Raw genomic sequence first — 288358 nt, 5'->3', positions numbered from 1 at the left:
GCTCAACTAGTCCCAAGGACTGTCTCTTTCCTGAAGGAGTAGGAGGCAGTGATGTTTTAGAATGGAATCTCTCCACAGTCCCGAGCCTAGCTATCTATCTCCTCACATCCTCTAACTGTATGTGTAGACTCCATAGTGTCTTCCACTCAGAAGGAATTTTGTGCAGCAGCCCAGATACCCATAACGGGTGCCCTATTTCGAACACAAATCTCTCTTCCTTAAAATTGATTTGTCTTAACCTGTCCTTGGACTGTTTTGAGAAAAGAAAACAAAAACAGCCTGTCACTCTCTGTTGTTACTAAGAGGGATTGTGTGGAAGCCATGTCTGCTCAGATCACCTGGAAACTGAGGTTAGCATTTCTTGCATGATAACTCATTCCGGCTCCTGTCTATTCTGAGATTCCCATCTGTTTACTTTCGCCCACTTTGTATCTCCTATTTTCCAATTGATCCTTGGCATGCTCTGTGTTTGCTGGTAGCGGATCTGCAAGGCGTGGCATTTGTTTCCCTGAAGATGAGCAGGTAAAGTAAATGGCCGTCCCCTGCTCTCTCAGGGAATTACTGTAAGAGACCAGATTCCTAATGCCATATTTTAAAAGCATTACTAATGTGTATAATCCACTTGGAGTCCTAAGTTACACTGGACTCTGTCTATTAGAAAGTGTGTCTTCTTCTCCATGGGTGAATCGTCAGGAGGAGGGGAAAATAGCAATGGGCGATAATGGGCACTGGTTGGTACTCTTAATAAGAGTATCTCAGCTCTCAGGCAGGGATTGTAAAGTCAAGGTCCAGGGAGGAGTCCATAAGCACAACACAGGCTTAATAAAATAATAAACAGTAACGAGTTTATTACAGAGGTGTGTCTGGGAGAGGTACTCCGTCCACTTAGGCTAATGTAACAAAATGTTATAGACTGGTCCATTGACACAAACATCAGAATTTTCTTCCCCACTGTTCTGGAAGCTAGATATCTAAGAGCAAGGTGGCAGCAGCAGATCCAGTTTCTGTCGATGCCCGATTCTTCACAGGTAGCTAGCTTCTCATTCTGACCTTATGAAGAAAGGCAAGAGGGTTTCACTCTCCTTTTTCTTTTTACATAAGGAAACTAATCTTGTGCACGGTGGCTTTGCCCTCCATGATCTGCACATCTCCAAAGACCCTTTCTCTAAATAACACCTTCATGGAGCAAAGGATTTAACATTTGAATTTGGGGTGGGATATAAACACTTAGACCACAGGGAGGACCAAGCAGGAATGATGGTGTACAAAGGCTGCCTCTTGGGAGCTGGAGAGATGGCTCAGACCTTAACAACACTGGCTGCTCTTCCAGAGGTCCCGAGTTCAATCCCCATCATCCACATGGTGGCTGGCAACCATCTAAAGTAAGATCTGGTACCCTCCTCTGCATGCAGGAGTGTACGCAGGCAGAGCACTGTATACATAATAAATAAACCTTTAAAAAAAAAAAAAGTAAAGAAACAAAGGGGCTGCCTCCCAACCTGGTGAGATGCGTGAAGAAAGATGTAAGTGGAATCTGGCAAGAGAGTTGGGTGTGAAGTCACCCGACAGGAGCTGTAGAGTAATACAACCCGTATGAGAACCCTAGCAAGGCACCTTCAACCGTTGGCGCTCCCGTGACCCAGTGAAATACAAGTCACAGGACAAGGGCAAAAGGGTAGTGTGTTATGAAGAGATGGCCTTAGACACAGAGGAGGCAGAGGTGTGTCAACAGCACCATGCCTCCCCTTCCAAGTCATAGTAAGGCCCTGGGTGTCCTCAGAGGCCTGGCCCTTGCAGTCTCTCAGATCCTCTCTTCTACAACCTTTTTTGCCTTACCCTCAGACGGCCCTGATTTCAGTGTTTTCTCTTTTCACCCTGGCTTCTTTCAGGTCTGGCTTAGATGCTGCATCATCAGAGAGTCCTCCCTTCACCAGCTTAGATAAACTTCTGCCCGCTGCAGTCAGTCTCTTACTCAGAGACATCTTTACCCTTATTTAGCTTCCCTCTAGCATTCGGTCTGGGCCTGACATACTCTGTTTGCCTGTTGACTGCCCTGCCACGGCAGACCACGAAGTCTTTTAAGAAAGAGATCGAGTCTTATGTCCACCTTTGTAACTCCATTGTCTGGAGAACAACCTAGTAGTATGTAGTAGGCTTAGTCAATAGTAGTGAATGGATAGATTGATAATGAAAGAATCAAGTTACAAATCCTTAGGAGAAAATACTTCCCCTCATCTTCAGAGCCATGGCTCTGCTGGTGTAGTGGTTTGCTGTTGGTATTGTCCATCCTTCCTGGAGGTACAAGTAAGCCCTTAGAGATCTAACCTCTCTTCAGAGCTGAGGTAGAAGATGGATGTTTGATTTTTTACCTTCTACCTTCCAAGGGTCTTTTCTGATCACCCATCTTTCTGATGGGTGACTACTGGCACATGTCTCTAGGGAAACTCTGGGCATCATCACTTTTTAAAAATCCATAACTTGTACTATTAGTTGTCTCTTCATAGGCTCTCCTAACAGCTTCTGGGGAGCTTAACGGCATGCTTGTCCAATTATTTTATTTTCTTTTGTATTTTGGGAAGTATTTTAGATGATCTGACATGCCATGTTACTGAATAGAGAGCTTCCTGGACTTTTTGTCTCATAGTCATGACTTGAAGCCCAGAGGACTGACTGGATCACATGTTACCATAAATAAAACGGTTACGATCAGATCCTAGGAGTCCCCACCACCAGGCTAGGGCTTCACTGCCATGCTTGGCTGGTGTCATGCTACAGTTGTTCCTGGCTTACTTTGCATTTCAAGACAGAGAAGACAGAAGTAAGGAAAATTAGGCACCACACAACTGCCTGTCTAGTCAGAACTGCACCGATGCATGTGGTGATAGCTGTCGGCAAAGGGTCTGGGAACTGTGGCTGACATCTGCAGGAACTTTTCTCAGGAGTTGTGACTTTGGATGCTGCTATAGAAATCAAGTTGAGGACCATTTCCCTGAGTATTTCTATTCTAGTCCCAGGCTAGGGGCCATCTGCCATTCATTGCTGGAGTTCATTTAGCCTGCCTTTTGGGTGATTGTTAGTGGGCATATATTGGTCTCTTGATAATTATGGGAAGTTTCAAAAAAAAATCATATTGGCTCTGATGAGATGATGTAGCTGGAGAAAGGGTACATTTTTAAGCAAAGTGGTTGCATGTTAGAGTGTTCAGAACGCTATGCAAATCAGTTGGAAGCTGCGGGGCTCAGGCAATCAATTTCACTTCATGCCATGCCAACCGACACTTTAAAAAAACAAATCGTATTTGTTTCATTGAATTGACTGACTTTGGGTCTGAACGGACTTAATTGAATGGTTTCCTGTGATGGTATAGCACACAGTCCTTGCCCTGTTAAGCCACAATCAAATGCAACAGATGATCCTCGGATATCAGGAATAAGATAAGAATGACAGCCAAATTTGTAGATGGCTTGCTAACTTTTTACTAGCAAAATACCTCACTGTTGCCAACTTAGCAGTTCACTGGTTTAAATAGCGCAGTGACCATATAGGGGGTAGCATTCTAGTTAGTGAATTACAATTTTATTGTGTCACACCAATTCACCGTGTCCCTTAACTTAGAACAAGCTTCTGGCAGATAAGGTTATAATGACTAGAGCAGGGAGCTAGTCTAGAATATCCACCTGTGGTCTTTTGTTTTGAAGGTTGTGCTAGACTGTGTTTAAGAAAGCAGTAGACTGTGTTTTCTGATTATGTACTATTGAAATGGATACTTGGAAATCCCTCCTATACCAAGGTGAAAATGGTCAGTAGTTTTATATACAATATGTATAATGTATAATTTCCTCCAGGATTTTTCTTACATTTCATTAATTGGGACTTTCCTTATTTAACGGTTTACATCCTACTATTTTGTGTACTCCCTTCCATTAGGTATGATAACTCAAGTGTCCCCTTATGGTACTCCTAACTCTTTATAAATGTTCTTAATGGGTCTTTTGGTATTGCATTCATGAATGTGGACTGGTGTGGTGGCTAGTTTTATGTCAACTGTCCACAAGCTAGAGTCATTTGGGAAGAGTGAATCTCAATTAAGAAAATGGTGCCATCAGACTGATGTGTAGACAAGCCTGTGGTACATGCTTTTGATTGATGATTGGTGTGGGAGGGCCCAGCTCACTGTAGGTGAGTGCCACCTGTAAGCAGAGGTTCTTTGTCCCCGGCAGCCTGGTTTCCCAGCCGTCTTTCAGCCTCAAATAAACAGACGCTATATTAATTATGATACTGTTGGCTGATACTAGGGCTTCTCATTGGCTAGCTCTGTCTTAAATATGAACCCATTTCTATCAATCTATGTATTGCCACAAGGCTGTGGCTTACTCTGTAATGCCAGGCATGGTGTTACTCCTCTAGCATCTTCATGACTCTGTGTGGTGGGCTCACTCTGCCTACCTTTCCCAGAATTCTCCTCATTTCCTAGTCCCGCCTATCTCTCTGTTTCTATTGGCCACAGTGTTTTATTAATCAACCAATAAAAGACATCTATACATAGATGGCCATCCCTCATCAGCTACCCTTGGCTGGTAGTCCTGGATACTCTTTCTTAGAGGCTGAGCATGCTGGGAAGAAGCACTCCCTGATGACTTCTGCATCAGGTTCTACTGCTAGGTTCTAGCCTTGAGTGCCTGCAGCCCTTCCTTGATTTCCTGGGATGATGGGATGTGAGATGTAAAGTGACATAAACCTTTTCCTTTCCAAACTAAGACAACTAGCTTACTACATTCTCTTGCTAGACAGCTAAGAAGCCTGTTGTTATTTATAGATATAAAGACCACTCAAGTAAATGCCTCTGTGTATTGTATTTGTATATTAAATTAGTGCCTTAAGCTAGTATTTCACTATTAGAACAGAATCACTTAATTAAGAATTGTAGGTCTATATTAGTGACTTTTCTCTTTCCTGTGGCAAAACATGTGGTAAAAGAAACTTAAGGAAGGGTTTGCTTTGACCGGCAATGTGGAGAATTAGCCCATCTTGGCGGGGGCAACAGGTGTGACAGGCAATCACAAAGCAGGGACACAACTGTTGGTTCTTCACTTACATGTTCTTTCCTGTTTATATTCAGCCTGCGAGGGTGCTACTCACAGTCAAGATGTGTCTCCCTCTGGGAACACATTCCCAGACATTCCCAGAGGTGTAGCAATTCCAAATCCAGTCAAGACAGTAAGAGTAGCTGTCAGAAGTTATCAATAGGCTTTGGGACAAATGCCCAGTTTTTTTTTTTTTTTTTTTTGTTTTGTTTTTGTTTTTTTTTTTTTTCCTAATGGGATGCCCTTCTTTATATTTAATCTAATAGCACGAAGAGGACTTCTCTGGTCATATCCACGTCAGTACGAAGTGCCATATTTAAGAACTTTGCCATTTTAATACGTGATGATTATTAGGTCTCAAGTACAGGTTTTCATCCATGTTGAATATCTCTCAGTCCCCTGTGTTCATGAGTTCCCGGTAAAATTAACTGTGAATCGAAAAAGTTATATTTGCTTTGAATACATTCAGCCTTTTTCCTATTGTCACTGCTCTTCAGATAGCATTTAAACCAATGATTTTCATCACATGCAAATCCGAGGCCACTTTATATAAGGAGCTGCTAATTTGTTGTTCGGGGGCATCTGGAACTCATCCCTGGCAGATGGCCAAAGGTGACTACACTTCATCTTTTGTTTTTCAAGGGGGCAGTGAACTAGTTTGCTCAGGGCTTTGCCCGTTTATGTAGAAACTTCCTGCTACTTTCCTATAGATGTCTATAAAATCTTCAAGTTTGTTTATGGAAAATACCATTTTTAATATATTCTTTTCTTCCTTCCTTTCTTCCCTCCTTCCTTCCTTCCTTCCTTTCTTTTGGTTTCTTGTGGCAGAGTTTGTCTATGCAGACCAGGCTGGCCTCAAACTCAGAGATCCACCATTTTATTCTCCTGGCCTCCCTTTTAAATTTAAATTGGAAACAAACTTGTTTTACATGTCAATCCCAGTTCCTCCTCCCTCCTGTTCTCCCCCCACCATGCCTCCCCAACCCCCATCCCATCCCCTTTCTACTCCCCAGGGAGTGTGGTGCCTTCCATGGGAGATCTTCAAAGTCTGTGGTATCATTTGGAGCAGGGCCTAGGCCCTCCCCCTATTGTATTTTATTCTCATTGTGTGCTTCCGTATAAATAGTCTCTACATTGTGGTATCAGATACATACCACACTTTCATTATTTTATGCATAAAGTCTAATGAGTTTTAGTGGATTTACAGATCTACACAGAGCTCACACCAGTCCATTTGTGGTTGCTGTTTAGTTTTTGAAACGGGATCTTACAGTGCAGCCAAAGCTGTCCTTACACTCACAGTCCTTCATCCTGTGGTCTGACATTACAGTCCTGGGTTGGCAGGCATGTACCACCACGCCCAGCCTTCACAATTATCGTTAAGGGCACTGCTATCGTAATCAGGGTAGCCTTCTGCCCAACTTAATTCACACAGAGCTATTTTCAAACTCTGCATGCTTCTGTATTGCATATATTGCATGGATTCCTATAACATGGGGTCTTTGTGGCCAGCTCTTTTTAGTATGTTTTCAAGGTTTCTATGGGTATGATTCAGAACATCATTCCTTCTTTAGTGCCGAACCAAAAAAAAAAAAAAAAAAAAAATCTGTTAATGATTACCACATTTTTTAAAATCTATTTTTACATATCGATCCCAGTTCCCTCTCCCAACCACATATTTTTTTTTTTTTTTTTTTTTTTAGTCTGGTCATTCACTGAGAGACATGGAGTTGAGTTCCTTCCACTTCTGACTGTTACTAGTGGAGTAGTTCTTTGAATATACAAGTATCGCGGTTTAATAAGGGTCAGGATAAACAGATAGGCCTAATAGATGTTTCTTCAGGGAGAAATAACTTACAACCTAGACAGATGAACACCAGCAGGTTCCACCAGATGCTCTCCTCTCTGCATCCCGCCAGCAAAAGAGCACCTCCACCTCCTCAGACCTAGTTCCCCTGGTCACTTCCGCCTGTGGCCCCACCCCCCAATGGGCGTGGTCAGTGCCACAGGAGACAAAGTGAATACCCCACTACAAGTCTTCATGCTGACATGTATTATTATCATTTCCGCTGAGGCAAAGAACCTGGGAGGAGGTTGCTGAGTTATATGGAAACTTTCTTTATGCTTCAGGTTTTTGGGCCAGTCATTTTCCAAAGTGTTCACCCCATGTCTCCAGCTGCATCTCTTTCCAACTCCTTCATGTGTTTCTTTCGTTCTACGAAAATCTCAAACAATTTCTCCTTGTCCCATTTGTTTCTGGTGTCATTTTCATCACATTAAACTCATACAGAAAACACAGTTTTATATTTTTAAGCCAATTATCACATTTTTTTAAACCTGCTCTTCATAAAGCTTTGTTTCCCCCTCATATATGAGCAAAAATAAGCATTTCGTAGCGATTGTTATCATGTGAGCTGCTGAGATGAACCAATGTGGCTTCTGACTTTAAGTTACTGGTGAGTACTTCAAGACTCTGTGGAAACAATGGAACACGAGTCTTTAAAAAAAAAAATCACACCTATGTGTATGTATGCATCTGAGAAGTCCTAGTTATCTCTCAAGACATTTGGGGAGCTGTTCTTTGGGAATCCCATTGCTGGGCCTGTGCCGTGTTAATCTGGTTCTCTGGATGATGACAGTGTTCATAGCAGGCAAATTTTAATTTTTGAAAGAGCATGAAATCGTTTGGAGCTGAACCATTTCAATAATGTGGCTCACTGAAGTGAACCAGAAATATGGACTACTGAACAGCACCCCGTGTGTACATACGTGTACACACGAGCAGGCTTCTCTTTCTGGTTGCTCCTAGACTAAGCCACAACGTGTTTCAGAACTAGTCAGTTCATCACGTGCTCTACCACTGAGCTACAGCTCCGAGTTCCTGTCAATATCTTTATCGATTCATTTTAAGCCTTTTTACTTAAAATGTAATGTATTTCTCATATGTACGTAGTGAGCATACATGTGTCTGTGCATACATGCCATCTCATGCCCGTGGAGGTCAGATGACAACTTTTAGGAGTCAGATCTCTCCTTCTACCATGTGGATACATGGATTGGCCTTGGGTTTTCAACCTTGCTGCTGAGCCATCTTGTTGGAGCAGTCAACCTATCAACATTTGCAAATGGCAACTGCATTAGTAGTTGAGCAAGAAAAGAGTCTTCGGCAATAACATTGTTAAAGATTAAAGCAGTGCTATAGAATGGACTAGTGTCTAAGAGCACTGGCTGCTCTTCCAAAGGACTGCAATTTAATTCCAAGCACCCACATAGTGGCTCACAACTGTAAGAAGTAAGGTTTTTCCTCCCGCCCCAGGTCTTGTCCCGCCGCCACACTAGCCCCAATTAACACACTGAGACTCTGTATTAGATACAATTCTGTTGGCCAGTTACTAGTTTCTTATTGGCTAGCTCTGTCTTAATTATTAACCCATTTCTATGTATTTCCACGTGGTCTTACCGGCCAGAGGTGGCTGGCGGTTCTATTCTCTCCAGATTCTCCATCTTGACTCCTCCTTACTCCTTCCTCTCTCCTCCTTGTCTCCTAGTCCCACCTATCTTGCTTTCCTATTGGCCAACAGTGCTTTATTCATTAAACCAGTATGAGAAACATATACAGAATGACATCTCCCATCACACAACCATCTGTAACTCCATTCCCAAGGGACCCGACGCTTCCTTCTGGCCTTCTCAGACTGCTGCATACATGTGGTACACAGACACACAGGCAAAAATAATAAAAGAGTTTAAAAGCAAAAGTGAAAAGAAGATATGCCAATTTGTAAAAGACACACAAGTTCTGGCACTACTTGTTTTAGGGCTTATACAGCCACTTGATAGTGAGAGTTAACTTCATACTTAACTTTGATAATACTTACCGGAGATGCTCCCGTGGGAAATTCTCATATTGATGAAGAAAGAGGTCCTTGCTTCAGCATCAGGCTCCCCGCCGAGCACATAATGAGGTTCCTGTCTCATTGCCACTGCATGTTGAACTTGATGAGAATCAAGCAGAGCCACGCTCATCGGAGATGTCTTCCTAATGTCAATGAGTCTCACAAGAGTGCCTGAGCATCTTTTCCCCTTTAATTTTAATATACCGAAGTGCCACATTTGGGTGCAAAAGGAGTGTCGAGTTCACAGCACCGAATCTCTCCAGAGCCTGACAGTAACTTGCAGAATTGCATCAGAACACAGAAGGAACTTAGCTGTGGTCTGAAAGTGATAGGAGACAAACCCCCCAGAGAACCCAACTGTGACCAGGTAGGCAGAGTGTAGACAAAGCAGACTTGACTGTGAGGTTTCTGTTTGACAAGCTGTGTGGCTCCTCACACTCCCCTGCTTTTAGTGTTTCAGGCACGAGACAGGTACAAAGTGAAAAGTGCTTACCTCGCAGGTATGCTGAAGTTGGAATGGTGTGGTGCTCTTCCTGGGCTGCCAGTGGCAAAAGGCATTTCTCACCAGCACAGTCCTTGTACCATCATTGTCCTCACCCAGCATTTAGCCAGGGTTCAACAAACTGGAAAAACAAGTGTCCCCCCCAAAAAAATCCAACTTAACAACATGCTTATTAAACATAGCTGCTTTTGGATATTTAGAAAAAAATTATTTAACATTACTTTGTGTGCTTGTGGTACATACACATGTGTGTATGTGCGTGTGTGCATGCGTGCGTGCGTGCGTGTGTGTGTGTGTGTGTGTGTGTGTGTGTGTGTGTGTGTTTTGTAACAGGGTCCCTCAGTGTGCCTGGAGATCACTCATTGTCTCGGCTGGCTAGCCAGTGAGCTCAAGGTCTCTGCTGTCTCTGACCATCCCCTATGCCTTGGTTTCTTCATTTGTGGAAGACAACACCTTACTTAGGCACTTGTTTTAAGGATGAGAGCGTTGATAGATGTAAGCAGCTAGAACAATACACGGAAAACCGCACATGCCAGGGAAGAGAAGAAGCCCACAAAGTGAAGGCAGAGCCTGTCTGCTTGGAGAGGCTCTCAGGTCCTTGAAGACTGGCACGCATCTGTAAAGTACTGGTGTAATTTGCTTTCTGTGGCTGGGATAAAACACCATGGCCAAAGCAACCTGAAGTGGAAAGGGCTTATTTGGTTTACACGTCCTGGTCACAGCCTATCACGAAAGGGAAATTAGGGCGTGGACTCAAGACAGAAACCTAGAGGCAGAAACTGAAGTAGAGGCCAGGGAGGAGGGTTGTTTAATGGTTTGCCATCATTGCTTCTTTGTACAAGCCAGGGCCTCCTGCCTATGGGTGGCACTACACATACGTGCTGAACCCTTCCTTCCACATCAGTCCTTACCTGAGAAAATCCCCATGGACCTGCATGCAGGCCAATCTGATAGAGGCTTTTATTTTTCCAACTGAGGTCCTCTATTCCCAGCTGACCCTAGTGTATGTCAAGTTGACAAAACACTACCCAGCACCTGTTCCCAGAGGATAAGGAAACAGTCAACTCTATGTGAGTAGGTGAGTACAAAACCCTACTTATTGATGCCTATAGGACAACCAGCTTTGAGTGAGAGAGAAAAAGCCCTAATGTATAACTTCCCACCAGTTTCCAGGGTGGTATTCACAAGTGGTCAACGAGGAGAGAAATAAACTATTGCATGAGACCATGCCAACAGGGATCATGGTACCCACCTTGCAGGAAAGGCAATAGAATTAAATGGGTACCTTCAGTGTTTCTAAGACAGTGTTTAGCACATAAATGAGCAAACACAAGAGTCAGCTGTGATGGGGTTACGGATCACAGAGTCAGTAGGATGGAGGGGAGGGATCTAAAGGTGGGGACACAGAAAGAGGAAGAAGAGGGAGAGAAATCGAAGTCAAGGAAGTAAAAGCTGAGGCTCTTGTTGGCCTATGTCCTCCACATAGCTTTGGGGATCAGCCGGCTGTTGTTCTCTTTTGTTCTGTCAAGGTCTGGGGTGTGAACCTCCCTATTCACCCAGAATAGACCAAGGTAGCTTCCTGCAAGTCTCCAGCCCTCCTTCCTGTCCAGGCAGGTTCCTGGAAGTACCTTCGCTGGAAAGAACAGGTCAGGTGACTTTATGCTGAGATTCTGAGCAGGCAAGGATAGGGTTGGGATTTCTGAAGGGTTCCTTCCCATGGAGCCTCAGGCCCAGAATTTAAGCATTTGATCATGAAAAATTGCCAGCTCAGCATGATTTTGTGTGTGTGTGTGTGTGTGTGTGTGTGTGTGTGTGCGTGCACGTGCGTGTTTAACTTGTAGGGTTATGGAACTTTAGATATTGTGGAAAATAATTTCTAATTTCTCTTGATTAGGACACGTGGTAGTCACGTGTCACGAAGGAAAAAAGCAATGGTTCAGATTGCAGAACTGTTGTTTCAGATTAAAGGTGGGATTTGATGAAGCCAGGAATGAACTGTCAAGGGAAATGTAGAAGCCTCTTTGGCAGCTTTTGAAAACAGAATAAGTGTTCACACGCCTCAGAGAGCTCAGAGAGGCAGGTGGAGCCTAATCCTGTCTGGAGATGGTGGAAAGAGGGGAGAGGGGATCTCTTGTTCACTGAGAGCTGCAGACCACACCCCATCTCACTTCTCAGAGCCCTTCGGTATTGCCACTCTTACCTGGATGCTCAATACTTAAAACTTAGAGATGATGGAAAATCAGAGAAGGAGAAAAACCACACAAAGTCCCTTAATCCAGAGGAAGCTTAGAGTGACTTGCTTTTAGCACAAAGGTTTTTCCATATTTTTTTTCCTTCGTTTACCAAGAAATAGTCTCAGACAACTTGCATCAGAAACTACTGTAGCCTTTTGTGATCCAACTTTTTCACTTCCTGTGCGGCGAGCCCATTTCCTCATCATTTTTCTGGCTACAGAGTGTCCCCTGGCATGCATGCAGCGCAGCGTGTTCAGCCATTGTTGCCCATTTGACCGGCTTTTCTGCGAATCCTTGTGGAGTTGTCTGATAAATTCCTAGGAACTTGTTCTGGGGAGGGAAAGAGCTTTGGCGGTACAGAGCTTTTGAAAATTTTGCTGGCTCTTGCTAGCTTCCCTTCCAAAGAGGTCAAGGCAATTTTCATTATCATCACTTACAGTGGACAGGGACAGTTCACCCACATTTTCTAAATAACATGGGCTCCTGTCCACTGAAAGCTAGTTGCTTTCAATATACATTTCTCCGAGTCCTAGGAAAGTTGAAGTCTTCAATAATTTGTATCCTTTACGTCATTCGCCTTTGGAGTCCTACACATTTGAGTGCATGTGTATACATACACACCCTTCCTCCCTACACACAGTTATAATCTTTTAAGGGTAGCTACTTCGGATGTGCTGGACAGAAATTCGCTACCGGGATTATTCTTCGGATTCCATTAGCTGTAATTAGACTATCATGATCTTCGGCAAGGCAGATGAAGAAGTCTCCAGGTTGGATCACCGAGAATTACGGGAACACGGCTGGCCAGTGAAGGATGGGTAGACATGGTCACCGTCCATACTGTGGGATCTGATCAGGGTTCTTGTCACCAAGCGAAGTCAGAGCCGCTTGACTGATAGCTGGACAGTGACAGCTGGAGCACAAGTGGGAGGGGCCCCCGAGGGGAGGCAGGGAGGCAGAGTGGTCCTTCGGGACAGTCCTTTGGTTGTGCTCCATCCGAAGGTAGCAGCTCCCCCTCAACTGCGCTGGCGTCCCCCCCCCCCACCGCCCCCTGTCGTCCACACAATGGGAGTACCCAAGAGGCACAAAGAACCATGGTCATTGTGTCATCTGCCCTTGCTCCCTCTATAGGCCCAGGAAAAGTGGACATGGGCACTTTAATTACCTGCAGACAGGGCTAGATAGAACCGGTTGTACCTGGGCTGGGTGGACAGAGAGGGGAAGAGCTGGGGGGCTCTCCCTAGGGCGTCTGCTTCTGCTCAGAGAGGAAAGAGAGCTTGGTAGTGGATGGCGTTGCCACCCAGTACAGACAGAGCCAGGACCACATCTCAGTTCTTCTGGCCACACGTTCCGTCTGTCCACCCCTTACTCATTCATTTTGTGGGCTTTTGAAAACATTACATAGTTTATTTCTTTGGATAAAAACCAGCCCCCTTCCTGCCTGGCCTGTCCAGCCCTGCCTCATTACGGCTCTTTCTGCGGCTTCATCTTTCACATGAATTCCCACGTCTCTCTGGTTCAGAGTCCTCATGTGCAGGGCTATTCTCTCTCTCTCTCTCTCTGCTTCCCTCCCCCTTTCTCTCTTTCTTTTTTCTTTTTTTCTTTTTTTTTTTTTTTTTTTTTTTTTTTTTTTTTTTTTTTTTTTTTTGAGGCAGGTTTTTCTCTATGTCTCTTTGGAGCCTGTCCTAGAACTATCTCTTATAGACCAGACTGGTCTTGAACTCATAGAGATCCGCCTGCCTCTGCTTCCTGAGTGCCGGGATTAAAGTCGTGCGCCACCATTGCCCAGCTGCCCAGGACCTTTCTACCTGCCATTTCTTTCACAGGGATGCCTTTCCCATAAAATCCACACCGAGGACCTCCTCCTCAGGTCTGCCCGATGTTACCTCATATGAGCACCTTGAGGAAATCCTTGGCAGGCAGTTGTGTCCAGGATGTCTGTGGCACAAGGCTGGCTGACAGGAAGGAGATGAACCTGAGCTCTAGTGGGGACGAGGGCCAAACACAGCTCACTCAGGAAGCTGGCGAAGGGGCTTGGGTCTTCATCTACAACAGCTGAGGGTAGCTTCCTTTATTCAGTGTGCGTGTGCCCGCCACAGAGCCAGCTGCACAGAACAGCATACTTCCTGTGTCCAGTTCATCTGGGAACCCTGCCCTTGTTCTTCACCTTCCCTCATTTCCTCACTGCCATGCATATTCTTTTCCCCATCCTAGCTCTCGCTGACCAGAGAAAGTCTGTTCTCTTCCAGGCCTATAGCTGGCCTTGATGTGCCTGATTCTGCCAACTCCCAGGCAGCACACGCACTGGCCATGTCTCAGCTCTGGGAGCTAGCTGGGTAGGAACACTGTAGAAACAGGATCTGGAGCTGGAGCATGAGTCAGAGCCCGTGACAGCTGATGGTGAGCTCACAGAGGACATCACCTTGAAGCCCTGTTCTGGTTGGTGGGACTTGTCTCAAGCAGCCATAGATAGTAGTCAGGTGGCTCTAGGTGTGGATGAACACACCAGGTAGACTGGAAGAGTAGTCATTCTTAGCCATGTGACCTAGAGCGAAGTGTGAGGGTCAGCCCACTGAGAGCCATGTCACTCTTTCGTGTATGAGGACAGAGGGAAGATAAAAGGGTCGACAGAGGAGTTTGGAGAGAGCACGGGGGACTTTGTGGTTTCTTCCTGGGTTAGTGTCAGGTCCTGCTGTCTGCACTGGCAGAGAGAAAGAGACTGTCAGTGCTCCCTCTCAGAACGGGGAAGTGTTGTTCTAGCAAATGACTATCTATCATCTATCTATCTATCTACCTCTCTATCTACCGTCTATCTATCCATCCATCTATCCATCTATCTATCTACCATCTATCTATCCATCCATCTATCCATCTATCATCTATCTACCATCTATCTATCCATCCATCTATCCATCTATCTATCTATCTGCTCTGTGTGTGTGTGTGTGTGTGTGTGTGTGTGTGTGTGTGTGTGAAGATATCTGGAAAACCAACAAAACAACATATGATTTGCATAAAACAAAACCTTTGATTACCAGACTTCTGACTAAAATGTTTCCAGTGAGTGAGTAAGTCACTGCTTTCTCATTAACACACTTGGGGTCAAGCCCTAGAGGACACCTGAATGAATGTAATGAGCTGTAACATAAATTCCCATAGTTCCCTGGGCAGAAGGGCAAAGTATAGACTAATAATCTCAAACAGAAGCATGGCTGCCTGACCCCATGACCACTACTGACCAGGAAGCACTTGATGGTGACCAAATTTGATACAGATATGTCGTGTGCTGGCATCATTGTCCCCATTACTATGTTAGATGGACTAGGCTGTTCTTTGTAGTGGGATAGTCCTTCTGTGGCACTGACCACGCCCATTGGGGGTGGAGCCATGGGCGGAGTGACCTGTGGAAGGAGGTTGGAGGGAGAGCGAGGAAAAGCTCTCTTGCTTGTGACTCGGACAGGAGAGGATCGGGTTGAATTTGCTGGTGTTCATCTGTCTAGGTTGTAAGTTATTTCTCCCTGAATAAACATCTATTCGGCCTATTTGTTTATCCTGATCCTTATTTAACCGCCATAGTTCTTTCTTTCTTCTTGGTCTTCACAGCTTCACAGAGTGTCATTGAGCCAAGCCCTGGAAATGTTGGTGGGAAGCTGGGTCTTCTCATGAGGAACCCATGGATCATGCAAGGGGGTATTTTTTAGAGAGCAGCAAATTCCCAGGTACAACGTTCACAGAGGCTACTTATGTACTTGGGGACTAGCAAGGGTGATGGCAGAGGTCCTTCTGTATATAGGTTTCTCTTATTGGTTGATGAATAAAGCACTGTTTGGACAATAGAGGCAGGAAGATAGGTGGGAGGGACTAGGAGACAAGGAGGATTCTGGGAAAGGTAGGCAGAGAGAGACTGATGAAGAGACTCCGTGTAGTCGAGGAAGGAGTAACAGGTCTGGACACTTCTCCAGTAAGATAAGACCACGTGGAAATACATAGATTGATAGAAATGGGTTAATAATTAAGACAGACCTAACCAATAAGAAGCCCTAGCCATCGGCCAACAGTTTAGTAATTAATATAGTGTCTGTGTGTCTGTGTGTTTATTTTGGGCAAAGCGGGCTGCGGGACCAGGCTTGAAAGAAACTCTGGCTACACAGGGGAAAGGAGACTGAGGATAAAGGAGTGTGCACTCTCCTGGCTACATGCGCTTGTGAAGAGAAAAGACTAATATAGAATCACTGAGGGATAGTTTACACATCCTTACATACACATACATGCATATATGCATATACGCCCTTGCTTATTTAATTTGGCTTAAAAAAAATAGGCCCATTTATCCACAGTTTATAATCTAATACCTGAACTGCACGTCGAGGTTTTTAGTTTATTTAATTGAGGGCGTGGCCTGGTGGGTTTTTAAAGGTGTCAAGGTAATTAGTGGTTTCACTCCGTTGGTTTTTCATGGGCTTCTGTGTGCCAGGAATTGTGATGGGACCACTAGATACAAAATGAAGATATCATGGATCCCGAATGAGGAAGACCTGTCAGTTAAACCAGAAATAAAAACTGATAGGGTGGACCGCAATCACAGCGATTGCCCGAAAGGGGAAATCACAACCAATCCACCTGGGAATCATGCTTGCACAAGTCTAGAAAACCAGAATGGCTGTGCCTTCTGAGCTCTGCGTCTCAATACTAGACATCTCAGGTTTGAGTATCGGTTTCTCAAGTAGCGGTTCTCAACCTTGGCTACTCTTTAGGATTTCCTGTGGAGCTGGCCCACAGTTCTGGCTGCACCCAGATCAATTAAGTTTTCGTCTCTAAGCAGGAGCAGGTGAGGGAAGATCCAGACACTGCTGCTGTTGTCTGGAGTTCCCAGGTGGCTTCCATGTAGTGCTCAGGTTAAGACATTGAGTTGAGTTGCGTGGGAGGAGCAAGAATGCTCTGAGGGCTTTGAAACAGTTCATGATGACTGCAATGTCGAGAAATTACAGAGCACACACTGCGAGCAGTGGCCCGTATGCGGGACCTATTCTCACTAAGTTTCTGAAGCTGTCTGCCGCAAGAGACACCCACGGAGAAGCTTTGCGCTGTGGAAAACGGTCTGGAGCGGTCACCCGTCCCTTGCTACGATGATCTGCCTCCTCTTTGCCTTGTATGTCTACCATGGCCCTCCAGAGCATCCTGGGTATGTATGCCCTCATTCTCCTATCCTCACCAACTGCTCAGGCTCCTGGGATTCTGCCCTTGGACACTGGTGGACCTTGGGTGGGGAATTTGTCGCACCAGTCCTACAATCCTTATTCATAGGAATCAGAGTAACTCCTCTGCAGTGTGTCTTGTACAGGCTTTTGAAGAGAACTCTTTCCAGCAGACTAGGCAAACACTTGCTTGACTTAGGACCTTTCTATCCTTTGCACTACAGGCAGCCACTAAAAATAGAGTGTGTGGGTGCTGAAGTCTTTTTTTTTTTTTTTTTTTTTTTTTTTGCCTCTGAATAAAGCAAAATGTCTTCTGGCAGATCCAGAGAACAGCCAACACATGGGAAGACAATTTCAACAGGCTCCTGCTATATTCCCTGTATCGAGGGCCCTTCCTCCACCGCAAGGAAGTAAAATTTAAAACTCAGTTGAGCAATGACCAAGCCAAAGACCAGAAATTATTCTGGTTTGTGTCCCCTACTCCCTGCTCTGATTCTGGAAGAATTCCTTCTTTCCTAGACCAGGCACTCTGACTTTCATGCTGGAAACACTGGTCTGCAGCATTACCCTCTCTCTCCTTTATTATAACTCTTTATTCACACCAACCTAATTTTATACCTTAACTGTCTTTTTCCTTTTTTCTCTAAGCCTTATGGTCTGGACTCTTCCTGGTCATGTAGCGGTTTCTGAATTTGGCAACCAACCTGGCCCAGACCACAGAAAACTTTGCCAGAATTTTCAGGATTTATTTATTTATTAGAGTATGTGTGTGCACACATGTTCACTCATATGCTTGCCTTCCTGTTGTATCCTAAAGTTTCTGGCCAATCTTAAAGCTATAAATCAGTGTGTATACATATTCCTCCCTGTCATATACATGTGGGCAGATAACTTTCAACAGTCAGGTCTCACCTTCCCTTCTTTTGGGACAGGGCCTCCCGTATTTCCGCTGCTGCATTGTGTTCTCCAGGCTCTGTGACCTTCTGTCTGCCTCTCTTGGCTTCGCTTCTCATCTCCAGGCTGTTGTGGGGTCACTTTGAGACTGTTGATAATGCTAACCTTGAATTGGGGGGTGGAGGAATTGGGGGGATAGCTGACCAGAATTACCCATGATACAATCAGATAGGAAAGAGTAGGGAGGGGCTTAGAAAGGTTCTGAGGTCTTTTTGATTGTGGAGAGACGGTGAGCTGGCCTTTCCTCCATCACTTTCTTAATCTGTCAGGTATTAGAATAATATCTGACTCCCAAGTTTTTAATTAATAAAAAACAATTTGAATAAATGCTTTATCTGGCCCAGCGTGTTTAACATTCCTTGTGGCAAGACCCTCCATTGGTATCTTCTAACAGGTTGAGAATTATTGTAAGTGGGCATTGTTAATAGTTTAAAAAAAAAAGCAGAGTTTTTTTTTTTTTTTAAATCATTCACTATAATAGGCCAACCATTAGGTAATGAGGAAGGCAAGGGAATTCCAGGCTATAAAGAGCCTTACTTAGATCTCTCAGATCGGTTATCATTCTCCATTTTCCAGATTTCTTTTTAATGACAAATACAGGAGAATCCCAGGCCCTGGTTGACTCTTCAATGTGTTGAGTATTTAGCTGTTTCTGTACCAGACATTTTAGTGTTTGTAATTTTTCCGATGTCAAAGGCCATTTTTCTACCCAGAGAGGTTTGTCAGTTAACCATTTTAAAGGTAGGGCTGTTGGTACCTTTGAAATATCAACATCTGTTGTCCCCTGTTTATGTACAACTAAACAGTTGGTGACTGTTCTTTATAATACCTTTTAATATTTCTCTCAGGAGCATTCTTTATTTTATGTTTTGTTTGTGAGATTGGAGGAATGTTAATCTGTATTTCCATTGCTGTAACAAATCGTGTCCCCATAAATTCATTGCTCTGTTAGCCATCTATGGCTTTAATTTTCTTCTCTGTCCTCCTCTGGCCGTATACACTCGACCCACCTAGTACTTTGTTTTACCCAACATAAGGTTCCAGTCCCTAGAAACTGGATATTTACCTCCTGAAGAGGCCAAGCTGGATGCCAAAATTTTGGTGAAATTAATGTTACAACTGTGCCTGTGTCAACCAAACCTTCGATTATAATGCCACGTATTCATATTTTTAGCTTTGGTCTTTGATCATTTATAGATGTTTTCCAAAATATTTGGGTTTTTTTGGTCTGTCCTGAAAACGTCATTTCATCTGACGAAGCAGTTCTGTCATCCAGAGCAGTATGGTTTGTAACAATTAGGAATTAAGTTTTCTTAATTGATCTGTGGAGGAGTTTCTCCAATGCCGACAGGGAATGGTTGAATCAAATTTGACATGGGGCCTGAGAGAAGCCCCCTAAGGTGTTTCCTTATGACAGAGGGTTACCTTGCCTGTCCCTTGTAATCTGCATTCATTGATCCAATGTTAGTCTTCGCCACACCTGCATTCTCCAATAGGCTAGTGTAGTCGGAGGTTCTGCTCCCCCGGTACAAACAGCTCTTTAGCCCCAAATAAACACACAGAGACTTATAGTAATTTATAAACTGTTTGGCTGATGGCTCATGCTTCTTATTGACTAGCTCTCTTAATTATTAACCCATTAATCTAAGTATTTCCACATGGTCTTACTTTAAGGGAGAGAAGGGTCCAATGTCCTTGTCTTTCCAGCAGCTACATGGCGACTCTCTCCTTCCTCCCTCTCCCCAGCATTCTCCTGCTCTGGTAGCCCTGCCTATCCTTCCTGCCTGGCTACTGGCCAATCAGTGTTTTGTTCACCAACCAATAAGAGCAACATACATACAGAAGGACGTCCCCCATCATCTGGGGCCTTCTTTTGAACTACCTCTAGAACAAACACTGTTTCTAGAAATGCCTTGCCTATTATCCTTTTTCAGATGACCTTGTTTACCACAATGAAAACATCTGAACTTGTGATTTCTCTTAAAATTTTTAGAAATTACTTCTAGCAAAGAAGCATCTTTGTAAGTATGAGATGTATTTTAGATCCATTTATCAGTGGGTGCCAATGATGCCTTTAAGGGCCTAATAACACTTTTGCATTCTGAATTAGCATTTCAAAAGCCAAAGATTCAATTAATATTTGTCTAACTTCTGGATCTGATATCATTCTATTTACAGCTGAAGTCAATCTTTGTCAAAAAATCAGTGAAGCCTTCCTTTGGACCTTGTATAATCTTAGTAAATGATCCAGTCCTCTTCCCTGATTCTTCAACCTTATTCCAAGCATTCAAAGATGTTAGATGACATACGGCCAAGGTGTGATCATCAAATCCAAACTGTCTTTGCAAATCAGCATATTAGCCTTCACTGAGAAAATGGTCTTGAGAAATATCAATACCTCTAGCCCTATTTTGTTATTCTATGATTCTAGCTTCCTCTCTTCACCATGTTCACCATTGTGACTGAGGACCAGCTTCTACTATAGCTAAATCGTTCCAGTCTCGGGGGTGGGGTGGGGTGGGGGGATAATTCTGTTCTGAGTTGCCTATTGCGGTTAAATAAGGATCAGGATTAACAAATAGGGCAAATAGATGTTTATTCAGGGAGAAATAACTTATAACCTAGATAGATGAACACCAGCAAATTCCACCTGATGCTCTCCTCTCCACGACCCACCAGCAAGAGCGTGTTCCCCGGCTCCTCCTCAGACCTAGTTCCACAGGTCACTTCCGCCCCTGGCTCCACCCCCAATGGGTGTGGTCAGTGCCACAGAAGGAGACAAAGTGAATATCTCACTACAGTTGCCCACAAATTTAGAATTCAACATCTGCTTCACATAGGTGAAAGCATATAATATAAAACAACCATTTCCTTAACTCTTCTCAAATGTATCATTACAGGATTCAAGTTAACTTCTGCATGGCCTTGGGGGTAACTATCATTGTTGTATGGGAACTGGATAAATTAAGGCTGGCTTTCCAACATCCTCAAGCAGTTCCTCTTCGGTTTCATGATGCAATGGTGTGTGGTATGTTAGGTTCTGCCCTAAACTCCTCTGTCTTTGTGTGAATGTTTTTCTTAGTTTCTCTAGTGGGTTTTTCTAAGGCGTGTATCTTATAAATAGTCTTGCTAAGGACTTTATCTTACCAGTCAATTTCTCATATTTGACAAAATTATCAACCTTTTTTTTAGGATAAAAATATGAATTACCAAACTGATAGTAATTATAATTGACATTATGCCAATTTCAGTTAATTTGGTTATTACTTCATTTATATTTTTTTTCCAGTTTCATGCCATTTATTGTAACATTACACAGAGTCCTAACTCTCTGCATTGTGATGGTGTTCCCCGTTCTTAACGTGGGGGATATTTTTTAAAATTCCATCCCCGCAAACTCCCAGGTGTCTCACCAGATCTTCTGACCTTTTAATTTTTCCACAGTGAGGAATGCCATTTTCTGTAGACCTGCGGTGACTGCGCTCAGCTGGGGGAAGGGTGTGGCTCAGCCGGGTGCTAGCATGGTAGGGTGGGCTCCATTGTGCTGTATGGGCCAGACTGAGGGGACCTGTAGCTGCTCACATGCAGCCGGGGGCTGAGGGTGTAGGCTATGGGTGTATGATGATGGCAGGCTGCGGCAACATAAGCCCAAGCAGGGGCAAGTGGGTGTTGAGGTGTATAGTTGTGTTTTTGTTTTGTTTAAAACTCTTTTGGGGTTTTTTTTGTTGTTGTTGTTCTTTTGGGGTCCTGCCACCCAGAACCCAAATAAATCACACACGGGGAGACGTAGTCTTATAAAATGCCAGGCCTTATCTTTACTTGTTTCTTGCCAGCTTTCTTAAGCTGTCTACCTTTTGTCTCTTGTCTTCTCCCTTTTCATACTCCGTATATCTGACTTTCACTCTTACTCCATGGCTTGCTATGCAGCCGGCCCCTGTCATCGTCCTCTCCTTGTTCTCTCTCTCTCTCTCTCTCTCTCTCTCTCTCTCTCTCTCTCTCTCTCTCATTTCTTCTCCTATTTATTCTCTCTGCCTGGCAGCCCTGCCCACCCTTTCTCCTGCCATCGGGTGTTTTGGACAGGCAAAGAATCACAGCTTCGCAGAGTTCAACAAATGCAACATAGACAAGATTAATATCTATACTGTTGGGAAAAAAAATGTTCCGGAGCACAAACAAATGCAACACAGCTCAAAATAATATTCTACAGCAGAGGTGGCTGAGCAGAGGCAGCCTGCAGTTCATAGCAATGGAGCCTGAGCAGCAGACGCGGGGGGGGGGGGGGGGGGGCAGACAGGAGAAGCCCACGTGCACCGTGCGAGAGGGCACGGAGCCGTTTCAATGACAGAGTCGGTGGCGAGCAGCTGTGACTGCAGCATTTGGGGCTGTGGTGGGTGGCAGGAGGTGCTTGGAGCAGCAGTGCTCAGGAGCTGGTGGCTGCTGGGCTTCTGAGGCTGCAGAAGCAGGCAGGAAGGTAAGTCTGGCAGTGGTGACACCAACCACCATGAGCTGCCGTGATCTCATGGTGGGCGTTGGACACCAGACAAAGCAATTTTATCTAGATTGTTCTATTTTTAATAATAATTTAAAAATCTGTGGCATCAGATATTGAGGTAAAAACCTGATCGATCAAGAAAGCAGGAGAGGAGAGGGATGACGAGCAGACCCTCTCTCTTCATGGTGCTTCCCAGGCTGAAAATACCTGAGAATCGTTCCAAGCCCCATCTCTATCATATCCTGAGTGCTCCAAAATCTCTACGGTTAATTCTGGCCAGCTAGTAGTGACCCCCACCCATTCGAGATTAACTGCTGTGGAATATTAATTTAAGATGTGCTACATTCACTTATGCTGTGGGATAATTTTTTTTTAAAGATGTGTTGTACTCTTGCATGTTGCAGTTGTTTAACTCTGTGAAGCCTAAAACACCCGATGGCCTGATAAAGTGCCGAGCAGCAAATAGCAAGGCAGGGGAAAGGATAGGCAGAGCTGATAGGCAGAGAGAATAAATAGGGGGTATAATCTAGGCCCCAGAGCAAAGGGAGGAGTAAGAAAAGGAGAAAGGGACACCAGGGGCCGGCCACAAGCCACCCAGCAAGCCACAGAGTAGGAAGAAAAGAAGGATACATAGAATAGAGAAAGGTAAAAAGCCCAGAGGCAAAATGTAGTTAAAGAGAAATGGGCTAATTTAAGTTAGAAAACCTGGATGGAAAAAAGCCAAACTAAATCTGGGCATTCGTAAGTAAGAATAAGGCCTAGATCTTATTATATCCTGAAATGCCAACCATACTGCCCAGGCTATAGTAAGAGACACTTTTATTTACTGCTGTTCACATTTCAAATTTAAAAATGAATTTTTAGTGTTCACCCACTGGTTTTATCCTTCTACAATCCGTGATCTGTAAGACAAAGGTCGCTCATCAGGAACCCCGCCCAGCATTCATGTTTCTGGGAATTTATTCAGGCTTCTCTAGCTCAGTTGATTCGATTCGGAAGATAATGACTTTAAGCAAAAAAAGCAACATGATAGCTTAAGCCTCACTTCCCAGTGTGTCTGACTACCTCAACTGCCTGAAACTCTAGAGGGATCATAACATAATTATTTGTACTAAGCAGAGTTAGGCTGGTCATTTCTGTGGGTAGGTGAAGTTGACAGATTAGTAAGTGAACAGACATAAAACTGAATCTTAACCACTAATGCAATCTGTCCAGACTTTTTCCTGGGATAAAATGGATACCTGGGAAATTGCCATAAGGATACAGAAACTTGTTTTATGTAAGATATAGCCATTTGTCCCCTAATTTGCATGTCATCTTCTATCTGAAGTTTTCTGGTCCATGGTGTGATATGCTATCTATACAGAACTTGGACACAAGACTCAGAGAAGGAACCATAACAACAATTATATTTTTGTTTTCCCATGGCCATTTAAATCTGTTCCATGGTGTTGTTTTTCTCTGTACCCAGATGGAAAGTCATGACAGTACCTGTCTTGATTAATCTTTCTGTTACTGTGGTGAAATGCTCTCACAAAAGCTAGAAAGGTCATGGTTACTAGAGGAGAATCTACAACCACTAATTTATTCAACCAGCATAATCTCTAACCACCAACAATCTACAGACACTGGGCTACAGGTAATTGTAGTCTTCACCACCCCCCCCCATCAAGGAAACTTTTCTCTACAATAGATAGAGACCAACCACCACAGAAAACCACAACCAAAACCAATAAAAATGCAGAGTTGTGAAGCTCAGTTCCAAAGAGTACATCTGCAAAGTACTCCTGCACTTAAGGCTCAGAGAACACTGTGGACAAGATGGTATAAGAGCCAGAGGGTCAGGGAATTTTCCTTCAGGCTGTGTCTCCTAGGAAAGTAGGAAGGAAGGAAGGGAGGAAGGGAGGGAGGAAGGAAGGGAGGGACGGAGGGAGGGAGGGAGGAAGGAAGGGAGGAAGGGAGGAAGCATACATACAAGTAACATTATGAGAACTGAACAGGCTGTATTTAGGAATGTGTAGCTTCCCAGAGGACAGGGTTCATGCCTCACATTCCTATCAGAGTTTCCCCTTCTGACCCTCAGGATTCACACATCTTGAGTCTTGCAGAGAAAGCCACTTCCTGCATGTAGTTGTCCTCTCTATTTCCACAGGCCGCATGCTAGTCTTTCTGAGTAGGGACCGTTCAAACTAGGGTAAGTGTGGTGCAGGGAATTTGACTGTTCCCCAAAGAAATGAACTTCAAAGTCCTCTCTTGTCTCTTAGTCCTCCTGGGTCCCAAGCTTGGATGGCTAATCATGTGTTGAAGGCATCTGTGTAACTGTCTCTGGCACAGCTCAGAGTGCCAGAAAAACATACTATCTTGGGGGTTTCTGTTGAAACTGACAGTTTGCTTTCACTTCAGGTATATCTTAGCTTCCTCAACCACAACTGATGGCCATGGGTAGACATCCAATTTATAAGTTGACCAAAGTCCTAAAGTTTGAGTGTTCTGGTCAAGTAAACCAACAGGGACCATCAAATTTGAGGAGGCGAATCTGAAGAGAGTAATCCACTGTCTTCAGTTATGGCAAGGATTCAAGGCAGAGAGCTGATGGAGTGCAAACAAGACACACACAAGAAAATGGAGAGAGCCAATGAAGATTAGATTTAGGAGCACCAAGGGGGAGGAGGTCTCTCAGAATCAGGCAGAAGCTGGACCTTCTCTCAGTTCTGGTCCAGATCATCTGTGGCCAACTGTGGCCATCTGGGGTTGGCTTCTCCTTTCTGTATTCATGAGCTTGCTTAGTATATCTTCCTGTGCCTGGGCCCCACACTTGGGCCAGTGCAAGTTGTATCCTGTCTTGCTAACCACAAAGGAGGCAACCGAAACCCTAGTGTCTTTCCTAAAGACCCCAAACCTTTGCTTTGCAGGGTCTCCTCCCCCATCAGCGGCCCATCCACAGTACAGCTCCTCTCCATTACCGCTTGAGTGAAAACACAGGGGCAGTTGGGCTGCCAAGCCAGCCAGCTGCAAGCTTGGTATTCTGTCAAGTGTGAATGCCATAGAAAGGGACAGTGGCACACAGGTGATGCTTTTGGCTGTGACTTGTCAAGTTCGCCAGTGATTACACCGGCAGACTCTCCCGACCAGCCTCTAAAACTACCAGTGCTGGGTCCCGCCCAAGTGAGGGTGGAGGCCAGGCTGGCCACCTTTTCAGAGTCCCCCAACTCACTTTAACGTGTTGCCTGCCAGCATGGCGATCACTGTTTCAGGGAAGGGGGGGAGGGGCTGGACCCTGGGTAAAGAAAACAGACCCTTGCTGCCAGTCAGCATTTTCAGGCTGTTGACAATTTCCTGAATGCCAGCTAGTACGTGTGCTTCTTCTGTTAAGTTTTTAGGGATGCCATAGCAACATGCCAGAGAATAGAAGGTTAACGTAACAGAAGCCCCCTTCTGGAGGCCCCAAATCCTAGAGACAATATCAACAGACTTGGTTTCTTCTGAAGCCTCTCTCTGGCTTTTTCCCAATGTTGTCATGTACTGCTTTCTCTGTGCCCGTCTGGTTCTAATCTCCTCTTACAAGGGGGCTAGGCATGTTCGAATAGGGCCCACTCTGTCTTCATTTAGTGTTCATCGCCTCTGCAAAAGCCCCATCTCCAAATGTAGCCACACTCTAAAGAACTGGGAGTTAGGACTTGAAATTAAGGGAAGCATTCAATTGTCCTTCCATGTCAAGTTGTTGTCCTAAGAGTGTCTATCTGGGCTGTAGGTGTAGCCAAATAGGACAGGGCTTGCCTAGCCTCATAAGGCCCTGAGTTTGGAACCCAACATCTCTCTCTCTCTCTCTCTCTCTCTCTCTAACACACACACACATTACACACACCTACGCCTTGACTAATTTTATATTGTAAGAATATTTTTACAGTCCTCTGAGAAATTACCATCACATTACAAATGAAGAAACTGAGGTACAGAGCTGTGACAGAGATAATAAACGTGTGGTCCTTACAAATACACCCCATTGCCTTCCAGAAATTCTGGAAGTTATAGCACATAGAGGAAACAACCTCCCTTCTCATAACAAGAGCATCTTCATTCTGCCTGTACTTTAAGGGCCCACAAGGAAGCAGGAGCGAGCCAAGGGTGAGAGACAGGCACGTCCGTCCAGGTTCCACACAGTCATTCAGGGGCCCAGGCTGAAGGAAGCTTCAGCGCTTTGTAAACTACAATATCTGAAAAAGGGTATCCACCTTGACCCCAGATCAAGGAAAAATGGAAGACCACACAGCTTTCTACTAATTCAGGTAGGTGACTGACACATGGCATGTTTGGATGTTGTGGCCGGGACCCTGCCTAGTTGTGGGTGGTTGGAAAATGTAGGGAAGCAACAGCATGCTTGTAGGCATTCAACACCTTATCGTAGACCATGAAGTGGGTCTTATTCCTGGCTTACGAGGGCAATGTGCCGGTCTCCGAATGCCTGCAAGCACTGGAGGGCGTGCAACGTACTGCGTAGCATTTACTCATCACGGAGGGTAACTGCTCAAAGCTAAACAGCAGCACCAAGCTCTGTAAAGTGGCACTGGGAATCTCCAGGTTGTAACACAGATAATTGCACTGTTTATGAGGTGTGCTTATTAAACCATTAGGTGGAGCGTCTAACACCATCTTGGGAATAGGAAGAATCATGCTTGATGCCTAAAATAGAGGACTGATTGATGCATTATGTGTTGCTAATAATGTAGTTTTTAAAAAGTGTCTCTCAAGGAGCATAGCTCATGAGCCTGTGAAAGGCTCTGGTTACACCGATAATGGCAGTGCTTTGCAGTTTCTGGAATTCTGCCATTGTTCCCAGTACACGGCTGACAGGTTGGAGGGATGGTGAATTTCTTTCTTCTCGCTGTGATAATCCTGATTATAGTTGTTTACTGACCCAAGGTGTGAACAAAGTCAACACCCATGGTTGTTGCTGGAACTTGGCAAGTGACGATACTTCTCAAATTAGACAATTACTTTGTATCTCTACCTTCTTCTTAATTGTGTTACAATACTGGGTCTTTTCCAAATGCTCATGCATATGATTTGATACCATTATGATTGGAATGTTTATGGTCTCCAAGTTTTTATACTGAAACTTTGCCACAATTGTAATGGTATTATGGAATTGCAAGATGGCTGTACAGGTAAGAGCACTTATCACCAAGCCCAGGGATCTGAGATCAATCCCCTAGACATGCATTGTGGAAGGGCATTGGCTCTCAGATTCTTACAGGTCCCTTACATATGCATGGTGGGACTCTTGCTCACTCTCACCCCCAAATAAATAAGTAAACAAAGAGATGTAATCAGGTAGAGCCCTCAAGAATGAGATTTTTCCTTGAACAGAAAGGACCCCAGAGAGGTAGCCTGCACCTTCCATCATTCAAGGAAATACCAGAAGACCCTGTCTGTGACCCAGGAAATGAGCCTTTCTATGGCCCAAAAAGAGGGCCTGTCTGTGGCCTAGGAAGTAGGCTGCCATTACTAAATGTGCTTTGACCTTGGGCTTCTCACTTATAGAAACTATGAGAAAGAATCAATGCTATATAATGCTATAAGCTTCCCAGGAAGATGAATGTGCCTGGGATGTGAATGTCTTATTCATGTCTGCCCGTATGTGAGGCTGCTTTTCTCTGGTCCCCAGCAAGGACTCACAGACAGGATTTGAAGGTACCACATGCAGGTTCTTTCCCACCTCCATCCTGCACCCTGTGATGTGCTCACATTTTCCATATAAACAAAATGCAATGAAGAGACACAGCTGTGTAAACACCGACAAATCCATCCCATACCCACCCCTCTGTCCTCAGCACAGAATCCCCTAAACTGGTTGCCTCTACCAGGAGGCTAAGCCAAGGGAACATAGGAAGCACAGTAGACCAAATAAAAATAACCAGTGATAAAAATAACCACCTTGAATGAGATTTCCCATGAGCTGACTACTGTTCTCAGATCTTTATGCATTAATCCATTTAAACCTTCTGTAACTAAGAGCCAGCCTAGAGCCTCCCAGCCAGAAAGCAACAGAGGAACTCATGGCCGTCTGTGGAGTGTGGCACGTTTGGACTGGCAACCAATGGGGAAAACCAAATAGGGCGTGTGTGTCCACGACTGGCAAACAATAACTTAGTGTCCCCCATTTATGGTATTGACTTCTGTAGGGCTCAAGGGGAAGATGAGTTTGCCTTGACAGAGAGAATAGATGTAGATTCCAGCTACAGATCACACAGCACCATAATTCCAAAATGAGACTCATCATTGAAGTCCACTGGGACCTTAGAGTACCTATTCTAGTCCCTTTCCTGGACACCAAAGAGTTCTGCTGCAGTAAAACCTCTCAGGTGTTTATAGGGGCCGGGCAAGCTTTCGAGTCCTGGCAAGGGCAGAATCAACATGTCTGCGGACACACAGGTGAGCCAGTGCTGGCTTTATTGAAGAAATGGCCTGAGACAAATGGCCCAGGGCTGCATTTGTACAAGAGAGATGTATTAAGAGCAAGCAGCGAGCCTGGCAGACTTGAGAAGTGTGTGCTTATCAGTCTTCCTATAGCTCAAGGACGGGAACTGGGGCTCCTATAAAACAGCTTGTTTCCTTTCCATTTCATTCAGTGCCCACCATTGTAGAAGAGGCATAGTGCTGAGAATAAGAGAACACACACACACACACACACACACACACACACACACACTGTGTTCCACGGATGTTTCAGTAAAACTTCATTTATAAAAGTGGGCAGCCAGCTTGCCAAAACCATATTCTATACAGTGATCATAACCATTCAAACAAACACTATTATTTGATGGGGATGTTTCAGCCAATAGGCAGGCAGGATTTAGCCAGGTGGGAAATCCAAATAGGGATAGAGAAAGGTAGTAGGAGAAGATAAGGAGAAGCCATGTAGCTACCGAGAAAGTAGGACTGGTAAGCCAAGACCATGTAGAGATAATAGATTACTAGAAATGTTAATAATTAAGAGAGAGTTAGCAAATAAGAAGCCTGAGCCATTGGTCAAACAGTTTGAAATTAATGTAAACTTCTGTGTGTTTATTTGGGACTAAACGGTTGTGGGATCAGGCAGTACAGAAACTTCTATCCACAAACATTGAAAGGCAAGTCAATATCTCAAGAGGGAATTGTGATTAGGCCAATCCATACACAAAAAGCCTGAAAACTCTCTTTCTGCTTTTTAATGACTGCAGGGATAATGTTATTGCCAGATGTATGCATCAGGGACTCCAATGTGAGAATAACTATAGAGCAGAATTACCCAAGCTCAGACTAAACTGTCTTTAGAAACTCAAGCAGATGAAGAGTAGGATATCAACATTGGTAAATGCATAGATTTTAGCAAAACAAAACAAAACAAAACGCTCTTGGAATAGTGAATTATTTGTATGGAATACTGTAGTTATTTTCTTCATAAACCAAACAACAAGAAACCCCATGAGCTACAGAGAGATGGCTCAGTGGTTAAGATCACTGACTGTTCTTCCAGAGGACCCAGGTTCGGTTCCCAGCACCCGTATGGCCCCTCACAACCATCTGTAACTCCATTTCCAAGGGGATCTGGTGCCCTCCCTGTGGGTACTGCATGCACGCGGTGGTGCACAGACACACACACAGGAAAATACCTGCCAGATTAAATAGAAATAAATAAACCTCAAAAATACTGAAGAAAAGAAAAAAACTTCTCAGGGATTTGAGGAGATGGCTCAGAGGTTATGGCGCTTGCATTATGAAGATAGGTGGATCCCAGAATCTTATTGGCCAGCAAGTCTAGTCAAACAGTGAGCTCCAGATTCAATGAGAGACCTTAACTGGAAAAATACAAGAGAGAGTTAATTGAGGGGGACACACTGCTTGGGCCTCTTGCCTCTGCACAGACACACCTAACCATACTCATACATATACACATGATTAAAAATATATAAAACCTTAATGCTTTAAAATCACAATAACAAACAGTTCTGGGCCCAAGCAAGATGTGAGTCTAGCCCATGTTCTCAAAATAGGGAAACAAATCAGGTCTCCTCCTGGGAAGAGCGCAAGACGGTGGTGCACAGCCTGATCTTACCATTGAGTGAACTCAGGTTTTGCTTCTGTCCATCTGCAGCCTGTCCAAATCTCTGCAGTTTTCCAAGTGTGTGCCATTGTGCTCTCTGTTCAGAAGGCTCTGGGTATGAGCATTCGCGCCGTCAAAATAGAAATTAGGATGTCACTCTTTGATTGACAAGGATTCTTTTCATTTTTAACAGAAGATTTTATTGTGGAGTTCCTTAAGACAGAGAGTGCTTTATTCAGCATGTAATTTGCTTTAGACAAATTTGACATAAAACACGTTCTGGGCCCTCCTATCACGTGGAACATGGAACGCCATGTGTCCTTTATCCCGCTGTGGACTCCTGTGTATTCAAAGGATACTCCTGGCTTGGCTTTCTCACCACATTTGCACATAGAAAGGGGTCGAATCTGCAGTAGTGCCTTTATTGTTTTTTTTAGGGAGTAAATCCACATAGAACTTGGGGACAAATGATGGGCACAGGGTCAGGGGCTGTGAGTTGTTGCTTCAACTTGAGAGATAGCAGGGCTCTAGGAATGACAATAGGCTTGGAGCCTGTCATGATTTGAATCCCACCGACAGCCACTCTCTTTGTTGAAGCCCAGATTTTCAACTCTTCTGCATGTGACATATGTCGTGGGTACCTCTTGTGTTTGCCTGTTCAGTGCATCGTTCCACCTGTCAACGAGCGGCTTCTCTGGGTCTTCATTTCTTTTCCTATGAAGTGGCCCACACTGTTGGTTGCACTGTGTAGTAGGAATTGATAACAAACAACAACAAAACAGGGGGCAGTTCGGAGTTAAGACCCCAACAACTGACTTGAGCACACTTCATTCTGTACGGCTCAATGTTCCATTCATCCTACTTTTTGTACAGAAGGATCTGAATATCCTTCTGCAGATAGCAAGTAAAGGAATGCTTTCTTAGGAGTGGTAGCTGAGGATTGGGGGTCCACTTCCTTCATTTAAGACTTCCATCTCTAAAAGCAAGTGTTTCTGGCATGGGTAGTGCCTGCCACTTACTGTTTACGATAAGCAAGATAGAAGAACTTTTCCTCACAGCACTCCCTAAGTTGTACGGGAAAAGGAAGATATCACAATGCAAGGGAGCCTTTGAGAAACTAGGCAAGAACTCAGAAAGCAGACATGGAGAGATACTGAAGGTAAGCACAATGATAAAACAGAAAGAGCACTAAACATAGACTTGTTTATGTCTATGTTCTTGATTCCATAGATGCTTAATCCTAAAGGAAATCTAGAAATACAAGAGAAGGGTTGTTGGAAAGATGTACACAAAACATTGACAAAGCATTGATCCTTGGGTACCATGAATATATGTATTTTTTTCTCCAATACCTACCTTACCCCTCCAATTATAAAATCACATTCATTCTTTGTGTCAGGACTTTTTCTCAATAGTTGAGAAAGAGCCTAAATTTCTTTTTTTTTCTTTATTTTATTTAAATTAAAAACAATCTTATTTCACATACCTTCTCCCTCCTGCCCTCCCATTCCCCCCAACAATCCCCCCACCCCACACCCCCATCCACTCCTCAGGGAGGGTGAGGCATCCAATGGGGGATCATTAATGTCTGTCATATCATTTGGGGCAGGACTTAGGCCCTCCCCTGTGTATCTAGAGAACCTAAATTTCAAAGAACAGAATATAGATGCAAGGCCCGACGTTATTGATCAAAGCTGGACTGAGTCACTGATATTCTGCCGTATCTCAGAAGGTGTTTTCTACGGGGCGCCTTTATAACTCCAGTCAAACAGATCCCTTCCTAAAGCAGACACAGACTAGCCCACGTGTTTTAAAGCTACATGAGACTGAGTCTAATTTATTATAGATTTAATCAAGAGGCTATCAGCATCGAAGCCTTTAGCAAGCCTCATTCAGTTGAACTGAGTTCATTTACACAACCATTATTTATTCAGCACTGGGGTGTGGGAGGGTATCAAGACGTATAAGGCTTCACTTGATCCCTGTCCTTAAGAGGCTCAAAGCCACGCAAACGAGGCAGCAAGAGCCAGCAAGATGCAGCAAGGTCTCTAGCCTGGTCACTCTGCCACCCTAGTCCAGTGGCCTTAATCCCAGAGGCAGGAAGATGTTTAGGCAGCTCTTCAGAGATAAGGCTGTCTACCTCTCCTGCTGCTCGCTCATCAGCCATCATCACCAGCATAGACAGGAACAAGTTCCAGTTTTTATCTCATGTCCTGGGCATTTAGATCTTGTCCCCTCCCTTTGCCGAGCTTGTGGAGGGAGAGCTCACTCTTCAGCAAGCTAGGGTATTCTGTAACACTTCATGTTGTTGAAATCTACAGTGTTCTCCTACATAGCGTCTACTGTGTTTCTGCCTCACAGCATGCTTCCTTCCCAGCAAATGGCAACTGACATTCCATACAGCTTTACCAGGACCCATCCCTGACTCTCCTAACCGGAGTCTCCCTTCCTTTTAATCAGCCCCATAGAATAGAGGTCCAGATCCTAGAAGTGGTAAGGAAGAAATGAATTCAGGTCAGGAAAGACTACTTAGAAGGGTTCTTGGGAGATTCTCTTGAGCCTGGACCTGGGGAGGAAGGTTGAGATGTCAGAAAGGGAGAGCGGGGATCTGGAAGGGATCATCCAGAGATGGACAAAGGAAAAGTAGATCTGCAGTCAGCTCTGGGACTGATGAGCTGGGGGCGGTATGGGCCAGCAGGGTCTTCCAGCCTAAGGAGTTTGAATTGTACTCAGTGCTTAGTGGAGATGATGGATGGAATGCCTCTGGGGTTTGGGGTGTTGGATGGAAACCCAGAAGAGCTGTGTTTGCTGCTGATGTTGTTTGTTAATTTCCCAGTTGAGAAAAGGCCTCCATTAAATTGGCTGTAGGCAAGGTTTTTTGTTGTTATTTAATGCTCGACTTGGGAGGTCACAGCTCACTGCAGGTGATGCCATCATGGCATGTGGTCCTGGGTTGTATAAAAAAAAAAAAAAAGAAAAGAAAAGAAAGCAAGCTGTGCAAGCCATGAAAAGTGAGCCAGTAAACAGCACCCCCCTAGGATCTCTGCATCCGGAATTTTTCCCTGCTTGAATCCCTGCCTTGGTTTCCCTCAGTGATCAAATGATCAGGTCTTGTAAATCGTGTAAACTGAAGTTGCTTTTTGTCACAATGTTTATCACTTCAATAGAAAGCAAACCAGGACACCAGATGGACTCTAAGGCTTTCACATACCACCTTTGTTCTCAAATTCCTCTACAAACCAGCCAGCCCACAGCACACCCAGGAGGTGAGGTCCAGGAGGGCTTCAGCTGGAGGAGGCCTCCCAGGAAGGTGTTCCAGCAATAAAAGCTCTTCCCACATGTTCTACTCTGCAGATAAACACTGCGTGTAGGCAAATCTACAGGAGTGCACAGCTAAGCCTCCAGACATCAAAATGAAGGTTCACTTACGTCAGTCCATGCAGTGTAAGCACGTGAGTCCACGAACGTACACCTATCAAAAGAAACATGTGAAAAGGAGATTTTATTTTCTCAGGAGATAGACGCAGCATCTACCCTCTGGCCAACCTCTATCATAGGAATGTTAGTCAATAGACAGATCAGCTAAAAAACGAGGCAGAAAGGTGTGTTGGTTTTGGGGAAGAAACACATTAGAAACATAATCCCCCTAGAGTCCATCTGAAAATTGCCTTTGCTGACCCTGGATAGAGAAAAAAAACAAAGTGCATTTGATGAATTCAGCTGAATAAAACCCTTGGAAATTATTTGAATTTAAAAGATTTCTGAGCAGAGTTTGAAAGCATTCAACTGCTTTGGGGGCTTAGGATTTTTTCCTTTTCTTTTTTTTTTCCGTTTTGAGTTAGGGGAAAACATATATGTGCGCACTCACACACACACTCACACACACTCACACACACTCACACACACACACTCACACACACACTCACACACTCACACACACACACACGCATGTGCAGGTAGTGAATGAATGGATGAATGATGTCTTTATAAGGGAGCAACACCCATCTAGGGAACAATTGTTTACTGTTTACTATTCATTTTCTATATGGAGAGAGAGAGAGCTGTGGACGCACAAACAGACTTTGGAAATGACAGAAAAGATGATCATTTTTGCCAGGAGATCTGAGTTCCTTGTGCTTTGATTTTTGGGGTTTGTTTGTTTGTTTGTTTTTGTTTTGTTTTGAGTTAAAGGGTTGAATCTTTGGGTAAGAGTCAAAGGTGAATTTCTCATGTTTTTATGGTTACATCTTATACAAAGACATCAAATGCAGACTTGAGGGACTCGGAACATGTGGTAATTCTTCCCTTTTATTTTATTCATTTATTCATTCATTTACTTATTTATTTTCTGCTGTGTGGTATCTTCTCTTGAAATAGGCCATGGGGGTTGAAGCTGGGGCCAGGGGTCACCTGCTTGCCTGTACTCTCCTGTACTGCCAGTCACAGCTCCTGGCCAGTGTGGGACACAGACACACACCCACTGGTCCTTTCTGGGAACCGGAAGTAGGGGAGACGCTGGCCATCCAATCCACCAGCGTTGGTGATGGCTGTCCCGGCTGAGCAGGGAGCTTGGGGCCAGGCAAATGGGTGGAGCATGGAGCATCTGAGGAGACATCTGAGACAGCCTGACGCCCTGAGGAGCAAAGATGACGACCACAGGGTAATTAGAGAGAGCTGTCCTTCTGGTTGTGGCACCTTAGGCAAGATGGAGGACTTCAGCGCTTGTCTTGGCTGGCTGAGTTTCAGGTTCAGCGTCCCATCGGAACGCTTATGGAAGAGATGCGATCCAAGAGCGTGGAGACCCGACATCATGTTTAAGACCTTGCCCAATGTTCCCTTGTGCTATCATGCGGCACCATCAGTTTCCCTGTGTCTGTCGCTCCAACAGGCTAGAAAAAGGACAGGCCTACAAAGATGCTCCCAAATGCGCCGCACCGCTGTGCTTTAAGTGAATATTTACTAAGTGCTGTAGCTTGGATGTGCGTAGTCCTTATGCTGAGGCTCAGTCGCTAAAGCAATAGTATTGAGAGGAGGTAGGTAGTTCCTTATGGGGGCTTCAGGCTCATGGAGCTGTCAGAAGAGTGGGCTAATTACATTGCAACCAGATTAATATGGAGTTAGTTTGGCTTCTCATGTTGGATGCTTTGTTTCCCTACTAACCCTGTGCTTGACTTTCTAATTTTTCCATCAGAAGCCAAGTGGGCAGATGCTGGTGTAATTACCGTTGGACCTCCAGATCTGTGAGCTAAATGGACCCTTATTCCCTTAAAAATTACCCAGCCTCAGACACTGAGTCGGTGTGACAGAAAATGATGATGGAAGTCACTACGTACTAGGTATGACATAGAAAGAAATTAAATGGAGCAGAGTACACCGATCCTGCTTTTAGGGGTCCAGAAACTGTCATATCACGGGGGGGGGATCCCATGGAGAGGGACCCTCAACATCTGCTTACTGAGTGGACCTTACTCCCATGAGTCTTTGCTCCAGAGCTACCTTTCTAAGGAGCCTCCTCTGAGCATCTTATATCTCAAGTACTATCATAAAGCAGACTGATCGAAAAACTGTAGAGCCCTGGGTGCCCTTGGTCCCTGAATGATGCTAGCTAGCTAGGGGCTGAGCTCCCAAGAACAAGGGTCTGGAGAGCTCCCAAGCAAGGCTCTCTCTTCTGAAGCCCGGAGTGTTCTTCCTTCTTCCCATCTGCTGGAAGGGACACTGGTTCCTTGTGAGAAGTTAATAGAGGGATCTGGTGCTAAATTACCTCAAACTCTCTCTCCAGGCTGGGAGCAGAGGGTGCCCTTCTGTCTCATGTCTGTAATCCTTGAGCGTGGTGCCTGGGATTTCTAAGTGAGCCTTCAGTGCTGATGGAAATGAAGCTTAGCTGGCCTTGGGATGTTGTCCTTTCCTCCCGAGCTCAGTGCCTAGCACACGGAGCTTCTGGTAGACACCCAGGTCTGGGCCTTCTCCAATTGTGCCTCTCTAAACATGGGCACCAGTTTACATCACACCATAGCCTCCCTCTCTCTCTCTCTCTCTCTCTCTCTCTCTCTCTCTCTAATTCCAAAAATTCCTCCCCAATGAGTTGCCCAAGTCCTTGCAGATGTCCATGCCAACCCTGCTATCCACGTCTGGCATCTCTGAGTCAGCCTTGATTTAATTACGCCCCTCCTCGCTGATAAAGTTCCAGATCTCCACTGTCAGAAACTATGTTTACACCTCTCAGCTCTTTTCTAGGCTACCAGAGATAAGCAAAGGAGAAAGTAGAAATAGGGCATGAGGGCCAAGAGATGCCTGAACAAACTTGAATGGGTTGTTGTTAGATCTCACTGGGCCAAGAGTTGAGCCTTTTCTGCCAGTTGCCCGAGCCAGCCTGCAGCCTGGCCTTAAGGAAACATGTCAGCAGGAATTCTCCACAGCTGCTTGCTTCTGGTGGCTTGGCTGCAGGTGTTTCCATCCACATTTCCTCTCTTGTCTGGGTCTTCTAACAAGCCCACAGAAAGGTGGTGGAACTCCCCAGAATCTATTCACTGTGGCTGCAGGAGAAGAAGCCCTTTGTACCAATCAAGATCTATTCTGGGCAGCAAAGGGTGTGAGTTAGTCCTTTGTCCATTGTTCTTGACCAAGGTCAAAGTATTGAATGGCATCCCTTACAGCTGTTTGCTTCAGAAAGTATTTTCACAGAAAGCCAGGGCAGATGGGCTGATGGGGACTTTTGGAAAGGTGAGGGATGGTCTCCAAATCCTGCCAATGGGAGCCTGTTCTCCCTGGTAGCAGGACACCCCCTCCTTAGGGCCTTCCTGTTATGGCCATGGATGTACCCTGGTCCTTTGTAGGGTGACTGGCTTTGGAGGCTCATTTCTCTATAGTCTCTCCCAGACATAATTGAAATCCTTTGAAAGATTGAGAAGACAGCAGAGGGACAAGGGTTTGCATCTGAGATGCCTTCTACAGCCCCATGTTTTAGGGGTTTGGTCCTTGGTTGGTAAGACTATTTCTGAAGGTTAAGGAACCTTCCTAATGTGGGTTCTAGCTGACAGATGGAGTCCGCTAAGGGAAGGAAGGCCTTTGAAGACGTCACCCACGTCCAATTATGGTGTAGCTCCCTGATTTCTGATATGAGGAGATGGAAAGTACTATTGTTTCACATTCCCACCAGAACAGATGGAGTGACCCCAGCAGCTCCCCACGGTGATGGACTACACCCACTGAAACTATGAGCCATGGTGGACCTTTGCCATTAAGTTGAATCTGTCAGGTACCGTATTGCACGAACAAGAGATGTAACTAATACAATGCCTGGTCCACATGGTGTGTCTGCCGTCTTTTGTTTAAGTTTGTTACCTTGACAACATGTAGCCTCTACCTCTGTCATCAGGACGGGGCCGGGAGAAGGGATGAGTGGACGTGGCCCGGTTTAATTCTTGCCAGGGCCATACTTCAGTTTGGCATGGCAATTTGAAAAGCCGCTGTTACCTTCCAGCGAACAGAGATAGGCTGAAATGACAAGCGGAATGAAGAAACGGTGGCTGTTTCTGCTGACTTTTGTCCCTTTGCTGTTTCCAGAAGGGGTGTGTTGAACCCTGCTGTAGATGTAGCAGATACTGGCCTATGATTTGCATTGATTTATTCAGGTTTGAATTAATTTTTGTGAACATCTTGCATGAAACTACTAAGGGAGACTCCCACTTATGGTATGACAGGAAGTTATGCTGTTTCTGGGATAACAGTAAAATCACACTAACCAGGCTTTGCTGTCTGGTAATATCACTGCCTATTTGTATATCGTGATCTCTCCTAAGTCTTTGTTGAGGTTCACATGAACAACACAGAGAGCCCTCAACTAGTGGGAACCATATCTAAATGCTTTTCATGGCTATCACCTGGGCTAATGTCAAGTCTTAGCCAAGGGGCATTCTTACCATGATTTTTGTTTATTTCCTACTACCCCCATACAAAAGATCCCCAGCATCTCAGTGAGCTCTGCTCTGCACTATTCCTGTTTGCAATGTATGTCCACGCAAGCTAAATGTTATATATGTCGTAATAACAACCCTTTTTTAAAAATATGATTGAACGTGCAGGCGCAGACTCACGACTGACGGAAGAGGATTTCTGCTCTCGTTTCTAAAATGCCCAGCGTTACCCCAGGGAGCCCTGCACAGTCTGAAATGTGTGAGGGAGAATAAGTCCTATTCCATTTTCTCCCCACCCCCTTTGATGGATGTTCCATGACATTATGATCCTTTGAACCAATGTCTGGGAGAAAAATAAATAAATAATAAAAAACCACACTGAGCGATAAATGAAATGTCAGTAAATTCTGTTATGCCGTTTATTGACGTGCTGGCTGGACTCAATCTGTCCCCAGAGGACTCTGAGGAGAGCACTTTGATGGGAAATATAGATCGTGTGGTACTAACAACCCAGCAAGAGTAATCGCAGGGCCTGGGGTTGGCAGCAGGGCGTGTCAGTCTGAGTCAACAGAGCTGGATAGGTTCTGCTCTTCCTCCATTTCCTACTTGGTGACCTGAGAAATTTGCGAAGACTGGATTGAAGAGCTGTCCATTGGTAGGGATCTAGGTTTATAACCTGCCTACCACCCATTATTCCAGCCCATCTCCCACCAATATCACCATCCCACTCCAGCTAGAATAGGGCTGGCGAACTCGGGAGTTCAACTTAGCACACTTTACAAGGGTTTCGTATCGATCCATCAGGAGTTTCACAGTCCCACCCTGTGATGAATAGGTGTGACCGGCCCGTACGGTACTTAAGGTGAGGCAATGGCCTTGATTTTTGAGAAGGTGGCCAGCTCAGAAGGCAGTACAGCTTGGTACTGCAGGCAGCTCACGTGTGTCTTAGTGATCACAGATCTTCTCTGAGTCAGATTAGATGAAGGTCTGTGACCTTTATGTCTTCCTAAGTACACAACTCAAAATCCAAGGCCGAGAACTAGAAGGCACAGTCCTGATATTTAAACCCTTTCCACTCCAAAGTGTAGGCAGGGTTGGGGATGGGGGTGGCAGCAACCTCACCTGGGCTCTGGACAGAAGCCCAGAGTTACAGCTCTTGAGACAAACAGTAGTGACATCCCCAGGGTGCAGAAAGCACACTTAGCATCTGGGTCCTAGGTGTGCTGGTCTCAACCTATCTCCGCGTTTTATAGACGAACAGAATCATAGTAGTCTAACGGAACTCTTCAAGGACACAAACCAGGCTCCTGGCGGAGCAGAAGCCACCCCTGCTCATGAACTAGGTCTTAGAGACATGCATTTGAACAGAAGGGAGTCAAGGACCTCCTCCTGGAACCTAAAGTGGCTGGCCTGTCCAGGTGAAATGTTCAACGGTGACCTCCAATGCTGCTGACGCAGCAGCAGAGTTCCTAAGGTCCCTTAACTTTGACATTTCAACACTCCTTTGACATCACTGGATTCCTTCCTCTCATCAAAGTAGGCCCAGCTTGCCCGGTGGCCGCGTCTCCTGACGGTTGATGGAACGCATGGATGTCCTGAAAACGAAGCTATTAAGTGACAGGGAACAGGGATGCAGCCTTGTTTGAAGCAGGGCACGTGGTAACGAAGCTCCTTGTGTGCTCCAGGGGCTTTCACTACTACCCCTCTTCTGCCCGGGGATCGCCCTTCCCCCACAGCCTCACAGGCAGGCCCCACTTGTCACCTGTCTGTCCCTGAAGCTCCCTTTGGTCACTCAGATTCTCTTCCACCCTATCCCCCTCCCCACTGTCACTACCCCCTCCCCCCCTCCTGAGAGTGAGCTGGCTTTGCTTTATTTTAGCAATTAGGTGGAATTTTTCAGGTTAACAATCTGTTGTGTACTTTCTATCCTCTGGCACTTGATGAGAACAGGCATCTGGTCTCCTGGTGCTACACCAAAATCAGTGTTCCACTCTGGGAGACAAGCCTGCAGGCACCATTGTGAGAGAGCTATCTATCTACCTATCATCTATCATTTACCTATCTGTCATCTATCATCTATCTATCATCTATCTAGCTATCTAGCTATCATCTATCTGTCATCTATCATCAATCTATCTATCTATCATCTATCTATCTATCTATCTATCTATCTATCTATCTATCTATCATCTTTCTAGCTGTCTATCTAACCCCTTGATATGAGTGACACTGTTCCCTGGACTTGGATCCTAGACTAATTAACACACAGTGGAGAAAGCTCACCCAGCATAGGCAACACATCCGTTGCTCTTTGCTTCCTGAATGTGGATGTGATGTGACCTGGCTGCTTCTGGCTGCAACTGTCTTGATTTCCTGCTGTGGTGGACTGCTCCCTTAAACTTAAAAAGGATGGAAGTAAAAGCCCCCTTTCCCTTGAGTTGCTTTTGTTGGGAATAGTCTGTCACAGTAACAGAAAATGAAAGGAAGATATGCCAAATAGCCATTTTCTGAGTGCATGAACATGAACTTCAGAATGAAGTCTGTTGTGCTCCTTGCTAGCATAACCATAAATAAGAAAGGGTGCTTATGGGCTTTAGCAGAATGGGTTACATGCACATTATCTTATTTAATCTTAACTTTAATATTTCATAAAATAAGTGTTAGTGTTGACTGGACATGTGCCTCCTCTGAAAGGGAACTCACTGCACACAGACTTGACCTCGAGACTGTCGCTGAGAGGAAAACACCAAGAAGCTTCTGCTGTTTGAGCCCCTGAGGACCCAGGCTGCACCTGCTGGACTAGGAAGACAGCTTCCTTCAGGACTGCATTTGAGTCCCTGTGTCAATCCCATGAGCCTGTTTAGGGAGCTAGCTAGGAATGAAATGTCTTGATGCACTTTCCAAAGCGATAATGAAAAATGGTTAACCCGTTCACACCTCCTCCCGTGACCTTTAGCCCTCCATAACAGGCTCGTGACTGGAGTGTAACACGATAAATAAAAGACCCAGTGACTGATACTGGGGTTCGAACTTCAAGCTGAAAAACAGGGAAACGAAGCAGCCAGCCACTAATTATTACCTCTGCCTCAGGCTGAAAGGGCTGGCCCAAAAGCTGGAGACTTAATGCTCCTATCTTCAGTGTGGCTGGAGAATGAATGAATGCCTGATACTGAATGTTGCTCCTGTCTTATAAACCTCTCATGAGTCCTGGCATTAAAGGTGTGAGCTATAATTCTCTTTTAGACCGATGTATTCTAGTGTAGATCTGGGTGGACCTGAACTCACAGAGATCCGTCTACCTCTTAATCCTGAGTCCTAAGATTAAAGGTATGTACCGCCACCTCCTAGCTTCTGGCTTTGGGGATTAAAGGTGTGTGCCTGGCTTCTATGGCTTATGGCTGATGTTGCTTTCTGAACCCTCAGGCAAGCTTTAACAAATCATAAATAATATATCACCACACCAAGAAAAAGAAACCAATAGGCCGATGGGGAACTCAATCAAGAACATTGTATGAGGTCTGCAGAGGCATGGCAAGAAATACATTTGTACTGAGGCAGTAATTCAGCATTCCTGCTGTCTTTTTTTCTTTTTTTCCTCCTGTTTAGAATCTAAAGTGCTCAGACTCCATCCCTCCATTCCACTCCCATGGCTGTTCCCATCAGCCCCACACATCCGTCCCAAACAGCTGCCACAGCTGACTCATAAGGACAGGCCCACCACATGCACAGGAAGCCAGCCCGGGGGGGGGGGGGGAGGGAGGGGGTGGCTCCTCTCCAAAGACAAGCTTGGGGAGGGGGGACAACAAGGAGAGCTCTGAGAAACTGTTTAACATTTCAAGTGCTATTATTATTTTTGGCACCATGTCGAGTCCATGTCTCTCTCTCTCTCTCTCTCTTTTTGGCTACTTTTCTAGTACTTTATGTATCTGGAAAGAAAAATTTTGCAACCAGTTTCAATAACACTGAGAGAAAAGTGCAGTGCCATTGCAGGAGGTATTTTAAACGCTATTTAAATGTTATCATGCATGCTCACAGATAAGTGTGTTAAAGTCAGTCTAAAAATGACCTGCAATATGACTCGTTTATACGTCATAGGCATATACGCAAAAAATGAAATCCAATAACAACTACCAGTTGACCCCCTAATTAACCACTCAATGCCAAAAGATAAAAAAGAGATGGGTACATAAGTCCATGGGTGGTCCCTTCAGTCACATGGTCAGTGTAGGGGGCCTGAGTTTTTGTTATTTGAATAAACAGTTTAGTCTTTAAAATGTCACATGTACACAAGACTGGGGTGGGGATGTAGCTCAGTGGTAAAGAACTTGTTTAGCATGTGTCTGGACCCATCCATGTTCAATGCCTAGGACCAAAACTTGAATGTACAAAAGAAGGGTTGCCTGCCCATCACCTAGCTTCAACAGTTGCCCATCTATTGACCCAGAGCACTGATGGTGTGAGAGAGAGAGAGATGATGATCCAAGACTTGTAGCCACTGAAAAGATAAATCAATTTTCTGACACATCAAAGGTTGGTCTCTCGTGCTGATATTTGGCGTGGTAAGCAAAGTAAGCAGTTTATGGGTTTAACCTCAGCATCCACTCTAAGGCAGTAGGATAAACATGAGGCCAAATGTCAACTATTTATTATTTACCACGACCCAGTGGTGTTCCTGGATATTGTGATGGAAATAATTATATTAGAATGTTGTGGTTTTTTTTCCCCTAGAAACAGGGTCTCTTATAATCCAAAGTCGTCTCAAATTCACTCTGTAGTTGAGAATGTCCTTGAATTTCTGACCTTCCTGCTCCACCTTCCACTGGGATTATAGGCCTATATCAACAAGACCAGTTTTTGCAGTGCTAGGGGATCAAAGTCAGACCTCAGTGCACTAAGCAAGCACTCTACATGCCCAGCTGCTGCCCACCCTATCTAAGAGATACTTATGTATCAATGCTCACAGCAACAGTATATAAAAGTAAAAAAGCTGGAAGTCCACTGACAGATGAATGGATAGACAGGATGTGTAATATCCTATACATACAATGGAATATAATTCATACTTAAAAATGGAACTATGGCTACATATAAATTATATATATATATGTGTGTGTGTGTGTGTGTGTGTGTGTGTATAACATGACACATGCTATAACATATATGAACCTTGAAGATCTATTTAATAGAAATAAGTTTGGGAGGAAGGAACAAAAACTACATAAAACAAATTATATAAAACACCTGCAATAGTCAAGATAAAGGCAGAAAATAGACTATAAGTTAGATTACCAGAGAACTCTTATTTAGCAGATATAGAGTTTCATTTTGAGAGTTATGAAAAAGTTCTGAAGAAGGATGATAATAGCAACTTCATTGTGGTAAATGCCACTGAACTATATACCCAAAAGTAGTTAAAATGGTGCATTTAATGGCATGTGTATCTTACTACATATTTTTAAAAGCAAAAGTAGGTTGTCTCTTCACCCACAAGCAAAGCTATGAGAGCGTTTGGGGGAGTAGTGTAGGGACAGGAGCAGAATTAAGATGCTTCTGCCCTCACTCAGCCCACGCAGTAAAGTAGCTTCTTAAAACATTGTTACTCATTTTTAAATTTTTGTGCATGTAGGGGTAGCCTTTAAGGAGAAAGGCAAGATCCTAGGAGCTGGAGACTCTGAGAGTTTCTATAGAGAGTGCTCTTACAAAGCAAGATGGGGAAATGGAAGGTGGGATTTTGGGGGCGTTACCATCTGCCCAGACCACCACCCTACAAAGGGCTAGTCTCCCGATGGAGACCTTGACATTTAGTTCCATGCTACATCTGCAAGTGTATGTACTGATAGGGACCTGGGTGTGAGGGCTCTTAGTCACTGTTCTATTGCTGTGAAGACACACCGTGACTAAGGCAGCTCTTAGACAGAACACATTTAATTGGAGGCCTGCTATAGTTTTAGAGGGTTAATCCAAGATCATGATGGTGGGGAAGCAGACAGGCATGACACTGGAATAGTAGATTGCACCCCGATCCTCTGGCAGCAGGCAGAGAGAGAGGTGTGGGTTTATGAACCCTGAAAGCCCACCCCAAATGACACGTCTCCTTCAACAAGCTCACACCTATTCCAACAAGGTCACACTCCCTGATCCTTCCCACACAGTTCCACTAACTGGGGTCCAAACTTTCAAATATGTGAGCTTATGGGAGCCATTCTTATTCTCCGAAAGCTTACCAAGTTTCCCATGGTGTTGGCTGCTGCGCACGTACTGATGGGGACCTGGGCATGAAGGCTTGCCCGTAGCAATGTCTGTTTTCTACCTAAAGAGATCTGAGTATACAAAGAATTCAGTAATTTGTCTTTCAGTCTCAACTTTCTTAAGCACAAAGCCCTCAGGATGATTTAATGAGGCTCATGCCGCTTTACTTGCCAAAACGGCACAGGTATTTTCTTCATACACGAAGAATAGGAATCAAGTTTATCTAATGACGAGTCTAACACTCTAATGATAGAAAGGGAGCTAGGCCTGATTATAAGACTTGCTGGTTAATATCGGCAAAACGTACACCTGCAATCATGTGCTGGCAGTGTCACTATTAGAAGCAGCTCACGTGTGTGTTCGCTTTACAGAGGGCAGCTCAGCTCTCCATCCCATGATATAGGTAGGCATGGTGGAGCTAAGAGACGAGCTGTCCTGATGAGTGGTTATTGATTTTAGAACCGGTACAGACTCAGGACACTCCCTCCCTAACAAGAGAGCTCTATGGGTCCCATTACAATGGGTGGTCACACATCAGAAGATGTCACCAGGCTGTTTTTGTTGCCCTAAGTTTTTTGTTGTTTTTGTTTTTAGGGCAGAAAGGAAAATGAAGGGCCACACCATAGGGAACACAAGGTCCTTGTGCTCACAGGTTAAAAACTTGGGAAACCAGAATATTAAACACACAGGGTTGTCTCTTGAAAGGAAGAGATGTTTAACCTGTTTTCTGCCCAGAAGGCTGGGGATGGATGCTGACTTGTGCTATCTATAGGGTCAGGCTACACCTAATTCCCCCGGACTCTTGTGTTTATTCCAGACGCTTCCTCCCTAGACCTTTATCTTGAGCATCCTTTGTCAGTCAATAGAGCCCGTCCTTTATGGGAGATGTCACATGTTCCTGACAAAGTGAGCAGTGGTGGGTGACAGCTTGGTGACCTCTGCTCTACCTAGATAGCCAGGCCATATCTGGCTCCCCCAGACTTTGTGTTTATCTCAGCCATTCTCCCTGGACGCTCGTCTTGAACATTGTTTCTCAGCCAGTAGAACCCATCTTTATGGAAGAGTCCCAGGGTAATCATGTCTTAAGCCTTGTTGTGTCCATGGGATTGAGCTAATTATCACCAGGAAACTTCTCCCAAAAGTTTTTCTGTGCTTAAATATGATTAAAATAAACTGCCTGGTTTGAACCAACACCAGCTACTGAGTCTTGTCGACCTGGACTTCTTCTCTTACCTCACATGAATCAACACCCTGCTGGCCCTGGTGGTTGTAGATACCCCCACATGTCACCAACACATCCAACCACTGCTCTTGTCCTGATTAGACTTCCTGTTTATTTTGTAATTGTTTCACAGTGCACAATTATTGCAATACACTGGTCTTCAAAGAACCCCTGGAGTGGATAAAATATGGGCTTTGTGGCATTTATTTGTTTGGTTAAAATGGGGATCAGAGAAGAATATCTCTGTGCGGGATGAGAGAATTCCTCCTCTCTCAGGCTCTTATCTCTGGGCCTTTGTTAGGATTAGGACGCCGGTCATGCTGAACACTGAACAAAGCCCAAATCCGCTGCATACTTGTGTCTCACACACAAACAAATCAACAGTTAAAGGTTTTGCTGTTGGTGGTTTCTTGTCTTTTGGAACTCTAGTCTCCAGTAACTTTTTCTGCAATTTGGGGGAAGGCCATCAATCTTAAGTGAACTTTAGACTTAGTAAAGTTCAGGCAGGCCCATTAAAATGCTTTTGCTGCTATATTCACCTCCTCTGGCAGCCAACATGGGTTGTGAGTCAGTTCCACCTAAAAGAAAAGATAAGCCCCTTGGAAGGTATTAATTAATATCTGGTATAGGCCAGTTGCACCTCCCCACAGCTCATTCTAACTGCGTTTCCCACACACATATGTCTGATGTGCATATTCTAGCCTTCTCTTGCTCACTCAACTAACAAAGATGCGCTTAACAACGTAAACCACTATCCTGGTCTCTTGAGATATGTTGGTGAACAAGAAAATATTATCTGTCCTAAAGAAGCTTAAGCTTCTTTAGGTATTTTGCTCTCTCGCTATCAGTATCATGAAGCGTTTCTAAGGTAAGGGACACAGTATTTTGATGAAGTGCTCATTTCTAACCACAGTTTCTCAGTGCCTACTCTTATCTTTGCCTCTCTTTAGCCTGATGCCTCCATCCACATAGTCCATCTTCTATTTTGTTGTCTAATTATTATATTATTATATACATATTAGAAGAAATCTAAATACTGCAAGTGAAGGAAAGCATGCAGAATTCGTCCGACTGTCATATTTCACTTCACATGCTGGTCTCAAGCCCTTTCCATTTCCCTGAAAATAACACTACTTAATTCCTCTTCAAAGCTTTGGTTGATACCAAGTCTCATAACCACTAGCTAACCCTGAACTCACTGTGTGTCAGGAAATGTCCTCGGGTCCTTGGCCTTCCTGCTTCTCCCTCTTGAGTGCTGGGTTTATAGGGGCATGCCAAGACACTTACTCAGCTTCTTCTCCTCCTCCTCCTCTTCCTCCTCCTTCTTCTTCTATGGGCGACTACAACTGCATTGTGCACATGTGGCATATTTTCTTTATCTGTCCATCTGTTGATGGGAATCTAGGCCAGTTCCGTACCTTGTCTCTCATGAACAGTGCTGCAGTAAGCAAGGCTGCATAAGTATCTTTGTGGTATGGTGACTTAGAATCCTTCAGGTACATGCTCAAGGGTGGTACATCTGGGTCACATGGCGATTCTATATCCAGTTTTTTCTCAGAACTTTCACATTGGTTTCCATCATGGCCTCACTAGCCACATCCCTCCCAAGCAGTGTGTAAGCATTCTTTTTTATTTTTTTTTTTTTTCCCTCTCCCTGAATCCTTTGCTATTGTTTGTTTTCTTGATGATAGCCATTCTAACTGGGAAGGAATGCAATGTTACCACAGTTTTAATATGCATTCCTGGTAACTAGGGATGTTTGGCATCTCCCCCACCCCATATATTTATCAAAACAACACAGAGTCTTGGCAGACAATATGCAAAGGAAATAATCCCTATAAACTCAGCATATGTCTTGAAAGGTCCTTGTTCCACCCTCCCTCAGACAGGATAACTGGGAGCCTGACAAGATTTGCCACGTGGTAATCCTGAAGCCGATGAAATTCTGTGGTTGAGGCAAAGGGTTAATGTGAAAATAAAGTAACTGAAAGACGTGGTACTTCTCCGAAGGAAGCTTCCTGTGGTGGCTTGAGTGAGAAGGCCCCCATCCACTCGTAAGTTTGTGGAACTGTTTGGGAAGGAGGGTTGTAGACGGAAGTTTCTATTCTGCCTAGTCATGCTGCCCTTCAGTCCCAAATAAACACACAGAGGCTTATATTAATTATAAACTGTTCCCGATGGCTCAGGCTTCTTATTGGCTACCTCTCTCTTAATTATTAACCCATAACTATTAATCTAAGTACTTCCACACGGTCTTGGCTTACCAGAGAATGCTCAGGCATCATAACTTTCCAGAGGCTACATGGGGAATTTCTGGAGGCTCCTCTCTGCCTTCCTCTCCCCTCAAGTCTTGGCCTTGTTGGAGGAGGTGTGTCACTTTGAGGTTTCAAAAGACTCGAGTCGTTCCCGGTGTGCTCTGTCTGTTTCCTGCTTGCATGTGAGATGTGAACTCACAACTGTCCCTGCTGTCAAGCCTTTGCTCTGCCATCATGGACTCTAACCTTCTTCAACTATGAGTTGTTATGCCAAGTTCGTGAGACCCCCAAAAGGCCACCAAGGAGCAGACTCCCTGATGCAAACACACAAGGTTTAGTGTTAAGTCACAAGCCTCGGCAGGGTCCCTGTCCTGCAAACTGGCACAGCAGCTGCAGGAAAATGGTGCCTGTCCTCAACTGCAAGGGGTTTTTAAAGAAATACACTGCAAGCAGGGTGGTACGTACCTTAGCTGTTCAGGATTGAGCAAGAGTAGGCGACCTTGGGATTCATTGATGTGGGGGCTAGGGGGGAATTTCAAAATTGTAACTAATGGTTGCCCACAAGGACAGTTGTGTTGAGAAGATGTTATTTACTAAAATTAGCCTTTGCCTGACCACCCGGATGGGGTCACTTTGACCCTGGTGGGCACAGTTTGGGTGCTTCTTGGAACTGGTTATGGTTTCTTGGCTGGAGCCTAATCAGCCTTGTGCCAGGCAGGGAATTTCTCTCCTTGTTTATGGTGTTTTATCACAGCAGTAGAACAGTAATCGGCACACCTTCTTTCCCATCTTATATTATGCATTATATTAACCATTTATTGCCTAGGAACTTCTGTTGCATACTTCATTTTTCTGAATAGAGCTCAGAAGTAAAAAACAAAACAAACAAAAAAACACCAAAGCACTCCAGGTAGAAATTTAGCAGAGTGGAGGGAGATAAAAGGACAGGACAGCTTTGTGGTTTATAAAAGAGTCAGTGGGCACAAAGGCAGACAGGAGTTATTGTCTCTCATGCTGCCTGCTAACCTAGACCAGTCCTTTGGAAACTAATGCAATTTTGGAACTTTTCAATCAGTTAGTTTATGTTCCTAGGATAAACTTCCATGAGCAAAAAAACAACTTAAGGGAGAGTTTATTTTAGTTTGCCATGTTGGGCAAGGCATGGTGGCAGGAGCCAGAAGCTGAGAGATGACTTCTCAGACATGCACAGGAAATACAGAGAAAGAGTGAACAGGAAGTGGAGCAAGACTATAACTTCTTAAATCCTGTCCCCTGTGACACACTTCCTCCATCAAGGCTGCACCTCCTAAAGGTTCTATAATCCCCTCTAAGCATGTCTGGTACCCCTAGAGGCCAGAAGAGGGTATCAGGTCTTCTGGAACTGAAGTTACAGGTAGTTTTAAGTCATCATGTGGGTCCTGGACTTGACTGAGTCAGGAGGATGGCAAGTCAAGGCCAGTTTGCAACTGAATGAGACCCTATCTCAAATAAAATGTTTAAGAAAAGGTGATTGGGAATGTAGCTCTGGTAAGGTGCTTGCCTGGGTGTGGGAAACCCTACATGCAAGATCCCTCAAACAACAACAACAACAACAAAAAAAGCAAAGACTGCCCTTGGCACCTCACTGTCATGGAGAGTTAGTCTTTTGTTTTCTAGAACTTCTGATACTTTGTGACTTTCGAATGTGGTAAGGAGTTGACAAATGGTATCTGGAGGAACTACAGGAGACATTGGGTTAACTTGTTCTGTGTGCTGGCAGGGAGGCAGAGAGGAAGAGAAATGTTACCAGAGCAAATGGAAGCGGAAGTCTGTGCTGAAGTGTCTGAGCTGTGCTTCCTTCTACCGAGGGATACCGGGTGTGCTCTTGCTCTTCTGCTCCTATTAAAATCTAATTAGGATTAATAAAATAACCTTGTGTGAGAAATCTTCACGACTCCAAGTTTACCCTAAATGTTTTTAATGAGTGCTATCATATCTTAGGCATTCTGCATCATCAAAGATTGCTTTTCTTTTTCCTCTCATGAAACTTCTTGCTTTTAATCTTGATGGACAGTTGGATTTAATTAGTGTGCAATGTGTTTAGCTAGAAGAATTGCTCTTCCCAGATTAAATTTCAGGAGGCTTTCTTAACCCCCGTCAACTGTGAATTGGAAAGCTCGCTTGTTTGTCTATGGTGCTCAGAGGGCTGGCTTGAAATCACAGTCAGAACGGAAGGCAAAGTGGTGGCTCAGGTATCTTGGCTTTTCTGTGTATTTTTGGAGGTGTGGAGATGAGAGATCAGTCAGGTTAAAAATTGACTATGATCTGAATTCTAGGTCCTCTATATCATTTTTAAGTTCAGGAAATAGTGTTGAAATGTATTGATTGGAAAACGAAGCTGTAAATTTTGGTTCATCAGGAACACAATTTGTAGAATCACCACAGCCTTGGGCTGAGCCTTTAGGGGCAACTTAGGGAACTGGGGTTCTCACACTGCATCTCTTACCACCCCCCTGCCTAGCTAGCTTTCTTAATCAGCCAGATCACCTGCCCACGGAATATCACTGCCCACTTTGGGGTCTTCCTACATTATCTATCAAGACAGTTCTTCAATAGACATGGCCATGGGCTGACCTAATCTGGGCAATCCCTCCGCTGAGACTCAGTTCTTAGGTGACTGCAGACTGGGGAGGACAAACTTTAACCCCACAGAACAGTCAATTAGACTGCCCCACCACCTGGCAGTAGATGAAACTTCCTCTTAATTCATCATGGGAGTTTTCCTCTCCAGGTATTGCCCCAAAGATAAACTTGAAGTGCCCTGAAATTTTAGGAGGGGAGGATACAAGATTAGTTCAAACTTTGTGGATCTCTATTTGGACCCCAGCAATTATCAATATCATTAAAACTCAAGCACCAATGTGAGCAGGTATGCATAGCTCTGATTTAGCCTATGACTTGTTGTCTATCTTCATTTGGAAAACTATCAAATGTTGAAAGGCATTGCTGCTTTTTTATATATAACAATTTGTTATATGAACTCCCAAAACATGAACTCCCAAAAGACCCAAGATTAAAGGCCTTATCTAGGAGACTGTTGATAGTATTTGGAAAGAATAATAAACACAAGCATAGTATATATCCAAAGACTAAACACCTGCTCCTCTGGCCCCCAAGTGCTGGGAAATTGAATAAGCCAAATCTGCCTTCCTGTGAGAAGCTTGATATGGGTTTTCAGTTGGGCCCAGTGGAGATGAACCTGCAACTAACACTCCTTTGCTCTCTTCCTTGTCCTTTTAGAGATCAAACCACACGAATCTCCATCATATGAGGAAGTCCAAAGTCTGTCTTCACCGAAACCCCAACAGAAACAATGTACAGTTGGGAATAATGGCTAACCCCAAGTTATTTTGTAGAAGGTGGTTGTGGAGATGGACATTCTACCTCTTGATTAAGCTTGAAACAGTGGCTTCGACAGAACCAGGAGATCCTACTGACTAATACAAATCCAATTGCAATTTATATAAGGCAGACTTTAGAAAGAAATAGATTTTCTTTCCTGGGGACTTAATATGCTATTGATATTACAAACAGCTAATATACTATAGGTTCCTGTATTCTTCAAGAATGATCACATGCCATTTGCCTAAACTTTGAAGAGGTTGTAACAACCAAGATTTACAAAGCATCACATATGAACTACCTTTGTGTGTATGTACCTTTTGTTTTTAGATTGATTTACTAAGTATGTCTGCATGCGTGCCTGCAGACCAGAAGAGGCACCAGATCCCACTGTAGGTTGTTGTGAGTCACTATGTGGTTTCTGTGAATTGAACTCAGGACCTCTGGAAGAGTGTGTGTGTGTGTGTGTGTGTGTTCTGAGATTAAAGCCATCCCCTACCATGTCTGACCTTTGATCTCATTCTTTAGGTCAGGCTAATCTTGAACTTGAAGCAATCCTCCTGCCTCATCCTCCTGAGTACTAGGATTACAGACATGAGAAACCATGCTTAGCTACAGATGAATTTTAGAAACATATTTTTCAATGAAAAGGCAAGAACTGAAACAAGGTTGCCCATGACACTACATGAAACATGCTGACTGTGTTAGCTTTCCATCACTAAAACAAAGTATCTGGTATAATCAACTTATCCAGAGAACAGGTTTATTTTGACTCACAGTTTTGGAGACTCCCTTCTGTTAGCCCTAACTGCTTGGGAGGGTCTGTTACGTGGTAGCATTTCATGGTGGGAACATAGGATATGGTAAGACCACTTATGGCCAAAAGACAAAAGACTTCAAGCCTCTCACTAGGGTTCAAGTCTGAAAGTTTCCATAGCATCCCCACAAATGTTGCCTGGAACTAGTTTTTTAACACATGGACCTTTGGAAAGACAGTCAGCTCCCAAACTGTAATATACATTAAATGTACAAACATTCATCCAGTAACACCTCTATTGGGTAAGAATGTACCCATCCCAGATCCCGCAGAACCCCCTGGCAATGGGGAGGAGGATGGGAGAATGAGGAAGGGCTGTAGCTGAAGTGTTCAGGAATGGACCAGCACAGTGGCGTACTATAGACTCGGGGCACAATTCAGTTTCCTCTGGGGACACGAGGGTTAGAAATGAAAGAAGAATGAAAGGAAGCTTGTGATTCCTGGGGAAGGAGCTAGTGGACCCGTGAAAAGGGAGGACCCTCAGGGAAGGGAAAGGGAGCTACTTAGACTGTGATTCTCCACCATACTGTATGTGCTCCGAAGAAACTGGGCCTCAAGCAGAAGCCAGCAAACCTTCTCCACCCCCTCCCTCCCTCCTTCCTCTCTTCCCTCCCTACTTCCTCCCTTCATTTATTTTTCTTTTGAAACAAGGTTTTACTGTGTAGGTCAGGCTAGGTTCCAACTCTAAATCTTGGTTTACATTTTTCAGTCCTGGGGATTTCAAGGGTCTGCCACCAAGGCCAGTTTCTTTCTCCTCCCCTTCTTCCTCCTCCTCTTCTCCTCCTCTTCCTCCTCCTCCATTCTTTTAAAGCAGAAAGCTGTATTTGGCCTGTGAGCTACACTTCGCTGAACCCAGGCCTATTGGGGCAGTGCATGCACCTTGCATGGCAAGTTGATATTGTAGCGCACAAGGTCCAATGATGAGGTTAGACCCTCGATGTCTTTCCACCCCCAGCAGCCTGGATAACACTTCCCAGGACTATAAATGCTAGTGAACATGCCGGAAGTTCTCTTGCTGGTTTGAGATAGACTTTGTGTCCTACAACCAGAGAAGAAGACCCGGGGTCCACCTGGATGTCATGGTTTCTGTACCCCAGATGCTCAGAACAAACACTCAGTGTGAGGGTAAAGCGTGAGCAAGGCTCATAAGCAAATGTTAGAACTCTCTGGAGTCCCTAGAAAGCGCCATGAATTTACACCGTGAGTCTCTCAGCAAGAGCTGTGTACAAGTTTCCTGTTCTGCCTTTCTCAGTCATCCTGGCTGAGTCCTAGCTGATGCCTTTCCCAGAACCCCAAGGCCACCCAGGCACCCAAACCCATGCCTGCCCCTCTCAGTAGGACAAGATTACAAAGCCTTCCCCACCCCCCACCCCCAAGATCATTCCAATGTGAATGGGCCAATCAAGTGCTGCAGATTGGAGCGCAGTAATCATCAGTGTGATTCTCAGATATCAAAGGGAAAGCTAGATACAATCAAGTGCCAGGACACTTTTCACCCCTACCCTGCTCATGTGTTTCCAGTAGCTAATCGTGGGTTATTGTCTCTGGGAGCACCTGCCTCTGCCTTGAAGCTCAGCTAGCATCTCAGCCTCTCTCTGGCTACTGAGTACCTGGCTCTTGCCCAGCAGGAAGGCTTCCTAAGGCACAGGAAGGAGCGCCTGTGTTCTGATGTGGCTGACACCTTAATTTGGTCCTGTAATAATGCCATTTCCCAGGACCATCCATTCCTTATGAGTTAGATTTCCCAAGGCATCCTTGCATGCATTTGCTCGTCTTCACTTTATTAAGACTGCTCCAATGCCTCCCAATCAGGGGCTGAACAGCAGTAAATGACCCTTTCTAAGCTTGTATAAATTAGTATCAGTCATAAAACCAACCCATAGATTTGCCCGGGAGTCTATGGGTTAAAAGAGAGGCGAGGGTAGAATCATTAGGTAAGCAGGCACATCTGTTGGGGCCCATTAAGATTTCAACTCCAGGCTCTGTTCACCCCTGTGATGCAAACACAGGCAAGGTCATTAATATTTAATGTCCCCATGGATACACGTTTGGCTATAAATCCAAAATATTGGAATATTGAAGCGTGCTTCTGAATGAAATACATTTTGTTAATTTCTTTTTTAAGTCGGGGGAATTGTCCTCAGGGTTAACTTACACCACTTTACAAAGTTTATTGTTGGGTGAATAATGAAATATTAATCTAATTGGTTATTTCCCAGTAAGAAAATGTTACCATAACAATGACCTTGGACGCGTCCACCTTAGCATCCTCAGGAAGCTCACCTCTGGGGAAGCTGGAGGCACTGAGTAGTGGCTATTGTATTTTCTGTGCTTCACTGAGATGTAGGGATAGGCTTGAGAGGGAGGGAGGGGAGGAGAGAGGGAGGGAGGTATCTAGGCCCTGACTACAGACAGGGATGTGTAGAAGGAGGCATCTATAGCCAGTTCATTTGGTTGCTGATTATCCTGTGTTCACCATCTCTGCCTAGGTCAAACTTTGTCATTATTATCAATGTAACTAGTGATTCCCTCCCTCCCCCAGATGTGTCCACATCTGGAACACTTGAAGATAGTCTCATATTAGCCCCTGCCCTTTACAAATCTGTATTTCCCCAGAGGAGGGAGAACAGGTTTTCTTCCTCCTTTTTGGTATAGAATAACAACAACAACCAAATGAAAGAAGACCCAGATTCCCATGAAAACCCTGAGCATCTTGCTTAAAGAAGTCATCAAATGCCTTTGTTGGTCTGTTTTGTTTGTTTGCTTGTTTGTTTTGTGGGCTTTCCTGTATCCAAGGCCGGCTTTGAATTCGCTACATAGCCAAAGATAACCTTGAATTTCTGACCTCTCCTCTTCTCCCACAGTTTGATAGGGTGTAGGGATTCATAAACACATAAACATACCCGACATCTTAGGTGCATTCCCAGCTCCCAGGGAACACTACTGACTCCATTGTGTCCTACTCCAAGAACTATTGATTGGATCCATCCTTTAAATGGGGAAACTGAGGCATGGATAAGTTTAGTGACTTCTTCAGGACACATAGCTAATAGTAGGAGCAGAATGGGGAACTAGAAAGCCCAGAGCCTGATTGGGTGGGGAAGGAAGCTGCTTCATCCCCAACTGGCTACTGTATGAAGCTTCCAGCCTCCCTCATCCAGAGTGGGATTGACTGGATGGAAATTTAAAATGCCTCCTTGATTAAAAACTCAGCACCACAGCACCCCATTCTCCTCATCATGTAATCAGTCCCTGTCTATTCGGGTAATGAAAATTCAGGTTATTATTAGCGGAGGAATAATTTTGAATATTCAAAAATTCATGTATGTAAATAACAAAAGGATTAATGCATTTCTCATCTCCATAATCTTCTCTAAAGAGTCCTGATGCAGGGGCATTTTGATGTCCACACCCTAATCTCTTAGAAACAATCAAGTTTTATTTGCTTGAATTAATTGTGCATAAACTAATTCAATAAAGACTTGGTGAATTTCTGATTCTTTTAATGAGAAATGTTTGTGCCTGGTCTACTAAAGAAGACGCCACAAACCTCTTTGTCTACTGGCTGCTCATTTAGACTAATGTCTTGGTGTCTTTGGGGGAAGGCTGCTGTGTGTATGGAGTGGCCCAGCTGAGAGTTAGTCTCAGAACTGTGTCTGGAGCAACACAGGACTCCCTGCTCTGTGTCTAAGCCCTGAACCGGGGTCTTTGCTTCTGCTGGCCTTGTTCTCTTGTGGAGGAAAATTTCCAAAGACAGGCAGGGGAGACGGCTCAGTCAATAAAGGGCTTGCCATTCCAACAAGATGATGTGGTTTAAGATCCACAGTGCCCAGTAAACAGGGATGTGTGGTATGTATGGTGGTGAGTGAGCATCTGTAACCCAGGGCTGGGAGCTAGAGACAATCAGATTGCTGGAGCTCGCTGCCCAGCTAGCCCAGCTTACTTGGTGAGTTCCAGGCCAGTGAGAGATCCTGTCTTAAAACATAAAGGTGGACAGCAATTGAGGGAGACACAGGAAACAAACTTCTGACTCCACAGACACTTGCACTCAGATGTACACGAACATATCACACATGAGCTCGAACACACACACACACACACACACACACACACACACACACACACACACGAGAGAGAGAGAGAGAGAGAGTGATGAAAACCCATAACAACAGTAGTAAGAACTGATCTCTGTTCAGAGCAATGGTTCTCAACCTTCCGGATGCCGCCACCCTTTAATACACCTCCTCATGTTGTGTTGAACCCCCACCCCCCAACCATAGAATTATTTTCATTGCTACCTCACAACTGTAGTTCTGCTACCCTTAGGAATGGCAATATACATACCTGTGTATTCTGCTGGTCTAAGGTGACCCCTGAGAAAGAGTTGTTCACACCCCCCCCAGGGGTCGAGACCCACCAGTTGAGAATCACTGATTTAAAAGTTGAGGTAGTCAGTTGACTGCTGAGTAATTTGCATACAAGTGGTCTTTGGCAGAAACAGTACCAGGAGAAGCAAGACAGAGATGCAAATCAGTGGGGCCGAGACTTAAACAAGGAACCTATTGAGTTTCTAGTAGTCGGAAAACTCTGATGCCTGGCCAGGTAACACAGTGCAGGGCTGAGGGGGTGAGGGTGGCAGGTATGAGGCAATAGGAAGTGACGTCATGATAGTGAATACAGGGGGAAGGCCCGGGAGGGTAGACCTTCAGGTTTGTGAAGAGGCCCACATGTGGAGCTCAGTGAGGAGTGCCCTGGTATTTCAATGTAGCCTGATGATGTAGCCTGCAGCATGTGGGCAGCCCTGACCCGGAGCCTGTAGAGCTGTCACCAACCGTCTCCGCTGCTCTCATCCCTCCGCACGCATGCACGCATGGTGTCTCGGCTGCGGTATTCTAGCCTTAGGGATGAAAGCGCTGTGCCGTTCCCACTCGAGTTCTTCTATTCCACTTTAGGAGAACCGTGTAAAGGCTGGGAGAGCCTGTGTTCCGAACCTCAATTCACTTTACTCTAGTGCCAACTGGCCTTTCGGGGTTCGAGTCCTCCCGCTGGGATGGATGTTTTCTTTGCCTGGGTCTGCAAGATGCTCTCAAGTGCTGGTGGGTCATTTTACCTCTCCTGTTTTCCCCGCCACACCTCTCTCTGTTGGTTCTCTCTCCCCCGCCCACCGCCCTCCCCGTTGCGTATTTTAGTTTCTCGGCGATAGACACAAAGCCTTATTAATTACCTCACTCTTCCCATATTCCCTCAAGGCTGAGCTCAGTTTTTACAAAGGCTCGCCTTTCAAATAATTGAGCTAAATATAGAGTTTGCATCATGGACAAAGAAGGACTTCGTTGCTACAGTTAGGAGACAGACTCAGCTGCATTAATAAGGGCTTAGAAGTGCGATTGCAATTGCTTCTCTAACCCTCAGTTTTCTCATCCATTAAGTGGGAATAATTACCTAACTATAGGAATCAGTTGGTGCCTAGTGTAGCAGCCGCCGATGCAGTCAGTGGAGACCAGTTCTTATAGTAATTGCTATAAGTCCCTCAAGGGGTAGATGTGTTAGTAGAGCCAAGATGTGTTGAACAAGACTGGGAGTCCATTGCCAGTGAACCTTACATCGTACATTGGGATCATGAAGGACTCACAAAAAGTTGCTATTGCCAGGTGTTTGTGGTGCATGCCTTTAATCCCAGCACTTGAGAGGCAGATCTATGTGAGTTCAAGGCCAGCCTGGCCTACAGAGTGAGTTCCAGGACAGGTTCCAAAGCCACACAGAGAAACCCTGTCTTGAACAACAACAAAGGTTGCTGCTAACTTAAGACAACAGTTGAGCACATATTCTTATTGAGCCTAGTTAATATGCACCTTCCTTCATAATAGAAACATGCACATAATAAAACGAGGGATGTGAATGATAGTTCTCTATTACAGGTTGGATTTTAACCCCTCCCCAAGTTCATAGGCTGCACTCCCAATGCTTATGAATGTGTCGAAACAACACTTTTAGAGGTAATGGAGGTTGATGAGGTCATGTGGGAGGACCCTAATCCAGTCTGACGAGTGTGTGGACATACCTTGCAACATCGAGAAAACCCAAAGACAAAGGCTATCTGCAGGCAGAAGAGAGGCATCGGGAGAAACCCACGTGTGGACATCTTAATTTTGGACTTCTAGGCTCTAGAACTGTGGGAGATAAATGTCTGTTAAGCCACATATTCTGTGGCTTTTTGCTATCTTATCAATGCAGATGGGGGAAAGAACCCATTGCTCTTAGTCCTTCTAGGTCCTGAAACCCTTGCAACAAAAGACCGACCAAGCAGAGGAAACCAGAAATCGTTTACTATAAGCTTTGCTTGATTCAGGAGACTTTATAAGGAGACGACAGACACCCAAGGAAGCAGGGTTGAATGCTTATGTACTGACTTGGGCAAAGGATAGTAAATTATGAAAAGGTGACAGGGTGTAGGGGTTTGAGCCAGGGCGCATATTGTCGGGGAGAAACTTGGGAGATAAGGGTTGTTTTGCATTTATGTTCCCATCACTGATATCACTTTTCCTTCTGTACTGGGAAGAAATCGTCCCATGTACAGTTCTGTCCCTGGCTTTCAGAAGACAACCGGGAGGGCTCAAAACAATTCTTACATGGGGTTGGGGAGATGTTCAATGGTTAAAGCACCAGCTGCGCAAACAGGAAGAACTGAGTTCGAACCTCCCATTACCCATGTAAATATGGGTGCTGTAACATATACATGTGTGACCTCAGTGCGCCTAAGGTGAGATGGGAAGCTTGTGGTCTAGCTAGCCTGGTGAATGCAGCTGAGAGCAATAGAGACTGTCAAACAGGTGGAAAGTCTGTTGCAAAATCTGGGGTGGGGGTTGAGTCTGTAGAGAGATTACCGGATCCAACTTCTTAGGAATGGCACTAGTTGTACTTCTGGTGTGAGTCAGCGTCAGGAGTAAGATAGCACTGGGTTGAGATCCCAGGCAAGCTAGTAAGTAAAGCCTCACTGTCCACACAGTCAATCTCCGTGTGTTCTGCTAGTGTATTTGTCCCTGTTCCTTCTGTCATAGAAGACTACCTTGCATCTTTGTTGAATCTTTGTGTTGGTACATAAACCCTAAGAGGTGTCTCAGCCTTAAGGGATTGGTAGGCAACACAGAGGGTTGGTTTTAATCAGCCCGATCTTCACCACAAAGTGAAAGGCCAGAGCTGGAACTTAAGAGGGCTGTGGATTATGGTCAGCATGCAGCTCAGTGGTGACTCTTAGCTGGGTATGCACAAGGCGTTGGATTCTGTCCTCAGCACCACGAACACTGAAAAGCAAACTAAAGTGAAAGTGTGTGCTTCGCACATGCTGCAGACAAATATTTGTCCTCTGCTCACTCACCAGTCAAGAGGCAATAAAAGAACATGTTGTTCTATTATCTTCTCTCTAAGGATTCAGAAAAGCCCTCCCCATGATCCGTTAAAGAATTAGATTTTACAGCTGGCCAGAGCTAGTGAGAGATCACTGACTCAGGTGATCCTGCATAAGGATCAGGGGAACCTGCATAAGACCTAACTAGACTCCCTTAATATAGGTGGCAACAGTGCAGCTGGGACAATATATGAGGCCACTGGCAGTGAGTTTCAACCAAGACAAAGAAGTTCATTAAGCACCAAAGTTGCCATGATCTTGCTATTGCTGGCCAGAGTGCTGAACACTCTCACCGAATTTGGCAGCTTTCATTGTGCCCAACTCTTTGCTTCGTGCCTTGCGCCCCATATAATGTTAGGTGGGGCAAGTTTGCTTCTGTGTATCTCAACGCTTCTTCTCCACCCCAACTTTGACACTTTTGTAGCCTGTGCTGTTTTGTAGTATACATTGTCTCCCAGAGTCACCATGTTTCTCCCAACCTGTCCTTCTTGATGCTAATTCTCCATGTTCTATACAGCTCTGTTTCCTCTTTCTTGGCTGGCCACCCTAAAGACTACCCTCCGCACGTCCCTCTCCGGCTTGGAATTGCCTAGTCTCAGAGAATCCCCTCCTGTTTTCTAATGTGCCCCGACTTTCAGATCCTCTGAAATCTTGAGAGCGTCCTATACATTCGGGAAAATTTTCATCATCCACCATGGTTTACATTTTCAGTGTTTCGGGAACAAGCCTCAGTCATTTCTAGGACCAACAGATCATGTTTTACAGGTTAAGCTCTGGCAGATAGCAAAGAATATCACACAGCTTATCACCTACACGGCATCCCTTGGGGTTGAGCAAGAGGTAGCCTGGCCATTGCTTTCCCTCTGATTGTGCTTTGCCGTTCCCTGTCTAAATCCTTCTCTTTCCATGTGTAGCTTAGCTGGGTGGCTTCTCCATCTGAAGCCTCCCATTGTTCCCTCAAACTCTCACTCCCAAAACAGCTCCTAGTAAGAACTCCCCTGGCTGGTGGCTGGTAGTGGTGGTGGTGAATGCCTGTCATGGCAGCACTTGGGAGGAAGAGGCAGGCAGATCTCTGAGAGTTCGAGGCCAGCCTGGTCTACAGAGAAAGTTCCAGGACAGCCAAGGCTACACAGAGAACCCCTGTCTTGAAAAATCAAAAAGAAGGAAGAAAAGAGGAAGAAGAGGAGGAAAGGAAGAGGAAGAGCAGGAGGAGCAGGAAGTCCCCTTTTACAGAGGTTCCAAACCCAGATCCCCACCTTGCATCACACATCAGAGCACACTGAAGTTTAGTTACTACTACAGCTCCCTTCTCTTATTTCCTTCCTTCCCTTTTCTTTCTCCCTCTGTCCTTTCCTTTCCAGCTCCTTCTCCTTCTCTTTTGTGTTTATAGTTTACCTTTACATGTGATTGTGTGTTCAGGGTGTGTGTGCATGTGAAGGCCACACGGCAACATCTGCTGATTTTTCTCTTATTCTTCTCCATGTTGGTTTTTGAGTCTCGGCAATGAACCTACAGCTTGTCATTTCAGCCAACTAGCACTCATAAGACCCACCTACCCATCCCATGGCACTGAGGTTACAGGCATATGCCACTGTGCCAAGCCTTTGATGTAGGTGTTGGGTATATGAACCCAGGTCGTTATGTTTGCTCAGCAAGCTTCTCACCCACTGAACCCTCTCTCCAGTCCCCTTCACCCTGACTTATTGGGGGGGGGGCGTCAGTTGAGGTAAGCTCTCATATATTTCAGTTTGGCTTGTCTCAAACTTGCTAGGTAGTTAATAATGATATTGAATTTCTTTCTGACCCTCCTGCCTCTATCTCCAGAGTGCTGGGATTACACATATGCTAGCTTCCTCCTTTTGTGTGTGTAATAACTGACTCTCCCTACTAGAATCTGAGAATGGACTCTATCATCTATCTACATCTGTAGATACCACAGGGCTGAGCACAGGACAGAAGCACAAGATGGGGTTAGGATTCCGTACATATTGCTTGATTAGTTAAAGGACAAGAGCTGTGATTAAATCAGAAACAAAAAGAAAACACAAAGCTGTTGCTGTCATCCCTGAGACAAACATGCTGTCTAGCTTGACTCCAAAGATGTGCAATGGGAACCAGTGGTACCAGCTCTGGACCAGGTAAGCCCCATTCCATGAAGCTATCACAATCCAGGCAGAAAGTGGAATCAGTCATTTAAAACTGATGATAATAAAGTAGGTTTCAAACAAGGCAGCTTCAATTATTTAGCCTTTTCAGGGTTATTAATATGCAAATGACAAGGCAGAAAAGCTACAGCTCTGCCCTCTTGTTAGGTAGGGATTGAAATTGTCTGAGGATTACCTGTTGTCATGGCAGAAAATTATTCCAAGTGAATACCAACCAGTCACTAAGAACCATCACAGTCTCCACTAACAGAGCATTGCCATCCCCTCTCTCTCCCTCTCTCTCCCCCTCTCTCAGATCTTCTCTGCTTCTCAGCAGAGTCAGCACAAAAAACAAGGTAGCCTCCTGAAAACACCATCTTCTCTGTTTTCCTGACTTATGCTTACATCAGAGCCTGTGCTGATTGTCATTTCAGAGTATTTTTAGGAAAACATGATCTGTTGAATTTCCATTGTTCGGACCATTCCAGCTCAGACAGACACACTGAGTCTAATTTCTTCCATTTCCAGATTCTGTCTTTCAACGGTGGTGGTGGGAACCTCCTTAGACATCCTCTGAGACAAGAAGCAACCTTTCAAACTGTGGGTACACCCACACAACAAAGGCCTCTGTATAGATGGAGCAGCCTGCAGCTGACTTCTGTTCTGCCTGTACACGCCTCATCTAGGAAGCTGGGCTCTCCCCTCCCCTGTTGCCATAGGCGCTATAGATGCTATAGATTTCCTTATTGAATCACCTACTTTGAAAATCTGGTGAAGCTCATGTCTCCCACATCTGAAAAAATTCACAGGCATTAAAAAAAAAAAATAATAACTTCAGGATTTCCCAGCTCTCTGAAGCTCATGCTCCAGAGGATGGAGTGAATAAGGAAAATATGCTTGTATTCCTGACTGTGCCAGCATAATTTTATATGTATACATATATACAGATATAATTATATATAATATATTATATAATCTTCCTATATAATTGTATAAGGCAGTTCCTATTTTATGTTTGTTTTGAAAACAAGGCGCAGTAGTCAAAGATAATGTCCCAGTCAACTTCACACCTGGTTAAAGGCAGAGGAAAAACTGACTCCAGCCTGCCTGGTCCCCAAAGATGCTCATGTGAGGTTAGAACTCATAAGGGGGCATGCAGAGGAAGGTGCAGGTAAAGGTAAGGTAACATACAGCAATGTTCCCTAACCTTTCCTGTTGTTCTGTGCTCTTTACGATTTATTTTATGTTCTTTTCTCGTGTCTACATTGTATCTTGAGGAAGAGAGCTGAAACTTGACAAACAATAAGCTTTGTTGATCTTCTGAGTTTCCTGTTTAGGTAAAGCATGTGCCTCTACCACTGTTACAAAAAGGTTTCTGCAAGAATGTTTCAAATCTATCTACTAAAATAAATAAATAAATAAATAAAGTCAAGTACTATCCATCAGTTTTGTTTGGAATTATAAAATTAGAGTTTGGGGTAATGTTCTCAGTACAGGAAGCCATTCTGTAAGTAATGAGAGATTTTTGCAATACCTAGAAGGAGTGACATTAGTCCCTAGGAAGTTCACAGATTAGGAGGAATCAACAACTCATGCAGACAGCCCTGTGAGCTCCTGCCAATCATGACTTGCCCCAGCCTGGAGAACTGAGTCAGAGTCTTTGGACTTTTGACATTGATGGCTTTGATATTTTGCCAAGAATAAGCAGAAAGTTTATGACTAACAGCTCTTCCCAGTTCTAAACAAATAGGCATAAAAAGAGTGTCTGCAGCAGATTAAAAAAAAATTATTTAACACCTTGTTAAACTGGAGTTAGGAATGGTCTCCCCTTCTGATGCTTGTTCTAATAGCCCTGCCTCCCAGGGGACCACGTGGTTTGGGCGAGCACCACTTTACAAGTTTAGGGAAAATTCTTTACTGCTGCTCATATCAATAAAGCTTCACTAAGCGAGGTTTACTTAGAAATAAAACATTGACACACGACTTAGTGTTTTCTGGGCTTGATATAAAGCTCTAGAAAAAAGAAAATAAATGAGAACTGAGAACGATTACTGAAAAACACCTTCACAAACTTTATGTCCCTGTAAAAAAAAAAAAATGCAACTTTCCTGTGAATAGCCAACAGGAGTGTAAGCAGGGGTGTGCTTATGTGCTGTACTCTGTAGCTCATCCTTTTGATTAGGTAGTCCCTGTGGACTCGGCATTTCTGAACGTAGGTGAGGTGAGAGCTATTAGCAACTGGCACTCATGTACAATCTTCCAATTTACAGGTGTTTTCACAGCACTGTTGACTTTAGCGTCTAAAACCATCAGTGCATTGCCTTTTATTACCCTTGTTTTATAGACAGGGAAACAGGCAGAGAGGTGAAGAGCTGGGCTAAGGTCAAAAAGTTAATGCCTCACCCATGGGAGCCTTGACCTAGGTGTCTCGATTCCATGTTTCAGGATCACTTTACTCCTCATAACTGGGTTTGGAGCAGCAGAACAGGATGGGACAGCTCTTCTTGGGCAGCTGCTAGTAAAGAAGGTGCTTCCGGAATAACCTGTCTGCAGGTTTGGGGTTTGCCTAGAGCAGGAGACAAGTGAGGAAAGCAGGGTTGGTAGAAATGTGAACTCCACACAGTTTGCCCATCAGGTTACACGGCTTCCCTGGGGCTCTGGCGGTTGTTAAAGCAGAACAGCTCCATCCACACAGAGACCAACTGTAGCACCGGCTGTGGCTTAGGCGGCGCCACACTGCACACGATTCGTCTAATCTTCTCAACAGCCTGACAGCATTACTCCTTAGAACAGCACACAGACAAGGAGCTGAGACAGAAGACAGCACTGGAGTTAAGTAAGGATGCACGGTTAGAGAACTCCCTGGGCTGGAAAGGAGGCTCATCTGATGCCACTCCATCTCCTCCGGTTTTGTATTATAGTTTCAAGAAGGAAGCTGAGCAGTGGAAGATGCAAAGAGGCATATTAGCCCGTTCTCTCCTCCCTTCTCTTTTACTATCACAGATTTCAAAACTATGCCTTATAATGGTAGTTCTCAATTATTTTGGAGTCAGTAACCCTTTACCTTTTTGAAAAGATTATATAGGACCCCAAAGAGGTTTTATGTGGTTTCTAGCAATGAACATTTACCGTATTAAAGTTTAAAATTAAAAATGAAGCCAGGTGTTGGTGACGCTCGCCTTTAATCCCAGCACTTGGAGGCAGAGGCAGCCTGGTCTACAGAGCTAGTTCCAGGACAGGCTCCAAAGCAATACAGAGAAACTCTGTCTTGAAAAGCAAAACAAAACAAAATATTAATTAGTTTGTTTTAATAAACCAGTAGTAAGTTAACATACAAATATTATATGGAAAAAAACAACAGTGTTTTCTAAATCAAAACCAAATGTAGTGAATGTAGAGACTTCTAATGCCTGGCTGAATAGATAGAGCTGCATCTCATATCTGTTCCTGTGCTATGTCTGTTGCAACACTGTGTACCTGTGGCCTCTGGGAAGCACCATGTGTACTCATGAGATATTGAGAGCAAAGGGGCAGATGGCATCTTAGTATAACAAGGAAATGGTAGAGGGTTGGGAGTATAGCTTCGAGCAATTGCCCTGGACTGTGTAAGGCCCCAGGTTTGCTCTCTAGCATTGAAAACAAAATAAAATAAAAAATAAAAGAAGAAAAGGGAGTGGTGGCTGCTTTTCTCTCTCTCCCCTTCCTTCCTTCCTTCCTTCCTTCCTTCCTTCCTTCCTTCCTTCCTTCCTTCCTTTATACTGGGGAGCTGTGCACTTGCCATAGTTAGTGAATGAAGGTCATAGAACAACTTGGAGCTTGTTCTCTCTCTCTGTTCACCAAGTAGTTTCCTGGGATCAAATTTAGATCATCAGGGTTTAGAAGCAACTGTGCTATATCATCAGCCTAGTATTTTTTTTTTTTTTAAAGACCCACTCTGAACACTACAAAGTGTCTTGAACAACTGTAGTGTGCCTGGACCACACTGAGACTTCTGAACTGTAAGACCCTTCCTGTGCACCTAGGTTCCTGAAATTACTGTATCTTTGATTAGAAACAGTGTCACAGGTCAGCTAGTCCAATCCTCCAGCTGATGAAACTCAATCCTACTGAGCCCACTGTAATCCCCCCATTTGACAAGGCCAGCAGTTATTATCGGCTCCAGCAGGCCTTTAATGGACAGAAAGGACGTTTACATGTTGAGAGAAAAGCCTTTTGTTTCCTTCTGTAGCGTCCACTGGTTGTAACTCTGTGTAGGGTGATTTTAGTTCTGCTTCATCCTATTCATATCTGAAAACCATTGCCTTGGGTACTGTCATCTCTTTCAGCTAAAGAGCTTGAAGACCTGGCTGTTCCCAGTGTCCTCTCGCCCAAATTTATACCTCTTCACCCGCATCTCCATATGCCAAATGAGCTCATATAAAATTCCAGTATCCTCTGAGGTAGGCTTGCTCGGGGCTTATTCTGTGCCTGGCTTTGGTCAGTTGTCACAGATGCTTAGAATTAACAAGCATGAAGGTGCACGTGGTAGTGCCCGTTTATCTATGGGCAATATGTTTCTGGATCCCCAGGAGATAACTGAAAATATGGATATTGCAAACCTTATGTATATTATTTTTTTTTCTCCTATGAGAAACAGAGTAGGGGTAGTAAGAAAGTGATAGCAATGGAATAGTTCAATGTGTCAAGTAAAATAAGGGTTACTTGAACACAAGCTCTATGGTGCAGCAACAGTTCATCTGGTAGGCAGGAATCCTGTGCGGGGTGGTCATTTGTTACCACAGCGACAAAACACCTGAACAAATCAGCTTAAAGGAGTGTTTCAACTCATAGTGGCTACCTAGTTCAGTCGACAGCTACCTAGTTCCATTGTTTTTGGCCGTGGTGAGGCAGAATCTCAAAAGGCAGGGGTGCCTGACCTAATGGTGGCAGGGATCAGAGAGGGGTGGGGGAAGGAGGAAGACAGACAGACAGACAGACAGACAGACAGACAGACAGACAGACACGGACTATCTCTGATCAGAGACTACTTCCTAACAATACCCAGCTCATTAGTGGACCAACCCACTGATGAGGTTGTTACCCTCACAGTTGGGTCATCTCTCCGTACCATTGCTAGCTGGGGGCAAGACCGACAAGGCCTTTTGGATGGGGACACTCACATATACATCCGTAGAGGTGCTAGTTGCCTGCTCTGTGACTATTGGATGATCCGTGTATCCTGCAGGGAGACCCAGCTAGAGTGGATAATGCAGCAGAACGGCCTGAGATTTCATCAGGGTGCTAGGTGCGTAGTAATTTGGCAATTGGCAACGGCTTCTTCTGGAATGTGCCATGACATCTTTTTGAGACCCTGTAATTGCTGGCAACGGAAACTGTGGAAAATGAAGATGGAGACGAAATGGGACTACCTCGCCATCACTAGCAGCGTTCGTTTGTTTTCCTGATGCTGTCCACCAAATCCTGGGCTTTGCATACATAGTAGGTAAATGATCGACAGCAGAGCCATCCTCACCCCTTCCTAGGTTTGATTGAGACAAGCATTCACTACACAGCTCAGGCTAGTCTGAAACTCGTGATCCTCCTGCCTCGGCTTCCCGCGTGCTGGGATTACAGATGTATGGCACCGTGTGCCTACTGTATTATTACATTTGGGGAATAAGGCACGGTGGTACATATTGTAGTCCTAGCACATGAGAGGTTAAGGCAGGGAGGTTAATGCCAAACTTGAGGCTACCCAAGGCTACGTAGTGAGTTTAAGCCCATCCTTTCCCCATCCCCCAACACATGCACATGCTTGAGAGCGCGCGCGTGCATGTGCGCGCGCGCAGAGGGGTGGGACACTCTAAAAAACAAAGAATACAAAATTAAAAGGTCTTTAATGTCTGTGTGGCCTGACCCTGGACTTCCTGTCTCTTTTCCCATTTCCGGCTCGGCTTTTCCAACATGTCTTCCTCCTCTTCCCTCCCAGCAGAAAGACAGGACCACACGTGCAGTGCTTTGAAGTTCACAGGCTTACAGGCATTACCTCACAGATGTGCAGGAGAAGCACAGGAACCACTTCTGCCAACTGGATCTTGGGGATTAGTCCTTTAACACTCCATGCCTGGGATCTTGCTGCCTGTCTAGTTGCCTTCCCAGTGTTTGGCGTCTCCCTGTGCCAAGGCACTTTATAGACTGATGCTAAAATCATCTTCCTTCCCTGCTGATCTGAACATGCCACCATCTGGAGTCCATTTATAGCCCTTCCCATCACCCTTGGGGTAATGTATTTTCTTGCAGCCTTAGAGAATCTGTGTCTGCCAAGACTTCTGTATTGCCTTCCTTCACTTAGGGTAGGTAAATATCAGTGATTGTTAGAAAAGAGAGGACAGATAGGACCGGCCTGGATTGGTTGCTGTCTGGTGATTACATGAATTCTTCCGCTACTCTCTTGTCATCCTGGACATTTGATCATGCAGGTTATTTGTTCCTCTATTTATCTGTTGTTGCAAAAATGCCTACATACCTAACAGGGCCTGATGACTCTGAATACCTAACTTAAAGTGCCCCCCCCCACCGTGGTGACAGCCGTGCAGTGTATGAAAAGGCACAAAGTAACTTTGTTTCCAGACTATCAGTACAGTGAATAGAAGATAAGCTCACGTGGCTGGACAAACATCCATTCTGGCACCTACCCCTCTCAGGTGCTGGAGCCACTGATGCAAAGTAGGGCATGGAAATGTTATCACCCCTTAGGGGAGTATTTGCATGAGGCATAGTTCATGATGCATCTCAAAAAAAAAAAAAAAAATAACAGTGCTGAATCACACAGGTTTGTCATGAACAGAGTGAGGGCAGAGAGTTCTATTTGTGATCCTTGAAAACTAAAATAAAGTAAGCCTAACATTTTGGATCTGAAACATGTTTCGTTATTTTGCTACATCTCTCCCAATTGCATATTCATTCCATAAGACCCACACAAAAATAGCAAGAGTATCGAGTACACACATGGCTCTCTCTGGCATTTTCTGTAAGGCAGGCGTCTGGGAAACCAGTTTTGTGTGAAGTAGTCTGTCTTCTGATCACCTACCTACTCAGCTTTGATCCTCATAAAGACTGGGCTCAGATTTGTCTATTTTGGTCATTACATGCTGGGATGTTGGCCGAGGAGCTGAGTAAAGAGAGAAATTATGTATGTTTAGTTTTGAAAACTGATAAAACAATATAAAATACTTCAGTGTGGTGAATTCAAGACTGGGTATGTAAGAAAACTGTACTATGAGGAGACATTTCAAAGTCCTGGTAGCTAAGATGCTAAACTAGGCATAAGCCCAATAGGCATTGTGCCCAAGGACAAGCAGGTGGGCAAGGGACAGTGAGACACAAAGGAAAACTCATGTATCCATGACGTTCTGGTGTTTGTGGTAATCACATAGGACCATATAATTAAAGGAGGAAAAACTAGGAGAGTCACTATCCTGAATTTCGTATACCAGGGATTCAAAGTCATCTGTGGAATGTTCTCTACACACCGCCTGTCTGCCTCCTGTCCAGCCATCATGCCTTTGAACTCTGACATCCATTTCCATCATACTTTTGAACTCAACCACACATCTCTAGTTCTTTCTCATAGGTCCCTTCCATGCTGTCTTCTCATTGGCTGGGTTTCACTTAGGTGTCTAACTAAGTTGGTGTAACTGTTGTACAAAATAAAGCCTTCAAAACCGGCTTGCCCAATTCCTCTGACTTCTCAAAAAGAAAGGTGCCATTAAATTTTTGTTTGATTAGGCAATGCGCTCGCAATGGATGTATACTAAAACACATATATGCACAATTATATAAGAGAAATCTTCTATATTGTCTTTCTTTTTGCCCAATTCCAAGAATATTTTACCCTGGTTGTAGGGATTGAACCTAAGGCTTTGCACACAGCAGGTAAACACAGGGTCACTGAGCTGTGTCCTTAGCCTTTGGCTTTTTGACACAGAGTGTCACTATATAGCTCAGGCTATCTTTGAATGTACAATCCTTCTTCCTAACTTTCTGGCGTTACAGACATGTGCCACCACACCAGGCAAGACATTTCTATAGTTCCTTTATGCATATACCTCCCTCACCACAAATAAATCTCCTAATTTTAATCAAATGCAGCAGTTTTGACCATGTTTCTGATCGTGAGTAGTTGTGAAACAAATACCTCTATACTTAGTGCTTAACATAATTTATTCTTTTGTGGTTGTGTGCGCCCAGCCGGGAAGTTCCTGTTTAGGTTTCTCAAGTTTGGTTGTCCTCAGCTGCTGGACTAGCCTGGGCAAAACAGCTTATGCATAGTCAATAACTGATAATGTTGTCTGATGGGAACTGAACTGCTGGAACCCTTCCACATGGGGCTTTTCTACACACCTGGGGATCCTCACAGCTACGCGGTTGGCTCCTGAGTGGGCATATCCTAAAAACAAGAGTTCTGAGACAGCAGGAAATGGAAGCTGCCAGGCCAATTAAGGGTTATTTAAAGAACTGGTGAAATCATCCCTGTGAACGCCATGGGCCAAAGCATCCCCAAGTCTGTTCAGATGAAGGAAGAAGAGAAATAGACCCGTGTCTTCATGGGAGAATGCCCACTGCAGACCTGGGGCCCAGGAGACAATGCCATGGTCACCTTCATGACCTTTGGTCTGCAGCTGTGTGGGAAGGGATTTTCTGTCCGCCATCTTTTCTTTTGTCACATCTCGGTTGGTTTCATGCCATCCCCTCAACACTCACAGTTAGTTCCTTCCCAGGGCCACCTTCCAGCTCCCCAATTTCTGCTCACTACCGAAAGGGAGCCTGTCTAATTTGTGGCTTCTCGCTACAGACATTTCCAAAAGTATAGCGTTGAAGATGTCACTTCCAAAGCAAAAGCCATCAGCTCTGGTATCTCTGCCTTTAGAAAAAGCGATAAATGGCCGACCAGTGGTCTTGCTTGAATGTTGTTGGGTTTTGACACACTGGATTTATGGTTTTTGTTTTGTTTTGGTTTTTATTTTTGCCAAGACAGGGTTTCTCTGTATTGCTTTGGAGCCTGCCCTGGAACTCACTCTGTGACCAGGCTGTCTTCAAAACTCACAGAGATCCACCAGTCTCTGCCTCCCAAGTGCTGGGATTAAAGACATGTGCCAGCCACCACTGCCCGGCTGGACCTACAGTTTTTAAGCTTTCAATAATACAAAGTCATGTTCTGCATTAAAGAAAAAAAGAACACGGGGAAGATCTATTTGAAAAACTGAGTTCTCATGCATGGAGGCTTTCAGTTATTCAGTGAATGTGGTCTCTGCTAAACATGCTAAACAAAAGAAAGAAAAATGCCATTGTAGGGTGTAATTCTAGCTTCAGAGAGGCAGCAAGAGACTGAATCCATGCAATAGGCAGAATGATGATATAGACTGTTGGATGGTAACAAGCTCTATGAAAGGCTGAGGAAGGGCTGCAGCTTTATATTACATGGTCACAAAAGGTCTCCTTGAAACGGTCACATTTGAATAGAAGAAATGAAATGAGCTGGGTAAGAGAGATGTGGATTTCTAGGATGGTACCATATTGGATAGCCAGTAGCCATATGCTACTATCTAAATTTATATAATTTAAATTGAATAAAGTTTAAAATTTAGTTCTTCGGTCACACTTGCCACATTGCAAGTGCTCGGCAAGCACAAGTTTTAAAGGACTGAAAAAAAAAAAAAAAGATCTAGAATATTCCTTTCAGCGCAGCAAGTGCTAGGGTATGACATTACAAAGGGATGGTGCTTTAGGTAGAAGGGAAAAGGCAGAGATGCCAGGGTGAACTTGACCAAAAATAAATCTATTTATAGATTCCTGCTCTTCCTGATAGCTCCTCCCTCTCTCTGCCCCCCCTCTGTATGTGTGTGTATTCATGTGTGTGCAAATACACATGCGTATATGCACATACATGTGTGTGTGTGCAGGCAAGTGGAGGCCAGAGGACAAGCTTGGATGTTAGTCCTCAGGTACCTTCCATTCTTAACTTATTTTTTTTAAATATAGTGTCTCTTACTTGCCTGGAGCTTGTCCCTTTAGATGGCTGATGAGCCTGCCTAAAAACAAAAACAAAATCAAAACAAAAAAACCCAAAACAGGTTCTTAGGTTCTAACTTGGGCCCTGTACGAGGCAAACACTTTAGCAACCAAGCTATCTTCTCATTCCTACCTGTTCACTTTTATGCTGAGGATACATGGCTTTTATTATTTATTGCTTTAACCTAACCTGACTTTTCAAGGGCCCTTATTCATGTTGTGCTTCAGATATAGTCCATGTTCTATTCTATAGAGTCTGCGCCATAAATTTCAAACTCCTGGGTCTTACACTGAAAACTGTGTGAACCTGGGCTCCTGTGGTGGATGTCTGTAACCCTAGCACTTGGAAGATAAAGGAGAACAAACAATTCACAGTTATCCTCAGCTATATAGGGTGTTCCAGGCAGGCCAGTGTGGGATACATGAGACAAGAAAGAAGGACAAGAAAAAGGAGGAGGAGGAGAAGCAGAAAAAGAAGAAGAGGAGGAGGAGGAAGAAGAAGAAGAACCCAAAATCAACCACCACCACCACCAACAACAACAACAAAAATTCTCAAAGCCAAAGGAAGGAAGGCTGCATGCGTCTGAAGACCAAGGATGTCAACCAGGAGACAAAATATAAGTGTTATCTTTTGTAGCTGAGTGAGCCCATAGATAATTCAGGTGTTAACTCTTGGGGATGATATAGCAGAAGCACCCAAAGGTCAGAGGGAGTATTAATTAGAAGTGTCCTGAGGCCTTCTGTGAACCAAGTTGCCAACCCCCTTCAGTTGGCACCTCACAGGAAGTTTGAAGTAAGTGAGATCTGAGAGCTGAAGGTAATGGTTAAGTGCCCCCTGGAGCACAAGTATTTTAACATAAAACCCAAGAGAATCTGGTATGGCATAGACATGTGGGCTTTGACTCTTGGGTAAATCTGCATCATAGACATTTGGAAACCATAACAGATTTTAAAGCGCATTACTGAGTCTTTCCCAGTAAATATAAACGGGTCAAGGTGACAAAAACTGAGCCCTTTGGTAAGTCACCAAAGCAAATTCTATTTTTCCTTCTACTTCTTCACTGTGCTGCTGTCCTGTCCACTGACGGGACAGAGTTCCCATCCTCTGTGTCCAATAGGCTCTGTGTGACATAACGTGGGAGCTGCTTCTCCTCCTCTTCCTCCTCCTCCAACTTCTCCTCTCTTTCTTCTTTATCACAATTTCAAATCTCTCCTGGCGTGAAGGGCTCTTCCTTCCCTTTCCGTGTCACATCTTCTCCACTCAGCCTGAAGGCACAGTGCGGGCTTCTTCCTGCACTGGTTTAAGTTGCTCTCTCTGGAGTTCTCAGAATCCACATTCACTTGGCGATTAGCAAGAGTACGGACTGATTTTCTCCTGGTGTTTATCTACCTCTGGCTGAATTTCCCTGTCCTTAAGACAGAGATCTCTGATCCCCACTCCTCCCACCCGGCCACATGTCCGTGTACACTTGGCCAAGCATCTACTGTGTGAGAGGCAAAATAGTAACCCAGACTTCATATCCGTACCTGTCATTAAAAAAACTTAAGCGCGAACACGCCTTTTCAACTCTTGCCAGTCGTAGACAAAAAAAGTGGTTTCCAGAGTCCCAATGATGAGGGCTAACAGGCCTTGTTGAAGATCCACTACCCTTGGGGTTGAAGACCTTCCTGGAATGGTTTTCCACTCAGCGCTCCACAGTTCTGGAATATATAAGCAGTGAGCCTTCACAGTTTACCAAGCACATTCATCAGGCTCAGAAGGCTTCCAGGTAGGTCAGGTTCCAACACGTTAAGAGATTCACCTTCGGGCCACCAGACTTGCACTATGGTGCTAAACGCCATCAAAACCAACAAGTTTTCTCCGTTCACCCTTTCACGAGGAACGTGCCCACGGGTACCACGGAGGGGGCAGTGCTGTCCCAGGAAGCATTTTGCATAGTCTAGGATAAAGACTCTGCCGTGGGGCTAGGCCGTGCAAAAAGCGCGGGAGGGAAAAGGACCTCTTAGCTTTCTGGGTCTTAGTTCAGGGCAGTCCTGGCTGGGGGCAGAGGGACTTTATAATCTCCAGAGGATGGGGGCCGGGAGGAGGAGTCTGGGAATGACGCACCTGTGCAGACACGGGGCACGGTGCGCTCGGGGGCCTCTTCCGCAGGCGGTGGGAGTGTCCGGGCCGCCCAGAGGTGAGCGGCGGGGCGGGGCGGGGAGCACCTGGGCGGGGCCGGGGCGGTGCGCGGGGCCGAGGCTCCGGGACCGGGCGCGCGCCAATGGGCAGCGGCTGGCAGCGCGTCCCGCGCCCGAGCCGCAGTCGCGCCCTCTCGCTGCCTGGCGAAGGCGCGGAGGCGAGCGCGGGGGAGAGCAGCCACCGGCGCCGCTGCCGCCGTCAGGGCATCAGGATGGCCGTGGGCTCTGTCAAGATGCAGCCACCGTGCGAGAGCCCGGCGCTGGCCTCGGCGGCCCCGGCCGACGGCCCCCTGCGCCGCAGCCCGAGCACCGGGGAGCCCGAGCCGCCCGCCACGTCTCTGCGGCCGCGCCTGAGGGACCTGCCTGCGCTGCTGCGGAGCGGGCTCACGTTGCGGAGGAAGCGGAGCGCCGCCGGGGCCCGGGTGAGTGGCCCGGGCGCGCACGTGGAGCCCCCAGCCGCCGTGCGGGGCCGCGACGCCGCGACCTGGAAGTTGGGGAGGTGGCGCGACTCCACTGGAGAGGCCCGGGGAAAGCGAGGTTAGGGGGCGCCCCTCCGGCAGCTCTGGCCACCCTTCTGCCCAGATGCACCAGGGGCACCTGGGCATCACCGGAAGAAGGGCTGTTTGCTGCCTCTGAGGGGAAGCTGCAGGTGTCCGGTGACTGAATCAACCAGGCCCATTCAGCAGCAAGTCTCAGCCCCCCTCCCGCCCCCCGGGGTCCCGTTTGCAGGTGGCCTGCGACGTGCATGCTTGTTTTGGAAGGTTCATAGCAATGTCTGGGCACCAGGACTGCCCTGGCAGCCGCCGCCGCTGAAGGGGAGACTTGGCAGTTGGAAGAGCTTGGGAGAGCTTGTGGCTCCCACAGCACTCAGTACTCCGGGACGCCCCCTGGAGTGGGAGAACCCTCGGGAATCTCAAATATCGACTTCCTTGATGGTGTGCTCAGATATGACTTCCTGGTGTAGGAGAATTCCTTGTGTTCAAAATACACCTCAAGACCTGAGCAGGTCAGGGATGTCTTCTTCTCTGTTAAAAGGAGGGCCTGCTTGCCACCTTGGGGATCCTTAAGCCACTCAGGATGAACCAATAGGTCTTCAGGACTCCAATAGACTACTCTCATAGACTTCTCTACCTTAATACATCCTACTCATTATTAAAAAAAATAAAAAATCTTGACCATTATGTAGCATTAGCTGAGAAGTTGCAACAATGTAGATGGTTTTTGACTAAAAGTCTTATCTGCCTTAAAAGAAGATGGTAGTTGGAGACTTGAAGCTCCTGTGACATTTATTTCGTTGTAGCTTTCTGTGGACGTGATAGGATCTGAAATGATGCAGGTCTTCTGCTTCTCCAGGCTCTGTTCTTTTCCTAGGCATTTTCTTCTTTGGGCCAACTTAAAGGGTTCCCTAGTGCAATAAGGAAAATTTAAAAAGTTTCAGAATCGCCCACACAGTAATCTTGATTGTGTGGCTATATAGGATGTTTGCAAAGAAAGCCAGGAAGTATGGCCCCAAGATATGGTGGTGAAATAAACACAGGATCCAGAATTATAGACTTTGCAAGAATCTAGGGGAAAGTAGGTCAAATTGTGTTCCTATTATCCTTGACAGTTGCTTTTGCATGACACAGAATACTGAAGACAGGAGGGCATCGGGGCGATCTGTGACAGGAATTGCCCAGGTTTCTGCATAAATCTATCTACAGTGTTCTCTACACGGACTCCAGTTTCTTGTTTCCTGGGATGATGATGTGTGCCTTGTCAGAGTTCGGACTGACCCTTGTTTTCTAGACAACTCAGCATGCTGAACTCCAATAACTCTTTTTGTTTTTATTATGGTGCGTTGTATTAGTTCTTTGCAAGCTTAAATGAATGTCTCTTTAATTGGGAGAAGATTGTCAACGTTTTCAGTGTTGGAAGCTCACGCTTTCCGATATCTTTGCTCTCCTACTTTGGAGGAGACTATTTTAGTTTACTTTCTGTTGCTGTGATAAGACACCATCACCAAAAGCATCTCTGGGGAGAAAGGGTTTGTTTCATTTTAGAGCTTACAGCCTGTCAATAGGGAGGTCCAGGGAGTAAGTCAGGGCAGGAAGCTGGAGGCAGGCACTGAAGCAGAGGCCATGGAGGAAGCTGCTTACTGGCTCGAACCATGGCTTGCTCTGCCTGCCCAGTGGTGTCAGTGTTGAGAGTGGGCAGAGGACTCCCACTTGGATCACTAAATCAAGAAAAGCCCTACAGACTTGCCTTCAGGCCAGCTGATGTAGACATTTTCTCAACCGAAAGTCCTCTTCCCAGGTGACTGTAGCTTGTGTGAAGTTGAAAAACACTAAGCAGAACAACTACTGTTGTAATTTATGGAACCCCATCACCAAAGGGACAGGAAGGAGGTGGAAAGAAGGAAAAACAAAGTGGAATTGCGTGTCCCTGTGTCAGGCAGCCCAATCCACTGTTACAAAATGCCCCAGACTGCTTGATTTCAAGAGATGCTTACGTTGTCACAGTTGCAAATGCTGGCAAACCCAAGCTCAGTGTTTAGGCCGATTGATTTTATTTCTGCATTGGGCTTGCCTTATGGGGGGGGGGGTTCTTTTACTTATTCCTCTGACCTTTCTTCAGCAGGGTCAAAGGGAGGACCCTGATATATTGTAAGGCTGTTAAAGGGAGGGCCCGTGATGTATTATAAGGCAACTAATCTTATCATGAGGACCCCAACCCTCATAACCAAATATAACCTGAGCACTAGTCACTATTACATTCCCCTGCCAACCCAAATTTCCATCACAATCAGGGTTTGTGCTTCAACATAAGAGTTGCATGGACGACATAAACAGCCCATAACCAGGAGGGGTTTGAGAGGAAGAGACAAATAGTGAAATATACCAGGCTGGTTGGTGGGTGATGGACACCTGAGGTTAATCGGTAGCCCTTTGGTTAGGACACTGATGTTAATGTCAAGGCATCATGGCCTTGCTTCCAGATTGGAGCTGAGTGATCTCAGTTAATAGAAGTTCACTGGGAACAGAGCAGCTTCGAGCACTGGACAGTTGGTGAAGAGTTATTATCATACTAAGATCTGATTTAGTAGTATGTATCCTCCATGCTGTCTCAGACTCCCGCATATCTGGGCGATCTAATACCCTCTCAGGATGTCTTTTTGAGAAATGAGGATTGACTAGGGGGTCAGCTTACCTTCTGTCTACCTTTCACCTAATTATTTTAGCCTCATCGGTGACTGAAGCCATCTGCGTTAGGGAATGCAAACGTGCAGACAGCCTAAACTCACTGCTCCTCTTTCATTTATTGATTAGAACATTGTCTATAAAAAGCTTTCTATCATGAATTATTTGAGTTTTCTGACATTCAGGCTATATAGGAGAAAAGAGGAAATTCCATTTTTCCCATTTATCATAGTAATACTTTCGTATCCTAACAACCTTCACCAGTAACCAGAATAGTTCTTTTCTTCAGTGTCATCGAGAATTGATGCATTTATTCTAGTCTGTTGTGGCAAGTTCTCTTTTTTGACAGTGTGTTCTACATACTTTGCACATAGTCTCAGTACACTCAGGAGCCTTTTGACTTTATGGCATGTATCATGTCTATTTTTTTTCCCTTCACACTTGAAGCTAACCATCTGTCCAAGGAGCACTGAGCTTTTTAAAAAATATTATTAAGAATGGTTCATTTCTCCTATGTCTTGCTTCCTTTAGTGTCTAGTCTTAGCCTTCCACCTTAATGTTTAAAAATCTTTAAAAATCAGGGGCTGGAGAGATGGTTCAGTGCTTAAGAGCACCAGCTGCTCTTTCGAAGGACCCGAGTTCAAGTCCTAGCACCCACATGGCATCTTGCAGTTGTCTGTAACCAATTCCAGGGGCCCTGACACCCATGGCAAAACATGAAAACACATTAAAAAATTACAATCAGGCTATTTCCAAGATTGATGTAAAACAGGCATTCATAGTCATTATCTGTATGTGCTGTCAGATGCTGGAAATATTTTGGTCTTTGCTATTGGGATATTTCCTATTAGGCTCCGAGATGGTCTTCATTGCCTTAAAGTGTTTTAATTACAATAGGAAAATGATTTAGTTGTTCACAGTGGACAACAATGTCCTCTACTGATGCCCAGCCTTTGGCTTTCACAAAGGACTCTTCCCCCATGGTCCTCTAGTGATGATGCAGCCTGGAATGCACTGTGTATCTCAGCTTAGCCTTGAACTTGTGACATCTTCCTACTTTAGCCTCCCCGATTCTGAGATTATAGGCATGAGCAATCCCTCTAGGCTGATTTACTCTTGAAGAGAAACAAAACCTTCCCCTCTGTCCAAGCTGGAGCACTGTGTGTATGATGTAATATCCACCTCAATCAGAAACTTGTCTTTGCTGATTGGGAAATACCCAATCAGTATTGCTCTGCAATACCCCAGTGTGCCCACTTAATACTTGTTTTAAATATGTACTTTATAAGCTGAGCCTATGATTTTTCCTCTGAATTTATATTAAAATCTGAAGCTTGTGCATCACTTACATGTTGCCAGAAGCTTCATTCAGTTCTTACAACAGGCTTTGTAAGCTGGTCGTAGCTGTGTGTATTCCGTAGATCTGGAAACTGGAACAGAGAAGTAGCTTGTTGAACATCTCTGATTGTGTAGGTGGGAAGAGGGAGGGAAGTTTGAATCTAGGCAGGCCAGTCACCAGCAGACAATCCTTGCTTTGGGTGGATTGTCAAGCTCTCAAGTGCAGAAGGGGCAAAGGTTCTATTCACAGTAAGGTGCTATAACTTTTGGGGCATGCTGTAGTACCGTGTGACTCTGAGAATGCCCAATAAATTGGTGCAGAGCCAGATTAACTTTTCTCTCATTATAGCACAAACAGGCTACCACTGACCGAGTTGGGTATGGGCCAGGAAGAGTGTGGAGAAGCATTATGGGTATGGCTGAATGGTAACTGACACTTGCCAAATTAAAAATAGCAGTCAGAATTGTCCTAAGCAAAAAAAAGAAAAATCGCCAGGCTCTCCTTGACAACAAAGGTCAACCAGAAGCCTCATGCACTGGCCAGCTTTCTTGATCTGTTCATGGTAGCCTGTAAAGAAAGAAACCAAACCATTAGTGGAGGCATGCCCACTGCAGGCAAGGTGAGTCAGAGCAGAGGCAAAGAATGAGTGATGAACTTATCTGAGAATCATGACATCCTTGCATGTGCTTGCTGACAAGCTGCCAACCTGAACCCAGTATTTAAAAAAAAGCAAAACAAAACAAAACAAAAAAACCTCTCGTTAACCACAGCTTCAGTTGAAGTGCATCTTCCATCATGCAAGGAATTCTGGTTCTAGAACTTCCCGCAGGTACCAAGTTGCCGTTGTTCACGTCCCTTGTATAAAGCGAAACAGTGCTTCCATGTAACCTACACAGGTAACTTCAGACCATCTAGGTTGTTTATGATATCTAGGGTGATGCTAATGCTGTGTCCATGGTTCCTTTGTCATTCTGTTTAGCAACTCAGGGCAAGGAGTAAAAAAGTTTGTATGTGTGGGTCCTCCCATCCCCCAGATATTTTTGATTTGTGGTTGGGGAATTTGTAGATGCCAGCCCCATGGAAACAAGACCAGTCCTAAAACTCTATAGGAACAGCTGGGCACAGTCATTCATATCTAAAATCCCAGTGTTTGGGACACCGAGGCAGGAAGATTGTAGAGTTTTGCTGGGACTACGGAGTTCCAGGTTAGCTTGAGCTTCAGAGAGACCCTGTCTCAGAAACATTAAAAACAAAAACCTCCAGCTCTTGCTTGGTAAGAAGAGACCACAGTCCACTAGGACAGTTCCACTAGGAACAATGGAATTAAGATTTTTTACCCCCTTCTCTGGCTGAATGCTTATTTCCGGCAAATTAGCTGTTATAAACATGTTTATGGAAATGTAGGCACAAAATTTTGACTTTTGTATATAATGTCAAATTGCATTTTTTTTTTAAAAATGTGACAGTCTAACATAAAGTGATTATGTCTAAAAATCTTGGTAGCAAAACCAAATTTCATACTTGCCTTGTCTCTTAAAGTTGAGTTGGTAGTAATTGGTAACTTGTGTAGCTAAAAATAGATGGGAAGACAGGAAGAGCTAAGTCACTGGTGAAGGCTTGGAGTATTTGTGATTTAAAATTGTTTTTTGATTCAAAATTGAATAACAGCTCTTATTTTGAATACTGGCAATGCCATGATGACGTGAGATCTGGGAGCTTTTAGTAAGAAGTTGTAAATTTCATGTGAATAATCAAAGTTGATAGCTTGGCTTTCCATGTGTGGATGTGTGGCCAGTATTGTTATGGTAAATAGTTCATAAATGGGTATACAGAGACAAAGCCCACAGATGCTGCTGTGGATGCAACCACTTAAAGGGATGATGCGTGTTCACCCATTAGGAAATTATGAACTTCCCTGTGACTACCCAGTGAGGGAACAGCAGGGGCAGAATGGAGTTTGTGGCTCTGATTCCAAATTCCCCGTTGTCACAAAGTTAAGGCTTGGAAATCGTAACATGAGGCATATTGGAAAGTAGCTGCATGAGACATTTCAAATCAAAGTGTTAGCCATTCTCTTCCTCATGTCTTCAGAGGTGGCTCCCAGAGCACGGTACTGATGTCATCTCACCATTAGAACAGCCATGGCACTAGATGGTGACGTTCTGGAGAGCCACATTCCAGCAGCTCCTGTGTTCTGAGCTTTGTGCTACACTATCCATGTGTAGATTTAGAAAGTAAGCAAGATGCTCTTTTGGCCTGTGTGAAAAACTCCAAAGAAGAGGGGAAGTGGATTCCTTGTAACCCAGAATTTCTGTTAACAATAACACGCTTGAGACTTAAGGAACCTGAAGATGTAAGGAACGTGCTCGCAGTCCCCAACTGCTGGTGTGGTGGGATCTGGGGAATGAATTGTTTGAACACAGGAACTGGAGATTGAGGCAATCAAGAACTGTGTCTCTTCGAAAATAGAAAGACAGAGGGAAGGAAATACATGGGCATAAAGCCACCGAACCATTTAAAATTAAAATAGTTGAGGATATGTAAATATGGTTTAAAGTAGTTACCTTTGCCATGTTTGCTTTTTAATGTGGTGCGATCTAGTGAAAGCTTCTTTTGGATCCTAGCTCTGCTAGGGGCAAGGTAGGATTAGAAGTTCAAGGTCATCCTCATCTACATGGAAAGCCTGGGCTACATGAGATGCACATGCAGACCAAAATTTGCATCTCGTTTCAAAGCCGTTCGTCATTCACACCCTGGCTTGAAATTTTTTCTTGAAATTTTCAGACAGCGATGCATGGTCTTATGATTGCTTTGACCTGTTACCTTCCCTTTCTCTAAACATTTGAGCTATGCCATTCAGTTGTGAACAAATGTTTAAAAGAATGTGCTATGGTGTGTTAAAATATTTTATCAGTTTGATGAATGGAAATTATTCACCTCTGTAGCAGAGTCCTGGGAGGTGCTAGCGATGATGACCGTAGGTCCCATTATTATTCAACAAATCCTCCTCTACTATCTCACAAAGTAGATTTGTTTGAAGAAATTTAAGAACTGTAACTCAGTTTTTGTAATGGCATCCTGGGACGAGATGTCTTATTGTACAGACAGAAGCTAAGTGAATTTTCTAAGTTCACTTAGAAAGTAAAGGGGACGAAATTTGCACCCAGGAAGTCTAGCTCCATGGGGAGCAGACAACCTACAGGCTTTCTATACAGTCGTTCTAAATGTTGCGTTTCTTAGTTAATCTCTCACATTTTTTAACCTTAACACTGTAGAGTGTATCTTTAATACATTTCAGGGAGCATTCCAGTCATTTTAAAGTTTTACCATATTATAAAATCATATAATAAAGAGCTATAATACATGTTTTCATTAAAAAAAACTGCATGGTTTGTAAAAAATATCAATATATGTCACTGCATTAAAAGGTGCATGAAACTAAAATACATATTAAGTATGACATATATATATATTAAGACTCTATTAACACAATTCTTGTTTGAAAACAATTTATTTTACATGTATTGGTGTTTTGCTTGCATGTATGTCTATGTGAGGGTGTCAAATCCCCTAGAGCTGGTGTTACAGACATTTGTGAGCTGCTGTGTGGATGCTGGTACTTGAACCTAGGTCCTTTGGAAGAGCGGGCAGTACTCCTAAACCACTGGACCATCTCTTCAGCCTCTCCACTAACAATTCTTAAGGGCATTGGATACTGATATTGCTTAGGTAATGATTTACACTTTAAAGGGGAATATATTGAAATTTTCTTATAACAGCTAACAATAGCTTCCCATTAAAGGTTAAAAGAAATGAAATTCTAATAAAGGGAATGAAAAATGTGTGTGTATGTGTGTGGATAAAAACCTAAATTATTATTGGGTTCCTCATAGTTTTTTTTTTAAGAACTTAAGTATAATTTTAAAATTAATCTTGAGCCTGTCACATCTTTAATCCCAGCCCTCAGGAGGCAGAGACAGGCAAATCTCTCTGAGTTCAAGGCCAGCCTGGTCTGTAGAGCGAGTTCCAAGAGAGACTCCAGAGAAACCCTGTCTCGGGGGAAATGTCTCCCCCTTGAAGCTTCTTAGAACGGATTCATTAATATAAAAATGACGGGAGATTTGGACTTGCCCCTTTGTCTGCCCCAGTAACCCGTGTGGTTAAGTTGGAAGGGGCTTTCCTGAAGTGACTTGAGGTCCTTCCTGTGTTTATCTCCTCTGTTGATGGTTTGCTGGCTCCTTGTTTGTAGTGTGCTTTTTTCCACTGCGCTCTGTCTACACTGTCTGCGGAGAAAACACGATACAGGATTTCCAGGGAGCGCTCCGGACCTTAAGTAAAGTTGAAAGGTCAGGTCCTGAGAACAGAGGCTTTTTGCATCCTAGCCGTTTGCTTCCTGTTCTCTTTCCTAACTGGTTTAGCAACTTAAACCCCAGCCCCATCGGTGGTTTTGTTGTTGTTCAGTTGAACATGACCTTGTCAAATCATTTACCTGAAGCTGGTAGGAGGTATAGTGCAAATACCTGTGGCTGCCCAACAGATGTGGCGTATAAGGTGCTGATTGTAAATGTGTTTTACTCTCTCGTTGCCTTTGAAGGAAGTAAGTGGCTTATCACTCTGCTCTGCATACACTCTGCCTGTGGCCTGCCCCTCATACCGTGCTGTGGACTGATGCATACGCATATGGTTACATATAAAAATTAAAACACTGAAGAAGATGTAACGTTTAGAAATGGAGACGGAGGTTCCTATCCCTCCTGGTGCCACAGCCACTTTGCCCCAAATAAATACACAGACGCCGTATTCACAGGTTAGATGGCTAGGGCTTCTTATGGCTTGCTCTGTCTTAATTATTAACCCATGACTACTAATCTGTGTATTTCTACATGGCCTTATCTTACCAGAGAACACCTGGCATGTTCTACTTCTCTGTCTCTACATGGCGTCTCTTCCGAGCAGCCTCTCCCTGCCTCTCTTCCCCAGTATTCTTCCTGCCTCTACTGGCCAACCAGTGTTTTATTCATCAACCAATAAGACAAACATATATTCAGAAAGGCATCCCCCATCATAGAAACTCAGGGAAGTTCATTTATCAGAAAACATTCTGGCTGTGGTATAGCAGGGAACATGTTTCTGTGAGTTTGTCACTGATTGGCCACGCGACCCAGATTAGGTCAAATGACCCGAATTTCTGATTTAAAGTTGAAAGAGCAGTCTTTCTACATTAGGATGCCAACTGCACCTGCAGAGCTCTTTGGGCACATCTTAGACAAATGGCCAGAGGAGTGTCTAATAGTCACCTCGTTTCTCATAGAGGAAGGGGAGATAAAATACAATCAGAAGGAACAACTAAAAATGAAAGGAATCTGATTAAGTCGCTGTCTTAGTTAGGGTTTGTATTGAATTAAAAGACCATGGACAAAAGCAACTTGGGGAGGAAGGGCTTTATTTCAGCTTGTAACTCTCAGGTCACATTCAGTCACTGAAGGAAGTCAGGACAGAAACCCATGCAGGGCAGGAACTGTAGCAGAAGCCACGAGGGACTGCCGCTTACTGGTTTGCTCCTCCTGGCTTGCTCAGCCAGATTTTTGTTCGTTTATTTGTGTTTTGTACCTGCCCAAGGCTGGCACTGTCCACAGTGAGTTGGACCCCCATCCCTGTCACATCAGTTGTCAATCAAGAAAAATGTATTACAGACTTGTCTACTGGCTGATCATATGGAGACACTTTCTCCTATTTCCTCTTCCCAGATATGTCTAGGTTTGTGTCAGACCAGCACAGTCAAACACTTGCCAACAGTTACTAAACTGTAATCTTTCCTTTCTTGTCCGTACTCAAGATCTCATATTAATATCAGGATACAAATATATCATAACTATGACATAACTTTAAAGCCTATAGTATAAAACTATAAACTCTTTTTAACACTCTAATATTTCTTTGAAAGTTCAAAGTCTTTTTTAAAATATCCAAAATCTCTAAACTGTGGGCTCCTATAAAATTAAAAATAAGTTAAATACTTTCCTGTTCCAAGAGGGAATAACCAGGGCATAGTCATAACCAAATTAAAAAAAAAAAAAGCAAACCACAAATCTCAGCACTATAAAGCCCAGTGTCAGCTTTCTGGGACCCACTCATAGTTCTCTGGGCTCCAAAGGGCTTAGGCAACTCCACTTATGACCGAGCTGCCCACAGCACGCATAGCTTGTCTCATAGACTCAGGCCAGTCCCACTTCACAGCTATTGCTGTCCTTGGTGGTCATCCCATGATGCTGGCATCTCCAAAAAGCTGGGCATCTGCTACAGTTGGGCTGTGCCTTCACCAAGAGCCTCCTCACAGCTCTCTTCAGGGATTCTGACCCTGCTACATGGTACAAAACCTCAACTTCTCTTCAGGGCCCTTTCAATCCTGGGGCTAGTTAGGGTTTCTACGGCCTTGATAAAATACCATGAACAAAAGTCAGCAGGCAGGAACTCAAGCAGGCAGGAGCCTGGAGGCTAGGACTGAAGCAGAGGCCATGGGGGTGCAGCTTACTGGCTTGCTTCTCATGGCTTGCTCACACTGCTTTCTTATAGAACCAAAGACCACCTGACCAGAGGCAGCATCACTCCCACGTCAATCACTAATCAAGACAATACCCACAGACTTGCCTACAAGCCACTCTATTGTGTTTTAATAAGGATCAGGATAAACAAATAGGCTGAATAGATGTTTATTCAGGGAGAAATAACTTACAAGGTAGACAGATGAACACCAGCAGGTTCCTGGTCCCAAGGATGCCCCTGGATGCTCTGCTGTCCCCATGCTGCAAGCAAGAGAGCTCCCAGAGCCCGTTCCTCAGACTTAGTTCCCCCAGGTAACATCCCCCCTGTGCCACAGGTGCGGACAAAGTGAATATCTCCCTACACCACTCTTTGGTAGCATTTCCTCAATTAAGAGTCCCACTTCCCAGATATGTCTAAGTTACGTACAAGTTGACAAAGCCCGACCAGCACAGCCATGAACCAGTGAAAATGAAGGAACACATCTCCAAATCTATTGCTTTTTTGACCCACGTATGGAACATGGCGGTGATCCTTTTCTTTGTCCAGTAGCATCCTACGGGTGGCTTTTCCTTTAGTGTGTTTGTGTGTGAGTGTGCAGATGGCACACACATACACATGCGTGGGTTGGTATGTTTGCCTCTGTGTCCATGGAGGCCAGAGGATGGCATCAGGTATCCTGCTTCGTCACTCTGTACCTTATTTTCTTGAGACAGTGTCTGTGACTCAACCAGGAGCTAGTCAGGTGGCTAGCAAGCCCCCGTGACCCTTCAGGTGGCTAGCAAGTCCCCATGACCCTTCCTTCTTGTCTCTACCCTCTACAACTCTGAGGTTATAGGTAACACTGGCCATGCCTGTCTGTCTTTTTCCCTGGCTGCTACCTAGCAGGTCCTGAACTTAGGTCTTGAAGCTTGCATAGCAAGAGCAGTCGCCTAAGGATCCATCTTCCCTGCTTCAGCAGTCTCTTTTAGAGAAGACACAGTGTTTTTTTTTTTTTTTTTTTTTTTTTTTTTTTGTTATTGTTGTTTCTGAGCTTCAATTCAGCTTCAATGTTTCCTTTCCTCCGTCATGTCATATTTTAGGCAACACTTGTTGACACTTTGTATTCACCTTTGCACCTCTGTTCTTGGCCTGTGACCCTAAACACATTCCAGGCCATCTTAGTCTCTCATTCTTCCTGCCTCTGCCTCTGCCTCCGAGTTACACCTGAACTTCAACGATAACTTAGAAAGCAGCAGGAACACTTCTGGTGTTTGTGTGCTCACTCTCTGCTGCTGCGTACAGTGCTTTCTACTTACAGAGTGCTTGCATGTGCATCCTTAGTTTATGTGTAATTCTGCAACGAGGCACTTCTTTAGTAGATGCAGCGGTGGGTTTCTGAGCTGCTCTGTGTGTGGCAGCCTCAGCGTCTGCGATCAGAGCTTGTGCCCCGTCAGTTAGTGTGAGCTGCTGTTTCTGTGGTTGCTTCAGCGCCATCCCTGCCCCAAATTACAGGGCTGGGTGATTCTGTGGTCACTGGCTGCCTTTGAAAACCTGAAAGGGATCTTTAATGGTTATAGTGGTGAGGATTTTGTAAGAAAGCTGAGGTTTGATTGAACAGCTGGTGGATGGGGTCCCAGAATATGCATTCCAGCAAGTTCCAGGTTGCTACTCACAGGGTCCCACTCAGGGGTTCTGGTGAGTGGTTCATCCTGACTGTCAGATGGATGGATTGAGAAGCACCAAGGAAATCAGTGAAGGTGTAAAAGGGTTTTCAGAGAGGATTAACCAAGGGGTAGAACCTGCCCTGAATGTGGGCGACCCCATCCAGTAGGCTGGGTGGATGGAATGAAAGCCGAGGCAGCTAGCCAGTATAGACTGCTATTTCTGCTTCCTGGCCATTGCAGTGTGAGCCACCCTGCTCTATCGAGCCTTCCTGCTGTGATGGCAGAAGGCTCTGAAGCCTTGGAGCTGCACTGGGCCATTCCTCCGTTATGTTGCTCAGGTATTTTGTCACGATGACACCAACAAGAAGGCAAACGCAGCCGTTCTCAAAGGCCTCAGACTTGTGGTAACCTTCACCAGGATTTGGTTGAGGCCAGGAGCTCACCAGCTTTCTGTTCATAACTCCAAGTCTGCAGCAGGGTGGCTACAACTGAATTAATACTACTAAAACATCCCATTCATCCATTGTAACTGGCCTCCAAGGAAACAAGGAGAACAATGACAACCAATGAAAACTCCCCGTGAACATTGGGGTCATGGCGGGTCACGGTGGCTGTGATGGTCTGTCTCTGCCCATACATGGACTCTGCCATCTCCTGTCTCCTCTACCCTCTGTGGATTCTTGCCTCTGGCTTTGCTCTGGGTTCCATCGGTGAGAGAGGGGTCAGTATCTCTTCTTCCTAATTCTCTTTACCATGGTGCCTCGGCCCGGGATGGGAGGCATTGTCTGATGAGGGATGTTTGCTTGTCACTCACAACCTCTTCTGCGCTCGCCACTTTCCCAGACTCCTCCGCACTGTGGGCACGTGCTCAGGAGCTCTGGAACCTTCATGTGGGACTTTGATCTTGCTGAGTTTTGTCGCTGTGTATTGAGCATGTTCTGAAATGCCTGCCAAAACTACATTCACAAGGTAACAAGCGGTTGAATAGAATAATTACACCTTTGGTTCCTTTGCCCCTGGGTTCCAGGGATGGGTGTGTCGGTGAGATGAAAAATATTTTTCGGGGCTCTGGCTTTCTGCCAAGTTATCTTCTTCACTAGCCTCACTGCAAGACAGGACCACAATTACCAATTCTCTGTGTTTATCAGTTCTTTTATATTAAAGTTTCGTATCAGGTTGAAAGTAATTCCCAGCCTTTATAAATTATATTGAAAAAGTAAAAGCCGGATACCAACATCTGTTTCCCTTGTTCTAGTAACTGGAACATTCAAAGGCAAAATATGTCCTCATTCTCAAATTTTCTATTGCTGTAGTTTGTTGTTTTTATTTAAGGCAGGGTCTTACTGTGTAGCCCAGGGTACCTTTCAGCTCATGAACCCTCTCTTTTCAGCCTCTAGTGCTAGGATTATATTATAGGTATGTACCACTCTGTCTGTCCTTGGTTGCTACAGTTTTGATTTTTTTTTTCTTTTTCTTTTAAGGAAAATGCCTTATGTAGCCCAGGTTAGCCCAGAGCTCAGTAGGTAGCTGAGGCTGGCCTTGAACCCCTGGAAGTTCCAAGTGCCTGGATTACAGGCAAGCACCACTGTACTTGGATTATCTATTTATTTATTGGTTTTTCTTTGTGTAGCTTTGTAGACCAGGCCGGCCTAGAACTCACAGAGATCCACCTGCCTCTACCTCCTGAGCGCTGGCATTAAAGGTGTGAGCCAGCACTACCTGGCCTGTACGTGGATTGTTGCTGCAAATTCTAAAACAAAAGTTCTCTAAGAGCACCATCACACTGGCATGCTTTTCTCTTGCTTTTAGTGAATTTTTTTGTAAAAGCAGTGGATTTGTGAGGGAACCTAGGATAGGGCTTCATTCAGTCAAGGCAGATCCTAGATCACCTCATGCTGTTCAGTGTGTCCATCTTGGCTATGGAGTCCCTGTAGATGAAGTCTTTCCCAAAGTGGTCACGTCTGCTAGAGCAGAAGGGCCGTAGGCAAGAGGAGAGGGGTAAGGTATGCACATGGTAGGAGTGGAAGAGTCTGCTCGGTATGACTGAGGACTTCCAGTGGTGGAGGGGGTGGTCCCTTTCCAGTGGCATAGCCTTGGGTAGAGATGGTGTTTGCTAATATGCCTTGACCGCAGGAGTGGGAATTCCTCCCATCCTCTAGTTAGAGTCCTTTCTGTGGAGATCCTGGCTAGCTTTCTGGTTCTGTATCACCCTTCTTGCAATTCCCAGAGGAATCTAGTTAACTTTCCCCTGGAGTTAGAAGACTCATCCCCTTACTCACTTCCCTTGGGTGAGCTTGGCTTTGTCATTCCTGTTTCCCTGCCTTCCTTCCTCTAGCTTTTCCCTGGAGGCGTTTCTGGTGGCTGGTGTACCTCTTCTGAATCAGCTTCCTGTTGTCTCCACTCTCAGTTTCTCTGTACAGCCAGCCCTCCTGTTACTTCACCCCCACTGTCTCTGCTATACACCAGGGAAAGGAGAGTTCTTAGATATCTTGGGTGCTCGTTCAGGTTACATTTTTAAGCCGCCTTCTTTTGTATAGACTTTTGTCCTGGGTACCGGAAACACACAAGAAAGTATGGCTCTAGTGAGAAGTAAAGTTGTAAAATTTAAAGCCAGTTTTGTTTCTTAATGGATGTAATAAACACGGAAGTTTCTGTCCCAAAGCAATTTGCTTTGGGAATAAAAGAGAAGCGTAAGACAAAAGGGGATTGATTTTGTTCGTTGTCTCTTTGGGCACCCTATGATCTGGCATCTGTGCCTTATTCCCTTGCCATCTAATGAAGTCATTTTCTTTGGCTTCTCCCAGTATCTTTTCTTCTTAAGGTTCATTCATGTTTGGCTTCTGCATGCTTCTTTGTCCATGGGGTAGACAAGGTTTTGCTGCATTAAGGAAACCTTACCAGACTTAACACAGTAAAATTAATTGTCTTCTTGCTTCTAACAGAACACTTTGCACGTGGGTTGTCTTGAGGGTGGCTGTTCTCTGTGCCTGTCTTGGCTATCTTCTACAGAGACTTAAACGTGTGAAAAAGGATAGAGAATTGCACATGGCGTTTACAGCCTCTGCCCAAAGTAAACTTTGGTTCATATTTCATTGGCTAAAGCGACTTTCACTCATTTAGGAGACCGAGGGTGTCATCCTCGCAGGGAGTGTGAAACAGAAGAAAAGCAAACGCGTTAGTACCATCTAACACATTTGAAGCTGAAAATACAAAGGGAGTAAGGTATGGACCGGGTCTCCAGGTGCTCAAAGCCCAGTGAGGGAGAGAAATGTTGATGGTTATCTAAGTCAGCTTTGAAGAATGGCGTGCGTTACACAAGAGGCAGAGAGTACCTGGAAGGCTTGGAACCCACCTCTCTGTATTCAACGACTACCATAAAATTGTAGTGTGGGGAACAAGTGAGGGCCTACGTCTGTGTCACTTTGGTGAAGGTGGGGTGTGGCTTGTCTGTGCACCTAAAATAATAACTTGTGATCAGCTCGAAGAAACAGGCTCACTTTTTTTTTTTTTTTTTTTTTTTTTTTTTTTTTTCTGAGACCTCAAGAAAGAGAAGCAGCCCGAGCCATAGAACCGATCTGCTGGTACACGAAATGTAGCACACTATTGTTTTGATGAAGTCTTGCTAAAAATACTTTACTGAGCAATTACGCTACTGACAGTTCTTTGATCTCAAAAAATTAGACTTGCTGTTACAGTATGAAAAGAACAAAGCCACTTGTAAAATAGCAATCGGAGTTCGTTATTAGGCAACACGGGCCGCACAGACGGCTCTCCGGCTCGCCCAGGTGAGTGCGGGCTAACTTTTTTGGAGAATGCACTTTATTAACAAAGGAGACAGTGTCTTCCTTGGGTCCATCACAGCCATATTCTTGTCCTCCTGCACTGCTGTAGTCCTGCTGGCCTCCTTGTCCACCATGTTGGGCATCACACTTACCACCCCATAGCCACGCTCTGTGGCTTTGGAGAAGTCCCAAACTCTCTTTCTTCCCTAGCTGTGGGTCACCCAAAGGCCATTCTTCTGGGGGGGGGGTGCTTAGCCACCCTGTTTAAGGTTGTCTTCTACCTCCTGCCATATCTGATGCCTCTATCAACCTCAAGTGTGAGTAATGGAAAGTTAGCCCTACTCCACCAGTTAGTATAAACTACCCCTCAGTGCCAGAATGAAGCCGCTCTTCACAATGCAGTAAGCTTTCGTAACTGAGTAAATTTAGTTTTATAGAATTCTTGCAACATGCACATTACTGCGCCTCACATGAGTGCCTGGGGACCACTTCATGCACTGTGTGTCCTCATAGCCCAGCACACACATAACATTGCTACCACCGCCACAGCACAAGCACCTTTCTAGAAAGTCCAGTCCGACTGAATGGTGTGCATAACTGGAGAGGGGAAGAGGTCAAGCCTGGATAGTCATTTGGTCTCAGTCCTGGCTGTAGGGATGGGCCTGTTCTAAAGGGAGTGAGAGGTCAAAGTTCAGTATGAAAATGCTGTTAGAACTCTGCAGCTGGCTCTTTGTTTCTGCCAGCTGGCTTCTGTGAATTCCTCTTGGAAGGAATAGAACTCAGAAATATTCCAAAGATTCCAGGAGGTTACAGAAGACTGTCTGGGTGAGAAATTGCTTTGGTTGTTGGGTTTCTTCTGTAATAGAAAGACAAACTTTTTAAAATTCTTCCTTTCTTCCTTTTTTTTTTTTTTTTTTTTTGGACTCAACTGATTGAGTAGACACCAACCTCTAGCTAGCCACTCTCCTGCTTGGTGGCTCCAGGCAGATGGAAGTGGAGGTCCCCATCCCCCTCCGTGTAGTGACACTATACCTGTCCAGTGCCAGGCTTCTCTCGCGGGCTTGATAAGTCTAGTGCCAGCAGCTTTCCAAGTCGGCCTTGGGCTGAGTGGAAGAGATAGGGTGGAAGGCAGTGCTTTGGGAAAGAGGCAGCCAGCTGCAGAGAGAGGAGGTACTGTTCTGGAAGGGAACCTCATCCACCGTGGCTGACTTTCCACTTCTTAGATTTCTGTGTGTCCAGTGGAGTGCAGGACATTGTGGGAGACAGATTCTGCTCTTCACTGGTGCCTCTGGTGGAAGGCTTCGGGCTTGGAGGCTGACACACCCCCCCATCTACTTGAATCAACAAGGACAATCGACTCACTGTTTGAGTACCAACCAACACACCAACCCTTCCTCTCCTGCTGTTTCTCAGGTGACTAGTCTCCTTCTGGGGTCTAGCAAATTTGGGGCTCTTCTGTAGAGCACTCTAAGATCGGATCTGGGGTGAGGCGGTTAGAGGAAGCCTTGATTCCAAACAAGAGAAACAAATTGAAAATCCCTGGAAGAATGCTGGAACACAGGTTAGGTTGCAGAGTGATGAGGCTTCAAAGGGAGCACGAACAGGGCATGTCACTTTTCCAGGGAAAAGAGACAGACGGACACCTGGCATAAGCAATGGTACCGGCCAGCCAGTGTTTCTCTGGCACTCACCGGGCGAATAACTGTGACCAGGCTACTTGACTGCTCTGTGCTCCCAAAGACAGTCATGAGTGACACATGAGTTTTAGTATTTGTAGGAAGTGCTACAGCAGTGGTCCGTAAGGGACAAGCGGTGTATCAGAGTCCAGTGAGTACTCATTGATTGGTGGTGAGCTTGTGTGTGCACAGTTGGCCCCTGGTTTGGGATGGCTCAGCTTATATGATCATGTGAAAGTAAAAGCATCAAGCAGAAAGCAAAGTTCACACTCTGGCAAGGGCCTCTTCCTGGACAAGCAGTGCATCGCTGAAGCCCTCTTAACGCTGGACATCAGTGCCTCAGCACCCAGTTGTCTGAGCCATCAGCGGGGGCAGTCTGCCCGTACTTCCCAGTGTGTCATGTGACTGACTAAGCTAGGATGGCCAGCTTAGGTACATTCGTCACAGTTTAGGCTTAGGATGGTTTCCCCTGGGGATGGAGCCCAGGGCCCAAGGCTTCAGAATACATGCCAAATGGCCCCTAGATGCAGGTACACCCTCCTTGACACCCTCCTGTTCTGCCTATCTGCCTTCTTCCTAATGGCTCCTTGGATCTTTGTCCAAGGACATTGGTTCAGTCCTTCATGGCCTCTAGAGTTTGGCTCTTGTTTTCTTCCACGGCTGTATTGGTTAGCTTTCTATTACTGTGATAGCACCACAATCAAAAGCAGTTTGGGGAGGAGACGTTTTATTTTGCTTATAGTATATGACACATCATCAAGGGAAGCCAGAGCAGATGCTCAAGGCAGGAACCTGGAGGTAGAAACTGAAGTTATGCCGTGGAGGATGCTGCTCACTGGTGTTCTCCTCCTCCTCTTCCCCTCCTCCTCTTCATTTCTTCTTCTTTCTTCTCCTCTTCCTCTTCCTCCTTTCCTCCTTCCTTCTTATTCATTTTTCTTCTTCTTCCTCCTCCTCATTTTTTTTTCCTGACACAGGGTTTCTCTGTGTAGCCTAGCTGACCTGGAACTCACTTTGTAGACCAGGCTGGCCTCTAACTCAGAGATCCGCCAGCCTCCTACCGAGTGCCGGTATTAAAGGCGTGTGTACCACCGCCGTCACCACCACCACTGCCACCCAGCTGAGCTACCTGTCCTGTACAGCTCAGGACAACCTTCCCAGGGATAGCATTGCCAACAGTGGGCTGGGCCTTCCACATCTATCAGCCATCAGGAAAAGTTCCCACAGACTGTCTGATAGAGACAGTTCTTCATGCTCTGATAGTTCCTCCCTTTTCTAGGTGACTTTAGTTCCTGTCAAATGGATAGGAAGTAACCAGTAAAACTACCTTATGGATAGTGTAGTCAACACTTCCCGCCATTTTTATGCTATGTTTTTATGATCATGAATGAAATCCCCCCCCCCCTTTTTTCTTGTATCCTGTAAAATGAGAAAGAGCCGTAATGGAAACTCTTGTAAATCAATCATCCCACCTCTAAGAAGGAGCCGACATAAACTGCAGCATTAATGTTTAGCATTGAAAAGAGGATGGGCAGACTTTGCATCGCATTATCATTTACATCAACTCATCCTCCTGCTGTTTGTGCTGGGCTGGGGATTGAACCCTTGGTTTTGCACATGCTGGCCAACACTGAGCTTCATCTCAGCCCTCTCTCTGTTCTTTGGAAGGGACAGTCTCTACTTGCAGGTAAGGCTGTTGGGAGTGCTGAGTGCTCTGGAAAATCCAGAACACAACCTATTTATGGAGAGGCCTTACTTAAAAACTAGTGGTGAGTCTACACCTGCGCATTGACTGGGCTGTCTTGGGTCCTGAGGTTGACTGGTCATTTGGTTCCCAGACATAGTGACACATATAATATCTAGGCAATGATGAGCAGCCTGGTTTTAGCTCCAAGTTACTGAAATATATTTCTGTTGAATGTCTTAAAACATTCAAAGTAGCTTTAAAAAGTGGGAGCTTTTTTTTTTTTTTTTTCCTCAACAGACAGTTTAACCCAAGAACTGCAGACTTGTTATAATGAAGTGTTAACAGTTGACACGAGTATTTATTCATATTGTGGGACATAATGGGATGGGTTCCCTAGAACACCTGACAAGAAGATGAGCATCATTTGTTGTAGCTACAAAATTATAAATATACCTGTAAATGAGTGATTGTGTGGCCTTGGTAATCACACACAAACAATATACTCCTTACCACGTACCTCTGCTAGGGCACTGAAGAGCATGAGAAAACCAGTGTGACCGTGCAGAAGCTCGCGTCATCCAGCAGGACTCAAGTGAGGGCTGTGTGAAAGGAGTTGTCTGCCATGAGTCATGGAATTAATTTATCACTTTTAAAATCACATTTCCCCGTGGGTGTCAAATCTTGTCAGTAATAAGAGGGGATGGCAGTTGAAAATTGGACTACCATTGAGTCTTTATTTCAGAAATGTGGGCGAGGGAGGAGAGAGGCGAGGTCTGTTCTCTGACACTGGAATGGTTCTCTTTTCCACCTCCATCTATGGCTTTGTTTATGCCGAGGACTTCTTGTTGCTTTTGATACGCACGAGAGGGATCTTTCTGTTCACATAGCCCCAGCTAACTCCTTGAGCTTCACTGGCTCATGAACCCATTTCCGGTACTGCCAGTGAAATTTGCCTGAATGGCATAAAGCACAGTAACCCAAGGGCAGCAAGGTAGCCATCAGCCTGAGGTGTAAGCCATGGGCTTAGCCACGGGTATTTGTGGAGTTTATCATTTTCAAGTAAGTTAGGGGTTTCAGGGTCTATCAAATGTAACTTTCCAGTGATTTTGTTTTTAATTATGGTAAAGTACATTTAAGTGTATGTTGCCAGCTCATTTCCAGTGTATAGTTAGTTCTGTGTAGCATGTAGTACATTTATCCTGTTGCACAACCTATCTCTAGCCTCATCTATGACTTCGAAGCCAGCTGGGGAATAAAGCCTTATTACACATGCCCTTAGAAATTTAACAATACCTCACTGTTCTAAGATTTCCCACTACTTTCAACAAGTTTCTTTTAGCTTGTGGCTTTTGCAATAGGTAACTGACACAGAAGGAAATCACCTGCTCACATCTACTCCCTTTCCCAAATACACTCTCTTCCTTCTTGAAAGTTCTTGGTCAACTCAGTACTTCCTGTAACTAATTTTAATTTCAAGGAACTCATACAATACCAAACTGAAGAGGGTGTAGAAACATAAGCTCCCACATGCCTCACCACATGCTGGTGAGCTAGCTGTATGTCCCTTAGAAAATAAGTTAAACTGTTCAGCTTTGTAGTCCACTCATGCATGAGTCCTGAAACAATTTCCAGCCTCACTTAAAAACTGCTTTAGAAGCTGGAGGGGTGGCTCAGAGGTCAAGAGCACTCGCTCTCCTGCAGAAGACCCAGGTTTGACTCTCAGCACCCAGGTGGGCGGCTTATGACTGTAACTCCAGCCTCAGAGAATCCAGTGCCTCACCTGGCACCAGCCCCCTGAGTGGTTCACCGACAAGCAGACAAAGCACCACGCACATTAGATAACTGTAACTATGTTTTAAGAAGAACCATGACAGATTTGTACGGAGAAGTCGTCAATTGAATACATATTTGGAGGCCCTTTAGAACTGCCTTCCCCGCCTGGGGACATTCACTAACTGTGCCTCCCCCCCCAATCTGTACACTCAGACTAGTGTAACACGAATAATAAAAACGCAGAGACAGGCATTGGGGTTCAAGCTTCAAGCTGAAGGTCAGAGAAGCAAGCCAGTAGATCTTACCTCTACCCAGCTGAAATGGCAGTCCTGTCTCCAGGCATCCTCAGAGGCAAAACATTTGAATTCCTGTCTCTTCCCAGCCATATCACTCCTGTCTCCACCTCCCAAGTGCTGGGATCAAAGGCGTGAGCTCTGTTACTCTTCACTCCCATGTAGGCCAGGGTGGCCTTGAACTCAGATCCATCTGCCTGTAGCCTGAGTCCTGGGATTAATGGTGTGTGCCACCACTGCCTGACTCTATGGCTATGGCTAGTTTGCATTCTGAGCCCCCCAGGCAAGCTTTATTAAATCGCAAGTGATGTCACCACAGACCAGGACCCTGTATTCTCCTGTATCAAGTGCAGAGTTGGCATTTAAGACTCAGAAAGGGACGCAATGGACACACAGGGCCATGAGACAGGGAAGAAGCTAAGTTCTTGCCAATGGTGCAGAAGAACCAGGTTTGTGCAGTTTTCATCTGGGAGTCCAGCTCTACAGAAGGCACCTTTAGAAGGGAAACCAGTCTAATGAGAAGATTCACCATACCCAAGAGGACACAATAAATAACATTCAATGATGGGGGTGGGGGGGAGACAGACCACCTCAGCAAAATAACAGGAACTAATCAACACTGCTCAATAAGAACTCTCAATATTAATGGTCTCAATTCCCTAGTAAAAAGATTATTATGGGAAACAGGATCCAGTGCTGGAGAGAAGGCTCAGCCAGCCATTTAAGGCTAAGGTTATCAGCAAAAATATAAGAAATTGTGCCACATAAGAAATACAACTTGCCATCAAGGACAGTTATCATCTTAGGATAAAAGAATGAAAAGACGATGTATGCGTTGTCCAGCACTCATCAGAGAGGCTTCTTGGTTTTTCGAGACAGGTTTTCTCAGTGTAGCCTTGGCTGTCCTGAAACCCGCTCTGTAGACCAGGCTGGCCTGGAACTCACAGAGATCCTCCTGCCTCTGCCTCCTGAGTGCTGGGATTAAAGACATGCACCACCACTGCTGGCTTCGGAGAAACTTCTTGTAGAACGGGACAGTGTGCAGAGACTGAAAGACTTTGGAGCACTCAATCCTAAATGGGATTTTTTTTTTTTTTTTTTAAATCAAATCCTTCCTCTCAAGGCTCAAGTGGAGAGATTATAAGAACCGGAGGTGGTGGATAACACCAAAGAAAACAACTCTTCCAGATGCAACAGGGCTGAAACACGTAAGACTGTAGAGACACTGTGACAACCCCACACAAGTTCATGTCAGACACAATCCCAGCACTGAGAAGCAGGGAGGACACGTCTTACTCCTCTCCAAGGAGCTGCGTGCATATGATACCTACCAAGAAGGGGAAAATCAGTTTTCTCTGATGAAGTGACTGACAGTGGACATATCAGTCACACTTCAAAGTGGGCACCGTGCCCAGGAGAGATTGGTCAACACAAAACAGACTGTGATTTTTTTTTTTTTGTTCTGCTTTGCTATTTTTTTTAATCTTACAATAATTATTTATTGATTGATTGATTTATTATTTAGGGTGGCATTTTGCTTGGCCAGTGAACTTGCAGTGGTGGCCACACCCTATGGGCATGGTTTCAGGTGAGCCATTGTGCCCCTTACAAGGTAGAGGAGGGGCTGGCTTGCTCTCTGGGGTTCTGGTAAGAGCATCGGAAGGGCAGAGACTGCATCTTCTGGAGCAGGAAGACCGGTTATTTACTCTTATCTGTGTAGGTGCTTCCCTAATAAATACCTATTTGTCATTTATGTTGGGTCTGGTGGATTCATTTAAACCCCGCCTTCGATTATTTTTGGTCCATTTGTTTGAGTTTTGTTTTTGTCTTTTGAAAAAGGGGGGAGGGGAAGGAGAACATGAACTGGGCAGGAAGGCAGAACGCATATTGTGTAGACATTTCTTTAAGGGGCTGGAGAGATGGCTCAGTGGTTAAAACCACTTGTTTTTACGGTGGATTGATTCTTAGCAACAACATGATGGCTCCCAATCATCTGTAATTCCAGTTTCAGGGGATCTGACATCCTCTCTGACCTCTGTAGGCAGTAGGGACACATGTGGTACACAGGTATGCGCGTGAGCAAAATGCTCATACATGTAAAACAAATCTCAAAAAAAAAAAACCAAATTGAAAAAATATTAAATGAAAAAGAATCCAGTGATTTATATACAGCGCTCATGATCAGTTAAATTAAAAAAAAAAAAAACAACTCTGCATATCTGGGAATGAGTAGCGAGGTTAGATTCCACTGGAAATCACTTTGTGCCATCACATCATGTGTGAAGGTAATAATGCCATCTTACGCCTCTCATACCCTTCGCTCAGGCAGAACTTGACTGCGTACAGATGAAATCAAATCCACACGTTTAGGAACCTTAATCGTTTGACTGTTACAGAGCAGTGACAGAACAGAGTAACTGAGCACTTTGGCAAAATGACCACAGAGCAGACATTGCGGGCATCGGGGTTATTAGAGCAGGAAGCTCAGCAGAGCCCAGTCTGTGTCCTTTACTCATGGCTGGCCGCTTGGAAAGGGGAAGGTTGCCTCGTGCCTTCCTGCCCTGTGGTTTGAATGTCTCCAACCGGGTTCCTGTTGTCTCTTTCCCCTCCTGACCAGCTTCTTCCAGGGTTTCATGGTGTCAGCTTAGGGCAGGCAGGGTCACTGGGCGGACGCCACAGAGCAGGAAGGACCATGAATCAACACAAGCTTCCTGCAAGGGTCTTCAGCCTTGTCTTACCTTCACAGCTCTCAGCCAGGGGACTGCCTGTTTCTCTCCCACCAATGGGCACATCAGAGAGCTTCAGTTTGGCTTTCCTTCTGACTGGAGACATGTTCTTTTTGTACAACCCTTTATCTGTAAAAGCTACCGTCGTAACTTATGAACTTTCCTTCATAGGGTTGGAGGTGGGAGAATGGAGAGAATGCAGGGTTTGGCCATTTTGAAAATTAGCATGTTGTATGCGTATGTGCCTGCATGAGTTTATGTACACTTATGTGTGTGGAAGGAAGACGCCAGTGGAAGGGCAGAGGGCAGTGGATACCCTGGGACGGGAGTCATGTGCCATGCTGTGAGCTACTTGATGTGGGTGCTGGGCATTGAACTCAAGTCTTCTGCAAGAGCATTGAGTGCTTTTAATTTCCAAACCATTCTCTCTGTGGCCCACGGAGAGTATGTCTTATTTTGTAGATTTTTGTTCTTGAATAATTTCTGTAATAAAAGAAATTTGGAAGTGGGAAAGAAGCAAACAAACAACATATACATATACATATACACGAAATAGTCTCTCGCACAAATTCACTAGCCTTTTGCTATATCCCTTTCTGTTTTCACTCTCCACCAGGGTCATTGTTTTACCCAAGCCTGTCTCAAGGACTCCTGGGCTCAGGTGACCCCACCACTCCAGTACACTGTCCATCCAGCTTCACCAAAAATGAATGTATGACAAGGGCTTTACAACATTTGTAATGGCTGCGTGGCATTTTCCCCATGCACCTGGATTAGCAGGAAGGGAGGGGAGCTAGAATGTTAGTGCTTTGAAATAAGGGCTTTGCCCGCCCACATAGTTTGCATACATTGTAGCAGGCAGAATCCCTGGTCCTTGGCTTCTGGGCTATAGGACATTTTGTTGACTTCAGAATGCCTGTTATTGTTAGCTTGTTTGAGAGAGAGGTCTCCATTGAACAGTGCAGATACCATCATGTCTCTAGCTGACCGCAATAAAGAAACTGGTTTCCTAATTTAATCCAAATACAAAGGAGTACAGCTGCAGATGCCCAGCATGTGGTTTGGTTGCAAGTGAAAATTTAGAGCTCTGAAAACAGCCCTTTATGAAGTGTCTCTTACTGCTATTATGCTTTCAGAGAAGAGTAAATACCAACACAGTTGCCTTTGGACCACATGCCAGGGTGTGTGCGAGCCTCTCTCGCTTTCTCTCTCTCTCTCTCTCTCTCTCTCTCTCTCTCTCTCTCTCTCTCTCTCTCTCTGTGTGTACCACATGTATATGTATGTTAAGAGTATGTCTTTCTCATTAAATGGTGGGGAATGGAAGAGAGGAAGTGATGTATGTGTAGAAGTCACAGGTACCTGCCATTGTTTCAGCCTGAGGATCTGAATCAGCCTTGCCCTTCCTTTGTTGCTACTTTTGGCTGTATGGCGGGAGCCCTGTTTTAGGCATGTGTTTCCTTAGCTCCCAGATCAGGCTGTAGGAGGCAAGCTCACATCTGAACCTGATTTGTGTGCTGCTGACAAGTCATTGGGTGAGCAGGTTAGAGGAGAGGTGTGGAGGGGAAGAGGATTTCACAGTTGCCTAATGGAGGTGATTCACCATCTAGACAGCTTTTAAATTGGCTGCCTCCCATCAGCGCATGTGTCTTGAGGTGGCAAATAACAAATAAGAGTTTGGGAATGTTGGATTAAGCAGGTTTATTTACTGTAGGGATTCTGCAATTCCTCCAATAAGCTTATGTGCAGGTGTTTGTTTGCTTGTTTGTTTTTTTGAGACAGGGTTTCTCTGTGTAACAACTCTGGCAGCCCTGAACTCACTCTGTAGACCAGGCTGGCCTCGACCTCACAGAGGTTCACCTGCCTCTGCCTCCCAAGTGCTGGGATTAAAGGCGTGCACTTCCCTGCCTGGCCTGCAGTTTTTATTTTTAAGCAGACTTGAGACAGCAACATCTTCCACTTGATTTTGCCAGTGTCACCCTGCTTAGGGACCTTTGCTGGGTTAGAAATGCTTGTTGCTGTAAGTGAGATTACTATCTGGGTGGCATGGAACAGCCTTCCCAAATTCACTGTGATCCAAGTCCCCTGAGCTCTGGCTCCCTTTGTCCTTGGAAAGAGTGTGTCTGACCCGGTGGAGATGGAGATCACTATGGCACAGAAACATGGGGGTGAGGCCGGTGCTGCTGGCCCCCAGGTCAGATGTGGAAGGAGGCTGTAGGTGAGTACTGATAGTTGTCATTTGAAGAAAGGTAGAGATGGGCTGAAGGAAGGTGGCATTTTCCAGATGGATTCTGTGGTGTACCACGAGTCCATTGGGAAGGTTTCTAATGAAGGAAAAACAGAATGGCTGTTGCCAATGCTTGCCACATTTCTCCAGAAGGTGAATCCAGAGCACTAGAGCCCCCCTTGACTTCAAAGAGCGTCTGAATGTACTGTTGTGGCCTGCAGGCTACGTGATCTGATTCTGGCTGGGGGGATTCCTGCTTTGTTTGCTTGTGCTGCTGCCGCAGAAGGTTTCAGGGAGGAGAGACAGACTGACCAAAGGCTGTGATAAGCCTGGAGCAGTGGCTCGTGCCTGTAATCACAGCACTGAGTCAGAATCTCAAGGTAAAGGCTAGCCTGGACTATATAGTGACTTCAGGGCTAGCCTGCTAGTCAGCCATGGATAGAGAGTGGACCCCTGTATGAGAAAAAGCAGAGAGTGATTTACTAGAGAAAATAATAAATGTCTAGGCAGAGGATGTAATATAGGAAGTAGACTTAATTAGAGGGCATGCTTCAGTGGAAACAGAAGATATAAACTAGTATCAAAGGGTTGGGAAGGGAAGGGATATGTAGACAGACCCTCACCGGCTTCAGGGTCTGCTTGCATTTAGCACAAAGCCACTTTCCGTCGAACAGGTGTCATAGTTTAAAAGCGGAGTTTGAGTCCTTTCCCAGGTTAGCTTTATGTGCGGTATAGTACTTTCTTAAGACTGTTCAGGGGCAACTCCCAGCCACTCACACAATCAGCACTACAGTGAAAGAGGGCCAGTGGTAAGTTAGTTGAATGCACTTCCGACTTTCAGTGAGTTTAACTGGACATAGCTCCATCATGAGCTGAGAAGAATCTCTTCTCAGGGCCAGAAAGCCATTAGTATCAGAGCAGTGCAGGGCAGACTAGGCTTCTCCCCGTGTAAAGAAAGTGACTGTTGAATCAGATCTTAGTAGATGACGAGAAGCAGCAGGTATGTCGTACCTGGGACCATGACTAGCACGGGATGTGGGTAGCACTCGGTCCATACTTGGGAGAGTAGAAGGGGGTGAAAGAGGCTGAGGTGGCTGTAAGATGAGCGAGTCTGGAGGAAAGACCTGCACAAGAAGAATGGGGGGAGGGTGTCCTGTGACCCACAAGAAAGTTTCACAAGACTGCAGGACTCAAGCGCCAGCTCATCAAGGGATGCAGAGTAAGCGAAGGGCAAGCCAGCTCACAGCTTTACCAGTGGCCAGGGCAAAAGGAAAGGAAGTCCTGCTATTCTGGTCAACGTTAAAAGAGCTGACAGTGAGGTTTACCATTGCTGTCTCAGTGGACGGTGATGTTTTGTTTTAAGCTAGAATTGCCTGAAGTTGGTGGAAACAGAGTCCCTTAATGACTTCAGGGGCCAGGAAAATGTTGTGTGACACTAAAAGTTTGCACACGGAGTCACAATAGAATCCAAGAGTCCACACTTCCAACTTTAGGTTTCATCTTTCTGATGTGTGTGTTTGTGTGTATAAACTTTTCATTTGAGACAGAATCTCTCCTTATTGCCCAGGCTTGTCTTGAACTAATGATTTCTTCTGCCTCAGCCTCCTGCATGCTGGGATTACAGATGTATACCATCGTGCCTGGCTCTGACCCTCTTGATTAATTAATTAATTAATTAAGAGACTTGGTGAGCAGCAAGGAAGAGACCTAGTCATGAGTAGGAGATAGGTTTGGAGTAGGTGCTGGGATTTTTCTCATGTCAACATCCAGATAAAACTCTCGTTTATATAAAAATCGGCTTAGAGTTCAAACAGTGGTTTGAGAGGAAAGCTCATGGAAATTCGTATCCATTTTGGAGAAGGCCTTGCTTCCAACCACACAACAATAGTGAGATGAGTCTGTGTTAAGTCTGCTAGACTCCCGAGTCTGAGAACAAGGACTGACTCTCACGGGCCAAATGCATGAACAAAATCGCCATGACATGAGAGTTAAGGGACTGGTGTGAGGAGAAGGATGCTTTCCTCTATTGGCTCAGGCGGCTGACTCTACTCCATAACCTTTCCTCATTGGTGTCTCTGGGTCAGGTGTCTCTGTCAGCGGTCTCTGCGCATAGAGGCAGGCTTGGCTCAGGGAGGAAGTGCCTGCCCTGCATGCTCATGCACGCTGGCCTGGGCACCTGCGGCTTGGGTGCAGTTTCTCCTACAGGAGGTGCAAACATAATACTGTACCCAGGGATACTTCCTTACACGCTCAAGGACATCAAGAAAATTTGGAAAAAAAAAATCACTATTTTAAGTGATTTCTTCTTTATGACAACCTTAAAGGTACATTTTACATTACTCACTTAAAGTAGTAGACCCAGTGGCGTAAAGAAAATAAGTTGTCTAGAATACAACATGTTAGGGGTGGGCTGTATTTTCGAATGTAAGCGTTGTAGTCATGAATTCAGGGCTTCGTTCTTGTTGCTAAGCAACATGCACGTTTGCCTCTCAAGAGAAAGTGTGGGGCAGGGGAAGAGGCTGAAGACAACGCAGTTAAGGGAGGTATTAGCAAAGTTGGGGGTTTCCCCTTTGCAGATATGTAGTAAGAGTTGTTAAACAAAGGCTATGTCTCTTTGGGCATCTGGACGTATAGCACGTGGTAGACTATGTCTTTCCGATTTGCGTAGTAAGACAAAAGGCAAATGAGTGTCTGAAGTACAAAGAGCTTTGGAAGCACTAAAAGAGACTCTGGAAGGAGACGTAAGAATAAAAAAGCGTTGTAACATGAACTGTGTGAGTCATTTCAGGCAGAGCTTTTGAAACACCATTTTGTCCTCATAGATTTTTCTAGTGTCTGAGATTGGTTGGTCTTGGGTTCCAGATTCCCTCTGCTCTACCTCCCAAGTGCTGATATTATAAACCTCTGCCACCTCTCAGGTAGTTCAGCTGCGGCTGTGACACCCTGTGGGGGTCGTGTGGCTACATGTGAAAAGATGACAGAAAATTAGGCTACTATAAAAGGTTTCTAAATGTTCAGCGATCAAAAATAAGTTCAAAATAAAATGTGTGATGAGGCATTGAGACATAAAGCACCCACACAAAACGCCAGGCATGGTAGCTCACACTAGCAGTCCTAGCCCTGGAAGAGTGAAGACAGTCGGTTACCTGGGACTCCCTGGCCTGCCAGTCTAGCCTAATCAGTGAGCCTTAGGCATCGAGAAACCACGTTTTTCAAAAACAAAGTGGATGGCAGGTACCTGAGGAATAACACCGGAGGTTGATCTCTGGCCTTCATACTCACGTGCATACGTGTTCACATGTCATCTCCCTCCCACACTCATATACACACATACACATATCAAGTGTGTAATGAATCCAGAGAGTTTGCAGTGCCTGTCTGTGCACCTTGGGTTTGAATACACAGAAGCTGCGCTTTGCACTGCACGAGCCGTCTCACCATGCTCATACACCAACACGGCCTGAAATACTTGGGTTCAGATTCGAGACTGTTGCATGTTTTACTTAAAGCGTTCATACAAAATGCACTGCTCTTACAGAAGCACGATCATTTACTTATGGAAAACAAAGGCCATGCGTTCCTACCGCCATTCCCCAGCACATGTCTAACTATTAGATAACTAATATCTATTTAATAGATCCATGGACTGTGATGTGTTACAATGTTTGTTTTTAGAAATGGCTGTCTGGGTTGCTGACTCAGTTTCATAAAATGCTGCTCCATGAGTTTTGCCTTGGGATTAGGATGGGATTTCCAACAATTTCTGAAGTGGCCTTAAACACAGCCCTGCCATTTTATACTATGTATCCATACAAAGCAGTGTTCTCAGTGTTGACAGTTACAAAATAAAAATATCAACCCTACAAAAGAAAAAAACATTGAAGATGTGCTACATCATATTGTAACATGAAATATCTAGCTGATGTTTCAATCTTATAAAAAAAAATTGAAGAGGGCACCAAATGCCATGGAAGTAGAGATACAGACAGTTGTGAGCTGCCCAGCGTGGGTGCTGGGAACCCAACCAGGTCATTTGGAAGAGCAGCAAGTATTCTCAACGGCTGAGCCATCTCTTCAGCTCTTAATTCTTGGCATAAAAATGGAAGCCTCTGTAGCTATCTCATTAGTGTGGGAATTGGCTTTTGCTTTTAATAAATGATAAAATTATATGGATGCCAACAAACTCTTTATAAAATAAATTTACTTGTTGTCAGTAAATGTTGGGGTTTACATTGAAGCTTTGTTTTGTTTTGTTTTCATCAAAAGGGGGTAAGGATGGAAAAATGGAAAAGGCCTGGAGTTGTCAGGCCAGGAGTGTACAGACTAGGTCTTAGGGAGCATTGTTCAGGAGCATACAGGCAGGGGGAGGGCTAAGCTGTAAAATATATTTTTTTTTCTTCTTTGTTAAAGATAATGTGATGGGGGATGTCCTTCTGTATGTATGTTTCTCTTATTGGTTGATGACTAAAACACAGTTTGGCCAATATAGTCAGGAAGACAGGCGGGGCTAGGAGACAAGAATTCTGGGAAATGTAGGCAGAGGGAGCCCGCCATATAGATGCCATTGAGACCAGGAAGATAGGACTCGCCAGGCATCCTCTGATAAGATAAGGCCATGTAGTAATACATAGATTAGTAGTTATGGTTTAATAATTAAGAACTGGCCAGTAAGAAGCCCTAGCCATCAGCCAACAGGTTAATAATTAACATAGTGTCTCTGTATGTTCATTTGGGACTGAAGTGTTGAACCCTGGTGGTAAGAAGAAACTCCAGCAATAATAAAGTGTAAGGAGATGCTCAGGGTTTATGTGGTGAAGGTGACAGAGGCCCAAGTGTGCAGGCGGGCCCGTGGACCTGCTCAGGAATGAGGGCTAGGCAAGTCACGGGGAGACTGGGAGACGGGGAGGGAAAGGCAACTCAGCAAGTGCTGTATTTGCAAATACTATTTGAATGTTTTCACCACCATGATGCTGTGGTGTGAGGAGCGAGGAGACTGTTAACTTTTCATTTTGAAATAATTTAGGTCTTGTTGGGTACGGTGATGCACCGCTGTAATCCCAGCACTTAGCTGAGGAGGAGGATGGAGAGTTCACCACCAGCTTGGGCAATTTCATTCAGTCTTCTCCAATGGTCGTTCATTTCTTTTGGCTTTTCATACACTTTAGCAGAACACAGGCCAGATATTTTTAAGAACACCATTCATTTTGAAGTTATCTGGTACCCTCTCATGAAATTCGGATACTCGTTGCGGTAGGAATACTGTAAAACTTGATTTTCGCGGTCTGTGCACCAGGAGAAAGATGATGTCATCTTGTCACCAGATATGTGATTATTTTTATCACGTGACTTGTGATTTTTTTTTTTTTTTTAAATCGGTGTCTGTTTTCCTGTGAGCTTATTTCCTTGTGGGGAGATATGTGGACAGAGCGGCAAGGATCCCGTGTCTTATTTTATAGTTCCCACTCATTTTAACATCCACTGACAGGTATTGTCTGTAGTCCCTGCCATTATGGTGTTTGCCATGATCTTTTGATTACATTCAGTAATTGGAATTGTTCTGTGAGGAAGGTGTTTCCTTTCTACACATACCCACTGGCTTATTGAATTACTTATTTATATTATCCCCATGGACTCATGGATATGCCATAATTCAGCCCTTCCATGACTTGCTTTGCTGTTCAAAGTGTTTTGCATCTGAGCTGTTCAGCGAGCTACTATAGAAAGGGTCTGCCTTGGTATCCAGGTATGATTAATGAGCTTACGGTGGGGGACGTCCTTCTGTATATATGTTTCTCTTATTGGCTGGTGAATAAAACACTGATTGGCCAGCAGAGGCAGGAAGATAGCCAGGACTAGGAGATGAGGAGAATTCTGGGTAGAGGAAAAAGAGGGAGAAGCCTCCAGGGAGATGCCATGTAGCCGAGGAAGGAGTAACAAACAGGTCTGGACCTCTCTCCGGTAAGATAAGACTACGTGGAAATACTTAGATTAATGGAAATGGGTTAATAATTAAGACAGAGCTAGCCAAGAAGAAGCCTGAGCCATAGGTCAAAACCAGTTTCTACTTAATGTGTCTGTGTGCTTATTCGGGGCTTATCGGCTGTGGGACCAGGGTGTGAAGAAACTCCAGCTACAGGCTTATAGTAGTAAAAGTGGATAATTCAGTGACAAATGGGCAAGCTTGCTAGTTTAACCATTTCCCCATAGCTTTTTGTTACCTGATCTCTAAATATTGGTTTTCTGTGATCACATTGACTAGGGATGCACACTCAGGCCTCCGGCGGGGAAAATTATTTTCTTGTTTGTAAGCACAGCCAAAAATAAGGATATTTTTCTCAAAGACTTAATAAGTTCAAATTGCTGAAGCTTTGGGGTTTGTTTCTGTTGTATCTGTTGTAGTTTTCACTGATTTTTCTCAAGTAGGCAAGATTATGAACTACTTGTAATTCTTACCAGAACCCCCTTTTCTTTTCAGCTTTAGGGTTGAAGAAGGGGGGCATGTTTATACTCAAATGGAACCCTGGGCTTATGGGGGATCAAAACAATGTTTATGCCATTAAGAGGGTATGGCTTTCCGAAGGTATGTGGGCTCTGTGTTCTCTGCAGACTGCTTTGGGCTATGTCTGGTGTTCGGTTTATAGAAAGCACATACTGTGTGAGCAGGGGCTTCCATTCATTTGCTATTGTGAAGTTATGTTCAGATCTCAGTGCTACTGGCAAGTCTGGATGTGATGAGGTCATGTTTTGAGGACGAGTTTCAAGTAGTCATGAGGTCACTTATTTTTTAAATTATGTGGGTGGGAATGCGTGCACGTGATTGCAGATGTTTCTGGAGTCCAGAAGAAGACACTGGAGCCCACGGAGCTGGAGTGACAGGTGTTTGTGAACCTCTAATGTGGGTGTTGGGAACTGAACCAGGGTTCTCTTGAAGAGCAGCAAATACTCTGAAGCATTGGGCTGTCTCCCTAGCATCATGTAGTTTTTACAGATTTATTCAAAGCTGGCCACACATTAGAACTCACTGCCGGCTGGGATTGGGGCAGGAAACAATGCAGACCACACTCCTTGAGATTCTAACTCAGTATGCTTGGTATGGGTCCGTGGTATTTTCCCCAAGGATTTCTGCGCCACCCAGGCTTGGGACCAGCTAGATCTCTAGCAGGTATTATTTGTAAGCCCCCCTCCCCCCCCAGAGTGAACCCAGGACCTGCATGCTAAGCAAATGCTTTACTCCTTAAGTGACATCTCGCTGCATTCCCTGAGGACGTATTAGCAGTTAGCATTGTAGTGGGAGGATACTCAGGGGCTGTGTAGTTGACAGTAAGCTGCAGCCCCAAAGATGGACTTAGGGGGATCCATTCCTTCACTGTGCCTTTTGTACCCTGTCTGAGGGAGGTAGGCAGAGCTTGGTCTACATCTTTAGAAAAGTCACTCAGCATAGGCCTTTGTCACCTTACTTCAGTCATGATGCTCCATGTTAAAATGTGTATCCCTGGAGTAGCAACTAAAGGTAGACTTGGCTTGCGAACGTGGGGAGATTCATTGGCTTCCTTCCAGTCTAGTTTGTCATCTGTACTTACCTCTGAGTGTTTCAGAGACCGCTATTTGATGTGTGTAAAATGTCGGTGAGTGGCAGAAGCCTGCCTACTGTTACTTAGTGGCGCGTGGCATGTTGTTGACTTTGGTCTCCGCTGTCTCTTCTTTCGTTTCTCTGGGGCCTATCGTAAAGTGCTTCATTTCCCTCTGACACTTGAGCCCCTCACCTGCACAAACAGGACGCAATTGCCAACATGGATAGGTGCTTAAGGCAAAGAGGGTGCCCAAGAGTCTGCTGCTATCTTTGGTGTGTGTGTGTGTGTGTGTGTGTGTGTGTGTGTGTGTGTGTGTGTGTGTGAACAGCTTTGAATCAGTTCTTTATTTCAATCTTTATATGACAAGGACTTTGCCTACTGAGACATTTCATCAGCCCTCCTCCTTTCTTAACACATGGCAGGTCAATGGAAAAATATAATTTTAAGGACATCATTGACTTAGGTGTGGTGACACTGTTCAGAAGATTTTATTACTAGTGGCCCGTGTGTGGGTGACTGGCTGCTGCTATGGGCACGTGCCCAGGATCCCCACGAGATAGTGTGGACCCTAGGTGTAGCCCGCCCGAACTCATGGCCGGAACAGGTACTCCCTGCCCACTGCAGCGGCTTGCCCCTGCTACCTGTTTTCATGGTACCAAACTTTCTGTGACTATGTGACTCTAAAACCTACAAACAGCGGGATTCTGTCCTTGGCCATAGGAAGGGCCCACAGTCTTAGAAGTTGCCAGAACGTGACAGCCTTTATTGTTTTAGCCTATGATTTCTTACATGTGTCTACCAGTTAGTTATGCTGCTTTCTGGATTCCTAGATTGGTACTGTCCACGTGTCTTTATTCTGTGGTTCTGCCTTCATAGTCTGCTTTGTCACGCCAAATGGGGAATGTGACAGTGGTTGTGACATCATTCATCTGTGTGTTCTCGGGGGTTTGCTTTAGTGATAGGGCAGGTTGTACTTCCCTGGTAATTGAAGCGATTCAGTTTTCCTCCCTAGGAAATCTCTTTCCTTGGCAATGTAAATGGGGTCTGGGGGTAGTGTTGAGGCATCTCCTGTTAAGAGCTGAGGAAGCATGAGCCCCATTGTCTCTGGTTTAGTAAGACTTCCTGTACAGACCTACAGGTTTGCACTAATAATACCATGAGTACCTACATGACTTCCGGGCTTGGCTCTTGGGCAGGTTAGCTTAATTTTAGTGGGCACCCACCTAAAAGGCAGTGACCAGCTGTGTTTCTGAGCTGTGGCATTCACTCCTATCCTTGCTGTCCGTTAGTGCGCAATGAAGGACGGCAGGTCTCTAACCTGTGCTTAGAACATTCCCTGTCTCTGGGTCCATTTAAAAGAACTATTTTCTGTGATTCATTAGAATAAAAAGGAGGGGCTAGAGAGATGGCTTAGTGATTAAGAGCACTGGATGTTCTTCCAGAGTTCAATTCCCAGCAACCACATGGTGGCTCACGACCATACATAGCGGGATCTGATGCCTTCTTCTGGCATCTTCTTATTTATAAATAAATAAAAGTAAATGAATACAAATAAATACATAAATAGGAGGGAAAAGTTTTGAATTAAAGTCCATTTTCATTCACGTTGTTAGTCTGTCTGTGCGATGCATATGTCTTTCCGAATCAGTGCACTCCTGAAAAGTAATTCCTGGAAGTTGGGAATAAGCAGGAAAAGGAACCGTCACCTTTTCTGTTCATTTTATTCATCGTGAGATAATAAAGAGAGGACCCTTTTAAAGAGAGGACTCTTGGGAGGTCTCTCCTAAACTCCCAGCACTTGGGAGGCCAAGGTAGGAGAATCCTGGTTTGAGTCTTCCGTGCCACAACCCCCATGCAAAACAACCATAGAAAGACATTTGGCATGGATAGAGTAGCCACTAGAGGTTATAGAGGAAACTGTTGGGGAAAATCAGGACCAAGAAGGAGCATTCAAGGGTTTAAAGTTTATAGCTCCTGTTGTTAGATCTGAAGTTAAAACCTGTAAGCCCCACCTGCCCAAAGACCAGGTAACAGCCTGAGATTCTGGGAGTTGGAGGTCTTGGAAACTAACAACAAAGCCTCATGGGAAAGTATGCTGGACCATGGGTTTTGTCCATACAAACCCTGCCAACACATGTCTCAAGGTCACTCACCGAGAAAGCTTCCACGTGATGGTCCCGACCAAATTCCATCTTGGTCATTATTTAAAAATTTTAATGGAAGCTAGCTTAAACTTAGCCAAAATGGCGGAATTGGTTTTTCTGATAAATTTCAGGACTAACGGTGTCTTCTGGTAAAGGGGTTAGATAAATCAGGGAAGGTTTCTTGTTCTCCTTGTTCTGGAAGCCTTCACAGCGTCCCACAAGGAGCATGGTAAGTGGCTTCATCATGTGAACTAAATAGAAGGAAATTGCCATAAGCGTAGAGATGGAGCGTGGATGCTGGGTGACTAAGTAAAGCCAGGGCATTAAGAGGCGAGATTAGAAACAGCTAAGTCATACTTTAGGGATGGAATGTTAAAATGGAAGGCATCGTTTTCAAGAGTGTTCTCGTAGACACTGAAGATGCAGTCTTAACTGTATGGTCGCCCTCACATACAATGAAGAGGCAGAGTCTCTCCTGGGCCCCTTAAACTGTCGGGGCCCATAGCAGTAGCTCCATTCCATATTGACCTGGGGTCAGTGTTCAAACCCATCCTTACTCTTTCAGGGTTAAAGGTCTGAGACCTAAAGGTCTAAGGTGTGACTACTGGAGGATGTTTGGCCTAAGGTGTCCGTTACTAGATATCTTAATCCCCAAGGCCAGACAAGGAGAGGTTTGAGCTAAGGTGTGGTTACTTCAAGTTTTGGGCATTGAGTAGGTAATTACATTTGTTTTTTCCTTGTATCATGGTAAGGACGTCTTCTGCCTTCACCTACTTTTGATTTGAGTTATAAACTTAGGGCTGACCGAAGTATTCACCGGATGCCCTCCATACTCTTTTATCTCTTATTTCTTTCCTCAATCCACACCACCCCGCCTCAGGCACATTTAAACAGGTCAGCAGGTCCTGACATTAAACCTGAGGTGATGGAAGAAAAATCCTCTTGCCTTTGTAACTTGTTAATTGTTGCTAGGTTTTTCTTGTCCTGCCAAGTCCTGCTGCTTCAGCCCCAAATGAACACACAGACTTATGTTAATTATTAAACTGTTTGCTGATGGCTAGGGCTTCTCATTGGCTAGCTCTGTCTTAATTGTTAACCCATTTCTATCAATCTGTGTATTTCCACGAGGCTGTGGCTTACCTGGTAATACCCCAGCATGCTGTTACTCCATTGGCAGCATGGTCTCTCTCTCTCTCTCTCTCTCTCTCTCTCTCTCTCTCTCTCTCTCTGCACGCTTACCTTTCCCAGAATTCTCCTCTTCTTCTAGTCCAGCCTCTCTTCCTTCCTCATTGGCTAAACAGTGTTTTTATTCATCAACCAATAAGAGAAACACATATACAGAAGAGCATCACCCTCAATTAATTCCGGTCAGCACTGAACCCTGACAGGAAGTAGTCTCTACAAGAGCAGTTGGGAAAGTAATTCTGAGTTTAACAAGTCAGTACTTCACTGAGATCTACAGACAGCTCTGTGACTTCCCCTAGCTCAGTGGACTGCTATCCCCAGGTGTTAATGAAACACACTTCCTCTGGGCCTGGCTAAGAGAGGGCATCGCTGGAGGCTCTGACAATAGGGTTGTGTTCTGTGAAAGACAAGTCTTACTGTGTTGCCTGTCATTCCCCAGGGACTGGCAGCGTATCCAGCACCCTTATCTTTTCAGCATTGAGGAGTTTCAACACTTCACCTGCTCCCTTTGCCCGTCTCTAGAAAGGGGCCATGGGGAGGGCCATTCTGTTGAGCTGGATCTCGTGACTGGAACCCTGACAGCTGCCTGGTTTAAGATGCCAGTGGAGAGAAAGAGGAGGGGTTTGCTTCCTTCGTGGGAAATATTCCTGCCCAGTTGTTCAGATTTTTTTCTTAACCTAACTAAGGAAGGCTTTTTTCTTGGACTAGCTCATGTGAAGAATTTGTTTTTGGAAGGAACTAACTGACACAATAATCGGTGAAAAGATGGAGATTGTCGGCTTTGGTCTGCCCCAGTGATTGATTATTTTGGGGGAAAAAAATCCTCCTTGTTCATGATAAAAAAAAAAACAACTAGTCATGACAACTCACCATTATAGGAAAAATCTGATGTATACGTAAGGGTTAAATTATTTAATATTTCAATAATTGGAGATACTACATAGGCTGGGATGACCGGAGGACTAGGGAGGGCTCACTGGGAGTGTGCAGAGGCAAGGCCAGAATGGCAGGCATCACGAATGGGCTGACTTACGAAAATTTCTTTTTTAAGCAGACCTGTAGCAGAGTATTTATTAGCATTTCTGGATAAAGAGTCAATGCTTTCATTTGTGTAATACAAGGATAATTCCTGTGGGAAAGAGTCAGCATGGCCATTTTCTCTCTAGGCTGACATTTGGTAGAAAGTTCACAAACCACAAAGGGATGACTAGCAATGATGTTTGGTAAATATACAGCTCGCTGCTATTCCTAGGAGTGGAGGCGGAGGGCTAAAAACTGGGCTCTCCGAGTTTCAGAGCCCAGGTGTGAAGAGCCTTTAAACACGGGTTGGGAGCTCAGTAAATGTTAGTTTCTCTGTTCTTGAACCGCAGTGGGACGCGGTAATCACTCTCCATTGTGCCATACCATCTGTGGGCGATGGGCGCTGCTCGCTAGATTGTTAGTTGGGGGGAGGGGGAAATTAGCTCCCACAATTCAAACCATTCAGCAAATACTTAGTTGATATGTGATATATAAAGAGCGAAGTAAATGAACGGGGAAGCAAACAGCTTTATGTAACGTTTATTCAAGGTGCCCGGAAATAAACGCACTGCCGGGTACCATCACAGGTTCCTTGTGTACCACAATGCAGGGCACCCACGTTCTTCAGTGTGGATGGCAGCAAAATAAAGAGCCCCTTCCCCCCCAAAGAATGCCAGCCTGGTTCCCATTGGTGGGGCCTCGCTGGGGAGAAAACTGTCTAGCCAACGAGCTCATCGCTCTGAACACAGAGGATCTCATCTGGTCTTAGAAGCTAAGCACAGCTGGGCTTGGTTGGCAGTTGTGTGTGTGGGGGGGAGTGCAAACCTGGAGTCTGAGGTCCTGTGGGTCCATTGTGGAAGACAATGGGTTTGAACAGAAAATGGCGTGATAGGTAGAGATGTGGGTGGCAGATTGCTCTGATATATGTGCGTATATATGTTTGTGAGTGGGTATACTTTTATGTGCCCAGACTCGTGTATGCATTGTATGCATGTGGAAGCCAGAAGACAGCCTTTGATATCGTTCTCAGATATAAACCACTTGAGTTTTGAGATGCCAAGTAGACCAAGTCAGCTGGCCATTGAGTCTGAATGATCCACCTGCCTTCACCCTCTTGGTTCTAGGCTTACAAGTGTATGTCACCATAGCCATTTTTTTCCCTTTAAACATGGGTTATGGTGCTCCAACTCAGGTCCACAAGCTTGCAAGGCAAGGACTTTGGGAGTGATCTGTCTCTCCTAATGTCCCCTCACTTAGATCCTCCAAATTCTTTATTTTGGTCAGTTTCATGTATTGTGAACATAATCTATGGTATCCTCTCCAAGCCCCAGGATCACTTATATCTCAGTCAGGAAACCCTTGTGGGGCTGAAGAAAGATAACACACAGAGTGTGTGAGATGCTGACTGCCGGGCTGAGGGCCCTGAGTTGACTCCTATAAGCTACCAGCGACTCACTTTAAGAGGGAGGATGTGATTTCGGGAGATTTGTCCGCTGAAGATTGAAGGATGGTTTGGTGTTGGAGAGTGGGGGTAGGCAGGTGGGTCAGGGGGTAGAACTGAAGGGCAGGAAGCTCCACTGAGAGGCTGAAGCAGCCTTTGGGGTAGAAGAGAAAGAGGGCTGAAGGGGAGAGGCGCACGGGGAATGGGGATCCCAGTGTCGTCCCCGGAGTGACTTGAGGGCATGGAAGGCACAACCTTCTGCATTCCTGCTGCTATCTGTCTGTACTCTCTCTGAGGCAGGAGCTATTCCAGTGGAATGTCCTGCTTGGTGGGTATGGAGTGCTCGTAGTAGAGCATAGGGAGTCTGATCCTGTGTGACTTGTGGCTAGAGGTTTATTAAACTAATACTCTACTGTGGGCACTTCCTGGGTCTGACTTGGATGTGTTTTGCTTTTTTTTGTTTGTTTGTTTGTTTTTGTTTTGGTTCCAAGTATCTGTTTGAGTCTAATTTCCTTCCCCCCCCCTTTTTTTCCTTTTAAAATAGACTCTCTCAAGAAGAATTTCCAATCCATACCTTGAACATAGTCCTTCCCAGGTATGAAACTGTTTTCTCTTTCCTTCTGTAGTTTTGTAATGGTGGTTCACAGACTCCAATGGGGGACTTTAGGTTATAGCTGCCTGAACTCCCAGAGTTTTGCAGAGATAATGTCCTCATCACACCATCTTCCTTGCCAGGGAAGAGCCATGAAAACATTGAGATTCCCTCAGCATTGGCATAATTCACGATGCTCATAACATAAGAAATAACTGTTTTTCCCATGCTTTGCAATAAGCTGTCAGCGTGGTAGAGTAAAATATGCATCCTTCAGTTTTTATAGTATTGGAAGCACAAGAGTTTTCAAATAGTATACATTGTACACAGAACTTTAGTAAGAGGAGATGCATGCATAGTTACCCCTAAGGGCGTTGTCCCCTCTGTGCTCATTGATGAGAAGAGATGAGGGCATGTTTATTGTGTTACATTAAAGAGTCACACATACTTTCCCATTCTTCAGAACAAGAGACTGAAGGCCAGGACCTCTCCTTCCTGCCCTTCACTATTATACACCTGCCATAGAACTTGTGCTACTCATTAAGGGCTTCTTGAATGACTAATTGAGTGAGCCTTGTAGATGGCAGGACTAGTCTAGCACCAGCTGACTTGTGCCTCTGCCTCAGTAACTTCTGTCATGTAGCTTGTTCAGGATTTGATTTTTAAAAATGTGCCAACAGGGAATCATCATTTCTGGACCCTCTTCTCATCAGATTGCATATAAGTGATGATATTGGGAGAATTATGTTTGAACACCTATTTTCTAGCAAGTCAAAATCAACATATCAATTATCAATTTGTTTGCTGTAAGGGGTAATATAAAATATCTGTAGGTAAGGAAATAGTTACTAAGAGGGTCTGAGGTATAGTGCAGTTATAGAGCACTTGCCTTGCTTACAAGGCCCTGAGTTCAAAACCAACACAGTCAGCCAAGAAGCAAGTAGGGCTGGAGAATTGGCTCAGCAATTAAGAGCGCTGGCTGTTTTTCCAAAAACAACGACGACAAGAAAAACAAAACCACAGGCTCCGTTCCCAGCATCCACATGGTGGCTCACACCCATCTGTAACTCCAGTTCCAGGGGATCTGATATCTTCTTCTGACTTCCAAAAGCGTCATGTCCACATGTATAGAACACGAATGCAAACGTAAATAAGTACAGGGAGGAATACCCATACCCGTGAAAATAAACACGTCAATAAATTTATTTCACATTGTGAAAAAGGGAAGAACAAATGGAAAGCTGTGAGAAATAGCGGGGTACAGTGACTTTCATGATCATCTGCCTTGTGAAGTTAGCCCAGTGCATTTCACCTCCCTCCTTGGCTTGGAGAAAAGGAGGTAGCTTTTAAAATAGAGTCCAGAGCTCTCCAGGAGGCACCTTCCTTCCTCCCCAGGAGGAATGGGAAAGAAGTTAAGCAAAACCTCTCTCCGAAAGGTAGAATTGTGAAGTACCACGGGTCAAGCCAGACTACTTGGAATTAAGTGTGAACTCCGAAGCTGCGTGAAGCTTCAGGACAAAGTAGCCTGCTGTGGCATTGCATTGGGCTTTTAGTTGTTCACTAAGTGGGGAAATGTCTTCCAAGGGGCTTTACATGCATGGGTTATCGATACTGGCCAAGTTAGTAGATTAAGTGATTAATCTACACAGATAAACGACTCCAGCCTTTCACACCGAAAACTTCATGTTTTAAGAGAATATTGCTTATGATGATAGTTAAATAAGGTTCTTTACATTTGGAAAATAGTTATTATATCTTAATAGAGTAAGTGGACCAGCAGCTAAAATAAAATAAGGTAATTATAGGCCTGTAGCTTCGTAGGCTAAAGTGTGTCTGAAGCTTAGGGAATTGTTCATGATCCTTTATATATAGCATGCTGTTGGGAGCTCACAGGCTGTCACATTGTTGTTCTCCATTTGTAATGATTGCTTGTCTTTTCTGCTTAGATTTATGGAGAAAACTCTTCTTGCGCAGGAAGAGCACTAAGGAATATTATTATCGTTCAAGCAGCTGACCTGGTAAAGGACAGAGTAAACCTCAAGGGGTTTTACAGGTAACACAATTTCTTAACACCTTGTCAAATGCTCTCCCTGAGGGGAGAAAATCCAAGCAGCCTAATTGTAACCTTGAGTATAGAGTGTCAGGCTGTCTCAGTATTATCAGTCTGGGGGGGGTGAAGGGGGGGGACAGATATGTTCTGTCTGCTCTGGATCCTAAAAGTGTTTGTTTATGTTCACAGTTAGGCTTCTGGGTCTGAAAGTATATAAAATTCCTAACTACAAGGATTGTCTCTTTTTTGAGTCTCCTGAGATGTAGGTTCATGCTACACTGGGTTCTCCAAGAGACATAGACCCCTCCACATCGGAGACATTGTAAAATCTCTGGAAATGCTCATAGACAGAGAGAGGGAGGGGGAGGGACACACACACACACACACACACACACACACACACACACACAGAGACACAGACACAGACACAGAGAGAGAGAGAGTATTCAGATCCTCTAGGTGAGAGTGAGCTACATCCCACACCACAGTGTGGAGTAGGGGGAGGCAATTTGTCTTCCTGGGCCAGTGAGTAAGGGCAGCAATATAAACAATAGGGCGGGCAGGATAGGTTATGACTAGTCTTAATAAATGCCTGGACCTACAGTGAGGTCAGTTGGAGAGTTTGGAACACGTGCTTCCCTCTTGCAGAATAAGAAAACGAAAGAATATACTGTTGTCTTTTTATTTTGCTACACAGAGATTGAATCATACTGAATAATACCAAATAGAAATTGTAAAATAAATAAATAAAAGCAAAATAAGAAAACTACCATGTATTCTCAGTTCTCTTAAAGAGATGACATTGAAATAACAGAATAGGGACAGTACTCAGATATCACCAGGAGGAGGGCAGATTTCCCACCATAAAGGATGTTCCTTTAAGTTACAGGGATGTAACTTACAACAGATCGTTTTACCATCTCTGTTGTTTTCATCGGCCACAGGGAACAAGTGTTTCCACTGGAAACATTTCTCAATGGCCCAGGTCCTGGGGATCGTGAACCCCAGAGATTTAGAGCAAGAAGACCCCTGTGTGGGGTACAATTCATACTCACAAAAACTATGCCAGGTGGTGGTGGCGCACACCTTTAATCCCAGCACCCCGGAGGCTGAGGCAGGCGGATCTCTGTGAGTTTGAGGCCAACCTGGTCTACATAGCAAGTTCAAGGACAGGCTTTAAAGCTACAGAGAAACCCTGTCTCAAAAAAACAAAAACCAAACAAAAAGTGTGTAGCTTAATAAATTTTCCTTTACTATACACTGGTGCAATCATTATCTGTGCAACCATCATTAAGATACGGGGGATGTTTCCATTGTAGAAAGTTCTGCCATACCTTTTAACAGTCACTAGTTTCTGAAAATGTCTTGATGTTTTATTAGCATATGTCAATTATGCATAATAATGCGATTCGTACTTGTACACAATGAATTTCACTCATATTCACCCTCACCCATGCGGCTGTCTTGTCCCAACTCACACTCTTGTGAGTCCCTGCCTTCCTCCCACTACTGTTGTGTGGTTTGTTTGGAGTGGGGGGGGGCGTGGGAGTGAGGGGTGTGAGCAAGGACTTTCATTAGGATTGCTTACATGAGTGTAGTCGGGAGTTCATTTCCAGGAGTATGGGTGCTTTGCCAGTGCAACGCTGAGGAAGTGACTCTCCTTCCCTTCCCTTCCCTCCCCTCTCCTCCCCTCCCCTCCCTTCCCTCCCCTCCCCTCCCCTCCCTTTCCCATCCCTTCCTTCCTGTCCCTGGTCCCATCCCATCCCTTGTTCCCTGTCCAGTCCCTTCTTTCTCCCTCCCTCCCTCCCTCCCTCCCTTCCACCCTTTCTTCCTTATAACCTTCCTTCCAATAACCTTTTTTTCCGTGTTAAAGGTTTTTATTTATTTATTGTGCATACAGTGTTAGCCTGCATGTATGCCTGCAGGCCAGAAGAGGGCACCAGATCTCATTACGGATGGTTGTGAGCCACCATGTGGTTGCTGGGGACTCAGAACCTCTGGAAAGTCAGCCAGCGCTCTTCACCCCTGAGCCATCTCTCCAGCCTCGACTCTCCCTTTCTTAGTGGTCCTTTAGCAGATTATAAATTCCCAGGAGGGGGTGTGGCCCTAGCAACCTTCCCCTCTCCATGACAAGTTGCTGAGAAGCCCAGTCTTGTGGAAATCTTCAGTAGATTTTTAGAGCTGCTGTGAGCTCAGCACAGCAACAGCCAATTTAAAGAAGTGAATGATGGCTTATTGTACCTGGGGGAGAGTCCACAGCAGCAAGGGTGGGGGTGGGTAGCAGCGGGTGGATGAGGCAGGAGGCGGAGAGATCGAGATCGGTCTTCAACCACAGAGAATGAGCTGCAACTAAGGCTGGACTGCGGACTCCCAAAGCCTACTCTTAGCAGTGTTTTTTTCCTCTAGCAAGTCTCCATCTTCCCAAGTTTCCTTCACCTTCCAAACAGCACCCCCACCCCACCCCCATACCAATACAGGAGCCCACAGGGAACATTTCTCATTCAAATCTCCACATCCAGCCGCACACGCATTAAACTTACAAACAACAGCAAATAGCATCACGCATAGTCACACCTGACTCGTTTCAAAATGAGCATTGTAAATGTAAGTCTTCATGACTTAGCTTCGAGCAAGATCAAAGAATTCATGTCAGCTACAGTATGCTCTGCTGAAGTCTGTGTTCCTAGGGTCTGATTTTATTGTGTTTTGTTTGTTTGTTTGTTTGTTTGTGATGTCTGTGGGGCACTGATTGAAACGGAGATGGACCCTAATCAGGTCCATGGAAAAAGGAATCGTCCAATAAACATATTTAGGATTTTATAGGAGTAACGTGGGGAGAAAGTATGTATTTTGTTGTGATGGGAAAAGAGCTGCTGAAGGCCGGGTTTTAATGAGTCCACCAGACCTGAGATACATGATAAATAGGTATTTATTAGAGAAGCACTTACACAGATAAAAGTAACCACCCCGGTTTTCCTGCTCCAGAAGATGCAGTCTCTGCTCTTCTGATGCTCTGACCACAACTCAAGAGAGTGAGCCAGCCCCTCCTCTACCTTGTAAGGGGTCACATCTGCACCTGAAACCACGCCCAGAAAGGTGTGGCCACCACTATACGTTCACTGGCAAGGCAAGATGCCACTAGAGGCTACTTTTCTGTTATAGTGTAAAGACTGATTAATGTCCTAGGACTAAAGGTAAAATACTAATATGGTTGCCTAGGATGGGACACATTTAAATGTGTCTGGTGGTCATCTGGGGTAATGTGTTCCTACATGCCATATGAGAATCCATGGTGGCAACTTTGCAAGATCTCTATTCAATTTGTCCTATAGGAAATGCATGTTAGTTTCGAGCCCTTATTTCCTTGTATGTAGATGAATCACTAAATACCACCACCCGGTTTATGTTACCACAAACTGATTGGAAACACATTTCCCACCATGGAGAAGGGTAAAACGCAGCCATACACGGGTTTGTGTGGGTCTGCAGCTCATCACCTCCATATGGCAGTCCCTCTACCTTGTATCACAGCTCTGGCTAGATCTGCATGTACCCTCGCATCTTCTGGGTAGAGTACAAGGCTGGAAATACAGCGTGGCGAAGAGCTGCTGGCAGTATTTAGAGCACCCTGCTCCCCTCTGCCCTGTAGATTGAGTTTTTAACTCGATTGATGTAGACCTGGTCAAAACAAGTCAGGGGATTAGGAATTAAATGCACAACAGCTCATCTCGTTTTATTTGCTTTAAAGATATTAAGGACAGAGTTTCTCTTTGCCCTCTAATGTTTTTCCTGGTCAGATGGATGGTAGGAGCAGTTTAAAACACAACGATGAGATTTAGGGAGGGGCAGAAAGGGACCGCATTGGATTAAAACAGGAGCTTGTTGGGGAGTGGTACCCAGTTGTCCCTTAAGCTTGTCATGGCAGTTCTGTGTTTTAACATATTTGTCCCAAGTCTGTGCCTCAAACAGGGTAAGCCCTTCCTAATGAAAAAGGGAAGGTAGGAGACCTGGGCGTTGTGGTCACCTACGGGGTCTGTTCAGAGTGGGTGTCTCCGTTTCCATGTAGCTGTGGTGTGTCAAGAAGCCACAGTTGACAGCACCCTTGCCCTTACGCCCTGAAACAGCTGAGTCTAGCATTGCTGAGAAGGCCTGGACTAGGAGACCTCTTCACAGCCACCTGAGCTCAGATAGGCACAGCTACCAGCTAGCTACCCCGGTACAATGTGAAGGCTTGGTTTGTTGAGCAATTGTTCTGTTGTGGGCTTCTGTGTTCCAAGCAGACATGCATAGAGGGTGACAGGCCTCAGTGTTTCGAAAATGTGAAATGAAAAACTGACACAGTATTTAACTCACGGACTAAAGTGCTTCCAAAGGCCAACGATGCTGTTTAATTGAGGGAAGCGTTGAGAAATTGGTTAATTAACACCTTGATCCCTTATCATAAAAGGTGTCCTGTAGAATCAGAGTTAATATTGACTGTTTGGTCTAATTGCCTCTTTTCTTGCCACCTGTGTTCTCCTTTAAAGGAATCCAGATATCTGAATGCTTACCTTCCTATCCTCTTAACGGCAATGTGCCACTGAACACTTCTGGAATTGGCTTCATTGCCCCGGAGTGTCATTCAAGTAGTGACCCTTTACCAAACATCAAAATGCTTTGACAAAAATCTATTCCATTCGGTTCAGAAGCTCAGCTGAAGTGCAACACTTCCTGGCTAGTGTCTGTGTTAGTCCCAAGAGCTTGCAGACACATTTCTCCAGTTTAGAAGTCCAAGACAACACTGCATTCTCATCCCTGAGTGTCTGCAGAAAAAGCATCAACAGCATGGAGTGCATTCTTTCCCTCTCTCCTCTTTTCTTTCCATCTTCTCTGCTTTACAACACTCATACGGCCTTTTTGCATGAGAGAAAGTAGGACTCAGATGCCTCTACAAATTAAGACCAGCATTTCAGAAAGCTTTCTTCTTCTGTCTTTTCCCGAGGCCCACACAAACGGGAAGGTTAGCTGGATGGCAGGACACTGCTTGTAACAGTATGTGGGATTTGGTGTGTGTTTCAAATCTGATTACAAAGATGACTGTGTGTGGTTAGTGGAATCCAGCGCACACATCTGGCTTCCTGGGTTTATGATCTCCTGTGGCCACCGTTACAAACACTGTGGCCAATACTGCAGCAAGATAGGCAGGTCTAGGAGATGAGAAGAATTCTGGGAGGTGTAGGCATAGGGGAGTCATCTTGTGAGCCCTGGGGAAGAAAGGATGGGAATGAGGTGTTCTCCAGTAAGATAAGACCATGTGGAAATACATAGACTAGTAGAAATGGGTTAATTACTAAGACAGAGCTAGCCAATCAGAATCCCAAGCCAATGGCCAACAGTTTTATAATTAATATAAGTTTCTGAGTGTTCATTTGGGGCTGACATGGTTGTGGGACCAGGGTGGGAAGAACTATACGTAACAATCTATGCTGCTTAATGAGGTTGCTTTGATTACATTAAAATGATTAACAGTCAAGTTTATTGCTCTTTGAGACAAGCTTTGGGGTTCAGTCTTTAAAGAATGGAGAACAAAACTCTAGATTGCAGTCTGTGGAGCAGTTCTGTGAAACCTTTATGGAATCGTTTTGTTAAAAAAAAAAAAAAAAAGTGGGGGGAGCAGTCAAAAAAAATCTACAGATGCATGAGTGAAAGTTCATCATGAACAATTTGAGGTCTAAGATTGAGGCAGAAGTATCACCTTTACATGGAGAGCCCCTAATTTTATTTCTTCATTTGTTCAAATAAGTATGTTTCAAGGCCTTAACTATGTGCAGTGATCTCTTCTAGTTTTGGGGGATTAGTATGGCACACAGATTCTCTCAATGTCTAAAGTCATATTCTAGCAGCTAAGCAGTAGGAGTAGATATTCATATAGAAAGATACATGATTGCTTTATGTCGAGTAGCTTAAAACATGTAAGCAAACCTTGTTCTTAATCCCAGGGAAGTAATAGATAAACACTACCTGGAAGATGAGTGAGAGACAGTGTGTTCCCACCCTACCCTACCCCATCCCACCCAACCCCACCCCACATCGCCCACCCTTGGCTTGCTTATTTTAAAAAACAAGAGCTCATGAAAGGAATAGAACCAAGCATTGACTTTTTGTTTTCAAAATTTCTCATTGCTTATGGCTTTGTTTTTGGTCCAGGAGAAGCTGCGTGGGGTCAGAGCTGGTCGACTGGCTTCTAGAACACTGTCCTTTTGTCCAGTGTAGATCTATGGCCATTGGGGTTTGGCAGCTCCTACTGGATATGGGAATTATGTTATCAGGTTAGTGATCCGTACTTTGAAGACACAATCATTACTTAGTTAAACTGCTAGACCAAAACACACTTGATCCTTCAGAGCATGTTACAACATGGATGGAAATTGTATTTGAAGATAAAATGTTTACATTCTTATTTTCTCAGTAAAAATGACAGGTCATCTTTGATTCATTTACACTTGCCGCACCTTCTGTGAAAGTAATTAGGTGCTTGTCAATGTTAGACTTAAACCTGTAAAAGGTGTTGCCTTTCTCTCTCTCTCTCTCTCTCTCTCTCTCTCTCTCTCTCTCTCTCTCTCCTCATAAATTTCTTTTGCTGGTGTTGTCTTTTGTTGCTTCAAATGAACGCTTTATCATGCCATTATGTACTCAGAAACTGATTTATGAGTGGTGTGTGTGTGTGTGTGTGTGTGTGTGTGTGTGTGTGTGTGTGTGTGCCATTTTAATTAAGTAACCACAGCACTTAGGTGAGCTGTGACGTTCAGTTGTTCAAACAGGACAGAAGATGATGTTTAACTAGAAGCTAAAGTAGATGACAATTCTCTCTTCTTAGTTCAAACCAGGGAATGGAAGGGGTAAATGCCAAGCAATTTGCTCTTTGTTTCGATCTCTCAGGTGCTAGTTGGTACTGAGAAGCCCCTGTTTCTGTAGAATGGCACAGACAGGACAGGGTTGCAATCTTCCTAGTAGCACCTAATAGTCTGATTTGGAAAGTCAGTTCACTTTTTAAGGAGCAGAGCTGTTGTTGGCTCATTGGCTAGCATCAGGCTTCTGGTCGATGACACATTTTGTGTAAATGCCTTTTGGAACTTTTGATTCCTTTAAAACAGGATTTCCCAGCATTGACAGTGTTGACACTGAGTTAGACAATTCTTTGTTGGGATGGGGATCGGGAGGGGGCCAGTCCTGTACATAGAGGATTTTGGGCAGCATCCATTTCTTTTTTCCTTCTAGGTGCCAGTAGCTCATGCTTTCATTATGACCATCAAAAAACGTCTCTAGACATCACCAAGAGTCCCCTGAAGCAGGGGCACAATAATCCCTGGTTGAGAACCACCAATTTTGCTAACTGAACCTTGCTATCACGCTGTCTGTTTGGCATTTCTTGCCACTCCTCTTTGAATCGATATTGGTTTGACCAACACTTGTCTGCGAAGCAGAAAACTTATATATGTGAATGTATTGGCCAACGTTCAAGCAGTGAAATCGAGTAGCCAGTATGTCCTTTTACTTTATTGAGAGTGTAAGCATGAATGAAGGTCAGGCGTGTATTATCTTGCCTTTGCTTTCCCCCTAACCATTGCGTTGTTCGCTTTATTATTTGACTTGTGACTCTTAATAGCGTTTTTTGTCCTTTTGCTTCCAACAGTGGACCAGCATCTGTACTTTCAAGATAACTATGTCTTCTACCAGTTTTCTTCCGATGAATGCAGCTACTTGTACTGTGAATTTGAAAGGGAAGAGGAGTGGCAGAATGGAGTGAAACTTTTGCTGCAGCTGGTGCATCTCATCCCTGCTAGAGCTGGCATCTGTGACCTGTGAGTAGGCGCCGCTGGGCCCCCGCTGTAAACTGGTGTTTCTTGCAGAGCGTGTCCTGTGTCCTGGGACTGCTCTGCTCCTTCAGACCGCTGTCTTGTTTGAGTGTTAGGAATACCGTTCCCAAGTTCGGAAAGGTAGACACGTTGCTGGAGATTCACCCTAGCTCCCGCATGGCTCCGTTGCTATTCTGATCCTCAGAGACACACTTGCTCTGCCAGCTGCGCCACGGACACTTCTATTTCACTACTAAATGAGTAGATGATCTAAATTAAGTATAAACATATGATTGGGCTGAAATTGAATGAAATAATAACTCACATCTTATCCACTATCCAAGTCGTGACTGTGCTGAGAAGGGGCTCAGCAGACGTTTCTGAAAATAATCTAGAAGCAGCGTTTGGCAAATTAAAACATTTGAGTCATTACCACATGAAGATAGTGAATCACTGTATGATTAAAATAATTAGAAGCATCTTCCTTGAGTCGTGATATGGGGATTATGACATGTCTTGTTTATCCTTGGCAACAGTGACAGAAAGGAGTTGCAGGTTGAAATGCCACTTGTAGATGTAGACCCCTTCAGGTATCAGAATGCTTTTTGCTCTTAGAAGGCAAGTGGAATTGTCCTTACTTCCCATGTGAGAAGTATAGCTTCCAAGAGATGCATTCCTGTGACTGTGACAAATGTAATTCAGGGGAATGGAGAGATGACTCAGTGGTTAAGAGCACTTGCTGCTCTTCCAGAGTACTTGGGTTCAGTTCCCAGCACCTGTATGTCAGCTTACAGCTCCGGGGGATCTGACACCCTCACACAGACATACATGCAGGCAAAACACCAGGGTGCTCTGGTGTTGCAATCAGTTAGCATGTGGTACTTATGCAAATATAACTTAATTTTATGAGCTAAAAGGTGTCACTGCTGAGTAGTTACTTCAGACTTAGCAAAGGAAAAATCTTATGTTAATAATACATTTCCGATAGAAAAGTTGGGTGTCAGGAATATATTTCATGTGAGCGCACCTGCACAGAACAAAATGCCTTATATTCTTTCTCTGTTTCACTTCAGAAAGATTCTTGAAGCCAGGTACTGTTAACTTCAACTTATAAGTGAGGAAACCTAGGCAGGCATAGAGTTCAAGTAACCTGTCCAAGGGTTTAGTGTTCGAATTTACATCTTCATAGAGGTCGGACATATCCCAGAAAGGTCGAGGCGCACATCCATAAACTGTGATGACTGACCTTAACTCCGAATGAAAGACTGCCATTTCCTGTCTTGTGGAGGTGTGGAAAATCCCTGGGTACACTCAGATTAAGGGAGCAGGGATGTAGTGAATAATGTTCCAAGTTGTCATGTTTAATCCCCCCCCCCCCCACACACACACACTTCCCAGACAGCAAGTTTTAGGAATGAATGCCAATGGGTAAAAAAGCCTTGTGATATATAAATCCCGAACCTGCCCTAATTTCTGAAAGCGACAGTTATTTTAAAAGTTCAAGCCCTATTGTCAATTCCGGCTTGATTTACAATCTTTTGTCACACTGCGTACTATGGATGCAAAGTCAGGTCTCAGGGTTAAAACCGACTGTATAGAACGCCGTGTTCACCAGCAAGTTTGGTATGAATCCGATGCTTTGGTCACAGCTGCTAACTGGTACAGATGTTCACTGGAGGGCCAAGGGCCTGCTTATTCTTATTATAAGTACCAAGCATCAAAGAAAAAGGTTACTGAACCGCAGTTCTCTTCAGGATACAGAAGATATTTCCTCCCTTGCATTAGAGATGTGAGCCAACGTCTGTGCAACCTTACAATATTCTCAGATTTCTGAAAGCTAGACCCTGAGCTATCCCACTTGGAATAAAGGATGGCCAGAGAAAAGACGTCCAGGACACCGTCCTTTTTCAGCTGAATTGCCACAACATCTCCCCCGGTTCCTGCACTAATTTAAATCTCCATTGTTTCAGACTTCGGCCCACACTGATGATCTCCTGCTAATGTTATGCTCTGCTCCGAGATCTGCCTCTTTTTGCTTGTTAAATTCTGCCCAACCCTCAAGGGGGAGCCCAAGTCCTACCTTGCCTATGAAGTTTCTCCAGTGTCATTGGACTGTCTTGGACTGGTGCTTGGTAAAACCCCTACTCCTCTTCTTAGTGGTTTTAAAAGGGAAACCCATTCTTCTATGTCATTCTTAGCCTTGTGTTTTCTTCCTTAACTGAAGTCCTTTTGATTCTTATGTTTGTGAACTAACCCCCCCCATCCCTGTGGTGCTTTTAATAACCTATTTGATATTTGAAAGCTATTAAGGTCTACCTACGCAATTCCACATTAGGTCCCCCCTGATTTCCCATCCTCTGTAAATGACTTTAAAATGATGCCAGAAAACGACTTCATGTCCCTCTATAAATACAAATCTGTTCTGTACAAATGTGTTTTTTTTTTTTTAAAAAAAAAATATTTTAAAGGGGATTTTATAATTTTCAAAAAGGATGTCTACAGCAGAAAGAGACAGGGCTGTGCAAGCTTGCCGCCTACTTTGAGGAAACCAATACCCTGCTCTCTCTGAAATAGTTTTCATGCCCCATAAGAGAGATGATTTGAAAGTATTGCGTTGGTTAGCAGGTTACAGCCTCGTGGAAAGAGACTAGTTGTAGTGCCTCATTCAGACAGAAGCCCAAATTAAGTTATCCAGAATGAACTTCTTCCCGACTCTTGTTTTTTACTTTGGGTGGGGGGAGAGGTGAATGAGTGAAGACCGAGGGAATAACAGTGTCAAGAAAGATAGCCTAGTAAGTTCCATTGGGGCTTGTGTGATGCTTCCTCCTGGTGAGAACCTGCCTGAGAGCTGAGGCTCTGTGAAGCTGAGGTCAGCTCAGCTGCAGTATGGTACCCCTCATCTTGCAAGGCTGAAGAGGCTGGGCTCCAAGCAATCTGCCGTTGACCCCCGAATAGGTAAAACCATAGCCTTCCAGTTACAGATGGGAGCTAACCTTTTCCTAGAGTCTGGTAGAACTATTTAAACAAGCCATTCTTCAGCCTGTTTATTTGTACCCTGCCTCGCTCGCCCCCTGTGGGAAACACAGGAGAAGGTTCTTGTTTAGGTTTTCTCTTCTGCCTCTGCCTGGGACTCCTTCCTCTTGTAGGTCTTTGGTGTGATGTGTCTCCTCCTCTTGGGGACTGTGGGTAATAGATTGTCCTTTCAATAGCCTTGGTTTTTTTTTTTTTTTTTTTTTTTTTTTTAAATCTCCCAGCCTCTCACTTATTCAGGCTGGCCACATACTTTTACAACTCTTACCTCTTAACAGAGTGTTTGGAGTTGGTTGTCTCTGCCATTTGTACTTCCACTCGAGCATTCCATCAGCTCTACAACAGTGATTTCCAAATCCCAGCCAGGCCTTTGAGCTGCCTCGGCATCCGGAATAACAGCATTGCCTACCCCTACCAGCTAAGACCCCTTCCTGCCCCCTTACTCTTCTACCCTGCCATAGTCTGACACACTTGAGCAGCACAGGAATTCTAGTTTCTAAGTAGTACATGCTTCATAGCTCTCTGACTTGGGAGTTCAAGCTCAGGTCTCCCATTCATTCCTGTCCAAATCTGCCCTTTGTCCTTCTGAGTTTTCCTAATTAGATTCTCAGGACAGATGTTTGGGCAGCAAGAAAATAATGTCTGCGTAAACAAGTACTTTTTGAGTAGGAATTTTTTTTTTTTTATTATGATGGGACTTGGCATGTTTTACATTTGGATTATGGGTGAAGAAATTTTCCACTTATCTCTTTAGAATGTTAGAAGGCCTAGCTGGTCTTTGCCATTTCTCCTTACCCCTTCAGCCACGGAGGTGCTGAGTTCCCCCAAATTTGCATTGTTTATAGGCAACGCTCATTCCAGGTGTGGGAACTTTTGTGGTTGCTTGTGTTAGCATTTGTGCTTAATTAAGTGGTAGTCATTTATCTCCAAATCCCCAAAATAAAATGTGAAAAAGAGATCCAGGGACACCTGACTTTATTCCGCTTTAGATTGGTTTTATCACCGTGTACCCAATCCCAGGAAGCCCATGACAGGCAATTTATTGCTGCTCAGAAAATGTCTTCTGTCAGCATACCTAGCCAGCTGGTGATGGAAAAATAGCCACGGAAGAAGGCAGCTTGTACTCATTATATTAAAATAAAAATTAAAAAAGAATCTCACTTTTCTGTCTTTCTTTTCCCACAGGTATTTGCTTTGTTAAATGAACAGCCCTTCCTGGCATATCAGTAATTTGTGTAGGGAATGAGGAGATGTTGTCCAAAGTACCCAGAGTTTGTTGTAAGATGAGCAAGAGGTAGAGATCTAATGTGAGCAGCTACGGTAATTATTGTAGACTGTGCAGAAATCAGTTAATGTTGTCTGCCTTGACTAGATGACTTTGAACAAGAGTTGATTTGGGCTCTACCTGTGTGAGGTAGGGAGTCCCCGTGAGGAAGGCTATCCTAGTTTGCTTAACATTGTGATCAAACATTCTGACCAAAAGAAACTTGGGAGGAAAACATTTTGGCTTATACTTCCAGGTCGCAGTCAATCATTGAGGGAAAGCAGGGCAGGAAATCTAGAGCATAAACCATGGAAGAACACTGCTCACTGACTTGCTCTTTAGCTCACCTTGATAGCTCTCTTAATCAATCACCATCCAGCCTGGTGTAATGAAGCTCACAGTGGCCCTCCACGGTTCATCAGTCAAGACAGTGTTTCAAAGGCATGGCCACTGGTCAGCTTGACCTTGGAAAATTCCTCAGTTGACATTTCCTGACTCTAGGTTGTAGAGGACAAGGGCCGTGCTCTAACTTATATTTTCAAGGCCACCCTGGGATCAGGGTTGGGATTACAGCAGTAGTGATGAACTTGGTAAGAAGTATTGCAGGATGGATGCCGTAGGTATAGTGTGCCTCGGTGTGGTGGAAAGTGGAAAGGGGTAGATGGGGAGGGTCAAGGATGATGTCCAACTGTGGACTCGGTGTTGCCGCCCGTTAATATGGGGAACACTGTGGGAAGAGCGATGCTTTCTGTGGTTTTATTTTATATTTATTTGATGGCATTCGGGGCGCAGGTATGTTGGGTAGAATGTATCCAGTTTGATGGTTAGAGGATCCAGGGACCAGGAACATAGACTTTGCCCTCCCTGCATCCACACCCCAGAACTCTAAGATATTAGATTTCACAGGCTCCGTGAAATCTGTGCCTAGCTTCCATGGGAAGCAGCCATGGAATTCCTAAGTGGGACACCGGCTGGTTCAACACTTCCTACAGCCAGCCGCAAGTACTCAGTCAGCAAAGGGCCTCCCTTCCCAGGGCCCTCAGGTGCACATTCCAGCCACGGCTCTGTGTCCATTCTCTGACTACCAAACCCTACTCACGTCTTCTCTTACTGCTCTTCTCTGTCTTCTTGCTCACTGAGCAGCGCAGCATGTCCCAGCAATAATGGGAAATATGCAGGCCATGCAGGCGTGGCGCCTCTCTCTGCATCACCTGGTTTTTATTGTCTACTTCATCTGATGGTGCAAACTTGGTCTCTCCTGAGCTGCACTGTTTTTTGCGTATGTAAAATAAGACTTTACCCACATCCTGTAAAAATGTGTTTGGGGTATCAAGCAGACGAACTGATCCTTCTGGCGTTTTATTTCAGAGCTGGGCAGGGAGGGGGTTAAGGACCAAATGACCACAGTGTGAGGTGCTGTCCTCTGTCCCCTATGGCTTTTCTAGCTCTTCCAGCTGGGCACTGTTTGCCTGTGATCAGCAGCCCCGAGCTCCGTGAGACCCCCCTGAACAGGGAAGGGAAGATATTTCTGAACTTCACAGTTCTCAGTAGGCAACGAGGGCTGCTCTCTGGGTGGTGTCTGGGAAGAGCACATCCAGATCTGGGGTTCAGAAGGGGAATCTTACAGGAGAGTGAACAGGATGAGACCAGAGAGCCTACCAAGTGCGTTAAAAGATGGTTACGGTAATATAGCTCATAGGGGTTGAAGGCCTGGACCAAAGGAGGCAGAACTCGAGGAAGGAATGGGAAGGGATGTGATTGGTGGCTGGCCATGGGTAGTGGCTGCAGAAAGGATGGATGGCCACAGGGTATCAGAGCACCATGATGGGAGGAGAGGGAGAAAAGCAGCAGTGTGGCTTAATTTAACTCGTGGGGGCTATGATTCCCATGCGTGTGGCTGAACATCGGCTTACTGGAATTGGCACCCAGAGCCCACTTGGAAGGCAGGTGGAGAAACCAGGCATGCTCATCGGGGTTCAGGCATGAATCTGTAAAGATCAAAGCAGGCCCAGGTTACAGCAAACTCCAAGGAGAGCATCACACTCTGGCTTACAGTCTTCGGGAATGTTTCTGCCAAAGCCTGTTTGTGCTGGGAGTACGGTAAAGGATAGGTCTGCGTCTGAGCGGGGATGGAATTACCTCTCACGAAGGCAGTAATATAGCCCAGCGAATGCCCGTGAGATAACAAAACAGCGGTCGTAGACACAGGAGCTTCCCGTGGAATCGCAGCTCCTCTCCACAGCCCTTTGAAGAAAGATTCACAGCTGTGTCTGTGCTAGTGAAAACTGCCTGATGCCCTCTAACTAAACTTTCAGGTGTTAGATTATTGAAGGCAGGCTGTAGAGAGACAAAAGGTGGAGGGAGAGAGTTGCGGTGTGACCTTGTGTGGGACTATGTCAATTCACCTCCAGGAAGATCTTCTGTCACTCATTTGTGCTGAGGGTCAAATGCCTACAAAGTTTGGGTTATGGGTCGACTGCCACACCCTAGCCCCTTCTTTCCTGAAACTGAAACTGCTTGGCCTGGCTGCCAGGGAAGCTGGGAAGTGTAGTCTTTTATTGGGAAACTATCGGTTTGGGTCTGAAAGGCACTTGCAGTCAGTGCTTTATTAACCGCAGGGATAGGCAGGTACAGTCAGGTAAGCCCTTGCTCGGGGCCCTGCTCTGTGGTGCACATGGTTCTTAGTTTCCTGTCAGCTCTGTCCAGTCACCAAGGCAAAGCCGGGTTCGGTGGCTTGAGTTGTGTAGGTTCACATCTCCTCTCAGCATAGCCTCTTTTACAAGGAAATGTGAACTATTTTTTTTTTTTTTTAACAATAAGGATCGTTGTTTGAAATACTCATTATGCCAAGGTGACTTCTAAAATGACACGCAAAGGTCAAACATTCAGTTTCCTGTGCAGATCTTTAGCGAGCTAGCTGTTCAAAACACTTGGCCGCTAGACCATTTAGCTGCTACACTGGCAGTGAGGGCGTGGGCTCTATAGAAGCATCTTCTGGCTCTTGTAAAGGCAGTGACTTGTATTCCTGAGATTTGAAGATCATGACTTTCTCTCTGAAAAAGGGCTTAATAACACCAGAATCAAGAAACCAATGGCAGAATTGATCAACTAGACCATCCCCTCATCCCCTCTTACCAAGTTGCTGCTCCATTCTCTGGAGAGCTGGAGGAAGATCTCACGCATGCCCAGCTGGCTTACCGCAGCTACTGAGTGAAACCAATCACGGGTCTGCGTCTCTGGTGCTTGACTCTACAGACCAATCACCATGAAACTCTGATCTCAGGATGTGTTGATGAAAGGGGTTGCTTATGGAAAGAGTTCTAGGACATAATTCTCTGTATTCACTTGGTATTAAATCACTGTATTCCTTTCACCAAACCAGGAAAAAAAAAATGTGATTTTGAAGTTTTTTTTTTTAAGTGGAAACACATTTCTGTAAATAATAAAGGTGATTTTTAAGCTTGTACTACTATGTCTCATTAATTACTTGATATTTGCACAACTTTTTTTCCCTGTTCTCCTGAGATGTGATTGCTCTGAAAAAGCAAAGTTCTTCTGTATTTTTTTTTTTTTTTTTTTTTTTGGTTCTTGTTTTATAATTTCCACCATGTGATTAGAACTAACATATACCATTTCATAGTGAATTTGTTTGGGTTGAAACTCTAATGTAGTGGAAAATTCACATTTCATAGCTTCACAGTTTCATTTAGATTTGGGGTAATTTAAGACTTGACTTGAACTACCCATACTGACCGTATCTGTAGATCAGGTATGTTAGGGTTGTCCTGTGATATCATCTGGGGAGCAACACTTGCTCCCCAGTTGGCACGTTGTAAAAAGGCACTGGATAATTCATTCTAAGCAATTGGTTGCTAAAGGATTGTGTATCTTTGCCTCTGTTATTTGCATATTTTTTTACTCATGACATATGACAATGTCATTTTTTTTTTTGCCCTTTATTTCCCATAATTTGGCAGATGAATTTGAGCAGCCTGCCCTAAGGATTAATTTGTTGTTTGTTTTTCAAAGGTCTCATCAGAGAGTGGAAGATTCGGAGGAAAGCAGCGATGAAATCCTTGCTCGGCTAACGTCTGCGGTAAGACAGTTACCCTACGTGGTGGTGGGAATAATGAGAACAGGTCACAGGAGGGAGGCAGTTTGGATATGGCTGCTTGTCCTTGTGAGAGGCCCAATGCGAGGTATTGGCCACGTGGCTTGGCTGGATCTTGCTGGAGCCTCCAGGAACATCACAGACACTTCTGGTGAAGGATGTACACAGCCTTCATGCTAAACCCATAGCTCATGGGCTTTGATCCAGTGTAACTTAACCTGGGGACAGTGGTAACTTCCTACACAAAAGGGAAAATATTCTGTTTCTTTACTCAGAGAAAGAAATCATGTTAGGCAGCAAAAGGGAATGGCATTGGTTTTTTTTTAAATATGGTATTACGGCATTGTCAGTATATTTTGTAAGGCCATTGAAAGGAGGGGTCATTGTCTTTGGTGACTGAAGGGCAATTCTTGACTTTCTTTGTTGTGAAAGCTGGCTGTCAACGCTAGATTTTTGTGGTTTTATTTATTTTTTTTTTATTTGAGAGAGGGTCTCACTGTATGTACCTGGGTGTCCCAGAACTCACTGTGTAGACTAGGTGGCCTTGAACTCACAGTGATCTGCCTGCTTCCGCCTTCAGAGTAATGGTATTAAAAGGTGTGCACCACCATGGTTGGCCCCGTGGGTGCTAATCATTAAGCTCATTTTTGACAGGCTCTAGGTATTTTTAAGTCGTTATGCATTTGGCTTGGCAGTTTCTGAGAAGCCTTCACAACCTCCCTGGAGATTCTTTAGTGCTGCTTTAATACCATTGTCCTAGTTTGCATACCTTACTTTGAGCAACACTGTGAGTGAAAGCTACTTGGGGAGGGAAGGGTTTGAGGCTTTATTTTAGCCTACACTTTATCCTCCCTCACCTGGGACAGCCAGGCAGGAACACAAAGTGGAGCCTGGTCCTAGGAACAGAAGCAGAGGCCACAGAAGGACACTGCACACTGGCTTATTCCACCTGGCTCATGCTCAACCAGCTTTCTTACATAGCCCAGGCTCCCTGCCCAGGGCTGACACTCCCCACTGTGGGCCAGGCACTTCTACATAAATTAACAACCCACAAAATGCCCCACAGACGTGCCATAGGCCAGTCTGATGGAGGCCATTCCCCAACTGGGGTTCCTGCTTCCCAAGCATGTCGGATTGATGACCAAGGTTAGCCCCGACACTCCTTAATAAAATGCTAACTGTAGAAAATCATGCCCGAATGGGTTGTATGGGAATGAAACTGCACAGAGTGTGATACACCAGGTTTCACCACACAGACACAGCTTGAAGATGAAAGCTGTCTACTACTCTGGAATGAGTTTAGAAAAGTAACCTGGGATTTAATATGGTAAAGCTTTGATAGAGAACCTCACACCAAAGGAAATCTTGACAGTGTGTTAGGAAAATATTTAACAACATACTTTGAAACAATTACCATCTGAAAATCTCCCTCTAAGTGTGTGACGCTGTGTTAAATACACCTTCTGTGCATGCCTGTACATACTCTGCTAAGATGTGCACACAGGAAGCAGAGGCAGGCGGATCTGCGAGTTTGAGCCCAGCCTGGTCTACAGAGTTAGTTCCAGGACAGCCTCCAAAGCCAAAAAACCAAACCAACCAACCAACCAACCAACCAACCAACCAACCAACCAACAGCAACAACAACAAAAAAAGATGATGTGCAACACCACCAGGAAGCAGCTGGCATCATTTCTATCTTATAGGCAGGAGAACAAGTAGAGGTTAGTTAACTTCAAACTAAAAAGTTAATGTAGTGGGATATTCACTTTGTCTGCTTCCTTGGCACTGATCACCCATTGGGAGGGTGGAGCCAGAGGCGGAAGTGACCAGGGGAACTAGGTCTCAGGAGGAGCCTGGGAACGCTGTCTTGCTGGCAGGATGTGGAGAGGAGAGCATCTGGTGGAAATTGCTGGTGTTCATCTGTCTTGGTTGTAAGTTATTTCTCCCTGAATAAACATCTGTTCTGCCTATTTGTTTATCCTGATCCTTATTAAACCATGATAAGCTAAAAAGAAGCAGAAGTAGAATTTGTCTTTTTCATTTCCCTAGGAGAAGAGACTTTTACAATCAGCTACTTAATTACTACAGAGTATCAATTTCTCAACAGCCTCTTTTCCTGTTTGGTATTTGTGGTGGCTAAATGAGAATAATCCCCACTGGCTCACATGTTTGAATGCTTAGCCATCGGGTGGCACTACCCGAGAGGGATTTAGAGGTGTGGCTTTGTTGGAGGAAGTGTGGACCTTGAGGTTTCAGGGGTCCAAGCCAGACCCAGTTTCTCTCTCTGTCTGCTGCCTGGGGATCCAGATGTGGAACTCTCAGCCCATCCAGCACCGCGTCTGCCTGTGCACCGCCGCCATAGTCCCTGTAAGGATGAGTGGAGATGGCGGTTTTCTGTCCTGCCAAGTCCAGCTGCAACTTCAGCCCCAAATAAACACACAGATGCTACATTAATTATAAAATTGTTGGCCAATGGCTACAGCTTCTTACTGGCTGGCTCCCTCTTAATTATCAACCCATTTCTATTAATCTAAATATTTCCACTGTCTTACTGGAGAAGGGTGTAAACCTGTTACTCCTTTCTCGGCTACATGGCATCTCTGCAGCCTCCCTCCCTCCCTCTCCCTCTCCCTCTCCCTCTCCCTCTCCCTCTCCCTCTCCCTCTCCCTCTCTCTCTCTCTCTCTCTCTCTCTCTCTCCCTCCCTCCTTGCCCTCGTAGCCCTACTTATCCTTCCTGCCTGGCTATTGGCCAAACAGTGTTTTAATCATCGACCACTAAGACAAACACATTTACAGAAGGACACTCCCCACCAGAATGAGAACAAACTAAACCTCTGAAACTGTAAGTAAGCCTCAATTAAATGCGTTCCTTTCTAAGAGGTGCTGTGGCCATGGTGCCTCCTCACAGCAACAGAATGCTGAATAAAGCAATGTCCAAGATGGTGAGGGAGCTCATTTCCCATCAGCTATGAACTTGTCCTTCCAGGCTTCCTGAGATCCTTTCTTGTAAAAATTTTATTCTGACATTTCTTCTGTTTGTAATCCTATTTTATGGATAAAATGATTCAAATTTAACACCATGAACCATGACCTGGTTTCTCCTAGGTCTTTGTCTAATTTTTTTTCCCATGCCATCTTTTCCACCCAACTCTCTTGGGCAATACCTGTTAGAGAGCCAACAAATCTTAACGAGAGCCATTGTCTTGTTAGGTAAGGCTTGACACACTATGAACATCCAAGACTGCATCTTCCTTCCCAGACCTCCTGTTCCTCTGATCCCAGACTTCCTGTACCACTAACAGAGCTTGTCCCCATACTTTCCTTTTATTTATGTGCCGCGCCTCTCTCCTTTGCCGTGAGTCATCTTTTGTAGGACTCTCTTTTCCTCTGAATCTTTAAGAAGGTGGGATATATTAAAGTCATGTTCAGTGATTAAAGCCAAACCAGCCATGCCTAAAGGTCATTTTCACCATGGGGGAGGGGGAATGGAGGGGTCTGTGACTTTGAGTACACAGTGAGTACAATCATGTGGTCATTTTTAAACACTTGGAGCAACGACTTTTGAAACGTAAACACTCATTTCCACTCACCCCTTTCCTGTTGTCTCCCTCTTCTTTATGGGAAATGGAGAGGTGGAATGTAGCTAATCTCCTTCCCTCCTGTTCTCACTGACCTGAGTGGGCTTGTCTATTCCGTGAATGAAATAAGCGCCTCCCACCCCACCCTGGCATGACTAAACCTTCTGTCTGGCTGCCTCAGGATCACACACGTTGCATGACTTTATACAGTTTACCTGTGGGAAGTATAAAATTCCTGCTTGGAATCCTTAGCCTGGCCCTGGTACTTTGAGTGGTACAAGAGATAGTGTGTGATTTGGGGAAGGGCCAGGTAGATAGAGCATTGAGAGGAGGCATCAGGTGAGGCCACCGGAACTGGTTCCAGGTAGTATTAGCCTCTGTGGGATTGGGGGTAGCTCAGTGATAGCGGGCTTGTAGCACATTTCTGGTGGTGTTTCTATTTTTCTAAGAGCAACAGGGCTTGTTCCTCCTTCTAGAGGGAAGTGCTGCCTTCATCCTTCTAGAATGTTCAGAGGCCTCTGGGTATGGGCTGAAGATCTCTGGGTAGCCTTTCCAGTGACGCTTCATAAGCATGCATGCTTTTGTACTGTACATGTGTTTGCATATATACTCTTCTGTTGGATACCTATTGCACATCAACTGTGTTCTCTTCTTCCTGAGAATAGATTTCCTGAACCCCATACAGTACACATCTCAGCACACACATAAACAGCCTCAGAAAATTAACTTCCAGAGTCTGGAGAATGCCTCCGTTGTTAAAAGCACTGGTTCCTCCAAAAGACCTGTGTTTGGTTGTGGCTCCTAACTGACTGTTACTTCTGTTCCAGGAGAGCCAGTGCCCTCTTCTGATATCTACAGGCACCAGGAACACACATCATGCACATACATGTGTACAGGCAAAACACTCATGCATGTAAAATAAAATAAAGGAATATTAACAGAATTAAAAGAAAATTCGCTTCTAAGTCATCATCTCTAACTCCAAAGGAAGTATCTGAGCTTACCCAGACAAGATTATCTATTGAATTTCTGCATCTGAACAGCTGATCTGTGCGAGCTGCACAATGTGTGTTGTTCATCTTACTGTCCTGAGCCCAGTGTCCCCATCATATTTAATCTGTTCAAAGATTTGGTATATAGTTCAATGATGGAGTACATGCTAAAGGCATGGAGTTCAGTCCCCAGCATCTCCCTCACCTGGAAATAACACGTTCAAGCCAGGCATGGGGGTATGCCTGTAATCCCAGCACTTGTGAGGTAGAGACAGGAGGATTAGGCGTTTAAGGGTAGCATCAAACATATAGTTACTTTGAGGCAAGTCTAGGCTGTGCAAGATTATCTGAAAAAAAAACAAGAAAAAAAAAAAAAAAAAAAAAAACGTGGTCCAGAATCATGGGATTAAAGTTTAATAATAAGTGAATCCCTTGGGAATCGAGAAAGAAGGCTGAATGTGTGTTTACACACGTGCACATTGTAGCATTGTGAGGAGTAATGAATGTTTGAGGTAGACAGTCTTAATCACGCAGTGACAGAACAGGACACGAGTCTAGAAGTGGTGGTACTCATCTGTGATCCTAGCGCTTGGAGGCCAAGGAAGGAGGATCTCCAGTTTGAGGCCAACTGTGAATAAGGATTTAAAATAAAATAGGAGGCCACAATGGTAGGTTTTTCTCATTATTAACACATTGCTGTTTACTGAATGGTCTGATAGGTAGGTGTGGGATTTTTGAGATTTGATGCAGTGAGGCCTCTGGAGGCATTTTAAACAGTACTTTTATTTTTAACCTAGTAAAACTACTAATATTTGTGACTGTGGCTGCATAGTTTAGAATTGCAGATGGCTTATCAGTGTTCCTGAGCCAGTTGTATGTACTCGGGTGAAACGGAAATATATATATATATATATATATATATATATATATATATATATATATATATATATGGCTTGGTATGTGTGAAGACAGACCATTACCATCTGTGAGTAGTCTGTGATGGGAGCAGAATGCTGTGGACGTCGGTGGGGATTTTAAATGGCCCTGTGGAGGGAGGGGCATTAGATGAACATTGGAAGTGACAGAAAGAATAAATAGCACTGTGTTTCAAAGCAACATCAAGAGCATCAAAGCCCATTGGTGTTTGCTAAGTTTAAAGGACAAGCTGGTTGTGCTATGCATAGGTAGTAGAAAGTGTCCTATATTTAACGTGGGCCGAGTGAATTAACAAGTATCTGCAGTTGCAGGAGGAGGGTTGAGATCCCAACTAGGCAAAATCAGGTCCTGGATTTCCTGAGAGGATTGCAATGCGTCTAAGAGGCTTTATCAGTTGGACAGATTGGCAGAGGAAGAGAATCGGGCGCTTGTGTTAACCCAGACATGTTGTTTCCACTAAACTGATATCAATGCAACCTGGCCAGTCTCCACAGGACACTGTGCCTTCTTAGTCCATGAGGCTGTGTCGTGGAAATGTTGGTTTCATCCTGGTTGGTCTCTTCAAGACGAAGACGGGAAGGGAGAAACCTTTGAAACGATGTTCTCTCTTTACATGTTGTGCTGGCTAGTTTTATGTCAACTTGATACAAGCTAGAGGCAGGGAACATTAAATGAAAAAATCCCTCCGTGAGATCTGGCAGCAGGGCAATTTTTTAATTAGCGGGTCCAGCCCATGTGGGTGGGGCCATCCCAGGGATGGTGGTCCTGGGTCCTATAAAAAAAGCAGGCAGGGTGGGCTACGAAGAGCAAGCTAGTAAGCAGCGCCCTTCCATGGCTTGTGCATCAGCTCCTGCCTCCAGGTCCCTTCCCTGCCTTTGTTTCTGGCCTGACTTCGCTCATGTGGGAGTGAAAGTCAAACAGACCCTTTCCTCCCCTGCTAGCTTTTGCTCACAGTGCTCACCACCACCGTGACCCTGAACTTGGACGGAAGTGGTCAGTACCTTCATGTGTCTAGCTGAGTCCTGCTCATCTAGAATGTGGCAACCCTTGCCCGCAACCCAAGCCTGGGTTGACATTCTCACCTGGTTTTTTACATTTCTTTCTCCATTCCTCCCTCCTGCCACCCACTGTGGCATCTCTAAATCAGCCATGCGGGCGGATAGACGCCATGTCAACACGGGCCTTTCTTTGATGCTACTGTTAAGATCCGGCCTCAGTTCCCTGTGGGAGCTATGAAAGTTGCTTAGGTCTACACAGGGTAGTGTGAGGGTTCACTGCATATCCCTACCCCCATGGAAGTCCCTTCCCCATGATCTCTCTTCTTTCTGAATCTGTAGGACCTACCCTTCTACAGCCTGCTTCCAGTTTCCTTCCAATGGACTCACCCCTCTTCCTAGAAGACCCACTTACTAAATGACTCAATAGCTAGCCCTCTTCAGGCACCCGGGAAGCATGGAAGCAATATATTTGGAAATGCCTGCTGTCCCATTACAGGACCCGTCCCTCTCTTCTGCTGTAGTCCACTGTGTCCCCTTTGCCAGACTTCTTGATGTTTTCAAAGGAGAGCAGTCCCATTGTCCATTAAGCCCCAAGTCCCTGAAGTATGAGCCTGCATGAATTTGAGGCTTGCTGTCCCTGAAGCTTCCCCACAATTCCTTTGAAGTGAGTGTCCTTTGCTGCTCCCTGCTGAGGAATATCAGGTGCTTCCTGGAGGCGGGTGAGGCTGAGGCTTGCAGAATGGGTGTGGGAGCTGCACACAGCACCTGCCTTTAAGGCCTGATCAAGCACTAAGACCACACGTGGGCAATCTCATCTAATACCCCCGGTAATGCGAGCACAAAACTAGGAAGATCCCAGATCTAAGTAGGAAACATGGAGAGTTCAGTAGATCCTAGGCTGGCCATGGAGAAATAAAAATGTCATTTTTAATTTGATTTAGATGACTAGATTGAAGCAACAGAAGTAATATTATAACCATTTCCTGGGGCAGTTAGTTAATTTAGTGAAACTATGTGTGGAGTCAGCATAAGGCTTAGAAAAATGAGCAAAGCAGAGATTGAAAGCTGTAGGGGCTGAGGACTGGAGAGGTGGCTCAGCAGGTAAGAGCTGTTCTTTTAGAGGACCTAAGTTTGATCCCCTGTACGTACATGACTGTCTGTAACTCCAATACTAGCCTTCTTCAGATACCAGGCATTGCAAACAACACACACACACACACACACACACACACACACACACACACACACACAAATAAACATTTTTTAAATATTTTAACAAAAAACTGTAGAGGTTAATGTTGTAGTTCTATTATTATAATAACTGATGCTAATAACCACCACCTAATGAGAGAGGGAAGAAGGAGGGAGGGAGGGGCTATCCTAAAACCTTCAGAAAAACTGTGCCCGTTAACACAGAAGAATCCCTTGGAAATTGTTACTAGCATGTTTCAGTTGATTACAGAAGTGTTTGAGCCTGGCTGTGGTGGGGCAGGTATTTTTAACCCCAGCACTCCTGAGGCAGAGGCAGATGGATCTCTGAGTTCTAGGCCAGATTGGTCTACAGACAGAGTTGCAGGATATCCAGGGTGTCGAAACATGTTATTTATGATTTATTAAAGCTTGATTGAGGACTCACAAAAGTAAAGTAGCCTCAAGCTGTAGAGATCAGGCAGTGGAGATAATATACCTTTAATCCCAGCAGCCAGAATCTAGGAGGTAGTGATACACACCTTTAGTCCTAAGGGTCAGGATTAAGAGGAAGATGAATCTCTGTGAGTTCAAGGGCACCCAGAACTACACAAGATTGAATCAGTCTAAAAAAAGATTTATAGCTCGTACCTTTAAACCCAGCACTAGAGGTGTATAACAGACAGGAACAAGGAGTCAATATGAGACATTTGTTCTCCAGCCACACTGAGAAGAGGCAGCAGTTTGAGACTTGGTGAAGAGCTCGTGCGCGGATCAGCCTGAGGTAGAGGTGGGAGCTAGTGGCTGGCTGCTTTGCTTCGCTGGTCTTCAGCTTGAACCCCAATGTCTATCTCTGGGTCTTTTACTCTTTCGTGTTACACCAGGGCTACACAGAGAAACCCTGTCTCAAGAAACAAAACAAACAAAGGAGTGTCCGGTAGTTAGTTGGGTGTTGCTACTTCTTTAGATGGTGGCTTATACCTGGGAGAGTGGAGCCTAAAGATGAGGTGGACTAAAGTCTCATGCAATAGCCAACTATATTCAGAGCACCGGGCAGTTTCTGTTCTCTGGGTATTGTGAAGGTTAAGCAAGGTTCCATGAGGAAATTTCACAGGCTGCATGCAGCCACAAAACAACCCATGCCTGAAAACATTCTTGAATAGCAAGAATAATTAGCAATGTGCGATCTGAAGCAAACCCAATCCTATTTACTACACCTGGGAGGGACACAGAAGCATGTTCCCAGAACAAATCCACGCATGGAGGAACAGAGGTTACAAGACTCATGTCACACACAGGCTCTCAGAAATCTCCTCTAACAGCTTCATCCTTGGGCTGCGTTCCAACAGGTATGACAGAAACGTGTAAGAGGGATAATGCACTGTATGAATTCAGCTTGTTCTAAACCGCGTTCATACGCATTTACAGAACACTTTCAAGAGCTCATCTGCACTGCTACTATGCAGTTATGCACATAGTGCACAAGCACTATGAAGATAAATTCAGTCCATGGCTATTGGGAACAGTATCTGTGTCCTGGTACATAATAGGTACCATGGAAGTATGCCGTTTGTTGTTTTATTATTTTATGTTCTGTGCTTTGTGTTAGGGACCCAAACCTCTCAATATGGAACTGATCAGGTGATCTTCTAGCAGACCGTTCTGTGATTTCTTAAAATCCAGAAACAGACATGAACTGCCTGTGGGCAATAGGCATGGCATTGGTTTTAATAACTTACCCCTGATGATCAGTATCGTGTCCCACAGCATTGGCTTTTATAACTTACCCCTGATGATCAATCAGTATTGTGTCCCATTCAGTGAGTACATTTAGGATGAGCTCTTGAGACACTGACACTTAGGGTAGATACTTGGGGTCCTTTTCTCACTTCTGCCATTATATGGTATCCAAAATTTGTGACAAAGCATGTAGTACTATAAGTAAACAGCCCAACAAAAATACTGAAAAGTTATCTTTTCAAATTAACATATATAAAAAATGTAATACTTTTCAGATTAACTTCGGGGCCAATATGAGTGCAGTGAGTTCCTGTCTCTAAATAAATAAATAGGGTAGAACAGTGCGTGTGGATTTTTAAGGTTAATTCCTTTCATGAACTGGAATGTCATGCTCTGTCTGGATAAAGAAAAGATTTATAAGGTAGAGTAGGAAACCCATGTTTCAGACCTGGACTCTGTGGGCTGTGAAGTCCTGGGAGGAGCTATGGTGATCTTTTCAGGGGGACTCTGGGTGCCTCTGTTTCCTGTGATGATAAATTAGTTTCTACAAGTCTGAATGTCCTGGTTACCACCTGAACGTGGCTGAGGAACATGTCATAGACATCATTGAGGCTGCAAACTTGCCTGCACAGAGCCAATAAGATAATAGAAGTTTTTAAAAGGGCAGGGACTTGTCCTGTGGAAGCTGGAAAGACATGTTGGGAGAGAAAGGGAGAGAAACTGGAAGCCCGGGAAGAATTTAGTTTGTCATTGCTGCCATTGACGTGCAGAAGGCCAATAACAGGCTTACAGAAGGAAGGGGCAGCTTTTAGGAGTAATACATAAGGAAGCAGAATCCTCATCTTGTAGATAGATGCAGGATTGGATTCAGGTACAGTCTGTAAGGAAGAGAAGCCCTGTTCTATAGATGCAGGAAATGAATTCCGGTATGGCATATTCAGAAGCAGATGCCACTACCCTGTAGATGCAAGAATGGGAGTCTGCCCGTGTCTGAGTTTAGGAGTGCATTCTCCCCCCTTGAGGCTGCAGTATGAAGTATAGCCCTGAAGATACCTTGAGAGACTCTACGTAGAGGGCCTGGTTGAGTGGTACCTGGACTTAGGACTCACAGCAAGATAAGATTATATGCGGGTGTCACTTTTACCAGTGAGATCAGTGATTTACAATGGCAGAGCTGTAACCTTACTCCACATTCCTTATGGAGCACATGCCTTGAAGCCCCCTGGTTCATCATGTAGGAGTCCCCTGCGACTGCCTGAGCTTCCAGGCCAGGTAGTTAAGGTGATGGACTACCTCTGAAGTTGCAGAGCGAACTTCTATAATTCAAGTGTGTCCTTCATACATATGGGAAAGCTTCAGAGTTCTGCAGAAATCTAAGACTTTTGTCTTTGAGGTAAAGTCTGGGGATATAAGTGCTTGAAATACTGTCCATTACATTTAATACAGCATTTTAGTCTTTTCTGCTGTTGCAGTGGGGGTGTTTCAGGTGCGTGGGATTTACCAGTGGAAGCAAGAGCCATTGGCTGGGACTTCATGGCATTGGCAGGAATAAAGAGCTTCAGCACTTCAGCACAAAGATCTTAATTACAATGTAATGATGCCACTGACAGCTAACGGTCAAATGACACCCCGCGCTGTTTCTGACGCGTTTTTTACACATTAGCTCATTTAGTCTCACAGCAATTCTGTGAAATAGATGGCTGCGACACCTCCCCCTTCCTGTAGTCCTACAGTGGCTCTCAAGTTGCCATAAAATAGTTGGGTGATTCCTACTTTCGCTGTAGATTTTTGCAGCCTGGTTCCTGACTCTTACTTGTTGAGGAGGCCCTTGTTACTTATGAATTTTTGTAGATGGGAAGGGCGTTAGTTGGTAAAACACCTTAGTACAAGTTTTCCTGATGTAAAATCCATGCAAGAAGCTCATTCTTCAGGTGAGATAACTTTGATGGCGTAGTTAGTTCTGTTGTTCCTGCATATAATAACCTTATCTCCAAAAAGTACAGTATTCTAGAAAAGACATTTTCTACACAAGGACTGAGATATGGTATGGGATAAATGGCATACCGAACCATGAATTGGTAGATTGGGCCTGTAGAGCAGCGGGTGCCGCTACCCTTCCAGATGACATGGACACCCACACCCACATGTGATGCAAAGTGCTGTTGTGACAGGTGTAGGGTGCTGTTGGAGTAGCATAGCACTTTACTCGGCTGGGCGAGGTGATTGGTACATCCTTACACGTGGTGAGGATACATACGTGACAGTCTCACAAACATGGTAGTGTGGTGGTGGTTTGAAAAAAAAAAAAAAAGATCCTAAAGGGAGTGGCATTATTAGGAGGTGTGGCCTTGTTGGAGTAGATATGGCCTCGTTGGAGGAAGTGTGTCACTGTGGAGGCGGGCTTCGATGTATCATATGTGCTCAAGCTTCACTGTGTGATACTCAGCCCACTCTCTGTTGCCTGCAAGATGTAGGACTCTCAGCTCCTTCTCCAGCACACGTCTGCCTGCATGCTGCCCTGTCCCACCATGAAAATAATGGACTGAACTCTGAACTGTAAGCCACCCCAATTAGATGTTTTCCTTTGTAAGAGTTGCCGTGGTCATGCTGTCCCTTCGAAGCGGTAGAAATGCTAACGAAGACAGAAGTTGGTGCCAGGGACTGGGCTATTGTTGTGATGGGCCCGACCATGTTTCCACTGGGAGGAATTTGGACTTTGGTTAGGTAAGCAGTGGAATGTTTTAGGCACTACCATTAATGGACTACAATGGTAGGAAGATGGGAGACAGTGGTACTGAAAATGAGTTGAACTGTGGGGCCAAAAAAAATGTCAGAGGAGAGGAATAAGAATATTAGTATGTGGTGCAGAGGCCAGTTTTGTGAGATGTCGGTGAAGAATGTGGCTCCTTTTGGCGTTTGTCCGAAAAGTCTGTCTGAGGCTAAATAAAGTGAGGAGGTTTGGATGAATTCCATTGGCAGAAGAAATCTCAAAACAGCCTAGTACAGACTCCGATGACTCTGATGAAGTCTTATAATGTTAGGGAGCGTAAATGCAAAAGGAAGTGGAATGGAGCTAAATCCTGTGTTCAAGGAGGTAAACGGATTAAGGAATGTAATAACCTCGGGGCAAGCTCCTAACCAGCTGTTTCTCACTTGTGAAAAGGAATAAAAGAAAAGTTTAGATCTTGGTGTGGTAGTGCATGCCTTTAAGCACTCAAGAGGCAGAGGCTGGCAGAGTTTGAGCCCAGCCTAGTCTACTGGCAAAATTCAACAACAGCCGAGCTTAAGGAAAAAAGAAATCTGGGGCCATGTTCCAGCCCAAGCAAGCAACAGAGCTTGGCCACTTCAGCCATGTGGTTCTGGAATTAAGGTTAGAAGGAAAGGGCTATGGGATTTGTCTGCACACCTCAGGAAAGCTGCCGAGGCCAGCCATGTGTCGGGGTGTCCCTGAGTGGAGGCCCAGAGAGGCTGTTCCGTGAAGGTTTGAGATTGGAGCCTGGATTCCTTTGGAGACCCCAAGGTGATGCCAGAGTTGTGGGATACTTGCTGAGGAAAGCTGGTAACAGGGAGGGGAACACAGTCCAAGTGTGTTGCCATCAACAAAGCTGAAAGGAGTCGGAGATCTGAAGAGAGTTTTGCCGTCAGACTTGGAGATGCAGAGTCTGGAGTTTGCCAGGCTGGTTTTCAGTCTTGCTTTGATCCAGTATTTCCTCACTACGCTCCCTTCTCTATGTTTTGGAATGATAACGTATGTCCTGTGCCATTATATGTTGGAAGTATGGGGTCTGCTTTTTTTAATTTTATGGGGGATTACAGTTAAGAGATTGCCATGAGTCTCAGAAGAGACTTTGGGCTTTGAAGCAAGTTTGGGACTCTTACAGACTATGGGGACTTTTGAAGTCGGACTAACAAATTTTGGCATTATGATATGGCTACACATTCTGGGGGCCAGAGAGTGGTGGCTTGAAAGAAAATGGCCACCAAAGCAAGTAGCAGTATTAGGTGGTGTGACTTTATTTGAGTAGGTTATGCATTTGTTGGAGAAAGTGTGTCACTGTGGAGGCGGGCTTTGAGATCTCATATGTACTCAAGCTTTGCTCAGTGTGATACCCAGTCTACTTCCTGTTGCCTGCAAGATGTAGTGGGATATTTGTACACTGTATGAAGATGTATTGTTGTGATTGGTATAAAAATAAAAGTTGAATGTCCAATAGCCAGGCAGGCAAGGTAGGTGGGACTTTCCAGAAAAACAGGAACTTTAGATAAATCTAGGTAGATAAATCTGGAGGAGATGCCATCCAGAAGTTGAACGAGTCAGACACACAAAGTGGGAGAGAGTTCAAAGACATGTGGTAGAACACAGATTAATAAAAGTATGGGTTAATTTAAGTTATAAGAGCTAGCAGAACAAGCCTAAGCTAATATCTAAGCTTTCATAATTAATAAAGCTCCATGTCATTATTTGGGGCTGGCAGTAGAGAAGAAAGTACAAATATATATATATATATATATATATATATATATATATATATATATATGGTGTCTGATATTTCCACACAGGTCAATAAAGAGTTCTAGATGTGCAAACTCAGAGCCAGACACACAGAATAGGAGAGAGATAAAAGCTATGTGGTAGAACGTATATTAATAACAAATGTGAGTTAAGTCATAAGAATGGGACAAGTCCAAGCTAATGGCCAAGCTTTCATAATTAATAAGAAGCTATGTTATTATTTGGGACTGGAGGTGGAAAAGAAAGTCCAACTACAGTGTAGGACTCTCAGCTACTTCTCCAGAACCATGTTTGCCTGCATGCTACCATGTCCCTCCATGATGATAATGGACTGGACCTCTGAACTGTAAGTGAGCCACCCCAATTAAATGTTTTTCTTTGTAAGACTTGCTGTGATCATGGTGTCTCTTTGCAGCAATGGATACCTTAACTAAGGCAGGTAGGCATAGCGGTATTTGAGGAAAGTCTCAGAAGAAAGAACATAGTTCATTCAGATAACTGTAGCACTATACTTTACTGAGGGAAGTGTGGGTGTTTTTGTTTTTGTTTTTGTTTTTGTTTTCAATTTACTTATTTGCTTGAGAATGAATTTTTAAAGGACTGGAGATGAAGCTATTAAAGACAATGCCACAAGAATATGATGTATGCAGGATGAGTGTGGACTTTTCCATAGTCTCTTGGGAAAGTACTTGAAGAGTTTTCTCAAGCGATAATAAAATTGGAATCTTTGAATGACTAGTCTACAGAGTAGAGAAGAGTATAGGATGACGTGGTTGAGTGGGAGAGAGTGGTACACTGGCTAATTCAGGGATGCCTTCTGCCTGCCCAAGACCGTGTTCGTGGTTGTACCATTCACTGTGGAATATAGGATGGAGAGAACTGGAGGAGGGGTTTTAATGAGTTCACCAAACCCAAGAAAAATGATAATTAGGTGTTTTATTGGGGAACAATAAGAGTAAATAACCTCCACAGCCTTCTTGCTCCAGGAGATGAAGTCTCTGCCCTTCTGATGCTCTCCAAACTCAAGAAAGTTTGCTCACATGCAGCTCTTCCACCTGAAAGGGGCCACCTCTGCACCTAAAGCCACGCCCAAAGGGTGTGGCCATTACTACAAGTTCACTGGCAAGCTAAGATGCCACTACAATTCCCCCTTTTGCCTAAAGAAGAAGGTTCTAAGCCTGAAAATTTTGTGAAAGTGGAGTCACCTTTGGGACTGTTAAGTTCAAGCTACTAAAGGGTTCTAGCCCATACGATGGGAGGATTTTGAACACTAGGGTTCAGAAGAGCTCTATCTCTCACATTAACAATGTGAGTTAATGAAAAGAGATGGTCCAGAGCGTAATGGGAAGCCCAGAAACATGTCAGCATGGAATCCCGACCATTAGAGAGAATGGAATGTCTAACACTGTTCCGTTTCACAGGGAGGACAAAGTAAATGAGGGTGTTGGTGTCTACCAAATGTGGCTCCAAGGCTCTCATGGGTACCATACATCTCTTGAACAAAGGGTACCGAAACCAAATAAGTTATACGTCGATCTTTCTGGGGTGACTGTTTTCTTTTTAAGCCTACATTTTACTCCTTCCTTCCTCTGGTCATATTCCCGAAAATATTATTGTCCATTCTTAGTGATCCCATTTCCAACATTAATTCATACAGTGCTTGTGGATAGTATCTTTATAGTTTGGAACTATGGTATCTTTATAGTTTGAACACCTATCAAAGTTGTAAGTGCAACAGATTTATATAATAGATCTTTAAATCCCACTCGCTTATTTTGGTTCGTTCAGGCCATTTCTCCATATATTCATGTTTGAGTGGCCAGCTGTTGTCTCAGTCACAGCATAATGAAGTATACATTTGTATTCAGTAGTCTACATAAAGAGATTCTCAAATATCCCTAATTGCACTGCAACAGATGAGTGGGCATAAGTATATTTATTTTATCACTGCAGCCTACTTAAGCTCCTCTTTGATGTGATGACAGTATCTGGTGTGGGGAAGTAATTCTTGGTTAAATTAACCAGCAGAGTGGAAAACAATAGTGTCTAGACAGATAGGCAACTTTTCCTAGTTTCAAATTGTAAGCTACACTAGCAGGCAATGGCAAGAATATCTATGTGTCAGAACTATGAGGTTGTTACCTCTAAAGGATAGAATAATGTGTGGGGTGGTTCTGGCACACGCCTTTAATCCCAGCACTCAGGAGGCAGAGGCAGGTGGATCTCTTATGAGTTCGAGGCCAGCCTGGTCTACAAAGCAAGTTCCAGGGCTTTTACACAGAGTAACAAAACAAGCAAACAACACACAAAAGAATAGAATAATGCACTCTGAAACAGGAACATTAGGCTGTGAGAAATTGAAAGAAAAAAATGTCAATTAGCCTCATGAGTGATCCTTCATAGGAGAAAAGAGTCAAAGCCATATGTGCTCAATTCTGTTGCGGGGATATTTGATCACACTGTGAAACCCTGAGGCTATGTTGATAAGCCAACCTTGAATTAAGGGTGGAGCCAGCAACTAGTTGACAGGAACTAGCCATAGAGAGTGCAGAGGAGCCAGGAATATGGATAGAGAGACTCACAGAAAAGAGAAGGGAGGGACTCGGGGGTTTCATGGTCTTTTTGATTTGGGATGGCTGGAAAGATGATGCTTTTCTGCTGGCTCAACAGGAAGGTCTGCTTCTTGGCCTGTCTCTAAGCTAGCAGGTTTTTCTCCAATATCTGCTTCCTGAGTCTTGTTTTTAAATAAAACAATAGTGTTTTAGTTTAAAAGTATATTTGACAGCCACAGTAGAGCCGGTGCTGGCAAGGTGAGAAATCCCACCAGGCTGCAGAGTGAATTGCAGGACAGCCAAAGCTAGGCAGAGGATCCTGGTCTTGAGGTCTTGAAAAAACAGGAACAACAAGATTCCTGCTGGTGTAGCTTGCAGCTTGCCATGGGGGATGCCTTGCCTTTGAATGTTCCTTTTCCTCCCTCAGGTGACTTTTTCACTCCCTGAGGCTCTCAAGAGATGCTTTTGTACCAGCCCACTGTCTTTCAGTGAAGGGACATCCCTTATGTTGGGTAATATCAGCAAAAGACAGATAGGTCCCCGCTTCAGTGGGCCATCTATCCCAGAAGACGAAGACGCACAGCAGCCACGTGATTCAGAATAATTAATGACACAACTGCCAGGTGTTTAGGAACAGACAGGACCTGGGAAGGTGCCAGTGGGATTGGACCTAATTTGTGTCTTGCTTGAGCAGTAAATTCCGTTTTGTGCTTTGTAGAAAGAAATGGGGTTCAGTCAAAACCCTTTCTCCCCGCCCCTCAGAATTGTGGAGGCTGTTCTAACCCTGCTGTGTGTAGAGAGACATACGTCCTCTCACTGAAGAAATTCAGAGAATGTAGTGAGTACAGTAACCTCACATACCTTATATGAACAAAAGGACTAGGCTACCCCCAAATCAGCCTGTAGTTCTTTGCCCTGCCCATCTCTCTTCTTCCTGCCCCTCCCTTCTGTCTTGATTGCTCAACCCATTAATTTCTTTCCCACCAAATCTTTGGAAACTATACAGTGTTGCATAGTTGAAATACACTGCTATTCTTTTCTGAGCTTTTGGAAACTATACAGTGTTGCATAGTTAAAATACACGGCTTTTCTCTTCTGAGCTGTTTTGTTTATTCTGAGCCTTATTCCGAGTGAGAGGGTAAAGGCTGACGACCCCATGGAAGGTATTTAGGTGTAGAAAAGCTAGTAGTGAGATGGGAAGGGCTGACGTTGCTTCTCCGGAAGCAAGTTTGGCGACCCAGTTTCTCCACCGTTTTCCATCTCTGCTGCCATTAACAGAACGGCAGGAACTACCCATAATCTACAACTTCATGCCACTGCGGAAAATTTGTGGTACCGTGAAGAAGGAACATCCTGGAGCAGCTGGCAACGCTACAATAGCAAACCTTGTATGCAACTCAAAATATAAGATTTTCATTGATTGGAACTTTATTTTGTTGCTCTCTCTCTTTTTTTTTTAAATTTATTTGAGCAAGCACAATCTATTTACAGAGTTTTTCCCGTGGTCACTGCTCAGTTCTTAGGTTCTTAATTCCTCAGTGCCCTACCCACCTCATTTTTCCCCATAAACCTTCTGTTCCTGAACCTGTTCATACTCCAAACTCCCAAGGTTGGAGAGAAAGAGACCAACAATTGCCTACTCACCATTGTGCAATTGTCATGAGAGCCTCAGGCATTGAAGAGTCAGCTAAATCAGGAGAATGCACTTTGGAATGACATTTGTGCCAACCATAGGGAAAGTGTGTCAGTAAAAACAGCTGAGCAAGTTTCCTTCCTCAGGAAGCCTATGCCTGGGCCACTGGAAAATGGTCCTGGGTGGAGTCTCAGGGTCTAACACACTAGCACTATTGCCTTTCAGTAAATGAATGTAAATTAAATTAATTTGAATGGCAAATCTGCAATTTAATATTGAACTCCCATATTTCGCTTTTAAAGTGTCAGTACCTTAATATATTCACACACGCGCGCGAGCACACACACACACACACACACACACACACACACACACGAGGTTGTGCCTTGATGAGAAAAGAACTCACTGTGTGTGTGTGTGTGTGTGTGTGTGTGTGTGTGTGTGTTTAATTGATACCAAGCATGGGTTTCTTCAAGATTGTGTTTATATTATCTTGATAATAATTATACTTAGCCTTCCTGTCTTTTATGTTTCTCTTTGAGAATTTTTTTTTACCACAAATTTGTATTGATTCTCCGGGAATTTCACATCATAAACCCCAATCCTACTCCTTTCCCAGTCTCTCCACATCTGCCCTTCGCTCTTGTAGCGTCTCCTCACCGAGAAAAACTTAAAAAGAAATAATAAAAATAAAATTAAAATTAAAATTAAAAAATACAAGTAAGAATATTGATTAAAAAACAACAGAATCCCCAAGAGCAAGCAAACAAAAAACAACAACATAAAAAAAGCAAATAACATAAAACAGCGCTCTCCCCGTCCACACCCCCCCACCCCATCTCCCTCTCCCCTCACCCCCCCCCCCTTGTCTTTCTGCCTCTCTGTCTGTCGCCCCTTCATTCATTCTGGTTTGACCAAACAGCTTCACTTGCAAGCCTTTGTTCTGAAATGTTTTAAAGGACAGATTTAAGCGTTCACACTGGGTAGGGCATCAGCATATATGTGTTAAAATTTTGGCAGATAAACATGGTTAGAGACCCTTGGGATTTTAAAAGCATTGTCTGTTCCCATTCTACCTGCCCCATGAGCCAGTGCCACTTGCTTTTACCTTGCAGATTATCCTAAGTGGCTGTTGTCACCTGCTCAGCCTACAGCAAGAGTTCATTGTGTCAGAGCCAAGGATTATTAATGCAGTGCCACCCATCTAGAATTCTAGTGCTTCTAGAATTCCTGATATGAATCTGCATCTCAGGGATACATAATACTATGCTTGTCAGAATAGCATTGCTAACAGTTCATATCCTTACTGTTTCTGGGCGTTATTTAGAACTTTTTTTTTTTTTTAAAGTACTCATCATGGCATATATATGTCACAATGTGCACCTTTCATCAAATAGCCTTTTCAAAAATAAATAGAAATCACTCTCTTAAAAAAAAAAATAAATAAGTTAGTCAGTGTGATTTCTTCCAGATCTTTGGTTTGCAAAGCTGCCACGGTTTTTCTCACATACTAAAGAGAAGGAATGGAAAGCTGTGGTGGTGGTAAGCTTCGGTCTGGCTGCAGCGGCCCCTAACGTGGGCTCCTCAGCTGCAAGCAAAGTGCTGCCTTGGTGGCTCCATTTTTATTATTCTAATACGGTTTCTTTCCTTAATGTTTTCTTAGGTGCAGAGAGAGCTAGCGGCTGTTATTGCGTTGAAAGCAAGAAAGTCTGGTGAGTAACCTCCCGCGGGCTGGAGGGAGATTGTACTCTGCACATCCCCTGGCAGTGTGCACTGAGGGTGTTTTCAGGATGCTGGCTGTAGGATGCAGAAATACCTCACCATATCTTGAAGCGTTTATAACCCAGTTTAAATAGGATAAGGTGCTCTGGAAAGCACTTCAAAGTAGAATCCTACTCCTTTCCCCTAACTTATTTCCAATCCTGACGGAAAAACTGAAAATGTTTATTAGTTCACTGAAACCAGGAAAGAGATCAGAGCCCGCTGTGAAAGCAATTAAATTACTTTACATTACATAATATAGTGATGGAGAGCTACAAATGTCTACAGCTTTTGAAACAGGGTCTGATCGTGTAGCCCTGAATACCCTGGAAGTTTTAGTAGACCAAGCTGGTCTCAACCTCACGGAGATCTGCCTGCTTCTTGGTGTACTTAAGACGACAAGACAACATTTTCTTTTTAATTTCAAAATAACTTGTCTGAAAATAATTTATCCAACGATATTTCATGGCAAACGTTTTTCACAGGTCTGATTGTATAGATGTGCCCTCCTATTTTTAAGCTATAGTCTGCATAAATAATATGCAGAGAGCAGAAGGAGGCTTCCAAATATACGTTGGAGAACAAAAACATTTTCTGCTAAAATCCAATGTGAAATGGAGGCTCTGTGAAGTGGGGAAACTCTTGTTTAGTGTCATAGGATTTCTATTGCAGTGAAGAGACACCATGACCATGACAACCCTTATAGAGGAAAACATTCGATTGAGGGTGCAGCTTACAGCTTCAGAGGTTCAGTCCATTATCACCATGGTGGGGAGCATGGAGGCGAGGAGTATGGTGGCGTGCAGGCAGACATGGTGCCGGAGAGTTCTATGCCTTGATCCAAAGGCAACAGGAAATGAACTGTCACACTGGGCATGGCTTGAGCATATATGAGACTTCAAAGCCCGCCTCCACAGTGATACACTTCCTCTAACAAGGCCACACACACACACACACACACACACACACACACACACCGCCCGATAGATACCGCTGCTCCCTTTGTGGGCCATTTTCTTTCAAACCACTAGACTTAGAGAAGGAAGCTGTGAGGGGCAGAATCTCCTGCTGTCCCTCGAGTTCAGAGTGTTGAGGCCGGTGCTGAATGGACTTGAACTCAGCAAAGGCATGACTTGGATATAGTGCAATAGAAGGAGATTTTCCAGCCAGAAAGATGATGACAAGTTGAGAGTGAAGAAGATAAACTTGAAGAGTAACCGGAGAGGAAACTGTAACGAGTACGGGTTTTTCCACCTGCCGCCTCCCGGTCTTGTCCTGCCGCCGCGCCAGCCCCAAATAACACACAGAGACTCTGTATTTGATATTATCCTGTTGGCCAGTTACTAGTTTCTTATCGGCTAGCTCTATCTTAATTATTAACCCATTTCTGCTGATCTATGTATTTCTCTTACCTGGGAGCCGGTGGCATACTGCTTTCTTCAGACTCTCCATCTTGACTTCTCCTTCCTACTTCCTATTTCCTCCTTGTCTCCTAGTCCCTCCTATCTTCCTTTCCTATTGGCCAACAGTGCTTTATTATTAACCAGTATGAGAAACATACAGAATGACATCTCCCATCATCTCCTCTTTTCTGTCTAAATAAAAAGAAGCGTTTTAACCTTAACATAGCAAAATATGTAACACAACAGTTATCAAGTAAGAATCACAGCTAACAATATTTAGTCAATTAACATTTAGCAAGACTAAAAGAAACTATTCTATCATCTATCCTATATTTGTGAATCTAAAGTCCTATATGTAACTTATCTTTAAACCTAACTAAGGAAAACTATAACCATAACTATTTGTCTTCAACTCCATCAAAGACCACAGAAGGATAGTATATAAACTCTAGAAATGACAGAGACAACTCACTGCCTGGTCACCCAAAGTTCTTTTGTAATCTTCCATCTTCAGCCCATAGGCCATAGTGTGTCTGGCAGACTCTTCAGCAACGCAGGAAACTTTAAACTGTCTTCTTGTATTGGCAGTTTATCAGTCACTTTTCTCTGTGTCCTGCATACTGTCTCTCAGACTCTTCCATGAAGCAGGAACTCTGTAGCAATGTCCATCTTGAATCAGCAGTCACTTTTCTGTGGGTCCTGCATGTCCAGTTTATACACCATAAAGTCAAACAGTCCAGACAAGAGCAGTATCTTGTCCAAATGGCTAGTCTTGCTATATTGAAAGCAAACTTCATAACACGTTTCTTCTATGTCCATCTTCCTTTCTGACATAAATGGTGTTGCCAGGAGCATTTATGTCTCACTGTCAAGAAAAACCCTAAACCATTTTAAATGCCATATTCTGTAGGTCTTTGAAAGGTTTGAAGAATGCCTATTTATCTCAAATACATCTCTGTGTATCTTGAAAACCTAACTAACTTAACTCTAAGCTTTGACTATCATAGATAATTATCTATTATCTGTCCTACATTATACATTACATTTCTAAATGAGCTATACAAACAAGAGGAGAAATATACATATGACAAAATTGACCTTAAATTGTATCAATAAATGAAAATCCATTCCAAAACAAACTATGCATATCTATACCATAATTCCCTTTTTACCTTTAAAAAGATATTGGTTGTGATCCTTAACCATTTATAACCAAGTCCATTTAAATGAAAACAAACATTTATAAACAATATTTGGGAATTTGGGCATCGTTCTTTCCAAACTACTTCCTGCTGATAGGGGGCGCTGTCATGGGGATCCTAAGAAGATGCAGAAATCCTGGCTGTAGTCTGCGAGGCTGCTTTATCCAGCTGTTTTGAATGTAGGATCACCTGGTACTCTGTTTCAGGCGGTCTGGCTTGCTCAAACCACATTAGTCTGGAAAGAATCCACAGCTTTTCAATTTCTGTGGAAACAAAAATAGAAATCCTTTTCCCCAGTAACTTGTCCTTCAACTTAAATGTTTGAGTCAAAGCATTTTAAAAATATATAAATTGAATTAATGCAGCAGCATTTCCTTTATCAGTTGTTATTTTCTCAGCAGTCAAACAATGCAGAGACAACACAATAGCATACAGTAACCAGATTCTCTCTGAGCTTTTCGTCTTTACGTGGCTTTATTATTACTCTGTTTATTTTACTTTTATTTTTTTCATTTTTTGGCATAGGGTTTTACTGTGTAACTCTTATCTGTCCTGGAATTTACTCTGCATACCAGGTTTACTTTACAAATCACAGAGATCTGCTTGCCTCTGTCTCTTGAGTGCTGGGATTAAAGGCGTGTGCTACAACACCCAGTTCCTCTTTGTCTCTTTAAACTCATTTTATTTTTTTTCCATGTCTCCTTATTTTAAAACACACTGTAAACCTTTAGATTCTTAATATGAATCTGTCTTTACTGTAAATTTTTATCTTCATCTGGCCACAAGTCTTTATCTGTTAAACAATAACATTGTTAAAATGAAATTCATATAGCTGTGTCAGCCGCGGTTTACCAAAGATGGTGGCGGGTACTTTTACCGCCAGCACGGAAAGCTGTTCTCACCGCCTTGGTCTGTGCTGCCACCCAGAAAGCATGCTGCCGGCTTGGAGATGTGGTCACTGCCATTGCCATCTCTCATACACACCAATAATCTGTTAGCAGAGTTATTTAAAAGCTGTGCGGGTTTTTTTCCTTTTATGCTGAGTCAGGAACCTTCCCTTAAAGGAGCCACGCGAATATCTGCTTGTCTCTAGCAAGTCAGAGTCCAACCGAGAAAAATGCTGTTACCAAGAAACCTTGCTTATTTCTGTTCTTATGTTTCTAAAACCCTTTTTTAAGCTTTTGTTAAATTTTAAGTGGAAGTTCTTAATAGCCACATGGGCGCCATTTGTAAGGAGTATGTTGTTTTTCTGCCTGACGCCTCCCGGTCTTGTTCCGCAGCCGCGCCAGCCCCAAATAACACACAGAGACTCTGTATTAGATATTATACTGTTGGCCAGTTACTACTTTCTTATCGGCTAGCTCTATCTTAATTATTAACCCATTTCTGCTGATCTATGTATTTCTCTTACCGGGGAGCCGGCGGCATACTGCTTTCTTCACACTCTCCATCTTGACTCCTCCTAACTACTTCCTATTTCCTCCTTGTCTCCTAGTCCCTCCTTTCTTCCTTTCCTATTGGCCAACAGTGCTTTATTATTAACCAGTATGAGAAACATATACAGAATGACATCTCCCATCAGGAAACAGAACGTTAGCAGAAACTGAACGTTTATGTATTTCTTTTTGTAGACACTCTTAAGTTTTGCTACTTCTCGAATCAAACACATTTTAGTATGTGTGCATTTATTATATTCGTGTAACTTTGGTTACTTTGCTGATTAAAGACACAGAGACCAGAAGTTATGAAAGTGTTAGAGAGAAGGTTGCCAAGGGCACCACGGGGGTGGGGTGGGGGTGGGGGTTGGCAGCAGAGCTCACTGGGGAGCAGCATTAGAAAGTACCTGCTTTGATCTTGCTGCCATTGGAAGCCAAGAAGCCAAACTTCAAGTCTGTGTGAGTTGTGGTAGCTGCTGCATCTTTGAGCATGGAATGTGACCTTTCAAAGTTTAGGTGTAAATTGGAGAAGGTAAACATGGAGTGACCATTGCTAGAGAAAGAGTCCATACACGTACATCCATGTACTACACACACTCCCCACCGAACACCGAACATGTTTAACATGCATGCATGGACAAACACACACACACACACACACACACACAGAGAGAGAGAGAGAGAGAGCGAAAGAGAGAGAGGAGGTAGAAGTAGTTCTTAGGCTCTTAGCTTGGGTCTAGGAAGTAAAATACCAGTGAAATGTGTACAGTAGTGTATATTACTTTTCTTTTTCGTAATAAAAAATAGATTGTTTCATTTTTTCTTGCTATTAGAGAATGCTCATTGAAAAAGATGTTATGATACATTCATGTTTGAAGAAGAAATTGAAAAGCCTCATATCTTCTCACCAACATCAACATCAATCTTTTCGTTGCATATACTTCTAGATACTCTCCTAACATGTAAATACTACTCATAATAATGCTTAGAATTTGAGGTAATTATAGACTCACACACATTTGTAACAAATGATGGGTATAGCCCAGGCACCTTTTAAAAATAATATTTTTACTCATTGTCTGAGAATGTCTGCATGAGTGTGTGTGTGTGTGTGTGTGTGTGTGTGTGTGTGTGTTTTGACCAAATCCAGCCCCCCACTCCCAGATCCTTCCAGGTCCCCCCAACTCATCTCTCTTCTCACTTTATGTAATCTTTTTACTGTTTCTTTAAACTGATTAGTCCATTTGGCGTTACTGCTCTATGCATGGTCACATGGAGTGTGGGCAACCTGTCTGGGGCTGACTCTCTGAAGAAAACCGATGTCCCTTCTTCCAGCACTAAGGGTTCCTTACGAAAGCTCTGTAATGGCCGATGCAGAAGCAGAGAGAGGGTGATGCTGGGATGGATGTAACATCTCCATCTTCACAAGGCTCCCTCACAGCCGTCCTTTACGGCTTCCCCAGTTCTCATCTGTCACGCCCGGGTACCAGCAACTGCTCTCTGTTTCTACTGTCATGTCAGAAACACTGTAGCAATAGAATTAGAATATGTAATAATTTGGGATTGACTTTGCACTAGGATGATTTTTCTGGACCTTGATTCTGGTTGGACACCTTTGGTTCATTCCTTTTTATTGCTGACTAGTATCCCGTAGTCATGGTGTACCACGGTATTTTAAGAAATCAACCATTCAATGGTTTCTGGTTCATTTCTGGTCGGGGGCACTTATGGAGCTGCTAAAACCATTTATTACGGTGCAAATTTTTTTTTTAATGCAAAACTAACATTTTATTTTTTTCTGGAATAAATGCCCAATAACATGATTTCTCAGTGCATGGTGGTTTCTCGATTGGTTTTGTTCATTTCAGAAGTTGACCAAGTATTTCCAGCATGGCTAGCTATTTTCATTCTCATGAACAGTGTGATCCAGGTTCCTCCCTGTGCTTGGTAGGGCTTGATATCATCACTGTATATTTAGTTTAGTCTTAGAGACTGTGATAGGTATGCAGTGATATCTTAAGTCGTTATCGTTTTTTTACCTCCTCGGAGATCACGATACGGAAGTCATTTTCTTGTGCTTATTTCGCACTGAGTGTCGGAGTGAGATGCTTGGTCATGCCATGGATTGTTGTTCCGTTTTCCACTCTTACATTTTCATGTTTCCTCGTACAGCGTGGATGTTAGTCCTTTATCCATATGTGGCGACAAATGTTTTCTGAAGACCATTATTCATTTTTCCCCCATCCTCACAGAGAGAGAGTGTATGATTTTTATAAAGTTCGTCTTATTAAGCTGGGTATGGTGTACATGTCTACAATTCAAGCTCTTGGGGAGTTGAGGCTGGAGAATTGCCAGCTTGAGGCCAGCCTGGGCTGCAACAGTAGAACCTTGTCTTGAGGACCACCCTCAGAGGGAGAGTGCCCCTTTGCTTTGAATGTGACCCTCTCTCTGATTGGCTGTCCGGGCTCTTATGCATGGCCCTGTCATGCTGGCAGCACTGAGTGGACTCTGGGTTTAAAAAGAATTCAGGAAGCTGGGATGGAGAAGTGGTAAGGGGGGGTATGGGAGGATCTGGGGGGGAGTGGGGTGGGCTTGATCAAATATATGCATTATGAAATTATTAAATAATAAATAAAACTCCTACCCACTACACAAAAAAGGGAGTGGAGTGGGGAGGAAGACAGGGAAAGAAAAAATACAAGGGAAAAGAATGGAATATACTTTTTTTCTGGGTAATTTTTGGGTAAGTCTATGAACACTCAGACTCAATCAGAGAGAGAGAGGGAGGGAGAGGGAGGGAGAGAGAGAGATCTGCTATTTCCTAAAGGTTTTGTAATTTTATGTTTTGCATTTAAGTCTTTGATCTGTTCTGGGTTGGTTTGGTTTAGTGCATGAGATTTCTGCTATAGTTTTTGTTTGTCTGTTTTATTTTGTTCCTCTGAAACTTTTCTAATAGCTGCTGAAAAGATAAATCTACTTCACTGGGTGACTTTCTTTTTGGTTTTTTAAAGACAGGGTTTCTTAGTGGCTTTGGAGCCTGTCCTGAATCTCACTCTGTAAAATAGGCTGGCCTTGATCTCACAGAGAACAGTCTGCCTCTGCCTCCTGAGTGCTGGGATTAAAGGCATACACCACCACAGCCTTTGTAAAATAATAATAATAATAATAATAATAAATTCCTTTGTGCACTTTGATATGTATGTATTCCTAGTTTTTCTACTCTACTAGACAAATTTCCATAGTTGCACATAAACCCATTTCATGGGATATTTGTGTCAATAATAGAGTCCCAAACAATCGTTTTTACTGTGTATATTGTGCAATTTGTACCAGCCATTCAGTGTTTGTTGTTTTTTGTTTTTGACACTGAGTCTTATGTATCCTAAGCTGGCCCAAACTCACTTGTATGGTCAAGGATGACCTTAAACTTGGTTTCCTCTGCTTCTGCCTCCTGAGTACTGGGATTACAGGTGTGCAGAACTGTGCATAGTTTATATGGTGGTTGAGCTCCAACAGTGCATTATGTAAGCTAGGAAAGGTTTGTACCAAAGGAGCTCAGTCCCCAACCCTAACCCTACATCTGAGTGGTCCTGCCCACACTGTAACAATAATAGGAAGAGGAAAGCATATATTCTTTGTTGTTGTTGCTTATCGATTTACTTTGTTTTTACATCCTGACCTTGCCTTCCCCTCCTTCCTCTCCTTCTAGTTTGTTCCCTAACCTCCCCCTCAAGAGTATATTCTTGAATAGATTTTGGCTTTGCTCTTATCCTTGTTCAATTATTTTCTTAAACAAGTAGCTGAAATTAGACTCACTGGGCCAAAAGTTGTGATCAGTGTTATAGCTTTGTCTTTCTTGTGCATGGCAGAAAGCCACCGAAATTTGTGTGTGTGTGTGTGTGTGTGTGTGTAAAGTTTAGTTTTACACGCACGCACGCACACACACGCACACGGGTATAAGTATTGAAGCTATATAATAAGACTTCTTGTAACATGAATGATAAAAATCCAGAGACAGATACTGGGGTTCAAACTGAAGATCAAAGAAACAAAGCAGCTGGCCACTAGCTCTTATCTGTACCTCAGACCAAAATGGGTGATCCTGTCTCCACGAATCCCCAGCCTGCTCTCCACTAAGCCTCAGACTGCCTTGTATTCCTCTCTGCCCAGCCATATCACGCCTGTCTCCACCTCCCTAGTGCTGGGACTAAAGGTGTGTGATCCCAAGTGCTGAGATCACTTTTGTGTGAGCTGTTTCTTTTTAGGGCTGGATCAATTTTGTGTAGCTCAGGCTTTGAACTAACAGAGATCTGTCTGTCCCTGTCTCCTGAGTCCTGGCATTAAAGGTGTGTATCACCATCACCTGGCCTCTATGGCTGCTGTAATTAAAGGTGTGTATCACCACTGCTTGGTTCTATGGCTGTGGCTGGCTTTGTGTTTTGATCCCCATTGGCTTTATTAGATCATAAACAATGTATCACCACAATGTCCCCATAAGGGGCAGTGAGTGCTTCCTTTCCTTATTCTTAGCACGATTTTAATTTGTCAAGTTTCATTAAGACCTCAGCAGGCGTTCTAACAAATGAGTAGTACTATTTGGACCGGAGACACAGCTCAGTGTTAGACCACGCGCCTGTCATACTCAATGCTTTGGATTTGATCCAAAGCACTGTTTAAATAAATAAATAAATAAATAAAAGCCCCTTGTGCTATCCTTACCTGCTTATCTCTTCCTCTAGCCTCACGGCCACAGCACCTCCTCCCTGTGTGCGTTCAAGTCTCTCCAGGGTTTTGCCTTTCCCGATGGTTGGAATTACACAGTTATGTGGCTGTTTTTGACTGGCTTCCTCTGCCTAACCTCATGCATTTCAGATTCTTCTAGGTCTTTTGTGGTCTCCTGGTTTATTTCTTGTTTTGTTTTTTTTTGTTTTTGTTTTTTAGTTCTGAGCAATGCTCTGTTGTCTGATTAGCATAGTTTATCCATTTGCCAACTAGAAAGTATCTCAGTTACTTCCAAGGTTTAGAAATTGTAAATGATGTTGGCTGGACATCCCTTTGTGGGTTTTGTGGGTTTAAGTTTTCACTCATTTTAGTTGAAATGTGTTTGCTTGGTCCTGTATCAAATCACGCTTAATGCCACATGGTCTTCTAAATGCCCGCCTCCCCTGTGAGAGTTCCATCGCCTATCGTCAACTAGCTTGATGCCGGTTTAGATGTAGATCCTTCTAATGCTGCCTGTCATTTCTAACGTTCGTTTGCTTTTCCTCCTCTTTTGCAATTTCTCTAATGCCTGCCGATGGCCATCGTCTTTCCTTGGGCTTCGCGCCGTCTAAGTAACTTCTTCAGTGGGATGCCTAGTCAAGTCCTTTGCCTGTTTCCTAGTTGGCTTGCTCCTTTCCTCTCTGTTGAAGAGTTCTTTGTCTGATTTAGCAAGAGTCACAACCAAGTGTGTCATTTGCAGATATTTTCTCCCAGACTGGGGTAGCTTGACTTTCCAATTGTTCAGTGGTTCTCTGCAATCCACCTTGCCAGTTATTTCTCTCACAGGTCATCCTTCAGTACCGTATATCAAAATGGCTGTCACGCCAGAGCCATTTAGGTTTTCTCAGTGTTCTAGCCAGTGGTTCTATAACTTTGCATTTTCTCTTTAGGGCTTTGGTCCGGTTTTAGTTATTTTCTGTAATGGGAATAAACAACGTCTAGATTCGCTTTTCAGGTGATTATCTCACTGTTTGTTAAGAAGACAATCTCGTTAACTTTTGCTCCTTTGTCCGAGATTCTTGCCCATATTTGTGTGGGTCTGTTTTGGGCTCCATTCTGCTCCATACTGTCCTGATTACTGTAGCTCTATAGTAAACCTTGAGATCAGAAAGTATCAGCCCAGCAACTTTGTTCTTTTCCTTTAGTATCGTGTTGCCTCTTCTTAGTCCATCCACTGTCCATGTGAAATCTAAAATCAGTTGATCACCTTTTGTATTGTATATCTCTTCTGGTTGACATTTTTTATTATATGAGAATTCTGTGTCTCCCCCAAGTGTTGAACTGAATCCCAAATGTCTTTAAAGAAAGAAAAAAAGAGAGAGAGAAAGAAAAACCCCCCATCAATGATGACTGTTTTGTCTCTGCAGTTCCAATCATGTACTTCTTTATGTCATTAGTCATGGCTCAGTAATACGAAAGTGAATAATATCCACGAGACTTGAGCAGTGCCTCTCCTATTTTGTCCCTGACTTTAATTAAATATGATGCTTTCTGATTAGAAAACCAATATGAACAAAGAAGATTGCTTTGGAGAAAAAAAAAAAAAAGAGTGACGATGACGATAATTCTGTTAGAGTCCCCCAACCACAACGAATTTGGGAAGCAATCTGAGATAAAAAGCAACCAACAAGTTGCATGTTGTTGCAGTCAGGAACCCTGTTGTCTGACTTGACACTGAGAGTGGATGAGAAATAGCAATGATAAAGCACAGAGAGCAGAAATCTCAGTTGTATCCATTCATTCTTTACCTGCTTCCAACCAGTAAACACAGTAAAGGCATGAGGAGATTGAGCAAGAGCAAGGACACATCATCCCTTACTGTGGAGCCATTGCCTGCACTGTAAATATGTTTGCAAATCCATTCCCTGTAGATAGATTTCCCGCCCGGTTCCACAACCGCCTTTGAGCCCTAAAATAAACACACAAAGATTTACATAAACTATGAAACTGTTGGCCTGTGGCTAGGGCTTCTTATTGGCTAGCTCAGTCTTAATTATTAACCCATTTCTATTAATCTATGTATTTCCACGTGGTCTTGGCTTACCGGAGAAGGGCCCGGAGATGCTACTTTTTTGCTGGCTACTTCCCAGAATTCTCCTCCTCTGGTAGCCCCGCCTATCCTTCCTGCCTGGCCAATCAGTGTTTTATCCATCAACCAATAAGAGAAACATATGTACAGAAGTCATTCCCCCATCAGTTCCCATTTGATGAAGGGAAAGTTATTATTCTGGGGGTTAAGGGGTGATATTAAAGTGCCTACTGCAGATCAGTGCTTTCTATGTGAGCTTTTTATTCTTTTGTTATTATTGTTGGTCTTTGACTTACATTGAACTTTTAATGTTGAAGGGAAAAGAAGAGGAGCTAGCATTTATCTAATGTGGAAAAATAGTATGAAAATGAAAGCTGGCACATCTGGAGCTGGACAGCGATAACTGACTACCCTAGTAGTTCATGTCTTGCAGTAAAAACTACAAATTAGGACTCAGGTGGCCATGCTAGATTTATGTTCAACTGCAAAAGATTTTTTTTCCTTGTTGTTGTTTTGTTTGTTTTTACAATAAGCCTTAGTAGCAAAAAGGGTTTTATTTTCATCTCATTATACAAACAGAAATAATACTAACTGCCAGTCAATATAAGGTTCCATAAATAATGCAAGACTGTAGTTAGTAAAAAAAAAAAATATATATATATCTTTGGCAGAGTTTAGCTGTCCCTCTGCCCACTTACCCATAGGTGAACTGGGCAGTCAGAGTGCTGTGTATCCACTGCAGGCTGACTGCTTTTAATGTATGTCTCCCAGAACTGGGAGTCAAGCCAGGCCTGAAGGAAGTCGCACAGCTAGATAGTCTGCAGGTGACATGCATGCAACCTTGACTTTTTTTCAACCTGGGCTTTGGCCCATCAGCTAAACGTCCATTCTTGGCTAGAAAGTTTCAGCATTAGGAAAATAAAGCTGTAATTTGTGAAGAGATTCCAGTTAAACACTTTTATTCCTGGGACAAGAAAAAAAAAATAAAGGGGAGATGCAAAAGCTGTGCAAATCATGGATAGTCCAGTGAGGCTGCAGGTATGCCGGTTTTATTATTCCTTTGGATCATAACATAAACGTCTATAAAATGGCTTAGCTCTTTTTATAAAAATGTTTAGCATCAGGAAAATCATTATTTTTAAATGGGCCGGAAACAGAAGGAAGCTAATGCTTTACATTTGTTAAATTGTTTCTTCTAGCCTTTTTTTTTTTTTTTTTTTTTTTCTTTAATTGTCTTGGAACCCTCTGTATAGATAATGTCTTCTGCCTTCTTTCTGACCTGTATTCCAGTTTAAATAGATATTTCTGATTCACATGGTTTTGGCAAATCTGGTTTCTGTTTTTGGCTCTGGTCGACCTGATGAGCCCATTCGGCAGTGTGCATGAGGCTTTAATCACCTGGGGGTCTGTGTGAAGGTTCAGCTTTGCAGGCCTATTGTTAGTTGCAATCAGTGGTCACTAGTAACGCATTTTAGGAAATTTTAATCAGTTTTTGTTCCCCCTCACGTGTATGTGTAAGACTTCCTGCATGCTGGCAGGAAGCTTTTGTGAGGGTTTGAGGTCTGATCTAACGCTACAGAAAAGTCAGTCTGCTGGAAGGGACTACAGAGCAAGGAAAAGAGATTTCTGTTGCTTTGTTGACAGCACCCTCTTTTGATACAGACTGTATTTAATCTGGTTCTTTCATAAACATGGAGCTCATATTTAGAAGACTGTGTGACAAAATGGATTCTATGTTAGATTTTAATTTAGTGCCGGCACAGGAGTTTTATCTACAAGAAGTTTTGTCTTATAACTTACTGTATCTTTCTGGTTCACTGTGGTAATATTTTGCTGAAAAAAAATGGTCTTAAGACAAAACTGTATCCTAATGTTCTCTTGAATAGCCATTTCCCCACTAAGTGATCTCATGAAGAATGAATAACCTTGAGTAGCTATGTAAGCAGTGAGAGGCCGGAGACACAACTCTATGCTGTCACTCTCAGCAACCTGAACAGTTTCCCTCATCTTTTAGAGACCTCAACTCAGGCACAGCAGGGATTTGTAGCTCTGATGAATTAAAAAGTTCAGAACTAGGCTGGGCATGGTGGCACACGCCTTTAATCCCAGCACTCAGGAGGCAGAGGTAGGCAGATCTCTGAGACAGAGGCCAGCCTGGTCTACATAGTGAGTTCTAGGACAGTCAGGGCTACATAGAGAAACCCTGTCTTGAAAAACCACACACACACACACACACACACACACACACACACACACACACACAGAGAGAGAGAGAGAGAGAGAGAGAGAGAGAGAGAGAGAGAGAGAGAGAGAGAGAATTTCAGAACTAGCAACTGTGAAGCAGAATTGAGTGATGGGGGATGTCCTTCTGTTTATATCTGTATGTATGTTTCTCTTCCTGGTGGATGAATAAAACACTCTTTGGCCCACAGAGGCAGGAAGATAGGCAGGACTAGGAGACAAGAAGAATTCTGAGAAAGGTGGGCAGAGAGCCACTGTGGAGAGACGCCATGCGGCAGAGGAAGGAGTAACAACAGGTCCAGACCCTTCTCCTGTGAAAAATATATAGATTTATAGAAATGGGTTAATAATTAAGACAGAGCTAGCCAGTAAGAAGTCCTAGGCATCAGCCAATAGTTTTATGGCTAATATGGCATCTGTGTGCTTATTTGGGGCTGAGAAGGGCAGCAGGACCTGACAGGACAAGAAACTCCAGCAACAATGAGATTTTGTTAAAAATATTTTAAATACAAAGGTGCTCATGAAAAGAATAAGATCACATTCAAGAGTGTGGTGTGGCCTCTTGAAGAGGACTAAAGTTTCAAGAGTCCACCGGTGACTGTGCAGGATTTTGGAAGCTTTCTGGAGGTCGCTCAGCTAGTTTTTGGGGGAACCTTAGCTCTCGCCTGAATTGCTCCCCTATTTGTTGATGGAGATGCTGGTGCCTTGAATGAGCTGTTGCAATCTGCCGAGATAAAACCCAGAACCAGCAGAGCACCAGGGCTGTATAGGACATTTAGGACTGCTGTAATTGATACTGGGGTTCCTGGTGAGATTCCTAGAAAATCGTGTTTTACAGCTAAGAAGGGAGAAAGGCTTTAAGCAGTTTTTAACCTTGCTGCTGAGAAGTGACTTCAGCCGGACTCCAGATTGAGGAGTTCCCGGACTCCAGAATGAGGAGTTCCTTTTCTGTCTCACCGTCCCGTGATTTTTCCTTCTTTACATCCTGCTTCCAGTATATGAAGTCTGTTGGCTGTATTTTAAGTATTCAAAATGTTATGCATTTTTTGACTATTTCAACCACTCCAATCTTCCCAAGACTACCACATCTCTTCTCAGACATCTCTGTCCTCAGAGTAGAATTTTCTACAGGGCTTGCTTCTCCCCTCATCTCTTCTCTCCTCCCCCTTCTTTCCTGTCCTCTCCCCTCCCATCCTCTCCTCTTACCCCTCTCTTCCTCTCTCCCTCCTCCCCCTAACACACATTGTGTCATTGTGTGACCTGTGGGTGGACTGACCTTTCCTCATGGCCTCATCGTAACACTACTGAACCACTGAACGTGTTTTTTGTTTTGAGGAGGTTCTCTTTGTCAACCAGGAGGATCTGCCGTGGTATGCATTCCATCCTAAAATAGTTGATACGGCAACTCCTGTCTTCTTGATTGGTGGGCGACCAAGATGTTCTCCTTACAAGAATTTTGCCTAGCACCATCCGGATTGTGGAGACTTGTAAACTTTACTTCCTCTAACGTTTCCAGACATGGCTCTTCTGCCCCTGGCAGGTTTGTAGTGTGCTCATCCTCACCTTTACCAGGGACCGGGGAAGCGAACAGTTCACTGGTTGAAAGTTTGCCTCTCCTTTTCTTAGTGTCTTGAAATCACGCTAAGAGGCTCGAAGCAGTGAAGGATACTGGAAAATGTAAGGCTCTTAAATGAGGAAAACAAAAACACCAGTGAAGCCCAGCAATAATTGCAAATTCATGCAGCTGACACTTGGTACATTTTTTTTTTTTTTAAAGCCTCCCACTGGGATGAAAAGAAAATTGCCTTTTTAAAAAAAAAATTCCCATGACACTGTCTTTTGTAATTAGAGCTATTAAGTTGAAATGATAAATAACCATCCGATGGCATACTATAAAAGAAAATAGCCCTCTGCTCTGCTCTCTTTAGAATAGCAGGAGACAGGCAGGTATTGAGTATCGGGAGCTGGGCTCCCTTAACCCCGAGGATTGTTAAGAATTAAGTAAATTACAAAGCAAAACAAGATGCTTTTCTTTACATCTTTCAGTGTGGTCATTTCCACTAAGATAGTGAACGAAATTGATTTGGCAAAGAAGATAATAAATAACCATAGGAGTATGTACTGCAGATGGCAGGTTTTTGAAGCCTGCTTTCAAAAACAATCAAAAAAGAACAAGCAAACAAACAAACCAGGATCTACAGAGCACCTCCGTGATGATGCATAACATTTACAGTGCTCAACAGACTCAGGTAGTTAAATTACTTGAAATGCCAGCTTCTTGCTCTTGTAGAGAATTGGATACTGGAAGAGAGCTGGCCCCTCTCCCCGAGAACGTGGCGGTCTGTGGAGAAGTTCTTTTCTGCTTTGCTTGGTCCAGAACAGTGTCGGAGTTGCATGTGTTTTGTACACATAGTCAAACCTTTAAAACAGTTTGTTGCGGCCAGAGCGGAGAGGCGGGTACAAAGCTGGGGAGAGGCAGTTAAGGGAGAATCACGTTTTCTAGCTAAAACCTGAGACAGGACTCCTGGGAGCATGTTTTGTGCAATGCACGAAGAAGAATATAATGGCGTGCCCTGTGCATAAATCCATTATTAGCTCTACACCCAAGGTCAAAAAAAGTTAATGACCATTTGCACACTAGAGAGCTAAAACTCCCTTTTTGTTTCTTTCACATAATGACAAAAAGGGAGAGCAATTTTACGTTTAAATTGATTTAAATTTCAAAGTATAAACACAGAAGTCTCCTTTTTTTTTTTTTTTTTTCCCTTTTCTGTTGTTGTTACTGAAACTTCCTGGCAAATCTCAACTTTCATAAAAAATTAAGTGCCGTCCCTTCTTAGTTCCCCAGTGTGGACAGATTTTGGGGTTTTGTTGAATAACCCTGTTCTCCCTCCTGCTGGGTTAGTGATGCCAAATCACAAGCCAGCAATGCAATCAGGACGGACCACTTTGTTTAATGATTTAGTTTTGCATTTGTTGAGCTAATTAGCTGATTGAAACAACTAATGGGTGTCTTTAATACACTGTTGACTGGGCAGCGTCTCTGTATCCTGCCAGCCTCTTTGTTCTTGTCCTCTGGGGAGTGGGAGCGGCTCCCCAAGAACACATGATATATGGCACCCAGCAGAGGGAGGCAGGGCCCCAGAGGCCATTATGCTAATTACCAGGTGCTCAAAGAGGAAGTGTACCCATTTAAAACCCTGTCTCTGACTGAATATTTGGTGGATCACAGGCCAGGGTGGAGATGGAGACTGTCTGTAATCTACTGTCAGAATTTATAATCTTGTGACTACAGTTGGTATGCCCCTAAGGTATTGAGTGAAAGCAATTCTGCAGCTGGTTTAAAATATTAAACATGGAAATCTTTCAGGGATGGTTAGAAGAGAATGATCACATAATTAAAAGGAAAGCTATATTACAGCTAGCATCTTCTCTCTCAGGTACTAAAATATTCCTTAAGAATAATCCCTGCCATGCACAGTATTCCTAGAGTCATGAAATTCTGCAGTCTAGTAAAACGCCATAACCTACCAAAGTCTCATGGTTTGGGAGTGTTGTCAGGAAATCTGACTGCCACACTGACTGTGTTACCTTCTCATGGTAAGTTGTCCAGAATCCTTTTTAATAAAAGGAAGAGGTGTGCTTAGCCTAAGACTACAGTACCGTGTTAGCTGCCAGGTACCAGCCAGTTCATGTCTCCTAATCGCGCATTGTGGTTGACTCCGTACAAGTATGGCAATATTGAATGCAGATACTCTAATATCCTCCCCCTACATTTTCCCATTTCATTGACATTTTTCACCATTGAAAAATCCGAAGGCCCCGTCCCCGCCACCCCCACCCCAGGGCGCATTTTCTGCTGTCATTTGTATTGACAAGTAAGAGGCACCATGGGAAATCTTTGTCTTGGCCACATGACCCAACAATTGTCCATCATTCGTCACATTAGAAGTCTAATTGTATAAGTAGCCATGAAAATGGAGCTGTTCTCAGTGGAGCTGTGCTGATAACGCAGTGTGCGATGGCAGTGTACCTTACTCCCCCAGTCGGCAGCCTGGAACACACTGCACCTCAGCTGAATTCTACCTCCAGGAGAGATGCTCATGGCAGGCTTGCTTCATGCATTAATTCCCTTCATTTGCATAAACACATAAACACTGAGCATTTCTAAAGCAGCCCTTTCCTTGCTAAGTAGATAAACATAGTTTCAGCCGTTTGCATTTCTAGTCAGGCTCTGAGAACACTGTGCTCTAGCCCTGTGGGGCCTGCAATGGTGAAAAGTTCACCCTGCAGCCCCGGAGTATATGCACAATTCAAGTGTGGCTTTTGACACGTAGTTTGTGCTCGGATGTGGAAACAGATGGATAGATACCGGATAAGATAAGTCTGTGTCTTTTTTCTGAACAGATGCTCCCAACTTCCTCCTTGACTGACTGGAACATTCTCTCTCTCTCTCTCTCTCTCTCTCTCTCTCTCTCTCTCTCTCTCTCTCTCTCTCTCTCTCTCCCTCCCTCTCTCCCTCTCTCCCTCTGGAACATGGCTCTGAGTTTCAGTTTGCCTACAATGTCATTCTCACCACTTAGCTGTTCTGGCACCTGGGTCCTGCCTCTGGGTCATCATTTAAATGTAGGGAGAGGCCCTGGCACCTGATTTTTTTTTTTTTTTTTTTAACCAGCCTGTGTTTAGCCCTAGGTGATTCCAGTCCCAGGCCTTGATACATATTTGTGAAAGCTGGATCTACAGCCTCAGGAATTGAGCTGGTGTTTGTTGAAGAGCATTTGTTGTTGGCCTTGCCAACCATGGTCTAGAGAATCAAAACCATGCTTAAACTGCGACTACTAATTGGTTTATTGGCTTGTCGGTGTTTCTGTAGCTGAGTAGAGATTTTGACTTGGGAGTGATAGTGGAAGGGTAGATAGGTCTTTGATGATACTGACAATGAAAGTTTCATAGATGAGATTTGTCTCCAGCGTTTGCCTGGGGCAGCAGAGAGTAAGTACATGTTCTGACCAAAGTTTCTCAATAGAAACCGGCCAGGAAGACTCTTAGTGGCGCTGATTCTAATTGGCGGTGTGGAAGCAGATTTTAATTTTTATTTGTTTTTAAGAATCTTATGTTTCAGCACAATGTTTATATCATTCTCCCCGTCTTTTATCTCTTCCCTTAATCCTTCCATATTTTCCCCCGCTCCTCAAGTTCATAGCTTCATTTTCTTTAGTTATAGTTACAGTTTTGTGTGTGTGTGTGTGTGTGTGTGTGTGTGTGTGTGTGTGTGTAAGTTTATAAACACAACCTGCTGAGATCATTGGGTGATGCTGAGGCCTGACCCCTTGGGATTGGCTGGCTTATCATAGTACTTGTCTTCAGTCTTCGTTCCTCAGCAACCATTAATTGTGTATAGCTCCTTTAGGGGTGACATTTTATAATCCCCAGAATCCTTTTCTGAGGTCTTGTGTAGGAAACTGGATTGTTTATGGTTGCTGGGCAACCTCTCTGGCTCGTGTAGAAGGCACGGACTGCAGCAAACATCCCATCCTTGTCCCCTGGTTGTCACAGCTTACACACACACACACACACACACACACACACACACACACACACACACCCTTCCACAATGTTGCCTGAGCCTTAAGTGTAGGGTCATGTTGTAAATGTCCCTTGGGGCTGGCACCGTATAGTACGTGGTTGTTCTCTGCATTTTGAACAACTGCACCCCACCCTCAGCCCCCTCCCCACCCCCGCCAGGGATGGAAAAAGCTTTGGCAAGAGTGAAAACTACATTTATTAGTGGTTATAAGGTAAGGACGAATATTTAGAATATAGTTAGAGATTATACTGGTTTAATGTAAGGCAGTAGTAAGATCTCTCCCAGGGTCCATGGCCCTGCTAGCCATGGGTCGTGGTCTCAGTTTACAGAACCAGGAATAAATGGTCCTGTTGACCATGCCTTAAGCCTAATTAGACAGCTGTTGGTTACCTTCTGGATATAAGTGCCACTATTGCTCCTTTCGGGATATCTTGCCATTCTGGTCATAACTTGAAGGCTACCCCGCCGATCAGAATAATCCAGGCATAGAAAGACAAGTCCTTGATGGTCTCGTGTATATGCCCAGTTTAAAAAAGTAAATAAATAAAATTAAGGAAAGGTCCGTCTAAAAGGAGTAGAACGACAAGGCAGAGCAGTGTTACCAGAGACTTGCAGAATGGGGAATGAGGAGAACTGGATATGATAGATAGCTAAGTGATACAGAGCTTCAGTCAGGCAGAAGGGAAGCTGGAAGTTGTTCCACAGACTGGTAACCAAGTTCATTGCCACATGCTGTATATTTCAAAGCTGCTTAAAGGACGGGTTTTAAGTATGTTTACTCTGAAATGGTAAGCGAGGAGATCAGATGTATTGGCTTTCTGTACTGACTCCACAGTGTATGTACCTACCTGGTGTGTTGGTCCTGAGAAGGTCTCTCACACCCACCAGGCTGCATGAAGGGAAGCCCACTGCCTCAACTCCTTTGTTCTCCTTCTAGACAACTGGAGGCAACCACCCCAACCCTGGCCAAGTGCCTGTCAGCCAAAGGGAACCCTCTTGTAATTCCCAGGTGAATGCATCTCTTTCGTGCTGAGACTTTGGTATCCAGGTGTGTTTCATGCTATCTCGGAGGCTCCTCCTTTGGAGTTGTCTGTCCTTCCTGGGTTCAGTCAGCAATGGACAGAAATACTTTTCACAAGGCAAAACTTGAATTTGCTAGATACCGTGACCAAATCCTGCGGTAGTCTCCTCTACCTCCTAGAAACCCGATGTTCTCCAGCACACGTTTCCTACGCGTGTGCACCTTATTCGTGCATGTTTTGTTAGAGCCACTGTGGTAACATATGTACTAAACATGTGCAGGTATTTTCGCTTATTCTCTGAAAAATAGCTTAGCGACTGTGTGTATTGCATTTGCACTGTATTATTATGGCAGCGCATTAAAGCACATGAAAGGGTCTTGCAGGTTACAAACAAAGCACCCTTTTATAAAAGGGCCTTGAACGCCTTCAGTTTAAGGACCAACCCCCTGAAACCAGTGTGTTCCCAGATACAGCAGTGACCTTCTATAATGTCATGAAATCACTCTTTATACATGTGTAAAATAGATCACATTTTATCCTACAAATAGATACAGCTGTCCTTAGTTTAATTCAGATTTACTTTGGCCTGATAACCAGTACTGCATCAAAACTTTTTTCTTCAAATATGCCAGTGTTAAGAGATTGCATTGTCTCTTATGAGCCGTTAAGGGTTATATGAACTCTCTAAAGGGTAGTGTAAACTCTTAGTTATCCATGACACTGAAATACAGAGAACTGCTCCATGGCCCTCACAGCCTGCCACCCACTGTAGTGAGCAAGGTGCTAGCTGCTTCTGATTTGCATTGTTTTCGGGGCAAACAGGCTGTTTGGGATGTAACCCCTGCTGAGGCTGATCCAATCCCCTTTCTAGATTATTCAGTACCTAGCACGTAGGACTTGTTGAAGGATGTCAGTTGCTGCCTTCATAGTGAAGAGTAGCAGCTGCTTTGGCTTGCCTACTCTGCTAAAGACTTACTTTGTGGAGCTCAACCTGTCCCTGCCCCTGGCCCTGTCCCTGCCCCTGGCCCTGGCCCTGGCCCTGGCCCTGCCCCTGCCCCTGCCCCCTGAGACATGTAGAAACTTCTGGATGCTTCCCATCTGGAGAAAGAGAAGCTCCAGAAAATCAAAGTCTGTATCCACACTGCTCCAAGATTCAGTGCTGTTGATGTTGAGATACTCTAAGTTGGCCAGAGGCTGAGCCTGAGGCAGTCTCTATGGTGCATGTGGTTGACAGTCTTCGGAGCCATCTTCCTGGCTTCACCTCAGGCCCAAGCCCTGCTAGGGCAGAAGGGGTGTCAACTTATGGCTCTTGTCTCACATTTCTTCTGCCTTTTTTTTTTTTTTTTTTCATGCTTTTCTCCATTATCCACAAAGCAATATGCAGCAGCCCTGAGCTTTTCCAGCCTGCCATTTTGTGATTTTCTTCCTCATGGAGACAACTCGTGGCCCTTCAGTTGCAGGGGAGAAGGATGGGAGTTCAGGGTTTAGCAGAGCTGGTTCCTGGTGTGTGAAGGAAGGTAATGCCTACTTTTAAAATCCTGCTGTTAGAAGATTTCTACCTAGATGAGGAGATGCGGGCATTAGTGACTCTGCCTTTCCATGTTTTAGCTTTGACTTCAGTCCAGTGGTAGGTGGATCTGATTAGGAAAAAAGAAAGAAGATCCCATTCACAGATGAAAGTGCCAAAGAGAAATGCACATTAGCTCCCGACAAAGCCGGCACTTTATTGCCTTTTTCCACAGTCCATCCTTGCATTGTCCTTTACCCCTTTTTGCGGTGGAGGCATTGATGCTCAGTGAGTTGATACAGCTTAGTAAAGATCATCCGGGAGTACTTCAGAAATGTTCCTGTTTTCCCCGATGTAGAGTGAGTGACCGCTCCTTTCTGTCCAGCAGGAGAGATTTGGGTGATGCATAAGGGAAAATTTTGCATCCCTTTTGGACTCTTTTAAGCTGTCCTTTGCCTTTTGTTTGTTTTATTGACTTTTGTTTACAAGCACAAGGACCTCCGTGAAATTATGGGAGTTCTATTGCATGCTTTAAAATTCCACCATAATATTGGTGGAAAAGATTTAGCAGTACGATTATTGATGGTCCAGAAATACAACATGTGATAGGAATTGCACAAAGGTTGTAATACTGTAATTTGAAAATACTGGTTGTCTAATCTCAGGAGGTAAAAGGCTTTTACAACAGAGACTATGAATACCTAAAATAGCAATTGAAAGAAGGCTCTAGAAGGCCTCTAATGTCAGGGATAGACAATAGTGTGAAATTGGCTGTACTACCAAAAATAGTAGTCTACCTATGCAATGTCATCCTAAAAATTTCCAACGATACTCTTCACATAAATATAAAAAAATAATGTCAAAGTTCTTATGAAGAACCAGTTATAGTCATGCAGCAGCTCCCTGATCCTGAACAAAGTTATCAGAAATACACACTGGAGAAAAGACAATGGCAAATGGTGTTGGCCAACTGGATTTCCACATATAGGAGAATAAAACTTAGTTTTTCTGCTTGCACCACCCTGTACAAAAATCAATTAAAATGAACCAGAGGCTTTAATGTAAGACCTGATGCTTGCAAATTAGTAGAGGAAAACACTCAAAGATGAAAGGAGTTTCCAATAAAGAATTCTAATAGCACAGAAGATGCCATCAGGGATTCAAAGATGAGATTGCATGAGATGAAGCAAAGTGTCTATACTGATATACTGCAAAGGAAGCCATTACCAGTCAAGAGATAGCCTACAGAAGGGGAAATGGTCTTTGCCAGTTATTCATCTCCTAGAGAGTAAGACCTAGAATATTGTAAAGAGCCAAGAATTATAAATCACCAAGAGAACAAACAAACCAGTAAATAAATTGGCAAACAAACTGAACAGACAGTTGTCAAAGGAGATAGGATTAGTCAGTAAATACATGGGAAAACATTCAACACGTTTACCCATTAGAGAAATGCAACCCACCATCAAAAATAGTATCAAGAATGAGGAATTTGGTAAGGGTAAGGATAGGGGTAGGGAAGGGGCCCTATGTACAGTACTGGTAGAAGATAAATACAGTTAGGATGGAAATCGGTATGGGAGTTCCAAAAACAAAAACCTAAAAATATAAACCCCATATCATCTATCCATCTATCCATAGCAATATATACCATAGGGAATCTGAGGCAGCTTACTAAGGTGATACCTGTACATGTGTTTATCACTATATTATTTACAGTAGACAGATTATGAAACTAGGTAAATACTCATCAACAGATGAATAAAGACATGTAAGAAGAAAACACACTTACATGTATGTGCACACACACGCTCGCAAACACATACACATACACACACACACACAGAGTGTTCTTCAGCCATAAAGGAGAAAAAAATATCACATTATGCCCACTGGTGGAAAAATGGTATGACTGATATGGGATTTAAATCCTACTCCACAAGACTGAACTTGGGCCTGCTACCACCATTAAGTGGTCCAAAGCCCATGGCTGAATAATAGGGTAACATTATTATTCTGCTAAATAGACATAGCAATACAATAACCTGCCCCTAAGTTCTTATCTTCGTTACCTGTTGGTTAGTGCTTCTCTCAACCCTCGCCTGAGAAGGTTCTCTTTGTAGTGGATGATGACTGATACAAAGATTCACAACCGCTTAGAGTACTGAAAACTAGAGACTGGAATGCTTAGTTCTAAAATGGTGTCTCCGTAGCATACCCCTACCCTCAAGGATCCCGGGTCATTGTGGAAGAGGCAGTCAGTGGGGTCTGCAGGGAAATGGGGTCTGCTGGCTGTGACAGTGCTGTGGCACAAATTAATTCACTGGCTGTGGCTGTGTGAAGGCGGGTTTAAAGGAAGCCCACAAATTCCCAGGTAAAGGATTAAGAGGAGTTTATTAAAGGGAGCACTCACACAATGATGGTAAATAACCACCAGAGTCTTCCTGCTCCTGAAGATGCAGTCTCTGCCCTTCAAGATGCCCGGACCACAACCCAAGAGAGCTTAGGCCAGCCCCTCCTCCTTGTAAGGGGTCACATCTGTCTGCACACCTAAAGCTGCACCCTAAGGTGTGGCCACCACCCCCAAGTCCACTATAGAAACAAGATGCCATTACAACTTTATGCACACAACCAGCAGAAGATCAACGGAAACCCTAGCATGTGTAATGAATGGAAGGAGCTCATGAAGTCCCTCCCGTTGCCCAGGAGCTCTTGGCAATTGATGGCTGATGGGAGACTCCCTTCATTTCAATGAGATGCCCCCTGAAAAGCTGGCCATGTTTTAGTAGATGTTCCCACACCCATATCCATACAGGCAGCACTAAATGGATTCCGTGGGTTTTAAAGAACACAGAAAGTTGGGAGGGAAAGTGGTTGTGGAGATAAGGGAGTAATGGGGATTAGTAGGGGAGGACTTAATCAAAATATGCTATATACCATTATGAAAACCTGAAACAGTAAAAGTATTAATAAACAAAAAAATAAAATGCATAAGGGTGGGGATTATCATGTTGAGAGGGACAGGGATGACATATCTTCCTCATTTGTGGAATCTAGACATGAAAATAAAAGGCAGGCTATTTGGGTGAGGGACCAGAAGGAAAGGAGGAAAGATAAGACAGGTTAGTGAGGAAGTGAATATTATATAGTATGTAAAGTATAAAGACGGCTGTTTTATACAGTTAATATATGCTAATGTGGATTATCTACTGTAAACCCTTAGTTAATAAGGGTGCTGCATGGAAATGTGACCTGCTTTGTCTCTGGCTTACTGTCTTAAAGGCATGATTATGTAGCCTTGAAAAACAAACCAAGGGACTCTAGCCCAGCCCCGGTTTAGCCAGGCAGTATGACTTAGTGGCTTCCCAAGGCTCATTTCTTAGTCTGTGAAATGGAACTCATAGCACATGCCCTTGGGCTTGTTGGTCGGTAAATGACAGGGCATAAAAAGTGCATTGCTTTGTGCTGGCGTAGTTAGGCCTGGAAATCATCTCTCTTTTACTGGCTTAGATAAATCTTTTGGAATTTAATTCCCTGGAGAAATTATATAGAGTAATGGAGTGCTTTAGGATCTGTAAAGCGAGCGGACACTTCACAGTGTCTCAGAGTCATGTCTGGTTGTCTCCTGCACCGTGGGATTATAGCAGATTGGCCTCCATCTGTCCCCTAGCCAGAACACATCTTGAATGGCAACTTCAAAAGGCCTGAAGTGTCTGTCCCTCTTGAAAAATATAGGGGGAGGGGATTGTAACCAAGGATTGCTTGATTTTTGTTCTTTTTGTAAAACTTGAATGAAGCACAAGTCGTCTTCGAATTAAAATCAAACAGTTTTTCTCCCCTAATACATTTCTGGCCAGCATAGCAACAAAATAGGTTACTTGCATGGATTGACTATGAATTAACCTCTTTGTTGCCCTGGCCAATGTGGTAAATATCTATGTTCTCTTTAAGGGGTCTGATAGGTAACACTCTTTGCTCTAGTGACATTATCATTTTTTTTCCTTTTCCTGTTGAGTAACTTTTCCATTAACAACTTATTAAATCTTACTTGAAAGTAAACTCTGTTAAGACTTCATGAGAAGGGAGTTTGGGGAGTCTTGACAAAGACCTACCATTTGGAATGGAAAACTTTCTACCTTAAAATCAAGGGAGCAAAACAGCAAGAATGCTGTCCTTGGTAACACCTTCATTGCCTAGTGTTGCCGTGACTGATTCTGGTAGACTCCTGCCCACCCTGCACTGGAAAGCCATGCAGCAGCGTTTATATGGTCTGTCTGAATCTGTGGTTCAAGAGGCAGCAGGAGGGTTGTGGGAAGGGAGTTGGGTAGGGACATTTAAAGAGAAAAGATTAAGTCATTGGAGCTCTAATTTTTAGAACCTGAACTCCTAGTGGATTATTCAGGTCCACTCTTGTTTGGAGCACTCGTGGTAACTAACCCCTTCCTTTCAATTAAGTTCTTAGAACATTTTGATACAGTGAGACCTGAGTGCCTAAGCTGTCTCCTTCACTGGTTTCCGGTGCCAATCTAGAACTATTTACCATCTTTGGGGCTCGGTGTTTTTATCTGTTAGATAAGGGTAATCTTAAGAGCACCTGGAAACAGATTGAAGGGAGGACCAGGCCTTCACCTGCCCTAGAACCTCATGGGGTTATCAAGAATCCATGAGGCAGCCCCTTCAGTTTGCAACTTGTTAGCACGGATGGGGTGATTAGTGGTCATTATTTATCTATTATGTATACAGCGTTCTGCCCTCACACCAGAAGAGGGCACCATATCTCATTGTAGATGGTTGTGAGCCACCACCGTGTGGTTTCTGGGAATTGAACTCAGGTCCTCTGGAAGGGCAGCCAGTGCTCTTAACCTCTGAGCCATTTCTACAGTCCCTTAGTGGTCTTTATGAAACCAAATGGTACATGGATCACTCCATGGTTTGCTCACAACTTTGTCCGTGAACATAATGTAAGTCTTAGTAATTATATCAGAACAGACGTGTCGTGAAAAGTTGTTAGGAGAATGAGAAAATACATGCGAGTATAGTTTATCATTTTAATATTTTTAAAGTCTTGGCAAAACTACTAAGTTAAGTGATTCACAAAAGGGGAAACCTGATAAATTCTAAGAGATGACACCTTTAAAAAAAAAAAAAAAAAGAAAGGAAGGAAAGAAGAAAGAAAGAAAGAAAGAAACTAAGTTTCCCACTGGTCCACTACATAGATGCTGAGTAGATATTTAATGTGTTGGCACAAGGTGACATGGCATTATTAGCCTGTCACCAGGGGCTAGGCACCTCAGTGTGGCTTTTCAAGGCGCATTACACAGGGCTCTGACAAGACCCAGTGGAAGCACCCTACAGTGGAGGTCATGTGCCAGGGACAGTAAGGACTCTAGTGACACACTATTATTCACTACAGGGACTGTATTTGACTTTATCTATACTCCTTCACACGCTGTTAAATGGCCTCTGCGTTCCTCCGGCCTATGCCGGTCAGATTTCCATCACTGAAATTAAACTTAGAAAGAGAAAGGACTTATTTGAGTCTATAGGTTTTGAAGTTTCGGCCTATTACTTTGGGCTTGTGGGGAGATAAGCTCATTGAAGAGGAGGATGTGATGATTTCACTAGACCCAAGATAAATGATGAATTAGTGTCTATTGGGGAACACTTACACAGAAAAGTACAAAGAACCATGGGAGCGTTTCTCTGCCCTTGCCCGCCAGAAAGGAAGCACCCAACAAAGCCATGCCTCAAGCTTCCCTCTTTCTGCTTCTGTCTGCCTGAGGCCCCTCTAAGGGGGTGTGGCCACCGTTACAAATTTACTGCAAAGGCCACTCACTACAGCCCATCTTGATGGACATATGTGGAACAGCGAAATTACTCACCTCTGGCCAGGATCTAGGAGGGACAAGGAGGAGGCTGGAGACCCACTAAATAACCCTTTGTAGAGAATGCAATAGAAGCCTTAATACCACTCATCCAGCCACATCTCATAAAGGTTCTACTCCCCTCAGACCCCACCAAGAGCACCATGCTGGGGTCGGAGAAGCGGCTGAGGGCATGTAATGGCGGAACCTGTGACCCAGATCTTAGCCTCCTCACACTTTATCAAGTAGATCACTCCCGAGCTCATTCCCGAGCATCCCTACCACACCTGCCACAGAAACTTTTCCCTCGCTGACCTCAGGTTGTGTAAAATGCAAGGATTCAGGGTGTGATTGGCAATGAGGGCGGGCATAGAAACCAAGATCGGTGAATAGCCCGCATGGTGGTGAAAACGGAAACCTTGTAGGAGCAGATACAATCACCAAGGAAAGCAGCAAAGGACGAGGGGAGCCCAGGCCCAGCTTGCAGGATAAAAAAGGACATGGAACGGGGCATTTGAAATGAATAGTTCCACCACCAGCTGACATGCTAACAGAACAGGGCAGAGAGGAAACAACCTCGTTAGACGTGTGTGTGTGTGTGTGTGTGTGTGTGTGTGTGTGAGAGAGAGAGAGAGAGAGAGAGAGAGAGAGAAAGGGAGGGAGGGAGGGAGGGAAGGAAGGAGACTTACCCCTCATCAGCAAGGGAGGGAGGGAGACTTACCCCTCGTCAGCATTGAGGTGTGTGTGGGTGAATCCAGACTCAAAGTGCATGCAGGAACTAGGCTGCAAAGACTGACCTCTAATTTTCAAATTTCAACACTGAAATAAACACTGTCATGGATGCAGTAAAGGTTTGTGGCTGCTTTTCTTGTTTTTCGGGGTAAGGAGGGACTCGAGCATTTGGAAGCGGCGGTCATTGTGTTGGCAGCACGTGCCCATGTTGCTGCAGCTGGCTACCCTGCTGCTTTGCACACAGTTACTGGCTGAATGTGCAGGGTGTGCTGTGGAGGGGCTTCCTAAAAAAATATTATGAGCCCTCTGCAGGATGGTACAAAACAACAGCTGATTATTTACATAAAGAGGAGCTGGGCCCTGCCTCCTGTGGCTGGAAACTCTGCAGGGTTTTCCAACCTTTTTTGTTTTATGGTCACAGCCCACAGAACACATCAGGGACCCCCCCCCCCGCCTCCATCTCTACACATCACACCCCCCAATAGAAAGTACCAGTTCCAATACATTCTGATCTTAACTATTTTTTTCAGTTTTTTTTTTTTTTTTTTTTTTTTTTTTTCTGTTACATTCTGTCCTGTTTCCCAGAAGAAGGAAAAGAATTGAAAAGGAATTCGTTCCGAGATTAGCATGAGTAAATATGTGGTGTCGCCTGAAACAACCAGCACTCAGGAAGTGGAGGCAGGAGAGTAGCCTGAGCTACAGTCAGACTATCTCTGGAAAACAGAACACCGAGAATGGACTGTTCGGTATGCAGTGTGGCAGGCACTGCTTCGGAGAAGATGCCCGAATGCGTGAGGGATTCTCCTGTTGCCACATCTTAAACTCTTTGCAAAGTGATGAGCAAATTATCTTTCTTAATTATCTTTGCTGACTGTTCCCAAGTGACTTGAAATGCTGAATTTCTTCTATCTGCAGGAAAAGTTTCCTTTGACTTGTAAATTCTTTGGAAAACCAAAACCAGCCAAACGAACAAACAAAACAAAACAACCAGGTTGATCTATTTTTAAAAGCAGTGTACTCACTGTAACACATTGCTCTTATGTGTCTAGTGCTACCTGTGAGTACAGTTATCACCTTGACAAAGTTGTCAAGGACACATTCAATAAACATCACGTTTAAAGGACACTGCTGTGATTTGGAGGCCAGCCTGGGCAACATAGTGTAACAGGCTTTCTTCTGGGCTACCAGTCAGCTCCCAAATCATGACACAGAGACTTAATATTAGTTATGAATGCTTGGCCTTATCTTATGCTCATCCCACTAGCTTAGCTCTTGTAACTCAATTTAACCTGTTTTTCTTGATCTACATTTTGCCTTGGGACTTTTTACCTTTCTGTCATTCTGTATGTCCTACTCTGTGTCTGTCTGTGTATTTGGCCCCCGGGTACCTCTCTCTCTTTCTCTCTTATTCTAGCTACTGCCATTCACCTTTTTATTGGACCAATCATGTGCCTTAGGCGGGCAAGGTAAAACAGCAACACTTCCATACACAATTAAACAAATGCAGCATGAGCAAATGCAATGCACCTTTACAGAGTTAAAGTAATAATCCATAACAGCATAGTGTTAGATCAGCTAGGGGGTCTGAGGCAAGACTCTGTCAGAAACAAAAAGTAAATAAAATTTTTAAGAACGAAAGGCTGCCAGTTACATTTTGGTTTAGGACGCTAGGAGAGATTCCCCTAGCGTCCGTCATAGTGAGTTGCGGGGACAGAAAACTCTTTCCGTGGGACTGGGGAGATGGTTCTCAGTTACAAACACTGGCTGCTCTTACAGAGAACACTAGTTGGGTCCGCATCAGTCACATGCCTGCTCACAACTGTCTGTGTCCAGTTCTAGGGGATTATGACACCCTCTTCTGACCTCCAAAGGCCTCAGACGTGCATGTGGTGTGTATACAAACACTCATGCACATTAAAAAGCAACCGAAAGGAGGGAGAGAGAGAGAGAGAGAGGGAGGCTTGTTCTGGGGACACAGGCGTCTATCTTCCTGGGCCTGGGTTACCTCCCTTAGTACACTAGTTTGTGGTTCTCTTTGTTCACTCGTGCATTTCACGATTGGGTTTTTCTGTACAGCTGAATAGAATTCATACATTCTACACTTTCATTTTCCACGCATCAGCGGAAGGACATTTAGGTCTTTCCCATTTCCTGGATATCTCAAATAGAGCAGCAGCAATGAGCAAAGCTGAGCAAGTATCTGCAGAGTAGGACGCCCGCGGAGTCCTTTGGGCATGTTCGTTCCCAGGACTGCAAAGCCGGGTCATAGAGTAGATCCTCTTTCAGCTTCTTGAGAATTCTCCACACTGATCTCCACCATTGTTACACCGGTTTGCAATCCCACTAACAATGAATGAAGAAGGGTTCCCCGCCCCTCACATCCTCACATAACGAAAACGCGGGTCCACGTGCTGATGTGGATGGGGGAACTTTCATAAGTCCCCACCCAAGATGAAGAGTCGTAGGCAGTTAAATGGCTTTCTCTGCGGATGACCTCCAGACAGGCTATCCAGTCCCCAGTCCCCGGTGGTCAGCCACAAACACATTAATACAAGCAGCACTAAATGGGCTCATAAGGTAGATAGGTATGTGTGTGTGTGTATATGTGTGCATGTGTGTGTCTGTGTGTGTGTGTCTGTGCGTACGTGCATTTGCATGTGTGTGTGCATGTGCAAGTGCATGTGTGTGCGTGCACGTGTGCACGCGTGCACGTGTGCGTTTTGTGTGTGTGCATGTGTGTGCGTGCGTTTGCATGTGTGTGTGCAAGTGCACGCGTGTGCATGTGTGTATGCATGTGTGTGCGCATGTGTGCATGTGTGCGTGCATGCACTGTGCGTTTTTTGTGTGTGTGCATGTGTGTGTCTGTGTGTTCGTGCGTTTGCATGTGTGTGCATGTGTGTGTGCAAGTGCGTGTGTGCATGTGTGTGTGCAAGTATGTGTGGGCGCGCATGTGTGCATGTGTGCGTGCGTGCACGTGTGCGTTTTGTGTGTGTGCACGTGTGTGTCTGTTTGTGTGTAACAATAGTGAGGAGGTGATGGATTTGAGGAGTTGGGGGGCACGTGGGAGGAGGCTGAGGGGCATTAGGGGAGGGTGATGATAATTATATAAGCGCAGTACTTATGCGTGAAGCTCTAAAAGAAAAGTTAAAAGGAAGAAATAAAGTGCTGTCAAGGCAGGCCTTTCCAGCCTTGGAAGCTATCAGCCCTAGTGATGTGAGCTCCCTCCTGGCTAATTTACAAACAGATGCATTTAAACTAAATACTCTTAAGTGGATTAGCGCTAAGTAGTTCACATATACTGTTAGTTCTCATGTGGCCTCTAATGTTCACTATTCAGAGTACATACTCTTGAGTCTTATACTTGTGTTTTTGTTATGCTGAAGGTTGTTTTTAAAGGCTGTTTCTTGCTTTTAGATTCTGTGTGTGGAGAGATAAGGGGATGGTTTGTGTTGGCAGAAGGTGAGGCTTCTAGCCTCTCTGGTCCCAGAAGTATCATTCCTGTGTACGTGTTCTGCTGGAGGGAACTGCCCCAGAGTCAATATTTGCTTAGAAACTCTTCCCCCAACCTACGCTTATTTGATCAGATAAGAGAAAAATTGAACCCTGAATCTAAACAACTACCCACCTCTTCCTCCTCTTGCCACCAGCCTCACTTTTGGGAGACGTGGAGAGAGAAGTCGCCTCCTAACACAGTCTTTGACGTCGGTGTATATATTATGGGATCAGTAGAAAGTTCCAACTACATTATTTCACGTGCATGATTTCATGTTTTCCCTGAAAGCCTAGAACAAATAAGTTTTGTTCTGTAGAGATGTATGTGAGCCAGGGGCCAAATGCACCCTGAGAGTTATGATTATTCCGCGTGTATTTTTTTTTTAAAAACTGAGATTATTTATATGCTGGCATGGGACATTCTCTTTTCTCTATCCTCCGGTATGTGGATGTAGATATAAAATGGTATTCTAAAAACTGCTCAGAAAAAAAAAAAGTATAGTATTCATTAGTCCACAGTGAGTGATTCCATGAGTGCAGTCAGGGCAGTAGATGGTTGTCTTCCCTGATGGAGAGGGCAGAAGGATGGATGTTACGATGAGCACAGGGCTCTGCCTAAGACCAGCTTAGGGTCATCATTGACTGCTGATTCATTGGTCATCATCTCTTTCCTGCACCCGCCCCCCACACTCAGCCAATGTGGAGTTCATTCTGTCCAAGTATAGCCCAGGTCCTCCACGTTCATCTCTCTCCTTGCTGTCCCCGTAGCCTAAGTCATCCCATTTCTAAGGACGGCTTCTGTGACAGTCACCCGTCTGGCCTCTCTGTTCCTGCTTGCTGCTGTGACCTCTTTATCACCCGCAAACAGATAGACAGAACGTGAGGACATAGGCGTCGAAGGACATAAGTTCTTCAGTGGTTCACCGTGTCCTCTGGTTCCAGTCTAAATTTACTGTGGCCTGCAGCGGGTGGTTAGCACGGCCCCAGGTCTCATCTCAACCATGACTATTCAAAGCAGCGCCAACCATGTCCTCCCGGCTCGCATGGTTCGCCCCTCCCCCACCCCAGTGGGTCTGCTGCATTTCTCATAGTTGTCCCTGTGTGGCTTTTCATCTTATCTCCGTTAACATCGAGGGTTTTTTATTGCCGTGAAAAGGCGCCATGACCATGGCAACTCTTATAAGGAAACCATTCAATTGAGGGGGCTCCCTTACAGTTTCAGAGCTCAGTTCACAATCACAACGGTGGGGGACAAGGAAGCATGCAGACAGATGGGGTGTTAGGGAAGAAGCTGAGAGTCCCATATCTGTTACGCTGAGGGAAGCTTGAGCAGAAGAGACCTCAAGGCCTACTCCTGCGGTGACACACTCCCTCCAACAAGGCCACTCCCCTTGGGGAACATTTTCTTTCAAGCCACCACATTCCACTCTCTGGCCCCCAAAGGCAAAGTACATTTAGTCCAACTTCAAAAGTCCCCGTAGTCTATCACTGTCTCAACCACATTTAAAAATTCAAAGTCTCTTCTGAGATTCATGCAATCCCTTAGCTGTAATTACCCTATAAAACCAAAAGTCATGTACCTCTAATATATAATGGCGCAGGGCATACATTACCATTCCAGAATGTAAGGAGGGGAGAGTAGTGAGGAAAGCAAGACAGGAAACCAACTGGGCAAACTCCAAACTCCGCGTCTATGTCTGATGTCAAAATGCTCTTCAGATCTCCAACTCCAACCAGCTTTGAGTGAGGCTCAATTCTGTCTCTCGGGCCTGGCTCCACTTCCTGTTAGCCGCCCTCCTTAGCAGGTAACCCACAACTCTGACATCTCCAACATCTTTGTTCTCCAAGGTAACCCAGGCTTCAACTTCACACCTTCACGAAATGGCCTCTCTGCTAGGCTTCCATTCAGGGAGACCCCTGACGCATGTCTGGCCTCTGTGGCTTTATTCCCGAACTCCTTATCTCTAAACCCAGAACCATATGGCCAGAGCTGCCAAGGAAGTTCTGCTGCTTACTGGGGCTGGACCATGGCCATCTTGTTCAATTACATCTTCACTAGCATTCTGTCTTTCACTGCCTAAGCTTGGCTCCTCTGAAATTTGCTCTGTAGACCAGGCTGGCTTCAAACTCCGAGATCCACCAGACTTCCCAGTGCTGGGATTAAAGGCGTGCACCACCACACCCAGCTTTAAGCTTTTTTATCTTCAGTTCCTTTTTTACAAATTGGAAACTTAGTTGGGTGGGATCTTGCCCTGAGGTGACCATTTCCTCTATTCCATTTTTTAATCCGTGTATCTCCCTGAACACAGGACATAGCTTCATTCCACTTTCCGATCCCCCTTTTCTCCTCAAATATTTTTCCTTTTCAGCTTGTTCCTTTTCATTATACATCTTCATCAGAGTTAACACTAATAACAGAGTCGATACTAGACTGCTTTGAGATCTCCTTTGCCAACAGAATTAATCTAAAACTTAGCCTCAGACAGACTCTTCGGACAAGGGCAAAAGGCAGCCACTTTCTTCACCAAAATATCACAAGAACAAGCTCTAGGCAACATACTAATTTTTTTTTCTTCTGAAAGCTGTTGAGTGAGCATCCAACAGCGCAAATAACTCTTAGCACCTATGTCTTCCATGTTCCTACTAGCATGGCCCATAAAGCAGTGCTCAAACCATTCCACAGCTTTTCTAGCCCAAAGTACCAAAGTCCAAATTCCTCCAATAAGAACATGATCAGGCCTATCACAACAATAGCCCAGTCCCCAGTACCAACTTCTTAGTTAGGGATTTTACTGCTGTGAAGAGACACCATGTAACTCTTACAAAGAAAATATTTAACTGGGGTGGCTCCCTTACAGTTTCAGAGGTTCGGTCCACTGTCATCATGACAGGGATCGTTGTGGCCTGCACGCAGATGTGATCCTGGAGTAGCTGAGAGTCCTGTGGCTTGTAGGCAGCAGGAAGTAGACTGAATGCCACACTGAGGGAAGCTTGAACAAAAGAGACCTGAAAGCCCGCCCCCACAGTGACACACTTCCTCCAACAGGGCCAGCCACACCTCCTAATAGTGCCAGTCCCTTTGGGGACCATTTTCTTCCAAACCATCACAGTTACGTTGACTTTCTCTCTCTCTCCCCCTCTGTGTGTGTGTGTGTGTGTGTGTGTGTGTGTGTGTAGTAAGTGGGGGGGGCTTATTATGCTGCGGTGTTCATGTGGAAATCAGGAAACAAACTGCACACTCTGGTCCTCAGGTGGCAAGAGACTTTATACAGCTAGCCATCTCCCCAGCCCTTACTTCATCTTACATTTATTCTTGTAGCTGTACCTGACTGTTTCCCTGGGTAATATGCATACATCATCGGGGTATATCTGTCTTGTTTGTGAGCACAACTCCAGTGCCGGGCACATAGTATACACCAGCACACACTTGCTTTTTAATAAGCCCTACATACTAAAAAATTGTCCAGTCGTCAAGCTTGGATCAGAGTTGCATATGTTATATTTTTATTGAGTGTCTGGTTGAGAGTAGAGATTCCCAGGAAGCTGGAGAGTAGGAGGAATCCTGTCAGTAGTGAGCAGACTGCTAAGATATAGAATGCACAGGCCAGAGCATGGCACTTTATTTATTATTTGAGACTGATTAGGAGTTGTACCATGCTGGGTTAAGTAAAGAAGAGGCTGGAACCAGGGCCTCGTGTGGGAGGCTCTTGTAGCGGTGAGGGAAGGGCCATAGAATGCTTTCAAAGAGGTCCAGAAGAAAGGGACAATTTTATGGTGACAGCGTACCCAGTAACTGAGCCATAAAACATTGTTTCTTTTGTAATAGGACACTTACCTTGTCACTCAGAACACTGTGCACACATGCATACTCGTGTGTGTGTGTGTGTGTGTGTGTGTGTGTGTGTGTGTGTGTGTGTGTGTGCAGAGTTATACTCCTAGTTACTTGGGAAGTTGAGATAGTAGGATCCAGTGTTCAAGGCTTATGTTGATACCTTAGTGAGATGTCATCTCAACCTTTAAAAAACAATTAAAAGAATGAATGACCTGTGAACATAACTCAACCTCAGCGGTAGAGTGTGAAGCCCCCGGTTTAACCCTTCATTAAAAGAATATTAATTTAATGACTCTTCTCAATGAAAATGAATAGACACTCTCCTGCCCGTACCAGAGTTCCTTTGTCAAAGCACAATAACGAAAGGATAATGTCAGGATGTGATGGAATGGAGAGAAGAGCTGAGATTAAACTTTCCCACTGTTATTGAGTGGATGACGAGACCCCAGTGTGACAGGTAACCTTCCATGGGAATAGCAAGTGGTATTGCTGTGTTTTCATTTCATGAGTCCAGCTTTATTTTTTTTTTTTTCTTGACAAGTTATCTGGAAAAAAGTACCTGAAACATTTTCTTACGATGCAATATATGTTTGTCTTTATTTTATTTTTTTTTTAAAGCAATTGAACAAGATGAAGAAAACACTGACAAGCACATCACCGTGACAGAGGCGAATGATGTTCCTGATCCTCAGGTATGAGCCACATTGTGTTGTACCTTTCTCAGCTGAGGGTAGTTAGATAGGGCAGGTGCTCATGAATGAGGGGGGTTTTCCTTATGTGTCCTGTTATTGCTCAATTTCATCCAGAAAACTGTTTAGTTTTGACATAAAGGCATTTCCTAAGAAAGACCCTAAATTGTTCCTACAGGACTCCTCCCGTACCCAGCATAGTACCGGCTGTAATCTAAGTTACTCACTGTCCAAACGCATGGCCTCCCAAATAAACAATCCATATGGTTTAAATCGTGTGTCACTCTGACTGAGCAGTGTAGCTCCATCCTACCCAGTAAAAGTGCTGTGTGCACTTCCTCCCATTAGTCACCAGATAGCTGTCTGGTTATCAGCTAAACAGCCCTGGTGTTGTAGGGATTCTTCAGTTTGCCCTTCGGTAGTAACCCGTTGCTGTGTCAGAATGCCCACACCAGTAATCTCATCTCACTTATGGTAGTGTATTGAGTTGGGTGCTCTCTCTTGTGATTAGTTAATGCTGTTAATCTGTTATAATGCTTCATGTATAGAGAGAAGTACATCTCGTGTGTGTGTGTGTGTGTGTGTGTGTGTGTGTGTGTGTGTGTGGACAGACTGCGGTACTATTTGTAGTTTTAGGTATTTACTGGGGATCTTAGGATGTGTCTTCTTCAGATAATCATTGATAGAGGAACTATACTTCTTTCTCACTTCCTTTCTTCCTCCCTCCCCTCTACATTTCTATAGATTGATAGGTGGTACATAGATGATAGGTAGCAGACAGCAGACAGATAGGTGTTAGATAAATGCTAAATAGATGGCAGATAGACAGATAGATATAGCTAGATTGACAGGTAGATAGATAGATAGACGGCAGATAGACAGACAGATATAGATAGATGATAGATAGATAGATAGATAGATAGATATAGATAGATGACAGATAGATACATATAGCCAGATTGACAGACTGATAGATAGATAAATGATAGCCAGGTAGATGATTGATAGATAGATAGATAGATAGATAGATAGATAGATAGATGACAGACAGATATGGATGGATGGATGGATGGATGGATGGATGGATGGATGGATGATAGATTCCACTTCTCAAGAAAGCACTGAAGTAGAAGGAGTTGATCCTTATGACTGGCCATCTCTTCAGGCTGGTGGGATAGAAAGAGCTTGCAGTCATACTTTAGCAATACATCAGCTGCCAGAGATCCTGTGCTCTTAACCCCTAGTAGCTAAATCACAAATGGACAAGATTTTGAATTGGATACCTGGGGGTCAACAACCATTTATATTAAAATGAAGCATTTGAGGATTCAGTGTAGTTAACCTACTGCCTTTTGCTTTGAAGGTCCAAAACCCGTTAATTGTGGTTAGAATCATCACATTAGCTTCTGTCAGTCAAGACTGTACAGGTTGTAACATTTTAATAAACTTGCGTTGATTTGTGATAATATGAATGATGCTGTAATTGGGTTTATATTGAAGTTATACTTCAGGCTTCAGGTATGCAGGAGTTCCCCAATTCGACACTCATTGCCTCCTCAAGTGTAAGGAGCAAATGCTCTTACTAGAGAGCCATCTCCCAGGCACAGAAAAAGAACCTTAGTGTTAAGGTAATGCAGTCATTGCTTTCAGATGCGATTGCTTCTTTGTCCTCCCTCTGTGCCCTTTACTAAAGGATCCCTGTCCATGTTTCATTTTTAGCCCTGGGGAATTGTACCCACATTTTATGGCTCAATTTATTGAGGAAACAGACTTTTCATTGGCATTTGTAACATCGCTCAGGCTGAAAACCATCCCAACAGCTTTAATTATACATTACAGGGATTTTTTTTTCTTCTTCTTCCAAAAGAGACCTTGAAATGGGCTTTTAAATAACTCTTCTGACAGTTACACATTAATCCTTCTCTTTCTCTGGCTTAGCAGTGTTAGGTAAACTGTTTGTAATTAATTTCACGTAGATACATTAAATAGACCACACATACGAAAGTCTAGATCAAGAGCTGTAAGTTATCTTGCCTCTTTTGTCATAACAAAGCTCCCAAAATATATTCATAAGTTCATGTGTTTCTTGAATTAAATTACTAAATTACAGAGCCGTGAAAGGGACCCCCAGAGAACATCTGGTTTCACGTTGAATTTCCAAGACTACTATCCTGTGAACCATGGAGGATTTGTGATATCTCTGGGCTGAAAGTCCTCCGGGGAATAAAGTGCCATCCATAAAATTCTCTGAAAACTTTCCACCAAGTAGTCATTTTATTAGCTGTAGAATTATGTAGTCGTTTTAAAAGTAGAGCTGTAGATTTATCTAATGAAAATATTAGTACATCAAAAACTCGATGGGAACTGGAAAATCAAGGCAGTATTATTCCTCTTTTTAATTAGAAAACATGGAATAAGTATAAAAGTTAAATTAATTTGAAATATACTTTTTAAAGTAATAACATCTGTTACCTAGAAGGCATATATTGTATTTATGTACTGATATGTCTGGTTCAGATAAAACTGCTTCCTTATACAAGAAAAAAAAAAAGGACAAAATCTCAAGTCTGTTTAGGATCCTCATCATAACATGAAGTTCCTTGAAAATTTGTGTTTCTGTAGAAACCAAGAATGTAGCCAGTGCCTCTCATCTCCTCCATCTGTTGCTGGTGATGGAAACAGTTGTTTACAGAGCTGTGCATGGGACTCAAGGTGTCTGAATGAGTCCCTGCAGCTTCTGTCCAGGGATCCCGACACAATAGCTCCCAGCACTCCCAGCTGGGACCAGTCCTGCCTTTGCATTCACAGGCATTCCCCCTGATAGCCACACTGGAAGCAAGGTAGAAGGAAGGGGGAGACAGGCAGGAAGAGGGACAGAAGGGCGTGGCTCCTCTATCACGCAGCTGTTACCAGGGGGTCTGTCTGAGGTTTTGTGGGGTGTCAGCATCTCTTCTACAGCAGGATACAGTGAATCGCTGAAGGTGGCATGGAGCAGAAAGAAGTTTTAGGTGCGAACATAGACAGAAGAATTCTCTAGATCCCAGAAATTTACTGCTTTAGGAAAACAATCTTTAGGGAGCTGGAGAGATGGCCCAGTGGCTAAGAGCACTCGCTGCTCTTCTGAAGGCCCTGAGTTCAATTCCCAGCACCCACATGGCAGCTCACAATTGTCTGATGCTATCTTCTGGTATGCAGACACACATGCAGACAAAGCACTCGTATATATAAAATACAAACATAAATAAATAAACAAAAGGAACCCCATCTCTTAAGCATGCTAATTATTTGCAAGTAGAACTAGCCCCCACAGAGTTTCCTTGTCCTCTTACCATGAAGGTGGGTACTTAATACCATTTATTCCCATCTGTCCTCCCTTGCATTGCTTAAAAACACAACTTCATAATTGGTCCATATATTTGGAATTATCTCAGATGATAGGGCCCACTAAAATTCTGACAAACAAGGAATATACTCTTAGGAGGAAGGCTAGGATGGTAAAAGTATCTAAAAGTAAAAATCAAGATGGGCCTTCAGGGATGCTCTAGATCAACCTGTAGGTCGTGACCCCTTTGGGGGTTGTTGCATAACAGATGTTTGCATTATAATTCACAACAGTAGCAAAATTACAGTTGTGAAGTAGCAAGGAAAATAATTTTTGATTGGAAGTCACTGCAATATGAGGAGTTGTATTAAAGGTCCGCCAGCATTAGTAAGGTTGAGAAACACTGGCCTAAAGCATCTATGGATTTCTACAGTCTAGTTTCCTAGTAGGCCGGGAGATGACAACCACAGTCTCCGCCTGTGCCTGTGCCTGTGCCTGTACGAAAGTGTTACTGGAAATAGCCTGTTCTTACCTACCACCCCATTGCCGCTCCAGGCTTTCAGCTGCAGAGCCAAGCAGTTGCAACACACACCTGAGAGATTTACTGACTGCTGGTATGAAAATTTTGCTAATACTTGGCACTTGGATGTCTACTATACCTGTGCCTTTGTTTCTCATAGTACCTGCATCTTCTTCCCAGTTCTTGCCCTTAGTCAATAACTTCTGAAAAAAAGATGCCTTCAGTAAAGAATCTTCACCAGTTGCCCCCATCGGACTCTGCCAGCCTACCTGCATGCTGCCTCCTGTTCCAGTGTTTGGAACATGGATATTTACATTTCTGTCTAAGGGTAGATCTTTATCTTCTTTTCATACTCAAGGGTATTAATCTTGAAAATGTGCTCACTCACATTCTCTCTCCCTCCCCTCTCCTTCCCCCCCCCTCTCAAATTTCCCTGTGTAGTACATGATTTCTAACATAGATAAATATTCTAAAGTAGCCCTCATTTCAACTCCACCCAGCCAGGAGAATTCTCATTCCCATCATTCTTCAGCTGGGGCCGGTCTGTCACAGTACCCTTGGGGTTCTCTGTTGGCTTTCAGTTAGTGAAACTGTCCCCCTAACCACCACGAGAGGAGATTCCTGTCCTCAAAATTTCTTTGTCAAATTGATAGTTATATGGAAACATCTTAATTGATACTTCAGCAGCATACTGGTAGATCCTACACACACACACACACACACACACACACAGACACACACACACACACGCGCGCGCGCACATACACTGAAACCCCTTAGTCCTCCAAATTTCCCCTGAAGCTGCTACCTCTTCTGCCCCCTTTCTGATTCTCTGCACCCTCCCATTGAAACATTGCAGTCAGCTATTTGATTTATATCCCTGCATTCAAATAACCAAAGCAAAATACAGTCTATGCTCTGGATGGCCCAGGCACTCTGCCCCTGCCTTTGCTTCTGGACCCACAGTCTGCCAAGCCTCACCCCACTGAGACTTGGAGTAGGCACCTTCCTTCCATAGTCCCCCCAGTATTTACAGTTATTTGGGAAACGCCCAAACAGCATCTGCTGACCCTGCTTTGAAACTGCATCTAAATGCCCCTCAGGCCTTGTCATCTCTTCCACTGCCTCAAGAGGGGGAGACATCCTGGGTGAACGAATGTTTCCTTCATCCTTCCTGGTGGACACAGTGAGCCTCTACGCTATAAATTTGTTTGTGATGGTTTTCTGCTGAAGCCATTCCAAAGAATTTCATCTTGTTTAGAACAAGAATCTGAACTCTTTTTCCCCCCCCCATAGGCAAAACACTGTCATGTATTTTAATATTATTCATTGTCTTACAGATCAGTTAACACCAAATTTAAGTGCAACATATTTTTATTAGCATAACCTGGTAAGATATCATTAGCTCATATCGTCTCAAACATAATTTAAAGAAGTAACATAGTTTGTCTTCATGAAGACTGATTATCATAATTCTTGCTATTAAACTAAAACTTATATTCCATAAATTCTGTGTACTTATAGCTTTTTTTTTAATTAACTGCAATATTGTCTTGTTGATATAAGATGCCCAACTTGACTCCTCCAAAAAGTAATGAGCCTGATTCTTCATTTCATTGCTATGTGGATCTTTATTCTTAAGTTACTTCATTTTAAAATTTGAATTGAATGTATTTATCTTTGGCAATACAAAGTATATGCAGCAGGTACGACTAATATTAGGCAAAACTCTACCAACAAAGTACTTAATTTTAACACACACACACTAGGTGCATACCATGTGGTATTTCACTGTATCTATACATTTTATAAGTTGACATCAGGATAAATACATTTATTTAAATATTTGGTATTTATTATGACAGAGACTTTAAAAATACATTATCTTTGCTTTGGGAAACATTGATTAGTGTCATCTATAGTCACCTCACGGGGCTAAATATTATTTTTAATTTTTCTGAAAGCATTTTTTGTGTGTGTGTGCCCTATATTCTGATTATGGTATTCCCATTTCTGCCTGCTTCTCCAAGACCCTCCTCACCCCCCTTCCCATCTGAATCCATACCCTTTCTGTTTCTCCTTTAAAAGCCAGATAGGCCGGGAGTTGGTGGCACACACTTTTAATCCTAACACTCAGGAGGCAGAGGCAGGTGGATCTCTGTGAGTTTGAGGCCAGCCTGGTCTACAGAGATAGTTCCAGTACAGGTTCCAAAACAATACAGAGGAAACCCTGTCTCAAAAAAAAATTTTAAAAACAAACAAAAAACCAGATAGATGGACAGGCATTGGTGGCACACACCTTTAATCCCAGCAGTCAGGAGGCAGAGACAGGAGGATCTCTGTGAGTCTAAGACTAGCCTGATACAGGGCAACTTCTAGGACATCCAGGGATACCCAAAGAAATCCTCTCTTGAAAAACAAAAAATATCAAACGGTCATCTAAAGAGTAATAATAAAATGAGATAAAACAAATAGCAAGCCAAACTAGAACAGGACAAAACAAACTGTAGAAAAACAGCCAAAGGAAAAGGATGAGGGACACATAGATGCAGAGACACATACACATTCACATATACAGGATTCCCATAGAAACAGAAGAGTGGAAACCATAATTTATATGCAAAGGACCTTTAATTAAAAAAAAAAAAAAAAAACCTCTAGCACAGCTTTGTAAGACAAAGATACAATTGAGTTGGCCACATGCTGCTGGACACGAGGCCTGCCCTTCAGAGGGGTTTGTATCTCCAATAGAAAAGAACTAAGTTTTCCTTTGGAGATGGCTTCTGGGGTGGGGATGGGGGTTTGTGTCCATGTCTGTCAGCACTGAAACCCCATCTGGTGCTGACCAGTGCTGGCCCTGTGCATGCTGCCACAGTCTCTGAGTTCACAGACGTATCAGTGAATTCCTTGTTTCCTTGATGTCCTCCATCCTTTGGTTCTTAAACAGTCTTTCTGCCTTCCCTTCTAGAGGTCTCCAACCTCTGAGGGGAGGGACTTGATCCAGATACCCCATTTAGGACTATAAACTCCTTATATAGCCCAGAAGGAAACTATGTGGTTAGATCCTGCACGTCTCTGATCATGTCACCGATTAGCCCTTGCCCGGTTCTGTGCTACCAGGTTGATATTCTTTCTTGGACCTTTGTCATACCAAGCACACCAAGCCTCAGAGTCCTTGTTCTTCTGCTTAAAACACACTTCTTTGGGAATGGACATAATCTTTTCCTTGCTTCTTTTAGGTCTCTGTTCGATTGTCATCTTACTTGAGAATCTCTGGATCCTCTGGTGACCTCTAGTCATTGCCTTGACCCCTCATGCTTTACTTTTCTTTCCTGTCATATACCACCTAGTATTTCTGGGTTTTTTGTTTATGTTATAGAATCTTCTTCCCCTGATGAATGAATGTAAGCTCCAGGGACAAGAGGGACTTTGGGGGATTTATTCTATAGCTTTAGGATTTATATGGGTGGTTGTTAGGTAAAGTCTACTGAATAGATGTGTAAGGCAGCATAGACAACTAGAGATATGTGTCTGGATACTATTAAATGATGTCACATGAGTATGTTTAATACTAGGAAGGCTGTGTTATTGGGTAAGGGATAGCGCTTGTTCCAGTTGCTTTAAAAGGCAACTGTATGCTCGTGGGCTGATACTAAATAACTTCAAGAGTTATGGGGGGTGGTGGTATGGGGCTTTCCAGCAGCTGGATATCCACCATGCACAGGATGTCTTAAGATAAACTGAGGTCCTTGTCCAAGGAAAGTTAGGAAAGAAACTAAAAACACCATTTGTGAGGAATGTTAAAAGCATAAACCTCACACTTTAGTGGGAGAATTCTGCTTGCTGCCCTCTAGGGGCCTGTGATGGCTAGTTGGAAATTTCTTTTCTTCTGAGCCCTTGGGAATAAAGTTGCAGTTGTTGCTTTGCATACCTAGCTTTATTTCTGTGATGCCATTCAATAGCATGGGTGCCTTTCACACCAGCTGTTAAAACCATGAAGCTTGCCTGACGGTGGTGACACAGACCTTTAATCCCAGCACTTGGGAGGCAGGTGGATCTCTGTGAGTTGGAGGCCACCCTGATCTATATAGAGTGAGTTCCAGGATAACCAGAGTTGCTACATAGAGGGACCTTGCATTGGGTGTGTGTATGGGGGAAGGGGAAACATGAAGCTTGAGTGCTCTCGTAAGCACTGTCCCCATATTTGGTCACATTAGCGAGTATATTCAAATCCTGTAGGTTATGTTGGGTAAATAAAGATTCAGTGGTTTTGACTAATCCTGCCAAGTTAACTTCAGGTTTCTTTATTAGATCATGCCTTGGTATGCTTGTGTGAACCATTTAGGAAAGAATTTGAGTAGAAATAGTTTATAATCTTTGTGTTAGAATGATCTTTTTTTTTTTTCCCTGTTCTAAACTCCTAGATTTACTGCCTTCCTATTATTACTACTTACGGCCTTCAATATATAAATAAATATATGATGCTTAGTGGGTTGTTTCTAAATGCCCATGAGTGCTTTTACTCATGTCCTTATAGTAATTTTCCAGTTGTGGGAGAAAAAAGTTTATCCCATAATCTTCTTGCTAACTGTGTTTGTCCATGGAATGATCCACTCGAGCTAAAGAATTGGGAAGTTGTAGACCGTTATTTTTAGGACTGTATCACTTCACCCTTTTTGCCAGAGTGGTTCCTGGCTAACTTTCCCATGAATTTTTAACCTTTTGCTGGGCTTTGCTTATGTAACAGGAAACAGGCTGTCAGGAACAAACAAATACCAGCCTATCAGACTCACACGTACTAGCAAATGATTTAGTTTGCTCGTCTAGCTCTTAAAGTAGACCGATGCATGCTCCAAATCTGAAGTCTCTGGCATGGTATCTCTACGTTAAGACAACACAGATTTAACTTGGAAAGGCGAAATCTCTTACAAATGCCATGATTTAATTCAGTTCTCAGAGAAAATGTGCTTCCTATAAGGTGAACTTTGTGTTTGTGTCATGTCCTGGGACTGTGGATTTAAGTATATCTTCGCTTTTTCTCCAACTCTTAAGGCTGGGGTGATGTGCAAGCTTCAAGAGAGAGATGATATTGGGCGTATTGAGCTGGTCCAGAAACTAGCAAGAGAAAACTGTCAGTTTTTACAGACAGATAAAAAAGAGCCGGAGAAGTCTGAACAGGTAAGCCCCCTTTCCACTTGGGGATGTGGATTAGAATGGGTGGGGAAAGGCTTGTATATATGAAGTCTTTTATTTGGAATTGCTTAGGATTTTACCTCTGCAAGAAGCCTTCTCAGAAAAAGATGGTAGATGCTCTGAATTCTTGAGCTAGTGGTTTGGGGACCGAGGTTGTAAAAGAACTCTTCTCAGACATACGCCATATAAAAACATAGACAACCAGGAATGCATGCCTACCATGATTCTGACTGTAAATTTTGTTCCATTAAATAATACAGAGAACATAGTTTTTTTGTTTGTTTGTTTTGTTTTGTTTTGTTTTTTGAGAGAATATTCCAATGCACTTTTATGTTTCCCTTGGTTGTGGATCTCGCTTGCAAAGGAATGTATCCTGAGTCACTAGAAACAGATAAAGGACAGAAAAACAGAGAGTGGGTCAGATGGAGATTTCCCAGTAGCTTCTCAGTGCTGTGTTCCAACAAGAGTGACATTGTGTGGATACAGTGAAAGCTGGGGTAAGGACGAGTTGCTTGGTCTCCTGAAAGCAGTTATTCAGCCAGAGCCTGAGAGCCGGAGAATGCTGCCCTCGGGCCGGGGAGACAATGTAGCCACTTTCTTTTGCCACATATTGTAACCCATTGATTGTTGTTTGTAAAAGCTTCACTCTTACTATCCAGGACTGCTCACAAAGCAGACCAGTTCCCTGTCGTTTTCTCTGGCTGTAATTTTTGTTTCACATTTTATTTTCAAACCCTTCTAGGAGAGAAGCTGCTATATGCTTTTTCAAGTCTGTTGATACAAATGACAGAGTTTTGCTGAGCAAGGGATGGGCCAGGACCTTTGGAGCTAGATGTTGAGCTTAGGAGCATGGAATATTTTTCAACGTTTGGCTTAGCATTGTGACAGTTGTCTCAAGTGGTGGGAATGATAATACAATTTCAGAGCCTAGAGGTTGAAATGTTGCAGCTCTAACTGTTGGCTTCAAAGTATACTTGGAAGATTCAGACACCTACGCTTTGCTGAGTATTGCAGAAAAATTCAATTGCTTAAGATGTTAAAAGAACCCTAGGGTTTGCCTGTGCCACAGAGTAATTCTTATCCTGTCAGATCCTTAAGGTATTTGTATGTCTTAATGTGTAACTTCAACGTCTCAAGGAGCTATTATTCCTTTGGATTCATTTTAATTAGGAGACCCATAGCTTTCATTTGCCTTTTTTTTTTTTTTTTTTTTTTTTTTTAATTTCAAAATACACTGTGAGTCCTCACTGTTGATGGTGTGAAATCGTGCCATAGTTTAATTAGGGGTGTTCTTCTTTCCTAGTTGTCCTTTAAATGAACACTGTATCTCTTGGGTGATTGCAAATGAGATGCATTGAACCAGTAACAACTTGGGATAGGGCAGAGTTGTTCAAAGCCAAACGATAGAGCTCACTCCACAAGAGCTAATTGTAGGCTTCGGCCGTGAAGAACTTTGTGCTGTTCACAAGACACTTGTGTTGCCTTTGTTTTGTAATTATTTTAATCCAGAGTATTTCAGTGACAGCTAGTAATACTCCCTCCAATCTGTAGAAAACTGAAGGTGGTGCTAGTCATTCCTAAGGCTTTTTAAAGGAGCCAGAAATTCAAGTGTGAAGATTTGTAGCATGGCTTATGATTATTTTCTTTCTTGCCTTTAAGCCTTTTAAATTGTCAAAAAAAAAAAAAAAAAAATAAGAGTTTTTAGAATTTTCATGGTAATGAAATGTCACATGACAGATAAATTCACATCTCTGAAATGTTTGCATCTAAGAGGAAAGAAGATATGTAAACAAACATTGGAATTATGGCTTTCCCCAGGGGACTTTCCCCCTTGGAGGTTAAAGTAAGGGAAGGGACAGACTATCAAGGACCTTCCCATCTCACTGGCAAATGTAAAATCAGCTGAGGTGTGATTTCCATCTTCAGGATGGTACTGATTGAGTTAGTCAGAACCCATAGCAAAAACCAATGTGCTGTTCCATAAAAGAATGGCTGTATATTAGGTGCCTGTGTGTTCTTCCAATCCTTATCTAAACATCCAAGCCTTCTGACCTGATTTTAAGCATTCATATCTTGAGGATCTGTTGTAACAGTATTTTTGCTAAGTTCGGTGTTGATGAGCATCAGTTTCTTTGCAATCTCGGGCTCTTACTCATGCAAACTCAGTGTAAGCACACAGCACGGGCAGCGGAAACCACAACTCACCAACGCAAACACTCCTCCTCTTATTTCCACAGTAATGAATGACCCAACCCAGCGATTGTGTGCAAATTCCCTTTCTTTCATCGTCTTATAGTCCTTTATCTATCTCATTACCCTTCCTGGCTGAAGCTACATAAAGAATGGCTACATTGACATTAGAATCCCAAATGCTTGATGTATTAGTCTTTTTACTCAGCCCCATTCTCCTGGTGCAGGACACTATATTCTGTTTCTCTCGTTATGTGTATGCCCAGACGGGGAAGTAACTTTGAAGGATAACTACTGGATATGGCACAAAGTTAGTAAAACAAAGCCCTTGCGGCTTTTGTTGTCCTGTTACAAATTCTAAGTGGGCATTTCTAGTATTTTCTTAAATTGGCAAATTCTATGATTATAAATTCATGCAGTCATTAAAATGTTTCACCATGTACTTATGCCATGGTGTTTCAGGAGAAAAAAATTAGAAATGTAATTATCATGTTTCTCAGGAGTCACTCAGCATATCTATCTATTTTCTGTTAACTAGCTATAGGCAAAATTGAGCACCACGCATTTGTAAGTGTTGATAATTAATATGTGAAGACTTATACAAGAGAGCAAAAATAGGACTGTGTCTTCTAAACATTATGATGGGAGAATTAATGTTCTGCCGTTAATTCTTTGAAGAAATTAGCCTCTTATGTAGGCATAGAACTTATAAGTCTTAATTCTGTGGTTTATCAGTGGAGGAGAAAAACGAGCAGGAATTCTGCACTTGACCTTGGAGGATGAGGATGATCAATGACCTCTCAATTTTAGGCAGAGTACCAGCCATTGGTGATTCATGGGGAATGGAAAGGGGTGGGCTGGAAGGCTCAAATGCAGTTGTGAAAGACCTAGTAAGCCACCCTGGTGAGTTTAGACTTGTCTTTTTGGCAAAGGAGAGCCACCAAATAAGACAAGTAACATGACTAGATGTGGGTTTTGTCAGAGCTCTCTGGCTTCAGTTCAGAGGAATAATTGGGTGAGGAAGAGGGAAATGTTGGCAAGAATCTTACAAAGCCATTGTATTCAGTCCGATGAGAGGTGTTAGCCTGTGGGAACTGAGAAGGCGGTAGACGTTAAGAGCTGTATAGGCATGAAATGGCAGAGCTCGATGATTGATAATCAGGAATACATGTTCTATTTTATATTAAATAGGGTTTTTTTTAATACTTATTAATGTTTCTTGAATACAGAGTAGAAATAAATATGTTGTGGTTATTTTTTGTTGTTTATTTTTATCTTTTGAGACAACAATCTCACTGTGTGACTCGGAGTGGCTTTGGATTCATGGTTATCCAGTTTTACTTCTCTGAAAGCTTGGGTAACAACATGCCTGGCCAGAAGTTGCTCTGTCTGTCACCAGAATGATGGTTCAACTTGGGACTTTATCCCAAATTCATGTGAACCACTGACCTTGCTTTGTTTCCATGAGCTGTTCTGAAGTTGTCTGGAATCTCAATATATTTATCATGCTTATGAGTTGCTAGTTGGCTAATGGTGTGGAGACCACATAAACCTCCCCCCCCCAAAAAAAAAACAATCCCCTTGAAATGTCCTCAAAGAGCATCTCTACTTATCCCCACTCTTTTGGCCAAATTTAGCTATTTGCCACTGTGCAATCTACTTTGTTGAGAAAAGGTCTCTATTAATGCTAGGCTTCTTCTCTTGACTGATGTCTTCTGGGTTACTTTGACAGATGCTGTTATTCTAGAATATTCTCTTTATATTTATTCAGGCACTAAACTTTTACTTAGGTTGGTAGGATAGAGAATTTAGAATAATTGTGCTGGCTACCATTCCTCAAAAAGTTAATCTAGTTGTGAAGAAAAGATTGTGATGAATGACAGCTCTGCAGGAAGGGATGCATTGAGAACCCATAGAGATAAACATGTGGGGGGAGGGGAGGATTTGATTTATAGCCGGGGATGCTGGATTCTCTCTATAGCGGAGATGAGATTTGATAATGGTTTTTAAAGTAAGCTTGGGTCAGATTTAAACAACTCTAATTGAAAACTATTCCACTTTGACAGATTGGAAAGCTGAGGGAAATGGCGGTTAGGTAGAGCTAGTCTGAGCTAACTCCAGTGTGGTGGCCTTGAGAGTATATCTTCCCTCAGCACTTGTCATTGGAGTAAGGACACAGAGGAGCTAGGAAGCTCAGACGTCAGGAGTCACGGCATCTCTGAGGAAGAAGAAATGAACGAGACAGGGAGGGAACAAAAATGATGGGAAGATACCACAGGGAGGTGGAGAGACAGGAAAAGGCTGGTGCTTGGTACTCTGCATGTTTTTACATCAATGAAACTGATACTGTGTAGACTTGGGGGCTAGCTTCTGGAGTGCAGCTGCAGTATTAACCAGGAAACTGAAACTGTTTCTCTTGAAATGTAGCTTATGCTTTATGTGCATGAGATATACCAGACCCCCCCCCCCAAGTTTCCACTTGTAGAAACTGTATATAAGCAGTTGTTCAGTAGGATTTTCCTGAGGGGCTTTGTCTCCACCCTACCTCTTCCCACCCAGTTTTCTTCAGTTCCTTTGTTAAGTCTGAGGACCCACCCTACTTCCTTCCCCTTCTCTAATTCACTCATGAGATATGGGTGGGAAGGCTACTTGGCACATTCTGAAGCTGAATCTTGGCATGGTCTGCTGCCTACCCCAGGGAAAGCTCCCTATCGCTCCCCCTGGACCGGAATTTCCTTTTCCCTGTTTCCTGCAGCCTCATCCTGGAATTCTACAGACGTCAAAGGGGCCTCTTGTTTAAGGATTGCTGAGAAGTGGTTTAGTGTATCCTGACTGCTGTCACTACTACTTTATATGTTCAACGTTTGCTTCTGTGACTTCATTTTATTTTAAAAGTAGGGCTAAGTGTAGTCCTGCTTTTTTACTCTGAATGAAATACTAAAAAGGAATGTGCAGCTTATATTCAAATTTGCAACTGTACATGTAGGTGAGATTAATTTCAAATACTCTCACCAGTATTTGAAGTCTGCCATTAAAATGGTTTATCCCAAAAGCTTCTTAAAGAGGAATAGAAGTTTTCTAGTATCATTGTTTGTACTGGAAGCCAGAATTCAGATGTAATGGCTAATTCTTAAGACCTTAAGTTAGGCATCTATAATCACCACATTGAAAGTCATGTTACTTTTCTTGATATTGATATCCTGACTTTGGGGTTGGGTTGGCATTAAAGCTATCGCTGCAGAGGAAATGGGCTCCTTGCTCCATTTTGAATCAATCTGGACTCAGAGTGACAGAAACGATCTGGCCACAGAGTAATACAAAGGTAGGAGATGGTGATTTTTGCACCCAAGAAGTTTACAATCTAGTTTAGAGTAGATCTTGGACATAAAGAACGCAAATTCCTTCAAGACAGTGTTTAGTGAAAGTCTCAGGAGTTCCATTTCGAGGTGCTGAGCCTGAGGGACATAAACCCAGCAAACGCATTTTACAAACGGCCGCCTTCCATGTTCTCCCCACCCTTTTAGGGACAAGGCTTACAAGTCTGGTTCACTCTGTGTGCTCCTGGAATCCTAGACTTTGTTTTCTCCCTCCAAATGGCAGCAGCTATCAGTGTGTCTCGGGGCTGCCTCATGCTGTCTGGTGGACCCATCTGCTCATTCACTGTTTCAGGTTCTCAGAAGGAGCCTGCTGCAGATTCTGCCCTCTCACCATCCCCTTAAGTTCGCTTCAACGCTTTTAACAGAGGGAATTCTGTCCGTTTGTCCTTATGGTGTTTACTTTTTTCTGAATGTGTTCAAGATTACTTTGAAAGCCCAGATAAGAAAGTGGATCCTGGCTTAGTTAGATTTATCAAACTCCCATTATCAGTGTATCTTTATTATTATTTTTTTTCATGCTGTACAAGCGTTCTCTAAGTTTGTTAGGTTCTTACATTGTAAAACTAAAGTAGCCATATCATCTCCACCATGGCTAGGAAATAATTAAATGACGTATAGGAAGCCAGATTATTTTTCTTGGATATTGTCTCTCTTACACCCTCCTCTCTCATGGTAACTCTTCCTAGAACTAATGCTTCCTTCTCTACCTCCATGCTAAGTGATCTAAACTAATATCCCTATGTCCAATACTTTATCAGCTGTTGTCTGGGCAAGTAACTCTTAACACCTTAGCAGACTGGTTTTCTTTAGGTTTCTGGTGGATACTTGAAGACAGACTGTGGTGGAAAGGATGCCCAAGCAGATGGGGAATCTGTGAGAACCATGTACCAGTGAAGAGAGGCAAACAAGAGCTATGGAGGAATAGCAAGATGGAAAATCCAACTCATGATGTGCCTTGGTGTAGGAGGTTCTTGTCCTGCCTGGCCCCACAGCCACTTTGCCCCAAATAAAAACACAAAGAATTTCTTAGTAAACAATGTTTGGCTGGTGGCTCAGGCTTCTTATTGGCTAGCTCTGTCTTAATTATTAACCCATTTCTATTAATCCATGTATTGCCACAAGGCTGTGGCTTACCCATAATCCGGCATGTTACTCTTTGTGGCCTCTCTCTGCCTCCCTCTCCCCAGCCTTCTCCTGGTCTGGTTGCTCCTGCCTAGGCTTTCTTCCTGGCTACTGGACAATCAGTGTTTTATTCATTAACCAGCAAGAGAAACATATACATAAGGACATCCACCGTCACCTTGGCCCCCAGGGAACTGTCCACACACAATTGCCCTTGTAGAACAGCTCTACAAAGAAATCCAAGGCTAAGTTCAGTTACCCATGTAGGAAGTGGGATTGCATATGGGTGAACACTTCGAATAGAGACTTCAAGTAGTCAAGAGAGGTGCACAGACTTCCACCAAGGAGAAGGCAGGATATAAGAGTGTGGAAGAGGGGAGAGATAAGGAGGACTAGGCATTTCAGAGAGAAGAATGACCGGGTGTAATGGCCTGAGAGGTCCTGGCAACTGTAGGAATAGTCTGTGCTGGGTAGAGATGGGATCAGGTGACAAAGCCTGAGGGTGTCGTAGGACCTTGTGAGTTGAGCCTAGTGTTTATAATTAGTGAATCTGAGCTTAGGATTCCAAGATGGAGAAAACACAGCTCTGGTGAAGACTTGTGAGTGAGGGCGTTGGTTTCAGTACTTGAGATTGCTCAGCTGAAGGGTGAAGGGTGGGTTTGAGGGTGAAGGGTGGGTCACATCCGCTCCTTATAAAGCTTGCTTTCTGATTCCTTTCCCATGGTCTTCACTCTTGTTTTGCTTGAGGCAGTAAGTGGCGTGTACATTTAAGGTCTGAGGGAAAAAAGGCCAACTCTGGGGACTTCAGTTCCAGAGAAGACAGAATGTCTACTTATAGCCTGGTTTCAACTTGTTATCTCTTCCCTAAAATACACCACTGCATTGCCGCTTATCTCTAAAAGGTTGACTTAGATTCAGCCAGGGCTTTGTAAAATCAGATTGTGAGCATACAAGCAGCTAGGACAGGGAAGCTTTTGTTGATGGCGGTCTGTCATACATTCACTTAAGTGCAACTTCACTCTGTTGTTTGTGTGCCTCATATGGATTCAGACGAAGTTTTTACTGATCTGAAGTGACTCAGATACTTGAGTTGAGAAAGAAGAAGAATAAAAGGAATTTATAAAAACATTTTCATGTAGAATGTGAAAGGACCCCCTCCCCCTTCTCCCTGTGGTGGAAAGTGGGTAGGAAGGGAAAAAATCCCATCTGGTATCTAACAGCCCTAAATGTTGTGTTAAGGTAACAAAAATAGAGGAGTGTTAAAATATCCTAACAGAACAGACTGTGGGCAAGTGTACGGTACACATTTTTTCTAATAAATTGTGCTAAATATCCATGTTTTTCTTAATACAAGACTGTGTTCCTGTTTGTCATTATATGAAAGTTTTTGTCTGTAACTCTTTTTTTGTTTGTTTGTTGTTGTTCATGTTTTAAAAGACAGCCTTATGTGTCCTAAACTGGACTCATAGTCTCTGTGTAGTCTATTCTGACTGGGCCATGGTGGAACACACCTCTAATCCCAGCACTCAGGAGGCAGAGACAGGCGGATCACTGTGAGTTTGAAGCCAGCTTGGTCTAGAAAGTGAGTTCCAAGACAGGCTACAAAGCTACACAGAGAAACCCTGTCTCGAAAACAAAACAACAACAACAACAACAACACACACACACACACACACACACACACACACACACACACACACACATGACAGAAAGAAAACAAATACCTACAACAAAAAAACATGTCTATCCTGTTATTGAAAATGAAAAGATTGTTATTTAGATCTTTAGACGTCAGTGGTGTGACACTTAGGTTTAGGTTGTAGGGGTTCCCTTCCCTTATCAAAAGGAGGAGAAGTAAGACATTGTACGTGCATGTACATTCCTGTACAATTAAGTGAACAAAACCAACAATTTTGACAATCCTTTATAAATGTCTTCTCTGGGAAGGTTCCAGGAATGGCTGGGGGGGGGATTAAGGCACAGTGAATCATAATAAAGGATTAAGGGATCTTCAAGATCCAAGAAACAGTTGAAGAGAATAGGGATGATCACAAGATGGTTATCATAGCAGGAAGTGTCTTCAGGGCAGGGATTTCTGAGGGGCTCAGGAAAAGTAAATGAGTCATAAGAGCATATATCCTGTTACCCCAAACGTGGAGCAGGAGTGGAATTTACCAAGGTGAAATTTTGGCCCCTGTGCCACCAGAGAAGTGGCACATGGTATAGATGACTCTTTAAATTCTGCGTGAGTTTTGCCTTGTTTGGAATTCGCTGTGAGATCCTTAGGAAGAGAGTACCGACGGTCTTCTAATGGCTACATGCAACATGAAATCCCAAACTGAATTTATGGTTGCCAGATGCTGTTAAGTTTCTGCTCAGTGAACTCGCTCTCACTGTTATTGCAAATCCGGAGGTGATGAGGGCTTTTTGGTTTTGTTTGTTTGTTTGTTTGTTTGTTTGTTTTTTCCACCATCAATTGGAGGCAGTGGAGTTTTCCTCTGAGAACTCTGCACTTTGGAAGGAACTTTAGATGCCATGTGTTTTGTGTTAGTGAGAAAGCTGTTCCCTTTGTAAACTGGCTCCTGCTAAATGGGATTTGTAAGCAGTCACCTTAAGATGGGTGATGAATAAAATATGATGGTTAATCACAAGAAAATGTTAAAAAATATATATATTTCCATTGGTAATATTTCTCTATTAAAGCAGATATATTTAGCCTCTGTAAACGGAAGTAAAAACTCACTAATAAAAGCACAGCAACTGTAGGCTCGGTAGAGAATGTAAGTTTACCCCTAAGTGTTCTTGTATTTATATATTGTGTGGTCCTGGGTCAAGGCTAGCATGATTGAAATGGCCCCAAGCTCCAATAAACTGCTTCTGTTGAGCAAATTTCTCTCCTTTATTAGCAAGTTACCCCATCAGAAAAATTAGCATCTCATGAAAGCAGAAACCAATAATTTTGTCAGCAAAATATAAATAGGGTCATTCAGTTCTTCTCATTAAACACCCATCAGGAAGCACATATCCAAAAATTATCTCAGTATTAAAACAACACTCAGATATATCTGTAAAAACCGGGTGGGAAATTAGGGTAATTGGAGCGTTGAAGATTATTCTGTCCCCTCTAATAATAGGTGTGACTGGAATTTTAAAAGATGTAATTGAGTTAAAAAAAAAAAAAAAAAAAAAAAAAAGGGCAGAGACAAGGAGCACGTGTGGCCAAGCTGACAACAATACATTCCTCCTGCAGGTTAAAACCCTAGAGGTGGGCAAGGAAGATTTTGAGCCTAAAGAAGGTAGAATTCAAAACACTGAAACAAAACAAAGGAGATAATTTGGAACTGCAGTATAACTCAGTGAGAGAGGGCTTGTCTAGCATGTGAACGACTCTGGATTCCATTCCTAGCAACACGCACACACATGCACACACTCACATACATGCACACACTCACACACACACTCGCACATGGATACACACACACCAGTGGTATCTTGATTTGCATTTAAAGAATGTACTTGAATGCCAGGTGCTTGTGCACAAAAACCTTTGATGACTCCTTGAACAAGTAAATGCCATTTTCATTGTAATTTGGCAGGTACATCTGACCTTTATTTTAAAGTAGATCCCATTTCCATCTAATAAAATCCCTGGCCATCAACGTTACTCATAATCTTGGCATACTAAGCAAGTTTGCCCAGACCTGAGAAAATGCACCACACCCTGGAGAGATCCTTCCTGCTGGAGATCGGGGAGATCAGCACAGCTCTCTGGTGCATCCACTGTCTATCTACAACTGCTGTGCTGTACTGTGCCCACCCTCTACTGTTTGCCGTATTTTCATCTTAACTCCGACTTACACCTTATATTCTACACATACTAATTTGGGATCTCTGTGAAGGAATGCAGTGGGAGAGTGTCTGGTTAATCCAAAGCCTGAGCTTTGAGGTTGCTTCTGTGCTGAACAGAAGAACTGGAAATGACGCCTTTGCTCGTTTTGAATGCAGAATAACAGGCTGAATGTCTCAGCCTGGTGGCCCTGCAGGGGGACGAAGGGCTGGGTATATACAAACGTCTGCTATGATGAACTGAAGTATTCTTTAGCTGAATGAAATGGGCCACAGGCCTTTGGTTATTCAGTGAGCTTACTTCAGGCAGGGCCCTACAAGTGGCAATCGTTTAGCTACGTACCGCACATAAAGTTCACATTGTTGAAATCCTAGACACTTTTTAATGTTGGTTTAAACTTCTTTCTCCGTGCACAGAGGCAAGCTTTTTAGGGACCTGGTGGTAATGGTTTTATTGTTGCCTCCATCCACTGATAGAAACAGTGCCTGAGCACTTGTGACCAAGAATGGAACAACAGGGAAGGAAACAAGCAAGTTGTGATTTGAACCAGAAGGCAGCAACTCTCGGTGAAGGAAGGATGAGAAAGCAAGGCAGAGGGAGTCAAGAACAGTGAATTCAGCAGGGGGGACTAGGATGGACTCCCAGGAGGGAAAAAGCTACACGGTGACATTTGTTTCCAAAACCATCTTTTCTCACATGCCTTTAGTCATTAGTCTCTTCCACTTCTGTGATGTAACCCTATTAGGATACTAATCACAAATGACAACGATCCCAAGTCTTACAGAGGTTACATGTTGTTGTTACTCATCACCTTTCCTGACTCTCCAGTTTTCTAGCTATAAAAACACTCCCAAGAACGCATTCATATGTCTTAATACAGACCTGGGCGGTGATTAATCAATGCCTCCATCTTTTCTGAAAACAAATTCCATCTGGAGGAGATATAGGGCTATGTCATGGTGCAGAATCAGGTATTGGGCAACATGTCAGAACTTCAGGCACATTTCTTATATTTTTTGGTTAGGAGCCTAGCCTTCAATGGCTGAGCCATCTCTCCAGCCATTAAGGTACATTTTTTTAAATTTTTTTCTTATTTTACATATTGATCCCAGTTCCCTCTCCCTCCCATCATCCCATGCTTCCCACTGACCCCACCATCCCATCCCCCACCCACTCCCCAGGGAGGGTGAGCCATTCCAGGCGGGATCACCAAAATCTGTCAAGTTATTTGGGGTAGGGCCTAGGCACTCCGGCCTGTCTCTAGGTTAAGGGAGTATCCCTCCATGGGGAATAAATGTGCTCCTGAAGTAAGGCACATTTCTTAATGGTTGGAAGTACCAATTGTGAGGGCCTGGAGAGATGGGTCAGTGGATAGGGCACTCATTCCTCTTGCAGAGGACACAGGTTCAATTCCCATCACCTACATGGTGGCTCACAACAGTGCCTATTTCCAGCTCCAGGGGATCCAGTGCCTACTTCTGACTTTTGTAGATACCATGCACACACATAGTATGTATACATATCTGCAGACAAAACACCCATACACATAAACATAAGTTTAAAAAAAGCACCAATTGAAAACGTAATGTTTGAATTCCGTAGGGAATTTAGAAATGATAGACACAATGAAGTAAAGAAAAGTTTAGTGACAACTAACTACTTCTCTCATTTTCCTGCCGCCTCCAATTTGTGCACAGGGAAGTTTCCTCAAGATTCCACGGCACATTGAGCACACCTTTCCACTTGGGACAAACATGTTTTCCAATCACACAGCAGTACTGCCCAATTCTACAAAAGACTCTACCTATACCATAAGCGGTATTTCCCCAGTACAATTACTACTTACAGGCACAAACTTTCCTGTTGTGGCCCAGCTATTTCTCATTAAAGCTTGTGGAACTTTTACTAAGTCAGCAAAACTTGAAAGCACTTGTTCCAGAATGCCCACACTTCTTGCCTTCACCTTCACGGAGGAGTGGGGATGGGCAGGGAGGGGGGAGCGGAGAAAGGGAAATCTTGCTACCTTGTTGCAATTTACATTACTTGTTTTAAAAGAAAAGTTAAATGCTTGTAACTTTTTCTTTTTTGTTTAATCCATTTGCCTCCTTGGCCCATTTTCCATTCGTTGACTTAAATCAATTCTTTATACATAGAGGCTACAAAATGTTGTAGTATTGATTACATATAGTTTCCTCCCAGTTTATCTCCTATTTATTTAGTAATTTTTGTGAGCAAAAATACTATGTCTCCTACTCTTCTTCACTTCAAAGTTTGCATTAAGACCTAAACCCTTCCACTTCTAAGGCCAGATAGACACACAACCTTCTAGAGTTGCCTTTTACATTTAGATCTTTAATGTAAAAGTCAGATTTCTTAATTACCTATCACATGTATAAGTTTATGTCGCTTAAACTTCCAAGTTAAATATTTTGATTATACATTGGACTGTCCTTTCCTTTGTGAGCCTCATTTCCCATTTATTAAATTAAGATTTAGACATCTATTATTTCTTTCGACTCTAAAACCATCCCTTCCCACATATGTACATACAAGTTAAGTGGCATCCATACTTTGGAGTGTTGAATTCTTGTGGGGAGGGGGGAATAGGGTGTTTCCATTTAGTAATGGCTATCAATTGATTGCTCGGGATGCTTCCAGTAGCTTCATTTTCCTACTCTAATTGAATATGCCTCTCAGTGCCAAGAATCCTTCTGTTCTTTTATGTCCTAAAAATAGCTAGAACTTCTAAAAATTTACTGTCAAATGCTGTTGCTATGAGATTAATGGCTCATCTGGCCTAACCAGCTAAAATCTGTCTGCCTTATCAGGTTATTAAAACCACATTTTAAATCGTTGTTAAATATTTGGAATTATTTTTTTTCTGAGTTCAGAATGTCCTGAAGAAAACAGTGATCTAGAATTCCTAAATCTTGACAAATAGTAGAACTTACTGAACTCTTGTAAATACCAAGCAAGCTGTCTGGTTATTATTATCAGCCTGGTTCCTTTACTAACCACTGCACAGTACCATCCCAAACTACTGTTTTCCCAACATGTCAAACTCCCTTACGAAGAAGTTTCTCTGTCGGCAGTGGCCCATCTGTCTTATTTGAACTTCAATCCCCAGGGTTGGGCACTAGGCTTTTAGTCAGTGTGTGGAGATGGATCTTCTGGTAGAGAAGGCAACTATGGGTAGATGTAAAACATTTTCCAAGTTCGAACACTAAACCAGATCTGTGAAAATTCGAAATTGCGTCAGTGCTAGGACTCAAGTTGACTGGAGATTTCACATTTTAAGTAAAAAAGTTTGCTGTCTTCCGATCAGTGAGAGAGACATGGATGGCTCAGTTGATAAAGGTGCTTGTGGTGCCTGCAAGCCTGGATGGATATTGGTTAATCTTCTGTTACGGAGATGGAATACGCTGACAAAACACAACTTTATGAAGAACAGGTTTATTTCTGGCCACAGTTCCTGAGGGAATACATACAGTCCATCATCTGGGGGAAGGCATGGCAACTGGCTACTTGATCACATCCTATCAGCACACAGGAGGCAGCAAGTGAGCACAGGAAATGGAGCCAAGATAAATTAACCCTTGAAGCCTACCCTCCAGTGACATACATCCCCAGCCAGGCCCCACCTCCATGACCTTTGTGAGCAGCACTGCCAACTGGGGGCCAAGTGCTCACTCCACACGTGAGCCCGTGGAAGACATGTTTCATTCCAACTCAGCTGGTGACCTGAGTTTAATCCCGGGATCCACATAAGGGCTGAAAGAGAGAACCAGTTATACAGAATTATCCTAACACCCACATACATGTCGTGGCATGTGTACCCACACTAATACACCTTACCTGTAATCATACACATACACACAGTTTTTAAAACAAGTTTCCCGTCTTAAGAATCAGCCTGGACAGGATAAGCAGAAAGTCAGGAGCCTTGTCACTTACAATCTGCAGTTGTGGATAAGGCTTCGCAAGAGTTGGTGGTTGGCGAAGAGTAGACACGGCAGTAGTAGGTTACTTTTGGTTTCTGTGCAAGGATTTTGGTCTTTGACACTTCCGGTTCATGCATTATCATGTAAACCCATTTCTTCCCTGTCTATTCTCCTCTTCTTTCCATATCTCTATCTCCAGCTGAGAAAAAGATCAGAGAAATATTCCTTGTGTATCCAAATGCATCTGTGCCTTATTTTAGCCCTTTCTCTTCCCGTATACATCCTGGCATTTGGGTTGTTTGCTTGCAGGTTTCCCAGAGCACTCCAGCAATACACCATTGTACTTACAATTCTCTTAATCGGTTTTAATAGCAACTTTGTATGGTTGCACAGTACACACAGAATGGCAAATTGTTTTACTTGCTTTTCTTCCGGTCTTGTGAAATGCAGTTTGTGAGGTGGTTACAACACAGACTAAAAAAACCGGCGTCTCTAAAAACACGCAGGAATGCACAAAATATGAGAAAAAGAAAACATGAGTGTTTACCTAAGATGCCTCCTCCAATCTCCTCACGCCCATTCCGTGTGGTCTAGCAGTTGCTATGGTAACTAGGAATTTTTCATTTCATAATTTGTATAAATACTGAAGCTGCTCTTTCATTGCAGCTTGGCCCTCTCTAAAGCTAGCACGCGTGTGTGAGTGCATACACACCGAAAGATCCTTGTCCATACAGCAAGCGTGCGCGCGCGCGCACACACACACACACACACACACACACACACACACACACACACTCTAAAATGTAATAGAGTTCCTGGTCTTAACAGCTCTCCAGTTTTATCATCCTTTACGATTTGTCTTGTGTAAGTTTGAAGAGCGCTTCTGTTTGGTCTGACCAAAGAGAAGAACTAAATTTTTCAGGTAATTTAAGTTTATGAATTAGGTCTTCACTCAATCAGGATGCATTATTGAGGGCTTCTGGGGTTCAGACTCTTTATAAGAGTAATTTGGAGTAGACAAAGCCATTGGGACCAGTGAGGGTTGACCATTTAATACTGCTCTGAAATTTTATACCATCACCTTGTTATTCAGATTCCATAGTCTTTTTCTGAAAAGCCCCTGCTGTGAATTCTTCTAAACAATTATATATGCAACTAGATTATAAAAAGGTTTTCCTAGTCATAATTAGTGTAGTTCTCCCCCCCCCCCAAATCTTTGGGTTGCTAGTGAACTGTCTGTATTGACATTTTCCCCTTGAAATATCTTACACACACACACTCACAAGGGCAGGGGGTTACTTGGGAATTCTAGAAAGCTAAAAGCTTTTCTTGTGTGTGGCATTATTCATACTCGTCCTATTTGTAATACCTCCATAGAAACAAGATATCAGATTTCATTCTTTAATTTGCCTTCTTAAAAATACCTTGGTTAGAAATAAATTATAGTTTTTTTTCTTTGCATGCTTGCTTGCTTTTTAGTTCTATAAGGATATGTGAATAGACTGGTAGAAATATGGGCAGTTTTCAGTACTGATCATCTCCCTGTTAAAAAAAAACCCAGCATGAAGGAACCCAGAGACCATTATCTGGAGTTACAATGGGCTGTGGGTTGAATGAGTTCCTGTGTTCCAAGTGTTGATGGACATGAAGTTCTTCAAGGATCTTGGTTATCGATAGTGTTTTCCTCTTTCCCTATGTCAAGACATACTGAAGAGTCTAGTGTGGATCTGAAGTTCTTCCCTTTTTTCTAAATTACCTTCAAATAGGCCTCTATTAAATTGTGTGTGTGTGTGTGTGTGTGTGCGCGTGCGCGCGTGCACACGTGTGCACACACACTTGCATTCAAATATACAAAATCTAAAATGCTCTCACTTGGCCTTTGGCAAGGACTGTATGCCAACATGCTGAAGAGGCCCCCGTCCTCTGAACACAGGTAGAAGGTGATTCATAGAGCCACGATGACTTTGGTGGCATCAGGCTCTTTGCTGCCCACACAGATCTCACTGACACGTTCACTCTTCCCTTGCAAGTTGACAGCCCTCCCCTCCCCCTCTCCCCCTCTAAGATGCAGGACATTAACAAACTCCTGAAATAAAAAAAAAAAAAAGGTAGAGTTAGAGGCCTGAACTTGCCCATCCCCTTTCATGTGTTAGTTTAGTTACTGTGAGTGTTTTTTAGCGGTTGGAGGTTCAGGGGTTCCTTGATTGCCAGAGAGAAACAACTGTGACCTCCATCAGGAGTGGTCCAGCTCTTCATCCATGGTCCTTCTCCAGTAGAGGGTGTTGGTCTTCCTTTTTCTCCTGGCTTAGTAAGCTATGGGATTAACTCCCGGGATGTTACGATGTCTGTCAGTGGCTCACATAGTACCAAAGGGAGCTGCTCCCACCACAACAGGGTGATGTTATTAGTTGTGTTTAGGAACACTTAAGTCTTCTTTGGATTTTTTCAAGGCAGAGTTTCTCTGTATAGTCATGGCTGTCCTGGAACCCCCTCTGTAAACTAGGCTGGCCATGAACTCAGAGATCCACCTGTCTCTGCCTCCCAAGTTCTGGGATTAAAGGCGTGCACCACTACTTCCCAGCTAACACGTAGATCTTAATGTACTGGAATGACATATTGTCCTATATAGTTTATATGCTTTTCTGTTTTTAGAGGTTTTGTTTTGCTTTCCTTTTGGTGGAGGCTTTCTCTGTTCCCAACACTTAGCTTGGACTTTTACATACATTTTTCTAACAAAAGGTTCTTTGTCCTGCTGCTCTTCTCAGCCCCAAATAAACATGCAAAAACATATTAATTATACAATGGTTGGTCAGTAGCTTGGGCTTCTGTTAGCTAGCTCTGTCTTAATTATTACCCAATTTCTATTAATCTAAGTATTTTCATGTAGTCTTATCTTACCGGAGAAGGGTCCAGAACAGTTACTCCTCTGGCGGCCTACATAGCTACTCCTCTCTGCCTACACTTTCCAGAATTCTCATCTCATTGCCCCGCCTGTCTTCCTGTCTCATTGGCCAAACAGTGTTTTATTCATCAACCAATAAGAGAAACCTATGCAGAAGGACATCCCCCACCTCATATTATCCCGTTCAATGCAGGAAACTAATACTCAAAGACATTGAAGAACCTAAGCAAAAGCCAGCCTTCCAGTAAGTGGTAAATCTAGGACTGGAGCCCAGGAACACCCATTCTAGCTTTGATGGAGTTAATTGGTTTAATTTGATTCTGGCCATAACTTCTTTGAAAAAATGTCATCTAACATTTATGTGATTAATCATTGATTATTACCCATGAAACGAGGAGAGATGGTGCATACCTCTGGCAGGGGTTTATTGAGAAAGGATGTGGTAAGGAATGCGGATTGGTAAACACCATAAACTTACCTAATTCCTACTGACTGAATGGTAGTTGGGGCGGGGCTGTGGTTTGTCCTTGCATAAATTACCTGTTTTAGTGCCTGTAAATCCACTGAAGGGGATACTATCCTATTATTTCAAGTGATGCCGTGGAGTTTGGGAAGTATGTTTTCCTCCAGCAACATGACTTGATAGCCCTCGTCAAGACTTGGTTCTGTATTAGGACTCTCATTAACAAAGCCCAATCCCCTCACCTCAGCACTGTTTGGCTGTTTGCTTGCACCCATGAGCCTGGCTTTTCTCTGAGGAACTCCCTGAGTGACAAGTGGCTCAAAGCACCCGAGAGTCAGAATCTGACTTGGTTTCTGCTCTGCTAAAGCTATGCCTGTGACTCGGGTCCAAATAGGCAGCCTTGGCTCCTAAACACAGGTGGACAAGACCTTGGCTCTCTGTTCTGGACCCTCTCTTATTCCCTACTGCACTCTCTGGAGTACTCCCTCTGGGGCTGACCCCTGTTCTCTCTGTGGCTTTGACTGGCCCTCTATCCTTCACCTTGAGCTTATGGATGTGTAGTACCACCCCACCCAATTCTGCTCTGGCTGATGGTATGATACAGAAAAGTAAACACACGAAATCCCTGATCCATGCAACTGAAGTCTGTGTGTGGCGCTAACTCTACTATCGGTCCTCTCTCTTCTGCTGCCCCCCGCCCCCCGACATCCCCATCCTGATTCCCAATTCTGGCCATCAACCAAGAGTTTCTATACTGGGACAAGAGGGCCTGCTGGGAAGTACGATGAAAACAATAACACCCGTGTGACTGAGTACCTTCTCAAGGGTCATACGGGAGTGCGGTGTAGGAGCTGAGCGCAGTAATTAATGCCAGTACTAGACAAGAGTTAAGGCAAGCGTGTAGGACTGGAAACACTAGCACAGCTACTCTGAAGTTTCCAGATCTTCTGACAGTAGGGAGTGGACACGTGAGCCTCATGGCACACTCTGGATTGATAAATTGACAGTGTCTCTGGAGACAGCACACCCTCTCTTCCATTACCCCTTTGCTGTGTGTAGTGCTGCCCTCTGTGGACCTGGTCACCTGCATTCTCCTGCTCTGAATGGGACCTGGTCAGTGGGAGGCTAAGACAGAGCTCAATGGCTGCAGCCCATTTATGTCTCTGGCTACAACGGGACCTAGTATTCACCTATATAGCTAGTCAGCTCTTCCAACTATAGCCATGCACTCTCTCTCGATCTCCCCCCCCCCCCGGGTGTGTGTGTATGTGTGTGTGTGTGTTATCCTGGGATCATCGCATCACTTTTGCATGGTTTCCTCAATCCTGCCCAAACTTCTATAAATGGCCCCTTCACTGAATGCCTTCAAACCTACTAATTGTGATCTCCTTCTCAGCTGTGTCTAAGAGCATCCGTCAAGCTGCATCAGTAGCTCATTGGAACAGTCTCACCATGAAGACAGTGACCTTGTATCTCGAGATGTCATAGCTCACCCTCTCTCTTCTGCTAGCGTAGCAAGCACACAAGCTGCAGCCAGCTTCAGCATCAGATCCCTACACTTGCTCTAGATTTAGGATTCGTAGATACCTTGTTTTATATTACTACTCTTAAAGGGAATAAGTTTTAATGCACTTCTTCCTGAGCAACTACCAGCTGTCTACCCTGTTATATTTAATGGTTTTGGTCAAGTTTGGTCAGATACCATAATACATTCATGTTTTCTTTCACACCTAAAAAACACTCTTTTTTTTTTTTTTTTTTTTTTTTTTTTAGGTTTCATGAATTTGGGTGTGATGAATTCAGTTAGGTGAATTCATGCAGCTTTAGCTTGTTATTAGTTTAATGTGTATGGTGTAAAAATAAAGAACTAGTTATCATTATTTAATTATTCTTCTGCTAGAGCAAATTGTATGAAGATGGGTTTCTTAGGCCAGTGCTTTTGAGTTCTGGAACTCTTAACTGCTCACCTGACACAGTTGACCCCTGCCTTCAGTCTGCCCCACCCAAGCATCTCTGTCTCTGTCTCCCCCCCCCTTTTTTTTTTTGTGTGGTGCTGGGATGAAACAGGATCTACTTAGTAAGCAGGACATACACCACCTCCAACCCTTAATCTTTGTTTTGCTGAGTATTGTCTTTCAGCAATATTTTTTTCTTCATAACCTCAAAAAAAAAAAAAAAGACTGATTTCCATGAGGAAAAAAAATGAATCGTGAGATAAAATATGAAAAAAAATCTATGGAGTTTGGTCTCAGAGAAAGCTCTCTTTGGTCTGAGGAAGGTTCTGTTTCATTTATCGCCCAACACAGACACACACACACACACACACACACACACACACACACACACACCAATAAGAACTGTAGTTGTATGGTACCCACATTCACAATACCAAAACAGATGCGGGCCCTGGTGGCTTGGTTTGCTGAGCTGTGTGTGGATTTCCAGTACAAGATGTGAAGAGATGTCTGGTTGCTAAGTCAGGTGCCTTCCTCATAGTTGAGAGAGCAACGTTCTTGACTTCTGGGAGAAAAGTAGGGTCAAGACAGATGAGTTATATGAAGCTTCAGCCCTGGAAAGAATGAGGAGCCTGCCCTTCTCGATGCGGACGGTCTCCAGGTGTTCTCGTCTTGCTGACAGGCCTGGCTCAACTTGAGAGATGTCTCATTGCATGCACTCTGTTTGTACAGCTTGAAACTGAGCCACACTCAGCCTTTTCTGTCTTGCCACCCACAGGTGGAAAGTTACCTGCAGCATGTCATTAGTAATCACAGACTCTCTCACAAGGCTCAGAAGCTCCCGGTGGAAACGGTGTTGTGCCTCTGGTTTTCCTCCTCTGATCTGTAAGCCCTCATTAGGTTTATCCGTGTGGTCAGAGCACGGGCTTCCCTGATGTCCCATTCCTATTGGGTCTATTTCTCAAATGCAGCAATACCATCTCATTAGTTCTGGTGCTGGGCTTGCCTTTGCTGCTAGGTAAGCAAACCGCGTTAGACATTTGTGATTTAGTAACTAATAACTGCATGATGTTTCACACATCAAAAGACGTATCATATGTTACCTTAAAAAGTGACTGTGCCCCGGGGCTGTCTCCCGCTGGTTTTCAAATAAGCTTCTCAATCGAAGATCCCCAACGAGAATGGGTTATTCTGAGCTCATAAGTAACTCCCAAGCTGTTTGTCATGATCCAGTTTCACAGACAGGCCAGTGCTTGGGTTACCTGTCTGTTTGAGTACCTTGTTTCAGTACATGGTCAAGGCAGCAGAGTGGCTGGTGTTTTATCCACTACCACAGTAGCCTGGCGCCCCTGCTGTGAGGGACACCTCCCAGCAAAGAGTCTCCTGCCTTAGCCACAGCAGAACTCACTGCTTCCAGGATCCAGCTGTCCTCTTGCCTTTCACTTTAAAGTCCACATTTATCAATCCATCCATCTTGTATTCATTAGCTTATTCAGTAAACGTTCACTGGTGTGTCATGTCAAGATCCAGTCTGTTGAGAGTGCAAAATAAAATCATCTGCTGCAGGAGCGATCACAGTTTGTGAAGGACAGGAAGCTGCATCAAGTGAGAAAGGTCCATGTGGTTTGAGGGGTCACTCGGGAGGTCAGGGTGATGGTTTCCCAGAGGAGGTGCCCTTGCTGTGGAAGAGTAAGGCCAGGGCTGTGTGATGGAAGGATGTCCAGCAAGCTCCTGGCTGTTAACTCTGTGCTTTTAAGTTGCAGTCGTGATTGCCGTATGAGAAGCTTTAAGACCATCGGGAGGTATGTTCATCCTATGACTTGATGCTGATGTTGCAGAAACAGCACCAGTGTGTGTGTGTGGAGGGGGGGGAGGTTGGCCTTGTGGTCCTGTGACTTGATGCTGATGTTGCCAGCCTGTTATCTTCTCTCAGGCTGTCCCACATCTGGTATGATTTTTGAGCAGTGAGTCAGTCATGTGAGGATAAAACTGGTTAGGGGAGGATGGGGTATAAAAAAGAGGTACAAAAGCATTGTATTATAACACAGCCTGCCATTCGACATGGTCTTAGCCGCCTGTCATTTTGTTGTTCACGTGACATAGACCTAGGGGACAATGACATTTAATGTTTGCCTTACTGATGTGATGCTTAGCCTCTTAAATATTAGTTGCACGGGAGCTTGGTTTGCTAGAACCCCTGTACATGTTTGAGTGGGCGCTCGGAGCACTTCAGTTCCAGACATGTCCTGTCAGATAGATGCTCAGCACTGAAGGAAAGGAAGTGCAGGGAGTGTGTGAACATCACCGTAAGGGTGACCTTGAGCCACATGAGGGAGCTGGTCCCTCCTCGTTTGCCTGCCCATGGCTTTGTGTGCTCAGTACACCCTTATCAAGTGAATATCATGTGCCTGGCCCTGATCCGTTCTTTGGGAAAAGGACAGAAGGCACAGTCCCTGTCCTTGGAATGGCATCTTTTAGTGGAGAAGAACAGAAAACAGATGACCAGAGGTCATATGGTCAAATGACGGGTGTTGGAATAGGATGTTTTTGGATATCTCATCTAAATTGAGGGAGTGAGTGTCAGGAGACACCAAAGACACCAAACCTCATTAGATGAGGTGATAAACCTGAATTCCTGTGTGTAAGCTGGTCTGTACTGTTATCTCACTACACCATCAGAAGATCCTCTAAGCTCCCAAAGCCCATCTCTGAGCCCCTGGGTAAGGATCTTATAAAGTATGTACTCATAGGGCACCAGGGATATGCTCCCCCCAGGAGAGGCCAAAGGCTGCTTTCAAGGTCACCTGGGAAGGGAATTAGGAATAATGGGAGCACCAAGCTAGGAGCCAAGACCCTTCCAGCAGGCTAAGAAATGCATTCACTATCACTTTTTCTTGGTCATACTGTGATGTACGAAAACAAAAAGATAACCAGAAGCTTGACTCGGGACAGTAAAATGAAAGCCTGCTAAGCTGTGAACATCACTCTTCTCCTTGCCTTTAAACAAACAAACAAACAAAAACAGTATATTTACAACTGCACATTGTCATCCTGGAAAAATCAAACAAGAAGACAAGACGATTGTCTGTGTGAATAACTTAGAAGAACACTAGTTTGATGCAGCGGTACAAAAGCAGAGTTGATGTAAGTCAGTGGAAGGTTGTTGCTCAAATTCAGGGTCGTATACTGGAACTGAGTGAATACATCAACAATGTTCATCCAGCAAGTGGATCAGGCACAAGGAACTCTGGGGGACTTAGCAGCCCTGCCCTGTTTTCTTATTCTTCCAGAAGGCTCTTTGCAGGGGGTCATAAGTCTCTGCAATCCAATTACCCTCTTATCAGGCAGGCTCCCCTGCTGACAGCTGAGGACTACTCACTGTTTGCTTTTGTGTTTCTTCTTCTACCGCCTCCAATAATGTGCCCATGGTGGAACTGCGAGGTATCCACTTGGCAAGTCCCTAGAGCTCCCGCAGTACCCCTGCAGTGGGAATGAGCACTGGTCTCTGCAGATCTGGGGCTAAAGTATGTGTTAGGGGCAAGGACTTTCCCTGAAGATGCGCACATTGGGCTCGGGGCCATGCACAGAGGTAGACCACAGCAGAGCATGGTATCTCCTGGAACTGAAGACATCCAAGCCATCATCCCACCTTCCAAAGCTATTCGTTACTCAGGGTACATGCCACTGGCTTGGTCCTCTGGTCCTTACTCCAAGATGCTATCTCATTTCTCCTCAGGGGGATTCACCCGCAGGCTTCCTCCTTCCCATAGCGTGCCCCATTACCCTGCTGCCACTAATGGGAATGCTTGACGCTTAACACTTAATGACGATGCTTTTTCTCCATAACTCCATAACCCATCCCTTTATCACTCCACACCAAATGCCAGGGCAGTTTGCAGACCTCATTTTACCCCATCTGTGCCTCCCGACCAGAGACCAGTGTGAGGACCATACTCCTGCAGTGAATCGAGCACAAGAGGCCTCTTGTGCAAGGATCTGGAGGCTTCATGCTCTTGAGGGGCGTCCTAGGGAGAGAGTTACTAGAAGATACTCTGAGGACTCAGGGAGAGATCCCAAGGCAGTGAGGCTTTTCTCTGGATTACTGTCTAGAAACTAGGGTAATTCCATGGCTAAGTCTTACCCTCCCTTCAGAGAGTGCAGGCCAGGGCAGAGCTACCACTGTCATTGAAGAAAGAGCAGCATGTGGAAGATAAGGCTTTGGGGAATTCTGAGGGTTGAACGATATTCGTTCTCGGTTCAGATGTCATGAATAAATAGCTGCGTTTTTATTTCAAGCCATGATGATTCTCTGGTAACCTTGTCTGGTGTTGAGTCCCTACAAAACTGCTTAAACAGAACATCCACGGCTAGCTGTAAGTGCCAGCTCAGCTCAGTGTCAGGGTCTGAAAGTATGGGGTGAGGGAGAGCTGTGTCTTTTCTTTCTATTCTCTTACTGGACTTCAACACGGAATGTGTTTGTGACCAGGTGTGCATGAGGTGTTGGGGTGGTCAACAGGAAATATGGGCAGTTCTGTGCTGACCCAAGCTCAGTTACCCACAATTCAACTGGATTCTGACACTGTCTCCAAGGGAGTGGCATCAGATCCCTGGCATTGTCCACCAGGGTGTAGATCCCACAGGGTGAGCATTGAGCGCTATAAGACTGCCCCAAATTTTGATGCCAATCACACCCTCCAGATTATTTATTTACCCATGCTTCTGATATATTGACTGTAATTTAGAGTTTCCGCAAGCTCCCCCTTTTGGCTCAGTTGATTTTTCTAAAGTGGCTACAGAAGCCAGGAAAACCTGTTTACCAGTTTATTGTAAGTAATATTTTAAAGGATGCAAATGAACAGCAGAGAAATATGGAGGACAAGGTGGTTTAGAAGGGTCCCAGGTACAAGAGCCCCCTTCCTACGCAGCTGGGATGTGCTGCTCTCCGAACAAACTCACCTTCCCAGAAGCCCCGTGCAAAATCCTTTAGGGATTTTTTTTAATGCAGATTTCCTTTTGTAGGTATGATTGATTAATTCATTGGCCACTGGTAACCATTGAGACCTTTAGAGCTGGGGACAGGGGCTGAGAGTTGGTTCTACTAGCAACCGGGCCTCCTATGATGGTACTATTTGTTGGCTTTCCAAATGTGACCTCATTAATATAAATTCAGGTGGGTGTGTGGAAAGGGATACGTTTTGAGTAAAAGAAGATTGCCTTCTTCCTCTGTAGTCCTGGACCTGCTCAAGCGATGTCAAGAACCAAGAATAAAAGATTAAATACTTACACTAAAGATGTTCCTAGTACACTAGCCACTTCAGAAACTCTCAGCATTATAGACAATGTAAAACTGGGACCTAGGACCCAACCCCAAACCTGGGGCCTCTAGTCTTCACTACGCAGAACTGTTCACATTGAACCTTTGCTGTGTTGGCTAAAGCCTCTATTGTTGGCCCATGAGATAGCCCCTCAATGATCACAACTGCTCTCCCCTTCTATAGCCAGGCAGACACTCTGTGATGAAGGGCTGTTTTACTAATGTCCTCTCCCCACCCTGGCTTCTGATGTCTCTTTGCTGTCTCTTACCCTGGATGGGCCTCATCAGTCACTATTTTCCTCTAAGGCCCCTGGGCACTTAGAGCAGGTCATAAAACCATGCACGGATGTGTTTTCTAGCCTCAGCAGTTCAGGAGCTGCTGTCAGGCGGTCCTTCTCATACATAACTGCTTCCCTGAGGCCACTTTCCCAATAATAGCTTCTTTAGGCTACCAGCCCCATGCCCTGCACCCCTTACCCCTCCCCCAGAATCTGCTTCGGTACTGGTGTACCAAGGTAGAAGCCATTGCACATAATATCTCCACCTCCCTTATTTCGTTTTCACTGAGCCAGTGGATTCCATCTGAAAGGAAGTCTATTTTGTAGCCTGGTCCTACATTAGTGGGACATTCTTTTAATGTGCGTTGGTGTTTTGCCTGCATGCATGTGTTTATTAAGATGTCAGATCTCCTGGAAACTGGAGTTATAGACAGTCGTGAGCTGCCATATGGGTGCCCGGAGTTGAACCCCGGTCTTCTGGAAGAGCAGCCATTTCTCTGGAAGAGCTTAGCTGTGTCTCTATTCCCCACATTTGTGTTCTTTGGTCCTACTCCCCATTCTTGGCTAGGGCACAGGCTTTCCAGGCTGCCCCAGCCCCCATATATTGAAATTCTCAGGTTGTACGCCTCTCCCTCCTTTCTAGATCCCTCCTTCATTCCCTCCCTCCCCTCTCCCTCCCTCCCTCCCTCCTCCACCTGTGGATTAGAAGCAAAGCTTCATGGTTCTTTCTCTACCACTGAGCTATACTCTAGGCTCCTTTTCACAATTATAGTCAATCTTTTGGTAAGTGGCCCAGGTTGGCTTTGAACATGTGATCCTCCTGCCTTGGCTTCCAGAGCATTCATGCTATGGCTTCTTCTTACCCCAACATGATGCCTAGGCTTTTCCTGGACTTGCCCATTTGAACTTTGGGGATGACAGGGTCTTCCTGGGACCTCCTGACACAGCTCCTCTGCTTCCCCTTTGGCTCCTCTGGCTTCTGTCCCTCATCATCTCTGAGTACTTTCCCCAAGGCTGTTCCTATTGCTGTTCGTGTCTTACCCTGTTTTTCTCATTAAATCCAGTTTCATAGTTTTCCCACTTCTCAGTTCTCCCTTGACTTCACCAAATGCCAACATTTGACTTCCTAACAAATGTGTCTCTACCCTTGGTTGGCCTCTGTGCAGAAAACTGAGTTTTCCTCCTAAGTGTCCTAAGGCATCAGCTGTTTTATTTGAGCCACCCTTCCTCTGAGGATCCTGTCCTGTTTAACAGCTTAGTTGTCTCTGACCACCAAACCATTTGCCTTGTTCCCCACACTTAGCCACACCTTAGGGTAGTGGTTCTTAACCCGTGGGTTGAGACCCCCGATGACCTTTCACAAGGGTTGACTAAGACCACCAGGAAACACAAGAGATTGACCTTACCATCCGTAACAGTAGCAAGATTACAGTTACAGATTATCAGCGAAAATAATTTTATGGCTGGGGGGTCACCACATCATGAGGAAACTATATTAAAAGGTCGCAGCCGCGTGAGGAAGGTTGAGAACCGATGCTCTGGGGTGTGTGCCAAGCCGTAATTGGGTTTTCATGGTGCCGGTTAACTTGGAGTAGAAAGGAGCTTGTCTTATTCATCTTTGCTTGCCGTTTAGTGTCCGCCAGTGTGTCCTACCTAAAAAGGACTTCATTATTTGTTACATAAGTGACTGTCGATTAGGCGTCTTAATGCTTCTATTTCATGGGCAATCTGTCATTGAACATATTTTCCATCATTAGTTCTAATACTTATTTTTACCATAGCAAGTACTGAAATAAAGATTTCATAAAAATCACAACCTCTTTTCCCCCTTTGTGAGGGAGAGAAATAAGGGGAAGGTAACCGCATTAGGAAGCATTAATCTAGCCCTCCTTCATAGATGGCTATAATACACAGGATTCTTGCATCTTCACAGCAGGTTCCGGTCATTTACATCCCCCCCCCCCATTACTCATTGATTTCTCTGCCTTCTCCCTTCTTTATTTTTAACAGGTTTCAAAATGGAACCTATTACAATGACATAAGATGCTATTGATAGTACATCAATCTGATTCAGCTATTCTCTGCCCAGTAAAGTATGGCTGCTGTGTGCACAGCCATGTAATACATATCACTTACACAGACATTAGAGGAACCCTGCCCATCCATATGTATGTGTGCAGCCTGCAAAAGTTAATAATGCCATATATCATGTGCACGAAGGATGTAAAACGTACTTCAGGATGACGGCAGCTCATATAAAATGAATATTGGCTGACGATTAGAGGAAGCCAGGGGAAGAATTTTGTCTTTTTCACATCTGTTCTTTCAAATAATACAATTATGTGTCTTACTTAATGTGTCTCATCCCAGCCTCCTTCTGCTTCTGCTCCCTCTTCTTTGGCCCATAGATACCCCTCTCTCCGGCCTTTTAAGTTCACTTCAGCTGCATGGGTAACAAAAGGACTGCTTTGGAGAAATGAAAGATAGCAATTACACATTGGTATTCATGTTAGAGGAGTCAGACTGACCTCCTTGGGGAGTTGAACAATGAATATCCAGCATTAATTGCCACAGACACCATGTGTCTGACCTTGCTGAAACATAATACATCAGTTCTATGCTGCAAAATTATTTGCCAGTAAGAGGTTTAAAAGGAATGATCACACAATTAAATTGCTGTTTAGGATGACCGATATTGCTTGTTTTTGAGAAAATCTGGGAGGATGTACATTTTCTTAGAAATTCCTCAGTTGAGGTCACTGTCGGATTGCTGATCTGCTTAGCAGTTATGGTGATATCAGTGCCTTTCTTGTCTTGGAAAAAGAATAATACACAGATATACATGATGGACCTATAGAAGCAACTATAAGGCATTTGGATATGGCATTTTTATCCTTGTAGGAGGGTGGGCTATCTATCCTTCTATGTGCTTGTACCTAATTGTAGGTAGGATCTTCTCAGCAGCAGAAATGTGCTATCACAGGTTTCCTTCGCAAACAGCTGATGTCATCTTTAAGAGGAAACTGACTTGCTCTCAAGCAACTTTTCTTGCTCTAATCTTCTTCTCAAATCATCATAGAACATAGAAGTTGGATTTTCTTATGTGTCTCTTATACTTTTTTTATTTTTTTCCTGGTGGTCTTCCTGTGGCTGGGCTGGGTGCACATTATGAGTGTCACAGCAAATGCCCTGGAAGTTTGTGCCCCTGGCTTAGACTTGGGTCCATACTGCTGGATCAGCAGGAAGCATCCCCTGCCTGAGCCAGGTCAGGCACTGGCTCTGCACAGTGAGAGCTGTGTGTGCAGAAATGAATGATGGTTAAGCTTCTCGCCTTTTTAAAATGGGACAGAGATGAAGGAAGTCAGTGCAGGGGCCCCTGGCATTGGGGTTTTAGCCTAGAGGACATTCTAACTAGACATCCATCTTGGCGTGTACTCAGGTAAAACAAGTGCCTGATAAATTTAAAAGCATGGTTAAGACTCTCTCTCTGCCTGTGTGTGTGTGTGTGTGTGTGTGTGTGTGTGTGTATGTGTTTCTCAGGGGAGAATGGCAGGATTTGACCTGAGTGGTTCAATAGGTTGCCATTTGCTCACCTTTTAAAGCAAGCCTTGGCTCGTTATTTTAATGTTTAATAGTAGTTAGGCTGTGATTGTTCTGATTTAATAATGCTTAAGCATAATTAGCCAGGTAGAAGACTGCAGTTAGTATGCTCTGCATTTTGAAACTTTAAGTTTCTATTCCCTAAATCAAATTGTCCCTGAGGGTAGTTGTAAAAATAAACTCTTGGAATCCTCATTTCACACACACACACACACACACACACACACACACACACACACACTCACTCTCTCTCTCTTTCTCTCTCTCTCTCTCTCTCTCATGCACAACACACTCTGCCTTGGCACCTTTAAGTCTCTAAGGCTTTCTGTGTTTCCAGAGACCTTGAGCCTAGATTCTGTACTTATTAATGCCTGACCAGGCGCCTAATTCCTCCCAGCTCTTTGAAGAAATGAGGTGAGGATAGTTGGCTTCTTTTTTAATTTTCTTTCCCCTTTTCCTTCTCTCATCCATCACTCTGATCTACAATTAAAGCAAGATGATGAAGTGGCGATGGTTCAGGTTAAAGAGCAAGGCCAGAGGGTGCTGGTGCTGAAGAAAGTAGCGAGCTGTGGCCCAGCCCCCACCACGGGGGGTGCGGAGAGCGACGCCAGGTGAGATTCCCCGCAGCCCAGCCACGTTCTGGGTTTCCTTCCTTTCCGCTGTTTTCCCTCCCTGCTCCCTCTCGCTCACTCGCTCTGCTGCCGCCTGCCCTACCCTCCCTCCCTCCCTCCCTCCCGCTTTTCTCTCCGCCTCTCCAGCGTTCTAGCTGACTGCAGAGCTCTTAGCAGCCAGATGGACTCAGCTCCCAGTGAAAGGACAAGGATGGCAAGATCTTTTAGCCTTTAGGGGGATGCCTTTGTTAGGCACCGTTCACAATGGGCAGCTCCCGCCTGCGGGTCTTTGACCCCCATCTAGAGAGGAAAGATTCCGAGGCTCTCTCGGGGCGCCAGCTGCCCTTGCCTACCTTCGATGTGCCTTATTTCAAATACATCGACGAAGAAGATGAGGATGATGAATGGAGCAGCCGCTCACAGTCGTCCACTGAGGATGACTCAGTGGACTCTCTGCTCTCTGACAGATATGTGGTGGTGTCTGGGACCCCGGAGAAGATCTTGGAGCACCTTTTGAATGACTTGCACCTGGCAGAGGTCCAGCACAAAGAAACAGGTAAGCCTGGTGGTGGTGGTGGTGGTGGTAGGGTTTGGGGAGTGTGTATGTGTGGGGTCTCCTGCCTCCAAAACAGCAGCAGCAGCTGCGTTTCCCCCTTCAGCATCCCCAGGGGCGAGGCTCCCACTGTTTGGGAAATCAGAATGGGCTGGAAAAGCATATGCTTTGTGTGGCTCACCCTATGCGTGCTCGGTTTGTTTCAATCCAGTAAATGGACACATGGAGTTCTTGAGCAGCGGCCTGGGAAGTGGCCGTGGAAAGAAAATGAGGTGAAGGCAGACGCGTGCGCGCGTGGTTGGTCATTTTTGCCAAATCTCACGTAAAGCCACTTGGCAAGAAGCCAGTATTCAATAACTCCTGTGCTATGAAAAGCAGCCTAAGAGGAAGGCGGGGGGGGGGGGGGGGTGCCAACAGGCTTTCTCTTGATCTATAGGAAATGCCCAGTGAGTGGTTAGAGCACCCTCCCTGCCAAATTGTAAACGATTTCTGCAGCTCCTCAGCTGCAACAGCAACTTCTGCCCCTCTCCAAGTGGTTGCAAACTGCTTGCCCAGAGTAAGGGTTGGAGTGCACCATGTGATACTGCTTCCCTGATCAGACATTAAAGCCTTATTGCTGAGATGTCTTGTCATTTTATTCAGCTGAAACCAAAGGACCGTGTAGCTTTTAGCTTTGTACACGTTTTGAAACAGTGTTACTCTGTGGATAGATGTCTGCTTACAGAAGGAGTGCTTGCTTCTCTTAACCAGCCTCGGTAATCTGTTTCAGCCTACAGTAGTTAACCCAGTGAACAGGCTTCTGGCAGTAGCTTGAAGTTTGCAACTTGATCCGATGACTGCCTTACAAAGGCACCTGTGACCCCCACAGTTTGCAGTGTATTGATTGCATCCAGAAAAGGCAGTTGTTGGTTGTACTCATGCAGAGTAACTGCTTGGGAGAGAATGAAAAACCAGCCCAGGAGCATGTTCCCTAGTGTCTGCCTGTGAGTGGTTAAGAGAAACAATGTTATGTGAATAGGTTAGGCTAAAAACAAAAACAAACAAACAAAAAAAGCTTCATGACACAACCATGTGTCTTACAATATCATTGTTTAGTTTAAAAGTCAAATATTTATTTTGCTTACAATTGGGAAAGAATAAGTTATTGATTATGCACAGGAAATAAGCCATTCTCAATGAAATAAAAGTATCCTGGTGGTACTCACTGGGCTGTTGTGCATTCACACTTTGTACATTTGAGCAACATTCCAAGGCTCTGCCTACAGATGTAGTCATGAGATGAGTTCCCCACATGCTGGTGGCCAGAGGTTGTTGAAAAGAGAGTATTAGGGGCAGGTTGTCCATCACAGAAAGGGCAGGACTCATGCATGGGACAGGTACAGCCATGGAGGATGGAATGATTGCTGCTTCTTAACATCCTAAGCACAGAAACCATTTAATGATAATTTGTTTTCTCCCCTTCCCCTTTATAACATCACTCAGTCTGTATATTCCTTTTTTTTTTTTTTTTAAACATCTTGTGCTTTTTCGGATCAAACACGGGACCTCTGGCAAGCCAGGGAGTGCTCTATTGCTGACTTATACCTGCAGCTGGTTCTTACTTTTGCGAGAGATGGCCCAAGGACTCGCTGATAGATTCAAATTTCGACTGTAAATGACCTGTCACTTTCATGTATTAATGCCAGGAGTTACCCCCTGTCTGTAATGGAAAATGTGTGTTATCCAGTGACATTTATTTCTGCTTTCCTCTCAGTTATATGGACCATAGGGGCCACATGCCACCTCAGGCAAGCACACAAAAGCAAAGAGGACCAGAATTCATTGGATAGCCTCTCGGGCCCTACCTTAGGGGGTTTAGGAAGGGGCGTGTCTGGGTCAGCCTCACCTGATTTCTTGATCGTTCACACGGACACTCCTGCTTCTTCTGAGTTTTGTAAAGACATTTGAAAAAACATACAGTAATAATGTTTCCTCTCATCAAAGGAGGATTATGTGAAAATGAAAAAGCCAGCTTTGAAGAAAGCGATTGATGTGTGTTATAGGAGATACTCTTTATGGGGAAACGGTACACGGCTCTCCTTGAAACTTCAAGGAGAGAACTACCATGTGTTTTTGTTGTTGATAAGTTTTAAAGATATAAAATATGTGTATTCACATTGAAGAGAAACGGTTTATGACTTGTTCTAGTTTGAATGAATTGGATTTTTAACTCAGTGGCGTGACAGAGGTGAGTGACACCTAGGTCAGGTTGGCAGAGACTCATGTATGAGAGCCTAACAGAGGTTCAGAAGCCATATGGAAGACAGATGGAGGGAAGGAGAAGAGGCTGCAATAAAAGTATACAGCAGCATTTTTATGTTGTTGAGAGTCTCTCTTCATGAGATGGAGCCATATGGGGCCCATGTTGCCATATGGTAGCCCCTAGACGTGGCCCTGGTGCCACTAAGGAGTGAAGGGTACATGGAAAGAAAGAAGTGGAAAGCTCTGGAAGCCCTGTGGTGATCACGTGGGACAGACTGTCTTGATCACCCATGGGTGTTAACGTTGACATGGAAGAAGTTGACGGCATTGAATAGAATAGAAAACAGAATTGCTCTGGGAGAAGGCTTTTATTTCTGCTGCTACTTGAGTCAAGAGCAGAACAGAAACGCTTCAACAATTCATATGCAGTATTCTATCACCAAATCAAGATGAGTTTTAAAAATAATAATTTTAGAGATGCATAAAGGCAAACCTACTTGACTGTATTTCTAACTAATTTGACCCGCATACAGTCACCGAGGCGATTTCATGATTCTGCATGTCTTTCCTGTTCGGTGACACCAGATATAGGGATCAACCTGTGATGTGTGTGGAATGAGTGAATGAATGAATGAACGAGATTTAGTTTTTACACTTTTATCAAAGAAGAATGGAGAATGTTGGTAGGGAATAGGCAAACCTTTAAGTACCCAGGTCTTCCTTTGCAGGCAGCTTTGAAATCTTCATAAACCTATGGTAAACAAATACCCTTCTCTTTAGGAATTAGTAATCTAGCGAGCAGCAGTGAGATCCACTGAAATATAAATTTTAACATTTTTTTTTTCTTTTTCACATACTTCTTCATTCTTTTAGATAGGGGGGAAATGCTGAGGGTAGCAGCCGGATATTTGTTTGTGATTGTGATTTTCTTTTCTTTCACTGATCAGGTCCTGACTTGAAACATTCAGAAATGTTCTGCAGCTCTACCTTTCATCTGCCCAGAAATAGGACAGACATTGCTGGGCATTGCCAGCCTGGGAATTACAAAGAAAGAAAGAAATGAGAGGAAGCTAGGAGTGGAGGAGCTGGGGGGAGGGGAGGGGTGGAGGACAGGTGCGAGCCTGGGCTGCCCTGCTGCCCTGCTGTGCACAGGGGTGCTGCTTCTACTTAACCCTTTTCCTCCTGCAGAGAATGAAGTTGGCCTGCAGGTGCTCCTATTTCCAAGCAAGGGAAAACATATCTGATGGGTTACTTCCTATTTCCTTACATTCATTCCCTAATTTCTTATGCATACCTTTGAACAAAGTACGCCTGTGATAACAGGTTCTCAGGGAAAGCAAGCAAGCCAAGCAGGCTAATAGGAAAAGGAAAGCCTACCTTGCTCCTCATTAGACCTGACCTGGTTTCTTTAAGCTATAGCTGCTGCTTTCTCCTCCCCCCCCCCTTTAGTTTCAGGAGGCTGTCGTTCTGTGTAGTCTGTTAATACAACACTGTATAGGCATGTCTCTACAGCCTGCTTTGGTCCTCATACATGCCTCCATGCTGATGGTGATTGGCTTTAAACCTGTGAGTGAGGAAGCATGACCCTTCCAGTTCTTGAGAGGGTGCATAGAGTCTGAGGGGTTTTGGTATTGAGTCTAGGGCAGTGGTTCTCAACCTGTAAATTGGGACCCCCTTGGGACTGGATGACCTTCTCACAGGGGTCGCCTAAGACTATTAGAAAACACAGACATTTACATTGCAATTTGTAACTGTTGCAAAATTAGTTACAAAGTAGCAATGAAAGTAATTTTATGGTCAGGGGTCACCAGCACAGGAGGAACTGTATTAAAGTGTTGCAGCATGAGGGAGGTTGGGAGCCACTGGCTTTGTTGAGCAGTGCACTATAGAACCCTGATTAAGTGGTGCAGGGCCTTTGTTTTCTGTGAAAATCTTTTCTCCTGCCAACACCAAGTTCATAGTAACCTTGAATGTGATATTTTTAATGGAAGAATATAAAGAATGCTGGTTGGAAAGATAGAACAAAATTTTGTTGAACTTCTTCCTTGCTGAGCTTGCCTCCCCTGTCAGAGTCACCAGGCCAATAGTAAGCCTAGCACAGACCCTGTTACAGCTAAGCTTTTTGAGGGTAGATAGATTTTTTTTTTTTTTAAAGATACTGGAAGTGTATCTGTGATTTTACATAATTGATGTGCACATAAACTTACTTTGATAGTGTTTGTTCCTTTGTAGTTTACATCAGCTTCTGTGCTAAGACTGATTGCAGGTCATTGCACATGCTAGCCAAGCTCACCACCACTAAGCCACCTCCACAAATCCCTTGCCCTTTATTTGCAATGTCATGTCACACATTGGCCAATGTAATTCTGTCTGTAGCTGTCTGTAGCCCCAGTGATGGGTGCTAAACAAATAATACTCAGATATTGTGACCCACTTGGGGATTTATGTTTTGAGGCAAGTGAACACCCATAAGTATGGTAGAAAATTTGCTAAAATGAGCTTTTGAAGCTGTGAGTCCCAAATCTGTACTTCATTAGTAAATCAGCTGGAGGCACATTGCAGAGCACAAATGAGATAAGCTCCGAAGTGTCACGTGCCACAATCTACTTTCCTTCAAGGGCTCTCTTCTTCATTTCCAAAATATGCCAAAGAACCATAAAACCCTAGATCTGAGTGGAGCCCAAGGATGCGAGTAAGTATCCTCCAGAATTGTCTGGACGTTGGAAGTGAGGTCACCTCATGCTACTGATACTGCCGCTGTGTTTCCAGAACCTTGCGGAACAGAGCATCAGTGAGTATGGTGCTTGCAATGCAAGCTCAACGGTCCATATGTGGTGGGGATTTATGCGTGTTTGTATAACTTAAAGTTCCTTTGAGAAATTATACTATAACAACATATCTAGTAGATAGCTCTGATTTATGAGCTACTAGCAAAATCCATTTGCAGAGTTTTATTACCAATCCATTTTAGGATATCCAGAAATAGTCTATTGCTTTTGGGAGAGGAGCTACAACCCCCGCCCTCAATAAAATACACTGCATTTTATCTTTACACTGGTCACCCCACTGAGTACTCTCAAGTTTTAACTTTACACATTTCTTCTATGTTTTTAAAAATGCATGTTTTTCACATTATACAGCTTCTACATGCATGTGAATTAGGGCCGTTGAAAATTTAATTCTTTTGTTCCCTGCATAAATATCTTTGACTTACTACTGTGTTGGCACCATTTTATTAGTAAATTCTAATTTACTAATTAGAACTGAAAACAACACAGGCTTACCTTCTAATAGAGTGAAACAAATAGTAAACAAAATGAAGAAAAATAGTGCATAGAAATGATGGGTGGTGTGTAATGAAACTATAGTAAACAAAATGAGGAAAATACTGCATATTAAATGGTAGAAGATGGGTAATTGGTATGGTTTCAGAAGGTAGCTTCAATAACATCTTCCATCTTCCAAAGCAAGTACACTGTAAGTGCTTTAATGGATTCAAAGATCTTAAAAATTAACATGAAAGTTTGGGACCTAACAAAATAGACTTAAGTGAAGTGATGTGTGTTTATTTAAACCAGGTGTTACCGTCACATGGCTGCCTTGAAAGCTAAAGAAGCTGCCTCCCTGGAAATGTTTAACCCTCTAAAACTGGGAAAGTAGCTTTCACCATGACAGAGAACAAGGATGCCTTTTTCAGCATTATGGAGCTGTCATTTTTAAATATTGGGCTCTTTGGTTATGTGCCTACTAGTAAACATCAAGTCAAGGAAAAGCTAAATTCATTAGCACATGCCCCAGGTGCCTCCGAGATGATGAAAAGCACGGGCCATCAGTCAAGGCTTGTTTCCACACAAAGGTCAAAAATGAGGCCCAGCTATGCAGAGTGAGAGCATCAGAGAAGTCGGACCCATGGAGTTCCCATTAGATGTGGCTTCCATTCTGCTCTGGGCTGGGATGAGGCTGTTTTCCATGTTGCAGTTTTGCAATTCCTTTAGCTTCTCTCTGAACTGCTAATACAGAGAATGTATTTGTCAAGCATAATTGAAGCATTGGGAGACTTTATAAATTCACATTAACTAAGTGGTGGGATAATTAGAACTGAGTAGAAATAATTCTTCTCGGTTGCCTCATAATAAACACACACACACACACACACACACACACACACAGCAGGGGGGGCGCTTAGACCACATGAAGCCTGAGGTCCCTGCAGACCTGAAATCCAGGGTTCAAAGGTCACTCAAAATGACAATTCATTTATCCAAACCTTGCCTCATTAGGTGGGTCCTTGGGCAGAATAATCATCCTCATTTAATGGACTTCGATGTTGAGGTAGAAGTTAATTAAATTGTGCCAGTGATTGAGTGTACATTTCAATCTAGAAATGAGCCCAGATGTACTCCTAGCTTTATTCCAAAGACCGCTCTCGTTAGAGACTGGAGTCGTGGGTGAATGGCGTAACTGGAGTAAACACAGCTCAACTCAGCCTTACATACACTCACTTGAGAGAAGCACACAGGACCTGCTTCCTGTCTTCCAGGTATGAGAAGGATGGCCACCTGGGCAGCTAGCTGACTGGAAATGTCAAAGGAGGGAAGGGAGGTAGAGACGGACAGACAGACCGACCTAGACCCGAACTCTCAGATGGGACTGGGGGAGAGCCATTTTGTCTGTGGATGTCATCGGATATGTCCATCATCCCTGGGTCGGTCTGTTCACACCACTTTTGGGCGTGCAGTTACATATGGTAACAAGGGAACTGATGCTTTTACACGGCCCGTTGATGGAGGGTTAATTAATTTCCTGTAGGAAATGAAGCAAGACAAAGCTAAGTGAGACTGACAGCATCCTTAACACACACTGACCGGCCAAGGACTCGTGGGCGTTTCCACGGCAGTGTAACCTGTGGGGGAAGGGGTCATTGGGGCAGCACACCTGATTCAGAAACAAATGGTACCTAGTTAGGTGGGCCTGGATCACTGGGATGCTTTTGTCTTGTCCTTGAGAACGGCCTTCATATAGCCCAGACTGGCCTCACAGCTTCTGATCCTCCTGATTGTGCTTCTTGAGTGCTGGGAGAACAGGGGTGTGTGCCATGCTGGTTTCATGTAGTACTGGGGACTTGAACCTGTGGCTTTGTGAATGCTCCAACTGCACTCTGCCAGCTGAGCTATGATATGACCCTAACCACAGGATACTTGTTACTGGAAACATTCTTCTTCTGTTCATTTCCCATTTGAGCTGTAGTTTATATCTGAATTATATTTTTTGTTTTTGTTGGGGTTTTTTGTTTGTTTGTTTTGTTTTGTTTTTTCCAAGACAGTGTTTCTCTGTATTGTTTTGGAGCCTGTCCTGGAACTAGCTCTGTAGACCAGGCTGGCCTCGAAATCAGAGATTCGCCTGCCTCTGCCTCCCGAGTCCTGGGATTAAAGGCTACCAAGGCCGGGCCTGAATTATATTTTTAATATTATGAATAGCATCATCAAAGTTAATACAAGCTGTTACAGTTTTTTTCAATGAAAGATAACTTATGCAGCGGTTAGTCAGTAATAAGAGAGAACTACACAGGAAAAGCATTTCATTAGGCCTTTTAAGTAGCGTGTAAATGAGTTACATATTGACAAAGCAGAAACTAAAACATTCAATAATTTAAAATGACTGAGCAGACAACTTCATTGGGGAAATAATCTCCACAATGCAATATCTTAGTTTTGTGACCAGTGTGGCTTTTGGTCTGTCTAGAGCAATGGTTCTCAACTGTGGGTTGCAATGCCTTTGGGGATTGACTGACACTTTCACAGGGGTCACCTAAGACCATGGGAAAACAAAGATATTTACATTATCATTTATAACAGTAGCAACATTGTTGTTTTGAAGTAATGAAAATAATGTTATGGTTGGGGGCCATCACAACATGAGGAACTGAATTCTAGGGTCGCAGTGTGACGTTTTCTGAAGGAAAACTCTGCCTTCATAGCTTACAGACTTTTAAACATTATTTTCTCAACTAAGTCTTGGATATCATATTGGCATGTTTTAATGCTTTTACTAGAAACACATTGGAGTTTGCCTGAGTCTGGCTGTTTCCATATTCATTTTCATGTGAGATACTGAAATTCATGAGCCCAGACATTGTCTATAGTGAGCTTGATGTCTCTTCTTATATGCCCTGTGACAGCAGCAACTGCAGGTCCTTGAAGGTTAGGCTATAGCTCAGTGGCAGCATGCTTGCCCAAGCTTACGTAAGCCCTCCCCTCCCCCATTCTTCAAAAACAAAAATCACCTGAAAATGTGTCAGTGTCAAAGATTGGAAAAACAAAACCTGTCCTCTTTCTCTTTCTGTGTTTTTCCTTGAGCCAGAGAGAGATTTGAGCTGTCTTTCCCTAGGAGTGATAGATTTAGGGTGAAATTATCAGATTATTTGTCTGAGTCTCAAAATGCTTGTGACATCTTCAAGTACAATGTATCATCTTACCAGAAACATGGAAAGGAGACAGTCTCTCTGTTTCTATCTCCCCATCTCTCTCTGTGTCTCTCTGTCCCTGTCCGTATGTCTACCTGCCTCTCAGTCTGCCTCTCTGCCTCTCTGTCCCTGTCTCTCTGCTTCTGTCTCTCTCTGCCCCTGTACCTGTGTTCTATGTCTCTGTCTCTCTGGGTCTCTTTCTCTGTCTTTGTCTCCATGTCTCTCTATCCCTGTCTCTGTCTCCCTCTGTCTGTCTGTCTGTCTGTGTCTCCACCCAACCTTTTGCAGAGGGTGCTCAGCCTTGTGAGTCTGAAGGATTATTAGCTGATGTCACTTCTTTGGTTATAATCACTGAATGTTAATCCCTCACAGCATGTTTCAATCAAATCAGTGTTTCATTTAAAGGCTACAATGTCACAGAATTGCCTTAGCTGACAACAAGTACGCATCTAAAAGGAACAGACTTTGTATGGGAGAATTTTTGCCCTGTCCCTTCTCACAATTCATCTTTTCCTCTTTTCTCATTGGCTCAGCTCATTTTACCCACTTTCCTGCCTTTCTGCCCTCAGGCCTTCTTGCCTGACAACTGAAACCAGCCTTTGATTCTGTGTATACCGTTTCAGTCCCTACTGGGCTGGCACTCCTTCCCCCAAATCTTAGAAATAAACATGGAATTAGTCATGATTGTCAAATAAGGATGGACAGTGTGAAAAACAGAACCAGAATCTTCCAGAATATCCTGTCATCGTCTAAATAGTGGCAGACCATAATTTTCAGAGAAGTTCCATCTCCCTCTCCAGGCCTGGTGGTCTTGCCTCCACTCAGTCTGCTGGCAATCCCCAACTTGTAAAGGAGCACCACTCAGTGTGAACATGAACTTACAAGTAAATAGTGTGTACAGGCGGGCATTTGTGCCTGAGCGCCCAGTCTGAAGGGAACATAGCTTAGGTCAGTGACTGTGTGAGCCTCTGCTGTGTGTGTGTGACTGTGTGAGCCTCTGCTGTGTGTGTGTGACTGTGTGAGCCTCTGCTGTCTGTGTGTGAGCCTCTGCTGTGTGTGTGTGACTGTGTGAGCCTCTGCTGTGTGTGTGTGACTGTGTGAGCCTCTGCTGTCTGTGTTTGAGCCTCTGCTGTGTGTGTGTGACTGTGTGAGCCTCTGCTGTCTGTGTGTGAGCCTCTGCTGTGTGTGTGTGACTGTGTGAGCCTCTGCTGTGTGTGTGTGACTGTGTGAGCCTCTGCTGTCTGTGTGTGACTGTGTGAGCCCCTACTGACCGTGGAGCCTCTGATGTCCTCCCTGTGGCCTGTCACCAGGCTCTATGCCTATTACGTCACATCATGCCAAGGTAGTTTTCTCCTGGTCTTTTTTTATATCACATATTGTGCTGTTGTATAGCAAGCTTCTAGATCTTAAACCTAGTGTCCCGTAGTGTGGTTTTATTAAGTGAAAATAAAGCACAGGCAAATGACTCAACAACAGAACGTATAGGAAGAATGCCCAAGGCCTGTCTCCAGCACATCGAGCAAACCAAAAACCTGATTACCATTTCATCCTAAATGGAGCTCTTTTCCTCATAATGGTGCCTGCAAGCTGTGCAATCTCACCTCATTTTAGATTGGCCTTAACTTGGTGGCTTTGCATGCCGGTTTCCATGAAATTGATGATTTCTGGAATAATTCCAGAACACAGATTCTGTTGGTGTTGATTGGCATGGTGTGTACACCTCAGAATGCTGACTGTTTAAGAGCCTCTTCTGGGGTGGGGGTAGGCTCTGTTCTCATTAAACAAGTAGACACATGGAGGAATCGACTTCCCCAAACCCAAGGTACTGAGGTCAGTCAGGGTAAATTCAGAGCACCAATGGCTGCTGACATGTTCCCTTCTTACTTGACTGAGAAACCTAAGAACCAGGATCACATGTACGATCTTGTCATTGGGCCTCTGAGAACTTCTGGTATAAATGCATTATTTGTGATTGGACCGTGGCTGCATGCTATAACGAAACTCTAGGCAGGATGATTTAAACGTGGCGTGAATCTTTTTCTCTTTCCTGTGTAAACAAATGTGGAGAAATGTGATGCTGCTTAGACCACTCTACTGTGAGTGCTAGGGTTTCTTCCAGGTGAATGTTCCAGGACACCCCATAGAGCTTTGATTTCACAGGCAGGAGGGATGCTAGCATGCCTGTCCCTACAACCCCAAGGGGAGGCCTGAGAACCCCTGTATCCCACACATGCATGTGTGCCACAGCCTTGGTCTGGTTCCCATTGGCCAGAACATAGTCTCACGGCCACTTACCGTCTACAAGCTGGGCATCACATCACGCTGTTTTATTTTGTTTTTAGTATCTGGGGAGCGAAGTGCCCAGGGCAGAAAGTTGATAGTTAAAGAAGGATAAACTGGCTTGGTTTTTTCCCTCCTCTCCCATCTCTCCCTCCCTCCCTCCTTCTCTCTCCCTTCTTCCCTCCTCCCTGTAGGAGGTGTTTTTGTTTTTGAAACAGAGTCTCCCTAGCCTTGTAGTTGGCAATCTTCCTAGCTCAGCATCTCAAGTGCTAGCATCCTGTGGTTCTGGGATCATCAGGGTGTGCTACCACCCAGAGTTGTCAGCTGACACAGGAGACTTGAGACCACAGTTACACCTCTCTCTCTCTCTCTCTCTCTCTCTCTCTCTCAACACAAACATATTGCGATTTAAAGCACTTTAAAAAGCCTATACATAGTTTAGGGTAGACAACCATCTAGTCATCTCAGGAGTGAATATTTACACACATCCTCTTAGTCTGCAATGTTTACTTCTTCCTGTCTGATATGGGCCATTGGATTAATATTTGAGAATTCTATGTCTTTTGTTCCAAAAAATGTATTTTTCATAAGTGAAATTAGACAGACAGACAGACAGACAGACAGAAATATTCCATTGTCATGCCAGGTGCCGGTGGCTCATGCCTTTAATCCCAGCACTCGGGAGGCAGAGGTTGGTGGGTCTCTGTGAGTCTGAGGCCAACCTGGCCTCCAGAGCTAGTTCCAGGAGAACAGGCTTCAAAACCATAGATAAACCCTATCTCAAAAAAGGAAAAACAAACAAAAACAAAACAAAAAACCTAACTAAGAAAGATAGGTATTGCATTGTCAATGACTTGACTGTCAACTGTGGCACAGATATTATTTACGGAAGTAGTTTTTAGTACACAATTTTATTAACTTGTGACATTTTAGGGAAGACATCGAGGTCTGTCCTCTGGCACGGAGCTCTCAAACCCATGTAATGTCCTGCATGTATCGGGCTTTAGTTGCTGTTCCCTGACAAGGGAAATTGTAAGACCTTTGGGTAGAAAGACTGACTTTGTGTGCTACCAAGATGACTGGTAGCCAAATCCCAACTTCAGGATGGAGGCTGGTCCAGAACTCACTGGACCAGTAGGGTTTTAGTCCCACCACCTTTCAAGCCTGCAGCTAGGAATCAGCTTAATTACCAGTATCCCATGATTTATCCAATCATGCCTATGTGATGACACCTCCCTAGGACCCTGGGTCACAGGATGTGGGGAGCTTCCAGGTGCTGAGAGGGTGGGGGGCCTCTTACTCAGGACAGCAGGACAGGGCTTTGAGACCTGTTCCTCTTCAATCCTTCTTTCATGAGGCCGTTCATAACCTGTCTGTAAAGAACCAGGAAGCAGGTCCCCGAGTTGAACCAGCGGAACAAACGATCATATATGAAGACGTATTTTGAGGGGTGGTGGAGAAGGAACCCCATTTTATAGCTAACTCACGACATTTAACCCTCAGAGCTGCATTCCCACCCTGCCTTCGTGGATTTTAGTATAATTGCTTCCCGATTCTCTGTTTCTCTCTTCTTCTCTTGCCTTTTCCTAATATCACCCACATATGAACATCTAATCCTGCTCAACCCTAGACCACAGCAGCTTGTCTTTTCCATGGGCGTGTAGAAGAATTCAGATCAGCTTCCGGTTTCCTTTCCTATGGCTCCCATTACCATAACCTGTGCTCTGGTCTTTGATACCTTTGCCTAATAGCTCTAGTCAGATTACCCTCAGAAATCCAAGTGTCACAGTTTATAGAGGGAAACTCAACTCCTTGTCCTCACTCTTCCCTATCCACTAGGGTAGTCCTGATGTGGCTGGATCAATCCCTCAGAAACTTCCTTGTCACTTCTTGCCTCCAAAGTCTCCATTTATTGCCTGTTCCCTGTGGAAAGAGCCCGAGGATCCCTAGCCAACTCTCAGAGGCCCACCAGGAATCAGCTCTGACCTACTTTTCTAGGCTTACTTTGAATTAGACCATACTGGCTTTCTGTCACTATTCACTACTATGCTGTAGATGCAATCATACAAACCCACATGTCCACAAAGTGCTATCTATAGCTCAGGCTGGCCTCAATAATCACATACACCCTCCTGTTTGCAAGTCTGGGCATCACAGGCTTGCACAATGGGCCCCTATGCATTCATAACGTTTTCTGAGCCTCCCGGACCGGTTGGAAATCACAACACATGAACAACAGATAACAGATTCTGAAAACAGCTAATTGGTCTGGAGCAGCAGCTACACAGAGGGCTCTTACCCCCACTTATCACTGGGTACCCCATGCACATTCTTCCATGTGTGCCAGGCTAGAGAAGGAAGGGGCACCAGCCTGGGCCATGGGAGACCCCATCTCAAAATACAAACAACTACAGAGCTACCTGAACAGTACTCTTTTTGGGGGGAACTGGGAGTATAGTACATATTTAACTTACATGAGGCCCTGGATTCAGTCCCCTGCACCCTACCCTAATAATAAAAGCATAATTTGTTCTGGTGGAGGGCAGAGCACATTCCCAAATGGTTGGTGATGAGCCAAGAACTTAGGGTCATACCTAGTGACTCAAATTCTAAAGAACAGTTCTCTTTGTACATTAATACCTGGGAATTCATAGTGTTGGAAATCAAAATGAACACATTTCTTGAACAGAATGTGAATGTATAGATTGATTTGAATGAAAAATGCCTTTATGAATACGGAAGTGCTTTTCTGCCTACATTCTTAAATTACTGTTAATTAAACACTATGTAACATAATAGATAATTACTGTGCTTTAATATGGATACTGGTGGATGTGCTAGTCTTTCTAAACAGCTATTGTTAGCTAATAGTCTTTGGGGAATCATTCATACAGCCATTGTGGTTCTACAAAAAGGTCTCTAAATACCAGCGGGACAGACGTTTTTGAAGCATGGATGGTATAAAATGAAATGCACTTTTATTTGGAGTGCATCATTTTGATTACACTTTTTGTTCATATCTCTCAATTATATTCTCAATCCTTGAAGCAAAAGAATAAAGGAAAGCTTGTTACGTGTAGGGGGAGATTTGTCAGAGCAATAGCGTAGTTTAAAAAGAAAGACTGCAGTTGGGCATAATGGGAAATCTGATCTGTTTACTGGAATTTTTAACTGTTCTGTTCATTAGAACTTTAACTGGAGATGTTTTCATATGGCCTTATTGTTTTTATTTTAATTAATGTTTCTATGACAGATAATTAGGCAAAAGCTGTGAATATTAAATATGGTCGTAGCTTAGGGGGAAATAAGCATTTGTGGGTCAAATCTCTTCACAAAATATTGCGATATGTGAGCTGATTAATTGAACTGAATGCCAAGAGGGTTGCCAAGCCCAACCAGACTCTCACAGATACTCAGTTCATTACCTGAGGTTGTTTGCCACGGAATGGCTGCTTATATCAAAGTTAATGGTGTTCTTTTTCATCTTAGCCACTAATGGAGAAAACCTTGATTAGAAAATAGTTCCTACCTCATTAGATCCAGCTGAGAGTAAGAATATCTCCCCCTGTCTGTCACACCAAGCATTTTAAGTGTCACTCGAACACATGGAGTTCCTGATGTGATCACTTGGTCCTTTCCAGGTGTTGGTAGCTTCTACCTGTGAGGGTTACTAAAGACCTCAGAGCAGACTACTCCATTACCCCTTCCCAGAATCTGTGTGTTGCATTTTGTGCCAAAAAGGACATTCTAGTCCCTAATCCAACCAGAGAAGGTAAGTGTTTTACATAAGAGGCTGAAGGGGTGGCTCAGTGGTTAAGAGCCTTTAACTACTCTTGCAAACAACCTGAGTTTAGTTCCCAACATACATACAAGGCAGTTTACAACCATTTATAACAAGTTCCAGGAGCTCCAACGCCCTCTTCTGTCATATACAGGCACAAGGTACACACATGACACACATATATGCATTCAGTTCAAACACACATACACATAAAATAAAAATATTTTTAAAAGAGCGTTTATCAACCATATTTAGCATAATTTTACTGTGTTTTGGAGAAAGTATTCCAAAATGACAGCTCTCAGATGAGATGCATTCCAAATTAGCATAGGTCTTTTAGACATCATGTATGTGGTTGATTTTCATTTCAAATATTTTTAAAACTGTAATAGAAGTCATTAAATATACCCAAATCTTTTATTATAATTACTAATCTTTAAAAAACAGGCTGTTAGGTTAAGTGGTTTGAGGCTTCTCCTGCCTTTTATAAAGAGAGAGTATGGGGCTCATAGCTGTTCTGTAGGTACAGGCTGTGTATTGTCTGATGAGGAACACACTGTCTTTTTATGCTAGGCTTAACGTTTACCCATCAAAGCCAGTGCACATCTGCTTGGAGCAAAAACACACACACACACACACACACACACACACACACACACACACAGAATCAGGTGGAAGGCTAATCTCTGGATCTCTGGAAGGTCAAGGCAAGCTTGTTCTACAGAGCAAGTTCCAGGACAGCCAGGGCTACACAGAGAAACACTGTCTCAAACAACAACCAAAAATAAACAGAGTAACAGCAAGTCAGGCCAATGATTTGTTAGCATATTGTAGTGTGGCAGAACATTGGAAGTCTAGCCTTACAGTGAGTTTTGGTAGAATTTGTCATATTAATTGTTTTGATAAAGAACACTATGACTCGAAAAAAAATCTCCCCTTCAGTGCTGGGGATTGAATTTAGGACCCTGTATAAATTATAAGTATTTTGTTAAAAACTCCACTGTAGTCTTCATTAATTAGCACCTTGGCCCACTCTAATTGGCTTTTCCTGTTTAAAGGCAATGGCTCTATGGGTAGCAGTGCTTGCTGCCCAAATGTGTGTCTAAGCAGGAATCCCCAGTACCCGTGTGAAATCCAGGCTTAGCTGTGTGTGGACCCATAATCCCAGCACCAAGGGCAGTGTCTTAGTCAGTGTCCTGTTGCTGTGAAGAGACAGCACGACCATAGCAAGTCTTATAAATGAAAGCATGTAATTGGAACTGGCTTACATTTCACAGGTTTAGTTCATTATCATCATAGCAGAGATCATAGTGGTGCACAGGCAGACCTGGTCCTAGAGAAATAACTGTGAGTTCTATATCTAGATCCACAGGCAGCAGGAAGAGAGCAAGCCACTGGGCCTGGCTTGAGCTTTTGAGACCTCAAAGCCCACCCCCAGTGACACACTTCCTGCATCAAAGCCACGCCTCCTGATCCTTCTCAAGCAGAGCCACTCACTGATAATTAAGCATTCAAATATATGAGGCTGTGGGGCCATTCTTACTCAACCCCCCACAGGCAGAGACAGGACTGGTGCTGCTGGCTGCCACCCTAGCTCCAGGTTCAGCAAGAGACCCTGTCTCAAGGGAATAAATCGGAGAATGGTATAGCAGGGCATCTGATGTTTTCCTCTGACCTCTTCAGGCACACACACACGCACACCCATTCCCTAATGTAGATCAGAATTATCTTACCATTCTGTAACCAAGTCAAACCTAGAAACTCTGTGGCTGATGAAGGATTACAGGTGTCATCTTATTTGAACGGAATGGGATTTGATTTGTAGATACAGCCTTGCTGTTTGCATTGATCATCTTTTTTAGAGCAGATGTAGCTAGTTGTATGTGACTAAATTCTGTATTTTTGTTGTTGCTGTTAAATCTTCACAGAGCTCTGTAGTAGACAATTAGTTATGCCTAGGCATTTATTGAAGTGTAGACCTTGGACTCAGACTGCTCTAACAAAATACCACTTACTGAGTAGTTTGTAAAACAAACAGTAAATCCGCTTATTCTCACGGTTATGGAGGCTGGGAAGCTGAAGGTCAAGGTATTGCCCAAGTCACTGTCTGATGAGGGCTTGATCCTGGTTCAGAGCTTGCCTCACGGTGTTCTCAAATCGTGGATACGGGAAGCAGACATTCGGGATTCCAAAAAAGGTCTCTAATCCTAATCACAAAGGATCCACCCCACCCGGACTCCACAGAGTCCTACTTACATGTCAAATGTTCCGTCTCCTAATGCCGTCATGTTAAGGGGTGGGTTTCAATTGATAAAGATGAAAGTTATGTCAGTTTTAAGTCTGTAACAGTACGTAATTTCATTGCCTTCATAGTTTACTACTGTTTCGTAAAAACAAAAGTGCTCTGTTCGCAATGTAAAAGATGAGGGATGTAAGCCATGCTGTATGATGGATGATAAAGAGACCCTGGCAGAGAGACTTTAGTGAAGCTGTTTTGCGTTTTACACATGATCTCTGCTGCTTTGGAAATTGTGTTGGGGGGTCAGACTTTGCCCGTTTTGCAGCCCCATATCACGTGCCAAATTTTCCAGAAACATCCAAGAATCGAGGGGCGGGGGCACTAGGGGTTGTAGGGTGGGGGACATGGAAAGTAGGGAGGAAAATGAGCAAAGTGTAATGATGAGCGTGTTTCAAAATGTCACACTGAAGCGTATCACTTTGTACATTAACTAAAAATGTGAAATTACAGATGGAATTAGGAAGAAGCATTTTTTTTTTTTTTTTTTTTTTTTTTTTTTTTTGGTCTAGAATTTTAGGCTCCCGATTTTTACTAGATTTGGGTTAATCTCTCTTCACCACAGTAAGAAAATCTTGCATCACTTCCCCGACTTTTCTTCTTCTGTGGTATCGACACAAACTTAAGGCCTCACTAGTAGTAGGCAAGTACTTTATTCTCTGTAGCTTTGGAGGCTGTCCCAGAACTCACTCTGTAGACCAGGCTGGCCTCGGCCTCGAACTCACAGAGATCCGCCTGCCTGCCTCTGCTCCTGAATGCTGGGATTAAAGGTGAGCCCCGCCGCCGCCACCACCTCCCAGCCCCAACAGATGCCTGTGAAAGGAAAAGGTGAATGAATGAATGGCCTTGAGGCCTGATGAGTGTCTTGTGGATTTTCTTATTCTTGCCCTAAATGAAAATGAATGGCCTTGTAAAGTCTTAATTTATCCGAACTTGAAGGTGGCTAGGTTTTTTTTTTTTTTTTTTTCTTCTTTTGTCTGTAGAAATGGAGTCTATACTTCAGAAGGCTTAGGAACTTTATTTTTTAAAACACATTATTTATGCATTGGTTTTTCATAAACGCCTCTACTCTCAGATACAAATGATGTCTCAGTAAATGGAATAATAATGGCATATTGAGAAAATTTGTCAGAAGGAAAAAAAAAAACTTGACTGTTTGAAGCATCGGCGTAAAGAATTTTTCAAAGCTTATCTTTAATAAATAGTGCATTTGTTGGTAGAATTTTACTCCAGAGCTCATCAGTCGCCATGTTCCTGCAGTGGAGACTACTCGGGTACCTTCCTTTCCATCCTTTGCTCACATTGTGTTTCTTTTCTTCTTTTGCAGAGACGCTCCTTGATGACTTCCTTCTCACATATACCGTGTTCATGACAACTGATGACCTGTGCCAGGCGCTGTTAAGACAATATCCTTCATTAACTTCAGGATGCAGTGCAGGCTTCCTCTGGATAGATGCCCTGCATTACGAATGAACTGACTTTATTAATTTACTCAACCCACGGTGAAGTGTGGACGTATTAAATATTAATGTAATGATAGCCAAAGCGAAGATGAAATGAGACAGGATAGACAGGGGTGGCCAGCGGGAAATGCAGGGCTGCAGCCTGCACAGCCTGCGCTTTGGGCAAAGTGTACTGTTTATACCATGTTTACATCTGTTTCTCCTGGTTGCTTACGGAGTAACACTGTTTTCCAGGTAAACCCAAGTGAACAGGTCAACAAACAGTATTTTTATAGGGAGTCAGCCATTTAGTGTTAGACCTCTTGTGCAGCTCCACCACCCCTGTGCATGCATGCATGCGTGCCTACATACGTACACGCATGCGTGTGTGCCTAGGTACGTGCGTGCGTGTGATGTCATTCCTGGGAAAGCAACCCTGGACACCTGAGCTGTTCTCCTCCAAGGGAAATCCACTCTCATCCCCGGATGCCATTGTGTGAAGAATAGTTTTTTTCCCGCCAGCCTGGTCCCACAGCCATGCCAGCCCCAAATAACACAGAGACGCTGTATTAGATATAATTCTGTTGGCCTGTTACTAGTGTTTCTTATTGGCTAGCTCTGTCTTAAATATTAACCCATTTCTATTAATCTTAAGTATTTCCACGTGGTCTCATCTTACCGGAGAGAGGGCCGGGATCTCTGTTCTCTCCAGTCTCCAGACTCCTCCCTCCTACTTCCTCTCTCTTCCTTGTCTCCTAGTCCCACCTATCTTGCTTTCCTATTGGCCAACAGTGCTTTGTTCATTAACCAATACGAGAAACATATTTACAGAATGACATCTCCCATGACCATTGTCATCTTTTTGGAGTGTTTCCACTTACCACATACTTTCCTCAAGTACCAGATGGGATTAGAAGGTTAATCGCCAGCTAAAGAAGCCTTATAGTTGTACTCAGTAACCAGAGAGAACCTGCATTAAAAGCCATAACTCCATATAAACTGACGAGAAGTCTGTCCCCATCAGGGCTTCGAGCCTCAGTTGTGCTTATAAAAGATGCCTCAAAAGCAATTAAGTAGTTAATAAATTAATTTATTTAATTAATTTTATTGCTAATAGTAGTAAAATTTATTATAGCCCTTAAGAATTTAATAAAAAAAATTTTTACTGCTTTTATTAAACCAGACCAGAGATTCCATTTCAATCTATGCAAAATGTTTAGGAAAATGGATTATAAGCCTAAGATTTTATAAAATCTAACGCTAACGGGCATTTAAGATTCTTTTCCTGTTAAATAATTGTAATATATGGCTTCCAACATACTCCTTTTTCCCACCTAAAAGGACATTTTAAAAACTGCACAAAGTGAAAATAAAATATCTCTTTTTTAAAATATAGGACTAAGCCTGGTCGACAGAAGGAAGTTCCAGGACAGCCTGAACTACACAGAGAAACTCTGTCTTGAAAAACAAAAAAAGTTGACTAGTCCAGACTTGATGTCATGAGCAGCTGTAGCCCAGCATTCAGAAGGCTGAGTCAGGGAGATCACTGGGTGTCTCCGAAGGCAGGCTGGGCTCAGAGATAGCATGAGGATCTGAGTTTAGACTCTAGAACCAAGCAGAAGAGCTAAACTTGGTGATGGGAACAGGTAACCCTGGTGCTAGGGAGCTCAGGGCTCTCTGGCCAGAGAGTGCAGCCTGGTTGGAGAGTGACACTATCTCAAACAAAACAGTAGATATTGCCCAATGAAAGTCATTCATCGCTGACCTCTGACCTCACCGCCAGGCGCACACGTGTGAACCTGTACACACAGGCAAACACATGTCCACACACAAACCCAAAAGTGTTTATATATTGATGCAGGCATGTGTGAACTAGAAATGACATATATTTATATATGAACTGTTTTTGGAGCTTTACTGAATCCTCCGACTAAGCAAAACTGTAGGTATTTTTGACAGCTTCTAAAATCTGACTCATAAAACTGATCTTGAAATGTTTAATTTTGGATCTGGAAAATTTCAACAATATGCAGATTTTTCTCACAGGTTTCAAGTGGGGTGCTGTTATTTTTATTTTTTAATCAATAACAGTTTAATGTTTACCTACTTTAAAGCAATCACCGCCCATTAACTATAAGAATTGTGTCTGAAAGCAAATTTTATGCCTTCAAACTGTTGTCTTCAGGTATGTTCCAAATAGTATTTTTACTGCCGCTCAGTAATTTAATGCCCTGTGGATGTTTCCAAAGAATGTCTGAGGGTATCTTTGGATATTAGTGTTTTCCAGTGAAATCACTCAAGCCACAATTGAAACTATGAATCGGCATCAAATAACAGCAATTTTGTTTCTGTCTTCACAAAGATGCCTGTCATATTCTACTACTAAAGAGTGATTCAGGTCATTTTTTGTTTCTGTTTTTTTTTTTTTTTTTTCCTCCCATGATTTTTAAGCACTATTAATAGATTGCAACCATTTCACAGTGCTTGGATGTTTTATATGGATATTTTTGTTGTAATAGGATTGAATGGCTTTTTGGCTTTTATCATAGTAAAGCACATTACAATTAAGCTCATAGCCACGGCCAGCTAATATTCAGTGCATTACAAAGAGCCTGCAGCTCACCCAGTGCCCCTCCCCCAATACTACATTTATAAGTCAGTATAATTAAGCCTGGGCAAAATATGAAAGAACCTATACCATACTCCAATGAAGCAGAAGAACAAATACAAAATTAACCAGTAAGTGTTCTAAAAGATACATACATTGCAGGGAACGTGAGGTTAGGAAAATAAATATTGATAGCTATAAAATCTCAAACTGGTGCCTCTCCTCAGTGTGGCTGGAGACTGAATGCCTATACTGAATACTGGAGATCCTGCTTGCTTCCTGTTTCTATCATTTATATCCCTCTAGTGCTGGGTTGAAAGGCTGGTGACCTGTTATTCTTTTAGACTGATTTAATCTCATGTATCCCTAGGTGGCCTTGAACTCAGAGAGATTCCTCTATCTCTTAATCCTGAGTCCTACTTACAGGCGTGTAGCACCACCTCCTAGCATCTGGCTGTTGGGATTAAAGGTGTGTGCCACCACTGCCTGAGGCTGCCTTGGCTTTTCTGAACCCTCAGTCAAGCTTTAATAAATCATAAATAATTTATCACTACATCCCTCCTTGCCAGCCATTGTTGGAAAAGAACACATGTGTGAAGCAGACATACCGTAGAATTAACCTTTATAGTTGTTTTTCAAGAGGATAACGGAAAGAAATAGGCACTTTAGCAGGCATTTTGTTCGTTTGTGTAGCTGTTTCATTTCACAAGTGGACTGTGAAAGTGGCCACAGTGTTTTCTTGCGAGTTAGGAAGAAAGTGGCTGAGTCATGCTTTTACATATTTACAAAGTCTGATGAATAGCTCCTTTCTGTTTTGAAGCAGTCTTGATCAACCATCTCCCGACGCTTTCTGTGTCTAGCTTTTTCCCACACAATCAGGACAGTCAGGGGCTGGGGATGGTGGAACGGTGCACACTTGTAATCCCAGCTCTTGTGAGGTGGAGGAGACCAGAGGATGAAAAGTTGAGGCCAGCCTGTGCTACAAGAGACTTTGTCCTGAAAAAAAAAAAAAAAAGGAAAGAAAGAAAGAAAGAGAAAGAAGGGAGGAAGAAAACAAGGAAGGAAGGAAGGTGAAAGGAAAAAAAGATGATCATTTTGAGGGAAAAAGGAGTTTAGACAATTCTGAGCTCTTGTCCCATTCCTAGTCATCAAAGGTTGCTACTTTGAAGTTATTTTAATAATTAGTTAATACATGGTCATTACATATAAATTAGTAAGTGATCATTAGAAAGTGGCTCAGATATTCTCAAATCTCGATACATTGAAAAGCCACTGCTAGTCATCGTCTTTCTAAGTAATTAAAATATTCATGTAAGTATTATTACAATAGTCATGGAAGCATTATTAATGCAGCTTTTTTTCTTGCTCAGCAATGTGCTGTTTTGGGTTTTTTGTTTGTTTGTTTGTTTTATTTTGGTTTTTCGAGCCACAGGGTTTCTCTGTGGCTTTGAAGACTATCCTGGAACCAGCTCTTGTAGACAAGGCTGGTCTCAACAATATACTGTGAATGTTCATTTTAATGGATGTACCAACCCCATGTTTATGGCCTTGGAGTCATTTATTTAACTGACTTCTTGCTAGAACACTTATCCCTCCCCTGTTACGTTATAAATTTGCATTAATGAAGGTGAAAATCAGAAGCCCTTTCTATCTGCATCCTTGCACATTCATCTGGTTCTTTGTTTGGGCACACTCTTAGGATGGGGGCCTTTGAATCAAACCATAAATTGTGCCCCAGACAGCTGTGCTCATCTGGAACAACTTTAGAAGCAACCGGTCTTATAAAATATGAATTTCTGAAGATCAAAGATTGCCTGGCTTCCCTCTGATGTGCCTCACTGAGATAGTATTCACCTGTATAGTGAGGCGGCATGTCCTTTGGAAGCTGCCCTTGAAATCAGTGAGCCACCTTCTGTCGCTTTGAACTGACTTTAATCCTATGCTGCCCGTGGGACTTGGTCAGCAGCTGCAGTATGAGGTCCAGCCCTCGGCTGCAGGGCTGGCCTCCCGCAGGGGGATGCTTCTGTTTGCTTCTGGGTTTACTTTCATGCCTTTCACAGAACACCTTCTGCCCTCCCTGCTCAGGGTCCTATTCTCTTACCTTTATGCAGTCCCGTATTCTTTGGGAAATGTGCTGTAGCCTATGTTGTAAAAAAACTACCAAATGGGCCTTTTTCACATTTTGTGTTTCAACACAACACAGTGTTGTTTCTTAACCATGGGCACCTATTCTGCTAAGAAGTATCAAGGGGAAGAAGAAAGCTCAGATGTCCCCTGTCGGAAGCGTAAGGTCTTACATCTGGTTTCACAGTGGATCGCTCTGTACAAAGACTGGCTACATGATGATGAGCATTCAAAAATGTTTCTGAAGGTATTCCAGGGCTTTCGAGTATTTTGATGCCAAGTGATTGATTTTATTTTCAGCTACATGCTTCAAAAAAAATCTCATTTGTAGTCATTCAATTTTTGGTATGTCACATTCAATGGAAGTATAGATTCATTCTGACTTCCAAGATCTGGCATTCTTTATCTAGGTAGGAGCTTATTTTTTTTTTTAACAATTGTAAATATGTTATGAAAACCCATGTATGAAAATTTTTATGTACACTAATTTTGGATGGTTTATTTTGATCATGAGAATTTTTATTGCAAATTAGATAAATAAGGTAAACCAAGATATGCTTTAAGATTTAATGTTAGACTTATGATAGTGTTGAAACTAACACCACCAATATGAACAAACAGCACTTGGATAAGCATTTAAAAATCATCTTAATCATAGATATATTGTATCATGATATGAATTTTAAATGCATGCTCTATTTAAGAATTATTTTTGAGAATAGATATTTGACAATAAACTTTGAAATAGTAGCAGTCTAAAATACACTAACCAGATAAACCAATGTGTCTACGTATTAATAATTTACAATGTGTACTTGCCACAGACAGTTCTCCGCAGTGGAGAGTTTGACTTATTTGACTCCTGTATTGGATGTACAAATTAGCACAAAGAGAGGGTAGAGTTGGGTTTTACTAAGACTTCTGTTCTGGAACAAATACCTGAACTGATCCTGCCTGTCTTAGAGGAAATAGCTTTGAACTTAACAGACCTGGCCATCCCTCTGCCATAACTCGGGTTACTTTTCAAACCCACGGTTTTTTTTTTAATTAGTATGTTTCCCTCCCAGGTAGTCATGCAGGTGTTCTGTTTTGAAACCTAAACCACTCGTGGAGATCTCTTGTAGCCAAGTAAGAGATCTGTTTCCAGCATCTCCAGCAGACCTCCTTTAAAAGCATTCCACAAGCGGTGCAGTGTGGTTGAGTGTCTAAGATGAAACTCCTACCTAGTCCTGAATTCCATCTTACTTCTTGGAGCAAGATAACCATTACCTGGGCCTTTCTTCTAGGTGGTGGTGCTGGGACTGAACTAGGGTTTTACACATAGGAAATGTGTGTAACCACTGAGATGTAGACACTATATTGTTACAGTTGCCATTTCTTGTCTCCACCCTCTCTGCAGACCATATACAGGAATGTACTGGATGACGTCTACGAATACCCAATTCTTGAGAAAGAATTGAAAGAGTTTCAGAAGATACTTGGAATGCATCGGCGTCAGTGAGTATTTAGCTTTCCTCATAGCAGATAGTGAATGCAATAGCCAATGTAAGAATTTGGGCTGTCATGTACATAAAGTGAATGTTTTGCTTTTTGTTGTTGTTTTTTTTAACATCTTAGCCACGGATTTATCTAGATTACTTAGCATGTTTAGTAGCAAATTGTGTGTTTTTATTTTTTAAAAACAAAAATAAAAGAATACTAGTTCATACTCATGGACTTTTTTTTTTAAGTTTTGGATGATAAAAGCAAACTGGGCCGAGACAGCCTGAGTACATAAAGACAGTAAATTATCCCTTAATTTTAAGTAACATACTCAGGGCTATCTCTGTGGAACAGGGAAGAAAAGATTTATAAATAGGTCCCAGTGAGTCACAGAGCATTTCATAGGCTCAATATTATGAGACCCCAGAGGTTTCCTTATCTGTTTAGGAAGATTGGAGAAAGCCAATTTCTCAAGTAACTGTTGGCATGCCCAAGTGTCCCATAAGTAGCACTCATAAATCTTTCAGATTGGCAGCACCCGGCTCTGCTGGGCTTTAACTGCTTCCCTATTAATTTTGGTCAGAGAAAACACTGAGTCATTATCCAGTTCCAAGGTATAGTCTTTGCCAAGTTTATCCCAATGTGTGGTGCAGTTCACTGTTTTTTAGTAGCATGAAGCAAGTATGACATCACGTTGGAGATGCTTTTAAGATTTCAGTGTGTGCGTGTCTCAAGGAATGTTAAGTTCTGGCCTCTGAGCTAAGTAGTTTGATTTAAAGCCTGACTTAGCTGTAGTAAAGGGGGCCCCATTACAAATAAAGGATGTATGTAGGCTAATCTTAAGGAACAAACAGATCGTGAATAAGCCTGTTTTACTTGTCGGATTGCACGTTCGGAAATCGGGTGTAAGGTGATCACAGTCTGCATCTTAAGCATATGTGAGTAGCTTAATATTGATGTGAAATTATAATTAGTCAATGAAGCAGAAAGGGAAAGAAAGATAAACTTTGTGGCTAAGTAATCCCCCCTTTGGATGCGACTCTGTACTGTTACAGTTGGAAAACCTTAGTGCCTGGTTTAGTACACTTACAAGCATTAACCCTGTCATTGACATCTAGTGCATTCATTGAAATTTTATATTATACTGGGGAATAGTAAGCTGAAATTAGAAAATTGTAGTAAGGTACAGTTAGGCTGGAGGTGAGGGTCACCTCCTGCAACACAAGGGCGCAGAGAAGGAGGTGGGGGGGGGGGCTCCTGCTTCCTTGGTGTAGGACTATGGGATGTCTTTAGACTTTAGGATGAGACATGGGCATATTGTGGCCATTACATTTTCCCAGATGGACTCAGGATGTGTCCCTTCCTGAGCCTACTACATTGGGTACCTGTAACTGATAGTTAGCCTGGTAGTATTGGAAAACAGCCCAGTGCAGCTTTATTAAGAGTGGAGATAGCCTACAGAGACACTTAATGATAGGGTTAGCATGTAGTAGTTTTGCCTGTGACGGTGGCCACACCCCCTTGGGGGCGTGGCATCAGACCGACTGTTTCTGGTGGATCAGCGGATCTGGTAGGAAGGGTGGTTCATTGTATTTTTCTGTGTAAGTGTGCCCCAATAAACACCCATTTGTCATTTATCTTGGGTTTAGTGAAGGCATTACTTCCTCCCAGTCATCAGCGTTCCGAGAGGCACGGGTCACACTGCAAAATGTCCTCACTCAGTTCTGCTTCATAGACCACACAGAGATGACGCTAAACCATTTAGAGACCTAGAAAATGGTTTCACCCCAAATCCCGCCATGTGACGAAGTGTTTCTTGTTCATACATTTTACTACTCAATGACAGTGACAGGAGAGAAAGAATAATGAGGAGATTAATGACCCCTGTGTTTTATCTTTTCGTTTTGTTTTTGAGATAGGGTTTCACTCTGTAGCACAAGCTGTCCTGAAACTCGCTTGCTGTGTAGTCCGGGCGGAACATTATCTTGCCTCTGCTAAACCGCCTGGGTGTTGGGATTATAGACACGTACCACTATACCAGTGTTGTTTTGTCCTGATATATTTTTTTTATTTTAATGACATGTATTATTCATTCATTTGTTCATTTGTTTGGGGGTGTGCTTATGTCATGGTGTTCTAGCTTGATTCTCTGTTGCTGTGATAAAACAACAAGAACAAAAACAATTTAGGAGGAGAGTCTTACTATATCCGTCATCAAGGGAAATCAAGACAGGAACTAAAGCAGAGCGCTGGAGGGATGCTGCTGACTGGCTTGTTCCCTGTGGCTTGCTCAGTTTCCTTTCTTCTGCAACTCAAGACTACTGGCCCCTGGGTGGTATCACCCATGGCGGGTTGGGCCTTTGCACATCAAGCATTAGTTAAAAAGAGGGGGGGGGGAGAAATACCCCACCAAAATGCCCACAGGCCAGGGCCATGAAGACAGATCCTCATTTGTGGTTCCTTGAAACTTCCCAGGTGTCACACTGACGTGACACAAAGAAACAAAGAAAAACCGCAGCCAACCCACAGCACAGCCCGGGTGTACATGGAGGTCAGCAGGCAGCTTTCAGAGTGGATCGCTCATTGCACTGTGTGGACCTTGGGGATGGGTTTCCAGTGGTCAGGCTTGGCAGCTAGCACCTTTACCCACATATCCACCTCACTGGCTTTTCTTTGAACAGTGAAAGTCTCTGCGGTCTTCCCGAAAGTGAGTCTTCTGTAGGAATCTCATGTCTGACCTTTCTCTTTACAGCACTGTTGACGAATACTCGCCACAGAGGAAGGTGGGTGAATGCCTTTGTGTCTGCAGGGCAGTGGGGAGGGGGTCTGGCTTAGAGAGCTTGCCTTGCCTGACTTGGCATTTCCTTGTAATTAAAGTGAATGCAGCCTCAAATCTAACAGGGTGGCGCAGGAAGACCCAGGGTGCAGCTAGCCTGTGGTGTCCTGCCTTGCTGCTGTGCTTCTGGCCCTAGTCGTGTAGGACCCTTGACTTTCTGTTGATGAGCATGAAGTCTCAGAGCCTCTCTGCTATTACCAAAATGACACAAGTTTGAATTTTAAACTGCTCATATCCGTGCCTCCAAATCCAAGTAAGAATCTTAGCTGGAGGATTTTCCTTACTCTGAGAGTAAGAAAGTCTTCTGCAAACGTATTGTGTTTCCACTGGACTCAGTGAGGGGGCACGCAGGAGAGGACATTGGTCAGTACTTGGCGGAAATTGGGTCACCGTAGCAACCAGTGGCAACAGTGTGAAATGACTTTGCAGAGCTCTTCTGTGCAAACTGGAAAAGGCAGGAGCTGAGGTTGCTTTAACTATGTCTCGGAGAGCATTCCGGGACGGAGAAAGTATCTTCCTAAAGAACTGTGGGTGTTCCTGGAGTGTCTTCTCACCACAGAATAGACCGAGGGACTTTTTGCCTGCTGCTGGCCTTGGCTAACTTCTCAGAATCCCCCTATCCACATTTGTTAAATGAAGCAATCCCATCTTTATTTCTCTAAGATTGGATGGGTGGATTTTATATTTATAAAAAAAAAAAAAAAATTGGCTAGCTCTTTTGGAACACGTTGTAAACAGCTGTGAATTTCCAAAGGGCAAGGGTACATTCGTTCATCATTCTCTTTCTCCATTTCCACAGAATAAAGCCTTTTTCCACCAATTCAGTCTCAAGGAGAACTGGCTCCAGCACAGAGGAACTGTGACCGAGACAGAAGAAAGTGAGTAGGCGCATACAGGAGGGCCGCCATCCTCCTGCAGGGACGCGTCTTACCTGCAAATGTCATTTCTGCCATCGCTCCTCTTCGGCAAGAACATTAATACCAAATAGCATGGCTCTTCCTCCTCGGTTTTCCTGTTAGTTTTGTTAGATAATGCAGTGTTCCTTCAAAGACCAGGAGACTCTTAATCTTGAGAAGCAAGCACAGGGATGTGTGCACAGAGCCCTCTAGCATTCCACAGAACATGCCAAAAACTCAGCTCTTTATTCCCTGGACCTTCCTTCTTTTCTGCCTCTGGATGTCCATGGCCCATGGTCCACGATTGAGCAGAAGGGCCACCAAAGCCAGTGTGCAGGGACCTAGCGGAGTTGGTCCCTGAGATATAGAAGAGAAAGCTTGCAGATCATAGTAAGAGGATGGGTGTGTGGGAAATTGGTCTGAGGCCAGTCAATCTGTCAGACGTCCAGAGTATACTCAGTTGGTGGTGATTCTTGCCTGATAGGGCTCATGTCATCCCGTGCCGGTAGAGGCATTCACCAGATACACAGGAAAATGCCTTGTTAGCAACTTAAAAGTGCTGGTGTGTTTTCTATGGGGATATGTGATGGTAGAGGTTCCCTGTTTGGGTAGAGCTGAGTTAATGGCAGGCCGAGAGACAGGGAATTTTAAATACCTGTGCTATTGTGACCTTGAGTAGCTTTCCACTCATCTCTCTCCAAATGCTAAAAATTAAACTTTAACTATTTGTTTGACTTTCCTAACAATTCCAAAATAAAATGTCTTAATGACAAAAAACAAACGAACAAAAAAAAAAAAAATTTGTCCTGAAGCATTGTGTCTGATGCCGCCTGCCTGCAGAAAAGTTTCTGTTATATTGCATTAACTGTCAACTGCCCCAAATGAAAGAGCAAATGCAATTACCTTGCCTCCTAATTCGTTAATTGCTGGCCTTCCTTGTCCATTTCTCTTATAATTTAATTGTGGAGTTTGCTAAGCTGAGCCTCAGAGAGGCTCAGTGTGGGAAAGCCACCAGCCTCCTCTTGTTCATCAGTTTATTAAGCAAGGATAAACTCGACCTCTATTTAGTAGCTTGTAGACTGGATATTTACTCAAAATCTGCATTTTTTTTTCTATTGAAAATGTAGAAGGAGGAAATGCCCCCCATCAAGTCTGCTGGCAAAATATAAAACAGTAATTAGTTAAAAGCTGTTGATCTGGTGGCACACCTAACCAAAGCAAAGACTGTCAAGGGCAGAGGGTGTGTTTTTGTTCCAGGCTCTGTGACAGCAGCTCGCACTCTGGGCTTGCTGCCTTTGCATTTCTGGAAAATCATCCCTGAGTTTAATTTTTGTGACACCATTTAAATAAGCACATAAAATTTCCCTGAAAGCTGCTTATTTTTGAAAAGCTATAGAGCAGAGTATCTGTTGTGTGTTACCCTGCTCGAACACCCCTTGGGGTGGGGGTATGTGAGGAGACTCAGCACGGATGACTCAGGCACCCAGAGTCGGTGAGTAGCAGAGCGTGCTGCAGACTCATTTATTAAGGAAGTTCTACCTGCCTTTGTACCCCCTCCCAAGGTCCCGTTGGCTCAGGTGGCTCAGGTTGCCATTTTCTTTTATCATTGGTGTCTCTGGGTCAGGTGTCTCTGTCAGCAGTCTTTGGGCATAGAGGCAGGCTTGGCTCAGGGAGGAAGTGCCTGCCGTGCATGCTCATGCACGCTGGCCTGGGCACCTACGGCTTGGGTGGGCTGGCTGCAGTTTCTCCTACAGGTATCTGACATACCCTTGTCCTGTTTAGTCTAAGGAGCCAGCATTTGTGTGCTAAATAAAGCTGCATCGGTGATATTTATCACTACTAAAACTACCTCTACTGTGCAAATCATGAAGATACTTTTCTCCAGCACCCATTCATCCTGACAGTGATGTTACCCTACTCATCATTAATAACACTGCAAACGATAAAAAAAAAAAAAAAAAAAAAAAAAAGGTGTTTTCAAGGGCTAGAAATATGACCTCCATTTAAGAACTCATCGTCACTTGGATATGGGTCGGGGTTGGAGGCTTATTCTAAAATGACAAAGAAAGCTACACACACACACACACACACACACACACACACACACACACACACACACACACACACACACACAAAGACAGGCTTCCAGCTAAACTTCTGAGAATTCTAATAACCACTGGGCTGTTCTTGATTGGACCACTGAGATTGTCCTAAAATGGAGTATAAAATAAAAATATATGCATTAGACATTTTAACATGCTGCTTTGGGAGATTCTAACAGCTCTCAAGTCTGTGGAGCACGGTTTCCAATGTCTTCTGGCCAGTCTGTCCCAAGCACGTGCTGGTGTGACCCCGGCATCCCTTACAGTACAGGAGGCCAGTCAACTGTTCCCGCACGGTCACTGCAAGCATTTGCTGACGGGTTAGCCCCTCTCAATCCTCACGTGGTTCCAAATGCATCTAGCTGCACACACTTTACCCTTAAGACGACAGTCAGCAAGGTAGACACCTTGATTAGGAATGTCTGTGACCTCGGGGTCACAACCCTCTGGTTACGAATTGTTCCTTTGGCTCCTACAGTTTTTTGCCACGTGTATATAACGGAGCACTCCTATGTCAGCGTGAAGGCAAAAGTTTCCAGTACGGCCCAGGAGATCCTGAAGGTGGTGGCTGACAAGCTGCAGCGTGCGGAAGAAGACCTGGCTTTGGTGGCCGTCATGTTCTCTGGAGGTAAGTTATTTTCTGTCCTTGAATATTAATCCGTCACTGGATCCCCCACAGGGAGGAAGTTGACACTTTGTGAGTAGACTTGCTGCCTCTCCTTTCTCTGCCTGCAGCTAGATGACCATTATGACATGCCTATCAGAGGTGTTTCCATGACAACAGTGTGTGTGGGGGGGGGGGACAATGAATTTCCTCCCTTGAATTGATGTGCCAGTGTTTTGAAATGCATTAAAGGGCTTTTTGTGATTTTTAGCATCAGATAAGCCTTCCATTTCCATGTTTAAATTAACTTCAGAAACTGTTAAAGGGTTTAATTACTGTACGATTTGGGGGGGGGCCTTCAACTAGTCATCTTGCTGGCTGAGAATTTAATGTTTAGACTCCACTGGAAGACAGGAAACTGTACAATAGGTCACAGCTCACAAGGCGGCGTGCTGTCAGGTGCACATGATGAGTTGGGTCTTGTAACAGCTTCTCCTGGTGGGCCTTGCTTGCCCTCCGAGGAAGCTTTATTGTCCGTCTTAAACAAGATGGCGCGGGTTACAAACTGACATAAATGGTGTGTGCACTGGGGCCTGTCAGATCTCATTGCCACTGGTCTTCTGGGTTTCCAGTCTTTATTTAACTCAACAACTGTTGAGAGTAGAATGCACCACATTAACTAACCAACCAGGAGGTGTTGGGGGAGGAAAGCAGGTACAAGACGTTCCTGTTTACTCTCAGTCACCGTTTCGTAGATAGAGATGGATTCCGAATATATGGTTCACTGACTTGGCAAAGCCGGTCAATTACACATGAAAATAAACAAATAAAGCCAAAGCCATTCCCTGTAAGCCTCATAGAGTCCTTCCTTCCTAAAATTATCATTGTATAGCCTAGCAAAACACCATCCCTGGCTGAAGGTGTAGCCCATTGGTAGAACACGGGTCTTAATATGTATGGGGTTCTGGGTTGAGTCCCCAGAAAAACCTCTAACCACAAATTATCTACGAGAAACAAAAGCAAAGAATTGCAAAGCATGCGAACCCCGTGAACTTTGAGAAGGAAATGGTCTTGGGAGGCGGGGTTGTTTGTTGAGAGCTAGAGGTGGGAGCTAGAGAAATGGCTGGGCAATTAAGAGCATTTGCTGCTCTTGCGTAGGACCTAAGTTCAGTTCCTAGCTGACAGACTCTAGGGAGCTCTTGACACCTTCTTCAGGCCCACTTGGGTATTGCATACACATGGTACACTAACATGCGTACAGATAAACATTCATACACATAAAGTAAATAATAATACACAGAAGCTTAAAGGGGAGAAAAGAAATAGAGATAGTTTGTTAAGAAAGCCTGGTGAGCTGGAGGAACATGTCCTCAAAGGCTTTGAATTAATAACATATTTCAGGTAGAGATATTAAATATGTGTAATGTATTTTAAAAGACCGAAACATTAAATGATTATAAGCAATATTAAGCTTCATCAAACCGTAATTTGGCTCTCAAGATAGTACTACTACAGAGAATAACCACTGGGACCCCATTCAGAGAGAAAAGGTACCAGAAAAGATAGGCATTCAAGTGAACTCCACAGCACAGTTAATGCCCATGTCCCCTTGGGAGCAGACTCAAGCCAGGGCAGAACCACGTGAGAATCTGGAAACTATAAAAGGTGTCTTCTTTTTTTTTTTTTTTTTTTTAACTACTGCACATCTACCGATGACTGAGAAGTGCCTTTCCCACACTCTGTTAGTTTCTCCTGGGTGGAGAGTAGGTACTCTGTTGTATGCCTGTCATCACTAGAAATGACAGCTTATCTTAAATTATCCACAAGTTCAGCAATGTGACATCAAGTCCCATTCATTGAGTGGGTCCTGTTGGTTGGCTGGTTGGTTGGTCTGTTGGTTGGTGGTTGGTTAGTTTTCTAGACTGGTTGGTGGTGTGATCGTGATCGTCTATAAAGAAGTTCCTTGCCTACGTCTTACTGTCCTTCAGACAGTAATGTTTAAACTGGGGTGAGGGGAACAGGGCTTAATATAGTCATTGCTCTAGTTCCAGACCGCCTTACAAATTGCATCTTAAAACTTCTGCAGAGACAACCGACACCGTGACCTGGTTTTTATTTTATTTTGTGTTTTGAAAAAAGTTTAAGGGATTCATTGATGTTTCCTGGGTTTTTCTAAAAGAGGCACCAACTGTTTTTGGAGCTTCAACAGATTTCTAGACACTTCATGTCCAAAGTGGTGTCATAGCAGCCTACCCATTTTTATTCAGAGGCTGATACTAAGTTTTAGTCTTTAATGCTCTGGTAGTCAATTTGAAAGGACTTCATGCCTGTGTTAACAGCCTAACACTGTAATGATAGTGGTCATTGCAATGCTGACCCATTGGGAATAAATTAGATGATCATTCCTGTGCTCTGTATTAACCAGACATGTTCAAAACAAAACCTGGCACATTTGAGTTGATTAAGTTATCTAGAGCCAAGTATGTCTCCCACTCACAGCAGTAACTAAAGCGCCGCCCTAGGGGAAACGGATTGTGTGGCTACAGAATAGATTTACGGTTACTTTATCCTTGTGTGTGCATTTGCTGTGGAGGAGCACATTCATCTGTGAAAAGAGGGCACAACCCACAGGAGAGGAAAACCCACACTCAAACATTTTGCAATAAGGAAGTTAACACCTCTGAAGAGCATCCAGCCTCGCCAGTAACCAGAAACCAACTGAGAAGCAGCCTTTTGACTTGCACATAAAGCAGACCATCCCAGAACTGTAATAGGTGTTGTTAGGTGTACAAGCTTTACATCTAGTTTTAGGGATATATATTGATTTATTTCTAAAAAGAGAGTTGGCAAGCAGTTCGGCAGTTGGTATCAAAGGCTTTACAAACATTCCCTTTCACCCAGTAATCCCATACTAGGAAGCCTGTTAACAAACTTGTATGTAAGCAGAAGGATGTTGACTTCGGCTGCTGCGATAACAGAACCGTTTGTCAAGACACTGTGATATGCCAGGCCCCATGCTAATACTTAACATATATTAATTTATATGCCCCAAAACAGGAAACCATTAAATGTTCAGCGGTAGAGAAATGACTAAATGATGATATAATGGGCTGCTATATAACCAATTAAACATGATAAATAAACAGTAAGTGGGTAAGTGCTCATAATGAAATCAAACTATAAAACAATGTGTAGGGCTAATCAGTAGTGAGGGAGAGTGTGTGAACAAGTGTGCATGCATGCACTGTAATAACGGCTGACATGTGCACTCACACGGTTATTTTTGGGGAGAGGGATTATGAGTGAATTTTGCTATCTACCTTGAACTGTTCTGTTTAGCTTCGGAGTGCTAAGTGGTGGTGTTCCTACCACCATTGGCTTTATGTTAAAATGTGCGAAAATGAACTCACTCAAAGTCCACTTATGTATCTTTGCAAGTTTCATGGGCTTACTTGTGTTTCTAATTACTACTTTTTTTTTTTTTTTAAATAAAGAAAAGCATGAATTTCAGCCAAATGACTTGGCCATTTCCAAATCCCTGGAGGCATCGGGTCGGATATTTGTCTACCGGAAAGATCTAGCGGATACTTTGGTAAGGACTTCTGTGCTGGCATGTTGACACACAAGTGTCAGACTCAACAATATTTTCATGCTTGATTGTGAAAAGCATATATTAAGCTACTTCCTCTTCTAGCCACGGGTAGGCTGCCAAGTGGTGTGTCTTTTGCAAATCAGAGGACTGACTTAACGGATTCTTCGCCTTCCCTAAGATCAGTCTTGCTTTGTTAGGAAGGATTCAAATTATTGACTCCTTGCCCCATGGGATCTTGGTTTAGTCTCGTCTTTCTTTTGGGGGAGCTTATATGGGCACAGGGCTGAGAAATATTCCCAGGTAGATACGGAGAGGAAGAGTGTGTCCTCTTGAGTGTTCCGTTTCCTGAAATAAAGGCTTCCCCCAGTGAGATGGGTTGGTAACAATACCAGATGCCCTGAAGAGTAAGATTTTGAATATATAAATAAACCCACCCTTCAGGTTACTCTCAGTGTAAATTTTAAGAATGTTTATGACTAAGGGGATGGCCTAGGTGTTTCCCAGCACTTTTTAGTAGACAGTGAGTTTGATTTTATTCTTGCCCGTGAAAGAAGATAGTCTAACAAGTGCTATTGTTGGTTCTTGGTAAGAAAAACCCACGCTATTGCTGTCCACCGTGCCCTCCCCTCTCGGCCACACAGCCAGGCCACCTGACTTAATTCCCCCCAGGACTTGCTTATATGGGGCCTCTCAGAGACGCTAAGGTAGTCACGGGTGGAATAAACGGGTGTTATGTTGTAAAAGGACCCAGACTCTGTCCTGCTATCTTGTGTTTTCTACACCACATTTGGACACCACCATGTCCTGGTGGGAAGCAGATTTAGGAACTCTTCTACTTAAACGATGTTTGGGGAAGACTACCACATGAGTCTGCCCACTGGTCACATTAACACTTTCACACAGATGAACAAATCTCCCTCAGAATCAGGCCTTAGAACCTGGAGGAATAGAATTGAAAAGTATAGCAGTGTAGCCTGGCCAGGGTAGCGGACAGCCTTCAATAACCAAATGGTAACCAAACTGTGCTTAGGGGCAATTTGGGGGAAAAAGAAAGGGACAAAAGGCCAAGTTAACCTGCGATTCACCGTCAGTCCCCACCCTGCCGTTTTCTCTCTGAGCCTGTTTCAGTGTCTTGTCCCATCCGAGCAGACAGTCCCCACACAGTACCACAGAATGTGCAAGTCCACAGACTTCTGACACAACACAGCATCCTACACCCTCTGTGGGGGCAGAGAGGCAACTTATGCTTGCCCCCCCCACCTCAAGGCAATCAACCCTGTGGGGGAATCTGTGAAGGTCTTCTGTAGTTTTTGATTGTGTTTCAATAGGAAACCTTTTCATAAACATTAAAGTTCTAAAATGGCATGTTATCCATGTCATTGATTTTTGCATAGCAAGCCCTCTCTCTCTCTCTCTCTCTCTCTCCCTCTCTCTCTCTCTCTCTCTCTCTCTCTCCCTCTCTCTTACTTGGGGGCTGACCTAGGAACCTCATAGATGGTAGACAACAACCATAATTGCTCAATCACTGAGTTTTGCCACATCCAATTCCCATTTTTTTTAAATCATTGACTCTTTGACTCGAACCCCTTTAAGTGAGAAAATGTGTATTTTAATTAGAAAATATCAGTTATTTTAGGAAAATGCCAAATTGTTTATTTAATAACTTCAGAAGTGATGGTAGATTTAAGGCTGTGTTGGCAATTTAATAGTCTCATGCCAGATTTTGAAGGAAGTACTGTTATCAACCTCAGCGTGATTAGCCCCCAACTCCATTGAAGGGGGGGAACATTTGTTACATCGAATATATTAGCTAGCCACACAGGCTCTAAATTAAAAAAAGCTTTAATTTTTATTTCATGTTAGAGTTTTCACTCTCCAAGGGCACTGTAATAAAATGTGTAAGCACGTGTCTGAGACGAGACTAGTAACGCATGCTTCCTGTAAAAGCCATGTCTGTATTTATTGAAGTGCTCTGTGACATTTCTTTTGTTTGTTTTTGTACTAACCCTGCTGGCATGTTAATTCTTACCAGAAGCCGAGGTGATTCCAGGGATTTCACTTTCATTATGCTGTCTGTCAGAGCTGTGTTCTATAATCAGATGTGTGTGTGTGTGTGTGTGTGTGTGTGTGTGTGTGTGTGTGTGTGCTTGTGGGGGAGGGGCAGGCCTACTGGGTGAGGGATCACTGATCACGTTCATTGTCTGTTCCTTCGTTCTAATGTTCCGGGGATGTTTCCCACAATGGCTGTCACTCACTGAAGGTGACCAGGGCAGGTAAAATATTAAGTGCTCTTAGAAAGGATTGGTTTTCCAACCTGGGTTTCTAGAACCTTCCCCAATGGGCAGCCAGTTCCCTGTGGAGCATTTGAGAACTACTGAAGATCCCTTTGCTTCTGTCTGTCGGTTCAGAATCCTTTCGCAGACAATGAAGAATCGCAGCAAAGACCGGTGAGGATTTTGGGAATGAACACTTGGGACCTTGCTCTGGAATTAATGAGTTTTGATTGGAGCCTGTTCAACTCAATCCATGAGGTGAGCAGGGGGCAAGGGGTGCAGTTGACAACGTTGCTTTAGCTTTTAACGGGACGATTTGTTGTTTGCTTTGAGACATTTGTGTGGTGATACAGCTATGCTAGGACACTGAGCTCTAAAAGCTGTCTAGGGCAGTTAAAACATACTGAAAACCTACCTCATCCTGGGAAAGTCAGAATACGTACCATGCTTTCTTTCATTGCTGCTAGTTCAATCACGTGCTTGGTGTAAGTGTGCACATGCTGGGTTTATATGCAGACACCTGTAGGGAAGCATAAGATCTGAGGGGATGTGATTGTATAGAATTATACTGATGTATGATGCTACAGAATGAAGAGTAATTTCACCTTTGATGTTAAGATTTCCGTGTGTGTGTGTGTGTGTGTGTGTGTGTGTGTGTGTGTACCCATCCATCCTTTTACTTAAGAATATTTTATAAATTTGCCGGATGGTAGTGTATTGCGGTAAATAAGGATCAGGATAAACAAATAGGCCGAATAGATGTTTATTCAGGGAGAAATAACTTACAACCTAGACAGATGAACACCAGGAAATTCAACCCGATCCTCTCCTGTCCGAGTCACGCCAAAAAGAGAGCGCCTTCCTGGCCCCCTCCGACCTCCTTCCATAGGTCTTCCGCCCATGGCTCCACCCCCCAATGGGCGTGGTCAGCGCTACAGTAGGACTATCTCACTACAGTAGTGTGTACACCTTTAATCCCAGCACTTGGGAGGCAGAGGCAGGCAGATCTCTGTGAATTTGAGGCCAACCTAGTCTACAGAGCTAGTTCTAGGACAACCAGGGCTACCAAAGAAACCCTGTCTCTAGAAAAAAAAAAAATCATTCATATTTCATAAATTTTAGAATGTGCTATGAAACTTCAAATTTTACATTTTTGCATGTATGAACATCTCCCTGGGACAGATTATAATGTTTACAATTATATGCTAGGAGGAAGGTGCTACTACTGATAGCTTGGTGTTAGCAGAGCTCACAGGAATGAGGAGATAAAAATGCCACAGGTTCCTTTATCTCACATGTAGAGAAGCACTTCTTTCTGAAGCGGCCTTTCCTTTTGCAGTGAAACTCATGGCTGATCCTTTGGGACCCATCAGCCTTTCATTCTTCAATATCTGTTAAATTCGTTCGTATTTTCTCACTGAAACATTTTAGCGTTACAATCGGGTTTGAGCATGGTGTGGAGTCACTCAGCCTGGATGACTTGTGTCTTGAGAAATGTCAGTCAAGTGCGATCCACCTGCTTGTGCAGTGGAGAGTGAGATGACTCCTGAACGCACGCGCACACACACACACACACACACACACACACTGTAGTGTCTTTAAAACACTGATTCTCAGAGAGTACCTGCTAAGGCCAGAATCAACAGCGCCACCTGAGGAATTGTTAGAATTACAGACTTCCAGAGCCCATGCATGCACGGGCGTGGCACTGCCCACCTATAGTACTCTTTACTTGGAGGACTAGGGTCAGAGGATCAGGAAGCCACAGGTTCAAGGTCAACCTGGGCAGTGTAGTAAGACCTAGTATCTAAGGGTGTTTTAGCCCTCCATAGATTATGAATCAGAAATGGGGGAGGAGCTCCAGTAATCTGAACCTTACCAGTATGCAGGATGGTTCACAGGACCCCATGATAATCTGTTATCTGTTGGCTCTGATGCGTGTTGGCTTTGATTGTCCCAGTCCGTGGCTCCTTTCAAAGTTCCCGTGATTTCAACTTTACAACGTTTAAGATTTTGTTCCAGGATGTCTTCCTTACATTCTGAAGGGGGTAAAAAAAAAAAAAAAAAAAAAAGGTGTACGATGCTAGGTAAACTTTAGTGAACAAAGTAGAGTGAACACTAAGGAATGGTATAGGCTATTACATAATTCACTGTTAACACATTAAGGATATGGGAGTGGCCTCTTGAAACAGCTGATATAATTGAGTTTTGCATCAGCTTGACTTGAGCTAAATGCAAACGTGTCTCTTTCAGCAAGAGCTGATCTACTTCACGTTCAGCAGACAGGGAAATGGGGAGAATACAGCCAACCTCAGCCTTCTGCTCCAGAGATGCAACGAGGTCCAGCTCTGGGTGGCCACGGAGATTCTGCTCTGCAGCCAGCTGGGCAAGCGCGTGCAGCTGGTGAAGAAATTCATCAAGATTGCTGCTCAGTACGTTATTTAGAACGTTATTCCTCTTATTTCCCTGAGAAAGTGTTTGTTTGCTTCATTCCTTGTCGTGATGAGAAGGGTTGGGATATAAAAATGCAACGCCGAGTTAAGTGACCAAATGATTGAAAAGGTCTGTTGTTTTTTTTTTTTTTTGAATATTTATGTCTTTGCATTTGAAACTTTCTTATCTCAAAGCAAATGTCAAAATACCAGACTCGAGCACTGAGCTGTCTGCTTAGGAGTTATAACCAGCCAGTGAGTACTTGTACAATATGGCTGGTGGTACTGCCAGTGGCTAGCAAAATGAAAGATGATATGAGTGTGATTGGGGGGGGATTAGATTATAATGGAAATTTAGGAACATTCTAGAATCTGTGTGAGTTCAAGACCAGCCTGTTGTGCATAGAGACCTTATCTCAAATATGTGTGTGTGTGTGTGTGTGTGTACATTATATATATATATATGTATATATATATATATCAATTAAGGCACTTATAAATTAAAACAAAAAGGTATCTAGTAGCAACCTCTGGCCTCCATACAACAGAAGAGAAGCACACACATGTACTCTCAGGCGCACACATGCCACGCACACACATGCACAGTCAACAAACTTGTACAAATTTACATTATGAATAAATTTATTTTTGCACATATATCAGTTTGGGAGACATTGAGGGTAGAGTAATTGCCATTTGCCTCTGTGTTGTTTGAGACATTTAGGATGTGGGTACGGACTCTGAGATCCCCCGTTATGTGGCAAAAGGTAGGTGGGAGGTCATGCTGCATTGGACCAGAACACGACTGTAACACAGAAAAGCACTGGGACTAGGTAACCATGGGCCTAACTCTGAGGTGCCCTGGTGTTATGAGTAGTTTCCCCCCGCCCCCCGCCGGTTGCGCCAGCCCCAAATAACACACAGAGATGCTGTATTAGATATAAAGCACAGAATATGCTTTAGGAAAGTGGAAAGGAAACCAACCAGCCGAAAGATCCCAGAAGCAAGAGACTGAGGGAGTACCTGTCTGAGATCTGCCATGGTGTGCTGAGTAGGGTTTTTTGTTAGTAGTTTTTAGTCTGTGTGTTCTAAAACGGGCTCTGGGATCCCTGAAGGTGGATTTTTTTTTTTTTTTAAGATTTATTTATTTATTATATACATAGTGTTTTACCTGTATGTACACTTGCATGATAGAAGAGGGCACCAGATGTCACTAGGGATGGTTGTGAGCCACCGTGTGGTGGCTGGGAATTGAACTCAGAATCTCTAGAAGAGCTGCCAGCACTCTTAACCTCTGAGGCATCTCTCCAGCCCCTCAAGGTATATTTTTTTTATGGTTGAAAGGTTTCTTAGAGTGTGATGAAGAAATAGGTTGCTGGTGTTGCAAGAGTGAAGTGGCTTCCACCCAGCTCCTTCCCCCATCCATATACGATCTAACCTGGGGAAATGGAATGTGCTCATGTGTTCTCCTTCTATTTACGTGCTCCTCTTTATTTATGGTGCTGGGTCTCTGTCCTAGCCCATGGAACAGAATGCCAACTGAAACGTAAAGTTAAATTCATACAGTAGGAAGATCCCAGGGAAAATAGCCTTCTCCACAATTGTGAATTGCCTTCCCTGCCTGAGGCATCCCCCGATTTGCATATTCATGTTTCCCTCCTTCCCCCCACCTCTGTGGATTGAGTGGATTTTCTTTCCTCAAGCAGACAAAGGGTTGGTTGCAGGACTGCAATGCTTAGTGTCAGGCAGCCTGCTCTTATCTCAGGATGGATGAATGGCCCGTGGTAACAGGATTCCAGACCTGATTGGCATCTAATTCCTGCTCAGAATCAATTTGTCTCATTTGGAAACCGTATATTAATTTAATTTCTTTAAAAAAAAAAAATCAGACAGTATGCATTTTGGGGGGGGGTGAATTTTGTGACTAAAATGAAGCCATGTGGACCAGAGGAAATGGCATGTGAGAAGGAAACAAACAGATAAAAGGCGGGAAGCACCTAAAAGGTATATAGATAAATGATGCTGAGTGAAGGGGATTCATCATGAGAAATAATAACCATTTACCTGAAAGTTCTTGTTTTCAGTTCTAGCACTCGCTCTGTACACAGCTTGCTGTGCATTGAGCTGTTGGATAGACACAGGAAAACAAATGAGTAGATGTGTGTACCCAGCCTTAATGAGCTTCCTCTCTTGGGCCAGCAATGACCTGTAGGGCCTCCCTTGTGCGAAGACTTGGGGGGCCGGGGGAGGTAGCTTCTGCTTGTGGATTTGGACGTTCTCACTGACAGGAGCTCCAGCAGAGGAGCTGGTGTTTCAAACACCCCACCAAGAGACGGGGCCAAGTCAAGCTTTTCTGGCTGTTACGAACTGTCGATGATGGTGTAGAAGGAGAGAAGTGCGTGGCAGGAGAGGCTCAGCCTTAGGCAGAGGAGACTCAAAAGTCACAGACAGGAGGCTCCTTCCTTCAGTGTGTGCATAGACTGTGCCAAGCAGGGCCCAGGGGGGGGAGGGGGTGGCGGTTGACAAGAGGCCAGGGGAAGAGCCAGCAAGATCAGGCTTCATGGTCCTCATACTTGATACAGGAACTGAAGACTACATCGGAACTGGACAGACTTGGGGACCAGCCATAGATAGCAGCCGAGGCTTGGTAGTGATGCGCCTGCTGGTCTTTACGTACCCTTCTGCTGTAGGTGTGTAGGCAACAGGGTGGCTCCGGCTGCTCTCTTCACGGGGACAGAATTTTCTTCCCGACTCAAGAGTTCAGTTACAGTTGGACTGGAGCAGGGTCTGTCAGGTTGGTTCACAAGGCAGACAGGAAGGACCTGCCAGGACACAGCGTGTCCTTATTCATTCTAGTGCCGCTAAGATGTCACAGCTTTGGAAGACAGCCTATGTGGGGACCTTTAGCTGGCAGGCATGGTGCTGGTGGCACAGCGTCCCAGCACTGTGAAACTGAGGCCCTAGTCCGAGCTGTGTAGTGCGTGCGTTCCAGGGCAGCCCAGGCGGCGAGCTCTGTCTCCAAACACAAACAAAAAGGAAAAACATGTTTCGCATTTATAGCTTCTGTACCATCGTGTAATAGCTGGAAAAAATGTGATAACTGAAAGCCTAATGGAAAGGAAAAAAATTACCAATAACTGAAAAGTTGCGTAGCAAAGATCCCCTTTGCATCAGTCTGTGTGATTGGGAAGAACTGAAACCAGAAAAGGCTACACTAGGAAAACTAAGTGAAAATTTAAATTGTGAGCATGTATCTCTAGGCTGGTATTGAACTCTCATTGTGTAGAAGATAACCTTCTTGGACTTCTGGACCTACTGTCTTCACCCCCAGTACAGGGATTACAGAAGTGCTCCATGTTAACTTTGTACTTTTATAAATGAGAAACGTGGGGTGCTTTCCCACAGTGTATGTCATATACTCAGATAGATGATGGACAGACGGACGGATACCGTGGCGTCCTTTTCACTGCTAGGAAAGAATGCCGTGTTTGAATGAATGAGAGAGCTTAGACCTGTGAGGTGAGAGAGAGGCATGGAAAACACAGGGACTGAGTCTGAAGGCTGAGGAGAGCCGCAGGAGCGGTCGGGCCGTGGTGGATGAAGAGATGTGGGCATTTCAAAGCACAGTCGCTGAAATCATAAACGTACACAAGTGAATGTTAGAGGGAGAGCCTCCTGCAGTGTCAGGAAGGGGCAGGGAGGAGCCGGGGAGACATAAATCCATCCTCTCTTGTGCATTGGAAACAGCTGGGACAACCATACCTCTCCCTGGACAGTGACAGGTGTGCGGGCTGAAGCTGTGTCCCAGGAATCTTAACCAGTGACTGCCCACTGTGTGAAACAATGTTCTCAGTCCCCACTCTCCTTTATTCACAGCTGTAAAGCCCAGCAGAACCTGAATTCTTTCTTTGCTATCGTGATGGGTCTCAACACTGCCTCTGTGAGCCGGCTGGCACAGACCTGGGAGGTGAGCCTGGACCTTTCCACTGGGAGTGGGGGTGCGGCAAAATGAAATGCTCCAGGGGGAACTTACAGTAGAAATAAGTAGATCTAAGTGGTTAAAATGACACAAATCCTACTGGACTAAAAGTATTTGTAGGAGGACTGTGACAGGGTGTGTGTGTGTGTGTGTGTGTGTGTGTGTGTGTGTGTGTGTGTGTGTGTGTGTGTGTGTGTTGGGGGATAGCATTTCTATCAAGTGGCCCTTCAAATGATCTTTAGCACGGGCTTCTATCTGAAGTTTCTCTTCACCCTCCTCTGCATTCCCTGAAGGCAGCCGTAGCTCCATGCTGGCTTGTCATCCTCCGGTCTTGCCTGTGGAGCAAGGTGTGCATAGAGATGAATCGGGCACTACTGGCCTGAGACCGAGGGGTGCCTGAGGGATGCGTGCAGAGATGAAGTTAAGATTCAGTGTCTCCCCCCCCCCACGCAGGTCTTGGCCATATTCACATTGGCGTGCATAGCTTTTCAAAGCTGCCAAAGTGACTGCATTCTAATTTTCTAGAAGAGGGGCTTTCTAAGCTGTGCGGTGGTGGCGCCCGCCTTTAATCCCAGCACTCGGAGGTAGAGTCACGTGGATCTCTGTGAGTTTGAGGTCAGCCTGGTCTACAGGGCTAGTTCCAAGACAGGCTCCAAAGCTACGGAGAAACCCTGTCTCGAAAAACAAAAAAAAAGAAAAAGAAAACAACAGCAACAGCAAAGAGAAGTCTTTCTATATTTACAGAAAGCTTCAAGCTTCTGTAGATGGTGAAGGCTGCTGGGACCGTGAGATGCAGGAGGCCAGACTGGTTGACCCATAGTTCTAAAAGGATGTGTGAGAAGAACTGTAAAGCGTACAGGTTTTTCCGCCTGCCGCCGCCCGGTCTTGTCCCGCTGCCGCGCCAGCCCCAAATAATACACAGAGACTCTGTATTTGATACAATGCTGTTGGCCCGGTTACTTGTTTCTTATCGGCTAGCTCTGTCTTTAATTATTAACCCATTTCTGCTGATCTATGTATTTCTCTTACCGGGGAGACGGCGGCATACTGCTTTCTTCAGACTCTCCATCTTGACTCCTCCTTCCTACTTCCTCTTCCTCCTTGTCTCCTAGTCCCTCCTATCTTCCTTTCCTATTGGCCAACAGTGCTTTATTTATTAACCAGTATGAGAAACATATACAGAATGACATCTCCCATCAAAGAACCAAACCAGGAGAGCCAGAGCGTAGCCAGAAGCATGGCACTGACTCTCCTGTGGCCCCATCCCTGCTTTCCGTGGGCTTTTGTTCCCCTTGCTCTCCGTCTCTGACGACTGGCTCGGTAGCTCTGCATACTGCTGCTCCCCCTCACCCTCTCTATACTCAATGTCAGCCTCCTCTGGGCTGTGACCTGTGTGGTCCACCACGGTCTCCTTGACCTCTCCTGGTCCTGTCACTGACTGTGTGATTCTCCCTGTGGATTCACTCCTTTTGAGTCAGGAGCTGTGTCCAGTGGGATGCACTGTGTTAACCCAGGCGGTGGGTTGCGGGGTAGGGCTCTCCTTGAAGGGGATCCAACGAAAGAAATAAAGACATGAAACGGTGGCCCTCTCTGGCTAAACAAACAAGATGGCCAAGAACATTCAAGATTAAAGGATATGGGAGACAACTGCCATGCCGATTAGAGAAACGGGAAAACAAATGAAAAGCCGATTCAGCGTATTGACTGCATGCTGCGGTCCGTGCCCTGCATCAGTGGCACACGCAAAATGAATATCAGAGAACACTGTGTAATAGAGGGCCTTGTCCGTCAGGTCTCACTGGCCCAGGGAGAAGTGAGTGGAGATTCCCTTCCTGTAATCAGGGCAGCTGGGAAGGTTAGTAAGAAGCCTGGGCAGTAGGGCTTTGCAGGTTGAGGAAGAAGTTCCTGGTACATGAGACTGGACATCCGAGGAGGGGCGACCTCAGGACCTCAGAGTCAAAGGACGATGATTGGTCATGTTATCAAATAAAGGAAAGAAGTAGGCTTGAGAAGGGTAAACAGAGGTCAGCAGATTTTTAAGATGAACTGACAATATGGTCTCTATGGCAAAGACTTAACCCTGCCACTGTACTGTGATAGCCATAGTGAATGAATGGGTGGATGAATGAATGAATGATAGCCATGGGAGTATGCCAATAAAAGCATATTTACAAAAATAGTCACTGGGCCAGATTTGGCTCTTGGCTGACCTCTGGCTAAGACCAGCTTGGTTTTAAGCACACTGAGTGTGAGGTAGCACTGGGACATTCATCAAAGTGTCCAACAGACCAAGGTATGGCTCAAAGTAGACTGGAAATAATTACAAAAGTCTGAGTTTCCTATTTTATTTATTGAGCAGCCATTTCCAGGTAGACCAAACTACTTCCCACAAAGAACTGAGCGAAGAGTATTGCACTGAAAAATTAAGTAGTTTTAAAGTTTGGTGATTGTAAACTTACCATAGTTACTTTGATTCAGTTTGTTAATGAAACCTCTTTGGAATGTATTGATATGATATAGTAGTAACAAGGAATATTAATAGCTGGAATCTGTTAGGCAACCATGGTCAGTTGTATTTATTTCATGAGTTGTTGCTGAGAGGGTGCAGACTCACACTAAATACACTGCTGGAAAGGGGTAGCAGAATGCACAGAGCCTTGGTTAGGTCAGCTTTCTATGACAAGCCACTAAGGCGGTGTGAAAGGCCCTGTGCTTTCTCCTACTCATGGTCTGGGAGGATGGCATGCCACATGCTCACTCTCCTGTCATCCTACGAGCCTCCCGATGCGCTTCAGATTTGGAGATTCCACCCTCTAAGGTACAAGCTGAATCACCTAATATTTTCACCGCCTTTGTTATCTGTCCTCTGTTGTGCTTGTAGTGTTACCATCTATATAAAAAAGACATCCAGTCAACATTGTTATTTCCCACTTGGTCAGATTATTACAAGGATGAGCACATTTATCAGAGATGGGACGCGGACCTGAAGCCTATGTTCATTAAGTAAATACCAGTGTGTAGAATGTATCGCCAGCTAGATTCCTTTACCCTGTGGCTGCCAAGATATTTTTAGCAGCATGCCTAATGATGGTGATGTTGAGAGGGGCGATGAAAACTGCATAATGAGATGAAATCAAGGTAGAGCCCCAATGACAGATATTTATGCCCAGAAATGTGTCCGTGAGTAAGCAGAATTCAATGCAAATGTCCCTTAGTGCCACTTCTCAGAATAGCTGCCTTCCATGACCTTCCTGGTTGCTGACTGTGGTTTTGTTTTGTTTTTTTGTTTTAAGAAAATTCCCGGGAAGTTTAAGAAACTTTTCTCTGAACTTGAAAGTTTAACGGTAAGTAAATTATTCTTCAAACAAATATTACTGTGTAGATGGAGTTTCTTTTCTGCCTGGTCCCATGGCCGTTTAGCCCCAAATAAACACAGAGACTTACATTAATTATAAACTGTTTGGCTGATGGCCCGAGCTTCTTATTGGCTAGCTGTCTCTTAATTATTAACCCATTTTTATTAATCTAAGTATTTCCATGTGGTCTTATCTTACCAGAGAATTCTCTGGCATGCTACTTTTTCAGTGGCTACATGGCGTCTCCCTGATAGCTTCTGTCTGCATCCTCTCCCCAGAATTCTCCTCCTCTTGCTGCCCTGCCTATACTTCCTGCCTGGCTACTGGCCATTCAGTGGTTTATTCACCGACCAATAAGAGAAACATATGTACAGAAGGACATCCCCCATCAATAGTGCTATTCCTTCTGGGTTCCAGGTCCAGCTTACTGTTCTTCATGCTGTCAACGCCTAAACTGACTGCTTGCATCTAAAATTACAGTTTTGAGTTGGGCATGGTGATATAATCCTAGTACTCTGGGAGGCTGAGGCAGGAAGATTATAAGTTGCAGGCCAGCCTGAACTATGAAATAGGACCCAGTCTTGAAGATAAATGATACGATGGCCATGCTAACATGGAAGGGAGAAAATGTCACGGGACTCCTGACTCTAGACAAAGAACCACAGGCAACTAGAAAATACCGAGAGTGGAGAAATAGTCTCCCCGGGGGAAGACACGTTCAGTTGATTGTCCAATACCAGGTGATCAGCCCTAAAGTCTTAAACATGCGAGAACCATTATACAGCTTGACCAGGTTGTATTTATATATCCGGGAATGCGCGCGCGCGCGCGCGCGCACACACACACACACACACACACACTAAAGAAAAAGAGGCCATGAATTTGGAAGAGAACAAGGGGGCAGGCTCAAGAGAAGGGTTGGGTGGAGGAAAGGGAAGGAGAAAAATGATAGAATTTCAGATTTTCTTAATTTAAAAGTTTAAGAATAAGTGATAGATAAATGGTAGGTAGGTAAGTAGACAGTAAATGATAAACAGTAGACAGTAGGTGGAGATAAATGATGAAGCATGATGTCTGCTAATGCTGCCCCCTCTCCCTGGGAAATCTAATGATTTTTTTCACAAGGCATTTTCCATTTTACAACATGAGTAATTAATGTGCTGTGCATTAACCTTTCCCCCGTTATATACTGTTTCTTAGGCCTATATATACAAAGTCTATATATACAAAGTCAGAATTTGGCACTGTCTTTGTGTTCCGAGGGCAGTTTCTCTTTGCAGTGGGTGTAACAAAAGACTCTGAGGTTACCTCGTGGTAGACATTATGCAGAGGAAATTGCACTTGACAAACCCATTTGAGGAAAATGATAGGGCAATCAGAAGGTGTCTGTCTCTTTTACAGTCGCCTCCCATTATTGTAAACCAATAACTTGAATTCCACGCATTGCCTAGATTTCCTACCCTAATTAGTGTGTTTACTCTCCAAGGAAACCTTTATCCACCTTATTCTTAGGAAGAACCTATCTGTGTCTAATCATGTTCAAATTGTACAGCAGATGTAGACTGAGAATTGCTTCTATAGCACATTGATTTTCCTCTCTCCGTGTGATCTGCTTCATTGGCAGGACCCTTCCCTAAACCACAAAGCCTACAGGGATGCATTCAAAAAAATGAAGCCGCCAAAAATCCCGTTCATGCCCCTATTGCTCAAAGGTAATGATTTCCTATCTGCTATGGGATGCGATGTCGTCTTCTAGAAATGTCTCCTTCTAACTACAGCAGGAAAAAAAAATGTGACTCTCAGTTAATATCTTATAGTAGCCTCAACTTGTATGCCTCTATATTTGCATGGAATTGCTTTTCAAATACTCAGTTGTTTGTTTGCTTTTTAATGTCTAGAATGTATAGTTGTACTGGAATAGTGTCAAAGCGTTGTGTCTAGGAACTTGTGTGTTTATATTGCTTTGTTCCTTAGCCCTGTATTATTTTCTTTAATGCCATGCATACTTAAGTAAGAGTAAGGCTAGCATACAGAGCTCAAAGGACCAGCAGTTGTCTGTTTCCATCCAAGTTTCAGAGATAGCAGGGCACAGTGTGCTGATGTGTGAGAAATCCTGTCATTCGACAGAAGCTACACAGCGCGTGAAAACTGGTGGTACAAAGCATTCTTTCTGTCTCCAGGAAGCAGCGTCTAGCTGGGAAGGTATCTGACAGCTCCGGATTTACCACCGAGCTGTCTTCTGTGGAGCACACGTGCGGCTCATGTGAAATGTGTCAGTTATACGTGCTGACATCTCAGTGATCTGTCAGACGGGGCATCAGTGGGAGGGAAGGCTACAGAATCTGGCCTGAACCCCTGACCTTACGTGTACCCCAGGAAAAGGGAATTGGGGGAAATGTCCCTGGGCCACGTTTCACTTGCTTCAAGGGGTTTTGTAGATAGATGACTTCATCCGACCTCTGCCTCTCACAGAAGATAATGTCTGCAGAATCAGGCTCCATTGACCGGCCTCATAAACAAACGATTCTGGAGAGGAGTTGCATTGCTGACAGTCATGGCCTGGCCATCCTCCCCTACTCCCTCCCCTTCCATCCCAGCTGACTGTTATGCTGGCATTCCCTCTTCTGCCTGTCCTGGAGGACCATTGTTTGCTCCTCTCTGAACGCACATACTCATGTGAAGACAGAAACGAGGAAATTCTGCTAGGACAATTGAAGGACGCACAGCATAGGTTGTGCAGGCTGGAGAACCCGTTCAGGACTAGTGGGTACAGTAAGGAGAGACTGAAATGCCACGGTTCCTATGGTAATAGTAGACCCCTTCGGCTGCTAAAGCCTTTCTTCTCCTCATGCCAGCCTCCGTCCCTTTGTTACCTCCTCAGCTTGCTTTCTGCGTACTTGTCCCTTCTGTAATTTAGCTTCCTGCAGCCCACAGTAGCTTGAGACACACATATGCATGTACTACACACACTCACTCACACTCTCTCATACTCGAATACTCACTCATACTCTCTCACACACACTCACACACACACACACACACACTCATACACCCACTCACACTGTCACACACCAACACTCACACACTAACACACGCTCATGCTCACACACACACACTCACACACACACACACACACACACACACACTCCTGAGTAGAGTGGCTATCTCACCTGCTACCTTCAACAAGTCCTGAAATCCCAAGGAAAGAGATGAAGTCTGGTAGGAAGGCGTTCTGGAAAAGATGTGGGAAACAACTTACAAGCTGCAGGGCAGCTGGTGTAGCAAAAGCTCAGCAGGTGGAATCTCAGTGAGAGATGTAAGCTTTTCATAGCCTGATGACCGAGCCTGGCGGACCCACCAACTCCTGACTGCCCCAGAGGCAGAAGCCTGACTTAGCTGTGGCTGCGTCTTGGGCCCTAGTTTCTCTGGGTGCTTATTTCCTACAGCCCCCCCACTTAGAAAATCTTTGTGAGGACCACAAGAGCTAACTCAAGTAAAACACCTGAAACTGTGCCTGGTAATATATTGTCACTGGCCACCACTGTCCTTAGGAGCGTGGAGTGGGGACAGGCGCATCCTCATCCATTTCTTTGGGGACAATAAGAAAGACTCAGCCCTCACCACTAAACACAGGCCCAGCCACTGACCTGGACCCCAGCTCCTCGGTCAGTTTAAATCTAGGGAGCCTCAAGCCAAATTTAACTTTTTCTTTTCCCCTTCATCAGTGATGATGCTGCCTCCCTTACAGTCACAGGCTTTGGAAACCAAATGTTTTAATTGCTTCATGATTTCAATATAAACTTGTAAATCTGAATCTAAACTGTTTTCACCAAAAAAAAAAAAAGTCCCATTTGCACTGGCTAAAGGGGATTTCTATGCAAATATATAAATATTAAATTCCCGTTGCTTATGAATATTCAGTTGTTTTCTGCTCAGTCCTTTGACCTGAAGTCATAGTGGACCAATTAAATTACAAAATAGCCCTTGATATCACACAAGTTGAAATCAACTCTTCATCGTGAATGCAAACTAGTTCAGGAAGGCTATGTCGCCCTCTACGCTTTTAGATCAGATGCTGTACAGGTTTAGTATCGAGTCACCTTGTCAAACATGTGGCGTAACTCCAGAATGCTTAAGAAAGAAATCATAGACTGCATTGTTTCTGAGCAATTTTGTTGCTTCACGGTCTCTTCCTAATAGTGTATTTCATCTTGTTGTTCTTTAACTTGCAGATGTAACATTTATTCACGAAGGAAATAAAACGTTCTTGGATAATCTCGTCAATTTTGAAAAGCTGGTATGTAAACTTCATGGCTTCTCTCCCCCCTCCTTCTGTGTGTGTGTGTGTGTGTGTGTGTGTGTGTGTGTGTGTGTGTGTGTGTGTAAAGGAAACACACCCTTTTCTTTCTTTCCTGCTCCAGGTCTCAGTACCCTTCTCTACCGCACAGAGTGACCTCAGGGTCTCTGTTGCTTATGCAACAGTGCCATCACTAGGCTGGCAAGACCTGGAGAATCTGCCTTTTATTCTTTTAAATGGCATCTCATTAGCTTAGCCCCGGTAACTGGGTAAACATTATGGAACCAGGCATACAGGCGTGAAGGTGCTGTCAGGTACAGTTCCTACAGGAGAGCTTGGTTGTTGCACAAACATCTCTTAATGTCCCAGTGTAAACCTCTTTGAGACAGTGAGCAAGGAACTCCTCCCGGACACGTGTGTCTGTCTCCCAGTACCCCAGGCTTGGATATGCACCTGAGATTTGTGGGTTCTGCAAGAGAGGGCAAAGGCTTCCTCCCTGTTGGCCTCTGCTGCAAGACCTCCCTACTGATGGGTACAGGGACCTGGTCAGGCCTCTTATGTGCATTCCTGGGAGGCTTCTCCCTAACCACCCTTCATGGGCAATCACAGGGTTATCCTCGGTGGACTGTTTGTCCCTTTTGCCCTTATTCCAAGAAGCTATCTCCAGATCTGAGTGGGCCTGAGTGGGTGTCCCATAACAGTGCTCCACACAGGGACAGCCTAGCAACAAGAGGAAGGCATTTTTCTGACAGATGACCTTTAGTGTCATATACAGAATGATACATCACGGTCAAAGGTGGTCCCAGCACTCCTCCCTAGGTTCCTGGCCTTTGAGTGACCTTTCCAGTGATGACAATGGACTTGCATGAGCTCTTTCAGGAACCGTCCCAGATCCCTGTGAGACCTGGAGTCAGGCTTCAGAGAAGGTCAGTGCAGGCCCCAGACCATATCCTATATGAACTAGTTAAAGAGCATTCAGACTGAAGTCTCCAAATGGTATCTGGTGTCTGACCTTGCTTTCTTATCATCCTGTTTTATTCAGGGGGTCCCCAGTACCCACAAGGGCCGAGGCACACAGGAAGAACGAAGCTAGCTCCCACCCAACACCCCAAAGCCAAACTGCCAGACTCTCTCAAAGACAGACATCCCCCAGCCTCACTCTATAGTAGCCCTTAGCAACTCTGAAGATGATGTCTTCATGACTAGTATTTTGGGGAGTTGAGATGCAGATATGTTTTGTCTTCAAGTCTGTGTGTGTGTGTGTGTGTGTGTGTGTGTGTGTGCGTGCGTGCGTGCATACATGTGCATGTGTGCGCGTGCGTGTGTGTGTGTGTGTGCGTGTGTGTGTGTGTTCTATCCCCGTCTACCCTACACCCCCTTCCTCATGATGCTGAGGGTATGACCACGTGCATAGCCACAAAGAGCTCTTTATGTAGGCCCCGGAGAGTTGAATTCAAACCCTCATGTTTGCACTGAAATGCTCTTGCCCAGTGAGCCAATCTCCCAGGCCTTTGTGTATCATTTCTAAAGAGAGGAAGCTGCAGTGATGATGGCCTGGTCCTCAAAGCACTTGAGGAGCAAGTGGCTCTCCAAACTCAGCATGCCTTGAGTTGATCCTCTTCTGTGGAAAAGGAAGATGGGATTAGAATTTTTTTCTTTCCAGAAAGACAAAAACCAGTTTCATATTGCACTCAGGCCCGTGTTCCAGTCAGGAGCCGGAGCATCTTCGTAGAGACAGTATTCTTAGAGGATGTCTCTTAGCAAGGACAAGGTTTCATTGAAGCTAATAAGAGGTTCATTTTCACAGTAGTGAACCAGTGGAACCTATGTGAATTAGCTCACGAGCAGCCAATTCCTCATGGTGGTTGTTAACTCGAGCCAGTCAGCAGATACCTCGGGGTGCTATCTTTATCTGGCTGACACAGGCCAGCACAGTAAATCAGACCACATGCAGATCCAGAGGCGTTCATTGAGTACAGTAAGACTCCCATTGTTCCTGGGATAAGTTCCTCGCTGCCTCAGCAACTCTAAATGTTTTCACCTCAGACTATGAGATGTTGAAGGAGCGGAGGGTTCTATCCTTTTCTTTTAGTACCCCTATCCCCCCACCCCCGATATTACGAGTGTGAGCTTTGACCATGGCTGTCTCCCGTCTGGTCAGAAAACCCAGAGATGTGAGTGGGGACTCAGATCTCGGTGCCACACCAAGCACAGAAACTTGCATCAGCCCCAGACTTCTCAGAAGTTGCATGAGTGGCACGGGGTAGGAATCGCTGTGACGAAACAACGGAAAATCTATCCTGGGAACTGGGGTAGAATCTCGGGGAGGAAACGTAACAATACATTCACGCAGACGTGAGTCAGGTCTCATTTTCCTCTTCAAGTGCTGTCTGGCTGCGCCACTGAATGCTCCACCATGGAGGAACATGGAATGAGCCAAACAGTAGCCAGGATAATTTAATCAGGCTGTCAGATTCAAATAGCGTTTCTGTCATTCCGTTGGATTTTAAGTGAGAAGGTTTTAGCGTTAGCATTATTCTCTTAGCAATAATTCACTGTTTGTCATCTGTGGATGCTCCTGGGTCTGGCCTGTGCCGGCAGGCTGTGAAAACGGCGCTTGGAGGACCAGATAATGAATGGTGTTGATCACTGAATAATGGGATATTTGGATTCTGATTTGAAACGAAGTAAGGAGTTCCTGGCGGTCTCCTGAGAATAGGACCTACTAGGACAACTGTGTTATAATATTCTGGCAGCTGTGTAAAAGGAGCTGTCCATAGTGGAGGTCAGTCTTCCAAAACGGTTTCCCACCGTTATAGAAAAGTGAACATAGAGAAATGGAGTGAGCTAAAAGGACTATTGTAAGGACACAGGTGTGAGGCGAAGGGATCTCGTCCAAGCCTGGTGATGTAGGTCTGTCACCCCAGCTACTCAGGAAGCTGAGGCAGAAGGTTGGGAGTTCTAGGCCAGCCTGGGTGAGACACTCTGGGCTGTGGTAGCTTGGTGATAGAACACTTATCTAATTTGCACAAGGCGTAAGCGTGCTCTCGGCCCCCAAAAGCTGTATATTTCAGATACCTTTAGTCTGGAGACCAGTGAGAAACTAAAAGAAATTAAATTAGAATACTGAAGGAAGTAAGGAGTATAAGTTAAAAACAAAATGGCCTTTGTAAAAAAAAAAAAAAAAATGCTGATGTAGACACTGTTCTGCATGAGTACTTCACTTTCTACCGTTGTTCGAGCCTTTGAATCCACAAAGCTTTCTCCCTCTGTTCAGGACATGCATGTGAGCCCATAGGTGTGGCTCTGTTAATAGAGTTGCCAGCTAAGCATTCAAGAGTCCCTGGGTTTGATCCCCAGTTCTGTCACTGGGGCAGTGGCACGCATGTGAGCCTGTGTCCCGAATGAATATGCAAAGTCTTCTAGTGGTGCCTGATTAGGAGACAGATAAAAGTCCCAGCAGTGACAATAACACAAAGTCGGGGTCCGATGAAGGGAGTTCTCAAAAAGGCTTTGTGAAGAGAGATGGTAGCACCTCACCTTCAAGGAAATCAAAAGCAAGTGTGGATAGGAAATTGGAGGCAGTAAAGATGGCGTGTTCTCCTGGTTTGGAACGGCCCCACTGTTTGGGAGCCGCTGATTTTGCTGGCAAGGAAGTCAATATTCTTGAATAATCCAAGCTTACTATAATCAATGAAAATGCATGTCCAGCTCCAAGATGAACTCTTCGCTTTATACCCAAATGATTAGGCTGCTACCTATCCCTGAAGGTAATGGCTGCTGCTTCGGTAAGTGACCATTCCGTCCTCTTCTGTCTTCCAGCACATGATTGCAGACACGGTCCGAACCCTGAGACACTGTAGAACTAACCAGTTCGGTGAGTAGTTGAAGTTGCGGGTGGAATGCATACTGAGTTCTCAGCAATAATGACTGGAGCTTAAGAAAGTTAATGACCCTAAATTTAAACGGGTTGTGACATATGTGTGTCATGTGCATGTTCTGTTTATACTCTAGATTTTTGTTGTTTGGGGATGGAGAGTAAGACGCCATATGGGTGGCCCTTGTGCAAGCACATTTGACTTCAGAAGGACAGACGTTCACCCACCCGCCCAACCTCCTTACTGCTTTTGCTTGCCTGGCCCCTCAGGTCTAGCGTGGCCCTGCCTCTAGTCTCCTTGCTCGGGGACCTTCCTGGAATAGATGTGTAGTTTATTAGAGTAACCGAAGTAGCTTTCCACTGTTTTTTCTTCTCTTCAACCCAGATTTCCTATCAGCTAAAAAAGGTTTTCTTTTCTTTTTCTTTCTTTTATTTTTTTTTTTTTCTGAGCATTTTTGAAGGATCTCTCTGACACTACATGTGCAGGGATTTTTTTTTTTCCATTTTGAATCTCAGGAATATCTACCCTGTGTTTAATGGTGTTAGCATTTTGCAGGAATGGAGGAAATTGCCTTTACTAAGTAGCAGGAGCTTTGCCTAGACAGCAGACTCCTGCCTGTCCTAGTGAGCAGGCATCCTTAGCCCTGTAGGGGTGGAACCCACAACCAAGGCTCAAGGAAGCTAATTCATGCAGTCCTGGCTTCCTTGCCCAACCAATTGCTTTGCCCTGTGCTGATTCTAAAGATATAAATAGTAATTTTAAGAAAGAGCGCAAGATAGCTGGGTGATGGTGGTGCGTTCCTTTAATCCCAACACTAAGGAGGCAGAGGCAAGTAGATCTCTGTGAGTTTAAGTTCAGCCTGTTCTACAGAGCAAGTTCCAGGATAGCCAGGGAAGGAGGGAGGAAAAGAGGAAAGAGAGAGAGAGAGAGGGAGAGAGAGAGAGAGAGAGAGTGTGCCCTAGAGAGATACCCTTTGGAAGTTAAGAACACTTGTTACTCTTGCATAGGTCCATGGTTCAGTTCCCAGTACACACATGTAAGTCACAACTATCTGTAACTCCACATCAAGGGAGTTACTGATGTCTAAAGGCCCCTGCATGCATATGAGACTCATACATACACTCCGGCATGCACACATATACATGAAATAAAATAATAAATACATTTCGATGGATATAAGTCAAAGATGAGCAACCTGGTGGAAGTAGATCTTAAGTAATACATGTTCGTTACAATTTGTTTCAGAAATACTGCATATATAGAGAATCAGAGCCCCCACCCCCACCAAAGAAAGCATTCCTATTTGCTATGTATGCTTCAGATGCTTTTCCTATAGTAGGTTGCTCCTGGCTATCAATACTACCCCAGCAAGTCCAAGTAGGAACTGAACCTCCTCCAGTATGTGTTGCAAAGTGGAAAAGGAGAATTATGAAATACGGGACCTAACTCTCTAAATATTCACTTCAGTTAATACCATTTTATATATAAGTTTATATATATAAAATATACATTTTATATATAAGTTCTCATCAAACCCACAACCCAATGCAGTCATAATAGAAAAAAGTGGTACTGTTGCCACAAAGGGTCCTTCACGCGTCCAGCATTGAGTCACTGATGAGTGCATGTTCATATTTCTTCTCTCGGCATTTGCTTCCAGAGTGATCACCACGTATTCAGCTAATTCTAAAACTACCAGTGTGATTTATCAAGGATCACTGGCTTATGTGTGTCAAGAGAGTATGCAGGCTTGGCTGACGGGCCATGAACCTCCCACTCACCAGAGGGCTCAGCACATCCCAAATTAAAGGAGAAACTTAGCTTTTAGGTGTGTGTTCTTAAAATCAGGCTGTGACTAAATTACCTGACCTCCTTTTAACAATTTCATTCTATGGGCCTCATTAGCCAATGTCAGTATGTCGGATAAATAAAGTAAGAAAACATCACCCCAAACAGTTATAAACTATGGAGCGCCATGCAAGTGTCAGCGTGGTTGTTAGGAGCGCTCATCGTGATGTCCTTTTGAACGCCTACTGTTGACAAACGTACCTGTACAGCCAGCCAGCGCATGCCAAACTGAAAGCAATTTCCCAATGCTGTCCAGAAAAGCATTCTAGAATTATAGCTTACGGGTCACGGTGATGATGCTGGACTTTCAGTGTTTATATCCTGAGCCCGGGAAGCTCAATAGTTAAAAGCCACCTTTGACAGACGGACGGCTCTTTAAATAATCTTCTTATTAGACATATTCTTCATAGAAGAGGGAGAAACTATTTTTCCCAGAAGTGCTGCAGTAAATGTTCCTTTTCTGGGTCCACTTTCTCGGAGACTCACCGTGGCTCTGGAGGTCAGTTCTGCTCATCTCTATGTGGGTTCTTTTCTTATTTCTTTTTTCCTGTGGTATTGGCCTTGGCCCATAGTCCATGCTGTTTTATCTCAGGATCCTTATGAGCGCTGTCCCACGCATGTGTGCACACAGCCACAGCCCACTGAGGTCTCTCTCGTGGCCTTCATATTCCTTTACTTCTTTGGATTGCCTTATCCTCCTGGGCACGCTTTCACCCATGCATATATTTTGTGAGCCCACTTTTCCTGCACCCACTACTGAGGTTTTATTCTGTAGTATCTATTCTTCTGGGGTTTTTTTCCTCTCCCAAACTAAAGAAGTGTACAGAAATCTAAAATAGAAAGAAGTAAACACGAATGAATAATTTAGTAAGCTGTTGTGTTCAGATGCTGAATCCCAACAACTCCAAAGCAGAGATATACAAACCACAGACTGGCACCTGAGAACTAAGGAGGCAGAGACAGAGGCAGGCAGATCTCTGTGAGTTCAAGGTCAGCCTGGTCTGCAGAGCGAGTGGCAGGACTGCACAGAGAAACCCTGTAAAGGGCGACAGTGTGTTTAGGTGTGGATGCCTTGCCAGTCACCCAGCCTGATCTGAAGTTGTTCATCTCTTGGGACAAGGACGCTGCTTCTAGAACTAACCTGCTCTAAACCCTTGTGTGGGCTTTACTGCATTTGAAAGTAACAACGCCACTTGTTCCCATGACATTGATCATCCGTTTTCCCCTCTAAAAACTAGGAAGTGACATGTCCCCAAAGGAGCAGCAAGAGCTGAAGTCCTATGTCAACCACCTGTATGTCATCGACAGCCAGCAGGCCCTGTTCGAGCTCTCTCACAGGCTGGAGCCCCGGGCCTGAGCCGTGCCAGTCCAGCACTTAGGACAAAGGAAAGGTCTCCCGTTCAGCGTGTTGCTTCCTGTGAGGGAAAGAGGTCGCTGAGTTTTATCAGCGCACCATGAGACAAGTACAGGAAAGCCAGGCCCAAAGCAAGGTCGGGAAGTGATGTCAGCCACCAGAGGCGGCGGGCGAGTGCCCCTCCTCCTCCACCCATCTCTGCTGTCAGTGAGAAGAAGGAGCCAGAGCATCCTTGGAAAAGGGTCTTTCCTGGGATGGTGACTTCAGTCCAGTCCAAGTCTCAGCTTACCGAGTGGCCGCATGAAGAGAAAACGCATCTGGATACTACAGCAGCCAGTATTTTGTTTTGTTTCGTCGTATTGTTTTTTTTTTTTTTTTTTTTTTTCAGTAAGATTGTATGCATAGCAGGAAGAATCGGCATTCAGCCTGCGTGGCCTTGCTGCCTCTGGGCCGTGAAAAGACTGAGGATACCCTGAAGGCAGTGAGAGCATCTCCACACGGCCCAGAAGGAGAGGCCTCTGCACCGAGAAACTGGACATCGCCCTGGCAGGTGTGTCCTGCTGTGCAAATAAGAAATGCCCTGGCACACGCTCCTTTGCATCCACAATCATTTACCGACATACGCGCACAGATGAAACTAGTTTCTACACCACTGAAAATATTTCTGTAGGCAAGGCAGACTGAGTTTCTCATCCAGTAAGGAACGTGGCGTTATTCAGTTTCTGGGAACTTACTTACGTATATTGTTTTGTTGTGGTTGTTATTGAGCGCAACGTGATTTTCAGAAAAGCACAGGGCCAAGATTGTGGGTGCCCCCTGTCCACTTGCTGGGGTCACAGAATTGTGCCTGATGCAGCCTTGGTGTTTGGCATAACTCCACCAGGCTTCCTGCCCACGGGATGCAGCATGTCAGCCATTTGGGATAGGTGGGAGAGAAGCTGAGCATATATAGCTTATTGGTTGTGCTTACCAGTCTTACAGTGATTGAAAGGAACCCATAAATGCCTAAAATCTGACTGAATTGGAGAGTCAGAGGCCCCATAATCCACTTCCCAAGCAAAGACAGAATCTTTTTGCTATTTGTCTTTTTCCTTTTATTCTTTGTTTTATACAAATCAGGCCTCATATACCAAAATAAGGCCTCTTGGGATTCCCGAGGACTGGCTAGAGATTCCCTTCATTCCTCAAGTAAGCGAAGGGATTATGGTTAAACAAGCCTGTCCTCTCTGTAGCTGTTCACTTCAATGCGCAAGGTCCCACCTGATGTCTAATGTATTAGATCTGGTTATTTCCAGCCATGAGTGTGTGTGTGTGTGTGTCACACCCCCGAGGGGCTGGCTGGTGAGTGTCTACACAGACCTACGCACTGCTGTCTTGAGCACCTTGTGCATTCTCATGACCCAGGTCTAAGGTTTGACACCTTGTCTCCCGACTCCTTGACAGCCATGCTATTTCCTGGTCTTGGGACCAGAGTGAGCCTGAGATACTGCTAGAAGGAACCATATGGGAAAACTTTTGGTAGAGCTTTCAAAGAGATTATATCTGGTCCAGTGTGTAAATTTTCAGTCCTGGAAGCTTACAGGGTGCTAGAGAAACACTCCGACTAGGACTGGCTCACTGAGAAATTGTTTCACGGGGCTGAGAGCCAATGGATGAGGACAGAGCCACAGAACAAGGGGAAGCAAGCTTTCTTGGTGTGTAACCTTGCACAAGCACTCACGAAGCCCTTGGCGATTTCTGAGAACAACACGGACTCACAGCACAAAAAAAAGTTCCTCCAAGCTTGCAACTAGGATTGGGCTAGTGAAATCATACTGGGCCGTTTGATGTGGTCTTACGTTCTAACTTAATGTATTGACATTAGCTCTACATTGATCCAGGCAGAAGCTTGCCTTTAGAACTTACTGTTTTAGTGGAGCACCCATCTGTCGAGGTCCCAGCTCGGCTGGGCTAGCAAGCCATTCCTGCATTGTGCTGGGCACACTTAGAAAATCCTGCAGGAGACAAATGGGAATAGGCCAGGAGAGCATGGCCGAGGCTGCTTTTCCCAAAGCAAAAGTCAGATGTGATTTGTTTTCCCCTTTCTATCTCCTGGATATCTAAAAACCTCTAAATCTTCTTCAGCTTTAACACCTGTTTCTAGGGATTTCTCAGGC

The 288358-nt window shown here is 44.0% G+C and overlaps 1 protein-coding gene across 1 annotated transcript; it reads left to right on the top strand.

Moving 5' to 3' along the window:
• Window positions 1–74124: 74124 nt before the first annotated feature.
• On the top strand, window positions 74125–286384 carry Rapgef5 (Rap guanine nucleotide exchange factor 5). Its single transcript, XM_051177828.1, has 26 exons — window positions 74125–74479; window positions 114825–114875; window positions 116819–116925; window positions 123109–123230; window positions 124595–124763; window positions 133081–133147; window positions 152956–153004; window positions 188780–188853; window positions 197745–197870; window positions 227367–227485; window positions 227953–228041; window positions 246427–246505; window positions 251376–251520; window positions 252673–252770; window positions 255508–255538; window positions 256391–256469; window positions 259068–259217; window positions 262688–262785; window positions 265194–265316; window positions 267312–267490; window positions 271367–271457; window positions 274763–274813; window positions 276450–276537; window positions 279058–279122; window positions 282945–282999; window positions 286087–286384. The coding sequence occupies exons 1-26, from the start codon at window positions 74141–74143 to the stop codon at window positions 286203–286205; spliced, it is 2763 nt and encodes a 920-aa protein (XP_051033785.1). The 5' UTR covers window positions 74125–74140; the 3' UTR covers window positions 286206–286384.
• Window positions 286385–288358: the final 1974 nt, after the last annotated feature.

Source organism: Phodopus roborovskii, unplaced genomic scaffold (genome assembly GCF_943737965.1).
Source record: "Phodopus roborovskii unplaced genomic scaffold, PHOROB, whole genome shotgun sequence".
Lineage (NCBI taxonomy): Eukaryota > Metazoa > Chordata > Mammalia > Rodentia > Cricetidae > Phodopus > Phodopus roborovskii.
Note: the sequence above shows the minus strand (reverse complement) of the source record. Positions and strands in the feature narration are given on the sequence as shown.

What these genes read in the sequence shown, in the direction of transcription:
- Rapgef5 (XM_051177828.1), top strand. Translation starts at nt 74,141, where the DNA reads ATGGGCAGCGGCTGGCAGCGCGTCCCGCGCCCGAGCCGCAGTCGCGCC. An exon ending in CTTGGAATGCATCGGCGTCA is followed by an intron (nt 252,771 to 255,507) that starts GTGAGTATTTAG and finishes TTCTCTTTACAG; the next exon opens with CACTGTTGACGAATACTCGC. An exon ending in GGCTGGCACAGACCTGGGAG is followed by an intron (nt 271,458 to 274,762) that starts GTGAGCCTGGAC and finishes TTTTGTTTTAAG; the next exon opens with AAAATTCCCGGGAAGTTTAA.